Genomic DNA, 246269 nt, shown 5'->3' with positions numbered 1-246269 from the left:
TGGTTTTCAGTTAGTCTTAATTATGATATAAAAATAATATAAACATTTTTCCATCAAATATAGGTCTAAGTAGTGAACACCTTGAGGATTTCATAAATCTATGTGTTGAGGTATTCCATCTATCTATTTTCTGTACTGCTTTATCCTACAATGGGTCACAGGGAGCCTGGAGCCTATCCCAGGGAGCTCGGGGCATGAGGTGGGGGACAACCTGGATGGGGGTCCAGCCCATCGCAGTGCACAATCACACACACTATGGACAATTTGGAAATACCAATCAGCCTACAACACATCTTTGGACTGAGGGAGGAAACCAGAGTACCCAGAGGAAATCCTCAAATCACGAGGACAACATGCAAGCTCCACACACACAGGGCAGAGGCAGGAATGAAACCCCCAACCCTGGAAGTGGGAGGAAACAGTGCTAATCACCAAGCCACCATGCTCCCTGTTGAGCCACCGTGCCCCCCAACCCTAACCTTAACCCAAACCCTAACCCTAATCCTGACCATAAACCTAACCCAAACCCTAATCGTAACCCTAACACTAGCCCTATCCGTAACTCTAACCCTAACTCTAGCCTAACTGTAAGCCTAATCCCAAACCCTAACCCTGACCCAAACCTTAAACTTAACCCTGGCCCTAACTCTAACCGAAATCTTAACCCAGACCATAACTCTAACCCTAGACCTGACAGTAACCCTAATCGTAACCCTAAGCCTAACCCTAGTCATAACCCTAACCTAACCCTAACCGTAACCCTAATCCTAACTTAGCTCAAACCCTAACCCTAACTGTAACCATAACCCTAGCCCTAATCCTATCCATAACCCTAGCCCTAACCCTAACCTAACCCTAAACCCAACCCTAACCCTAACCAAGCCCTAACCCTAAACTGTACCCCAACACCTAAATCTAACCCTTAACCTAACCCCAACCCCTTAACCTAGCCCTAACCCTAACCCACCCCTAAACCTAATTCTAACACTAAACCTAACCCTAAACCCAATCCTAACCCCTAACCTAACCCTGGCCTTAACCCCAAAACTAGCTCTGACACATAAATTTAACTCTAATCCTAAACTGAGCCCTAATCCTCTACCTAATTCTAATCCTATACTTAACTTTAACCTAACTGCAAACTTAACCCTAACCCCAAAACTAACAATAACTTCTAATCCTTCTAATCAAAATCCAACTGAAAGTAAACAGTGGCAATTGAAAAGACCCAGTAGCTACCAGAGCTATAGCAGTGCTTAACAGGCGCCGGCCCGTGCACTTCCCTTGGCTCCCTATACAACCACGCAGTTTTCGGACTGTGATGGGGGGGGTCATTGTAAATTCAACAAACCTAACCCTAACCCTATTCGTAACCCTAACCCTAACCCTAGGCATAACCCTTAAAACACTAAAACATATATATCAGCTACAAACCTTCCGGCTCGAAGCCCGATCGAGTTTTACTCGATTGGATTTGTTAAATTAGCAGGCCCCAAGCGGGTCCCCAATCCTGACATTGACCCTGACCCTAATCCTTACCCTAGCCCTGATGTCTTGGCCCTTTTTCTCAGTTTGCGCACAAAGGTATAACCTTTCATATAACCAGACTTTTGCTTGTTCTTCAGTAAATATCTCCATCTAGCGGTGACATCGTATAACTTCACCGTTGGATGAAGAATCAAAGACCCTTTGCCCTTTGAATTTTTTTGAGCTTTACACTTCAGTGAACTATAATAATATAACATGGTAATTACATATATTTACTATGTAATGAAAATGTAATGATTAATATACAGTGGCCCAAAAAAGTACTTGGACAAACGTATCAAATTTACTGCATTAGAAAACAATGTGTCAAACCAGAAAAAAATACCCCATGCAAATATTTCACAGTTATTCCATAGTTAATGTGATTAATTACACCACGTGCTTACTTTGCAAGGGGCGCTTGTATGAAATTGAAGGTGGATGACTATGTACATCCACTTTAACACTTGAATTGGCCTTGGGCCAGCTGGTTAAAAGAAATTGCAAAAATGTCTAAGAAGAGGGAAATAAGTTAAAAAAAAAAAAGTTCGTGCATCAACTGGTTGCACAAAGAAGGCCACTCTATTCACCACATCAGCAAAATGTGTTTAAAAAAAAAAAAAAAAAAAGATGAAGGATTTGTGAATAAAACCAGACAACATACATGCAGACCCAAGACCACCAGCAGACTGGGCAGGTTAATTGTAAGTAAAATCAAGAAAAAACAGGTGAGAAACAGCAGCAAGGATTGCTTCAGACGTCAGTAAGAATTACTAGATGCATCTAGAGCAAAAACTGTTCAAAACAAGACCAATGAGCATGGGTACAGAGGGAGAGTAATACAGCGAAAACCATTCATCAGCCTCAAGATTAAGAAAGCAAGAGTGAAATTTACAGAAGAACATGCACAGACAGACAGCAGCTTCTGGAGAATTGTCTTATTTTCAGATGAATCCAAATTTAACTTGGATGGATCTGATGGTAGAGTGTTTGTGTGGAGAAAAAATTCCACTCAAACTGTATTAAGGATAAAGTACGGAGGTGGCTAGGGCTGTTTTTCCTGCAGTGGTGTTGGTGAGCTTGTGTTCACTGATTGCATCATGAACTCAAAAATGTACAGAGGATGCAAACTTGCTGAAATCAGCGAAGAACTTGTTCAAGCGACAGAAGTGGATTTTTCAGAAGAAAAATGGTCCAAAGCACATTAGCCACCTTTTAAAAACACCCTTTCCTGAGCTAAATCCTATAAAGCATCTATGGGATGCAATGGAGAAGAAATTGTCAACTGTTGGTGCTCTAGTGTGGATTAATGAGAAAGATTTGTTGGGTGAAACTTGGAGGAAATTTCCACCACAGCTGTTACAGAAACTGGCTGATTCCATGCCCAGACACTGGCAAGAAGTTCTGTGCAACAAAGGATGGCAAACTAAACACGGTAACTATGATTTTTTTTTTTTAAATGAAGCCACTATTGAGTGTCCAAATACGTTTTTGCCCAATTATGATCAGTATATTTATTATTTAAATATATATTTTTGAACATAGAATATTTTGGGGGAAATGTTTTGCTTGAAAAGTGTGCTTGTGGCATCTTTCTTTAAACTAAATGCCACTTGGTTTGACACATTGTTTTCTAATGCAGCGAAAGCCATACATTTGTAATTGTGGCGTAAGTGTCCAAATAGTTTTTGGGGCCATTGTAGATAAAAATAAATGGAATTTAAGCCCAATGGCCAATCACCAGTGGGAAAAAAGCACACAGTATTGCCTCTGTAGTGGGCACTCATCAGTCTTAGCAGCAACTTTTAAACATGCTTTGCATCAAGGAGCTATTTGCCATTTTTTTTAATTAAAAAAAAAAAAAGAACACTACACTACCTACATTTTCCGATTGCTTAAACCTCGCTCTGCTGTAAACATGTTTGATTTCCTATAAAAACTTTTTCCCCAGCCAATCAATGTAACTGTGTACTGCACCAGTCTCTTAATATTGTTAAATGGTGAATTTAAGCTCCACACAGGCCTCTATATATATATATATATTATATATATATATATATATATATATATATATATATATATATATATATATATATATATATATATACACACACACACACACACACACACACACACATATATATATATATATATATATATATATAGAGAGAGAGAGAGAGAGAGAGAGAGAGAGAGAGAGAGGCCTGTGTGGAGCTTAAATTTGTGCGTGTGTGTGTGTGTGTGTGTGTGTGTATAAACACCATTTTAGACAGGATTTGGCAAGACTGGGCCCAGAAACTGGTTTGACATGGACAGGCAGAAAATAACAGGGCGGTAGTAGGCAGGAAGTTATGAGAATGAAATCAAAGTATTTCAGAAAGATTACTACTCATTCACATTCTCAGTCTCAGGATGTGCTTTTTTTCGGATTTTGCTTCCGGAATCACTCTTCTGCTTCTGTAATCTTTTCTTTCTGACTCTGGCACATTTTTATGGAGGTATGGGTCTTAGAAGAAAGAGTTCACCTTAAAACTCTACTGATGATGTGATGTTTGATCTTGGAGAGCACTCGGCCCCGTTCGTTCCGCTATGTCAGAGGGCGCTCCACCTTAAACAGAGTGGGCGTGGTTAACTTTCACCGCCCACTTCACTATCAGTTGACCAATAGAGTTTTTAAGGTGAACGCCTTTTTCAGGGACCCACCCCTCCATAAAAAATACGCAAAAAAAAAAGCTTGCAAATGGTTCCAGAAGGAGAAAATAAATTAAAAAAAAAAAAGAAAAAGAAAAAAAAACTGCATTAGAAAAATCCTCAGATAGAAATAAAAAAGTAAAGCAAAATGAGAGTGTGACTCAGAAGAAAAAAAAAATGGATTAGATTCTCACTATTGGCATTTGGAAACATTTTTTTACATTTTGATAATTAATATTTTTGTCTGTGCAATTTATTATTTTATCTGAAACTTTTGACACAAAATTGACTCCACTCTTACGGCTCTTTAGGTATGAGAATCGGCTCCCAACGCTTACCTAAAAGAGTCGGTTCAAGGAGTCGACTCGTTCGCCAATGACATTTCATTATAAGTACATTACAGTACTGAGTGCAAAGTAAACAGGAACTGAGAGGAGCCTCGCCGTGGATGTGACCGCCCTGTCCTCATAAAGCACACACACGGTAAGTGGACATTGCATTTGACATTTTGGACTAATCTATTTTTGTGTTTAAAATAAATAAATAAATAATTTTTAAAAAAAAAATCAGGTATCAGGGTGAAGTATGAAAGCTCACGCGGAGGTTGTGTAGTGTTCACTGGTGTCCAGCTCTACTAAAAGAACACTAATAGTGTTCAGTAAACAGCAGTGTTTTTGCTCTGTCATTACTGTACAGTAAATACTGCAACACTGCCTGGGGATTACAAAGCAGCTCATTCTCTGCGACAGTGAGAGTGTGGAGGAAGTCCAAATGCTGTGTGTCGACTGCAGCCTGTAGGGCTGTTCTGTAGGATCCATGTCTGCCTCCCATTATAGCGTGACACAGTAACGTGATGTTTTAAATACAGCAGGGAGGCTGTTACTGTGGCTTTCCTTCTCCCAAGCGTCGGTTTAAATAAGGACACGAGCCAGCCTAATGCACAGGAAACTGGGGGAACAGAAGGAGGAGAAGAATGAATTAGGGTTCGAAAAGATTGTGAAACTAAATCAAACAGGCTTTGCTAAACTTCCTGTATGTTGTGTTCATGAAATAACTGAAATAACCACTGCACTGTTGTTTGTGAAATTCCTTGGTGATCAGCAGTTTCTGAAATACTCAAACCAGCTCATTACATCACACCAACGTCCATGCCATCATCACAGAGATCACACTTTTTCTTTATTCTGATGTTTGATGTGAACATTAACTGAACATTAACTTGACATGTATCTGCATGATTTTATGCAATGTGCTGCTGCAACATGATTGGATAACTTGTATGAATGTAGGGGTGTTTCTAATATAGCTTATGTTAGGCAATAACTCTCGAGACCTGCATTCCTTGGATGTTCTTTATTTTGGCTTCCGAATCATGGTGACTCAGCGTGCAGATACAGAAAGCACTAACACAAAATGTCTTAGAAGTGTAGAAAACTGCATTCTTGAGTCACACACAATTAAACAGTAAAGACTGCCAAGGAATGAAAATTGAGCCTCTGGTGTATAAACTCTGAACAGGAAAACAACGTGCCCTTTTCTCTCCTTAGCTCCCACACTCTGTTCTTTGTCTTCCTCCAACACATGTACTTACTTGTCTTCGCCATGTTTCCTCAAACTGTAGGACCATGGCGGCTGCTTTATCTTCACAAGTAGCTCTGGTTAGAAAATGTAACAGGCTGCTTTACTCTCTGAGGTCCCACTTCCACACCAGCAATGGATTGTCCTCCAAGGAGCATTATAAAGTCGTGGTGCTTGGAGGTGGCGCTGGAGGCATTGCGATGGGTGCCCGTATGAAAAGGAAAGTTGGTGCAGAGCATGTGGCTATTGTGGAGCCCAGTGAGGTACGGTGTTCTACAGCCTTTCACCCTTTGAATATACTGTCTTTTGAAAATATTTGGAAATATAGTGTACATCTACTCATTTGATAGATGATTTCATCCAATGTAACTTAAAAGTAGGCCAGATTACGGTCAAAGCAATACTGGGATTTGAATAACAGTAAAAGTAAGTGGGCAGTGGCTGGGTTGTGTGAGTTGTGGGTTGTGTGAGTTGTGTGGGTTGTGTGGGTTGTGTTGAGTGAGTGGTGGTTTATTGGCTGTCTAATATGGCAAATAATATCATATTCTGATACTTACTTTTCACAGTACGCAAAATGAAACATGATGTTTAGGTTTGCTAACAAATTGCCGGGAAAAACAGTGGTACCACATTTTTAAAAAATGTGGAAAAGTGGGTTTAATTAGGCTTTTAGTGCCTTTTCTAAATTTATTATTTAAAAACATTATATGAGTGGACTTGGTCAGAGTTATAACAGTACTGATGATACCCATGATATGTCAGAACAACTTAATGAGACACAGCTTCTTAGTGCCCCGCCCTAGATAGCATGCATGTGATTATTTTATAGCAGTTGTAGAGTTCTAAACTTGGTTAAAATTAGAAGCATACAATACTCACCAAATTAGAATAACTTAAGAGTTTTGTAATGTTTTGGAAATTGGCTGTAACATAATTGTGTATAAGTGAGTAGAATAGAATCTGTATTAGTTGTTGTGATATGACTCATCTCAGTATTTTCGTTTCTGTTGCAGATGCATTATTACCAGCCCATGTGGACATTAGTTGGGGCAGGGACTAAAACCGTTAGTGCGTCTGGACGTCCCACTGCCAGTGTGATGCCCTCTGGAGTCAAATGGGTCAAGTCCAGAGTCATGAAGTTTGACCCTAAAAACAACACTGTCTTCACAGAGTCTGGGAAAGAAGTGAGTAAAAACAGTGTAGCTAAGATTGACTCATCTAACAGTAAGAAGGAGCCATGATATTGCTGGGGGTTTTATTGCTAAGTTGCTGTGATTAAGCAATAAGGACTATAGGTGTGGCTGGTCACCAGCATTTACTGGAACTGTGCTGGAAAGAAAATCATTTTGACAAACGTACAGCTAATAAAATCTGCTGCATAGTGTTTGAACAGCATGTAATTAATTGTATATTATATCTCTTCTTAGATTTCCTATGACTACCTGATTGTAGCACTGGGCCTCAAGCTGCAGTATGAGAAGGTACCTTTTCTACTACAGAAAATATAGTATAGGACGTATTTTGATCTCTTTTCATTCTAACAGAGTTAGTTGTTCATAATGCAAGCTAAATTTAAAACACATAAAAGTTTTAGTTTGCGTAATTACACTGTATAACTCAATGCAAGCATGTTTAATAAGGCTGGAAATTATACAGCACTGTAACATCTTATGACATACTTAAAGAACATATTCAAGCACATAATAAACACATACTGTGTATAGTACTAGTATATTTTGCATGCCCAATTTATACATTGTATTTAATCTAGGTCTTAATCTAATATTCTATTTATTAGCATGCAAAACACATCCGTGTAAGATACAAAGCACACCTACATAAGACATTGAATACTTATTATTATTGAATAATAATAATAATAATATCAAATGATGATAATCTTATCTCATATTATGGCTTTAGTCGTACAATCAGCACAGTCTAAGACCACTTTAGCCCACTGTAAAAGTATAGCGTATATTTACGTCTACTGACAAATCTGATCAGTATTTAAAGACTTCCAAGCTGGTTAACTACTGATTCTGCTTCTGCCGGATTTCAGATTAAAGGACTTCCAGAAGGTTTTGAACATCCAAAGATTGGATCAAATTATTCAGTGAAAACAGTAGAGAAGACATGGAAAGCATTACAGGACTTCAAGGCGGGAAATGCTATTTTTTCCTATCCCAACACTCCTGTGAAGTGTGGAGGGGCTCCTCAGAAGATCATGTACCTTTCTGATGCCTTCATGAGAAAGGTGTTTATAGATGAGTGTATGTGGAGAAAGTAGATGAAGAAAGTAATCAGTATAGTTCCAATGTTAAAGGAAGATAATGTTTATTTAATAAAATTGGACTAAATTAAATTGATACCAGTTGAAATCTGAACAGTTTTGTTAATAATGACAGTGGAATTTTGTTTTTTAAGACAGGAAAGCGGTCGAAAGCCAACATCATTTACAACACATCGTTGCCTGTGTTGTTTGGAGTCCAGAAATATGCTGATTCACTCTGGGAAATTGTGAAAAGTCGTGACCTGCATGTAAACCTCAGACAAAACCTCATAGAGGTCCGAGCAGACAGGCAGGAAGCGATATTTGAGAACCTTGATAAACCTGGAGAAACAAAGGTTTATGAGGTAAGCGGTCCATGTTGCTTTATTCAACACAAGAGTCACTAGGTGTTGGTTTACTCACTTTAAAGATGTCTTGTCCATTGTTTGAATAGTATGAGATGCTCCATGTTACCCCTCCTATGGGACCACCAGAGGTGCTTAAGGGCTCCTCGTTGGAGGATGAAGGCGGCTGGCTTGATATAAATAAAGGCACCCTTCAGCATAACAAGTACACTAATGTGTTTGGAATTGGGGACTGCACCAATCTACCAACTTCCAAAACCGCAGCTGCTGTAGGTGAGCCATAGATAAGTGCTGCCTATTCTGTAAATCATGCACTTTTGTGTCTGTATCTGTATATTTTATCACATTAATCACTGGGTTTGGACAATAGACTAATATATGAGAATAATAAGAGAAGTGTGAATGAATGGGCATTGTTATTTCAAATCATAGGACAAAGTCAGAATTTTTGCAGTCCATTAGTAGATGTTAAAAATGACCTGAGCAGGTATAGCTAATTCTGCAAAGTGATTAATGATGTCTCCTTTTTTTTTAAAGCTGCACAATCAGCTGTCCTTGATAGGACCATTACCAAAGTGATGAAGAAGGACAAGCCTGATAAAAAGGTGAGCATGAATGAGTTGAACAATAAGCCTCTGTTTAAGCAATTTGTCCTAATTCACCAATCATGGCACTTTAAGGCATTTAAATGCACTTTGAAATGTTTTTACGTACTCGCAGTATGATGGCTACACCTCTTGCCCTTTGGTCACCAGCTACAAGACAGTCATCTTGGCTGAGTTTGACTATAACGGACAACCTCTGGAGACCTTCCCAGTAGATCAGAGCAAAGAAAGCAGAATCATGTATCATATGAAAGCTGATATAATGCCCCATCTGTACTGGTATGGTCTTCTCAAGTGAGTCCTGTTCACTCAGTTTTAGAAGACAAAGACCTTGTGTTGTCTACTGTGAGATTTTTGGCTCTAATTTATTGTTTTTATTCTTAAAGGGGAGTTTGGGGAGGACCAGGACCATACAGAAAAATCATGCACCTTGGGATGAAATAGAGGCTGCCAGAAATCAGTCAGAGGAAATAGGCACTGCTTATATTAACTCTTACCACTTTCTACACAACCTTTGTGTCAACATTTTAACCTTCAAATCTGTTATACACAATTGGGGTGATTGTATGTGAAAAAAAAAAAAAAAAGTAGGAACTTTTGTGCAAATTACCCTTTTCTTAGATGAATTTTAGTTCAGGTAAAACAGGATTCACATTATAAATTTTAGACATTTGGTTGAGTTTTTTTGGAAGACAGAAATAGCAGAATAACATTGCTAGGGTTAGTTTAATAAGGTTAGGTTAATAAGTTATTTTTTAAACCAAACATACTCTAGAAACTGTACGCTATAAGTGTTAGTTATTTCTAGTCTTTTAGATGATGGTGTAACTATTTCCAGTGTGAACATTTAGCTGTAAATAGTTTTTCAGCTATGTTTTTTTAAGAAATTGAGATGATTGGTACTTACTACCAACATACCACAGTGCTGTTGAATTCTCTAGTCTGGTTGCTCAGAAGGTGTTGATTAATTTTCTCAAGCTCTGATTGTACAGAAGCTCTGATTGTGGTGCTGGCTGTAATTCGAATCACAGGTTTATGTGAATGTGGTCGTTGTAATAGGCTGTATGATGGTTTCTGTAGTAACACCTTATACAGACTTGTATGACAGATGCGCCACATAAACAAATTAAAAAAACTTGTGTAATAATTGAAGAAGTTTTCTGTAAGAAGACTGTTCTTCAGCGTTTGTGGAAGGAGTCTCCAGTGGCAGGGCTCTGTAACAGTCAGACATAAGGCTGTTCTTTTCAGTTCTCGAACATGTGAAAACTCTTCAGGACAGGGTGCTTAGTGGTTTCTTGGTAACCTGCAATTTTTTTTTAATCTTATTACTTTCAAAAGAAATAAAAAAGAGGCCAGTGAGGGAACGACTGTTTGTAGCTGTTCTACCATGCATAATAACAGGAACTAACTTGTTTAAACATAATAATAAACTCAAAAAAGTACCATTTATGTTCTTTAATAAATAACTGATCATTATTTTTTAGCATTGGCAAATTGTTGCTATATAAGAGGAATAAAACACAACCACCTCACAGCTCTAGAGTCCCCAGTTCGATGCTGAGCTCGGGTTACTGTCTCTACAGAGTTTCACATTGTCCCCGTGTCTGCATGGGTTTCCTCCAGGTTCCCTAGGTTTCTCCTATTGTCCAAAAACATGCAGGTAGGTGGATTGGCTACACTAACTTTCCCATAGTGTGAATATGCATATGCATGCTGCTCTGTGATGGACGGGAGTCCCCTCTGGGGTGAAGTCTCTCATCTTGCACCCACAACCACCATCTAGCCACGATAAATGAATGAATGAATGAATGTTTTACTCCTTACAGAATTCACTTATGGTACTTTACTCCAACCCTACAGTTTGTACATTATTTCAAACTGAAGATTTAAACCCTGCTCTCACAAAACTTCTCTTTGGTCAGTAGTTGATTTTTTTTTTTCTTCAGGAAAAAAGGTAAAAAAAAAAAAAAAAAAAAAAACTAACTTCCAAAGAAGTATCTCTAATCTGTGACACCTCAAGAGAGCTCAAGCATTCAGCCATCATGACTGTGAATGATAAAATAACATGATAATAAAATTATACCCATTATAAACAGCATTGCTTGACATCTTAACAGTGCGATACTGAATTTTCCACTTCGATATCAAACTTCTTTAAAATAATCGAATTTATTGAACTGGTCGCTTTGATGTGGTGAAGCGTACACATGTATAATTAATATACAGTTAGTATGTGTTAATGTAGCACAGCGTAAACATGAGTATAGTGTGTGTGTGTGTGTGTTTCTCTGAGCTGTGCTGAAGTGAAGTTTTGCTCATGCGCAAGACGGTGCGTTCATTATCATCCGGGTTCTTTCAAGAGTGTCTCGGTGAGGAGGCGGGAAATGGCGTCCCAAGAAGCAGTGGGAGAGGTATGTGTCGCTCCGTGACTCATACTGGACAGACGCGTGAAGGACAGAGACTTTTCTAGCGGTCTCCGCCGTCGTGGCTCCATCCACAGCCACTGCAGGATTGTACTGGTGTAACACTTGGCATGTAAGTACGCGCTAAACGGTGGAGTTTGGGCAGCGCTGGCGCTGTCGTGCAGAAAAGCGTAACCGTGCGCCACGGCTGCAGTGTGCTTTCAAATCTCGCGTCTTCACGCCTTTGCACTGTTCGTGTGGAGCACAAGACAGCTCGTTAGCTTCGGCATGATGTAAAGCCGCTGTTTTTTTCCCCCTACTTTTTTTTTCCTGAGCAATAAATCTGCTAGAGAAATGAGAGACGTGTCCATGAGTGCTGTTTGCTGCCCTGGTGCGAGGTTGAACATGACAAAGCTCTGCGCTGCGCGAGCGGCGCAGCAGCCAGCAATGTCGCGACACAGCTGGAATTTGAACAGCCAACTAATCGCTAGCCGATTAGCATTAGCATTAGCAACGTCGCTATTTCAAACATGGACTCGAAAAATGTATTGTCAAGTAATAACCTCGGTCGTGGTTTCCACGCTGGGCGTTTAAGTAACGATTCGGCGCATATTAAGGAAGCACTTTACCATTTATCACAAACCACGTGATAAACAAACCGTTGTTTTTGAAATGTTAATGTTGCTAAGGCTAATTACGCTGCGAGCTAACAGCTAACTAGCTCACAAATCATATTATTCATTAAGTCGCTAGCTAGCGGTGTTGCTAGCTCATATACTTCATTGGAGTTTTGTTGTTATGCACGGTAACCAAGCCTTGTTGTTTGGTATATAGTATTAAAATAACCCAAGCTAGTCATAGTTGCCTAAATATATAATTAGCTTTAGCATCATGCAGGCGAGTAGCTAGATGCTAAGCAGGGAGACATGTTTTCACCCCGCCCACTTTGTCCGCTGTTTGAGTGCCAGTCGCTTGTTATGTTGCTCTTCTGATTTCACTTTACTACATACCAATAATAACACTGACCTCCTGTGAATTAAAGGAAAAGTCCACACAGAAACATAGCACATATACAGAGACTGAAATATTTGCGATGTGCTTAGCGATTCTGGTCCTAAACTGTTGGTTGGTTTTGTATTTTCCTTATTTCTGGGAGAAGTTAGCGGTTGTCTGCCGCGCTGACGTCACAGGGGGAGACTGCTAGTGCAGTTATAATGGTGTTTAAAAAAAAACATACAGTGGTGTTTGATAGGAGGTAAAATTTAAAATATCTTAAATGTAAGAGGTAAAAGTCAGGTTTCTCTGTTAGCTCTGAAAAACAAGAGTGTCTCAGCATGTTCAGCAATGTGCAGTGGAGACATTAAACACTAAGAAGTGCTGAGAAGTAGCAGAGACACCAAATGATGGACAAGAAGTTACAAAATGCAGTGCGGCTGTACGGCAAGTTGAGCCGAGTTACAGCAGAGACTCACTTAGGCTCATTAGTGATCTGTGAAACGACGTTGACGGTGGTATTATGCTTTCGACTAAAGGTTGCCGTTTGAAATTTTCGACCTCAGACAAAGTGAAAAACTAAACCAAAGATACCTGCACCTCAACTCTGAATTTCTACTCAGGAACCCGGGACAGTTAACCTTAACCCCAAGTTCAGCAAGACGTCTGTGTTTTCCTCCCACTTTGTAGTTCAAACACCAGACGTCAAAAATGATGTATCTCTGAGTTTCAACTAATTACTTCTGAGCGGCATTAGCATCAAAGTTGAAGCTTTGGAAACATAACAGTTTGAGCAGGTAATCATACAGAATTGTGGTAACATAGGAAACAAATCAAACGTTAACCGAAGTGAAAACTGACCAACAAGACAATGAAAAAAAGTGTTTTTTTTTTAGTTGAAAAAGTCACCTCAGAATTTCAATCCAGGTGTAAATCTTTGACGGCAGTTAATATTTTTTAATATTAATAAGTCTATGAGGGTGGATGTTTCTTTTAATAAAATGGAATATTTGAAAGTATGTGGTGTTTCAGTTTGATGATCTTCCTGTCTCGCAGTCTTACATGTGACTTTTGGGACAATGAGGCTGAGAGTGCGTAAAGCATCTCAGCAGCCGAGCGCCACCCCACCTGCCCGCACCACCAAGGCCAAGAGGAAGCACTCTGAAGTGGAGCACACCAGGTCCTCCGGAGGAGCCGCCATGCAGAAGAGTGACACTGGCATCTTCTCCACCATCAAGCGATTCATTAGGGGCAATGCTGTCAAGGTGTGTTCGAAGTTTATCGTCATTACCACTTTTGTATATACAGCTCCTATGCAGCTCACTGGAATGAGGAAATCGTACAGTTTTTTTTTTTTTTTTTTTTTTTTTTTCTTTAAGAGATTTAATTAATAAAAATCTGCCCTCTCCAATCATATTAGGTGGAGCAGTGTACCCCTGCTAAGAGGAGCCGTGTGGATTGTGACTCTGACAGTAACTTGATCACATCCACCCCACCCACTGGGAACCTGTCCAGCAGAGCTAACCCTAGAACTCGTAGAAAAGGTCCTGCCAATGGAGGTGAGTTAGAGTACTGTACAGTTTTTATCTCACACGTTTTGCCCCTGAAAAGCAAGAAATTTAAATTTAATCAGCTTTACAGTATTATATCATACAAAAGTAAATTTCTTAATTTACTAAAAGTAGGTAAACTAACGTATAAAACACAGTGTTCTTAGTTAAACTGATCTCACATTTTCCATAAAGTCTGTGTGTATATGAATCAGGTAAAGCATTAAATCAGGGATATTGAAGTAAAATCTGTAAAAGTCTTAATTACATAAAATACCTTGCTTACAGTGGTCCGGTTAAGCATAATCAACTGTCATGACTGGGCTGGTGACAACAGTTAATGCTTAAACATTAATGATTATTTCATGGCTATAAATAAGTCAATTTGAAGAGAGTTTTGTTTCATAGAGGTGCTTCATGTCGACTAACGCTAAAGAATTTGCCACAGGTAGAATAAACACATTCTTCTTTGTCCAACAGTCTTTAAACATTTTGTTTTCGTCATCGACTTTTCTTTAAACAAGCCATGTCGTCAGTTTGCTAATCAGACCACAGATCTATGAAAACGTTCCTTTTTTCTGCCCTAATGTCTCTAGCCCTGTAGCTGGTCTCAGGTCCGATGAGCTGCCTCAACTAAGTAATTTACTTAAATGTATGCAATCTGATAAGCCGCGAAGAGGATCTGCTCCAGAAACCACTCAGGTTCAAGTTTGCAAAACTAGAGTAGCCAAACGACAGCCTGTTTTATTTTTTACTGTTTTATTTTTATCGGCTCAGTATTTATTTATTTATTTTTTCCCAAGTTCAGTCCACTGAATTCCACCAGTTGATGACCCATCCGCTAGAATATGAGCTGTTAACTCTCTTCTCTTCAGACACCATGGCATGTCAGAGTAAACTGGTGAAGCCCAATGGGAAGCTGGAGGTGCAGACTGAAGCCCCCAGCAGTCCACCTCGTACCACCCTCCTAGGAACCATCTTTTCTCCTGTTTTCAACTTCTTCTCACCAGCCAACAAAAATGGTAATTGGTCAGAAAGCTTCTTTTACCTCCTTGTGTCATTAGTATGTTTAGAACGGTAATCTGCAGTGTGATCAGTAGTTGCACAGAAAATTACATTGGTCTTGCAGGGACTATTAAGCCTGCTGTATTCATGTGTAATCACAAGTAAACACTATGTTTGAATTATCAACTATTTCTGTTTAAATGTAGGTACTGGCATTTTGTACTAGTAGTAGGAGTTTTATGACTGCTTTGTAATATGTAACTTGCTGTATTTTGATAAAGTTTGTCAGTGGTGCCATTTTCAAAGTTAGTTGGCTAGTGATTGATCTATGAGGAGCACTAGACTCTGATTCTGAAATAATTGACATTCCTGCTGTTATAAGTGAAGATTGAAGTCTCTATTTCTGAAAGCATTTATTTGATTTTGATGCAGAATATATTTGATGAGGTTGGGGGGTAAAAAGTTAATTCACACATTTGCTCTGTCATGATCAATCATTGCTAGCATTTGTATGCACTTGTGCCCGACCCTATTTTGGAACCAACTTTACATATAAGGGTTTAATTCATCTGCTGTAAATATAAATTTTAACTTATCAATCCTACATTGTATTTTTTTCCTTTTGAGTTTGTTCGGAAGCTCATTTAGTATTAGCATCAATATAATACTTGTTGTGCTTGTTTTATTTTAATTTATTTAGCCTTTTTTCAAATGCCACAGCTTTTTAATAATTTTTCTGTTTTCCATTAGCTACGTCAGGCTCAGACTCCCCTGGGCAGGCAGTCGAGGCAGAGGAGATTGTAAAGCAGCTGGACATGGAACAGCTGGAAGAGACCCCTACTAGCACTACCACCGACAGTAGCAGAGATATTACATTCGACCCAGCACTAAATCCGAGACCTCTGCTGCCCACAGATGCAGCTGAGGAGGAGGGGGAGATTGTTACTGAGGCAGACATGCCACCTTTGACAGGTGAAAAAGTGCAAAAAGAAAAATCCCCTTCTTTAAACAAAAACGATGCAGTCAGTGGTTAGACCATGCATTAGATTTGAATAGAAGATAAAATATATATGTAAAATAAGCCAGAAGTATTCTATATCTTTTCTGATAGTTGTTGGATCCAACAACAATTATCCTGATGCTCCAACCTCGCCCCCTGCAGAGGGGACATATGAAGAAGACTGGGAGGTGTTTGATCCGTAAGTCGGGAAAACAATCAATCAGTGATGGATCTTAATTGCTTCTGTATTACCCACTGTGCTTATGTGTCTAATTTCTGTGCCCTTCACAGCTATTTTTTCATTAAGCACGTTCCACCGTTGACTGAGGAGCAGCTTACCCGTAAGCCAGCACTTCCACTGAAGACCAGGAGTACTCCAGAGTTCTCTCTCGTCCTGGATCTGGTGAGCTTAGTTTAAAAGGATCACCATATTAGAATAATCATCTTTTTATTTGTGATTATTTCAGAAGATTATCTTTCCTTTTTGCACAGAAAACATTTATTACTTCTTTAAAATATATTACTAGCTAAACTTTAAGAACAGCAACTTTTCTGAATACTTTAAACCTGGGATGCATTTTTGTGTTTTATAATTCAATATTTTCAGTTTATGGTAGTTTCCCAAAATTCCTGCCAGCTTTGACTGACAGCCAGTTGGATGTATTTATATAATTATTTGAATTACAGGGCATTTTGAGGACTAAACTGCTTGTCCTTTAAATCTTTTATTTATGCATATTAAAACTAATGCTTGATTTGGTTGTAACAAAATAACATCTGATATATGACAATTTTAACTTGTTCTTATTAGCTATTTTATGTTTTTACTTTTTCTGCAAAAAACTTCGTGGTCTACTACTGCCCCATGATTTATGCAGTGAAATTGGAGTCACTGTAAATTTAAGAAATGTACATATTAAGTGGTAATTTCAGCAGAGAATGGTTGAGTTTGGATTGAGAAACTTGGGGTTATTTGTTGATGTAGTATGTTTATATTTTAGGATGAGACATTGGTCCACTGCAGCCTGAATGAGCTGGAGGATGCAGCACTGACATTTCCTGTGCTTTTCCAAGATGTCATTTACCAGGTAAAATTGTGTATATATTACTTGTAGTTATTGTACTTGCCAGTCTTATAGTGCCTTGCGTAAGTATCCATCCCGGTTAACTTTTACATGTATTAGAACTAAATTGAAATTATTGGGCTTATATATCATGAATCTACACCAAATGGCCCAGTGCACCAAGTGGTGGGAAAAATAAATAGTTTGTAATTATTTACCTAAAAAAAAACCATAAAATTTATGATTGTATATTCACTCCCCTTATTGTGAAATCCTTAAATTCATTCTAGTGCAGAAATCACATAATTAGTGGAATGGAGTTCACCATTGTTCAATTGTTACATGATCTCATTATAAATATGTCTGTTCCTGGAAGGCCCCAGAGTTTGTTAGAGAACATACCTAAACAAATATCTTCAGTTGAGAAGATCAAGGAGCTATCAAAAGTCAGGGACAAGTCCAAGTTCAGGCAATATATCAATCAAGGTTTAGTTAAAAAAAAAAAAAATCTCAAACTTTGAGCATCCTTCAGAGCACCATTAAATCCATTATTTTTTACTACAGAAGTCAATGATATTATTCTGCCACTGGATCATATTAAAACTTCCCAACAACAGAATTTCCTAATAATAACAGACTCAAAGTCATGTCCTCAAACTCTGGCATCACTTAAAAACAAACACCCAGCTAGTGTAGAAATTTTAAATGGATGCGGTCCATTTATTAAAAAAAAAATAATAATAATAATTGTTGGGTACCAGGGCACTGTGGAATTCCCGGGAATGAGCAAACAGATGCTGCTCATCTTCAGAGCTCCAAAAATGCCCTATTCCACTTTCGGGCCTCAAACCCATTATAAACACTCTCCAAAAAAAAAAAAAAGGTAAACCGATTGGGACCAATGTAGTACAAATAAACTTCATGAAATCAACCCTGTTGTTAGGAGAAAACTTTTTCTACTTGGATAATTGCAGGGATAACATCTACACCTGTTGCCGAATATGACACTCAGGTTTTTGTTAACGGGTGAAGATCCTTTATGCCCCTTATGCCAAAGTCCAATATCTCTAAGGCATATTTGAGTGGGCTGTGGTGGTTTCAACTCCTCTAGGTGTCTTTTTATTATTATAATTTTTTTATTTGGTTGATTCATATGAAATGAGACCAGATTTATTTTTATCAAAGATAATTTTTTTTAAAAAAATTTTGTAAATGCTTCATGTTTTGCTACATTTTAACCTGTTTCCTGCCATGAAAATAGCCACGGTAGCTGGCATGGTGTTAAATTACAAACAAACAAACAAAATTCATTATTTAAAAAAAAAATGGAAATAATATGGCACGACCGTGACTCTGTGGAGGTGGCGGAAAGATCCATGGCTCACATCGGAGGAGCTGTTCATGGACAGCCATAAGCTAGACACTCCACAAAGCTGGGCTTTAGTGATGAGTGAAGAGAAGAAAGCAAACTTGTATGAGATCGCATTAGAGACTCTGCAAACATTTAGAAAATGGTTCTCTGGTCTGAATAGACCAAATTTGAAAGTCTTGGCTTTGGCACAAAGTGCTGCGTTTGACAGAAACCCCAAAATGCTTATCACTCTGTCACACTATCCACATAGTGAAGCATGATGGTGGTAGGATCATTTTGAGTGATTTCTGCTCATCAACATGGACTGGGAAACTGACTTCAGATGTTAAATGTTGTCAGTTAAATGGTAAATCAGGTGAATACTTATGTAAGGCACTGTAACATTCCTTGTTCTGATATTAGATGCATGTTCTCTTTAAAGATACAAAAAGTAGTACTGTACTCATTAAAGTACAAGGAACATAACATCTTATCTGAGGGTAATAACTACTGAAAGTTGAAAATTTTAATGTGCATGTCTTGTACATTTCCATTTTGGGTATGATGATTAATTGACTGCCATTAACATTGTGCTTCTTTTGAGTATTTGCCTTCCATTATTCATGTTTAAGTGCTGCAAAGAAATGTTTCTTAACTTTAATTTGGCTATATTGTGACAATAAAAATAAGGTTTGGAAATGTCACTGCTAGCTACAGAAGTGTAATGCTGATAAATGGTACAATTTACAAAGGTTTTAACATGTACTGAAAGTGTAATGTAACTTTGCTGTTTCTTTTGTAATATGATTGAGTTGATCTCTTGTATACAATATTTTTGTTTCGTTTTTAAGGTATATGTACGGTTGCGGCCATTCTTCAGAGAGTTCCTGGAACGTATGTCCCAAATTTATGAGGTACGATTCCCAGCATGTACCCATGTCTTCATTTCTCTGCTCAAAAAAAAAAAAAAAATCAGGTTTTGTTTTAAATTTGAAAACATTTTGGAAAACAAATGGTAAAAAAAAAATGACTGGGTAGTACTTTCAGCAAATTGTTTAATTAATAATGTACATTGTTACATATATTTAATCATGAAATGACTAAATTATTAAGTGTGATGGGATTATAGGCATGAGAATGTTTAATTGTGGAAAGAGAGGACAGTGAAGCAGTTACTGTTGAGTGCAAATTTTGTGTCCTCCATTGTTTTTGGGTCAAAAATTTAAAATGTTCCTTTGTTTTCCAAGTAATCTAAAACAAATTAAGATATCAAAGTCAAGTCAAAGTCTGCTTTATTGTCAATTCTGCCACATGTTCAGCACATACAGAGAATTGAAATTAGGTCACTCTCGGACCCTAGGTGCATACAGATAACACAAAAAAGGATGTAAAAATACAAATGGATACATATAAATATAGATCCACAAGGCACAACAGATAGAGTGCAAACAGTGCAGATGTAAAGTGAGTACTGCAAAGAGCTTATCAGACTGTTTAAAGTGACAAAGTTAAAGTGTCAGAAGATATTAAAAAAAAAATCATGGCACAGGTGGCATTTATAAAGTCTAAGGGTATGCATGCAAGTTATTACAGAATATTTATATCACAGAAAATGAAATGGTTTTTATACATTTTGTTTTCACTGTTCCCCTGTTATTATATTAACACTCTATTTGACTATTTTTTGTTTTTTTGTGATAAGTGATAACATATAGTGGATCCTGACATGACTGAAATTAAAACACATTGTAAATTAATATATAAGTTATGTTTTGTCTTAAAGGGAGTGCATAATTTTTGTATTGTCAAGGCTGGTCACGGGAACGGATATATGAATAAATAAAGTGCCCTGTTTTAAAATGTATTCCTTTCAGATGTATTGATTGGCAATTGATGACTTATGTCTTTCACAGATTATTCTTTTTACTGCTTCCAAGAAAGTGTATGCTGACAAGCTGTTGAACATTTTGGATCCTAAGAAACAGCTGGTTAGGTTAGTTGCTTTTACACGAGTGTTACATTGTCTTCATTATGTAATTTTTTTTTTTTTATATGGCTTTTTCACCAATTGCAAGCCTTTAACATAAAACCTTGCTCTGGGTGTCGATTTGCATTTTTTTTTTTTTTTTTTTTTTTTTGCCTTTCTTATTAAGTTCGTGGTGTATTGTAATGTAATAATCACTTATTCTGTTTGTGATTAGGCACAGATTGTTTCGTGAGCATTGCGTATGCGTCCAAGGAAACTACATCAAAGACCTTAACATACTTGGGAGAGATCTGTCCAAAACTATAATAATCGACAACTCGCCTCAAGCCTTTGCATACCAGGTTAGTCGGCTTGCTTGTTTGCTTGTTTTTGTTTGTATTTGGGAGAATCTGACACAGATTGTGTTTTCCCTTTGCAGCTGTCCAATGGCATCCCCATTGAGAGCTGGTTTGTGGACAAGAATGACAATGAGCTCCTGAAGCTGGTCCCATTCTTGGAGAAGCTGGTGGAATTGGTATGTGTATGTGCATGCTTAAGGGGGTTTTCTGTTTTGTAATTTGCTATTCAGATGTGGGGGGCACTAATTTGTTTTTTGAACTGGATCTGCTGTGCTGTTTATCACCTCTCAGTGGTTAAGTGGATCATTTAATGATTTGTGTCTATACTTTTTCATGCAGAATGAAGATGTTCGGCCACATATAAGAGAGAAGTTTCGCTTGCACGACCTCTTACCCCCGGATTGAGGCGTCTGATGCTTGCAGATCCACATGACTGTTTTAGTAAATTGGATTTTTCAAAATGGGGGGACAGAAATATACACAACTCTGAACTCTAATGAGGATTTCAAGTACCATTTTACTTTTGCCGACTATGTTTTATGTGGAAATGGGGGTGGGTAATCAACAATTTTAAAGGAATGACTTTCGAGTATGCATACATTTTATATAAACACGTAAATATAATTGTAATTGAAGGAAAGAACAAAATTCCTCAGCTTTGACTGCCTAGCCACTCTACAGATATTTGTAAGGCTTGGCAGTGGAGGAGACTCAAAGCAGGTTGCTGTTCCCTTTCTGCCTAAATTGGACTTCATGTAAAGTGCTGTGGAGAAGAGGACTGATGTCACTCCTTTTGGTGCTCAAGGGGACACTCTGCCCTCACTAGCCATCGACCTTTGAACCGGAATGGCCAGTTAATTATGGTTTCATAAACATATAAATATATACATATTCAGTTGTGTGTATATGTATATATAACATTTGTACATATGTATTTTCCTGTCAGGTTTGTAAAACGTTCCTTTTGCTCTTGAGTTCAACATGCATTCCTTTTAGTTGGAAGGCTTGTTTGATAGATATGCTGACTTTTTATTGATTTTTACTATAGGTTTGAAGTTTTATTTTTAAACGGCTTCTCTTATGCTTTGTTTTATACATGCTTTTAGACTGGTTAAAAAAAAAACAAAAAGAAAAAAGCAAACACATCCAGTCATCTGTAAGATGCGTAGCATAATGATGGGAGGTGGGGTGGGTGGGTGGCAAAATAATGTAAATCACAAACCTGTCTTTACTGCCTCTTGTGTATTATTCGCTGATATTATGACAAATGAATCAAGGCATTTGGTTTATGACTGCTTTCACTTCGTATGTTCTTTGGGGAGTTTTAATGTTTTTATTCAATTGTTAGTTTGTTTTATATGCCAAGTATAGGTAAAATGTAAAATACTCTATGTGCTTTTGATTGCTTTTTCTGTGAAAATAATGCCTGGTCTCTTTAAGAAATGTCTGGTAATTGTAGCACCAGCACATGGACTAGCCTGATCGCTGCACATGCGTCATTATTCAGTGTTTTCTCTAGCCAATTCAATCTTGCTTTTGAACTCAGTCCACTGTTTTAGGAATCATGTACAATTCTACCTCTCTTTGAAGGGTAGACCCTGCATTTCATTCAGTGTTACCCCAATGTTTTTTTCTATGGACATTAATACATTATTTTTATGTATCAGCATGACTGAAATGGCTGTTTTTTTTACTTTTCATTGCAGTGTCGGATAAGGGCTTTACTGTTTTTTTTCCCCTCCATTTTTCCTGAAAATGAATGTAGCTTGTGGAGAACTTGTTTCAGACCTGCTCATTGTAATTTGAGTAATTTGCACCTCATTTTGCACAGAATATTTCACAACCCATTTTTAATACCTAGATAGTTTTTGATAGAAAATTAAATTCAGCAGTATCTAATTGGCCGAACATAGTGAATAAGTTAGTAAAAAAAATATCTTGAATCAGATGTCTAGGTTTAGTTTATTGTGTTTACAAGAGGGTGTTTGGAGAGGGTTGTCTTCTTGAGATAAGCAATGATGAGCAAATCTCGGCATTATGCGTTGTTATTTGTCTTGAACACATGCTGGTGAAATCAGGAGGACGCAGCTGCGTTTAAGTGGCTAAGCCCTTTCATGGAGACCTGCATTGAAATTGCCCAGTTTGAACATTCAGTGGTAATACTTAGCAAATGTGGCTCATGAATAATGAGTCAAGACAAACTTGTGTGCATAAAACTGTTGAACAATGGCATGGCACTTCTAAGTAACAAAGAGGGTGCAGTGCTGGCGTGGGCTCTGTTAAAAAATACAACAGCAACATTTTGACAAATGAGCTATTGCACTTGTGCAATAAATGCATAGAGACTTGCACCCAAATACTGGCTTCTAAAATTAAAGTCTTTGATACAGTGGCGCAGCAGGTACTGTTGCCACCTCATAGCTCCAGGGTCCCTGGTTTAATCCTGAGCTCAGGTTAATATCTGTGGAGTTTTGTGGTTTTTATTTTGTGTTCCCTGCCTCAGTTTCCTCCCACCTTCCAAAACATGACAGTAGATGAATTGGCTAAATTGCCCCTGCAGTAACATTGACTGAAGATGGATGAATGAATAAATACAGCAATGCAGTAGGATTAAATCATTTGAAAGTAAGGTTTGTTTGTTTTTATGATGTCTGAAGAACCTCTGACTGAATTCAGGTAGTTATTAAACATTTTGCAGAAAGTCAGAATGTCCCACTTTCATTGTAACAATGCAGACTCATTATGATTACATCTTACTGCAAGTGTTATATAAAGTCCCATTCATTCTAAAAGTGTTCTGATATATTTTCTGCAGTCTAATAAATATATATACTAGTAATAAAGTAAAGTACAAAACATGTTACCTTCATGGTACAAGGAAAAGTACAGTTTGGTACCTTTAATTCTGAGTGTGTGCATGTGTATGTATGTGCACACACTTATGTGCCATTTTAATAGGAATACCTGTACACCTGCTCATTCATGCAGTAACCCAATCAGCCAGACATGTGGCAGCAGCGATTGGCTTATTGGATAACTGTACAGGTATTTATTTCTCTTAAAGTAGCTGGTCACTGAATGAATGTGTTAGATGTTTCAACAAAAATGTGTTATATTTTAACATGAACGTTATATTTTACCTACGTGGGGAAAGGCTCATAAAAAAGTTGACTTCAGTAGTGCTACCTCTCTAAGCAATCCAAGTCTCTAACATGTATATTTGTGTATTTTTCTTTAAACAGTACCAAGCAGTAACTTTAATTCCAGCAATTCAAATAATAAACAGATAATGAACCATAAGAGAAAACTTAACTTTAGAAAGAAAAACAGCCCAGTCTGGCAACACCAAGCGTATCAGTCTGCGTCCTGCCGGATTACAAACCACGCCCCTTACAAGGCACGCCCACTATTACAAGTTACGCCCACAAAAAACTAAGTAAAACATCCGTCAGGATTACAAGTCACGCCCCTTATAAGGTACGCCCACTATTACAAGTTAGGCTCACGACAGAAACGTAAACTATTGGATTAGGGTTTGGGGGGAGTGGGCGTGGGAATGTTGAGTAGCGTGATTTGCTAATGGGCGTTCCTTGTAACGGGCATGGTTTGCAATGGGCGTGGTTTGCAATGGGCGTGGTTTGTAGTCTTTCATGTCGCATAATTAGTTGACTGGAGTTTACCTGTGTGCAAATAAAGTGTAAAGTGATCTCAATATAAATACACCAGTGCCTGGAAGAACCCAGAGTTTGTTAGAAAACATACCTAAACAAACAGCATGAAGAATAAGGAGCTGTCAAAACAAGTCTAGGACAAAGCTGGTTTGCAACGGGCGTGGTCTGTAATGGGCGTGGTTTGTAGTGGGCGTGGTTTGTAGTCTTGCAGGACGCAGACAGGCGCTTCTCGGCAACGCTGCAGAAACTGGTCTCCAGCCCAACTGGGGGCAGTAATGCACCATGACTCTGCTTAACAACCGTCGCTACGAACAACAGAGAAAGAAGAGGAGGCCTCTTCAATATTTCTTTCAGCTTTTTCTGACACTGAATTACAGGTTAATCGCTGAGAAGAAGGTTAGCTCATATCGACCGTACGAGCGGCTCGATGTCTAAAGACAGTCGGCACGATGGGCGTCGGCGCGGCGGCGCTCAGCACCGGGCCGGCCAGAGAGCGGCTCCGAGCGGGGATGGCAGAGAGAGATCCGGCAGTAACAGCTCGGGCTCCTCACACGGAGGAGGTAAAGGCAGGAGCACCTCCATCAACGCTGCCCTAAAGGTAACGCTGGCATCGCACGCCCTCTTAGCTAGCTGCGAGGGTCTGGATAAACCACAAGTCATGTGGGCTTGGGTTAATCTTACACTAGCTAACTGTTTAGGTTAACTCTACACGTTCAGAAAGTTGAGAATTTAGCTTAGTTAGGCGAACACAGTGTGGATGCCATTACCTAATTAACTACAGAGTGAACTTGCCAGGTGTTTATCCAGCATTTGTGTATACAGCTGTATTCTCTTCCCAGTCAAGAGCTTTGTAATTGTATTGGGCTTGTGTGAATGTGGTTTGTGATCATCTCCAGTAATACTGGTGTCAGGAATCCTGGAGGTTTATCGGGTACTCCTGCCTTGTAGTTTATCGGGTACTCCTGCCTTGTAGTTTATCGGGTACTCCTGCCTTGTAGTTTATCGGGTACTCCTGCCCTGTAGTTTATCGGGTACTCCTGCCCTGTGGTTTATCGGGTACTCCTGCCCTGTAGTTTATCGGGTACTCCTGCCTTGTAGTTTATCGGGTACGCTTGCCTTGTAGTTTATCGGGTACTCCTGCCCTGTGGTTTATCGGGTACTCCTGCCCTGTGGTTTATCGGGTACTCCTGCCCTGTAGTTTATCGGGTACTCCTGCCTTGTAGTTTATCGGGTACTCCTGCCCTGTGGTTTATCGGGTACTCCTGCCTTGTAGTTTATCGGGTACGCTTGCCTTGTAGTTTATCGGGTACTCCTGCCCTGTGGTTTATCGGGTACTCCTGCCCTGTGGTTTATCGGGTACTCCTGCCCTGTAGTTTATCGGGTACATCTGCCTTGTAGTTTATCGGGTACGCTTGCCTTGTAGTTTATCGGGTACTCCTGCCCTGTGGTTTATCGGGTACTCCTGCCCTGTGGTTTATCGGGTACTCCTGCCCTGTGGTTTATCGGGTACTCCTGCCCTGTGGTTTATCGGGTACTCCTGCCTTGTAGTTTATCGGGTACTCCTGCCCTGTGGTTTATCGGGTACTCCTGCCCTGTAGTTTATCGGGTACTCCTGCCTTGTAGTTTATCGGGTACGCTTGCCTTGTAGTTTATCGGGTACTCCTGCCCTGTGGTTTATCGGGTACATCTGCCCTGTGGTTTATCGGGTACATCTGCCCTGTGGTTTATCGGGTACATCTGCCCTGTGGTTTATCGGGTACTCCTGCCCTGTAGTTTATCGGGTACGCTTGCCTTGTAGTTTATCGGGTACTCCTGCCTTGTAGTTTATCGGGTACATGTGATGGCGGTGAAGAGTCGTATTGAGTGCTGGACAGTTGCTAATGTCTCAAAAAGTCTTTAGTTCCAAAAAAAAAAGCAGCTAAAAGGGTCTAAAAAGGTCACCAAATCTAGTGACAGAGTCACTAAGTTGGCAACGTAGCCTGGAACTGAAAGGAACTTAATTGGAATTGCATAGCATGAATTTACACGAAAGAGCCCATAATACTGAAGTGGTGGAAAACAAATGTAATCACATAAGTATTCACCCCTCATTAGTTGGAAACCCCTAAATTATCTCTAGTGCAAACACTTGCCTTCCAGGTCGCATAATTAGTTGGACTGGAGTTTACCTGTGTGCAAATAAAGTGTAACGTTATCTCAATATAAGTACACCTGTACCTGGAAGAGCCCAGAGTTTGTTAGAAAACATACCTAAACAAACATCATGAAAAATAATGAGCTGTCAAAACAAGTCTAGGACAAAGTTCTAAAGAAGTATCAATCAGGTTTGGTTATTAAAAAATATCCCAAAGATCACACAGAGCACAAAAAAAACGGAGGGAATATGGCACAACCATGACTCTGCCTAGATAAGGCTGTCCACCAAAATCAGTGTCTGGGTAAGGAAGACATTAGTCTGAGAAACAACCAAGAGGACAAGGGTAACTCTCAACATCATGTTTCTACCAACATTCTTCACTCTTTACAAACTATATAAACTTTCCCCTGCTTCAATATTATGGAATATTTTGTGTAGAATCATGACCTATAGTCCCAATTACATCCACTTCAGTTCCAGGCTATAACACTATGAAATGTGGAAGAGTTTAAGGGGGTACATACTTGTCCCAGACACTGTACTTTGTAGTTGCATGGTATTGTGTGGTGCTGGTACAAGTGTGTCGAGACTGTAGCTCATTTGTTTTCCTTAACAATGTGTGTTAATTGTCCTTGATCCCTTTGTCAGTGTCAGTTTCTGACCACAGCACCTCTGATGATTGGATGTTGTATACTGAGGTGTTTGGTAGCTCCAGCAACAGTGTTGTGCCTAATACACTATCCCACTGTAACACCTGCTGCCATGTTAGTCACTTAGATAGCAAAGTAGAGAAAGCGTATTAGAACAGTGCTTAAGGCTTGTAATTTAATGATTTGTTTTTCTGTATACTCCTACTGTTCCGATTGTGCACGTATTCACTAGCACAGAAACTGATGACTTGTGTAGCATTATATCGTGTCAGAAATGGAATCACTTTACAGGTATGATGGTATGATTCACATTATGAATTGCAAACAAAACAAAAGCCATATTTGGACAGATTAAATTTACAAGAGGTCCTGGAGGTCCATCATTCCATCATTTCCAGGTGTTAGTCTGTGACACCATGTCAGTTTTTTCCTCCCTTGTCCTCTGAGAAATTTGCAGACCAAATTATGTACTTTTTTTTTTGATGAACATTGTGGTGGCCTGATCATTTTATTCCCATCTGGATAGACACCATTGTAGACAGAAGCTAGATTTGAAGAAAAAAAAAATACTGCTGCTGCTCACTGTACTTAGTCGTCTAGTGACACATCCATGTTGATTTCTTAACTTGAGAAATCGGAAGGGTATGATCTCACAGGTTGATTAAAGGAGCTGTTCACTTCCTTATAGCTGATAGCTGCCACATAAATAGAATTGGAGGACTGGAGGACTAGTGGTTAGGCCACAGAGCTCTCACCGCTGCAGCCTGGGTTCGATTCCCAGCCAGGGAACCAACCCCAGTGCGTAATCCCCAATCTCAGTGCCAGTCCCAAGTCCGGATAAAATTGGAGAGGGTTGCGTCGGGAATGGCATCTGGCGTAAAAAAACAATTGTGCCAAATGAAATACGCGGACCAATGACCTCTCACGGAAGCGGGCGAAAGAGGAACAGTATACAAACCGTGAATGCTTATAAAACAACATATGAACGTGTGTGTTTGTCATATGAAAATCTGAGTTTGTAGGAAAAATGACCTTGCTGAAACTCGCTTGTCCTACATTTTATCTCAGTGGAGACTTGTAAAAATGTTACTACCGACATCACCCAGTGAAAGTAATCCTGTACAGATAGAGTGTAAAATGATTTTATTTACAGACTTACTGTCTCTTTCTTATTACCTGCATCAGCTTGACTATAATGGGGTCTGCTGGGTTACCCCAGACCTCTCAGCTGGAGTCCTAGTTATACTCTAGAGGAGGTTTAGAAATAGTAGGACTAGGTTGGTGGTGCAAAGGCTGGACCTGTACATCTGGACAGTAATATAGTTCTAGTTTGATTTATGTAGAGCTGAGGTGATAAACAATTTTGATTAATAAATTATGGCAATATTTTAAATAAATATAAATATTTTGCTATTTGTGGTATTTAAAATATTAAAGTTCAATATTCATTATGTCTAGGAGAATTTGATTTTGCATTAGAAGGGCTGACCAAGCCTTATGCCTAGCCTCACTAAACACCAAACTTTCAAAAGTTTGACCTTTATCACTTCTGTTGTTGAAGATTGCGATTGGTTTTTTTCATGCCTGCTCATCTATTGCCCTCCTCCCTCCAGTGGTGTCACTGTGGTTCACCTTGTGTCAGCACGGCTTTGTTTACGTGCCCCAGTCCAGCATGAGTCATGTGTTGCTAAGTCCAGTTAGATGCAGAGTCTGTACGCGTGTGTGCGCTTGTGTGAGCATGTGTGTGTGTGTGTGTGCGCGTGTGTTCCTGGCACATTGACACACATAGACTGAGCCCTCCAGCAGGGAGTGGGCCGATGTGTCATGTACACATGACTGCATGAAGAGAGATGAGAGGGAGAGGAAGAGAGCGAGCAAGCTTTCTGTTTTTCTGCTGTTTGAACAGGCACTGTGCAGCAGAGAGAGAGAGAGAGAGAGAGAGAGAGAGGGAGATAATTTAACAGAACAGCAGATGACAGCAGAGAGGCAGTTTGCAGCAGTAGCGGCTGCGGCGTTGGTCTGGCAGGGACAGTGCGTGCTCAGCATGGCAAAAGCGCAGTATTTATAGGCTCAGCTCTGATTAGCAGAGGAGCATGCAGTACCCTCTACTATCCTGATTGGTGGAGAAGCTCACACAGCCAGCCGAGCGGCTATTTTGGTCCTGCTGTCAAATGACGATGTCACCCTGCGCGTGCAGTGGCTACGATGCCAGCTAGGGGCAAGCGGGTCATGTGAAGTTTGCAGCAAAAGTATGTCAGTGCCGAATGAGGACAAAGAACCTGCTTACAGACTCTACTTCTACTCTGTATGTACCTTCAGATCTTGTTTCTCGCTGTCCTTTTCTCTTTCTGTCCTGCTCTGCATGCCTCTGTGCTTAGACCTGCTTATAGACACGAAACCTTATCCCTGCTGCCTCTGTGACCACTCAGCTGACTGCCTTTCTCTGTGCTGTGTGTGTGCATAGAGGCTTTTAACAAGTGGCACTCACTTCCTTACGGGTGTCATGTTATTTTTTAGTGGAGAACTTGCGCCTATAAAAATGGAAATTTGAAAATTGCTGCCACGTGCACGAATAACATGACAATCTAGACAATATTTTTGTTTGTTATATGGCAAGTAATTGCTTTAGGCATCTGCTCAAAACCATTAGATCAACGGCTCTATGCTTATGTAACATAACTGGCAAAAGCCTGAACAAGAAAAATAGCTGCATGATGAATCATATTGTAATTGTAATAACTTGGTTTGTGCGGTATTGATTTTTACCTGCTTGTGATCGACAGTTTTAAACAATTTATAAACTGTTTAATCATCCATAACCGATTGCCTGAAGAAAATAAAAAAAAAACCATGAGGAAAACAAGTACTTCTGCCATTTCAGGTTTAATGAGAGTAGGAGAGAGCGTTATGAGCAGCTGTGCAGTCAGGAACTGCTTACTGGCAGTGGCAATAGTGAAAACTCACCTGGGTGGGGGATTTTTAGGTGATAAGGTGCAATAATGCACAGTAAACAGTAGCAAAACCTATAACAGTACATTTTCAGTATACTCCTTTTAAAAATCGCTTGTCTGATATCGACATGGGGGAACATTTTCACTATTTGATGCTGCTGCTTAAAGTGTTTGCACCTGAGTGTTGACCAGTGCAGAAGAACAAAAAGCCCCAACAAAACAGTATTTAATCACTTTCTAATTATCATCACCATTATCATCATTTGTCAAGTGTTAGGTCTGAGAATTTGTTGAAGCCTATTTAATCAAATCTTCATTCTTTTTTTTCTCTCTTTTGACTGAAAATGATTATTGGTTTCCCCAGTTAATTAACCTTATACCACACTGCTGTTGAATTCTCAAATTTAATTGGTCAGAAGGTGTTAATTCATTTCCTATAACATCATGGCTCTGCCGTCAAGACGACCGACTGTAATTTGAATGATGTGCATTTATATACAGCAATCAGCCATAACATTAAAACCACTGACAGGTGAAGTGAACAACATTGATTATCTCGTTACTATGGCATCTGTCAAGGGGTGGGATATATTAGGCAGCAGGTGAACAGTCAGTTCTTAAAGTTGATGTGTTGAAAGAAGGAAAAATAGGCAAGCGTAAGGATCTGAGCGACTTTGACAAGGGCAAGATTGCGATGTTCACGGTATGCATGGGTTGTACCTGCCAGAAGTGGTCTAAGGAAGGACAACTGGTGAACCGGTGACAGGGTCATGGGTACCCAAGGCTCATTTCTTGCGCCGGGGGAGTGAAGGCTAGCCCGTCTGATCGGATCCCACAGAAGAGCTACTGTAGCAAGAATTGCTGAAAAAGTTAATGCTGGCTATGATAGAAAGGTATCAGAACACACAGTGCATCTCAGCTTGCTGTGTATGGGGCTGCGCAGACCGGTCAGAGTGCCCATGCTGAGCCCTGTCCACCTCCGAAAGCACCTACAGTGGGCACATGAGCATCAGAACTGGAACTCCTTCCATGGAGCAATGAAAGAAGGTGGCCTGGTCTGATGAATCATGTTTTCTTTTACATCGTGTGGATGGCTGGGTGTGTGTGCATCGCTTACCTGGGGAAGAGATGGCACCAGGATTATTTTCCTATTATAGCACTTCTCAGTGTTTTTTATTCTTTATTAGAGATGGCACCAATTTGATACCCAGTGTCCATATTGGGATGATACCAGCAAAAACATTTACAATGTAAGTGATTTTTGGGTGAAAGAGTTTAACTGTGAAGTGATTCACTTTATAAAAAAATATTTTAAAGCTTTGTAGTTTTTAAAGACAACGGTGTTAAATGAGTATCAGATGATACTCAAGGTTTCAGTATTGGAAAAGAAAAAGAGGTATTGTCCCATCTCTATTCCTTACATAATCAGCTGTGAAATTGCTGAAATAGCAAAAGTGTCTGTGTGTGAGTTTAAAGCGGAACTGTTAATTGGACAGATGTGAAGCTGATTTGTCATCAGGTACAGCTGGAATTCAAACTAACACACATTCTGTCAGTGTATTTTTAAACAGGAAATTTCTTACATAAATAGAATAGAATAGAAAGAAGTCTTAAATTCTCACTGACTGGCATTGGCGTTTATTGACTCTGCTGCAATTAATCGCAGATTAAAGATTATGTTATAACATACAAGTTAATATTCCTATATTTTACAAAACATTTAACATATATGAAGCAGTTTTATTTAGCTTGAAGCCTTATTAGTTTAAAGGAATATAAGTGTATAATATAGTCTACAATAAAAAAGAAAAGCATGTTTTCTGATTATTTAAAATAAAGTGCAAAAAATCTTCCCAAACTGGTTAAAATATTGTTATGAATCAATACTGAGTAAAATAATTGTGATTATTTCAGCCATTTTAACCATTATCCTGCAGTCCTAGCAGCTGTCCTGTGATGTCTGACAAAGTCCAGGAAACCATGACTAAATATTTACTGTTGACCAGCGTCTTGGCAGGCTGTGCTTCCCTCTCCACACAATATCGTTTCCTGTGCATTTCCCAATCAATTACATTTTATATTGTTTGTTGTGCTGCTCTGATAGGATAGTGAGAGAGAGGAGTGAACAGAGCTTGGAATGAAGATGATGCTTTGCTGCTCTAAAGTAGGTCAGTTGTATATGAAAGCCCAGGGGCATCCAGATTGTAGCAGGCCAGTGACTGTGTGCTCTTTGTGTGTGTGTGTGTGTGTGTGTGTGTGTGTGTGTTTGTGTGTGTGTGAAACCTAATGAATATATAAGCAGATACATGTTTTTTTTAAGTATACAACCAGTGGACTGGTCTTCATTTCAGCTGAGGATGTCTTATTAGGAGTATTATTAAGCAGGGTGGTTGTTTGCTTGATGCTGGTTGCCAGCTGCTGTAAAGAGGACAATAAGAAATTATTCTAGCATAATGCTGTGTTATGTAAAGCTTATGAGTGACAGAATCATTATGTGATCCAGTCACGACATCACAGCTCATACAGTAGATGAGTCACTTTTCAGGATGCATTATACACTGTTATACCAGAGCACTGTTTATTACTTAAATCTGATTGTTCAAAAGGTGTTGATTAATTTTCTATAACAGCACGGCTCAGATAGTAGTGCTTTACAGTAACGTTTATATTAATGTGCTCTTCCTAATATATTGTTGCTTCTATACTAGTAGCTGTTTCACAGGGAAGTGTATGGTGGATGCTCCATATAATCGAATCATAATAATTATAATAAAAGTGTTACTCAACAAAGAAAAATGTATGGTTCTTGATGTGGTGAAGTTTTCTGGAAGGGGGATTTTATTTAACATTTAATGTTAAATGTTATGGGTGAATGTTTATGGGAATGTTTATGGGTGTCAGTGATTTGTCATGGACAGTAGAGGTGGGCGATATGACAAAAACATGGCGTTTCTATGCTACATGATATGTATCACAATATACAGGTTTGCTAAAAACTGCCAGCAGTACAGTTGTTGCATTTTTAAAAAAAAAATAAAATAAAATAAATTTTAAAGTTAAAAAAAGTAGTGAATTTTTTTTTATTACTGAACAAATGTGTAATGCAAATGTATAATTTTTATTTATTAAAAAAGACAAATATTTAACACTGAAACAGAGAAAAAAAATTACCATTTTTATAACATCACATCAGCTGTTTCTAGTCAGTTTGTAAATATATATATATATTTAAAAATGACGATATCTACAGTGTCTCAGAAAAGCGTGTTGGTGACATAATTTATCATGATATCGATGTTATGTCATCATATCGCCCAGCCCTAATGGTCAATAAGTTTTCCACCACAGGAGAGTCTCCAGGACAGGGTACTTTGCGCTTTCTGGTTTCTCAGTAACATGACGAGATGAGAGTTGCCAAAATGGTATAGCATGAGTGATAACAGGAACTAATAACTTTGTCATTGCAACTTTGTTACTGGCTACTATTAGTATACATTAACAAATCTACAATGCGGTCATTAACAGTGAGAGTTGGTTTATAACTGTAACTTGCCTCATGGTCATTCCACAACATGAAATATAACTATAAACATTTTAAAATGTTGTATAAAATGAATAATTCCTTTTAAGAGGAATATAACACTTTGGGACATGCCGTAATGTGAAAATAATCAACTTTGGGTGTTCCTTTTATTCCTTTTATTCTTTTCTTATCCTGCATATTTAGATGATCGCAATACTTAAAGAAGTTTGTGTAATATGTAATATGTATTATGATATTTATGTTTGCTAATTCATTGCCTGCAGTAAAGCGACATTTAATTTAAAAATTGTGCTTTCAATATATAATGTCTACAAAAAAATATATTTTTAATATGGAAAAGGAGCTGAACTGAATTCTTTGGAAGTAAACATGAATTTCAGCCTCAGTTATTCAGCTTGCCATTACCATGTGTCAGATAAAAGCAGTAACGAGAACCGTGAATGTATTGTGTAAGTATCAGTCAAGTGAAATTATAATTGTTTTAAATGGCTACTTTGCCAGCATTGCAGTTAGTGGGTTGCATTACTGATGCTGAATACTAAAAGAACCATTAACCAAATGACTGGCTTCTCAAAGTGGCTCTTCATCCTTAAGGAGTGCGAAACAGATTGGCTTTTGTCATGCATTCATGGATTCCTGACCCATACTGTGAGATGATGTTCGAGAGAGGAGATGAAGAGGGAGAGAGAAGTGTACCAGTAGAACTGAAACTCTTACACTGTCATTCAGAAAAGGTGTAAAGTAGATTGATTGTGTAATTATATGCACACACTCCATGCCTGTTATACAACCAGTGCCGAGAAAATTTCTCCCTAATTAAAGTATTTTTCATGGAGGAACTATGTGAAAATGTCCTCGTCCACAGCGTGAGTGTGAGACGTTCTTGACAGGCTCTGTTATGAATGCTTTCTACTTGTAGGTGTTATTGTGAAACGGAAAACACTCTGGTGTCTCCCTTGGCCTGTGCAGCGCTCATAGAAAGCCACACGCCCACACACACATGCTAGCTGAAATGAACAGTGTTCCGAGCTGAACACTTCACTGGCTTTCAGTGTTCACTGTTGTTATAGTTAATTCAGTGATCATCAACCTTCTTATCAGCCGGACTGCGTGCTTTAATCACTACCTCATCTGCGTGCATTACTCACCTATTGAAGTGTAGTATACGTACAGCAGTGTTTACATTATTGGGAGGGTTTGTACATTGTGATACTGTGAATCCCAGAGCAGTGTTTAAAACAAGAAGCACTAGATATGGTACGTAGGTTTGGTTTTGCAGATTGGGTGATGCTTGGAGGGGTGACGGTGGTTAAGTAAAGTGTATAACGTCACTGGGCATGCTGTTATAGGAAAATGATCAATGCCAGGGTGGTTACTACCTTGAAATTGATTATTTTCCATCAACAGCATGTCCTAATGTAAGTCTGTACAGTATGACTATGAATATTGATATCATGATCACCTATGTCACAGTACACTTCATTATCACAATATCGTTTTATAACATTTTTATATATTGTTTTAAATAACAGTTACAAACTCTGATTGTAAGAGATATTTATTGTGCTTTTTTAATCTGTGAAAAAGTTTGTTTGAATTTTTAAAAGTGTAGAATGTTTTTTTTTTTTTTTTTTTTTTTTTTTTTTTTTTTTTAAGATTTAAAAATTTCTTTCCTCCCTTTCAGTGACTTTCCTGTATAAACATTAAATAAATGTATCAACTCAGATTTTTTCAGTGATGTTTTATCAACTGAATCAACTTATACCAGTAAAACATCACTATTTTGCTTCTAGTTTGTTAGCTAGCCTTTAGACCTATATTGTGGAATTGTATGTATTGTGTATTGTAAGAATGTGTAAGTAGTGTGATATTTTTGCCACCCCAACATCCCAAATGTTTTATTCCTGTTATACCACAGCAGTTTGCCAACAAATATTTTTTTTTTAAATTTATTAAAGAATGACCCAACATTTTGTAGTTGTATTTAATGTTGTGGAACATTAATGTTGTGGAGACAAGTTATTGTTATCACTTGCATTGTAACAGCTTGTCATGTTACCAAGAAACCTCAAAGCGTAAACTCCTCTGTCCTGAAGAATGCATTGTGGTGGAAAACTTAATGACCATTACAAAGTGCTAACACTGGAGCCTCTAAAAGTTCTTCCTTAAATGTTAACGAAAATGTCTCCTTAGATAAATCTTCACCACATCGATGATTATAATTCTTTGTTACATTACAAAACATTTGTTAAAATCTGTTTATTAGCAGCACTGGTTTATGTGGAGCGTCCACAAGTTCCTGTGAATGAGCTGTTTCCATAGAAACTGTAACATATTAGAACAATTAGTATAATACTGTGATTTGAATTATAGCCCAGGGAAAATGTATCAAGAAATATTAAATATAAACATATACACTCACACCTGCATACTAACATATTAACATATTAATCTTGCATTATCCTTGAACAATAGTTTTGGACGATTTCTTTATCCTTCATCCTGTGTATGATATGAGCGCAAAATTAAAAGAAAACAAAAAGATTGAATTCCCTCCCATGTTTCAGTTGTTAGGTTTTCTTCCTTTAGCAAGGCTGTGGTGCAGAAAGGTGAACATGTTGACATTTTCTGTGCTTGATTAGAGCCTAGGATTAAAAAACACACACACACACACACACACACACACACATACACACACACAGCGAGTCCAACTGGAGAATAGGGTCGTCATCAGTGTACGTTTTTCCTCCTGAGTTGTATGCGATCTGAAATACTCCCACCCAAAATTCGAGTCTTTTTGACAGGATGTAAAGTTTCATCATAGTCTTCAGACTCTGAAATTCTGCTATTAAATTATTAAGCTAACTTCATTATCATGGGAATGCAGAAAACATTGGCTCATTAATGACTGCAGTTAAGGCAGAATTTGCATCCTACACATAAGCCAGAGATCAGATTTTATTATTATTCATTGTAGCTCGAGCAACTGCTGAACCAAAAATTGTAGGTCTTGTAGCTCATGAACTGAGGCTGTAACTTGACATGCCTGCTACATTAAATGTTTGGTTTGCATAACCTTAAAAGATGACCAATGCTTAACTGTAGCAAATTACTGTGTTTTTTTTTCTTTAGATATTAATAGGTCACAGTGTTGTTTAAGGAGCTTAATCGGCTCACAGGGTAAAACAATATCAAAAATACTGTTGAGTAAAATTAACAAATGGATAGAAAAGCATTAATTAATATTTTGAAAAAGTCAGCAGTGCACTAATCACCATGTGTGTATTACAACAGTGAAACCGTGACACCCTAGCAGGCATATCACCTGTAGAAAACAGAGCAGAAATGGTTTTACATGACAAGAACTTTTAATTGTGCTACGAGTTGTACCTGTTTTCTAACTGAAGATAACAGCTGAATATAATGTTCTGCCAAGGCAGGCTGCATTGCCCACTGTAACTTTAATGTTCCAGGATATGTGAGATTTGAACAGATCTGTGTGTGTTATTGCTAACTCTTCGGTTTACATGTTGCTGTTTTGCAGGCCTCCTTCCAGCGCTCCAACAGCCATGACAAGGTGAGGAAGATTGTAGCAGAGGAGGGACGTGCTGCTCGAAACCTCATTGCCTGGAGTGTGCCTCTAGAGAACAAGGAGGAGGAGGGGAAGTACACACACACAAATGGTATTTTCTCAAGCAAAACCTGTGACATACACATTCCCACATTTACAGAATACCAACGCAGATTACCAGCTGAGCTGCTCCCTCTACTATACACTGCATTTGCTGGGCAATATTATGATAGAACATGAATACTGTGATAAATTACAGAGAATATGACTCCCAGTAGCACTATAATAACACTGTCGCACACCATTGTGACTGTAATACATACACTGTATGGCCAAAGGTTTGTGGACACCTGACCATCATACTCATATGTGGTTCTTCCTCAAACTTGCCACAAAGTTTGAAGCACACAGTTGTATAGAATGTCTTTGTATGCTGTAGCATTACATCACCAAAATCTGCTCCAACATGACAGTGCCCCTGTGCACAAAGCGAGCTCCATGAGGAAATGGTTTGCCAAGGTTGGAGTGGAAGAACTTGAGTGGCCTGCACAGAGCCCTGACCTCAACCCCACTGAACACCTTTGGGATGAACAGGAACACCGACTGTTCACCAGGCTTCCTCAACCCGACATCAGTGCCTGACCTCACTAATGCTCTAGTGGCTGAAAGCCACACTCCAAAATCTAGTGGAAAGCCTTCCCAGAAGAATGGAGGCTGTTAGAGTAGCAAAAGGAGGACTAAATCTGGAATGGGATGTTCAAAAAGCACATATGAGTGTTATGGTCAGGTGTCCACAAACTTTTGGCCATATAGTGTAGCTGACTAAATAGTGAAATCTATTTTTATACCTGTTGCTTTATCCTTCTTTCTTTTTTCCTTTTATGTTAAATAAATAATTTTTGTAGAAGTAATTGAAATTATATTTAAGCCCGTCATTTCATTTATTTGTGTTTAATGTGGAACTACTCTTTTCTCACTGTTAAAATATACCCTACATTATTTTATACTATACACTCACTGGTCACTTTTTCTATACAGGAACATCTGTAAATTAGTCCGTTCATGCAAATATCCAATCAGCAAATCATGTGGCACCAGCACAGTACATAAAATCATGCACATACAGGTCAAGAGCTTCAGTTAACTTTTAGATCAGACATCAAAATGGGGAAAAATGATCTCAGTGACTTTGAAGTGATAGCTGAAGACTGGAACAATGTCACCTGGTCTTTTTACAATCTTCAGCTGTCTAGTTTTGGAGAGCCTGTGCCCACTGTATCCTCAGATTCCTGTTCTCGGGTGACAGGAGTAGAACCTGATGTGGACTACTGCTGTTGTAGCCCATCTACCTCAAGGTTTGACATTTTGTGCGTTCTGTGATGCTTCTCTGCTCACCACGGTTGAAAAGATATGAAAAGTTATTTGAGTTACCATAGTCTTCCTGTCAGCTGCTCACTGGATGTTATTTGTGTTTTGCACATTCTGTATAAACTCTAGATACTGCTCTGTGTGAATACTCAGACCAACCCATCTGTTGCCACGGTCAGATTCACTGAGATCACGTTTTTTGTTTTGTTTTTTTCTTCTCACCCATTCGGATGTATGGCATGAGCATTAACTGAAGCTCTTAACCTGTATCTGCACAACTGTATTCAATGCTGTGATGTCACATGATTGGCTGACTGGATGCTAGCATAAATGTACAGGTACTCCTAATAAAGTGGACGATGATTATATATAATGTATTGTGAAAATATCTTCAATTTTATATAATATTATTACAGAATGTTATTACTTACCTGGTGCTACAGTTTGTCCCTGTTTTTGAGTCTTTTTGGGGATATTATTTGTGTGTACAGGCTGTCCCAGATTCACTGGCTCTTCTGAATCGTCTTCATAGGGGGCTTTTATCACTTATTTCAGTGTGCATATGTATTCTGACCAACATGAGTGCATATACAGAGTGCAGTCCTGAAGAAGCAATGAAGCTCATGTACGTTAGAAGCTCCTGCTTGATCAGAGAATGTTCTGAAGTCACTCTCGAGATCCAGATTACTACCTTGTCTCTTTGATGCACTCCTGATGTACATACTTCATCCTTAATCTCAGCAGTATTAGTCATTTTCACTCTTGACAGCCCACTGGATTATGGTTCCTAGGTTGTTTTCTTGCTCATTAAAGATAGTTGGATATGTTTAGATACAGCTAACCATTACCACTGACTGTGTGACTGCATCATATGGTAAATTACATTATATAATGATTCTTCACTCTTTTAATGCCTTCAAACATGCTCTTGCTCTGTCAGTGCTATATACTCCATCATCTATTTTACTCAATTTTCCAGTAAATTTGAATGCTGGTTATGTTCAATTTTCATGCACATTTATTCATTTGTGGACACTTTTATGCAAAATTGGAGCTGAATCCATTCAAAGCAGAAATTCATAGCAATGTTGACATATTTTTGAGCCTACACTTTTTCAGAGTATAACCTAGAGGTGGTTACGTTTACATATATACAATAACTAGAATTAATCCTAGTAATTATGAAATAATTATTATCCTAGAAATAATATCACAAACCACAAATTTAATTAAATATTTTAACCACTTGGCTTAGTTAGTTTAAGCATGTTTGCCTCGCACCTCCAGGGTTGGGGGCTCAATTCCCACCTCTGCCCTGTGCACGTGGAGTTTGCATGCTCTCCCTGTGCTTCAGGGGTATACTCTCCCAATCCGAAGACATGTGTTGTAGGCTGATTAGCACCTCTAAATTGTCCAAAGTGAGTTAATTGGGGTGTGTCTGCGCAATTGTGCCCTGGGATGGGTTGGCACCCTGTCCAGGGTGTCTCCTGCCTTGTGCCCCCGAGTCCCCTGGGCTCCCTGCAACCCTGTATAGGATAAACTGTACAGAAGATGGATGGAGGGATTTTAGATATGGCTTAGTATGCCCAATCTGGTAAAGAAAGAGAATATCACAGCATGTTCTGGCATTCAGGAGTGGTACAAGCACAAAACTGTCTTGTTACACTATAAATGATGCATCTTACAAGCTGAAGAATGGTGATTTGCATGTCCAGGTAACAGACAATTGCAAGCATATAGCATTATTCATGCTTTAGGGGACATGTTAATGGTTAAAGGTTAAAGTTGTGGTTTGTTTTGTTTAAAAGGGGTTATAGACTTCAGCACTCCACTCAGCACATGACATCATAACAGTCAGTAGTAAATAACCTGCCACTTCTCTACGTTTAAATGAAATTATATCCCTATTTGCTGCAGATCAATCACCATACACACATTATTTCTATTAAATCTATAATATTGACCATATAGTTTGCTGTAGAAGGTAAATGCATAATGAACATTAAAGTTATAAATCATATCACTAACATTAGCTAGTTAACTTGCTGATAGTTCATGAGTGTTTGGTCCTCGGAAAGAGCAAACAAAAGACAAGCCTTAATGGAGGTGTACTTTTATTCCCCCTACTTCATAACTTACTCGGATGCTTGGTGGTCAACAAAATATGTGGTTCTGTGTTAAAGGGGGCCAGGACGATGAAGTCTTGTCAGTGTTTCATTGCAGTTTGCCTCACAGTCAGCACAGTCTTTAATGATCAGTGGTCTTTTAGGTTCTGAATGTTCTCTTGAAGCATTTGCTTTTAGAATTTTAAATCAAATAGAAACATGCTTTTCACTCTGTGCAGTTCCCTAAAGCAAAATGACTCAATCCTGACAAAAAGCTGACTTTTCTGCTTAACATATGCAATATTCTTAATACTTACAGGAAAGTCAAAGGCTCACAACAACAGCAATGCAAGAGCTCAGCGAATCAACTCTGGACAACATAGGAACAAAAAACAGGTAGGAATTCTTGTACATAGGCTTCATCTGAAATGCCTGTTCACCACTAGAGGGAAGCAAAGACCAGCTTTCTGTGGGCTGAGAGAGGCTAGGCTTCTTTACAAATTCTAAGATTTTTTTTTTTTGAAAGGTAAGTCTTGGTAAACTAATAGTAAAAGTTGCTGTGTGTTGGTTTAGCCTATGGGTCTGGACTGCAAAGCTGCAGCAGGGTCCATGCTGGAGAAAGGAGCCGAGAAGAGCCCCACTAAAGCCAGGCAGCCACGCAAAGTAGATCTGAGGGCCCGTTACTGGGCCTTCCTCTTCGATAACCTACGCCGGGCTGTCGATGAGATCTACGTCACATGTGAATCAGACCAGAGCGTTGTGGAGTGTAAGGTAGGAACGTAATGACTTTTTCTGCCACAATAAATGCTTCACATGGTAACTTTTCAGTGAGTGGTGAATTGTCAAATCCAGGCACATTGACTTGGTACAAATAGACATTCAGAATTATGTGCATGAATAAAAATCTTTACAGACACATTTCAATACGCTTTTATAATTATAGGCCATGTTCTTATCCATTAATCTGTTTGCCTGCTTTGGATCAGAGGGAAATTTGTACATTTGCCTAGTTTTCTATTTGGTCTGGGAAAACAAGAAACATTTGCTGAGGGTCATTTGAGAAGAAGCAGGACTGGAAATATGTTCACAAAAATTGTTCATTCATTGGTCAGAAATGATGGCGGCAGAAAATATAAACAAACTTTTTTGAAAGCGCACACACATAAACTGTGCAAAGAGATGGAGCTGATGATAAAAAAAAAAAAGGAAATGTTTATTTGTGTTATTATTTCAGTAATATATTTTGTGAAGTGTATCCAGCATTTATTTTATGTGTTCTTCAGGCTAGACATCTAGAATATTTCTTCAGTACTCCAGCTTGTACTCAAGCAGCCCGCAATACACCTCATGTTTGGTTTACTTCCTGTATTGATGTTCATACCACAGTCACACTGAGTTGTTTCGCTTGGAATTGGGCCGAGAGCATTTCTTGCGAGCAGCCCCAGACTAGTAGTTTTGGTCACACTTGCCCAAATGAGCGACACCGAGATGAAAAACTCACCAGGGTTTAATTCACATGTGCTAAACACCGCATATCTGAAAGTGCCAGATTTGTTGTAATTCATTCATATTTGAAAAATTCCTTAAAACTTGACCAGCCAAAAACTTTTCACTGACCTAAAGATAACCCAATGCTGTAAGAAATATTCCTTGAGAAAGTTTTGCACTGCCCTGCCAAAGCTAATCCACCAAGAAGGGAGTGCTGCCTAATTTCTTTGGCATTTTCATGTTTTTTTTCTGCCCAGTGCTAGGTCACTGAGAGGAAAGTCTGGCTGACCTCTCAATAAAGATTCCTGATAACCCTGTCTCTACTCTTCAGGAATGTGGATTGGGTTTTGGCAGTCAACAGTCAATCAGATTTACTACTACCCCATGGTCACAGAGGAAATGATGTCAGATACTGGAATGTCTCTCAGAGTAAACTTCTTGATAGGAATTACCTTTTTCAGGCCCAGTAGGACTTGGCTATGAAAACAAGAGTAAGAATGGCACAGCAGTTGTTTCACTCTGTGACCAGTAGAGGGAAATGAAGGGTTGAGTCAGTTGGATTTTTGTTGAGTTTCCCTCCTCCTTTCAACATTCCTTTTGTTTTCTGGTTTGTGTCAGAGAGGGCTTTGAAGGTGCGCTGGTGAGAGAATTATCACTGGCCGCTCTCTAGGGCCTTCCTGGAGGGAGTGCAGATTGATGACGGTGTGTAAACAAAGTTCCCCCTACTCCTCCCCCATTTTTGTGTGTGTGTGTGTGTGTGTGTGTGTGTGTGTGTGTGTGTGTGTGGAGAGAGCAAGCCCAGAGCTTCAGAGTGAGGGGTCTATCAGATGACGTCTGATAACACTGTTTTAAACAGAACAGGGATCCCTGGCGTTGTTGTTGTTACTTTGGCCTTACAGAAGTAGGGGCAAAAGCAGGAACATGTACTGCCGTTAGCTAAGCTAACACACGCACCAGTCAGCCACACAAACATTCCTACAGTGCTTTGGTTGTCTCGCCAGGCCCACGTTGCCCTGCGGCAGCTGCGTGTAGAGCCAGCTAATATAGTGCGGTGTGCACTGGCATGGCCATGCCTCCACACAGCATGCCATGTGTTTACTCTGGCTGGCACACAGTGCTGTAGTGCTTGATTAGGGTTCCTGCTGCGTATTCCTCTGTGTTCCGAGTTCGAGATTGGCGTGTAATCTTGAATCATGTTGAATATGGTTCAGATGAGGACTGGTGGTGTGTGTGGCTGAATGTGACCCCTTGTGGTCTGCTCACTGACAGTAGCTCTGTGTGCGACATCCATGTGGAACTTTGCTGGGTGCACCCGCTCTACTGTTCACACTTCTCCATATGTACTGTGACTCTAGTGAATGCAGTATAAGGAGAGAGCAGTCTTGCAGTGGTCCTTTGCCTCTGCACACGCTTGTATACCACATAAACACACATTTCATATTCCTTTTGTACACTGACTTCAGTAACACTAATGCGAACCACTTGATGAGGAAATTGTCTACCTAATGGTAAGATGGACAGCGTGCAGGTTTGCAGTTCCTGGTTTGGTGATATAGTGCAGTGTAGGGAAGTAACTGAATACAAATACGTTATTCAGAATGAACAGATGATGTGTTCTAACAGATACAAATAGGAGTTTGCCAGAAAGATTCACAGGGCATCTAGTTGTGTCTGGTGGTGGACTTTGGAACTAGGATCGTGTGGGATGCAACCAAAAAGTTGTATGAGTCGTGACATGAATGTGCGCCATTGCATAATGCATATACAGCATCCTTGGTAACTGCGGTGTGTGAAATTACACTCAGTTTTTTTATATTTTCGGAAATACACTACATGGCGAAACATATGTGGACACCTGACCATCATGGCCCTATATGTTTGTTTAAACATCCCTTTCCAAAACTATGGGCATTAATATGGATTTAGCCCCGTTTTGCTGCTATAACAGCGTCCACTCTTCTGGGAAGGCTTTCCACTAGAGTTTGGAACATGGCTGTGGGGTTTTGTGCTGATTTAGCCATAAGAGCATTACTGATGTTGTAAGGTCTGGCATGCAGTCAGAGTTCCAGTTCATTCCAAAGGTGTTCAGTGGGGTTGAGGTCAGGGCTTTGTGTACGCCACTTGAAATTCACACCAACCTTGGCAAACTATGTCTTTATGAACTTGCTTTGCACACAGGAGCATTGTCATGCTGGAGCAGGTTTGGGCCCCTTAGTTCCAGTGAATGGGAAAACTTAATGCTACAGCATACAAAGACATTCTAGACAAGTGCGTGCTTCCACCTTTGTGGCAAGTTTCTGGAAGATTCTCAAATGGGTGTGATGGTCAGGTGTCCACAAACATTTGGCCATCTAGTGTAGAATCAGCTAACATCTTTACACGCTACTGTGGGCGGAGGCAAACAAAAGTAATGACTGCATGAGCGTGATTTTAAATCACAGTTATGAACTTGTGTGATAGCTTAGGCTGAGGAATTGTCTAAGCCAACTGGCAGACCATATTGACACTTTTTTATGGCATTATTAATTTTTACAGTGTTTCTGGCATAATGGTAAGGTTCCCAAAAAAAAAAAAAAAAGATTCTGGTCTTTGGGTGTAAGTACAAATACAGATTTTGGAGCACTAAACGGATAGAGATAGTGTCATTCTGTTACACCCCTAGTGCAGTAATTCCCAAACTTGTTGCACATTTATTTTTATTGAACACAATTCAAATTCACTATTCAACCCTATCCATATATTAGGCTCATTATTCAAATTATTATTCAAATATTAGTGCTATAGACTTTGTTTTATTCCTGGACTTTACAGCAACAGATCACATTAGGTCCAAGTTTATAAGAACTCAATAATAAATATAGTAAATTAATAATAGTGGGTTGTGATTTTCCCCCAGTTTAACAAATTTTTTTTTAATTGCTTTATGGACACCTGGAGGTCCCTAGGCCCCAATTTGAGAACCACCAATATAGTGTAGTGATACAAACTTAACCAGTGAGATACCATTACTTTACATATTTGCTGATAAAGTCACAAAAATGTTATTTCTTTCTGTGTACATCCTGTAAAATATTTTTATTATTTATTTATTTATTAATTTTTTAAATTTATTTATTTATTTTAACTTTTTCCCCACAGAAAGGCTATAAGTGAAGTGAAATAATTTTGAATTTTGCACATTTGCTTGTCATTTTATGTGATTGTGTTAGCATCAGCTCTGTAAAATGTGAAATTTCATGTCATCTTTGCATACATAGCACATTTTGCTGTCACCAGAAAACTGGAAAAAGCTTTTTCACTACCAAAAGTTCCTGTTGTGTGCTTGTTGGTATATAACCAAGATTTCTGCCAACAGGAGTTAGTGGTATCGGGGACAGAGCTAGCAGTGCTCTTTGTTGATGATGCCACACATGCAGACAAACACCAAAAAAAAAAAAAAAAAAAAAAGATAAACATTTACTTTGTTTCTTGCTATTTTTATGATGGGCTACAATTTTTTTTGTCAAAATGGCATGGAAATGTTTTGATTGGGGCTACTTTATAATGCTTTATAAGCCTCTTGGAGTAGGCACAACACATCTCAACTTGAGGCGGATGGGCTACAACAGCAGCAGACCCTATCGAGTTCCACTCCTGTCTGTCAAGAACATGAATCTGAGCCAACAGTTTTGTGTTGAGAGATGCTTTTCTGCTCACCATGGTTGTTATTTGAGTTGCTTTAGCATTCCTGGATATTTTGTTTTTCGCACCGTTCTTAGTAAACTCTAGAAAATCCCAGGAAATCAACGGTTTCTGAAAAAACAGCCTGTCTGGTACCAATACCCATGCCATGGTCAAAGTCACTGAGATTACATTTTTCCCAATTCTGGTGTTTGATATGAATATTAACTGAAGCTCTTGACCTGTATGTGCATGATTTTATGCATTGCACTGCTGCCTTATGATTGGCTGTTTGGATAACTGCATGAATGAGCAGGTGTACAGGTGTTGCTATTAAAGAGGCTGGTGAGTGTATATTGACACGTGATTGTTATTGATAATATACAACCTACCCCAACTGTGTTGTATCACATCTTGATATTTTTCCCCATAATGTCCCAGTCCTCTGTTTTAAAGCAGTTCTAGTACAGTTAGTTAATCCTCCTGGCTCATCAGTATGTTGTAGTAGACATTGTTGATGCAGTAGAGGGCATTGAGCCAGTGCTTTATTCCTTTTCTCCTAGAGGCTTGATTGTTCCAGCAAGATGATTTATCCTCATATTCTAATAACGCCCACATCTTTAACCTGCAGCCCCATACCTAATTACTTCTTATCAGGCCTTTCTTCAATCTCAAGTCCTGATTTATACCACCACAGCCTATGATGTGACTCCTTTGTGTGTGTGTGTGTGTGTGTGTGTGTGTGTGTGTGTGTGTGTGTGTGTGTGTGTGTGTGAGAGAGTGAAAGAGACAGAGAGAGATAGACGGAGAAAGAGAGCGCATTCATGACTATGCATATTGTACACCAGAAGAGTCTCTACTGTAAAAAAAAAAATAAAATAAAATAATAATAATAATAAATCTACAGTAAATCTACTGTATTCAAACCACTATGATATTTGAAATATGTTTTACAGTTTGACGCTGTAGCCAGCTTGAAATTCTTGGAAAATAGGATCTTAGTATATAGCTAAAATAATGCTGCTATGACTATATTCTCATAATACAATAAAAGTTTACATATCGTTAATTGTATAAAACTAGGCTCCAAAAGCACCGTAGCAGCACAGCACAGTACCGGCTTTATTTATTTATTTATTTTATGTCTCTGCCATGGTGGGCATTATGTTTTTGGGTTGTCTATGCGTTCATCCAGCCGTGCAGTCTGTCTGAGATTCTTCTCAGTGTGATATCTCAAGAACAAGTGGTTGAGTGTTTGTAGGATTTGTATGGCATTATCATTGTAACCAGGAGATGAACTGATTAGATTTTGAAATTGATCTAAACAGGGTCAAAGGTCGCAGCAAGGTCAGATGTCTGAAACGGCTACAGTAGTTGGCAGCGGAGGCATCCCTGTTGACAACATTGCTGTCGGGTTCTACTTGTTCAGTCTTACCTTATTCATTCATTCATGAATGATGGATCTGGGAGTCGAGGGCTTATCCCAGGAACACTGTATGTGAGCTGGGAATACACCCTGGATGGGATGCACCATGCACGCCCATTCACACGCTCATCCATACCTACAGGCAATTTAGAGTAGTTAATCCACCTACTAGCATGTTTTCAGAAGGAAACTAGTGAACCCGGAGGAAACCCACATGGACAGGAGGAGAACATGAAACACAGACAGTAACCCAAGCTCAGGATTGAACTGGGGAGCCTGGAGCCCACTGCACCACCAAAGTATCTTGTAGTTTATATAATGATATTATTAATATAATAATATTGCATCATAGCCTATGCAGTGATATTGCATTGTAACTTATGTAATAACATTGCATCGTAGCTTATATAATATCGCAAAAACAGATTAAATGCAAAAAGTTTAAACCAGGGATAGAGCTATATAGGAAAGCTGGTAGGAGACCTCTTAGCTTGCTCAGCTGTGTGGACATTAAACAACCAATTTGTAACAGGATTATCTCAAGAATGTACTGTTATGTTTTTTTTAAACTGTTTACTGCGCATTACTGCAGAATCACCTAAAATCCACCATCCAGCTGAGATTTTGCAATTGCCACTGCCTGCCAGCAGTTCACGACTACACAACTGGTAATTTTACCTCCCTCACGTACCCTCTTTAAACCTGAAATGATGGAAGTGCTCATTTTCCTGTCGTTATTTAAGCTATTGGTTCTGTGTGATTAAATAGTTTAGCACTTTTTATGGTAAATTGTGAGGAGGGAACAATCAATACCAGAAAAGCTTATCTAGTCCCAAAAAAGTAGTTTTGCACTCAAAAAAAAATGTCTTGTTCTTATTTTCCAGAGGGTGTTGGGACTATGTGAATGCATTGTGAATTTAATGTAAAATAAGTAGCAAGGAGCTCAATATATTTAAAGAAAAAAAACTGTGAAAGTAGGCAGTGCAAGCAGCTGTGATTATTGTGTCTGTGTGTATCTGAGTCCTGTGAAGCCTTTTGAAACTTAGGTTGTCAAAGCCGTCGTTCCCTGTAAGCATGACCCCTGCTACTGTGTGTGCCAGCCCTGACTTCTGCAGCTTTCACTGGCTTCAGTCCTCTATTAACCAAATGTGCTTTGGAGCTTTCCTCTGAATTACTCCTCCCACCAGCCTACCCATCAATCTCACACATGTCTGTTTCACAGCATCTCTGCCCTCCTTCTGCCTGCTAGTCCTTCTCATGTGTTTAATGGTGCTTCTGGACATTTACCTGCACTGCATCTCTGTTCACACTTAAATCTGACTCTCAGCTGGAGATTAGAGTTAGTCTTAGTTTTGGATTATGTATTCTTTTATCAGGATGGTCTGTGTTCCACAGTTGTATTTAGGGCACTAGGCTAGTTCTGAAAGTCTATAAATGTTAGCTAGCTTGTCTATATGGCCCAGAGGATTAATGTTCAGCTTTGCAGCCACACTGGCTCAGATGTCATGTCTTTCAGGGCAGGTTTGGCAGAAGTTGTCGTGCTAGGCCGGGGTTGAAGGTCTGAAGTAATCCATGCTGGAGCAGGAATCCACACTGAACTCTTGCTGCACGGCTTTGTTTAGGCTCAGGGATTCCCCAGAGTCGCCCTCCCTCCCGCAGATCGAATGTCACGCAGACAATGAGATGCCGTCATCTGCCTCGCTCCCTTCGCCAGTAACTAGAAATGATTAGAGCCTCAATCAGATTTGCCAGCCCTCTCTTGCTAAACTAATTGGTAATTTCAGCTGCACCTCTTGTGGGGGACCAGCGAGGCAGCAAAGAGGGGTGGTGTTTTTTCCCTCCTTCCCTTTTGTCCTCTCTTGTCCTTTGTGAATGGAGTGATTCCTTGACTGTGCTCCAGTGACTGTGACCCTTCTTCGATGCCCGAGCCTGTTTGTCTACAGGAGCTGGAGGAGGTGGGGCGAGGTTTAGGGTTACAGGAGCCCCTCTGTTGGCCTGAAGATCAAGACCTCCACTGGGGCTCTGCTGTGACTTTGCGTCCTGTCTCTCCTGACTGGCTTCAGTAAAAGGCCTTTCAGATCAGCTGCAAAGGTCTGTGTTTCTGTCCCACGACATGCTTGGCTCAAATTTACCTGAGACAGGGTGCTGAGGTGGAAAATCAGTCTCGTTTGGTGTTGTGGATTTTTAACTTTTTGGGACAGTTTAAAATGTGTCTTGCTCAGTAAATTTTCACTAAAGAACTAAGTGGTCTATGTAAATACAGATATTGACAAAGCATTGAGGTTGATAACTGATAAAATGCATATATTGGATTGTAATTAAGCCCCTTTTGGAAGTGAGATTAACACTTTACAGAACTCTACACATAAACACTGCTGAAATACTTATCAAAGGTAAAATAAATGTATCAAAATGTAAACATTGCTTAATGACATTATTATTATTATTACGTTCAATTTATGTGATGCTTTTTTAAATAAATATGAAAAAAATGTGGGAAGTTAATAATAATAATAAAGTTCTTTTTGTAATAATTTGAGTGGATTTGGACCTGAATGGATTTGTTAGTTTTCTAAAATGTTTTATGCTTGCTGCATTTAACTCCCATAACTTTTTTCACTCCCACTTCAGCATGAATAGGCATGGTTAACCTGCTGTACAGTATAGTGAATGGGTGTGGTTAACCAGGTGTACAGTATAGTGAATGGGTGTGGTTAACCTGCTGTACAGTGAATGGGTGTGGATCACACGCTGCTGTACAGTGAATGGGTGTGGGTAACCTGCTGTGTAGTGAATGGGTGTGGTTAACCAGGTGTACAGTATAGTGAATGGCTGTGGTTAACCTGCTGTACAGTGCATGGGTGTGGTTAACTAGGTGCACAGTATAGTGAATGGGTGTGGTTAACCTGCTGTACAGTGAATGGGTGTGGTTAACCAGGTGTACAGTATAGTGAATGGCTGTGGTTAACCTGCTGTGTAGTGAATGGGTGTGGTTAACCAGGTGTACAGTATAGTGAATGCGTGTGGTTAACCAGGTGTACAGTATAGTGAATGGGTGTGGTTAACCAGGTGTACAGTATAGTGAATGGCTGTGGTTAACCTGCTGTGTAGTGAATGGGTGTGGTTAACCAGGTGTACAGTATAGTGAATGGGTGTGGTTAACCAGGTGTACAGTATAGTGAATGGGTGTGGTTAACCAGGTGTACAGTATAGTGAATGGCTGTGGTTAACCAGGTGTACAGTATAGTGAATGGCTGTGGTTAACCTGCTGTGTAGTGAATGGGTGTGGTTAACCAGGTGTACAGTATAGTGAATGGCTGTGGTTAACCAGGTGTACAGTATAGTGAATGGGTGTGGTTAACCAGGTGTACAGTATAGTGAATGCGTGTGGTTAACCAGGTGTACAGTATAGTGAATGGCTGTGGTTAACCTGCTGTGTAGTGAATGGGTGTGGTTAACCAGGTGTACAGTATAGTGAATGGCTGTGGTTAACCAGGTGTACAGTATAGTGAATGGGTGTGGTTAACCAGGTGTACAGTATAGTGAATGCGTGTGGTTAACCAGGTGTACAGTATAGTGAATGGCTGTGGTTAACCTGCTGTGTAGTGAATGGGTGTGGTTAACCAGGTGCACAGTATAGTGAATGGGTGTGGTTAACCTGCTGTGTAGTGAATGGGTGTGGCTTACCTGCTGTAAAGAGAATGGGTGTGGTTAACCTGCTTTATGGTGAATGGGCAGGATTAACCTGCTGTAAAGTGGATATATATGTAAATGCATTAGTTTCTGCCAAGTTGAGGAAACAAGAAATCAAAAACTGGCTGTTTTTTTGCAGCGTATCTTCCATAAGTCATCCTTGTGGACTGGGGAGAGAGTGAGTGAGTGGTGTATTTTGAAATTTAACAATGGTTACAAATTATATTTGCACTTTTATTTCAGAAAACGTAGGGAATTTGTGTTTCCATGATGGAGGCCTTTTAAAAACCTGTTTCCTGTTTGAAATGTCTAATTGTCTGCAGTGTCTTTATTGGCCAGTGTCCTTGCCCAAAAAAACCCAAATATGGTCATAATATATCTGTATTGGTCAACCACCATGAATGACTAAATCTGTTTCCCCTCACTGTAGTGATGCACTACTTCTCCTATGAATCACATTTTTCCTAATCTTTGCATAAATAAAGTGAATCGTCATTTATCTTTCACTTGTGTCTGTTTATTTTAGGAAGTTCTGATGATGTTGGACAACTATGTACGGGACTTTAAAGCTCTCATTGACTGGATCCAGCTGCAGGAGAAGCTGGAGAAAACCGATGCCCAAAACAGGTGATCTGTTCTACATATGCACATTGGGGACTCTTTTACATCAGTGTTCCAGTTGCAGTGGATCAATAGGAACAGCTGTAATTTAAGGGGATCCGCCAGTTTATTGGTTTCTCTTTAACTGAATGGCTGAAATTACCACAACACCAACACAATACATTGATTAAGGTATAAACCCGAGCTTTTAAGTTGCTCCCCAGTTTAGCACAGACTCCTTATTGATCAGGTTTTGCACACGCTCTTTTTTTCCCACAATATAGAGTATAATTTACACTTTATTGGTGAGTGAAAAATGATCACTACATGGATTTAAGCAGCTTTAAATTCCAGCAATCAGGTTTTACAAAATTGCAGTTGATATTCTATTTCTGGGTTAAAACATCTATTATGGGGCAATTGTTTAGTGTAATATTGAATAATGCCTGAATCTGTGTTGATGATCCTACCAGGCCTACTTCTTTGGCATGGGAGGTTCGCAAAATGTCCCCTGGACGCCATGTCATGCCCAGTCCTTCAAAAGACCGACTTGTTCCATCTCCCAGTGTTCGCCGCACCCTCAATTTCGGGTAAGCCTTTCACTTCTGTGCTGAACCCAAACCACTGCTTTTTCACCACAAAAAGGCCAACTCATGATTAGAGTTTAACCACAAGTCATTATCCACGTCCTACTTCCCACTAATTGAGACCATACTCTCGCTTAGCAAACAATGCCTAATGCCTGATATGGGGAAACTCCACTTCCTACATTAACGCTTGATATTTGTCTCGCTCCATTAGTGTGTGTGTGTGGTTTTTACTGGTAGTGTAAAAGGAAAAGGATTGATAATTCAATTAAAAGGGTACTGAATAGCTAAATTAAGAAATCAATAGCAGATATGATACATAGAGAGCCCTGGCCTAAGGCTGGGGAGAAGATACGCATTGTCTGGAAGAGCTGTGAGATCGATCTGTAAGGCCCAAGCGTTTGTTTAATGTGATTTTTTCCGGGTTTTTCCGCGGCTTCTCTCCGAGATAGTAGGAGGTGCAGATATGAGTGTGGTTGAAGACTGCTGAAGCATGAAGTTCAATACCTGCATTACTCTGTAATCAGATGCCTCAGGAAATGGATATTGATCAAGCGGTGAGGCTGTTAGGCTGACCTGGTAGCTGTTGTCTGAATCCTCTGTCCTCACTGATACAGGATGCTGTGAGTGTGTGATGTGCTCTTGTTACCGCTGACTGGTCTAGGGGCAGAGAGTCCGAGTGGCCATCTCCTCACCCTGTCATTAGTCTCATAAACTGATTACAATTTAGTGAAACAGACAGCGGTGTGCAAAATTCAAGTTGATTGTTATTGTCAGGCCTTCCCAATAAACATATACAGTGGTACATATCATGTCTCCATGACCATAGTGCAAAAGAGGAAAGCACTATACAGATGACTACGTAAAATGTAAATAGTGAAAAACGAGCCATGTACACAGCTTCTTTTTTTATAACACAGTACAATAACTACACAGTAACAACAGAAGCAGCACGAGGACTAACAACATGGCACAACTGTAAAAGACAAATAGTGCAAATAGTGCAGATAGCCTGTGAATATAACTGCAAACAAAATTACGTTAATATAGGTGCAGAAACCTTTTCAGGAACCCATGAATTTTTCAGGAATTTGTCAACTTGAGGCATTTTTTTCCAATAGTGAAACAAACACTGGTTTTAGTTTTTTCGGCTGTAGTTACAGAAACCTTTTTGCAGGTAATTTTCCCTCCCTTGATTGGTCAAATGCAAATGTTCCCAACCCTGGTCCTGAAGTAACCCCTGTCCTGCACAGCCAATAATCAGCTAATTAACAGCCCTTTCTGGGTTGAAGTGGGTGTCTTAATGTGCAGGACTAGGGTTGGGAACGTCACAGAATGACTAACCCTCTTCATGAGGCATTTAAAAAAAAAAAAAAAAGAACTTGCATTCAGCTAACAAGCAATGTTTTCAAGTGGTGAGTCAAAAATGTCATGACAGTGTGTATTGTAAATTGAAGGTTATAAATGATAAAATTGCACTGCAGTGTGAATGCATTCTCAAAGGTAAAACGGTGGTCCTTAGGTCCAGTTAAGTACCTTAATAATGTTCCTCAAATAACATCACCCATGGGTACCACCCCTGGGGCAATCGTGCACCATTTTTTTTTTTTTTTTTTGAGAGTGTAGTATACATATTCTATACATAACATAAATACAGTATGTTCTATATATAACTATAATTGCTTTGTAATCAAATAGTAGAAAAAAGAACAGCACGACTTCAGTCTTAACTTTCTCAGTTTTGACTTTGCTGTGATTTGCTGCATGTGGTGGAAATGCAGAGTTCCAGAGCTCTCTAACTCCTCAAAAGGTGTCAGAACATTGATGGAAACTCAACTTAGGTTGCATGTTTGTGCTGATGCCTACATCACTGAAATGCTTGAACAGGATGTTTGTGTTTGTTGTACAGGGGTCCTCCTCCCACTCTTGCTGTCACGTGTCTTTCTCACTCCGGACATAGCTATGCTGACCGGGTGAAGTGCTCTCAGGCCCTGCCCGTGCCCAACCAGAGTGCTTCAGTTCCTACAGAAAAACCAGGTCAGCTGCAGATCTGCAATCTTCACACTGTTGACACAAAGATCACTTATATTTGCAAACCTTGTTAGTGCATTTTGTCTTACTGTATGCTCAATATACTTTTTGATCAATTGTGGGTTCTTATGATGTGTTAGTTTTTACGTCCTTCTGATTGATCTGCTTTGTGTGCATGTCTGGTGTTTATCACCAGGCAAAAAAGATGCTGAGGGCTGGGAGACAGTGCAAAGGGGCCGCTCCATGAAGCCTCGTGCCATTGCAATGGTGGCCAAGGTCAGTCCTGTGCTGGCCCACGTCAGCCCCAAAGATGCGAGCGATAAGGAGAACCAGCAGCTGCAGGACAAAGCGCAGAGACCAGAGGAGCAGCAGGGGGACAGCAAGCTCATCTCCCCAGAGCAAAACCCAGAGTGTGAGAAGGCCTCTGTCCTCGAGGTAGTGACGTCAACCAGCAGCCCCCACCCATCAATAATTCAGGAGCAGAAGGAAGAGTTGAGGGTTCTGTAACGTTAGAGTTTATCTGCCCTCTCTGTTTGTGTTTTGGGCTGTTCACAGACACACAGTCCAGACAGGGCCGTATCAGTTGATCAGGCATTGATTTTTGTACATACATTGTGAGACCACAGAGTTAGAAATATCATGTGTGGTCTTATGAAATATGTATAGATTCTGTGTTACGCACTGCACTTACGCATGCATGTGTAGCCACCGGTGTTAGTTTAATTAAATGAATGTATGCATGTTTGCGATTTTGATTGTGTTGCTGCATATTTAATGTTTATTGCATGTAACTGCATTTTTTTTCCAGCATGTTGTGTTTCCGCAGCTGCGTGTTTCATTACTCATGTTGCTGTTCACATGTCTGATTGTCATCTTCCATGAAGGTTTCTGGGAAGAATGCAGACAATGTGATTGTTTTGTAAATGTGTATGTAAATATGTGTGTGTGTTTGTGTGTTAATGCAGCCCCCATCAGACAGTGACCAAGAGTCTAGCCAGTGTGTGCCACCCCATATATCTGAGTCCCCTCCAGCTCCTTCTTCCCCCGAAAGCCCAACTCCAGCTCTAGCTCCTCCTCCATCATCTCCCCAGTTGGAGGAGCCTGGCGCTGGACTGGTAGGAGGGGAGCAGGAGCCGGAGGGGGCAGCATGCCGGGTCACGGCACCATCTGCTGCTGAAGAAGGAGCAGCAGTGACAGCAGCAGCGACCCGTATTCCCTTGGCAGAAGTGAAACTGGAGAGCTTGCTGGACCCCACAGAGCTTTCCACCGTGAGTGCTGAGAGACACAGGCCGGGGGCACAGCTCTCGCCTAAACAACGTCAATCCCAAAAACCTCCAGCCACAGCAGCATAACCACCCCCCTTACCAAGTCTTGCATAGTCAGCGTCATGTATGTGCACGTCTGTGGCCACAGAAAGCTTCTCTGTGGCTTTTAGAGGGCACCAGTGTCACACACTTAGCTGTTAGTGTTATGGTTGTTAGATGTTTGGCCAGACTAGGAGAGGCATTTTTGCTCACTGACTGATCCTCATTGTTGATACGTACATGTGCAGGAGGTGCCTGGGGCATTCATATACTAGGTGGTGGTATAGACTACCAGTCAAAGGTTTGGACACACTAGAGTGAATATGTATTTTTCATTGCCTTCAAGACATTTTAATAAAGGCTTATGTTTGAATGCCCATTTCTGAATCAAAATACATATTTTTAAATAAGTAGATTTATTTCAGATTAAATCGTTTCCAAAAAAGTACTTTTTATTTACAACTTGGGGAAAAGCAGCCAACGGTTGTTCAGCCTATTTGGGAAGTTTAAAAACCCTCCTGGGTGAAACTTCCTCATGAAGCAGGTTAAGAAGATACCAGTTGTGTGCAAAATGTGATGAAAGGTACTGTTAATAATTTAAATTATGAAATAGTTTTGATTTGTTTAACAGTTTTCTTGGTCATGGCATAATTCCATACTTGATATTTGATAATGTTAATTATTCTAAAATAGTAGAAAATAGTAAAAATCCTTCTATGAGCAGATGTGTCCAAACCTTGGATTGGTATTATACATTTAAAATGAAATCTCCTGATAAACCTGGAGAAGAGTACTAAGTACAGTTGAGAAGTCTGATGGAAAATGGAGATGTATATTCAGCAATTCCAGATTTGCTGGAATACTGGTGGAAAGACAGCCAACAAGTGTCTAATGCTTCTCAAGTTCCACTGTTTTTCTAAGATCACTGTGGTAGTGTCAATGAGTTCTAACTGCGGTCTAACAAAAGCTAGGCTTGCCTGGTCTTGTTAGCGTAGTGGTGTTGATTCACAGGCACTTGAACAAGCTGAAGTTTCAGACTCCTTTCTGTAACAGACTTTGTCCTGAGGCCTCTGACCTGCCAATCCATTATGATATTTAAAGGATTTACAACAGAAAAAAAACACAAAAGCTGAGCTCTTACTACTTAACAAGAGTAAAATGACATCCCACTGGATGAGAATATGTTTGCTGAGTGTATGTCAAGTGTATGCTATCATCACTTTACTGTGTTTAATTCCTTACAGTTATACAGGCGTGTTTTCAGTCAGTAATATTTCTGTGGAGCTGTTCTCCGTCACTATACCATGCATTGCCTTTCTGGTGCATGTAACCTCTCAGGGGTTAATTAAGGCTTAAGCCTCCCTCCTCTCTGCCTGAGCTACTGTCATCCATTTCTCAACAGCACACCAAAAGCCTGTCTGAAACTATAGAGATGGATGGCACATAAATGGCCTTGGGGGAGTGCTATCTAAGACCAGATCATAGAGGAACCTGGTCTTGCTGCTACAGAGGTCCAGACAGCACCTCTCTGGGTGGCTGAGATAAGCCCAGCTCTGTTTAGACTCCTGCCTGAGACTAACAGGCGCAGTGTTGAGAGAAATCTCTCTCTCATTATGCTCATTAGGATGAAGTGTCACACTGATCCCAGTGCTGCTAGGTCTCCATCGTCCTGCATGGGTGCTCCGAAACTGACACTTGGCATACTGCTCACTCGCCAGTTTAAGGAGCTGAGGTCAAGTGCTAGGGTTCAACTGAGATTCTTTTACAAAATATTTCAATAATTTGCTAATCATCGAGAGCAAAGCAGACTCACAGGTGCATTAAGACAGGCTTGGTCTACTGATCAGAAGGTTGCAAGTTCAAGTCCTGGCATTGCCAAGCTGCCACGGTTGGGCCCTTTAGCAAGGCCTATAATTTTCATCTGCTCAGCTTAATTGTAAATCACTTTGGATAACAACAGTCTGCCAACTGATTAAATGGAAATGGAAATGTACCTCAAAGGAAAATTACGTCACTCTGTTGCAAATAGCTGCTGATGTGGACTTGCTCTCTTTAAAAGCGACATTATCTTGGTAATATAGGTGCGCTGGGTAAGAGATGAACACTGTTGTAAAGTATAAACAGTAAGTCCTTTCCTAGTAGAGGCTTTGGTCATTTCCTCATAGTGGATGCCTCATGCATGAGTTTGGTATGCTTCCCTGTGTGTGGTTTTTGTGATTGATTGTGTTTATGGTGCCTGCCTGTGTTTTGACTTTAATTTTAATCATATTCATTTCATAGAGTGATTATTTTTTTCTCCCTGATGCCTTTTTAATACAGCACTGCTTAGTATCAAAATATCAGAGTACATAATTGTTAAACTGAGATTAATTGCTTTGTGCTTGTGGCATGCTTTGAGAGGCTTGTTGTGGTCAACTTGGCAATGCTGGTATGAGTTTTGCTACAGTGTGTTGGCTTTGTGAGTGATTTTTCATGCCTCTGTTCAGCCCCAATCCATGGCTGAAGTGCTAGCTAAGAAGGAGGAGCTGGCCGATCGGCTAGAGAAGGCTAACGAGGAGGCCATCGCCAGTGCCATCGCTGAGGAGGAGCAGCTCACCCGGGAGATCCAGGCCGAGAACAATGAACTGGAGAGGGACAACGAGAGTGATTTTTCGGTGAGGAAACCAGCACACCTCACTTTGTCCAAATATTTTAACTCGTGTTTTTTTTTTTTTTTAACTAATTTTATTTTTAACATAGGTTGGCATTGGAAGCGGAGGCTGTGGACTCAACTTAGAGTGGAGTGAGGTTTTGGCTGACTATGATGGTACTGCTTTTGTTTCCTAAAGTGACAGCTGTGTGTGTGTGTGTGTGTGTGTGTGTGTGTGTGTGTGTGTGTGTGTGTGTGTGTGTGTGTGTGTGTGTGTGTGTGTTTTGACTTACTGTTTGTCATGGTGTATGCAGCACGAGAACCCTGGCGTCAGAGCACCTCATGGGGGGACATGGTGGAGGAGGAGCCAGCTCGGCCTCCTGGCCATGGCATCCACATGCATGAGAAGCTCTCCTCACCATCACGCAAAAGGTACTACAGTCCTTTACATGAGATACAGATAAAGTGGTTCCAATCAGTTTCTCATATATCAGCTATCTCTTAGTGTGAGTAATCAGGTGGCATAAATCAGATGAGTTTTGGAATAATGATTTTGCCTATACATTGCTATTTTGATAAAAATGTCTTTTAACTAGAGTAACTATTGGATTAATATTTTACACTCCCTAAACTGCTCTCTTTGGGAGCTATGTTTTAAGAGTAAACCAAGTATTTCTTTCTGAGCCCTATCTTGAGAAGTAACATTTTGGGCAGCAGGTGGAAGGAATTTTAAATGCAGCTTTTGTTTGTTGGCAGAACCATTGCAGAGTCTAAGAAGAAACATGAAGAGAAGCAGCTTAAAGCTCAACAGCTGCGAGACAAGCTGAGAGAGGAGAAGAGCCACAAACTGCAGAAACTTTTAGAGCGAGTGAGTCTTAACTGCATCTTGTCCCGATGCCGAAAGACGATTACGCCTGAATATGACAGCAACACAACCTCCTGGCTCAGCTGTTTTAGTGAAATAGGGCGGTGAGGCCGTTATGTCAAACAAGTACATGACACCGAAATCATTTTCATCAGCTGCTGAACTGGTTTGTTTTCGTTTCTTCCATTCTATGTAAGATGAAGGAAACTTGAAACAATCTTGTATATTTACACGCCAAAGCCTGAAGTTGGATATTAACATGTGATATGCTCTTTAGAGTGCAGGTGTTAAGAACACAAGCATGTGATGACAGAGGCTGCAAGGGCTTGGGAGAGTTGTTTTTGGATCACGATTTGAATGCAGCCCTCCCTGCCTATGCTCTCTCTCTCTCTCTCTCTCTCTCTCTCTCTCTCTCTCTCTCTCTCTCTCTCTCTCTCTCTCTCTCTCTCTCACACACACACACTCACACACACACACACACACACACACACTTTCTCTCTGTCTCTCTCTCGCTCTCTAAATATCGTGATTCACATCATGAATCATGAGAACATTAAGTATCATCATGTGATATATTACTTTACATTTACTGCATTTGGCAGTTACTCTTATCTAGAGCGACTTATAGAAGTACTTTGTAGTCTCCGTCAAGAATATATTCTCACACATATCCTCACATATCTGTCAAGCTAAAGCCTTGTTAGGGAGGAGTTAGCACAACAAGCACAACACACAAGTTGATGGATTTTAATTAGTGCTCATATAAGTCCTTTGTGAAGAGGTGGGTTCTTAGTCTTCATTTGAAGACAGCCGATATTCAGACAGAAAAGAGAGAGTCTCTCTCTCCCTTTTTTTTTTTTTTTTTTTTTTTTTTTTTTTTTTTAAACCTGGAAAGAGTCTTTTACCATCTGTCCCACCCCTGACTTGCAGGAGAAGGAGGTGAGGAAATGGAAAGAAGAGTTGCTAGATCAGAGGAGGAGGATGATGGAGGAGAAGCTGCTCCATGCAGAGTTCAAGCGAGAGTTGCAGCTCCAGGCCATTGTGAAAAAGGCACAGGAAGAGGAGGCAAAGGTGAGGATGTCCTAGGCATTTTAAGGTGGCTTGGTACTGCAGCATGTAGTGTTGCTGCCTCACAGCTCCAGGGTTCAATCCTGGGCTGGGGTTGGTGTGTGTGTGCACGTTCTCCCTGTGTCTATGTGGGTTTCTGCTCCTTTTCACTCCCAGCTCTCAAAAGTATGTTAGTAGGTGGATTAGCTATGCTAAAGTGCCCCTAGGCATGTGTGTGTGTGTGTGTGTGTGTGTGTGTGTGTGTGTGTGTGTGTGTGTGTGTGTCCTGTAATGGACCATCTACCCATCTAGGCTGTGTTCTCACCTTGTATACGAAGTTTCTAAGACTGACAAAGTTACAAGTTACTGTGACTCTGACTAAGATAAAAGTTAATGCTGATTAATGGAATAATTTTTAACATAAATGGTGGTCACTTTTGTAGGTGAATGAGATTGCTTTCATAAACACACTGGAGGCTCAAAATAAAAGGCATGATGTGCTGGCCAAGTTGAACGAGTATGAACAGCGACTGAATGAGCTACAGGAGGAGCGTCAGAGGAGGCAAGAGGAGAAGCAGGCCAGAGATGAAGCTGTGCAGGTTGGATGCCTTTTTTTTTTTTTTTTTTTTTTTTTTTTTATAGAAACACTCTATAAAAATTAATTAATAGCTTAATAAATTAATAGCTTTTAATACTTTGATACATGTACTTTCTCAGTGTACTTTGTTTTTCCATAGTCTGCTACTTTCTTTTATTCGGTCATATACACCGATCAGCCACAACAATAAAACCACCGAGAGGGGAAGTGAATAACATTGATCATCTCGTTACATTGGCACCTGTCAAGCGGTGATATATATTAGGCAGCAAGTGAACAGTCAGTTCTCAGTGTTGATGTGTTGGAAGCAGATAAAATGGGCAAACGTAAGAATCTGAGGGTACAAGGTCCAAATTGTGATAGCTAGATGATGGGGTCAGAGCATCTTCAAAATGGCAGGTCTTGTGGAGTGCTCCCAGAATGCAGTGGTTATTACCTACCAAAAGCAGTCCAAGGAAGGACAACCTGTGAGCCAGTGACAGGGTCATGGGTGCCCAAGGCTCACTAATGTCTGATGTTGAAATGTTTGAAATTAAGTGGTTTTAATGTTACGGCTGATCAGTGTAAATCTTGATGACCTGTTTTTGTGTGTGTGTGTTGTGTAATAGGAACGTAAGCGGGCTCTAGAGGCAGAGCGGCAGGCGCGGGTGGAGGAGCTCTTGATGAGAAGAAGAGAGCAGGAGGCACGGATAGAGCAGCAGCGGCAGGAGAAGGAGAGGGCGAGGGAGGATGCAGCCCGTGAGAGAGCAAGGTCCGAACCAGTACTGCATGCTGTCTGACCATTCATGTGTTCAGTGGGTTTAATGTAGCAATTCTCTCCTACAGCATAATAAAGTTTCTTTTAACAGTGTCACTAAAGCAAACGATGGCTGATTCTGCCATACTCAGCTGTGAGTATGAATAGACCAGTTCACTGGCACAAATAGCCTACATTTAAATACTAACAAGTGCAAAGCTTGTGTTGAGAACTCTAAGAAGAAGCATGGCACACATCTGAGAGGAAACTTTGTGTGTTCAGTATACATATTTTAATATAGAGCGTTGATTAGCATAATGTTTGCAGAACTCCAAATCTCCAGACAAAAAACAACCCATTATGTGTATTAACAGCATGGATAGGTGGTTCAGAAGTAGCTGGGTTCCACATAAAAACTGCCAACTTGGCAACTCTGATGACTAGGTGACCTTCTTGCACATCGGGACGCATTGCAATCCACACAACATATTTAGACATATTTTAACATTATTATCTGTAATCCTGTGTCACTGTCTTTGTTTATTTACAGTTTAATGCTCCAAATATTCATATCTGTATTCACAGTTAAACTGGAAGTGAGCATGATCTAGACTTTAAGGCATTTTCTTTTTATTTGAACCTGGAAATACACTGAACTAAATACCAGCACTGCTAGAAAAAATAATCGTTTTCATCTGCAACTTGTAACAACAAATAACCAGTGGACTCCTCAACTATTTCACCTCAGTTCATCATAATTGCTCTCGCCATAGCTGGTCTCAACCAGCTGTTACTCTAATGTGCCTAACTAAGCTAACTATTTTTCAAAACAATGTCTTTTGCAAATCCAGGAACTGTTGTTTATAGCTGACAACAATAGCCACCTGGTAATATTTCATCATATTTACTTTAGTTTACTTTAGTTCTCTGGACATGCTATAAAATATGCATTACTTAATTACGCTGCATTTAATTGTAATGCCTGTATGATTTTTCGAGAAACAATTATTTTAATATTTTAAGAATGAAATAAAATGCCAAGAATGTTAAATAAATAAATAAACAGCGATGTGTTGCCCTGTGCACAGTGTGTGGTCTGCGTGGGCTGTATGGAGCATTGACTCTAAATAAAATTATATTTCTTTTTGGTAGAAATATGTATAGTGTATATATATACTATAGTATGTATAGTATGGCAGTCAGGATAGTCGAGCAAACCACTGACCGATAAAAAGAACTCTCTTGTTCATATCATGTTCGTGAGCGTCGTCTTTGTCCTGTGAGCTTAATACTCACACCCTACAAGCTCAAAACTGCGTCACAAGTAAAAGGCTTATGCAGCTTTTTTGTGGATCCCAATCCTGACGCACACCTCTAGTCTTAACCAGATGCCCTGTGAACTTTTCTGGCAAGATTTCTTAAAAAAAAAAAAAAAAGGAATAGTGTAGCTCCTGTTCATATCTGTATTTCTTATCATTTAAAACACACTATTTTTTCAGTCCAAATAACTCATTCATCTTCAGTTACATCACCACAAATGTAATGTGGCCACATGCATCCCAGAACACCTCTACAAGTGGTCTGAGTGATCGGATCACAAGACACAATAGATCCTGGTTATACCTGTATTTAATGCTGTGATTGCCTGTGTGTTGAATGTCTGTGCTGATGTGTTTGTGCTGTTCATGGTCCTGATTGTATTAGCAATGATTATACACAACACATCATCATGTTCTTATTGCTGCTCTTAGAAAGTTTTGTTAGCATTAACCGTAGCATTTTAGCTTTTGTTTAACTTGTTTACCAAACGGTAGTCAGATGTGCGTTTCCTTCCTCAGACCTCAGTTTTATGATTGCAATATTTAATTTATCTTGGTTTTTTTCCTGACAATCTGTAAAACCACTGCTCTTTTTAGAATGGTGGTCGAGGAGTGGCTGGTTTGTGGTTGAAAAAGTGAGAGACAGTTTGAGATTAGAACACCAGGAACAACCACTCATCAGTGCAAAAAGGCTATGCAAAACCTCATCTAATATTGTGTATTGGGTGTGTGTGTGTGTGTTCTCTGCAGAGATCGTGAGGAGCGCCTGGCTGCCCTGAGTGCCGCTCAGCAGGAAGCCATGGAGGAGCTGCAGAAGAAGATTCAAATGAAGGCAACTTGCTTCAGTTCCCTTCCATATCAACAGTGCTATTTCTATTCAGGATGTAGTCCTGCTTCTGACCTCGGTTCTGACACGTACTGCTCTTCTCTCTTCTTACGCATACTGCCCACAGCATGATGAGAGCAGTCGCAGACACATGGAGCAGATTGAGCAGAGGAAAGAGAAGGCGGCTGAGCTGAGCAGCGGCAGACACGCCAACACAGACTACGCTCCCAAACTCACTCCCTACGAGCGCAAGAAACAGTGCTCCCTTTGCGGTGTTGTGGTGAGAGACTCGCTTCACAGTTACACATTTCCAAGACAATTTCTGTATTATACCACAGAGCTGCTGAATACTCAATTCTGATTGGTCAGAAGGTGTTGATTAGTTTTCTATAACAGTAGCTCTGACAGTATTACAGACTGAAAGGCAAATCACAGGTTTGTATTAATGCGCGCATTCTGTGTTGTTGTTTCTATAGTAAAAGGTCGTTCACAGGTATAGAGGAAGCGCCATGTAATCTAAACCTAATAGTAAACAGATTTGAAAAAAAAGTTTTAATTTAGCAGACAAAAATATTATTGTTAGTATGATGAAGTTGTCTATAAGGTTACGCTTATTTAACATTTCTGGAAGGAGTCTCTAGTGTCAGTGCTTTGTAACAGTTCGAGGTAAAGCTGTAACTTTAGGTTTTCTGCCACGGGACAGACATCAGGGGAGAGGATATAACGCTTTGGTTTCTCAGTAACAAGCTGAGGGAAAAAAGAGAGGTTGATGAAGGAACAACAGTTCATAGCTGCTACAATGTAAGTGATAACAAGAGCTTGGTTTGCAGATATTCCCAAACATTAAACCTAACAATAAACAGATAACGTACGATTTGTTGTTCTGTAATTAATAAAAAAATGTAATCATTGGCAAATAGTGGTTTAAGAGGAATAAAACATGATATCGCCCCACTGTTTTTTATTTTCCTATAACCACACACCCCACAGGGTTTTATTCTTTATTATGCAAATGTAATTTTACGTTAAAAAAAAACATTTCAGATGCCCATGGTACAGTGATCTCTGTCATGTTGTACTCGCTTTGTTTCAGTAACCAAAATTTGGTCTTAGATCACTTCACACATGGACACACTTTCTCCTCATGTTTAAACTCTGCTATCATGGATGTTTCTGGTGGTTGTTTTAGCAGGCAGTGTCCTGAAAAGTGCTGAGTGCAGGGTAATTGGGAAGATGTCAGAAGAGAAGGCATTCAAATGAGCATTTAACTGCATTAATTAAACATGAACTTAGGTTGGAGATTTATGACTGGTCATGAACATGCTTTCTCAGTGACAGGCAACAAATCAGCATGCAGGCACATTTATCTGAGGCAGGCCTGGCTTTCATGGCAACGGGGGCCAGACACCTTGGGGCTTCAAACAGATATCAGATTAAGCACTGGGGGAGAATGAAATCTTGTTAAAATGTCAGATGACCTTGGCCAGTCAGTGACTCCAGCCATCATCTTTAGGTCAGAGGGAAGCACTCTGCTTAATGACATTAAACACAGGCCATCGTGCTTGGGCTCACATCCAAAACCAAGACACAAACAATGCAAGTTGTCTTATGATGGTCCTCCTATACCTGCATCTCCACATTGTCATCAGTTTCACTTTCTATAATCAGGTTTATGGAATTATGCATGAAATAATTTTTATAGCAGACCAGTGTAAAAGGGTGAGAATTGCCCATGTCAGTGAAAGCACAAGTGTTGAAATGTAATCCAAGGGGGGAAAAAAAGGCGCCTGAGGCTTAAAATGGCGGTAAAGTTTAAATAGGGTTTTTTGGATCTCTCTGTGCCATTGTGCACATCCTGTCTTGATGTTCCGGCTTTTATTAGATGTATTATTCTACTTTGCAGATGTCAGTCATGAATTGGGGATTAGATTTTACTTTGAAGTGAGCTTTTGATTGTAACAATCGTTTTGTTATCCGAGAACTGTGACAGTATGGTGAAGAATATGCTGACATATTGCGAGCTTGACGCCGTTGTTGTTGAAGATATTGGTATCTCTTTCACACCTGGCTTCCTTTGGAATTGTTTTCCCGTGACTGACCTTCGACCTGTGTGTTTGTAGATCACCTCCGAGGTGCACCTGTTCAGTCACACCAAGGGCAAGAGGCACCAGCAGGCAGTGAGGGAGAGCAGCAGCATCCAGGGAAGAGAGCTGTCGGACGAGGAGGTGGTAAGTAGACACCTAAACTGTTTCCAAACCAACCCAGTGGAACGGAAACATATAGGAACTAAAAAATCTAACATAATCTCCTAACACAACGCCTCTTAGACTATAATCTCACAAAACACAGTACACCATCTAATGCGAAGCTTAAATGTAAATTAACAGATATTACTAATGTTTCTTGTGTCTGTGTGGCAATAAATGATTGTTGAGTTCAGTGACAGAGCGGAAGGGTGAGGTCACCCCTTGTCCCTGTACGTCTTTGTTAACAAAGTGCCTGTCTTGTGGATGCTTCTCGTTAAACATGGACCCACTCACTGCAATATGAGATTGCCTTTTACACTGGCGTCTTTGTAGAGCTGACAACTGTTGGTGCTATATGCTGCACCTTTGGCCTCCACATCTCCTTCATTTTTTTTTTTCCAGCAGGTCATTTTTAATGCCTGACTCATTACCACTACCCTTTTCTTCTACCTGACAGAGCGGTAAACAAGCACTAAGCAACTGCTCAAAAGCACTAATATGTTTAAAGGCTGACAGATACATGAACTCTAAATTAAACAAGGTAATGGATTAAATTGGCTGCTGTATAATTCTAAATTATTTCTTTCCATAACCTACTTCAAGCTATGATTTAGTTCTATTCAAAGAATTATGGTGCGCTATGTAGAACAGTGAAGGAAAATTGCAGTGGAAGAGAATTATTACAGAAAGTTGGCACTGTAAAATTGTCCCTGTATTAATCAGGCCTGTCGTCTGTTCTAATTAGAAACAAAAATGTTACTCTTGGAAATCACATCAAAGGGTTTTTTTTTTTTTGGGTTTTTTTTTTTGGGGTTTTTTTTTGTTTGTTTTTTTTTTTGAGTTGCTGCAAGCTGGTGCAAGTCGTTTTTCTTTGCAGTGTGTGAAGGCAGTCTGGTTGGGAACTTTTGTTTGGATACTTTTATCATAGGCCTTTAGCCTTTCATATTTATGTCTCTTCCCATTTTGGTGTGCCGTATTTCATTCATGCAACCGCTACCTATTTTCCAGTCGAGGCTTCCATAACTCTTGCCGTTGTGAAAGATTTTTAATTAAAATTAAGACGGTTGGCTGAACTGTGTAGAGGTCACAGCATAGTTTCTCTGTGGAAGCGGCACCTCTGCAGCCCTCTCTCCTCGTATTTGGTCACATTTTGTCTTTTTAAGGACTCGTGGATTAAATTGAAAATAAGGTGATTATCAACAGGGACGGATCGATGGGCCTGGGGAATGCTCGGAGCTACCATTGCTCTTCTTACTAACTTTTATTGGTAGTCATCTGTCGTGCTTTAACATAATATACGGGAAGGTCCTGACCAATTGTGCTTGATGCATGGGGAATTTAAATTTACTGTTCATCCTTGACACTCAACCAAAAAAACTTCCATTACCTCTTAAATAGAAGATGCTCTTATCACTTCAGTTTCTGACAATAATTTGTAAAGGGTTTTACCCGACTTGATTTCATTATTCTACGTAATTTATGCTCTTTTTGGTTTAAGACATGACTATCCACAGCTATCAGAACAAATACAAATGCTCGCAACTGATGCCTCTGAGATACTATCACTTAAAAGTGTGTTTGTGTGTGAGAGAGAGAAAAAAAGAGAGGGCAAGATAGAGAGCATGCCACCTGATACACCATATATTCACCTTGAACCTGGATGACATGTAGCTGTCTGTCTGACATCGGGGGAAGGCCTTCCTGTGCCATCCATTGTGTGACACAAAGGAGTGGAGGATGGGAGGGTCATATGAGTGTGACACTGGGAGGATGTATGGGCCCTGAGCAGGTCATGTCGGTGTGATGTTTGGAGTAGTCTCCCATTTCTTCCATTACCTACAGAAAACACTATGTGTTATTGTCAGGCAGTTTTTGCCTCAGGCACATCTCTCTCACCAATTCTCTCTCTGGCCCCTCCTATTGTCTCTCAGGTGCAAGGGAACACCTGTCTATCACACAACTTCCTCCACTAGATCATTCACCTGCCTGAACGTCTGAAAGTTCTGCCCACAAAGGTTTTCACGTTAAGTGTTGTGCTGCTACATTGTGCAAAGGTTTTCACGTTAAGTGTTGTGCTGCTACATTCAGACTTATTTTCAGCCAGCTTTTTTGTGAACAACATGACCACGGATCAAAAAGAGAGCTGAATGTGAAAGTAGTTTTCTTTTTTATATTTCACTCCAGTCAGTGCTGAATGATTTGTTTGGCTTCTTTAATTTGATTTGTGTAGTTTACTTTAGTTAGCCTCTATAGTAAAAGCAGTCCAGCAGTAGATTCACTGCAGAGCTAGTTCTGAGGTCCTCCTCCAAACGCCACTCTGATATAATCTCAAGATGGTGCATGTCTTTGAGGTGTTACAGAAACAATCCCATTAACGGCACAGCAGGAGAAGTAGATCGCCTTTCAGAGAGATTACTCGCCAGATGCCTCTCCGGCCAGTGGGATCCAATGGTTATGACTGCAAGGCTCAACTCCTGCTCCCAGGGGGTTGTGGACTGCCCCACACACACACACACACACACACACACACACACACACACACACACACACACACACACGCACGCACACAGCCTCTCTTACCCACCAACTCATTTATTTACACTTCTAGAAAATTAATAAGATTGCAAATGTAATTCGGTGAGCTAACTTGCTATGTTTTTTTTTTCTCCAAACCCATTTAATTACACGTGTGTATGATCACGAGTTTACAGAGTTTATTGATTAACAGAGTAGCGTCAGTATAGGGGATCACTTATGTAAGGAATTCAAGACAACAAGGCATGCTGTTATAGGAAAATATTCAACAGCAGTGTGGTGTGTTGGGACCTGACTTGAAGTGGAGTTACTACAACCCCAAACTTGAGTATTTTCCAATGACAACGCTCCCTAACGTGTTTTATTCCTCTTATACCACAGCAGTTTGTCAACTATATTAATAGTTACTATATTAAGGTTTATATTAATGCACTACACATACTTTTAGCCTTTGTGGAACGTCCATGAGACAAGTTAGTTCCTGTTATTACTTGAGTTATTGCAGCTATCAGCAGTCATTTCCTCACCAGCCTCTCTTTTTCTCTCGAAGTTAATAAGATAAATAATGCAGCTTATGTTACTGAGAAACAGTGAAGCACAGACTCCTCTGTCCTGAAGACTTTCCCATTTTGGAAAACTCACTGACCTTTACAAAGCGCTGACATCTTCCATAAGTGCTAAATAAACACCACTTTACAGAAGGCCATACCATAGCAGAATTTATTTTTTTTTGTTAAATACCACATTTTTTAAAAATCTGTTTATTATTACCTTAGGTTGTGTAGTTTCTGCCATACAGGTCCCTGTGAATGAGCTATTACTGTAGAAACAATAACATATCAGAATGAGCGCTTTAATATAAACCTGCCGGCACTACTGTCAGACCTGCTGTTATAGAACATTAACACCTTCCGCCCAATCAGATTCAAGAATTCAACAGCACTGTGGTATAACAGAAGAATCAGTGTGCATGAAAGTAGTGAATACAGATGTTATTTGTTATTAATAACGATTCTCAATTTATCCAGTTTACACACCATTTCTTAGTTCTTTAAATATCTACGGAATTTTCAATACCTGTTTAGTATATTTTTGTGTTAAATTTGACTGTTTTAGTGCTTATCATCTTTTTACCTGACATAGAGTAGTGCACTACAAAATAAAGCTTTGTACTGAACACATACAATTAAGTGAAATTGTTTATTAGATTGTCTCTGTATACACTTTGCATTGGAACTGGTGATGGAGAGCATAATTATAGTTCCTTATCCTTAATTAGCTTGCACATTCCCAGAAACAGTAGTTAAGGACAGTTAATGATTAGTAATTGTAAATGTTCCCTATGTATATGCACACACATTAGAGATTAATACACAGGGTATAAGTGACCCCCTGTACCAACATGTTACCACACTTACAAGCAGTGTAATCTGTGTCGGAGGAATTTTGCACAGTGGTTTTGAGTAAGAGGTTATTAAACCGACTTTCAGATTTCAGAAGGCTGACATGCCAACATCTTTCCCATATTTCACCTGTGCGATAAGAACTGACATTGTGTTCCCTGCAGTAAAACTATCTGGAATGGCAGCAGAACGGCTGGGTAGAGGCTCTGAATTCAAACCCTTCTCTATCCCCTCTCTGTCCATTCTCTGAGGTGCTGGATGACAGGATAATTGGATAATTGCATTCTGGCACATGCGTCATTTAAATTGAGTTACATCCGTCTTTCTTCCCATGGATGTATCAGCATTATCTGAGTAGACCCAGTGGTGTCTAGATGGGAAGTTATACTTCTCTTTCAGCATTTCCGCTGCCCTCACACTGCAGGCAAGGGGGAGATGCAGGAGTAATTACTCTTGCACAATGCCCAACTGATAACACCTGTGCTTTCAGTGCTATAGCTTACATTTACCCCTAGAACTTAAAGGGTGTGCAATGTACCGAGATTCCTTATATACTGTGCATAAAGTTTGTCTTTGGCAGGCTGTTCTGTTAATGTTAAAATCCATTGAGTATAGGTAGGTTGCCTCTCATGGCCTCCATGTTTGAATGACAAGGTATCAGATTTTAGGTGTCCAGTGAGGTGATTTGCCATCTTTATAGTCAAGTAGTAAAATGTCAAATGTAAAATAATAATAGTAATAATAATAATAATAATAATAATAATTGAGTGACTTCATCAAACATTGATGTGCTTAAAGTGTAGCACTTTGTTAAACCTAGTGTTGCACTCAAACAGTTAAATGATTTTTTTTTAGTTCAACAATTGGCATGTTTTAATGTCATAAATGTCATAAATCTTGTAGTATTTTGTTTTATTATTAGTGGTCAAAGCATTTTTCATCTTCACTTGTCTTCATCTTCTTCTTAATCTTCCTCTTTTTCTTCCACATCTTCATCGCTTTCTTTGTCTTCGTCTTCTTCTGTACAGACGTTAAACTCGGTCAGTCGATATCACTCCCTCCTGCTGCTCGGGTGCCTGATCAGCCCGATGGTGGTGCTGATGGTAGCACTGTAGCACAGCATTGGACATTTTGCCACATTTCTCAAGAACCATTAGTCCTAGATACAGCATTCTTTTTTTCCCCTCTGATTCTTTGATTTAGTGGAAGTTTGCAGTTTGGACCATTTAGCTCTACCTGCTTAGATCTTGAGCTATTTTGCTAAATATGAAAAACCTACTTTTGTGTACTAGTCCTAGGATTTCTGGAATATAGTCCCAAAATTATTATTACAATACTCTCTATACTCAAAACTCAATTATCAAAACAGTTATCATAATATCTGTGAACAATATATCAATCCTAGCAGGGCAGATCTTAATGTACTGCAACACCTGTAACTCAAGATTGGTTTATGGATTTGAACGAAACTTGAAAGCCCCACTCAAGACAAGATTCTGATGATAAGTGCAATGTTTTTATCATCCATAGGGGGTGGGGTTAAGTTCAAATTTCTTTTCTGTAAGTGGATTTTTGATGATGACCTGATTTAAAAACATGGCCGCCATTATCCAGTTAGCTTTCAGCAACCTTTTCACAGGTTGGATTTAGAAGCCATCCTCATGAGGCTTGAACAGTATGTTCATCTGTGGTCTATTTTGTCGTTTTTGGTTTTCTGTGCAACTTGGCACGAACTGGCCACTGAGGGCGCTTTTTTTTTAAGGCCACTTGGACCCCACAGACCACTTCTTGTGGTGATATTTGTCATTATTATTATTAATATTTTCAACAGCATTGTGTTAAGTGTTGCTATTTCAGAGTTACTTTAATGGCTTCAGTATCATATCAGTTAAACACACCCCCCAACTAAATCCTAGATACAACAACAACAACAAAAAAACAAGAAACTCTAGTTATACATAGAGCATTACATAAGTAGTCAAGTAGCAGCAAGTTTGTGCATTGTACTGTAGTGCATATTGCTAAAGGGAGTCAGTGAGTTATTTCCTAAAGGACAGTGGAACAGCACAAGACCATCCAGTCACAGAGTATTGTAGTTTTCTTTCTGACAATCCACATGTTGATCCTCTCTAATTGTTTGTTTTTCACTTTGCTTGCATAGCAGTTTTGGAAAGTTTCATTTTCATGTTTTTTTTTTTTACAATAAGAATGGAAGTTATATTAGGGGGACTGGTTGAAAGCTGAGGAGTTTTAATGTCAGTGTAAATATATTGCCAAAGTGTCCACATGCTTCCCAGATTCCAGGCTGTGAGTTTATTCGCTGGTGCAAAGTGGCTGAAAACTGGATAGAAGACTGTTGGGATTGTTGGAGTTGTCTTATTTGTCTTATGCACAAAAAAGATTAAATTTACTTTTTTACTTTTTGAGTAAGAAAATGGATAGGGCAGAAGATACATGGTTTTATCAGATTTTAACACATAACAGATGTACAAACATAACATACTATTCTAGAGCTACATACAAGTGCACACACAATGTGCAACTGGTGAAGGATCTCTGGGTGCCTCAACATTGTGTTTAGAGGTGTCTTGTAGGCAGGCATGTTCTACCCCCAGTTTTGCCCATAAGCTAACTTCATTTTCATGGTCAGTTCGCTACAGGCAACTTTCACCATGCATTTTAACAGCACAGGTCTGAAATCATTTTAAGATCTTAGCATGTGGTTTCTTCGGTGCCAGACTGTTACCTTCCACACCTGAGGGACAAAGCTGGTATCCAATAACTGTTGAAAGAGTCCTGTCAGCACTTCCCCAGCTGAACAGAGCATTCCCTCAGAACGTAGTCTTTCAGTCCACAGTGCCCAGAAGACCTTGGGCGATTGATGCGGAACAAAATGGGTTTTGATAAGTTGGATAAACAGAATCAGGATTTCCATAGTGTTCTTGTTTGCTCTTCTATATCCATAGTTCTTAAAGTGGGGTCCACAGTCTACCAGGGGTCCACAGTTGTATTATTATTTTTAAATGATGTTATGGTTCTCAGTATCACTATTAAATTCTGTCAAAGTTATGGTTATTACTTAGTTATTATCAGTACTTTAAATGGGGGGAAAAAGTGCCAGTACTCCCCTTATTCACGTGTTGGCATGTGTATCAGCCGGTATCGGCTAATCATTAAGTATTACATTCTGAATTTCTACAGTGAATAAAAGATGCTAAGAGATATCGCTGATGTTCATACATGAAACATACATTTATTTACTCAAAGGGTACAACCATTTGCCAAACTATTAATTTTATAATATAGAATAATAATATATAATAATTTAATAATGTAATATCTGTATTTAACTGTAATAATATAATAATGCAATATCTGTATGTTGCTATATATTATTAGTTTTATTATGTTTATATTCTGTATGTGTGTTTGTGTCATAGTCTGAGTCGTGTGTTCTCTTTGTGACCTTTTGGAGCCAGGCCAACATTATTGGCATTAATGTTACTTAGCATTAACGTTACATTACTTAGACTAGAATTAACGTTATTTATCTTGAGACTTGTCGCGAGAACGGGAGCGGATGAGCGTCACGTAGTGCTCCCTGGGTAATGTAGTTTATGTAGGGTAATTATGAATCGCCCGGAACTGATATGGAGAGGACTGAAAAGAGTGCCGGCAGCTTGTGAAAAGTGCCGCTACGCAAGAAAAGTCACGGTATGCCAAAGAGTAAAATGTAGAAGTTCCGGTACTGCGTACCAGTGAGTACCGGCCCACTTTGAGGACTGGTTATTATGTAATTATTTACCTGTTAATATGATACAATACCTTTTGATTCTGCCTTCTAACACCGTTAGAAGTGTGACGGTTTTGGGTTCTGTGGGTGGGTAGGTGCAGAGATATGAAGTGCTAATGTGTGTGTGCTCACTTCATGAATCTCTGTTGATTGTTTTACCACAGGAGCACCTGTCTTTAAAGAAGTACATTGTAGACATAGTGACGGACACCACTGTGACCCCTGAGACTAACCAGGACGGAGAGGAGAGACAGAAAGCACGGAAAAAGGCCAAGAAACTCCGTGGACGGATGAACTCAAGGTGACTGTCTTTTTTTTCCCTAGTCTATTCTGTCGTTGTCCTCTCTCTTGCGCTCTCTCTCTCTCGTGCTCTCTCTCTCTCTCTCTCTCACTCGCTCCTTTTACTCTCTTCTTGCTGTTTCTCTCATGCGTGACAGTCACTCATATGGCTAAAGGACAACATGGCATATGTGTGAGAGCTTTATGAGTGACAAGGAGATGGAGAGCAGAGGCACTGTGCATCTTGGCTGTCTGCAGAGCAACACTGATGAGCTTAATTTATGGCCACTTTGTGTGATTGGGGAGGAAAAAGTGAGAATCGATCTGGAAGGCTCCCTCGCTTTCACCTGTTAAGAGCTTTTCTCCTAATTGGTTGCCACTGCGCTGCCAAAACTGAAGCCTCCTCTGGTGTACAATGGTATGTTAAAGTATGTGTAAACCATGCCTGTTTTTCTTTCTCCTCGCTATTGATTTTTAAATGAAGTATCAAAGAAAATCAATAGTAATCAACAAATAGGAGGCAGCGTGCCTCAGTGTCAACTCCTAGACCTGGACACTATAAATTTTGCTCCTTGTCACAACTGTAGTGTGTGTTTGTGTTTTACTGTGACAGCGGGGAGACAGATAGAGAGTTGAGACACATGCAGTTATTTTTCATGGTGTCGTAAGGAGGAGTCAGGAGAGATTAAGCTGCTGTGGGTGTGGATAACCTAGCTGAGCTCAGTCTTTAATCCTACTCTGCCCTCCCCATACGATCAGTACGCTTCATGGAGCATCTGTATTGGGTTATAACGTAGGAAACAAGCAGTTGGTTTCAGCAGTAAAATATAAACTCTGTTGTAGCCTAGTTTGAACATAAATGGCCACTACTTTTGACTTTATGGACTACTAAAATATAAATGGTTGCACCAAGTAACATGGTTTTGACTAGAGATTCATCAGTGGCATTTTTTCAGGCTGAGTTTGGGTACATATTTTGTGGTATTTGTCTGAATACCGACACCCATTGAGACTGATACAGAAATTGGCAGGTATAGTCATGAGGGATCGTAGAACAATTACAAATAGGCAATTTTTTTATCTGGTAGCATAACAAGCAGCTAGCTGATAGTTAAAATGTCGTGGGTCAAACTGTTATTTTCGGTAAGGTACATCACAAAATACTGAAAACATTTTACCACTAATGTAAGTTTATTTTCAGCATATTTACATGCAGATTATTTTTGTGGCTTCGTTAGTTTTCAATGTTATGGCTCATTGTTAAATTCTCTTTGCATGTGAGACTAAGCAGAACAAATACAAATACAAGAGATGAATAATTTGAGTCAAAACTTTTTTGTTTATATGATCTAAGCACAGCCTGTTTGGATTTAGTTAAAATGATTTAGGAGACACATCTTGGCTTGAAATAGATTTATGTCGGATCATGTTTATGATTGGGTGGTGATGCTGAAATGTCACGCTGTGCGACAAGTTTGATCTACGATCACTTTACACACTACTAGTTATGATGTACGTTTGCAGCTGCAATTCTACAAGCCGTTAGTTTAAACTCCTTTCAACATATAGTTTAGGACCAGCTTGAGACTACACCCTGACTTACGACTGTACTTGGTAGTTAAACAGTCTGAACTAACCAGCCTCAAATTAGATTGTTGCTTGTTGAGCTTGGTTGATGATACTATGTCAAGTTTTAACTAGCCCTTAAGTTAACTGATGATTTTTAGTCAGTGTCAAAATTCATCTTACTTTATCTTTGAATAAATTCATTCAAACAAGTTTCCAGTTAAAGGCGCCTAACAAGCTCCTGGGGGAGGGCCTGAGGGCGAGTTATGCTCTCTAAACAGGGCCAGGCTGGGCTTGCTCATTAATATCTCAGCAGCCCGGGCTGGTGAGTGGCACTCCGCAGGGCTAGAGCTGAGAAAGTGACAGGCCTGAGCCCCCTCTGCTCGCTGTCACTCGCTGCTTGAGCCCTGGAGCGCCAAGCCTGAGAGAGAGCAGGCACTCACAATCATAAATCACTGCCGCCTTCGGTCCCGGCGCGGCGAGGTTAGCAGCTCCACCGCTGGGTGGAAATGAGGCGTTTTATAGGAGCATAGGGTGGTGTTTGGAAAAGGCAAGAGAGCTTTTGACAGGCCTCCCAGGTTGCCCTGTCCCCTATTGTCATCGTTAAGCTGTTTTAGTCCTGAACATGCTTGACCTGGGGACGAGTCCAGTGCTATTTCCTACTAAGAACTTAGTGTATTTTACAAATAATATTGCTTGTGTGTTTTCCTCCTCATGTAGTGAACATTAAAGCAATGCCATTGTCTCTTTCTTGTGTGTGATGTTTGGTCCGGTGCATAGGTTGTCTTTTCCCCAGGTTTGGAAACAGAGTGCTCTGTGTACGGGACTGCATACAAAGGACCCCCTGTTTAATGCACACCACTCTCACTAAGTTTACCAAAAAATTTCCTCTGGCAGGGAAAGAGGCGTCAAGCATGTGATGTGGACATACAGAAGTCGACAAAGGCACAGCGAAAAACCACAGTTCCCTTCTTTTCCCCTGACATGTTTCATATAACGAAGGCTGCACCTGAACTGATCCTACGTTTTATGACTCCGGCATCTATATTACGTCCGTGTCCTCATGTGCATTTGTAGAATTTATAGGTGGGTCCCGGTTTGTTCCTTTTTGCACATTTTCCACGGCTCCAGTTTTAATTCCTTATCCGTCAGCAGTGAAGTTCCATGATTGAAAGCCTCTCAAACTCAACATTAAAATATTGCAGCAGCACCTGGCCAAATCCTCCATGTAACCGGTAGTGCCAAACCCCTGAGTTCTCATTGCACCTTTTAAAACGGATACAGTGTATTTGTTTTTTTTTATCCATCTGGACACATGGACATTTTTATGGCCCAGTGTAGGGGGGCCACTATCTCTATCCAGCATGGATGGAGGTGAATGTTGGGGCAGATCGTGATGAATTGATTATTAGTTCTGCATTGTAGCTGTGTAGCTCCCCTACCCCCCCTTAATTCTGATTACTAATATTTATAACTCCCTTGCCCATTTAACGGGGCCTGCCGCCACCAGTGATTGATGGCCCGGCCATTGCTCCCCGTTTAACCTGCACGGGTATAAAGCTGTCAGAGATGAATATTGTAATTCGGAGGATGATGAAGGGGCCAGGTATAGTTCAAGCCTTTCCTGAATGCTCTGCTGCATTCTTTATGCCCGTCTCTCTGAGCTTGTGGTAAATAATGCACTGTAGCATTGAGCTTTAGTCTTCTCACTGTGCAGCGAGGGTGGTCTGTGTAACCTATGTCTAGATTAAATCTCTGTGACTTAGGTAGCCTTTACCAAATCTCTGTCTCTCTGTTTTTAGACTCCAGAAAAGCGCCAAATATCTAAATGTCTGACATTTCTACCTTAACCCTTTTTTTTTTTTTTTGAATGTAACATTGATGTAGACTGTAAACTTCACCTACCTCTTTTAAGTGCTAGCTTTTTCTTATGAGTGTTTAAAGAAAAGATTTAACCCTGACGTCAGATTGGGGGTTCATTACATGTTACGTAGGGCTCTGTTGCCTTTTTTTCCTAGCATTCCTGTCCCCTTGTGGTGTGTTATCAAATTCAAGTTTATAGTGTTCAGACTGATTTATTCCCCTTTTAAAGACAAAGAATAAGGCTTTTTAATCCAACATCTGCTAAAGGCATTTGATTTTTTTATTTTTAAACTCACCGCTTACCTTGGTCACTAATTAAACACTCAACTTATCATTTAATTAATCATGCTAAGCCAAACTCATGTTTGGCATATGTTGAAGTGAAAATTGCATATTGAGAACAACAATGTGTCAGTACACCTCTCAGAGCATTTGAACTAAACTTTATTGATGTGTATTTAAATTTAAGCCTCTATGAGCTGACAGATGAGGGCTGTTTTTGGATTGAATTACATTGGCAGCCCCAACAGAAATGCTTTTTAATCTGCAACTAGTCTTAGACTTTGTCTGGGAAAAAAGTCTTTAAAATACTGATATTAAAGATAGACGTGGCCCTGGCTTTCTGGGAACATTCATCTTTCAGTTCAGTCTTCCGGAAAGTGGCAGAGTTTATCAGCCGCAGGTCATCTCTCCCTCAGGTGGTTTGTCAGGAACTGATCGATCAGTCTTATCGGTGAGATGTGGGATGGACAGGAATCTGTCTTGCTGGACCACACCAGGGCTCACTTGGTTGTTAGCTACACCCCCCTAGGCTGGAGATTTGCCACAATGTTTATAAACAGCATTAGCATTTAAACTAGATATGTAAATGGAACTTGTTCTCTTCTCATAGTTTGTCTGAACGATTTTGGACAAGTGACCATTTTACTTGTTTGTACAAGACTTTAGATTTTTTATGGAACTTTTGAGAGCAGCTGACAGGCTAAATAAACAGTTTGAGACACAGATTGACCTCCTGATCTTTTCTTTGTTCTCACTGTCCTCTTATCTCCTCATGTCCTCAGGCTGACGTGTGTAGGAGATCTCTCTCCCTAGCTCTCTCTCTCTCTCTCTCTCTCTCTTTCTCTGTGTCTCTTACTCGCTCTTCTTCTCTCTTTGGCTCGCTCAGACTCTCTGATGGACTGTTCGTCTTTTTCCTTCTCAGGGCTAAGGAGTATGAGACATCCGTGGAGGCGAAGATGCAGATTCCAGATTCTCCTTACAAGGCCAAGTAAGCTGCCAGCTCTGGTTATAATGAATGTACGCCCACACCTGAGCTGTATCTACAAGTATTTGGCTTGCTCCTATCTCTGAAATGTTGTCTTTTAAACCCTTCACACCCTACACACACTTAACACCTACGAAAGACTTGCATCAGTCAAGAGTGTTTGTATAAATTTGGATAATAAATATGGTAGACCAGGCATGATTGTTTTTTCCCATTCCCATTCTGGATTTATGAGGCTATGGCCTTCATTGTGTGTGTGTGTGTGTGTGTGCGCGTGTGCACGCGCAGACTGCAGCGACTGGTGAAGGACTTGGGAAAGCAGCTGCAGGGGCAGGACAGTGGCCAGTGGGCCAACAACAAAGTGTCTGGCTTGGACAGAACCCTGGGTGAGATCTCCCGCATTCTGGAGAAACAGGTACTGTATGTATAATGGAATTAGCAAATACAACTACATGTGAAATACTGTTTTGTATATTAGATTACTCCTATTTTGATAGTGTCCTTGGGGTTGTAGTAAGTTTTATACAGGCTATCACAATTATACCGCTCTGATTCTTACCCGTCCTCCTCGGGCTAATATGAATAAAGTGAACAGTTCTGTGGCATTGCAGGTCTCCAAATGACTCTGTGATTGGTTTGCCACAGTGCCCTAGAATTCTGCCCTATAGTCTGTTCAGATTGTGGGTTTGTGTATGCGTGCTTGTGTGTAAGGATTTGAGAGGGAGATAAGCCTCCTGGCTGCTCTGTGTGCAGACTCTCCTAAACCACACAGCTTTGGCTGGAGTCCTCCCTGTCTCACAGTCTGCACTGAGTATCACGTTCCTTCTCCAACTCTTTGCCCTTGGTTATTTGGTAACGAGGGCCAGATTAGTTGCATGTTTTCATTGCAGCAGATGTTATTAATCGAGCTGCTACCCGTTTGTTAAGCAGCCAAACATGTTTTCCAGTGTTTGTCTGACCTCTCATGCCTGCTGGTGCACATTGTGGCTTTGTACAATAACTCGTCGGTTTTGTCGACGTAAAGTTTGATCCAAATGATTGAAAAAAATAAATGCAACAAAGCATTTAAAGATGTATTCTTTGGCTCGGGATGTGTTCCTCACAGTGATAATGGCACCTTGCCTTTTTCCTGTGAGCCACCTGTATTCAGTACAATAAAAATATGCAGATCTTTACAATATTGTACATGTTTTGAAGCGTTTTTATTTTTCAGCAATTCACATGTGGATTAATGTGCGGTATTTGCAAAGGCATTACTTCATCTTGTCCTTTAGTCAGCTAAGGCCCAATATTTGTTGCACTTTTTATGACAGGTTGATCAATACTAGGTTGGATAGATGGCAAACATCTGTCTTTTTTTTTTTTTTTTTTTTTAAACAAAGGAAGGAAATAAACAATCCTAGCAAGTGCCATACTGTAAAAGACCTGGGTGTGTGTGTGGGTGTGTGTGGGCGGGAGGATGGGATGTTGATGGTGTCACTGCACTGGCTGAAGGGAGGAGACGCTGGATGTTAATGGATGAAGGGATTTCTCCAGGGAGCGGGCAAGTGGCTGAACAGTCTGGCAAAGCAGTGCTAATGGGAGGGTAGGGTGGAGTGTGAATCTTGTCTAGAACTGGTGGAGAAGCACCAACTGGCGATACTTTTATTTCCTGAAGTATTACACACCATACTTATGTGTGTTTTATATTAAATTATTGTATTTAGGTTAAAATATAATTTATATTTAAATCATATTTAGGGTTACAATTTCAAATTAATGTGAATGTAGGCTGTAATATTTTCCTTTCGCATTTGCATTGTGGTTGAAGTTAGCCCTTTAATGCCTTATAAAGACTTGTATGTCATTTAAGACGTGCATGTTAACCATCATACTTGAATGTAGTAAGGTACAGACACCACTCTGTACACTATGCCCAGATTAGTCATATCTAATCAGATTAAACACTTTTATTTTACCTCCCCTAACCAAATAACTGTCAGAGTTATTTTGTTAGACGCTTTTTAAGACTGCAGATTCCCTCCTGAGTTCAAGTGTTTTCTCTCATGCTATCCCAGAGGCCTTGTGGTCTCTCTCATTCCGACTGGTTCTGGAGTTTTCCACTGAGACCTGCCTTTGAAGAGCCCTCTGTTGCTGTTTTTCTAAGTCAGCAGGAATAGTGAAGTGCTTGTGGAAATGTCAGTTCTTCAAGCTTTTCTTTGGGCCCTTGTGGGGATAGGAGTCTCTCAGTTTTGTATCTGGACTTCATTTGAGCTGTCCGTCAAACCATGCAGATTCCTTCACCCGAGCCGGCCCGTGCCCAAAGCAGCGTCACTGGGCTTGTGTGTGAACCAGGCTGCTTAGGCACTTCCTCCTCTAATCCCTGGACAAAGTCAAATAAATATCTGTCTCCTTCAGCATGAGGTGTCTCCCCACAAGCCGCTCCGCCTGCTCACGTTTAGTCAGGAGCATTTAGATTATTTGACCTAACAAGCATCTCTCGTGTCACAGACTCACCTACAGATTTGTTTTTTCACAGTCACCGTATCTGATTCAGTCTTCACTTTCTCAGCTAATTCCTTGAACAACACCCGATACTGCCCCCACCCTTCTCTTCTTCCCCCCAGCAGCATTGCTTCAGCTTTAACCATGGGCTCCGACCCCTGCCAGCCTCTCCCTCTGAGGCCGCTAATGGTTTATTTTGTGTCAAACCAGGTTTCATTTTGACTCGCTGGCAAGTGACTGATCCAAGAGGGTTAATTTTTTTTTTTTTGGTTGTTGTTTTTTTAAGAATGGTCTGGACAGTCCTCTATTCTTCAGCAGTACCTTACGGCTGCTTACCTTTGTCGAATGACCTCATGTATTTACACTGAGTGCCAGCACATGTTTGTCACTGCTTTCAAATAAAGGGCCGGGAGAGACGGACTACGTTTATGACACTTGAGGGACTATCAGGACCATGGTGGAGGCAGTGGGCTGCCACTATTTACATTTTCATTTGCCAGCTGTCAGGGCCTGGCTTCCCTTGGTGGCCAACTGGTTGCTTGCTGTACCTGATCAAGAGGCCCCTGAATAGAGAGAAGGGCACTGGGTGGGGTGGGGGGTAGGTGGAGGGGGGGGTCTTGTTCCTTGTCCATAAATCCCACGGTAGATGACCTCATATTAGAAAGGGTCAGATTTAAGTTGGCTGATTCACAGAACCTTGATGGACTTCAAGGGTGTGGACAAGCTACAGCTTTCACATCAATATAGCGTTAAGTGGCTTTGAAAGGAAAGTGTGCTGCTGATAGATTTTGACATGGTTAGTACTGTTAAGTGAGATGACTTAGGTGAAACTCCTAAACTCCTCCTAAAGTCCACTAGGTGGCAAATCCTTTAGATCATTTTTTTTCCAATTATGTTTTTTTGGATTAAATGTAATATGCAGGTATTTTAGTATTGTTCCAGCATTCCAGTTTGAACCACATGTGGATGCAGGCAAACATTATGTGCAACACAGGGGAATCAAAGAACCAAGAATGGGAAACATTGCTTTAGATATGTGTGTGACAGTTTTGTGTTGCGGGTGACAGGAAATCTTTTAGCTACTGAGGTTAGATTTAGTTGTAGGCATAACATTAAATAGCTAAATTAGTTATTGTCAGTGGGAAATTGACTTTCCTCACAAGGAAAGTAAGACAAACGTGTGTGTGTGTGTGTGTGGAGCAATCATCATAGTTACTTGTACTCATTTTCCCTTTTTCTACATGAGATATTTCATTCACATGTTAACCTGAATCTGATTATAAGGAGCCCTAATGAGAAGTGTCAGGTAGGTGAGGTGTGAGTGTGGGTGAGCAGTGTGTCCTGTGTAGAAGCCCTCTCTCTCTGGATCCAGTCTGAATGACAGGCAAAGCCACAGGGGGATTAGCACTAAAGAAAGGCACTGGACATAGTGATGACATTCACTGTGCACCATCAGTTAGGTAATTTTCCAACCCTAATTCCTGGACTAATACTTTTGTTCCACTTGGCTTGGCATTGCATGTGTAAGAGTCTAGTGAATTCTTGTTTTCCCCTCAGATGTAGGTTGGAGTAAGTACCAGAAAACCCTGATGCATTTGGAGGCCATTTTTTAAATGATATATTAGTTAACATATATACACTATAAAATATAAACTATTCCCCATATTATATTACATTAATATTACATATTAATTGATTAATTATGTGTTTATTGAAAGTTAAATAATCAGTTTAACTGTAGAAATAGATCATGGGAAAGGTTAATGCTTTTTTTCCGTACAGTATTTATTATTTTTTTTGGTAGTCTACATTATGTCCGAAGTTTTATATCTACTGTGGTAAAATTTTCAGCCTGAATCTAACAGGAAAATACAAACAGTACAACTGCCTGAGATTTTCTTTACTTTAAAAACACTATCCTGTGGTTTCTGTGGTGCCTTTGATTTTGTGCTTCAGTTGTCACTAATGAATGGTGGTCCTTTCTTTTACATAAACCAAACTCCAAACTGTTTCTCATTCGAAATGAACCGTCACAAATCATCCTTACTGTATACTTAGCTCCATTCCATTAAGCCATGTAAACATTAAAACGCTACAGATCTCTTGTTGTGGTTTTCAGCTTGTTCCCGTTCTCTCTGATTTTAACTTAGGCCTCTTAGGGATTTTGTTTATTCCCCTTGTGTGTTTCCATATCTCTGTTTGAGCCCAAAATGTTGCCTCCTTATGTCTGTGCTCTTGTTCATTATGAGCCGGAACTGTAAAATAAAGTTTACATTTACGTTATTGGAGTGCTTGACCAAAATTGGATCGGTCCAGGACGCAGTCTTGGTGGACCGCTCCATCAATCCTCCATGAGTCCTCAGCCAGTTGTTATCAATCTGTTGTTGCAATGTTTTGGAAATCATTCTATCCCTCTGGCTTTAAGGAGACTAATTAGAATGATTTTTTTTTTTGAAGGACAGGAGCACACAGACATGTCCACCACATCCTGCCATTTAGCCTAGCGCACACCCCACCCCAGCACCTCTGTCCTTACCGGAGCATGGAGCATAGAGCAGCTGTCTGGTCCTCTGATTAGCCTGGGCTAAAGAGAACACCCAGGATAATAATTGGATAAGGTTTTCAAGCAGTATAATTCAGGTTTGCACCCTTCCTTCCACTCCCCCTTTTCCTTTTGCCCTCTCATCTGTCTTCAGGTCTTTTGTCTGAGGTCTGTGTTTGAGAAACGGAGCCTCTCATCCTATTATTCTGTCATTGGAGTGTCTGCTAGGCATGGGTGAGTGAGGACTAGAATCAGAAATCAGCAGTGGATTTGGACGTCACTCATCAGCTCAACGTGGGGCGGCTTTGTCGAATTTCTTAATGCCATTCCATTCCGTCAGGCTGATATCAGAGAAAATCTGTAGCACACTCACCACGAATAATTATAAAATAAAATATTTTGCTAAGGTGGCATGGCAAGAAGCAAGAAAATCAGGCAATTAAATGCAGAAAATATTAAAAGGGAATCCTTTTAGCAGCAAGTAAAAGTGAACAACATACTTTTGTCACTGGTGCAGTGGAGTGATATAACTAAACTTAGACCTGTTGCCTTCTTTGCATTATAGTAAGCATTATAATAATAATCTCAGTTTCTCAAGGACAGTCACCTTGAGATCATCTTGTAAATATGAAGTGAAATTGAATATTACAGCTGGCATTATGTATATTATTAGAAAAACTTTACAGTACTTTTATTTTTCGCCTATACCAGAGCTCCTCCATATTACATGCAGTGTGCTGCATGCTGGTATCTGTCACTAAGCCAGCTGTAGGTGCGGTGAGATGTCTTCCTCTGATCTGAGCTTCTCAGGTGAATACCAGGACTGTACAGGCCCTATCTAACCACATGTCTCCCCAAAACGTTTCTTAAATGGGCCACCAGGAGAGGCCTGATCTTCCCTCGCCTCCAGCAAAAAGATCCTGTGCTGATGTGAGAGCCTAAGCCTAAGGCTGCTTAAGCCTCCCTCACCGCTCTCAGTTCTGTTGACGAGGCATTGTGAGGAAGACAGCAGTGTATCTTGGAGGCTGATGGAGTTGACGCTGAGCTCCTCTTAATCACCTTTGCTGTTCAGCATGCGCTGCCTTTGGTGTACCTGACAATGTGCTTGTTCCAATCTCTTAACCCTGCCAGGGTTCAGCCTTCTTTTGCCACCAAATCTTCAGGAATTATTCTTTGGCGGCACCCGTGATTGACAGAAGAGGAGCTTATGTGTAATTTTGCAAAGCGCTTCCACTGTTCAACGCTCAATATGTTCGGGCTTGTTGGCAGGTTAGCCATCCCCTGAACAAAAACAGCCTGAAGTGCCTGACTTTGAGTGCTGTCACACAGCATAGGAAACTCTGACCTCATTAAGAAGTGGAAGCGATCTTCTCATCTCTCACTAAAGTTCTCTTCGCTCTGAAAGCTGGATTTAATGTGTATCTTCTCTCTCTTAAGTCATTTTTCTTTATTTTCTTTCTAGATATATGTTTGTTTATCTTCATGTTTACTATATTTCCTCATATTTACTATGAACAGCAAGTTTTACAGCTAGGTCAGAATATGTGATATAAATAGTTTTCTACTCACAGAAAAAGTTTAGTGAATTATTATTGGACTGCAGATATGGCAGGACGTTTGTGGTCTGGAGCCACTGCCAGCCTCTGAGATGCTTCTTTCCTTCGTCAGCTAAAGCCCAAGAGATCTGTGGATCTTTGTCTTACATCACATGACTCACTTAAAGGGTTCCCACTTTGAACTTGAAGGAATTTTATGATGCAAGTAAAAATGTCAAGTCTGTAAACAGTTTGATTTGAGAAGCATGTCAGTTAAATGACTGGTTTATGTCCTCTTTTAGACAGGGACACTCAGCCGCACCATATGAGTTTCAGGCACAGTTTGGTTGACCTCCTCTTAAAAGTTTTATCACTTTTATCTATGGTAAGCAACGAACGAATGCTGCATTTGAAACAAGTCTACTTTGTGCTTTTTCTCTAATCTTAACATGATATTGTGCAAGTAATGTTTTTAGTTTTTCCCTGCTGCTTTTCCCAGCAATCCATGCTCTTGTATTCCCTAAGCTCTTGTTTGTCAGGCTGGACCACCCTTGCTTTGTGTGCAGGTCTGTGTATTTGTTGTCCTGTATCGGGGTTTGGCGACTGCAGGGGGGCTAAAAAGGGTTACGCACTTTTGAGATTTAGCAGGAATTCTTTGGGGATCACTTTTTTTTTTTCAGATGTCACTCTCAGTCCCCTTTGGAAAGAGGGAGGTCTGAGAGAAAGACGGGATCCTTACACAGCGAGAGCAATGCGATACTGCGACCCGTTCGCCTCTGCATGAGTGTTCATGACTGACTCTCTCTCTCTTTCTCTCTGTCTCCTCTCTTCTCCAGAATAATGCGGATCAGGTAGCGTTTCAAGTGGGAGGGGGTCTGTCTGCACTGGAACAGATTCTGCAGGTAGTCACGGCCGCCTCCACTCCCACAGCCGTCCCACGCATTCCACTTAAGTGAGTACCAGCTCTTGCAAAGTCTCACACACACACACACACACACACACACACACACACACTCTGCCTTTTCAGACACATTTTTAAATATTCCTTTTCTGTTTCAGCCTTTTTGCCTCCCTAAAGCTTAATGATTGTTATTAAATTTTACTACCAGATGAAACTGTAGTAAGTTTAATTAAAAGAAACTCTATTATCTTTGCCATTGGAAGGTAAATTCCACAAACATATTTTATTAGGTGACAACATTCTGGTGCTCCTAACAGCTTTCATACACTACATGTAGATTAAATTTTTCATAATTAATAATTCATTATGATTACATAATTAACTGGAGAAGCTCTCTTCTCTCTGTGCATGATTGGTGATCATAATCCCGGCTCACAGAACAACTCCATCTCAACTGTTCAGACAGTTCCTCGTTATCCAGAACCCCTTCACTGCAATAAATAGATACAAATGCATAATGAATAAGGATGCTCTCTGTTTAGAAAATAAAAAGGGCTGCATTTAAGTCATCCATTTCTCCTTCGCTTGCTGCCATACAAAGGACACATTTATTGAGTGCGTCACAGCGAAATGGGAGTGCGGTTTGAATAGTGGCAATGGAGTTTGCGGGCTTGGCCACTAGATAACCTCACAGAGAGAGCTGTTTCCACTAGAGAGAGCCCTTAATGGACTAGAATGGCTTCTCTCTCCATCATTAGCATTTGCTTTTTTTTTCCAAATATCCCCTAATGGAGGAATGTTACTTATATTTATAATGCTTTTACAGGCCATCTAGTGTTTATTGATTTTTTTTTCTTTCTCCCTCAATCTCTAACGCTCTCTCTAGCTCTTTCTTAATCAGTCATTAATTTTAGAAAATTTGGGAGGAAGTTTAAGATTGTAATGGATTTTTATGAACTGAACTGAACTGAAGTTTTGGAGGAGGGTGGGTCTGGTTTGGGCTTGATTAACATGTGTGTGTGTTCGTGCGTGTTCTTGCGTGTGTGTGCGTGTTCTTGCGTGCGTGTTCTTGCGTGTGTGTGCGCGTGTTCTTGCGTGCTCTTGCGTGCGTGTTCTTGCGTGCCTGTGCGTGTTCTTGCATGCGTGTGCGTGTTCTTGCGTGCGTGCGTTTGTGTGTTCGTTCGTGTTTGTGTGTGTTGGGGGGGGGCGTACTGTGTTTGTGCACCAGCTCGTGTGTGTGCTGGCCCGGCCGTTCAAACACTTCCGCTGTTCTCTTCTTGTTTTGAGATATCCACTTAACTGGCTCGGAAGGAGGCCCAGATCTTTGAGGCGCATCTGTCATTTGTACTGGTCTGTTGCAATCACACAGTGAAGTGGCCCTTTTGTAAGGATTAAAGAATGTCCTCGTCTTCACCTCCTATCATGGCTGAATCACTTCTCAGTTTTGGCTTGTTGAAAAGTCTTCCCCTCTTGACGAACCATGGGTATAAACCAAAGATATATAGGAATTTCTTGTAATAATAATGTATAAAGGAACTTTATACCCTTTAAAAAAATACCTTCAGTGACTGTTAGAAAAATCCCCTCAAAATGTCTTTAATTAAACTATAGTCTTTGTTCAGGTTATCTGAATAGCTCACACAAGATGAATGGCATATAGTAGTTATTGGACAGACTGAGAATGACCAGAGCCAGTTGTCTGGTTTGTGAATGGCTCTCACCATTCCTTCCTGTATGACAGGCTGAGCAGAGATTAGGATAGTAAGACTGATTGATTGATTTCTCCTGACTGTCACTCTCACACTTTCTAACTTAATTCGCTCTATGCTTATACTCATAAGCAGGTATGTGATTGGCAGGAGAAAGAATTCTTACATTACTTTTTCATTTAATCGTTTCTTCACTTTCTTTAGCCCTGAGGTTCCATAGTGCTGAACCTGTGATAACCTTACACACTTGCATTAACCCTGTCTGTCCAAGAAGTCCAGGAAACAGTGAAACCCAAACAGTCTTTGTGCCATCGTCCACCCTGGCCTCTGTCTCTCTATCACTCCTGCATCAAGGTTTTGTCAATGTTTTTCTAAACTAACCTTTTGACAACCATTTCATACTGTTTTAAGCTTCAAACTTGTAAGAAAACAATGACGAGATAGTACAATGTACAGTATCGGAACAGGGCGTGACATAAGTGCGTATGCGCTAATCATTCTTCCTCATCTCTGCTTCATAATGGAACTCGACTGAGACACTAACCCTCACAACAGCTCTAGTTTATCTGTTTACTGTAATGCTGGCGTATCGATCGCCTCCTTTCAGATAAGCTGAGTGATTTACAAAAAAGAACAACTGCGGAGATGCTGCTGGAATATTACGCCCCAGGGAGGAGAATTCCATCTTGTTAGCATTACATTAATGGGCTAATTCCAGCGCGAGGCTCCGTTAATGTCCCTGTGCTACACTGCGGCTCAGAGTGGAGGGTTGGGCAGGAGGGGAGGAAATGGGGGTCGGATGTCTGGAGCAGGAAGGTCATTACGTTTGTGTGAGTAACGGGGCAAGGGAAGAGCATGCAACAACCCGGACGTTAACCCACACGCTTACTGTTTAACTCTACAAGATGGGGATGTAAAAGTACCTGTGAAACAGTCACTCTTTTATATCCTACTACAGTGATTTTCTTGTTAGTAAAATTTTATTCTTAGCCATTTTGTGAGAAACAGCATTCTGTCAAGCATGCTATGTTGATTGTCAGAGCAGCATACTAAGACAGCGATCCCTGCTTGTACACAGAGAGAGAGGGTCACATTAAAATTAATTTACACTGACAGTGATAGAAAGAGAAAAATATTTTCCATTTTAATTTTATTACTTGTCACCTTATTATTCTTTTAAACGGATCAACCATAATTGCTTTCTATTTGATCATGTAAATCATTATTGAAATTGATATCTCTTACTTTTTGAATTTGATGCATGCCTCATAACTTTGACATATATCACATAATGTTGATGATGAAGAGCTCGACTCTTCATCTCGACTTGTCTGTAAGAGAGCCTCTTGTATGCTTTTATGCTGTAGAGAGTGCTGGATCCCCTGAGACGAGAGAAGAAAGCACATAGATTAAGCTGTAAAGTGTTTTTTTTCCTCATTGACTCTTACCTCTCCCCCAGGGATGAAGAGTGTGTGACTGCACTTGGAGGTGTGTCTGGTTTTGACTTGAGTTTGTAGAGTGTTAGGGCACATCCTCTGGTCTTCCAGTAGGTGTCACTGAAGAGGAGAGAGGGGAAAGTGAGAGAGCTGGGCTTGAGACCAGGCTGCTGTCAGCGCACAACTCCAAGAACAGGGAATGGAGTATGATTAAGTCACTGCTATCCCAGCGACACACGCACTGAGCGATGGTGGGGGTCACTTCTAAACGGATTTTACAAATGACTTTAAGGAAATCAGTTTTTCTAAATAGACTGGAGACATTTGAAACTTTCCCCAAGGTCAACAGGTCTGTGAAAAGGTTCGGAAATGGAGAGCACTTTGCCCCTGCTCTAAGTGTGGCCCACTTTGTGCTCCAGCATCCTGTGCTGTCTCACTTTCTGAGTGCTACTTGCGAGCGCAGCGACGCGGGGCTGCTTGTCACCTCACCTCCATGTCACACGATGACTGAATGTACCCGGTGAAAGCTTCCACCAAGCGTGGTTTCATTTCAGGATGCCATTATGCCGCACACGCGCATGTGTGTGTACGCATGCTGTGCGGTGCGTGACAGAGCACCCGAGACTTATGCCCCAGCTTATGCCCGGCCATTTGCGGAACACCGGGAGGAATGGATGTCTTGGAAGCAGTCATGATATCGGAAAAGATCAGTGGCAGAATCAAATTAAATGTCATTTGGATTGCAGTGAAAGAAAGGATTGTTTGACAAGTGCTAGGCAAAGGATTTGCTCTTCACCTTTTCTTTTTGGCTCTAGCTTTTTCTTTCCCTCAAGGCCCCCCTCTTTTTTCCTCCACTTCCTTTCCAAAAGCAGGTATTGCAGTCTGGCTGAGTAGTTGTTCAGATTTCTGTGTTTTGCGTACGTCAAGCCTGAGTGGACATATAGGAGAAAGGGGGAGATTATATTGAGAGATTGGGAAATGTGAGCTTCTGGCCTAGGTCAGGCTATTTCCTGGTTGATAACCCAGTTACAAGGGGGTGCAGAAAAGGATCTTTACATGTTACTGCTGCTTATCCACCACATCCAGATCTCTGGTTTTGGGTGCTCCTTCTCCCAATGAAGAGTCCCCGTGTTCCCATGCGGCTTTAGTTTCCAAACCTGTACAGTTTTGTAAAAGACAACTTTTGGGGCGAATGGGACGTTTACAAGTGATACCCCCTCCTATGCCCTCCAAGAAGGTTTCCCATCTTTCCTGTCATCTGCCTGTTGTCCCAGGGATACCCCATGGATTTCAGAATGGGTTACAGGGGTTTATCTGAGCCCAAAGGTCAGTTTAGTGACCCATTAGCTCGGGCCACCCAGGCTGAAGAATATGCCTCGTAGGCGTGATGTACGTGTGAGGGAGAGGGTGCAAAGGTGTGGCTGTGGGAGAGGTGCTTCTTACCTTAAGCAGGCCTTTACTGTTCGTCACAGTGGGCTAATCAGAGGGTAGGTCTGCTTGGGTGTCTGAGGTTAAGCTGGTTAGAGTAGGTGAGGAGATTACAGTGCTTGTTATCTGCATCTCTTGGTCCTGTATTCTTTATCCCTTCCTCTTTATCTCCTTTGCAATCTCTCTCTCTCTCTCGCGCTCTCTCTCTCTCTCTCTCCCTCTCTCTCTCCCTCTCTCTCTCACCCTTTCTCACTCACCACAACCCCCGCCCCCCTTTTTCCTTCCTCTCCTATACTCTATGCTCCGTCAGTGTAGGGTACCATTGGAACTTAATCCTATGTCTACAAGATAAGGCTTCATTATGGCCAGATTAACAATGCGCCTGTTGTTTTGGGGGGCAGCCTACAGTCTGGTAGCAGAATGGGCACTGAGCACCATGGGCCGTCCTGGGGCCAGTGAGCATTGTCAGGAGTGGCAGTCTGTCAGGGAATCTCAGAGCAAGGAATGTTGCCTTCAAGAACGAGTGGCACATGTGGGCCACCACTGCATACTCCCCGAGTAACACGAGAACAAGTACAATGGCACTTTACCAAATTGCTCATCAAAATCTTTGACGCGAGCTGTCATCATCAGGGAGAGAGGGCTTGAGATTCCATACGCAGGCCTGGTGTTAGGTGTCATGCTAATCACTCTCAGTTAGCCGAGAGCAAGCTGAAAAACCAACCGTGTTACAGCTTCCTGTTGCTGACAGGAGTGTGACGATTAAAATCATTTTAGCAGGACAGTGACAGCTACAACTATTTTATAATGTGTCTAGCCTGAGCCAGTAAAATTCAGCATAAGATTTCCACCACAAGAACCATTTCAGGAACCCAGGAACGTCAAAAGTATTTCCAACAGAGGAACCAGGGCCAGACACTATTAACATGGAACTTGCTCTACTGAATGTTGCTGATTGGTCAAACATAAGCTTCGGTGAATAACTGACCCTAGTACCTGTTATTTAGCACATGAGCAATTACTAAAGCTATACTAAAGGAGTATATTTTGTTTGTTTCTGGTGTCAAGAAGGTGATTGAAGTTTAAAGCTGAGCTTCGTGAATTTGCATGTGGTTCACACAGCTACTCTAATATTAGCAAAGCAAAAATAGTGCAGGAAAACATCAAGTGTGTATTATTTCAAGCTTCTTTTTCCTCCAAGCTGTGTGTTGATCGCATGCTGAAATGTCAGAACTCTCAAATGTTTTGCTCCACCTTCGTAATTTTGCATAATTTCCACTTATTCTTCAGTATGCAAACCAAGAGCTTGCCCATCAGCTGTGTAGTTCCTGAAAAAAGGTTGTAGAACCTTGATGGAAATGTGCCTATAGAGGACAAATCAATGATCACCACACTAACCAGGCAGGATTGAACACTGCAACTGTAGAAGTAGTTGAGTAACACCACACCCAGTAAAATATGCAATAGCTTTGTTCCTTATGCATTGTTGCTTAGCACTAGGTCTTGTGTAGCCTTGGTGCCCTCTTAAAGAGTAAGATATTCCAGAATGGTTTGGTTGATATGAAGTATATTGTGTATTACATGTACAAGATTATAATTTATTGTGTATTTAAGCTCTGAATATTGCACCCTTCTTCTGCCTTGCTCCCAATGTCCCTAAACGCTCTGATTTGTTTTTTGTTGGGGGTTGATCCTAGCACTGGGGGTTAGTGGTGGGATTTGGCCAGTCGACAGCTGTTTTGCCCTTTAATAAGATTAGTGTAAAGAAATTAGTCGTGTGCTCTTTAATCTGCTGTTTAACCATGTGAGCCACCTGAGGGCTGCCCTGTCCTGCCCGATCCTCCTGCATTCCTCCCCACAAATGATCCTATAGGCATCAGATAACCAGCTCCTCAGGATCCCCGTAAACGTGCACCTAGATCAGGTTCACCATGCATTTTTCATGGGTTTTAGTATGTCAGCCTACTTAAGTTAGACCAAATTAATGCCATCTCTGTATGTGTATCATTCTTATTCATTTATTATGGAATTTTTAGGCACTAAGTCTATCCAAGACCCTACATTTGTTTAGAATATGATTAAAACGAAGAGTACTCGGTAGTTAAAAATTAGTTAATTTGTGAAAATCCATTTGATTTTTTCTTTCTATCAGTGCCAGGTAAACTGCTAAAAGCAGTTAAAACAGCTATAAGCTTTCAACTCAGTGTTTATTCTTGGTGAACCCTGAACACTCTGAAGCCTGTCATTCAATCCTAGTCTGGTCACCCGACACCACCACTCCTTCAAAAATCAGCTTAAAATCAATATGGATACCTTAAATACCATGACAAGTGCTAAAAAGATCTTTACCTGAAGTAACCCATACTAAGCTTAAATGTTCTATTGTCTTAAAGCATATGCCAGTTCTGTCTTACAGGTGCACTCACTAATTTTGTTTGGTCAAGTTGAGAATATTCTCAATTTTTTTTGGAACCAAAGTGGATTCGAGACGGAGTTCCACAATCAGGGCTCTTTTTTCCACTGGAAAATCAGTGAGGCAGAGGCAATGCTGGTCGGCTGCCCAGAGTGCACAGTTCGGAGGGGATCTCATGTTTCTCTCCCCCGTTTACCGAACAGAGCCTGCAGTATCACTCCACTCACCCATAACCATCCCTCCCTCCCTCCCTCTCTCCCTGTGGCTCTGTTTCACTCCTCAATAGATAGCTTTCTATCAGTGCAAAAGAAACACAACACTGTTCGTGCTCTTGCGAATCAATGTTCCATGTGCTCACTGAGCGAGTGATTTTTAAACATCGTACATAAATTGAACGAGACCTCACTCAGCACCTTGTCCGGAGCATTTATTGTTAGTTTGTCGGAAGTGAAAACATGTCGATTAATAACTTGACATAAAATAGGTACACGCGATTTTTATAAGGAGCAGCAATAAAGCGGCTGAAAAGCGCAAGGCTCAAAGTGATGTGTGGAACACTTGGACTCTATCCCAGGAGTCCAGTCAGAGCGGCTTCTCCTTGCTGCATGGCTGACGCTTTTACGCCGCTATGTCAATACTGACACCGCTATCTCCCAGATCTGTCCGTCGGCGGTTTGAATATACATTCCTCCTTTTGTCCGCGGGGTGGAAGTTATCGACAGGCCAAAACGTCTGTGCGCCGACGTTATTTTTATTTCATTCGCCAATATAGTTTGGCTGAAAACACCGAACAGATGGCGACGGTTGCGGTAGATATCAAAATGTTTACGACTGGGAATAAACACGGCCTACTTTAAACCAGGAAAGTCGGATTCCTTTCGTCCACACCACAGATAGGGCCCCGCCACTCTGCTTTGGGTTAAAATATACAGTTGTCAGAAAATATTAACTGATGAAAGGAGGGAGTGGATTGGGTGGAGGGTCTGCCAAAGTCAGAGTGGTGTGACTGGTCACTTATCTGTAGCATTAATCTGCTCTCAGGCTGGTGTGCAGCAGACATAATACAGCGGACTGACTGACTGCTGACTGGCCTACAGGCGCTGACGGCTTGTTTCTTATCTCCGTACAGGGAGAAAAAGAATAGAAAGGGAAGACAGGACAAACAGTGATGGAGTGATTTGGATGGACAGAGGTGGAAAGAGGGAGTGAGAAAGAAGAGGAATTGTACAGATTGAACAGTCTGGTTCCTCCAGTCTTGTTAAGCGGGTTAGAGTGAGAACATGTTGACCTTTTCTTGAGAAAGAGTGTAGGGGGAGGGTATGGGAGGGCTTCAGAGATGCTGTTCTTACATTGTTTCTTACAAATGCATCCTTGTATTGTTAGGCTGCTCATATGTAATGTTTACACCCTGAGCTTATAGTGACATTTTTATTATCATTATTATTATCATTATTATTATTATTATTTTAATAATCCCTACCATGTTACAAACTTGTTTGGCAGCATGTGAAATGTAAAGTACAACCTGCCTTACCGTGTTGCCCTACTCCTGTTAACATGCTTATCTGTGATGGGGAGGCAAAACACAAGGAGTATTTGGCTGTCTAAACCATATCTGGTATGTGTTTCAGGTCTCTCTATGCCGCTGTGAATGTGTATTACCTGGCCTGCTCCCGCTGCTACAGCAACTGCTTTTACGTTTTCTACAGCAACAAAATCGCCCCTCTCATGGATCTCCTTCTCCACCAACTAACGGTAGACCTGTAACACACGACACTCTTCCCAGTTAAATTCTCTCTATTTTTTTTTTTTTTTTGCTACTAATGGCTGTTGCTCAAAACAGTTATTGTTCCACTCTTACATTATTATGTTATGATCAGTGGTATAATTAAAAAAGTTGTTTCTGTTTTTACTCCTTGTGCTTGAACAAACGTATCCCATCCACCAGACTGAGACCAGAGCCAAAAAAGGAACTCTAACACATACAACACACGTCAAGTTTACATGAGTCACTGAATCATCGAGAGTTGTGGGAAAGCACTGTTGCTAGATTCCATTTCTTTCTGAGTGTTTATTATGTGGTATTGTGCCCAATACAAAGCTTCCACTGGTAGACAGAGGTAAGATAAAGGGAGGGTTAACCTGACACCATACATACCATATTTGGTGTGCAAATTAGGGTTTGTAGCAGAAACAAGCAATTGAGAGAAATTTAAAGATACAGTACAAGCAGTGTGCCAGCTCATATATAGTCCCATGTCCCCAACATTAAGCCTAATCTTTAGCTGTAAATGCACAACCTGACACAAGCCTGGATCGTGTGTGTGTGTGTGTGTGTGTGTGTGCGCGTGTGTGTGTCTGTAATTCTAAACAAATAACATTTGGCAAATCCTTGAGCCAGGCTTAGTGTGGTCTGGAAGTTCCAGTTTGGAGAAGTCATATTTCCTGTGGGCGTAGTAAGAGATGAGGTCCGTCTCGAAGCATTTGTTTACATGTGAATTAGCCCAGCAGCTATTCAGACCACTTGCTTAGTGATTCTGTCTGTCTGGAGGAGTTTCAAGATTTTAGAAATTGGAGCAGTCAAAAAGGATTCATTTGTATCATTAACATCTGTATTTTGCATTCTGGTTTGCTACTAAATATACAGATATTGTTATGGACATTTGTGTGTCTCTGAATTTTTTTGATAAAAGAAAAATGTAGCATTTACCTAAACTAACAGCTAAAGAACCAAAAGATATTCTTCTGGGTGCTGACGGTAAAGTTCAGCTTAGCTGTTAGAATATATATCATAGCACACAAATATCATAGCACACAAATATAGTTCTGTGGTTAACCTTATATATGTATATTAAGAGTGAGTGTGTGTAGTGCTGGGCAGCCATGGCGTCTCTCCCCTTCCCCTCCTGTAATTAGATTTGTTAAGAATGTAGCAGGCTTTGCCTGCTTTGTCAGTGTTCTTATTCGTCCCTCAGTTAAAGCTGACATTTGACCATTGGCTGTACTAGTGCTGTATATTACTTCCTCCCACAGAATGACTGGCCCATGCCTAATCACACACCCTCTTGCCAAGCACTTATCTGATGATCAGACATCCAAGTTCTTTATTTAATGATCCAAACCAAGCTTTGGAAAAGTGTTTAGCAGAAGTGATGAAATGATACAGGCTATAGTGAGCCTATAGTGCATACACATTACATATTCCATGATTACTTTTTAATGGAATGAGAATAATAACTCCAGCCAGAAGGTTCGAAAACACTTAAATCAAAGTTAGGACTCATTAGTATCTGTTAAGTCCAGCAATCTGCACTCAGCTGTAGGGCCTGCGTGCTGGTTACATGATGCCGCTAGCAGCACCCTGCCAGGCTTCTTGTATGCCCCTTGCTGGCACGCCACCAGTGACAGTGTCACTCTGAGTTTAACCGTCAGTTTATAGCCCAGAGCTGATGAATAATAAATAAGACGCGTGTTGTTATTTATGTCTCAGAGGATCAGGATTCCAACCAAAGACTAATGGTATGTGCCTGAAAACAAAGAGGAAGGGATCGTTTTTATTTGCACCCCCCCTGACTTAATTGGACAGGCTTTAAAATGCACACTGAGGTTTAAATGTCCTCGTCTATTGTGCAGTTGATATTGAGACTGCAGGAGCTAATGCTGAATGAGCTCAGATACATATCACTGCCAAGATTAGAGGTAAAGGCAAGCTTTGCTTCAGTGGGTTAGACCTACAGTCAAGATAAAGGGCTAGATTTTCAAAACTCTCATCACGCAATTTGAAATAGCTGATCCGAAACCTTATTCACTGATGTTAGACTTAAGGTTATTGTTTAGATCAGTAACATCTAGGTGTTATTATTCCATGGCTGGTTAAAAATTATGTCTCTGGCTGAGTCTGAAGTGATGTATAAATATCTAATATGCATTTTGTGACTCTCTTCCAGCCCAATAAACACAGCACTTATTCTTAAATAAATACTCTCACACACTCAATGTCTTGCCATCTCCCACTTCTTCCCTTGCTGCTTCTCTCACTCAATTCTTAATCTTCTCTCTCCTATTTGTCATGTTTTTAGCTCTATGTTCCTGAAGAGGATAAGTCCATCTTTGGCCGCACTGTAAACAAACAGATCTTTGAGGGTCTGACCACCGGTCTGCTCCAGACCACTGCTACAATTGTAGATCTCCTGGATCCTTCTGGACTGGAAGCTGGAAAGAGTTCTTCCTGGATTTGCTCCCCCGATATCAAGGTTAAGACCATCGAAAACTTCACCACCCATGCTCAAGACCTCATCAGGTCAGTCTGTGTTTTAGTTAGTCTTACCTAAATAAGGGACTCTGTGCAAAATTCAGCCTTTTATTAATTTTTGTGAGTGTCATCTTTGGTTTTCTGCCAGATACACATTCTTGCAGTGGAATATCTGCTCTTTACAATTGGTACCCAGCCGAGTGCTTCTCTTCCTGCTTTTTTGTCTGAAGCAGGAAGACAAGTTGTTTTTTAACCTCTGCATTCTTTCTCACATATTCATGTTTAGTGTGACATAGCTCGTGTCTGTAAGGGGATTTCTGCTCAGTAAATTGTAGCGGTAAAATATGAGTATTGGAAAGGATTCTTCTCTACAGGGAAAGCTCGCTTGGAGACAAACCAGAAGTTTAGCTTTTCCTGTATCTGATACAGTCACAAACGTGGGACGAGATTTCAAGAAACTGCTCCTGAACCCCTGTTCCTGCCCATCATTTGACATGATACATGAGGGAAGATTATGCAGTCTGTAATCGAGCTTTGCCGTCACCCTGTTTGGGCGTCAACCTTCTCAGAGATATTGTCAGTCTTGTCACAGTTTGCCCTCTTTTATGCATACCACATACGCTCAAACCTTAAGTCCTTGTCTGCTCCAGCCAAGAGGAGCTGCAGCCAAAATCTGTTTCTGGAGCTACGCGACTTCCAGTTGAACTTGGTCTGAGAGCAAAAGGGCACGAGGGAGGGTCCAAACTTTTGGTTTAGTCCCTGTCCATGAGGAAAGACAGACTGCCTTGGAGTCCTGGTGGAACCCAAACTTCCCACAGCAACTTCCCAACTTCACTTCTATATTTCATCTGAGCAGAACTGCCTCAGTGCCTCAGTGGCCTTGTGCATAGTGAATATAAAGTGACCCAAACTATAAAGGTACAGTCTAGACAAGACTAGCATGTTAACGTTAAGACTAGTCTGTGCTGGTGCCGGACCGTTTTTTAATCCCACTCTCAATGGAATTCTGACCAATCCCTTTCACAACCCTCCAAGACCCCATCCCCTGCGGATGCTACCTGCCCACAATATTTTTTAGTGGATTTAGTTGTTGTTAGGTTGTATTTCCCAAAATGTAAATAATTTATTCATTCAAAACCACTGTGAGACAGACCATGATAGAGATGTTACTGAAGAAAAATGGATTAATGCATGAGTGCCCAGTACACTTGAGCTTCATATCCGACCACCTGATCCCATCCTGTTGAAACCCAAAAATGTCCGCTCCCTCAACTTTTTTGTTTGGTCCTGTAGGCCTCGTGGGATGAGAATGGAAGGGTTGAATGAGAGGGAGGGTCTGAGAAACAATGAGCAAAATGGCAGAGAGAACATATAGAGATGTAAGAGAAAGAAAGTTGGCTGTTTATAGCTATGGAAAGGAGCCGTTGCTGTAGTGCAGACTCTAACAGGCCCCGCTTCTCTGGGAGGTCTGTTGATTGACAGTGTGGAGCCTCCAGTCACTACTGGAGGTACAGGAGGGGGTAGAGGGGGACAGGCATACCTGAGCTATGAGACACTACTCTAGTTCAGGAAGAGAGGATTGTGCCTCCCCTCCACACACATTCCCCCCCCCCCCAATTTTACCTGGGCTGGCACATGGAGGCACAGTCCTCTCAGTAATGCTGTAATTAGGGCTGATTTGTAGCTAGAAGGGTGGGGCTAACACCACCATGAGACCTTTCATTTGCCTGGACAAATGAGAGAGATGGGGACAATAGACAGGAGTGGCAGGCTCGGACGAGAGCTCCGATTTCCACTTGTTGGATAGGTTGTGTGTAGACAGGGCCTCTGCAACTGAGTCTGTTGGTTAATTTCTGAGTTTAGTTCTGAGTTATGTTGCATAACATATTGTCAGTGCCTGTTTTAACATCAGTGTCCTTTGAATGCAAATATCCTGAATTAGTTTTCATCTTTCATATACTGCTCTATTGACAGAGTAGAGCATTTTCAATGTTTCAGTCCACATCAGCTCCATGACATGACTGGTGCTCATAAAAACCCCATCCAGCTTGCTGTGTTTCACACATTGCCACCTTAGTGAAGTGTAAACTCCGTAAAAATCCATTCAAATTGCACCCTTAGACTTTCTATTCACCCTGAACTTTTTTGTTTAAAGTATAATCACAACAATTGTCGGGCCTGTAGGTGTAAAGCAAATGATAGGATATTCATTACACCAACATTGGGAACCCGAATCAACATAAATATGCTGTTTGTTCACTGTTCCGCTGTCTCATGTCACATTTTTAAGTGAACTGTGTTGTAATTATAGCTGGCCCAAGTATGACAGCCCCAATCCCCACACATTCAAATTGGCAGTGCTCTACAGATGGGCATTAGTTCTCTTGATTTCTCTTGGGGGAAAAAAAAGCCTGTTCTTGTGCCAGTAGTGAGGTGTGGTTTTAGGCTCCCAGTCATGTTGCTTATGTGTCACATCTGGTGTGAATTCTAGGTTCCTCTGAAATTCTACATACATGTTAAATTTGTAAAATTTATTTGTTTGCTTGTGAATTTATACATTTTCATGAACTGACTAATGTTACATCTTGGTTTTCCTCAGCTATGTAGTGAATATGGGGGTGATTGACAAGCTGTATGGCTGCTTCCTGTCTGTGCAAGGCCCGATCGATGAGAGTCCTAAAATGTCTGCCTTTCTGGAGCAGGCTACAGCTCTCCTCCATGCCATGTGCAAGTTGTGTTTTGTCGTGAACGGCCGGTGAGTGGCATCTCTATCTCTTTCTGTCTCTCTCCCATTTCCTTATGTGCTATAACACAGATATCAGAATGTCATCAATCACTAGTTGTTCATCTAGTTCCATCTTGCTCATTGTAAACTCCTGCTTTCAGCCCACCCACACACACGTGTCTGTCTGTGTATGTATGTATGTATGAGTGTGTGTGTTCATTGACACAGGCTAGCTCCATGAGCCCAAACTCTGAGGAAAGGCTGGCAGTGACTCAACTCTGTATCTCTTTTTTCCCCCCTCATAAAACCTTTGATGTCTAGAACACTTGTTAAGCGTACCTTCTGAAATGTTGAGTGTCTTTGTGTCTGCATGTATTTATTGACATTGTTAGGTCCGTCTCGGTCATGTTGACCAGTCCTGCCCTCGCTGCTGTGCCCAGCCCTGTATATGTCCAGCTGCTGTGTGCTGTAACACTGTCCAGCTGTTTAACACCATTCTCTCCCTCTCCCCAACTCCATGTCACTAAATATCTGTGAGAAACCCCAGCAGCAGCAGCTCTCCACTTTTAATAGCTCCACTCCGCAGTGCCATATTATAATCAACATAGTTCTAATCCAGCCATCTATATCTCCATACAACCATTATTCACTAGGTGGAGAGCCAGGAAGTCATTCCAGTTTGAATGTGGGGTGGATGTTTTGAAGTGTTTCTGCTCTCTGCTGCTTGCTGTGTCGTGGGATTTGCTTGACAGAGGGGGTCATGTAGCTACACAGTTGCTAATTTCCACACTCCATGCTTGGTTGACTTCAAGTAACAGCATGCACAGTGGGGTAACATCCAGAGGGCAGACAAACCCCTGTTCTTTAACTCTAAATCACAGTGTGTGTGGATGTGCTATACTAATAATTACCTGTCATGAGCTGAATTGTGCTCAGTGATGGCTGCTTAACTGTTGCTGTTTGGTAAGATTGTACAGAACCGTTATCTTCCATCTTTTTGTTTGCTTAGTATTTCTATCTCCACAGTGGTTTATTCCAAATTTAAACTGCCACGTTTTTCTCCCTGGTTAACTGTAAATCAGGCAGACAATAGCTGCATTAGCAAAGGTTTAGCTGTAAGCATGGTCGAATCAGGCAGGCTGATTCAGGGTTGGTGAACAGGCTCAGATTGCCACTGTCAGACCTTCACTTTCATCCCACACGCTGGCTGTTTCCCAATCTGGGGATGTGGAATCTGTCATGCAGAGTCACAGTGAGAGAACCGAGCCTTTGTTCCCTCACACAGACGCTAATCCTGAGTGTCTGCACAAGTTGGGCTACCCTGAGAACTGCTTTAGGATTTTGACTCGTGTGTATATATATGCTAAGGATTTGAATTTGGGTGAACTGATCCAAGAACAGCTCTGGAAGAACAAAACTGGGCAATTCTTTCACTCATTAAGGGCGTATGTTGTTGGGTCCTCTGCATCAAGATCCTGGCATTAACTTTAGTGTCATTCCAGGTACACATTATCTCACTGGAAATGCTCCTATCCAAATACTAACCTCCGTCATTAGAGAAATGGCAAAGCAGATCTCAGATCAGCCTGATAAGGCAGCTTCACTGCTGCCTGTATAATTTGTGACTGGGGTGTGGAGTTACCAAGCCTGTTAATCCGCCCGGCGTTGTCCAGGCTAATACACAAACATGCTGTCTTAAATCCCATAAGATGGGTTGTAATTAAATGTGGTGGAGCGCAGAAGGGCCTGAGACAGTAGTTTGTATTGTGAAAGCGGTGCATTGGCTGTCAAAGTGCCTCATAGGTTTCAAAAGTTTCATCGCTTCAGCTTTTTTTTTTTTTTTTTTTTTTGAAGATTGTTGGGTTACAGTGATGGGGTGTGTTTATATTGGAGTGAATTGGAATGCTGCACTGCTTACAGGCTTCACGCCTTCGAGTGCTAGTCATTGCTTTGTCAAATTAAACGTCTCCTTCTTTCCTTGAACATGCCTATTACAGATTCTGGTGGCAGCTGTTTTAAAATGTTTTTACTTTCTCTTATTGTAACTAGACAAATGCTACTCCAGTGCTGAGTTCTGATTCCTGCGGGACTGAACATGACCAGTTAAGCTTCTCTGCCCTGTAGGCGTGCTGTACAGACAAGCTTTGCCCCGTTATTTATATCCGAGTGGACAGGACCTGGTCTAGCGAGTAAATCTAGAAGCCGCAGGGACCAGACTTCCCTCACTCCCTGCAACCTAGGTCTTTGACTCTCTGCGGTTAAGAAAGCAGCCGGCACCTCCTTGGGTTGTGAGACATTGAGCCGCTTGTCAGAGTCTCCCTCTCCAGCTGCCTCTCACCACTCCAGGCTTGGTGAAGGGCTGTCTCACATGTTTGGCTTTGTTTGAAAGGACTCTGGTTCAGATGGATGGTACATAAACAAGGGGGAGTTGGTTCTGCTTGCCTTGAAGTTTTGATACAATGAGGGAACACCTTAACTGAGGGAATAGCAATATTTCTGCGCCATATGTCAGCCAAATGTTTGGAAATATCATTTTTATTCTCTAAAAAATGTGTAACCAAAGTTTGTGTGTATGTATGCCTATATCGGTGCATATTTCAGTAAATGTCTCTGTTTGTTTGTCTTGGATCTGTGTATGTGTATGGGAACATGTGTCAGCCACATACTTTCCTTTCAATCCCCATAATGCATCTCTCAGAACCTTTTTTCCCCCTCATCTCTTTCTCAGCTCCTCCAGTATCTTTGACAATAAGCGGCAGGACTCTACTGGGCTGACAGCGCTGCTACAGAGCACTGACCTTGTTGGCGTGCTGCACATGCTGTATTGTATCCTACTGCACAGCACCGTGCCTGAGCCCCAGTCTGGCAGCATGGCGTCACTCCAGGAGCCCTACAGCCCTGCTGTGGTCCAGGTGGCACTTCAGGGCCTGCGCTTCCTCAACAGCTTTGCTCTGCTTGACCTCACTGCCTTCCAGGTACTCTCCTAGTAGTGCTCTGCTTTAAGCAGAGTGCCAAACCTTCAAATGCCATGCATCACCATGCAAGTAAGGATGTGTGGTAATACTGGTACTGTGACAGTCAATCATAACATATCAGATTGTTGTATAAAAATCAAGACATTTTAAACAACATACTGAGCAGATCATTATAGACTTATGGGATCAGTGTGAGCATTCAACCAGTGTTGACATATTGACACATTTTCTAGTTCGTGCTCCAGAGCAGAAACCTATGTGTCCACATTCTGTTTATTCTAGTGATGTACAATATAAAATATATAGATAGCGATAGCCAATTTATATGGGCTGATGCTGATAGCCGGTTCTGCTTTCATATTTTTGGCTACACTTACGTAAAGTTACACCACACTTACAAGGTTAAACGTTTATTCTTATTTCATTTGTTAATTTCATTTGCCTTCCTCCAACTGAAAGTGCAGTTACTTTTTATCCGACAAGCAAATAATAAAAACAACTCTTGAATTACAGAAAAGCAATTCATACAAATGAGAATCGTCAGCCTAACATTTTGTATATTCGTTTACATTTAAAATAACTCTTCTCAGTTTCAAATAAATCCAAAAAGTCAAATCACTTTTTACTAAAAAAATCAACTTCACATTCTTTCCTATTAAACTTAGAGTAGCTGTTCTCAGTTACAGTGTCTGAAAGGGAAGGCACCTGTTTTTAATCTGAAAGCTGTGTAGTGAAAATTTATCCTGATTTAATGTTTACTGTATATGTAGCCTATAAGGGCTATCCTCTATTTTTCCCTTTTGATTGACATTAAGCAGTCGGCACCAACCATTTGCCAGGTCTAAACTTTTCTTTCTTTTTTCTTTTTTTTTTAAACTACCAATGCTGATTATTGGCTAGTTCCTATTTAATCCCATCTTGAATTGCTAGTGTGGTGTTCATCCCAGATGCCATGTGTAGTGTTTAGTCTCTGTCCACTGCCTGGGGAACACTGTGCAGCACTTGTAAAATACAGCTTTATGACATAAGAGAGGGTGCGTACGCCCTGCTGTCCATCTCCACTATGAGGTTGCAGCCACACTGTCTGGCCAAAACTGTGGTGCAGGGCTTGTTTTTCTTGCGCACAGGACAAGCCCACAGATTTGCCTTGAGCTAGCTGACAACATGCCATGTTGAGCCCATCCCTCAAACAGACATTCCAAACAGTGCGGAGAATAAAAAAAATGATGTCAAAACTCTCGGGGGCTTGTGATTTAAGTAGCGAGTATACCTGTTTTCAGGAATTCAGGCATTAGATCGACTAGCAGGGCTAATGATCTGACCACTGTTCAAATCCCAGCACTACTGGCAGGAGATCACTATTTCTTCCTAGAACAAAGTAAACCCAATGGACATAAACATGCTTGACCCCTGACCCCAGACCAGTCGTGTTGAAGGCTTTGGGTCAGCTATGCGGATGGAGAGCAGCATTAAATGAAGCCTGTCCGGTCGTACGTTAGCTGGCCTGATGAAGAGAAAAGGACGGATTCATGACGGTAAATCACCATGTAAACACTGAGGCGTGAGGGAGGAAATGCGGGAAGTGTATGAATTATTTTAATGGGTTTCAGTAATTACTCACACTTTGTGTGAGTGCGTGTGTGTGCGGGTTTCTCTTCCCTGTGCTCTCTGTCTTGTTCCTTCTATATTTAAAACAGCTGGCAGTCAAAGCAACACCGCCAAAGTTTTATGAACATTTTAAATAATGCTGTTTTGGGACCATAGTTGTAATCACCTTGTGGTTTACATTAGCACACAGAGCTGACTAATAGGTTCATCGGAAGAGCTCAGCTCCTCTCCTCTCTTCTGCTCTGACACCAAAGAGTCTCTCGTTAACATCCCATAGCACTTTTCAACTTCTTCTATATGATCTCTAGCCACTGTAAGAGAAACACCTAATGGTGGCCTAAGGCCAGAGTGTCAGCCTTGTGTTCTGTATACTGCATTAGTGTGATGCTAGTAAGAGAAGAGCCTCAGGTGAGATCTGGCTCAGGTAGTGTTGAACTGATTTGTTGCAGGAATGTGTCATGGAATGGAGATTATTGCAAGGTGATCACAGCACAACAGTACTCATTGTTCTGATCTTATTCTGTTAATTAGCTATAAGAAGAAGAAAATATAGCATTTGTTTCATTCATTCATTCATTCATTCCTCTCTCTTTATTGTGGTCAGGGTTGTAGTGGATCCAAAGCCTATCCCTGGAACACTGGGTACAAGTCAGAAATGCACACACTCATTCACAATGAGGGGCAATGTAGCATAGCTGGTCCAACTACAGGTCTGTTTTTGGACAGTGGGAGGAAACTAGAGAACCTGGAGGAAACCCATGCAGACATGAGAAGTACTTGCAAAACTCCACACAAACAGTAACGTGAGCTCAGTATGGTTGAACTGGTGACCTTGGAGCTGTGAGGTGGCAACACTACCCACTGTGCCAAGAATGTCAAAAAATTAGGCTTACCTGTGTTTGCATTAGTTCACCTGCAGCTATTGAAGTTACATGTTTATAGGCGTGTGTTGTCAGTGTAGGCATTTGTAACTGCATTAATATGAAATTTGTATGTAAACCCTACATCAGCCCTGTTGCATTAGCATTATTCAGGTATTGTTGTTTGTGCCTGCTTACTCAGACCTTCCATCCTCAACTCTCACACCCCACAGCTAATGTCAGTAGTCTCAGTGCTGACCCTGAGGCGCTTTGTCATACTGACATGTTTAATAAATACTGTCTGTGGCTCGACTGATAGCATCTCCTCTATAGGGAGACTGGGGGGTCTGGAGTGGGACCTCTCTGTCTCCAGAGCTGTGGAAAGACTCTCACAAGTCCTCCTCAACAACCCCAACTTGTTTTTCATCCACTTTAAAACACTAGTTATCTTCTTATGGTCTAAAATGTACCATGTGTCTTATACATAAACAGTTTAGAGTAGTCCGGTTAGGTTCAAGTATGAGTAGTCCTTTTAAACTGATGGTCAGGTAACCACTGACGTTTATCTGCTTCCTAATTCGATTTTCTTCGGATTGATCTTAATAAATATGTGATGATATGTGAGCTGTGACTTATGCGCTTTAAAATTATTATTATTGTTGCTGTTTTTCAGTCTGTTTTGGGAGCCGAGGGATTGTCTCTGGCCTTTAGACACATCGTGAGCTCGCTGCTGTGGTACTGCTCACAGAACAGCTCAGAGAATCTGCTGCATGAGGTCATCATCTGCGTAGGTTACTTCACCGTCAACCACCCGGACAACCAGGTGAGCATAGTGTGGACAGATAAATGCAACAGTCTACTGAAGTTGTTCGAAGAAAAAGCACACTACCATTACAGTACAAAGTGGATTTTTTCCTGTAACAGCACAGCATGAAGTGTTTTATTTCTCTTGTACCACGATTTGCCAGCTGTTGCAATTATTATTTAATAATGAATGGCACTTTGTGCTTTTTAACCATTTATTGTCACATTCAGTGTTGTGAAACATTCATGAGATATGTTACTTCCTGTTATCGCTTGCATTATAGCAGCTATGAACCCTCACCAGCCTATCTTTTTTTAAGTGAATAAGACAACAAACACAACTTGCACAGACTCTCTCATCGTGGAAAACTTGCCGACTGTTACAAAGTTCTGACACCTGAAACTCTTTCCATAAATGTTAAATAAATGTGTACTTACAATATCAACAATAACATTTTTAATCAATTTATTATGGGCTTAGATTTTATGAAACTCTAAGTCCTTGCCATCCAAGTCCTTGCGAGTGAGCTGTTTCTATAGAAATGTTGAACGAGTGCGTTAATATAAAACTGTCATTTGAATTAAAGCCTGAACTATTGTCAGAGCTGCTGTTATAGAAAATGAATCAACACCTTCAGACTCAAGAATTTATTGCTGTGGTAAAAAGATCTATAACAGATCCCCGCTTGGGAACCCTAGTGCTGTTGGGTTTGCTATTCAAAAAGAATCCATAAAACATCACTAATCTGTTTCAAAACCGAAAAGATTTTCTGAAGTAGTGTAATTCTTTCTGCAAAACACTTGTTTTTTTTTTTTATTCCAGCAAAACACTGGTATTAGTTGTGTGTTATGGTGTTTTTATTATTTATGTTTTATGTCCATTAGATGACAACCAAAAGATGGTCACAGGAGGTCAAGCATGATAATTTGTTTAAATTTGTTTAAAATATTCAATAAAGAAATATGGTGCACACTTTTGAAAGGGAATATTATGTAAAAAAAAAAAAAAAAAAAATAGTTCTTTTGTAATGTAGTTTATATTAATATTATTCTGTTATTATAATTTAATATATATTTTTTTAAATACTGTGTATATTGTTTATTGTACAAAATTATTTTCCTTTTTTGGTTTTTAATGAGCAAAACTAATTTATACGAATGCTATATTAAAGCACTTGGTAGAGCAAGGCTAAATGATTGCATACCAGTCTATGCTGTTTGCCAGGAGGGCCTTGAATATAAGTATTTTAGTTACTCACTAACAGAATCAAACTCTTTAAGCAGAGAAATGAAAATATAACATCAGGGGGACATTCAGAGTCAGTGTCTAGTTAAGCCTGTCATCCAGCAGAGTCAGTCTATGGAACTGTGTTTATTTTACCTTTATTTTACTAACAGAATCTCATTGAGATAAAATCAGATTGCAAAGGAGACCTGGCCAAGAAGCTTGCCTAGTTTGACTTCTGATTAGATTTGGGCTTTTTTCTTTTACAGTATATATACACCGATCAGCCATAACATTAAAACCACCTGCCTAATATTGCGTAGGTCCACCTTGTATCAACAACACAGCTCTGATCCATCGAGGCACGGACTCCACAAGACCTCTGAAGGTGTGCTGTGGTATCTGGCACCAAGATGTGAGCAGCAGATCCTTTAAGTCCTGTAAGATGCACGGTGGGGCCTCCATTTGACAGGTTGGCCCCTGTCAAAGTCGCTCAGATTCTTACACTTGCCACCTGTCAAGGGATATATAGGCAGCAAGCGAACAGTCGGTTCTTGAAGTTGATGTGTTGGAAGCATCTGAGCGACTTTGACAAGGGCCAAATTGTGATGGCTAGACGACTGGGTCAGGGCATTTCCAAAACGGCAGGTCTTGTGGGGTGTTCCCTGTATGCATGGGTTGTACCTACCAAAAGTGGTCCAAGGAGGAACAACCGGTGAACCAGCAACAGGGCCATGGGCATCCACTGCTCGTTGATGTGTGTGGGGAGCAAAGGCTAGCTCGTCTGGTCTGATCCCACAGAAGAGCTACTGTAGCACACATTGCTGAAAAAGTTAATGCTGACTTTGATAGAAAGGAATCAGAACACACAGTGCATCACAGCTTTCTGTCTGCTGCCAAAAGCACCTACAGTGGGCACATGAGCATCAGAACTGGACCATGGAGCAATGGAAGAAGGTGACCTGGTCTGATGAATCAGTTTCTTTTACATTCATGTGGATGTTACTTTGACCCGTACCACCTACCTAAAAAGCTGCAGACCAAATATACCCCTTCATGGCAACTGTATTCCCTAATGGCAATGCCCTCTTTCAGCAGGATAATGTGCCCTGCCACACTGTAAAAATTGTTCAAGAATGGTTTGAGGAACATGACAGAGTTCAAGGTGTCTCCAAATTCCCCAGATCTCAGTCCGATTGATCATCTGAGGGATGTGCTGGGCAAACAAGTCCAATCCATGGAGGCCCCTCCTCGCAGTTTACAGGAATTAAAAGGATCTGCTGCTAACGTCTTGGTGCCAGGTACCACAGCACACCTTCAGAGGTCTTGCCTCAACGGATCAGAGCTGTTTTGGTGGCACAAGGGAGACCTACATAAGCAGCTGGTTTTAATGTTATGGCTGATCGGTGCATATGTACACTCACCATCCACTTTAATAGGAACACCTGTACACCTGCTTATTATGCAGTTATCCAATCAGCCAATCATGTGGCAGCAGCACAATACAATCATGCAGATACAGGTCAAGAGCTTCTGTTAATCTTTGTGACTTTAACCATGGGATGGTTGTTGGTACCAGATGGGCTGGTTTGAGTATTTCAGAAACTGCTGATCTCCTGGGATTTTTACACATAACAGTCTGTAGAGATTACAGAGAATGGTAATAAAAACAACAAACATTAAGTGAGTGACAGTTCTGTGGGAGGAAACGCCTTGTTGATTAGAGAGGTCAGAAGAAAATGGTCAGACTGGTTTGAAATGCCAGGAGGGGTATAGTAACTCATATCACTCTTCACACCCTGCGTGAGTAGAAACACATCTCAGCATGCACAAAACATTAAACCTTGAGGTGGATGGACTACAACAGCAGAAAACCACCCTGGGTTCTACTCCTGTCAGCCAAGAACAGAAATCTGAGGCTATCATGGGCACAGGCTCACCCAAACTGGACAGTTGAAGATTTAAAAAAAAAAAAAAAAAAAAAAAAAAAAAAAAAATCACCTGGTCTTTTTCCAGATGAAACACACACACACACACTAAAATGTGAGGCTAGTGTGAGTGCAGAGTAGACTCAGTGAAAGTAGTTTGAGAACAGTGTAAGGCCAGTGTGAGAACAATGTGAAGCCAGTGTGAGGGCAGTGTGTGACTAGATTGAGAACGGTGCAGGAAAAATGTGAGGCTAGTGTGAGTGAAAGTAGTTTGAGAACAGTGTGAGGCCAGTGTGAGACTAGATTGAGAACTGTGTGGGGAAAAATGTGAGGCTAGTGTGAGTGCAGAGTGCAGAGTAGTGTGAGGGAGAGTAGTTTGAGAACAGTATGAGGCCAGTGTGAGGCTGGTTTGAGAACAGTGTGTCATAGAGCCAGTAGTTGCTTAGGTTTAAACCTGGATGGCTACTGTTCTCACATTGGCCTCAATTTTTATAAAGTATTTATGCAGTACTTCACTTCTAATATCTAAAAAAAAAAAAAAAAAAAGTGGTTAAATCAAAAGTGGTTAAAAAAAAAAGTAAGTGTGTGTGTGTTTTTCAGCCAGTCAGGCCCTGTATTGTTGACTTTAATCTTAAGGATGTCGCCAAATGTGAGTCATTTTAAAATGACCCTTCTGTGATCAACAACTGTCATGTGTACAGGTCAAGGAAAAAGTCCTGGAAATGTCTTGGAAAAAAATATTTCCTAAAATGAATGAGAACGCTGATATGTATACACTGAGTTGCCAGGTCTAATAATGTTTTTAATGCAATTGTAGTTGAAAAAATTGCAAAAGTGCTGTTTTGTGTGTGGCAAAGGTACAGTTAAGCTTCTATAAGCGGTTCATTAGATCATGAGCCAGATGTGCTTTTCTCCATACAAACAACTGATACAAATGCTGAATAATGCAGCAGCTATGGCACCTTTGCCATGTTCTGCCCTACCGCATGGGCAGGCTTTGTGGTTTTATTCTTGGCATTCAGCGTGCTCATTGTTGGAGCTTTAGCAGGAGACAGAACCTGCAGGCGTGGATCACGAATCAGTGAGGTATGGAGCTTCCTGCCAGCTACATGGCCTGTGACAGCACTTCACTCACTCCTCCAGTTATGTGAGTCTCCTGAGGATTGACCGTCCTCATGGGAGGGTCAGAGTCCCAGCAATTTATGGGCTTATTACGGATTCTAATTTAAAACATTTTTGCTGTTAATTAAAAAAACGGCCTCTCTTTTTATTGCAGTTCAGTTCTCCTCTGCCACTTCAATCCAATTTAATTATTTTGATGTACACAATTAGCATTCGTTGGCCATTGTTGGGCTGATTTGCATATTATATTGGATAATTGAATGAGGGCTGATGATTGAATTAAGGGGAGGAGTGACAGATGATTAGGCTTTGTGTTCAGATAGGGGAAAGTTACAACGACCAGGCTGAGAAATACACCTTTTGCATATTCATTTGTCCTCAGCCCACTTTGCTAATTTGAAAACTGCTCCGCGGGAAAGTCTTTAAATGCTCCAGGACACAAGCTAGTTTTTTATGTTGCAGTTTGGCTGAGCTTCATTTTTTTATTTATTTTTTTTTTTTTTAAATTATCAAAAAAAAAATGTTGGCAGATGAACGAATTAGCAGAATGTTTCATTTTAATTTGTGTAGTTTCTCAAACACTGTTTTTGAAACAGTTTGACATTCAATCTATGCAGAGCACAGTGTGAGACGTATGTTACTCTTGTATTACTCTTTAAAAATCTGCTTGGCAGTGGCTCAGAAATTGCTGTGTGACCATGGGACTTCTTGTGCAGTATAAATGATGGGTTTGCTTGGGCTGTGGCCTTTCTCAGGCTAGCGTAAGCACAGGCGCAGGACACAAAGGCGGCGCTGACCCCAGACTCCTGACTCAGACCGCTGATTCAGTGCCAGCACACCCGCCTGTGTTTATATGTGTCTGTCTGAGAAATAATACAGCTCATAATAGCAGCACAGGCTTTGAGGTACTGTGTGCACTGTATACCGTGCTTACTCAGAGCATGTGTGTGTTACTCTGCCCCTACTTCACTCGCTGCCTTTGCTAGAGTGACATATATACTGTGGTGGTGGCTGTGAAGTGTTTGTATTCAGGGGCCATAATGGCTCATGTTTGATAGTGTCTGTGCTATAAGACATTACATGAGAGCTTGCCTTTTGGCAAGCTTTTCAGGTTCTAATTGGAGGTTCAGTTCAGCAATAAGAACAATTCATGTGTATTAGATTTTAAGGATAAAAGTGATGTGTAATGTTTGTGTTTGTGACGCATGACCTCGATTTATGAGTCACTCAACGATTGTTACAAAGATACCTTTTGATCGCTTTATTTCTGCATTGTCTCATGTCTGGAAAGCAGCCAAACAGTGTTACTCACTGGTACATACGATAAAAAGAATGAAAGACAACCTCTTCCTTTGCATTTTCTTTTGCTGTCCTAGTGTTTCGCCTACTGTTGAAGCATAACAAGGCAATGGTGAACAAGCTGTGTAATGTAGACAGCCACTTTTCAACATGCCACTTCTTTCAAAGAGCCAGGCTGAAACAGTTCATTATACTCATCTCTACTTATCTCCCACTCTCTCGCTCTCTTTGCCACATTCAGTGCTATCTGCACTTCTCTCATACACTCATCATATCCTAACACAGCCATAACTTCAGCCTCAGTCCTGGCCCTCTAATCCACAGCTAAACTGATGTTGAAATGCCGGCTTCAACAGTTTATTATTGCTGAGATAACCCAACCCTTTGGGCCTTGTTGCTGGCGAGAGCACTGTAGTAAACACAGGCATGGGGGTGGCTGCACCGCACAGCCTCCGAGTGGCAGCAGAGAGGATGAAGCCTCTGCCAAGCACCATGCATGATTTACACACGCCGTCATCAGAAAACTGTGGTTTAACACACTTGAGTATTATGTATTGGGGTTTCTTTTTTCTGGATTTTTTCTTTCATTTTTTGTTTGCCTGCCCATAAATCTCTCAAAATTTAGGACCCCATTTAAGTCTAATGCTGGGTTTGAGTGCTGTCCAGGTCAGATGGGCTCTTGGTGAAGATCTCCCGGAGAGATTATCTTTCAAAGGATCGAAGTTGACGCTTGATTCGGTCAGGCAGCTGTAATAAATCACTGATCATTTGCCCTTTTTTCAAACAAACAGAGCTCTTAATGCTGTTTTCTTAAGAGGAACATTTTCCTCATTTTGAGAAATGTTAACAAACCGGTCTCTTTTTATTATGCTATTTTGTTCGTAATAATTATGCCCCTGCACTGGGTGCCGTCACCAAGTCTGGACAGACAGAGGTTTGGTAAAGTTCTTTGTAAATTCTGTCCGTGGGTGGTAGTCTTTGTTCACATAGGTCTCACTAGTCGTAACGTCCTGTCTTGAGTGCCTCTTCAGCATCCTCGTGAGTCGTTTACCCTTTACTCTTATCTGTGAGAGGTCTGTAACGCCTCTTTCTTAACATTAAACTGTCTATATACGCACACACACACACACACACACACACACACACACACACACACACACACACACAACAATGCAACTGTATCTCATAATTTAAATATTTTGTATAATTTTTGTATTCAATAAATACATATGAAATCAGATAAAATAGATTTTTGTAGTTGGTTTCTCTGAGTAACCTGATCCCAAGAAGTTACACTGAACGCTCTGCATTGCGTTTAACCTGTACATTTGAGTCTTGGAGCCTGACTTTCTTCCTCACTCTTATCAACACTCCATCAAAGAGTAAACCCGACCAGCTCAGGTCTCCTTCCTCTTCACCTTGGGCTATTCGGAGCCTGTGTTTGCGTTTCGGCGCATTAACTTTACACTCCCTTTGTTTTCAGTGGACAGGCCGGGAATTATGTAATAGACTTGCCGTAAAAGCGTGGCTCTGTTTGAGAATCCCAAATGCTCTGTATTTAAGAAAACACAGGCCAGGCCTGGCCTCTCTGCTTCTTTATGACCATCTGTGCTTAAGCACAGGGGGATGCAGGAGTTCAAAAGCCCACCAGTGCTTTTATGATGTTAGAGGCTGAATAAGATACCTAGCTGCTGCTGTAGGACTACAGCTTGGGAGCCATTTCTTTCCAGCTCATGCAGGAATCTGGAGCATTTACAGCATGGCTGGAGCTAACCTCTGCTCTCTCCACGCTGTACGTCTCCTTGCTGCGGACACTTGAGGGGGGACAATTTGTTTAGGTGTGTGAAGATGGAGTACCGTATGCTAGGGGATTATGAGACGGCTGCTTGATTTGTGGAAGGAATGTCCTCACAGAGCCAGGCCCTGCTACCCAGTGCGCACACACACACACACACACACACACACACACTCCCACACTCTTACACAACATCCTTTCTGAAGTTCAGAACGCCTTGGTTTATGAACAGCAAGTGCCAAGTTCTAGTGAAGTTACTGTAAGCTGAGGTAATGTCAGCACTATGAAGCATTATACTATGTAACAGTCTACTAACAGAAAAGGACAAGACCATGCGTCTATACAGCTCCTGAATTTAGTCAAGGAGTGATAGTAGAGATTAGTTCAGTCCTTCCCGGGCTTATTAAAAAAACCCTCCTCAGCCTTTCCACTCCATTTTGACATTGCACAGCTCTACCATTGAAAACAACCAGGTCTTTTCAAATGATTGCTTAATTCAGTTGCACTGCTATGGTGGCTCAGGAAATTCACTTTTTTCCCTACATTCTTGAGGGCTAACACTCATTAATTACATGGCGGAGAGAAGCCACTGTATCATGTGTTTGGTCAGCACATGCCGGTGGGCTTGCCGATCTGAAATGAGTCGGCGGTCAGCTGTTTTGAGCTTTTAGTACCATTAAAGGGACTCTGCGGTGGTTTGTTTTAGCCACTCAGTAAAGCATCTTTAAACAGTCCCTCATGCAGGATGACATCGCCTGAGAACCTTTGAACACTGCTGTAGGACTACACTGTGTAGGGCCTTCACCTTGAAATGATAAAAGGGGTGAGTTATCGCTTTGTTTATCATGCTCTTAAACCCCTTGAAGTGCATTATTAAAGGACAGAATGCATTGGAAAGAGTATTGTTAAGACTATTTTTACAAATCTTGTAAATCTTGATAATTTATGTCACCCAGTGCTGCGGGAATTTCACCTCACCCTTCTGGTTTGCATTTAGGGTTGAGCTGCACTGGAGGCTAGCGTGTACTGGGAGGTGGGTGGTTGAGGGGGTAATTGGTTCTTTCTCTTTCTCCCTCTCTATCTTCCACTCATTCTGTCTCACCTGTGGGGATTTACTGCGATGACCTCCCAGCTCCCTGGTCTTGGCAGGTTCTCAGACTTGGGCTGAAGGCCTCCGGCACCAGGAGCTGAGCCTGTGCTTTAATCAGGTCGGGGCTGGGAGCGATTTGATTTTAATGCTGGGGGGGCCGGATGTGATGGTGTGATTGACTGCTGCGCTGAGGGGGGGTGGGATGTTGATGGTGAGAGACTCCATTAATGGTATTGCTTCATTTCTTAAAGTGGCAGAAGCGGTGTGTGTGACTATACAGGCGGTCTGCCCTCCTAGCCCCCCCTACCTTTGCCCTGGCAATCCCCTTTTTTTCTTCTCACCCTCTGATTCCCAGCTACTTATTTGCCCACATCCCATGATATTACCTCTGTGTGAACTTCAGTGGCACATTGAGTGCTTGGGGCATTTTTTCCATGACTCTGTTATCATGCTAATCACCGTGTGTCAGTTTCCTCTTCGCCTCTCGAGCGACTGAGAGGAGCCCGAAAGTGTTCCGTGTACACTCGTGCCACAGAGGGGAGGTGCTGAGGCATCCCTAGCTGGGTTTATGGTGTGTAATTGTGTACTGGGGAGGCTGTGCCCTCTGTTTCTCCTCTTAATGGCTGTTTGTGTGTTGTTTTTAGTGGCAGATTTATGTGTGGGAGGGGCACAAGGCGAGGCTCTGATTTACTGCTAGAGGTGGCATTTGCTCGATGTGTGTATGTGCGCACACTCTCTGCCTGTGTGTTCCAGGTGATCGTGCAGTCTGGCCGGCAGCCCAGCGTGCTGCAGAAACTGTGTCAGCTGCCGTTCCAGTACTTCAGCCACCCGCACCTCATCAAAGTGCTCTTCCCCTCACTTATCAGCGCCTGCTACAACAACCAGCAGAACAAAGTCATCTTGCAGCAGGAGATGAGCTGTGTGCTCCTGGCCACATTTATACAGGTACGTTATGGGTTTTCATACAGAAAACACACACATCCATGCATCTGTAGATATGGATACACTGATATTACAGTCCCTCAGAGTAAAAGTCATTCACAATTTTCACACAGTTGCCTAAATTGCCTACATATGTACTTCTCTTATTCTTTTTTAACTAATCTTATTATAAATCATACCACATTCATGCACTTAAATCATCATGCCTGAGGTTTGTCTTCCTGTCTCACCTGCAGCATGTCCTCTGACCCGTAAAGCCCCCTCTCCTCCCATGCACACACACCTTTCCACTGTTTCTGCACAGTGTCAACGTTTGACTCTTATCTCTCCAAACTCCGGCTTTGTCTCTGTTCCTGCCCTTTTGTTTTTTTGCTGCTCTTGTTACCCTCCCTTTTCCAAAGAAGCAGCCTCCACTGCAAAGATGGATGGCTTCCTCTGTCGATTTGGGTGGATTTACCTGCCACCGGTTGAGCCTCTTGTAAACAGGCCGACTCCTTCATCTTCCCCCTGACAAGCTTCCCTGCACTGGCCCACTACCTAGATTATTTATGTGGAGATTAGCACTCACTTTGACAAGGACAGGCGATTGTCATTCCATTCAAACAACGGGAAGATGCACAGCATCCTGTACCACAATTTGTGATAGTTCTGTTGACTACTATAGTATAGTGCATAGTATACAGTATACAGGGAGTCTTTACACCTTTTTTATGCTAAATGGAAAAACTTACTAACATACATAGAATTAGCAATTAAGGAAATTGAGACACAAAACTCCAAAGGTTTTTTGTAAAGTAACAAAGATACAAACATTCAATTTGAGCACCATTAGTAATGTGCAAAACATTCAGGCGATAATCCAAATGCTGCCATGTACACTGCAGCATATCCACTTCATGGATCATGAAATGAAGGTGAGAAAACATATCAGAACTTGGTATTCAGAAAAACCAATGTATTTCTCTATAAAGCGGGACGATCCCAGTACACTTTCTAGTTGATTTTTTTTTTTTTTATATTGGATAAAAGTTGTAAAGATAATTTTTGGATATTATATTTTTATCTATAGATGGAAACCAAAGCAGAACCAGGAATCATTTTTTGGGTTCCAAACAGGCACAATACTGATCATGTAAAGAAGTATAGAAAAAGGCTCCTTTGACTTAATTCAGGGTGTTGCATTTGCCGACTTGTGGGATTTTTTTTTCTGTAGGATTGTGCCTCCAGTGAGAACCAGACTAACAGCAGGCCCTCACAACAAGGTGAGTCATCTCATACTTAATGAGCTTTTTCAAACTTAATCTGTCTTTTTTATTTTATCCATTTTTCAGCTTCCTTTGCTAGGTAGACAAGTATAATTCGTGTAATTATGTGAATATTATATATTATTGCTTGTCAGATAGATTACATTCCAATGCCTTTTTCTCTGTACAGTTAACCAGATAATTACATAATAAATTCATATTAACCATTTGCACAATGCAGATGAATTGCCGGTAATGGATGTTTATTTAACCTCAGTGAGAAACGGTGAAGGTTTTTTTATGTTCGTGTGTGTATTCAGCGAGATTCTCTCTCCACTTCTCTTATCCACAGAGAGGAGCTCTGCTCTGCTAGATTACTGTGAGCTGTCCAACCGCTTCCCCCGAGATCAGTGGGACTCAGCACTTCAGTTCTTCCTCAACAAGCAGGAAGAGTAAGCGAGACGAGGAGTACACACTGGAATACACAGAGAGTCCTTCAGTGCTTGCTCCAGAGCAGTACACAGTGGACTACAGACTATTATATGGTTGTTTGTACCAGCACATTTTGCTCTAAGCACAACATCAAAAAACTTTCACTACATCACTTCAATTACTGTACGTGGGCTTTTAGCCAAGTCTGACAAGTACGTGCCTGCATGTAGCAACTGATTTTTCGACTGGATTTTCTTAGATCTCCTTAATAACGGTGCATTTAACCAAATAAATACATAATAAATTCAGATTAACTTTTTGGATGTGCACACTGTAATAAACCGTCCATACGATGCAAATAATTAAGGGCGGCATAACAAGTTACGTTTATAAAGTTGTTTGAATGTATGAAGATATTTGCTATGTAAATATACAGTTATTAAGAGCTGTCAGTTTAACGTGAAATCAGTTATCTTCTGAATGAATGGATCTGTTGAAACAGATTTTTTGGAGTGCACAATAGTTTACTGTTCTTCTTCCCGAGCTGGATGTTGATCTTTGTGGTTTATTAATTGTACGGTTTGTATTTTGTTTTGTAAATAAAAGGTGTTTTTTCTTTAATTATCATAGGATTTAATTATTTCTGTTCGGAGTGCACCAAGTTATTTCAGTTTTTTTGTGATATTAAATTGCTATGCATAAAAAAGAACAGTGAAAAATTGTTTGTTCGAGTTTATAATCTGGAGTCTGGACTTCATTCCTGTGTTTCATACTTATAATTTATACAGCCTCATTATATATGTTTACATTTAATTCATTTACCACAAATGTTATGTAAGGCATATTTTAATTTGAATTGTGTTGTCCTTTTCTTTGTATTTCTCTGTGAGAGGTGAAGCACTTATAATTTATAGAAACTGTTTTTCCCCCATTTAATATAATAATAATGATATAATAATAATAAAATATTAAAGGCATGAGTGTATTTTGCCATCTTGCTTTTAGTGACTACTAGCTTTAAAAAAAACTCATTTAGTAAGGGCATTTATATGGTAAGAAGAGAAACATTTGCAACATTTTCAGTTAGTATGATTGAAGCTTGGTTTGTTGTTAGTCCAGATATTTTTCACATTTCTCATGCAAATTTCAGAAAGTAATATAATGGTGACACAATCCATGATTTTGAAGGCAGATGTTTATCCCGCTGCTTGTGTTTTCACTGTAGAGGTGACAACTGATCAGATGAAATATAATTCAACTCTGCAGAATGTAATGATACGCTAACGTGTGTAAGTAGTATAAACGTGTCTGATATTGAGCAGTACTTGCCGAAGCAAATCTGGAACCAAACTGGTCTTTTCTCTTCGGTTGAGCTGCAGGTTTTAACTGAAAAGTCTTGGTAGTGTAGATTTAGTTGTCTGTCTCCTGGATAAGCTGCATTAAGACTGAAATTTGGCGTGGGCAAAACGGCACAGTGAGAGGACTCCAAACCAGATTCAAGTCCTCAGTGTGGCCTCAGGGCACCACAAACAGCCGTGTGTGTGTGTGTGTGTGCGTGTGTGTGTGTGTGTGTGTGTGTCACTCTTTTTTTCTTTTCTTTTTTTTAAAAACCTGTGTGCTTCCACCAGTTACCCACTGCTGCCTCTGAGTCACTTTATACATTAGTGTGTCAACATGAGCCGGAGCCTCTCAGGTCAGATCCTCCACAGTCTCACTGTTTCACACACACACCTATCCCTCCATTCAGAACTGTGTCTCCACAACAATAAATCTCTGTCAAGTGTGTTTGTGTATGAAGAGACAGAGAGATAGTGTGTGTGTAAAAATATATATATATATACGTATAAGTTCCACCAGTTTCTCTTTGCCTCAGAACTTCTGAGAGTGAGTTAAAGGCAGACTTAATAGACACTTTTTGGTAAATAGAAATCTGTGCCACTTCTTCCAAGATTAGTATTCTACCTATAATTTTGTAATATTTGCAATAATGCACTCCTGCTTTGATTCAAAAATATCTATCTATCTCTCTATCTGTCTGTATATATGTATCTATGCCTATATATATATATATATATATATATGTATGTATGTATTTATATATATATTAGTTTCAAACAGCCCCTGTGTTGCATTGCTTCATTCATTTAGGAAAAAAAAAGTTTGGTTTAATCTTTGTCCCTCATTATTTTTTTATGAAATTAAAATGCTTCTCCAGTGAAAATGATGCTGTTTTCGTTTCAAAGCCAGAGAAATAACAGGGATTCAGTGGGATTTGCATTTGTTTGCATGAATAAGGTGTGGAAACACCATGATTAGCTCTATAACTGCATACTTCCGTACTGAATAGTAGACTGCTGCCACTTGCATACTATTTGTCCACACTATTAGGAGGTAATTCATTATGAAATTGAAGCCTAATCTCTCAAGTGACCATAAAATAGTTTTTCTTTTGGTCTTTTTTTTCGTTTGCATTTGATTAGATCAAAATGTATGTGGTTTGTTTTAATTATCAATCATTTTAAGATTTTAAGCCAAGGATTTAAAGAGATATTACCTCTTCACTTTTACATTTGTACCATAAGCAGCCTAGAGCCACTGCGACCAGTTTAACTAACACTTCTCACTTTTCAGCCGACTGGTTTATGTGCATTTCATTTCAAAATTAAAATCAAAACAAGAAGGAAAGGTAGCTCGTGTGGCGGGCTGGAGATCTGAATTGAACGTAAATGTTTTTACACTAATATTGTCCAGATGTTGCCGGTTTGTGTGATTAAATGTGGATATTTCGATTTCTCCAGTTTGGAGTGATTTATTTAAGCCAAAGCCTCTTATGAGTAAGACGCAGAAAATCCGTGAAAATTTCCAAATCTGGCAAATTTCTGCTTTGAGTTTGATTTATTCGAAATCCAGCCGTTATTTAATAAACATTTTAGACGCAAACTTATTTGTAATAATAGTGTTTGCTTTCTGATTTGTATTTTTAAACACTGGTAATTTGTTGAAATGCCCTTTCATTTAATAAGCTCATTTAATTAGCTGTGTAGAATTCAATTAGGAAAAGAATGTGGTCTGAATGTCGGGTTTTGGGGAATGGCTTCAGACCAGCCCTGTTTTCCCCCAGTGTTCACAGCTGCAGTTCAGAAATATTGCGACTAGGTATTATTAATTTAATATGCACTTTAGAATTACATAGTCACTGGAATTCGTTTCTCATTAATACATATATATATATACTAATAGCATTAAATAGGCTACACACACACACACACACACACACACACACACACACATATATATATATATATATATATATATATATATATATATATATATATATATATATATAGCCTATTTATTGCTATTAGTAGTAGTAGTAGTAGTAGTTAGTAGTATTATTGTTGTTATTATTATTATTATTATTATTATTATTATTATTATTATTATTGTTGTTGTTGTTATTGTTGTTGTTGTTTTGCGTATATGACTATGTTTAACGTCTTGTTTTGTATGAATAAGCATCAATCAATCAATCTATCTATCTATCTATCTATCTATCTATCTACAATAGGATAAACACAATAGTGTTTAACTGAAGCCTGAACTGTAGGCTAATTATCAACCCCCTTCTCCTTTTTTCTTGCCAGAATTAAATAAAATCTAAAAGTGCGAGTGATTTAATAAGCAGGAGGCCGCAGGTTGACCCAGTCTCCGGGCAGATGCGAATGAAAGTCGGCCGCAGGGTTTGTGGAGGGAGTTGCTGTGCAGCTCCGTGTTGTTGTATCGTGTGTGTGTGTGTGTGTGTGTGTGTGTGTGCAGGTGATGCCGAGTGCAGATAAGACGCCGCCCATCTCCCCTCTGTCTAGACTCGCGCCTTTACGAGCCCAAAGCTCAGCGCTCGCGAGTCCGAGGCCAAGCGACACCATGCGCATCCGCTCCTCCACCCGCTCCTCCACCCGCTCCTCCACCTGATCCGCGCGCTGATAACGCGGATATCTCTGAAGGGTTACATCTGACAGCTCAGACAACTACGAATCGCTTTATAGCGTCTTGGCTCAGTGCCAAGATGTGGGTCACCTAACACAGGGTGAGAAGAGCCAAACCAAGATCAGGGGCCAAGAATCATTGAGAAGCAAACACATCTCCCCTTCACACACTCAGGAAAAAAATACTAAACTGTACCTTGTTCTTAATAGCTGGGGTGTTACCAGGTAGAAAAATACGTGGTGGTGTACTTTTTTTTTTAAAAATGTACACTATATCCACATTTCCTGATGAAAGATATAACGTGCAATAGATGTACAGTCTACCAGCTCAGAGACAAGGAACGGTGGAGTTTAGTACCTGTTTTCTGCTCGTGCGCAATCGCCATGAATTAAATTAGAAATGACGATCAGCTCATTATTCCCAACCAGACTATTGACATTTTGCATAGGCTGCTTCTCAAGGTATCTGTATTGATTAGGGACAAAACTTCCTTCTCACACCTTTCATCAAGCCCTTATTAGTCCCACACTCTCAGAAAAATGGCTCCTAACTGTACTTTCCCTGTGGCTGGCTACGACACCCTCCAGGGTGCATCTATTGGACCTAGTGGACATAGTGCATACATTTGAAATGATTCCCTGTATATAAATGGACTGTGATTAGTTTTAGGGTAAAACTTTAAAGGTACACTACATGCATCTTTCTAGGTAAATGATACATACTGAAGGTAAAAAAGGTGGACGCTTGAGGGAAGCAAAACTACAGTTTAGTGCCTTTTTTTCTGAGATTGTATTAATATTTAATAACACTGCCTCATCTAACACCATTCTAAATTTTTGCCCAATAAATTCTCTAATTATGAGTTATGTCACAAATTTCACAAATATATCCTAAATCAAAACCAACACATTAACCTCTTTTGTTTGGAGTGTACTTTTTTTTTTTTTGATGAAAAAAATGCGAGCCATATAATTCATGGAATATTCCTGTACCATGTTGAAATCAGATAGCAGAACACTCAGGCTAAATGCCATTCACTGATATTTAATTCGCCATCTTTTGGCGTGGTGTTGAAGTCTGTGCTGTGGATCGATATGCTTTTCTCCACTAATAAAATCCCGAATAGATATTTTTGATTGGTCTTTTTTTTTTTTTTTTTTTTTTTAAGATATAGATATCTTCGCATGCAAACTTTTTCTCAGACATGAACAACACTTAGCATAGTTTATTAAGATCATTTCTTAATTCTCGCTTGGACACTTGTCCTGACAATAAATAACAATAACTTACTTTTTTTCTCTCGAGAAGTTCAAACAATTTGTCCTCCATCCGTAAAGATAAAATAGTTTACATGTCACTTTTATACACTGTCTTCGGAGATCATGCGCATTAAGACAAACGTGGCTCTGTTGTCTCACTGAATTAGGGAAATGTCATCAGGTGTTGATAAAACTACATAATGAATACTGGTAACGACATGATTGTTATTTGTTATGCTGTTGACAGTGGGTCAACTTGTTCATATTCCTCGGGAAGATCTCGGATCCCTGTGGATTCGCGTCTTGACGCCTGGAGTAAACGCGTGTGGAGAGTCCCTGGGGCTTGGCTCCGTGTGTTTTGGCAGACTTGTGCGTTCCGAGTTAAATCCACTGTGTTGCTGTATGTCGTTTTCCGTGATTCCGTCGTGTTCCTCAGGTGGAGGTGGTGAGGTGCTCTGTGTTCATGCAGATCGGGGTGGGGTTCAGCATGCTGGGGTGGACAGAGGTCGCTGGACTCCATCACGTCTCCACAGGACTGGACACCATGCTGTTGGGGGTGTCGGGTAACTGCGATGACAGCGAAGTCACATCACTGCCCGAGGAGGTGCCCAGAGAGCCCGACTCAGAGAAGGACACCTTTCCAGAGTGGGGAAAACGGGAATTTAGCATGTCTTGCAGACCATTACCCAAAAATATTTTTCTCTCTAAACAATTTACACCTAAAATTTCCGTACATGATTACACTTAAGCTCAAGGTGCCATTAAAGGGAAAAAAATGTTCTCAGTTCAACCTTTCACAGCATGGGTTTATTTCTGGTGCCATAATGAACTGAAAAATCATTTAAAGAACCTTTCAAATGGTGTAAACATTAATGATATGAAATGATTTTTCATTTAGTGAAACCAAACAAAGTGGTTAAAGAGTCATGCATCAAAACGCTATCCAAGATTTTTTTTTTTTTTAAAAAGAAGTTCTTCTAAACATCCTTTTCTGATCCCTTTTTTAAATATATCTATATCTATATATCTATTGGGATATGAATAATGAGGTAGTGTGGTTCAAACATGCTACACCAAACCAGGTGCATTAGAAATATGCATAAATATTCACATGAGCCCAAAAGTGTAGTGCAATAAAATCGACTCTACAGATATAAAGCACTACTGTACAGCCCAATACCTTCCAATCATTTACAGTATCTCTCCATTAATTCAGTAGATAATTATACAGTTGAGAGCGAAGGTTTGCATGCCCTTAGGACAAAATGAAGAGCACTATAACATTATAACATTTTATATCAAGACATTTTGTGAGTGAGTTTTCATTGATGTTCCTTCACTATCACAAGTCAGTCTAACAAAACCAGCAAAATGGTGTAAGATATTAGCAGTGAAAAGAACAGTTTAAAAGTTGGCATTTCCCTTCCTGACTGTGATATAAATATTCTCTAAAAACACGTCCATCCTTTTCCTTTAGAACTGCCTCCAACTTCTTTCATATCCTTTTGGATCCTCTCAGTTATAATATTCGCCCCCTTCTTCTTCTTGACACATCTGTTCTAACTCTGCCAGATTGCTAGATTAGCCCATTCTTTCTGAGTAAATCTGCTACAACTTTGCCAGATGTCATATACCATACACTGCAGGTCTGGAGACCAAGAGGGTCCATGAGAAAGCTTTGACTTCTTGCTTTTGATTCTTTGCCAAAAACCGAATTATTTTTATTTCCTGTTTATTTGTCCTTTTGTTTTGGATTGGTGTCTAGTTTCACTATAGTCCCACATTGTATATTTACCTTTTTCCTTTTAACTGCGTTCACTTATCAATTCTATTTATTTGTGCGTAAATTGTAAGATTTAAGGCAGGCCTACATTTTCCTTTCTTTCACCCAGGGACCATGGGGGACGCAAATATTTCACTCAGCTGTAACTATTTAGAGTTTTTCTTTTATCTGAGATGTAGATAGAGTAATGAGCTTGAAGTAGAGGTGATTCTTCGTACCAGCTGCTGGAAGGCGGGCTGCTCCAGGTCACTCTGTAGCGCGAACTCGCTCAGCGCTTTCCATGGAGGCTGGTACGTCTGCACTTCTACAGGATTCCCCTGCACCGTGTTATCATGCCGGATGGGACTACCTGCCACTAGAGGTGTCCCTGTTAGGCCTTGCAGATTCTGGAGGTGGCAGAAGAAACAGAGATTTTTAATTTTAATTAATTAAAAATATAAATGATATATATTTGCTTTTTTTGCAGGCATGGTGTAGCACAACTACCCAAGATGCATTATTATTATTATTATTATTATTATTATTATTATTATTAGTGCACTTAAGTCTTCTCGTGCGCAAAGCATTTTGTCTTGAGGAACTAGAAGGTGAGAGCACAGCAGACTCTTACGGTTTTGTCGCTGTGCTGCTGCTGCTGGAGTTGCTTCATGAGCATGGACCTCTTCTTGTCCTTGCAGCGTTTGTTCTGGAACCAGACGCGGATAACTCGCGGACTGAGGCCCGTCATCTCCACCAGCTGCTCCTTCATGAGCGCGTCGGGCCGCGGGTTGGCGTTGTAGCATGTGCGCAGTGTGTGCAGCTGCTTCTCGTTGAGCACAGTGCGCACCCGGGTCGTCTTCTCCGACTGCTTGTGGACGTGGTTGCGGTGTGGGGGCTGCCGCACAGGTACCGGCTCTGCCAGCAAACAAACCGCAGTACAGTCCCGACGTTAGGAAATGTCATTATCCGCGTAATAACATACCCAGGACGCTGCGCATAGCTGTGCAAGCACGTTAATCAAGGCAATACTGAGTCAAAAAACGTGCTTTGGGTCGGGAATAAAAATAGTTGACCATCAACATTTCTGCAGCGAGGTAGCAAAGCTCAGTGCAACAGCTCATGTGATAAATTAAAGATGATTATATAAATTATCTCAGAGTAACCGTGACATACCACATCAACCTAAAAATAAGCAAAATACAAGAACAACATTCATAACAGATTCACCGTTTCGCTTCCAAACGCACTAGTCACCTCAATAAATAGAAATCACAATTGTTATGTCCACTAGCTAATCTTCTGTTTAATCCTTACAGCTATGCGAAATCTGTTTAGTCTACACAAAAAGATCAACATGGCAGAAGTGCATGCCAGGAGCTCTATTCTTGCCACTGGTGAAAAAAAAAGAAACGCATATTTTGCATATTGATGTGCTGACCAAACAGTTTTCTTGGATTTTCTTAGTTTTATAATGCATTTTAAGAAATATATTACATGCACACAATTCAATCATTTTAAATGTTGCCAGCTTTTCAGTACTGATTTGACTAAATCCTTCGAGTCAGTGTGGTGTTTGTATTACAGCATTTAAGTCAAAATTCAAGTCAATACATAACAGTCTAAACAACATTATTAGATATAAAATAATTACAATAGCATCACATAAACAAACATTCAATCAGCTTGGATGCCATACTACAATGTTTTGCAAAAAAACATTTTTTTATTATTATTATTATTATTATTATGATTATTATGATTATGATGATGATTATTATTATGCTTTTAACAGTAAGGTCTGGAGAATGAGTGTATGTGCTCACCGGCCATGTGCAGGGCTCTGGTGGAGTGTGTGTTTCCCGGGCTGATTGGTGGGCTGCCCGCCGCGGAGCGCTCCAGCAGCAGCCCGTGATCAGCCCGGCACAGCAGCTCCTCTTCCCGCAGAGAGAACTCATCTCCCGGCAGGAGGTGTCTGCTGCACACCGAGCACCTGAAACACTCCATGTGGTAAACGTTGTCCCGAGCCCGCATTACCAGGTCACTGCTGCAGAAGCCCACGTTACATTTCGCACATTTAATCCCGAATAACCTGCAAAGGACAAAATAAACAATGAGCTAAATAAGGGCTCAAATTTTCAAGTGAACAGCTTTGATTTTATTGCGGTACAATAATAATAATAATAATAATAATAATAATAATAATAATAATAATAATTGCATTTTTAAATCGTTACAGCACAACATTTTATAATGAACAATTTTTAAACAAGCACCGAAATGTATATAATTGATTGTATATATTGTATATATGATTAGCCACATAATCCTCTGAAAAAAGCTAATTCATTTATTCAGACATTTTAGTAGAATAAAACAAGAAGTTTCACTGGAAACTACAACTTCAGTAAAATCCTACAGAATAAGCCTGAGACATATAGATTCACATTTAGCCATAAAAAATTTGCATTGCAACACAGTGCATATTTCATCTGCATGTGTGTGCAAATTTTAGCTTTCCAATTTATACGTTTATTCCTAAATTCCTCATCTGCAAATTGTGGAAAGCAGAGGGACGTCTACCTTACGTAGTCTCTTTTGCAGTAGGTCTTGCCGTCCCGGACGAAGCAAGTGCACGTCTCGTCCAGGTACTGACTGCACTCCGCGCACTTCAGACACGCCGCGTGCCACTCCAGGTCCGGGGAGACCCGCAGGATGTACTGGTCATGGATCTGACTTCCGCAGCCCACACACATGGCGATCCCGGTCTTCTCTGCGTGCAAACGCGCCAATTTAAAGCCATAACCTGCACCCTACTCCAGCGCCACATATCCTCACACTCAGCGATCAATTCATGTGTCTGCCTTCATGCATTCTGCATTGCAAAGCGTTTTCGTTCACAAGTCCATGCATGCCACCAAAAACAACATTTTCTACCGTTTATTTGTGAAATCATGGTTGCCATTTTATTAAAGCGGATGATGCTGTCTCACGCCTTCAAGAACGAAAGCAAAAATAAGATAAGATAAAATAAAAAAATAAAAAAAAACGGAGAGTAACCTAAGATTTCCTTTTTAGACCTATACAAAATATCGAACAATCCTGGAACAGCTTTAACATTAGAAGCACATGCCCTTACTGAGCCTTATTTCCAAACCGCAAGTCAAACTATGTGCAGAAAACAACCCTAGAATCGCTTTAAATAACAAACACGGCACTTACTTTTTGAATGATCCCCCATATCACCCAAGAAAGAAGAGTGGAGTAGAATATCCAGCATAAAGGATGGTCAGCGCGCACTGCTATAGATGAGGGGACACAGTGGGAGTGGGCAGCGGCCCGAGCACACCGAGAACTTGTAGCCGATCCTCGCGCTGCGGCGGCCCACGCGCGCCGTGACGTCACACGCAACCTCGGACCGCGTTCCGAGAGGAGTGTGTGGGGGAGGTGGTCCGAGTGTGTGTGTGTGTGTGCATTTCACGAGGAGATGTCATGAAAAAACAAAAAAACTTGTTTTCTAGCATAATTGAATAATACTTTTTGTAAACATAATTTATAATAATTTTTTTTTATTATAGTGTGAAAATATCCTATGTAGAAATGCCTAGAAATATATATATATATATATATATATATATATATATATATATATATATATATATAGTGTGTGTGTGTGTGTCTTCAATATGCTGATTGACGTTTAATAAATTAAAACATACCTTATTTTCTACCATATCTCCTACAAAATTAGATTGCCTCCAATTATTCTAAAATACGGAAATAGGGTTGTGTAATAATATTAATAAATAACAGGCTAATTGATTATAATTGAATGGACTATTAATTTAAAATAAACATTTCTTAAGCACAGGTCTATGTAATAATAAAATGTGGGAAAAAAAACAAAAACGCCCAGCCTATAGTTATTTTGAGTTATTTGGGGAAAAAAAAGTTCAAATTTTTCAATTTTAAAATAAAAATTTGTACAATTTATCACACATATATATTGCCCAAGCATCCGAATATATCTTATGGGTAATGATGCTGTTTCTGTCTGCTGGTCCTTCAGTAGTGCCACATGAAGAGGGACCATTAGGAAACGCAGGCAGACAAGAGTGTTTTCATTTCCGATCTGCATAACGGATGTGAAGCTTTAACTCTTGTTGCTGGGCGTTTTCTTGAGAATGTGAAATCCTATAGGAAAGCAGCAGCACAGTGTTTGCTTTCTACACTCGCGGCCCGACAGGAGGTTGTTTGCTCTATAGTGGAGAGCCTCCTACTGGAATTACAAAACTATTACATACTGCAGAAGCACATCTTCATCAGGATTTACTGTCCACATTTCCAGTTTATTCACATTGTAACCAGCCGCAAGTATGGAAAATTATTATTAAAATAATAAATAAATAAATAAATAAATAAATAATATTTATTTATTTATTTATTTATTTATTTATTTTACAATAAATTAAGTTTCTAGTAAACGATCACAAAATGTCAGTTATTAAAATAAACCCTATAATGTCTATTCAAGTGAAACAAGACATTAAAGTGATCAGATTTTTTTTAAGGCTAGAAAAAATATCCAGCCCTTCTCAGGATTTTTGCCGTGTCTCTCTGTTCTACTCCCTCTATTCTAGTCTCTCTGTTCTGTTCCCTCTGTTCACAACCTTATAGAGCAATTATTTAAGCCACTGACCAACCTTTTTTTTTCTCCGGCTATATATGTTTTGTAGAAAACATTTCAATATCGAACCACTATCATTGTTGATTAAATTATTATCTTTATTGCTTTTTTAATTTAAAAACTACTTTAAAAGCACATTTTAAGGAATTGGTAATCTACAGTCTGGTCTGCACTGCGGCCAATTTGTAAATCATTACTTTTATTGCTTGTTTCATTAAAAAAATATTGTGAAGTACATGTTAAAGGAATCTGGTCTGCAGCCAGTTTGTGCTCAGTCTGTGAACAGAGTTTATAGATTTATTTATACTGAATATTTGTTTAAGATGTTCACAGATTACCACGCGTGTACCCCGCACATCGACCGCACATTTTACACAGCCTGCTCTTTGACCCTGACCTTTAACATTGACCCTAACCAGTACTCTCAAATAAATCCAATTAACTGAATGTAAACTAAGCAGGTCCATGAGTGCCTTTTGCCTCCAGCTATATATTTTTCTAGCTATAACGAGGAGGCAGCAGATATTAGGCAACAGCAGAGACTCTGGACCAATTCTGACTGATTTTTCGCTATAAAAACAGTAATAAAATAAATCCACCAACACAAACATGTTCACAAATAGGCTAAACACCTTTCTCAGACGTCACTCAGCCTGAGTGAGAGTCTTTAATTTGTCTTGATCTAGCTATAAAAGACGAGGAGGGGCATAAACTACAAGATATAAAATTAAAAAAAAAAAAAAAAAATTATAAAAATAACAATAATAAACATTAAAATGAACCAACAACAACGTTCTAAGTTAAACTGGCTGAACATTTTTATTTAGTGATCTCACATCATTCTGTAAAATATTAACAGCATGGTCTATGATTATAAAATTCTACTCATCTAATCATATAATTATGATTATAATGATTATGAATTATGAATGATTGTGATTATGAATTTATGATGATTATAAAATTATAATCGTAGACGAAAAAGCTAAAAGATCAGTGGTAGTATATAGGACTACAGGATGCATCTGGATTAATATCATACATTTCTCTGAAGTTGAAACGAGTAAAATTAAACCCGCACATCCCAATTTATCTTTACAGCTCCTTTTATTTCTACTTTTGTCTTATTTTAACTCTTGTTTGCAAGCAGATTATAAAATCAAGGAAAACTCCTTTTGTTATAGCCTATAAAACAGTCAGAAAGCTATGAAGCAGGTATTATGGGTGGGCGTTTCTCTGAAACGGAAGCGGTTGTAGATAACGTGACGCCACATGTAATCTCGCGAGAGGTTGCGGGAAAACCTTGGTAACGGTGTGGGAGAGAGTGAGTGCTGCTGCCGCCGCTGCCATCATGCTCAAAGCTATCACCAAGCCAAACCTCAGGACATTGGTAAGATACATGTATACAGCAGTGGTTTATGCTGCTTCAGCCTCGGGAACTCTTTATATACGTTGCTGATGTGCTGGTTAGGCGTAAAATTAACGCTTGTGAAAGTGTTTTGAATAAGTGTTAGTTAGCATTGCCCGCTAACAGCTGTAGCTAGCGAGCAGCGCACACTTAGACTTTGTTGGGTGATTTTTCGTAACATGGGCAAAGTTAACAAAAAATGACATTTTCAGTCCAACTAACTAGGTTACTGTTCTTAGATAAAGTTATTTTGTTTTGTTAGCTAACAAAATGAGTGGCGGGGCTAGACTGTTATCATGCTAACGCTAACTAGCATTACCTGTCACCTAGTTATTTAACCCCAGTGACACCGTGCGCGCGACAGCTGCTGTAGCTGGCTGAATACAGGCGTTTCTTTAAAAGATAGACAAATCTAAATATTAATTACTAATTTTCACTGAGGAGTTTTCACAGCTGTGCTTAAAACTAGGAGCTGTCTTGGGAGTCAGCTAGTTAGCTGTTAGCGACATGTCAAGGTTATTTATTTCATATATATAGTATCACTGTTATAAGACCTGATGCTAACTCTGTATATTAATACTAACTGAACTGTATATTAGAATAAATTCAGTTAATTAATGTTTATTATTGTCAAACTATTTTCAATATAATATCGTAGTTATTTATTATTTCTAAATCCAATGCGACTTCCCCATAAAAAAAATCCTTTCCCTGTTTAGCTAGTATTGATCAGAGTATTGATCAGAGTATTGATCAGAGTACTGATCAGCAGATATCAGCCTAAACTTTCCTTGATTTGGATTGAACCAGTAACAGCTATGAAAGCTGATCTGATATTGCTGATCTGATATCAGCTGTCACTCTCTGCCATTTATAGACTTGCTGCTAGACCCATATCCATGCTACTTCACATTGCATTCACTTTCTTCTAAAGTTACAATGCTTTCTTAACACACATCCACAATATACTGTACACGAAATCCTGTAAACCTGTGTGATGTTAAAGGGAAAATCCACCCTGAATGACTTGAATGTTATTATCTATGGTCTGAGTTGACCTCTTTTTTTTATGATTAAACTTATTTCATTGAAATCTTGCTTTTCCCACACTGCTGTTCGGCTGCCCGCTGATAGTGTTGTCATTGAGAACTCATCTCTATCTAAAGAGAGCGATGTAGCAGGGCTTTAGTCCTTTAGACTGTCCAGCTCTGTCGTCTCCTCATCTGTACTCTCTGCTCACACAGATCAGGTTCTAAAGCGCCAAATTTCATGTTAAAAATTGTCGTCAATCAGCGTCATCGTGCTGGTCTAATTTATCTCATCGATAACCAGCTGAGCCGAGTCTCTGATGTAACTCAGTGTACTTGGAGTCCATCGTTTGCTGAGTCAGCTACATCTATGGTGGGGATATTGAACACTGCTGGAAAATGGTGAATGAGAGAGCAAGCTCTCACTAGTCATCACTTATGGTTGAAGTTGTTTACAATTTTTCTGCTATTAAAGCCCATTGTAACTGCGCTGGCAGTGCAGCGCACAACTGCAGGCAACTTTTCATGGAAAAAATGAAAATACACCATGAACCAACAAATTAGCAGCAGAATTGTTATACATCATAATATACTTTTATTATAATATAATTCAAATATAATTTTAATGTAAACACACGCATGCATACACTGTTCAGCCATAACATTAAAATCACTGACAGGTGAAGTGAATAACATTGATCATTGGCACCTGTCAAGGGGTGGGATATATTAGGCAGCAAGTGAACAGTCAGTTCTCTAAGTTGATGTGTTGGAAGCAGGAAAAATGGGCAAGCATAAAGCTCTGAGCCACTTTGACAAGGACCAAATTGTGATGGCTAGACGACTGGGTCAGAGCTTCTCCAAAACGTCAGGTCTTGTGGGGTGTTCCTAGTATGCAGTGGTTAGTACCTACCAAAAGTGGTCCGAGGAAGAAGAACTGGTGAACAGGCGACAGTGTCATGGGCGCCTTGAGGCTCATTAATGCGCGTGGGGAGCGAAGGCTAGGCTGTCTGGTCTGATCCCACAGAAGAGCTACTGTAGCACAAATCGCTGAAAAAGATAACGCTGGCTATGATAGAAAGGTGTCAGAACACACAGCGCATCTCAGCTTGCTGTGTATGGGGCTGCGCAGACCGGTCAGAGTGCCCATGCTGAGCCCTGTCCACCTCCGAAAGCACCTACAGTGGGCACATGAGCATCAGAACTGGACCATGGAGCAATGGGAGAAGGTGGCCTGGTCTGATGAATCATGTTTTCTTTTACATAATGTGGACAGCCAGGAGCGCGTGTGTCGCTTACCTGGGAAAGAGATGGCACCAGGATGCACTATGGGAAGAAGGCAAGCAGGCGGAGGCAACGTGATGCTCTGGGTAATGTTCTGCTGGGAAACTTTGGGTCCTGGCCTTCATGTGGATGTTACTTTGACATGTACCACCTACCTAAACATTGTTGCAGACCAGGCTACCCCTTCATGGCAAAGGTATTCCCTAATGGCAGTGGCCTCTTTCAGTAGGATAATGTTCCCTGCCACACTGCAAACATTGTTCAGGAATGGATTGAGGAACATGACAAAGAGTTCAAGGTGTTGACTTGGCCTCCAAATTCCCCAGATCTCAATCTGATCGAGCATCTGTGGGATCTGCTGGACAAACAACTCCGATCCATGGAGGCCCCACCTCACAACTTACAGGACTTAAAGGATCTGCTGCTAATGTCTCGGTACCAGATACCACAGCACACCATCAGAGGTCTTGTGGAGTCCATGTCTCGATGGGTCAGAGCTGTTTTAGTGGCACAAGGGGGACGTACACAAAATTAGACAGGTGGTTTTAATGTTTTGGCTAGTGTGTGTGTGTGTATGTGTGTATGTGTGTATGTGTGTATGTGTGTATGTGTGTATGTGTGTGTGTGTGTGTGTGTGTGTGAGAGAGAGATATAATCACACACAGACACACACTTATTAGGAACACCTCTACACCTGCACATTCATGCAGTTATGTAATCAGCCAATCATTTGGCAGCAGCACAATGTATAAAATCACGCAGATACTGGTCACAAGCTTCAGTTAATGTTCACACCATACATCAGAATGGATATGTGATCTCAGTGAGTTTAACCGTGGCATGGTAGTTGGTGCCAGGTGGGCTGGTTTGAGTATTTCAGAAACTGCTGATCTCCTGGAATTTTCACAAATTGCGAAAAACAAAAACATTGAGTGAGGGACAGTTCTGTGGGAGGAAATGCCTTATTGATAAAAGTGGTCAGAGGAAGATGGCCAGATTGATTTGAGCTGCCAGGAAGGATATAATAACTCAAATAATCACTCTTTACAACTCTTTTTTTTGGCTGACAGGAGTGGAATCTGATGTGGTCTTCTGCTGGTGTAGCCCAGCCACCTCAACGTTTGATGTTTTGTGCGTTATGAGATGCTTTTCTGCTCACCATGGTTGTTAAGAGTGTTTATTTGAGTTACTATAGACTCCCTGTCAGCTCAAACCAATCTGGTCATTCTCCTCTTATCTCTGTCATCAGTAAGGTGTTTCAGCCTGCAAACCCTCCACTCTCAGGATGATTTTTTTGTTTTTTTTGCACCATTCTGTGTAAACTCTAGACTGTTGTGTGTGAAAATTCCAGGAGATCAACAGTTTTTAAAATACTTAAACCAGCCAGTCTCTCACTGACAACCATGCCATGGATAAAGTCACCAAGATCACTTTTTCCCCATTTTGATGTAAATATTAACTGAAGCTTTTGACCTGTATCTGCATGAATTTTTTTGCGTTGCGTTACTGCCATATAATTGGCTGATTAGATAACTGCCTGAATGTGCAGGTGTACAGGTTTTCCTAATAAAGTGGATGGTGAGTGTATATAATGTGTTTCAGCATGGACCATTTCTTTAACGTCATTATTTTCTCCCTGCAGTCGGGCCTGATCCAGAGGTTTCAGAGCACCCTGGTTGTTGCAGAGCACAACAATGACACCCTCACGCCTATCACTCTCAATGCTATCACAGCAGCCAACAAACTTGGTGGGGAGGTGTCCTGTCTCGTTGCTGGAACAAACTGTGCTAAGGTACGTGGACACTCTGATCCAGGTGTAATTTGATTACCACCAATTAAAGGTCTGCTTTCAGATGTTGAAATGTGTTTGTGTGCAGGTGGCAGAGCAACTTTCACAAGTTGAGGGAGTGAAAAAGGTTCTGGTTGCACAACATGATGTCTACAAAGGATTTTTACCAGGTAAAGTATTATAAGGAAGGATCAAGGAAAAGCCTTGTTTGAATTTGAGGGGAGTCAGTGATGAAGTCTGAATCAGCCTGTCAATCAAGTTGCAGATGTCAACACTGAATGAAGGAGCTATTTTTTTATCTGATTTCTGTATTTCAAAACAGCTTCAGTTCATTTCTGCCAAAATAATTGACCACAACATTAAGCTGATATAAATACAGGGGAGTCTTCCACCTAGACAGAAGTGGTACTTGTTCACATGTAGCTCTGTTGTTATCTCATAATTATGTTGCCTTTGATGGCTCAGTAATTCATTCTTTCATCTTCAATAACCACTTTACCTTAGTTGGGATTGGGCACCTATCCTGGGAACACTGGGACGCCAGTCCATTGCAGGACACTGTGTACACACTTTCACACACTTATTCACACCACCCACGCAAACACAAGAAGAACTTGCATAGAAACTCCCCACAGACATTAACCCAAGCTCCGGATTGAACTTGAATCATGACTGATCTATGCATTAACACTATCTCTGCACCTTGGACAGAATAAAGCACTCCTGACTTTTTCAGTCATTTTTTGTCATAAATAATGGCAGTTAGACTGTTGTAAGAGTTTGATGATTAGAAGTAAAATGTGGCTTGTTTCCTCTTTTTCCTCTTTTTCCTCTGTAGAGGAGTTGACACCTCTCATCTTGGCAACCCAGCAACAATTCAACTTTACACATATCTGTGCTGGAGCATCTGCTTTTGGAAAGGTAATTAACATTTATTAGTTTTTATAGTACAGTAAAAATGTCAGCATACAGTACACTGGAGTAACATTTGCTTCCCTCAGAAACACGTATTAAAAACATGAATGTATAAGCTTAAGTGTAGCATGAAACTTTTTGGGATGTGCTGTTGTAAACCAGTGGGCTGGTGTGAGTGTTTTATTAAAGAAAACCACATCATACCCTTTATCCATTTAGTTACATTTATGTTGTGGAATGTTGTGTGACATCTGTGTTTAAAAAAAAATTTAAAAAAAATAAATAAAAGTTCCCGTTATCGTTTACATTAAAGCAGCTAAAAGCATTCGTTCCATCACTAGCCTCTCTTAAGACAAAAAAAAAAAAAAATGCAGCTTGTTAAGTCACAGAAACTGTACTCCATTTCGAATGTTGGTTCAGTATTTTGATCACAGTTTATGAGCATTTTATGAGGATTATACAATTCCAGATGGATTATGGATTATGAATGGGTTGCACTGCTCAGTTTTAGGCTGCAGTATTAGAAAAAAAGTCTTTTTCATACTGGACACCAGAGTGATCACCCTCTCTGCTAATTGCTGTACAGTCAGCATGTTCCATACGCACTATTAAATAACACTCACTTTTTCTGTTTTCACCCTTTTTATGTGCTATCTCTTTGTTCATGTAGGTAATAATATTCAGTGTGTAGCATTTGCTCTGAACTGTTGTAGTTATTCTCAATGGGTTTATTGTGGAATATAAATGGGATATGAATCATGTCTGACACTCCATAGTTAATGTTGTGCTGGACTTTATCCTTTCTGAATTGTTTGAGAAGTCTGAAGTAAGTGAAGTGAAGCCCAGCCCATCATTATATGCACAGCGATTTGTCATTCTGCAGCCAAACTGTCAGCCGGCAGATCTAATGGTATTTAAATTCAATTGTAATACATTTAACAGTATCTTGTGTAGCGTAACTCCAGACCAAATAGATATATTAGTCTCAAATTCCTCACTGGCTAGATGTATTTCATATGATGGATTTTTTAAGTGGTGGATTTGGTTTCATTATGTCACTATATGAAACACTTGAGGTACCACTATGTGATATTTTTCACATCCAGACATTTTTCCCCCCTCAGACAGGATGTTTGTGTTCTGTCTGAGGTTCTAGATCATGGACGTTTTCACACATTGCAGAGCCTGAACCTGTATTTTTGCTCCATTACAGAACTGAAAGTTTGGGAATTTCTTTGAATAAACAAACCCTGATACTTTTCCAGAAAAGTCTTAAAGTTATTTTGATAGCTCTTTGGTCTTCATGATGCTGTTTATTTAGGCATGTTTTCTAACAAACCCTGGGGCCTTGCAGGAAGAGGTTTATTTATACTTATCAATATGACACAAAATCAATACCATGTAGATTCTTTGTCTTGCTAGATAGTCAGCATTGTGTAACTGAAATGGTAATATTTCTGTAACATATCACCTAATGTTGGCTTCAACATCACCATCAGTTTGGAATGCTATAAAGCAAACACTGTAAAGAGCAACAACTTGTACTTGGTAAATAAGATAAGAAAAAAAATCATAAGATATTATGATTTTGATTTTCTGTGAGTTGAGTTCTCAGTGGAAGATCATTGCACCTTAAAGAAGGAAAGCTGAAATTCAGCCAGTGCTAACCTTACTGAAAAAAAAAAAAAAAAAGAAACATAGAGATAGAAAACTCACACTTAAACCCAAGTGCCTTTCACAGACATCCCCAAATGTAATTTTATTTTAGTTTTTTCCTTATTATAAATTTTTTATTAGACTACATTTTTCAAAACGTGATGGTGATATGACTAGAGGGTAAATTACACCTCGGTATCCTTTGCAGAATCTTCTTCCCAGAGTGGCTTCCAAGTTGGATGTTGCTCCGATCTCAGACATCATTGAGATCAAATCCCCTGACACGTTTGTGAGGACAATTTATGCAGGTAACTGTGAAGTATCATTGTGTAATCATTTGAATGAACTACTATGTGTAATGTGTATTGAATGTATTCCTATTCACATCATGTTTCTCTTGCCCTTCTCACATGAACATTCCAGTTCTTGCTCATGTGATTTACTACTTTTGGATGAATGTGCAACCGATGACTCACTCCCATGTATTAAATCAGATTTTTACTGAAAATCAGTATTTTTTTAAATTGTTTCTTGGTGCCCTTTTGACCAGTGTTTCAGTAATTATGTCCCAAAAGTCTCTTATGAAATCAGCCTGAATAAGAATGTGCAATAAATGCTGCCTTTAATCACTTTATCTTTTGGCGAGTATAATTGTACTTCATTTTTTCAATCTACTTGTAACATTTTTCACATAGGACTTCTGCTTTGTAACATAAATTATTTTAAAATGGCCATTCACTAAACGTGAACCTGGTCTACAGTACTACACAGTCCACTCAATTTTCCCATAAGTGCTATTTCATATGAATGTTCAAACAGGTTAAACGAATGAAAAATTGATAATTAGCTAGAGGAGCTGAAGTTCTGTGAAAGCATTTAGATCACTGAATGGTGCAGTGCTGCAGTTATACATGGCAGTTTGTTTCTTCTGAACCAATAGAAATCAGTCTTTGCCATTTAGAGCAAATGTGTTTGTCATCTGTGAGACTTGCCTGTTTTAAAAACTCTGCTTATTGTCATTTGCGTTCTCAGAAGTAGTCCAAATTGCTTGCTTAAAATGCATTCTTCATGTGCAGTGTTTCAGAAAAACCTTATATGACAAAATGTAAAACTCTCCAATGTCTGTATTGTGTTTGCCTTAGGAAATGCCCTTAGCACTGTCAAGTGCAATGAAAAAGTCAAGATCTTCACAGTAAGAGGGACTTCTTTCGAATCTGCTAAACAGGGAGGAAGTGCGACATCAGAACAAGGTACTTGGCCTAGTCTACAACTGATCCCATAGAACATTTTGTGTATCAGGTGCTTAGAATTCCATAGTATTTTTGGTGATCCCAAGCTTTTGTTCTCCATGTAGAGTATAAATACAATTTAAATGAGAGTTTGCTGAAGAAATTTGGAAAAAGAAAATAGAAAATGTTAAGAGATTATTGTGCTGCCGTTGTAGTGTCTCCTGCTGCTCCTGTTGGGATATCTGAGTGGCTGGAGCAGAATCTGACCAAGAGTGACCGGCCGGAGCTCACCAGTGCCAAGGTTGTTGTGTCTGGAGGTAAGAGGCTGGTCATAAGAACAACTGTATTCTAATAGGAGACTACTGATGTGCAGTGAGATGAGTGTTTCATTTGGATCTAATCTATTCAATTCGAAACTAACGTGTGTGTCATGATGCTGAATATTACTCATAATTTTTGAGCACGGTCAATCAATAGGTTGAAAAGCAAGCCAGTATTGATTTGACACGAGTCATAATCTTGTCAATAATGTTATACTATATGGCTGTCTGCCTTCTGTCTCTCCTGACAGGCAGAGGTCTGAAGAGTGGTGAAAACTTCAAGCTGCTTTATGACCTGGCTGACAAGTTAAACGCTGCTGGTAAGTAGGGTTATATTTTCCTCACTAAATGCATGGTTCATGATGTGATTGAAAATGATTATTTGTTGTTATCTGTTAAGTGAGTTTTTTTTCCAAATGGTGCTTGGGCGTAAACTGAATTATTATATACTTTTATTTCACAAGTTGGTGCCTCTAGAGCTGCAGTAGATGCTGGATATGTCCCCAATGACATGCAGGTTGGACAGACAGGAAAGATTGTAGCTCCTGTAAGTAACACTGTTATTTGCAGATGAACTTGACTGCTATTTACTGATTTCCAAAAGACTCCTAATGCACATACATACTGTTTATAAACATGACAGATAATTCACCCAAACTCCATCAGAAGGCATTATTCTTTATATCCACCATACTGTCTGAAGTATTTGATAGATTACTCTAACTTTCAAGCCAACAGTCTTTTTTGTAGTTGGATAAAGATGGATTCTTGTTGCGCTTTAAAAAGGTTAATTTTCCATTATCTGGTTCAAGTGGGACCTCCCAACTGTCATTATCCACACATTAGAGCGGCTTGGAGCTGCCGTAATGTAGTTAATGGCACATTCAGGCTCCTAAATGATTTACCAGAGCCATTAGTGGAGCAGACTGCTGTAAATGTCTGCCCTCGGCTCAAATCAGGCAACCCAGTTTCAAACCCAGCTCGCCAAACGTTTTGACAAGCTTGTTGGATGCTCCATTGCATTTGCATATTTGTAATAATTCTGAAGGAACGATAAAGAGATTTTTAATACACTGACTAGGGGTTGTACAACTATTAATTTTAACTAGTCAACTGGTAACTTAAAAAAAGTAGTCAACTAGTCATATTTTCATGGTTAAACTGGTTCAGTACATCGCTGACATAGGCTTTTTTGTTCATGCAGCAAAAAATTGAAGTCAAAAGTTCAAGTCATCCGCACTTCAATTAACAGCATGGGCAACAAAGTTTTTTTTTTTTTTTTTTTTTTTTTCCTCCCACACAAAGGTTTTTTCCACCATGCCTCAGTAGTGTCTGAAAAAGAGCCCTCTTTGAGCTGGCATATGCTGCTGATCTGACTCTAAACTAATTGAGTGAGATTTGATAGTGACACATAGCCCACAGCCCCAAAAGAGCTCTTTCACACAACACTGGTCACTATGGAATTCACATCGCTACAGTGCAATGATTTTAGTTAAATTTTAATTCGCTTTAAAGCACAACAAAAACAAAAATTAGTGGATGAGGTATTCCTTTGGGAGCAGGCAGGAGTGGGATTAAACAGCCTTGCACACATTTGTACACTTCATATAAAGAGATAAAGTGTTATTTAAAGCAAAAGAAAATAAAAAAGCCTTTCCCAGCATAGTCTTGTGCAGTTGAATGTAGACTTGGTTTCAGAAAAATCTTCAGATTAGCAAATCTGTTTAATTTTTTACTTACGTTTTTTTTTTTTCTTTCAAACCCTGACTTGTGGGCAGCTCCCCACAGCGGTGACTAGTGAATGTGTTAGTAGTAGACATGGTAGTGGTTACTATAAATATTTTTCCATTACTCATTGTTTTTACTAAAATTGTATTCGTTTGTCGTCTTGTAAACTGGTATCGGGTTCCTGTTACACAAATTGTGGCATTATGACCAGTGAGCACTTATCTAATCTTGCTCCATTGCATAAAAGATTCGGGGTCATTTGCTGTGCGTTTCTGATTTAAGAGTCAAACTTTTCTTTCAGACTTATCCAGGATTGTGTCTCAATATGGACTGAAGTAAGAGAGACTGGAGCAAAATACTGTATTGGCCTGGCCTTGTTACAGTTAGACGTGGCCTTGCTTTTAGGACTGAGACTGCCTGTGTGTTCACAAATTGATGCTGTGCTCCTGGGCAAGCACGGCAGTCACATTAAACAGCACTAAAATATTCATAGGGTAGTGCATTTAGCTGAGAGCTCATCCCTAGGGGCCAGGGGTGGTGAAAGAGTGGAAAGGAATGGAGGGGGCTCCTTCATGCTACACCCCGTTAAGAGCCTGCTTTTGAGGGATTACTAGGAAAGGCTGTTCTGGCTCTAGAAATGTTCAGACGGGGTGGCTAGGTATTTCACTGACATGCCAGATATGTGCATGTGGTTGCCCAAGGCCTGTGCTAACCACCTTTCTAACCGCTACATCTTTTCAATTAAATATTAGGTTTATTCTAAAAATTACATTTATTGTAACTTCCACGTTTATTCAGTACAGTGCAGTAGATCTGGAGTTGCTGCATGCAGTTTCTGTCTTTATAAGTGCTAGTTGCAGGCAGCAGTCACATTTATTATTCTGCATTTGAGCAGCACATTTGTACCTGCCATATTGCTGCCTGAGGCAGGAACTGATTAGGGAAGAGCTCAGTCGGGCCCTGAAAGCTTATTAAATGAGTTATTCTGTTCTAAAACGATTCATTACTGTCAGGGTAATGAATAGAGATAAAGAGATAACCATAATTTGGTTTGATAGATTAATTGGGGAAATGTTTAGGTTAACAGCAGTTAAATCGAAAATAGTTAGTCAGTATTTTAATATGAATCAGTGACACCTGCTTAGTTGAAGATAAATGAGTAATATTGCAGATGATATTCGCACCAAAATATACTACTCAATATTCATAATGACGATTGCCAATACCATTACATTTTAACTTGAAATGCTTACTGACTTACTATAGAGAATGTTCAGCTTCTTATTAAAGCCAGTGTGGGTGTAAATTGCAGAGTGCAGGACTGTGGTGTAATCTTGAACTCTATTGCTCTGTGCACAGGAGCTGTACATTGCAGTTGGAATTTCTGGAGCTATTCAGCATCTTGCTGGAATGAAGGACAGTAAGGTAGGATAACTCACCACCACAATGATATGCAAATGAATGTACTGCTCTGTTATTAGAAGTAGCTGTAATAGAAATAGCTAGTGAAGATTGTAATAGTCTGTTGCCCAATAGCAGGCACTTTTGAATCTTCCAGAGTGTCTGTCCCAAGTCTTCCTTATATTGAACTTGACGGTGTGTTCAAATGAAGAGCGCTTCTAAATGTGATCTGGAGCTTTTTACCTGCATGTATTATTCACATGCATTTTCTGCCTGATCTGTGTCTTGTCAGTGCAGCTCTTTGTGACAGTAATTCAGTATCTAGCAGACCACCTACATCTTCCCCATGACTCCTCTGCTTCCTTTTCAAATAATTAATTCTGTAAATTATAATTTGCATATACCACAGTGCTGCTCGATTACGATTGGTCAGAAGGTGTTGATTAATTTTCTATAACAGCACGGCTTGGACTATAGTTCTGGCTGCAAGGTTTAAAATGGATTAAAAATGTGGGTGATTGTTTGAAGTCTCCAAGAAGTCTCCAGTGTCGGCACTTTGTTACATTCATAGGTAAAGCTGTAACTTGACATTTTCCGGTACAAGAAAGTCTTTGGTGCTTTGTGGTTTCTCAGTAACATGATGAGCTGCATTTTTTGTCTTATTAACTTCAAGAAAGAGAAACAGAGTATAAATAAACGAATTCTCTAGCTGCTCTTCACTGATGTTCCACAACCTTAAATACAAATATAAATGAATAACAAAGTATGACATGATGTTCTTTAATTAAAAAAGAAATATATACCTTACCCAAATTATTATGGTACAAGAGGAATATAACACTTTGGGGCTTGCTGTTATCTGAAAATAATCAACTTACCACAGAATCAAAGTATCACATCACTGTGGTGTTCATTTGTTTCATACATCAGCACTCCCGTTGTGTTTTAGTCCTTTTGGACCTGCAAGGTGTAATACATGATATGCACAATAAGTCACAATTGGAGAAACAGAAATCTGGCCATTTGTTTGTGTTCCACATGACTTATTTCATTTTTTTTAGTTTAAAAAGTTTTCACTTCTAAATTCACTTTTTTTTGCCTGTGTAGTAATTGAAGAAATTCCTGCCAGCACAGCTGTATTGTATGAAACCCATTATGTTGTTTTACAGACTATTGTTGCTATCAACAAGGATCCTGAGGCCCCCATCTTCCAGGTTGCCGACTTCGGCTTGGTTGCTGACTTATTCAAGGTAAACATGTCTCAGTGAATAGAAAGGAAAATCAACATCACACATGGTTTTAATCATAAGGACATCAGAAGTTTCATTAAACAAAATCATTAAAGTCACACATTTTAGGGCCGTTGCACATGTAATCATACTCCTGGGTATTCACTGGTCAAATGTGAGGCCACTGGTTTTTGTGGTGCCAAGTTTACCTTGTCACTTCTGTTCAGAGGACAGAAATGCAGAAAAACTAGAGAAATGAGAGCTCCAGTTTTCCCTGATAAATTTTGCAGCATGCATTATTCCAGCTAATGGAAATGTGCTTCTGCTGAATTATTGACCTGCATTAATCAGAAGAGTCTGGTCTTGAACTGGGGCCTGCACATTAAAGTGAGGGAGAAGTAGACATAACAAGCATCTCTCCCTCCTTCACACCAGAAAAGTAATTGATAGTTGCTACAAGTGTTTGGGGTGTAGACTTTCACCTTTATTTTCAGTGCCCCTTTGCCAGTGCTTTACATGGCCCATTGGCTTCTGTGGTTTTACAGTGGCATACAAAGTGCAGGAGGCCGAGGATTGCCACACACTCCAGCACCCGTCTGTTGTGGGTGTTTAGCATCCGTAAACCTAGTGGCATTTATCTTCCTGTGTTTGCCCTGTCATTCATGTTTTATTTAGTCTATGTAGTGCTTGGCGCAGGTGTGTGTGTGTGTGTGTGTGTGTGTGTGTGTGTGTGCAAACTCTGTGGAAGTGATTGGTAATGATAGACCGAGGAGTTGCTCACCGATCAGTTTACACCTGATTACTCCTCAGATAACTGATTAATATAGATGGGCTTTCTCTCCTTCTTTTAACTGAAAAGTGATCTAGGGGATATATTCAGGTGGTGATATTCTTTTACAGCTGCTTTGCATAACCTCTATTTTAAACTAACAGGATGATATTTTGCTGGAAAGCTTTTTAAGAAAATTAACTGTATAGCAGGACTGACTCCTGTTCCCCTTCTGACAGAGCGTGTTGCATAGGTTTTCACCCCCTTGGGCTTTTCCTCATTTTTCACTGAGTGCTACAACCTGGAACTGAAATTGACTTGATTAGGATTATATGTAGTTTGCAGAATTATATACAAATTAAAAATATAAAAGTTGTGATTGCACAAGGTCGTGTATGTTAATCAGAATTTGTTACAGTGATGACAATCTTAGAGAAGTTTTTATTTTTTTATTTTTTATCCACATACAGGCTGTCCCTGAGATGATCGAGACTCTGAAGAAGTGAAATTTATTACTCAGCTTCTAACTGGAACATACTCAGGAGCCTCATCTGTAACTGTGCTGGACACTTGCCTTATGAATGAGCTAGGAAATGTCACTCCTCCTGCATTCTTCCCTCCTGATGCACACATCAGGCCTTTCTTTATTTAGGTAAAGTCTTCAGGAGTCTACATGTCATGTTACTGTATCTAATAACATCATAATGTGGTCAGTATATTAATGATGTCAGATCTAATTTGCCAATAGCATTATGTTTTGGTCTTTGGCTCAGTGTGTAACAGCTACACACACTAGCTCTCTATATCAAGTAATAAATATTGACTCTTATCAGTCCGTTTTTAGTTTGATGTTTATTTAAAGCCCGCTTCAGGAAAGAAAAATGTGATACATAATTTTAAAGCAGGTTTGAATTGCTTTCTTTAATGGACATGCTCCTGTATTTCAATGCGATTAGACAAAGTAAGCTAATTTCACACGTAGTTGTATGGTCTGGACTTACAGTTTGGAATAAATCATTTAAATAAACAAAAATCTGTTTTGCAAAACAATTAGTCGCAGTCTGCTCTTCTTTTCCCTGTTTACATTTTCCAAAATAGTTGTAATATTTAGATACTCCACATGACTCCACTTAAACAAATGCAGAAAAACACCAGATTCAGATTCAAGTTTACCAACTTTTATTTGCTTTACAATTTCTCCCATTATCAGTTATATAAAATGCCTTAATCAACAATACAGGATTAGTCAGCCTCAATCAAAAAGCAGAAATTTTATTCTCAAAGGCTCATGCTATAAGGATGGGGTTAACGTTCGGAGTTGTGACAACATTCTCACCCATCATTCCTCATAAAAACCTTCTATTATTATATTACTGAATATTTCTCCCATCAAATCAAATCTAAGCAGGTTTTTAAAAATATTTGAGTTGCGTGCTTTGTTCCATTCATAGAATTTTGAATACAAACGTTAGCATCAGTAAGAAAGGCAAAGGTAAGAAATTTGGCTGAGTAACACAGCTCGACACATTTGAACACAGATCAAATGTAACCCTGCAGCAGTCGGATCAGTAGGCCTGTACTGTACATTGTGTTATTATTCATATAAATAAAACGAATAAAAACGGTTACCTCGTTGACCCTTCACCTCAACCAAACCCTGAAATAAGAACACATAAAGAATCACAAGTATTCCCGCCTCATTTCTATTCTACGTGGCTGTCTGAAAGCTCGAGTGCGTTTGTGTCCCATTGCTGGTTTCAGACGGTCACCGAACACGGACGAACATTGAAGTAGGAAATTCCTGATGAATGTTCCAGTGATGGCTCCCAAAGTGCCTCTCCCTGGGCTCTGGAAGGTTGTGCAATTTTGGCAGAAGGGACACACATTGTTTAAGTGTTTTGCTGAGAGAGACAGAGAGAGAGAGAGAGAGACAGAGAGAGAGAGAGAGACAGAGAGAGAGAGAGACAGAGAGAGACAGAGAATGTGCCAACAGTTCCTCACCATGAAGTTGGGAAACCCCTCTGGAGAAGGCAACTGAGAGCAGTCCTTGGTGTGTTGCTCAGTGCTCACTTCTAGAGAGCAAGAAGCCTGGGAGTCAGAGTGAACAGTGCTGGCTGAGAGAGAGAGAGAGAGAGAGAGAGACAGAGACAGAGAGGGAAGCTGCTTCAGCTGGTGATGGTGGCCATGCTGCTGCACTCCATACCCTACGTGTCTGGCATGTGAGTCATTGGAGCATCTGCAGGCTCCATGAGTCTGTACTTCTCGTCTAGCAATGGCTCATTTCCCTGCAGGTGGATCAGCGGCTTGGTTTGGAACACAGCCAGACTCTCTTGGTTCCTCTTATTGTAAATATTGACCCTGTGCTCCAGCTCGGGGCTGGCCTTAGCTGAGCCGGCTGGACTGGGGAGCTTCAGGTTAAGCGGGTTCACTCTGCCCTTCTGGGCCAGACACGAGTCCTCAGACAGGGATGAGAGAAGCTCCTGAACCACAGCGCTGGGGGTGTGCCCTCCTCCCTGTGTACCCAGTGTCAGTGGGCTGCAGTATGGCGGTGGGCAGCAGTGCTGGCCGCTGTAGTCAGAGGTGGAGGCCTCGCGTACGGTGGAGCTGCACTCGCTGCTGGAGGCCAGTGTATGGCTGCTGACACTGTGCTGGCGTCCCGAGAAGCTGCAGCTGGAGCGTGACACTGTGCTGCTGGGAGCCTCGCTCACTGAGCTGCCTGGTCCATCAGCGCTCACCAGAGATGGAGGCAGCTGGCAAGGGTTGGTGGGCAGGTGCACGTCTATGGCTGCAGTAGTTATGATGCGTGCACCCGGCTCTGGAACCCCAATATCTGCAACAAAAACAAGAGTTTAATCTTTTTGGCTTTTGGCTATCCCAGGGTGAACAGTTATTTTTCCAAATATCATAACTGGGAATGAAGTCTGAACACCAGGCTTTTTCACCCGACATCAGTGCCTGACCTCTCTAATGCTCTTATGGCTTAATGGCTAAATGGACACAGATCCCCACAGCCACATACTGATATCTAGTGGAAAGCCTTCCCAGAAGAGTGGAGGCTGTTACAGCAGCAAAGGAACCAACTCCATATTAGTGCCCATGGTTTTGAAATGTGATATTTAGTGAGCACATATGGGTGTGATGTGCTTCCTCCCAGTCACACTCCATGTCTTTTTTTCAAACTGCTGCTCATGCAGCATTATAAGACTTTCATACCACACCCTGAGTGGAAGGTTGACTGGATTATACATGAGCTAACAGATGTGTAAAATTTCTCCAGTTGACCGGAAAAGAAGCAGGAAGTCTGTCCTATTCAGACAGGACCAGTCATGCTTTTAGACTCCTGTGTGTGGAATCCAGTAGATGGCTGACGTATGAGACGTGGAGAAAGAATTTTTTTCTTATTGTAGATCAAGCATAAAATACATGCAATGTGCTCGTATTATCAATATATTTCTTACCACTACTTGGCTCACTGTAATACTGGCTGATGTAATTGTTCATGTCATCTTGAGTGATGTTTTCTGAAATGAAACAAAAGCAATCATTCACATGGCATAAAAACATAAGTCAGATTATTATTACTACTAATTTCACATTGGACAAGCACACTGGGACATGAATTTGTATTTTCCTTAAACATAAATTACATGTGATATATGATTCAGGTTCCATAATGTCAAGGATACACTAGTGTAACCTTAAAGAATGGGCCAGGTAGGATTGGAGCTTAGGCGGCGGACTCTGGATAAGTGAGAGAGCTTACGATCCACTTGGCAGAATGGGAAGGCTGCTACTCTCTAAGTGCCACTCCTTCATCCCTGGAGACACAGCCCTACTCACAGCGCCTTTATGTCATTCATTTTTTACTGTTTAAAATATTTATATGACAGTGGCCCAGGAGGAGAGATGTAGTGGCCTAAAACACCAGCAAGACAATCACTCTGGGATAAATAACACATGAGGAGAAGGAGGAGCACACACTGGGTAAAAGCTGTCTGCATTTATTCTTCACTCAGGCTGAGACTGAGAGAGAAAGAGAAAGACAGGGAGAGGAGGGGAGAGAAAGTGTGTGGGAGTGAGAGAGTGAAACATTGAGGCAGATTCAGGTGATTTAATGCCCCTGTAGTGTTGTGGTGTTTGCTCTGAGCTTTGACCTCACTGCCTGACAGCTTGAGCCATTCATCTGGCTTTGAATTTTATGTTCTGTCAAAACCTGATCACGTTATCGGCCCCTTTATTTACTTTTCCTATCTCCTTTTGAAATGTGAAGAATTTCTATGGTGGAAATAAGGGGACATCCAAAGCAATAATTTAAACAAGTGAGTCTTAGTCTCTTGGACTCAGAAAATGGCAATAAATATTCACAGCATGACTATAACATAGTCATGCCCTAATCAATTCTGAACATTCATTATGTCATTGGGAAGCACTGGCACACATCAGAAAGACGGTCTTTGTCTTCGGGATCTCTCGTCCACTCCCGCTATGACGTGAGTAAGACTTGGCCACCAAAACACACAGCCTCAGGCTACTTTAGCTCTCTCTCATCTTTCTCTGAATGCTCCCCTGAGGTCAGGCGCCACTCCGACAGCCCTTTTTGTCCAGACGTCCTTCTGATGAGAAAAAGCCACACGCCAGGGTCCTGCTCCCACAATTCTCTGGGGTCCAGCGTGTAGCTTGCTGGCAGCCCATTGTGGTTTTTTCAGGTGAAAGGAACAGATGTTTATGCCATATCTAAGTACGCTTTTAGGAGAAACATGGCCCAATGCACAGAGCACTGTGGGTGTGTGTGGCATGTCAGCTGTAGCTATACAGATCCCAGTGTGAGTTGACATCATGCGCACAAAACACAGCCAGTGTGCAACAATCTTTGTTATGCTCAGTCATATGGAAGTGATATGTGGCACGTTTTCATTCAGATTTTAAGTGAATTACCAGAGAGTTGACAAAATAATACGCAATTCATTGTGTTTTTCCAACAGTTTGTTATTATCTTTCTTTGAATATTCTGAGTGCAATAAGAAATTTTCAGAAAATTGAATTCACAGTTCTTGCCCTGTACAATTCAATGTTTGCAGATATCATTCTATCATCCTTCCTATCATCAACGATCCATATTGCACCAGAGAACTAAAGGCTTTTTTTTTTTTGACTGCACTGAACTGTGATTTTTCCATTGTCTATGGTCCAGCACTCAAAGTAATGGTTGTATAGATTTGGTACCTGCTTAAAAGAGGCTAACAGTACTTATAAGGCTAATAACACAATTAATTGCTGATTGGTTACATGTAATGCATCACACAATGTGCAAAAATACAAACAAACCCACGATAAAATGGAACAAACAAAGAACACTGCTGGTGCCATGGTTGTGCCATTAAAACTGAAATTCATTTATCTTCAGTAACCTCTTTATTCTGGTCAGTGTGCTGATGGATTTGGACCCTATCCTGTGGACACTGGACATGAGGCAGGAATACACCCTGAATGGGACACCAGTCCAACACAGGGCACCATGCGCACACATACACACACACACACACTCATTAACACCAAGGTGCAATTTAGTGTAACCAATGGAGGTAGGAGGATTTATTTCTCAACCTGCACAAAACTTTACATTAAATGTCTTGGAAATAAGGTAACTCCAACTGCTGGAAGATCCAACCATGACCCAGTTGTAGCTTCTTAGCAGAAGCAGACAGATTTTCATTTAAAATCTCCTGGTATTTCGTGGAGTCCATGATGCAATGTATCCTAACAAGGCTCCCAGGGCTTTTGGAGAAAGAGCACCAGAACATCACAGACAATCCACCATACTGAACAGTGGGGATTCGTTTTTCATCTGTATAACCATCCTTTTTACACCAAACCCATCCTGAATGCTTGTTTCCAAAAAGCTCTTTCTTTTGACCATAGAAAATTAGTCAAAGTTCTAGTAGTGTTCTAGTAATGGTTGGTGTCTCAAGATCTCCAGGCTTACGTTTGTGGTTAGAAGAAAGAAAAGGTTTTCTTTCACGAGTTTGTTGGCATAGCATGGTGGTATATAATTGTAGATTTGGGTACTTGTTGACCTCAAAATGCTGTGATCCTTTTTTTCCTTTGTATCTGTCCTCCTCACTGCTTGTGGGGGCAAAATAAACTTGCGTCCTCCTTCAGCCAGGTTCATTACAACTAGGGTTATTATAAACATCTTAATTATTCCCAGTCATGTAGCTATTTTTCATAGGCTTTGCCTCATTTCATGTGTGTACTTTGTAATCTTCCCCATGTTGACAAACAACTAAAGGATTTTGGTCAGCTCATCCCAGTGAAACAGGAAGAGGTGGCAAAGTGGTGCAACAGGAAATGTTGTACTGCACATTCTCCCCATGTTCATGTGGGTTTCTTCCAGGTTCTCTGTTTTTTTTCAGCTGTTCAAAAACATGCAGGTAGGCAGATTGGCTATTCTAAAATTGCACCTAGGTGTGAATGAGTGTGCGAATGTGTGTGTGCATGGTGCACTGTGATGGACTGGCTTCCATCTGGGGTGAATTCTCCTGCCTCATGCCTAGCGTTCAGCTCTAGATCCACTGCGACCCTGATCAGGATAAAGTGCTTACTGAAGATGAATGAATGAATGAATGAAACAGTAAGTCATGGATGACTGCTTAAGAGTTGCTTAACACTCAGTTGAACTTCACAAAGTAAAACATAAATGGGAACATGCTTCAGTTACATTTTGTTCATAAAAATTTCTCGGAGTGCCCATAATTGTGACAAATGGTTTTGTTAAAAATTAAAAAAATAATTTGTTATAAAGTTATTTCAATTTAAGTTCAATTCAATTTAATTTAATTTGTATAACACCTTTAAAAACAACATAGACAAAAGATTAGAAGTTGTTATAAGCTATATAAGCACTTTACCAAGGGTGCCAATATTTCTGCAGCCCACTGTAAATAGCCATTATATTTCTGGGGTGGTTAATAGTGTAATGTTATACTGAGTATATAATGGCCTTACAATATTAGCATCATTTTAATTTCATTTTTTTCTTTCAAATGTAATCATTTTCATTAACTAGCCTTCAGCTAGTATAAGCTGGTTAATCAAATGTACAGTCAGACAAAGACATTTATCAGATCCAAAGCATTTTTTTTTAAATGTTGGACATCACACTGGATTTGGTGACCATTTTGTCAATAATGAATAAAAAACAGAACACCAAGTTCTGTTGATTCCTGTTTGGACCAGTTCTTATTTTTAATTGTGGGCCTAAAACCCGCCAAAAGACAAGACTCTAACCTGCAGCCGTGCTAGTGTGATTGGACACAAAGAGGACTCTCAGGAGGACTTTCCTACCTGTAGGAGCTCCTGGCTCTCTCCTTTTGCCTCTGCCCTCAGTGTCGGAGGCTGTGGGTCCGAGTCCGTCCACCTCCTGAAAGCTGCTGCTCTGCTTTCCCCACACGTGGTGGATCTGCATAGCAGCCTCACGCTCTGCAACCAGATCCAGATCCTGCTGAGCCAGGTGAGCCCGCAACTGCCTGATCTCAAACTGACAAGGAGAAACAGAAAGAGGCATTTCACAAGACAGAAACTATGGATCTATACAGTGATGGTTGGTGACAATATTGAATGAGAGGGATAATAAACTGTATTACTTATCAGCAACTCTGTATTACTGTAATGAAGCCATTGTAGTGTCAGTGAAGAGGGCTTAAAGAAATTAGCCCAAATACACACAAAATCTAGGAGGCATTTCACCAGGTTTAATTACTTCATTTGACAATCAATGATACGTTGTGTGAATCTACAGTCTGGGATAGAAAGAAATCACATCATACCATTTTACTTATGACAATACCACTTTTTCTTTTCTGATACTGATACTGAAACCTTAATTATCAGACAATATTTCAAAAAAAGTTTTAAACAAGTTTTAAAATGATGCACTTAAGCATCTTAAAAAAATACAAGTAAAAATACATAACTAAAATGTGATTTACATAAAAATACATAACTAAAACATGACACAAAACCACAGCTTTCACACAAAAAATCACTTACATTGCAAATATAATATATTTTATATAGATCATTAAAATTAATCCTAACAAAAAAAGCAAGTCTCTTTATATGTAAATATTTCCAGTTCCAAAAAAATCTTTTCCAAATCCAATTCCAGTCTTTTCCATTTGTTACACGATCAGTTCAAATTCATTCTTTTTCTGTGTTATCTGATCCACTATTTTTGCTGATATTGGCCAGATACCAATCATGGGTATGGGTAGGGTAGAGATACCAATCTCTACTTACAACTGTTGGTGATGCTATTGTTCAGCAAACCTACAAAATAATCCACTTTAAGTCATTTGTTAACAGCACAAGACAATGTGCATGGCAAAAAATTGCACTTTTTTTTTCCTTAAAAGAAAGGGAGGGCTTAGCCCTGCTGGCCCAGCCGGCCCTGGACCTATAACTGCTATCAGTTCACCGTTTCCTGTCAGGGTTTAATTACATTGTCACAAATGCACACTGTGTATTTCTTTTATTGTAACACTGCTAGAGATCAACCAAGGTGAACTTATTAAACTATCAAGCAACACTCACTGTACATAATCAATGCTCTAATGACGTTTACTCCTGACCCGCATGCTGATATTGACAAGCGTCAAGTCAGTTCCCTACAGAGCCTGCGTTTGGACGTTGCTCTCATTATCTAATTTGTCTTCTTCTCCCAGCATAAAGCAACACATTCCTATGATGTATGAGTGCTTTCACTATTGATTGGTTAGATAAGACTTGCTGAAATAGATGGGACTTTAGCTCTTATCTGACTGGAGAGCTCAGCACAATTGCCTCAGTCATGTAACATACGGCTGAGTGCAAAAGATTGCCCTCAGGACAAAACGAAGAAGGCAAAGAAATTTAATTTATAGCAACAAGACATTAATGTGTTATGTCCGTTTTATGTTTCACAGATTCACAGGTTGCACAGGTTGCATTTCCCTTTCTGAATGTGACATTAATGTTCTTTAATATCTTGCATGACCATCATTTTCTTTTATAACTATCTTCAACCTCTTTGTGTATGTGATGTTTTTTTTTTTTTTTTTTTTTAAATCTGCTTAGTAAGCATTGAGGATGAACTTTTATCAATTGTTGCCAGCATGTCAGATTTTCATGTGAAATAAGAGTGTGTCGTCATAAAACATGAAATGCTATAACCTGTCACTGAGCTCCTTGAATTTTTTTGGAGTTCATAGACAAGTTATAGCATTTCTAAGAAGGAATAAAAGTGACATAAAACAAGCAAACAAATCATTATAGATATAATGTATGTTTGTGAATTTCTATATTATGAAAATACAGAAATCTAAAGAAACTACAGCAGCTAAATAACAACAAACCATAAGAGAGAGAGAGAGAGAGAGAGAGAGAGAGGAGAGCCCTTCCTGTGTAACAGTGGTGTGCTGTTAGGTTCTATGTGGCACTGCTGCCCTCTGTTGGTGTACAGACCATGATGTATTTTTATGATGTTTAATGACATGTAGTGCATTGGTTCTTAGTCCTGGGGACTACATCTGTTTTTATTTTATAATTTTTTTTTCTGTATTTTGCCTGTTCTAACACATCTAACTCAGTTCTTGAAGAGAACTACCTGAGATGTTGAATCAGGTGTGCTGGATAAAATAAAACACAAATATGCACAATGCATTGCCAGGACCGTGATGTATGTCTTAAATGGTAAAATGAGAGAGAAGAGGTAAAAGAGATGTGTGTGTCTCACCGCCTGCTCTTGACAGATCTGCGTGAGCCTCTCTAGCTGCTCCTCCCGCACAGCTTTAGCCTTCTCATACTGCTGAAGCTCCATCTCCATCTCCACCTTCACCTGCAGCACGTACGCTATAGCCACAGAGACACAGGAAAAGAGCAGAACAGGAAAGGCTATTTGTTATATGTCACGTCTGATATACGTCTCTGATAACAAGTCAATTACAGGCCCTGGTGCTGTGGCTTACACTGTCCACTGAGAAGCAACTTTTAACTGGATGCCATGACACTTTAGACTGCTCTTTTTATCCAGAGAGGAGCATTTACACCCAATAAGCAGAGCACAATACAAAAAGACAGTGGCTATGGACAGACTCACACTGTGTCTGCTCTCTGCCGCATGGACGCTATTAGAGTTCATGCCAGACTCATTCCCGCTGCTCCTAAATGTGACTGTACCAGCTGAGCACCATCATGTAACTCTGCATCTCAATTAGACTAAACATTAGAACCATAATGCTGAGCCTACAGTGACTGTGCATGTCCTGAATGCTACAAGCATCTCCTACAGAACCAACCTGACTGTGTTCTGTCAGCTGTACTGCGTCATTGTAAAGGGTACAACTGGTATAAACTATACAGCACGCAAGTATAACACATCACAACACAATTTATATATAACACAAGTTATGCACTCCTGCAGATCTCGTCAGTGTCATCACTCTCAAATTTTTTTGTTACAGCTTAAAATTTACATCACAACACTACACAAAATTTCTATACTTTGGTTCTAAAATTGGTTTAATAGTTTGTTTATTATAAACTCATCCGAAGTGTGCCAAGAACACCATTACACCACCTCCACCAGCCTGGACTGTTGACACAAGGCAGGTGATGTCCACTAATTCATGCTGCTGGCACCAATTTCTGACCCTAATCTGTGTGCCTCAGCAGATATCAAGATTAATCAGACCAGGCTATGTTTTGCCAGTCTTAAACTGTCCAATTTTGGTGAGCCTGTGCCCACTGCAGCCTCAGCCTTCTGTTCTAGGCTGACAGAAGTGGAACCTGACATGATCGTCTGCTGTTGTAGCCCATCCGCCTCAAGGTTCGATGTGTTGTGCATTCTGAGATGCTTTTCTGCTCAACACAATTGTACAGAGTGGGTATCTGAGTTACTGTAGCCTTTCTGTCAGCTCGAACCAGTCTGGCCATTCTCCGTTGAACTTTCTCATCAGCAAGGCATTTCTGACTGCAGAACTGCTGCTCACTGTTTTTCTTTATTGCACAACTCTGAGTAAACTCTAGAGACTGCTCTGTGTGAAAAGGAGATCAGCAGTTATAGAAATACTCAAACCAGCCTATCTGGCACCAACAATCATGCCACAGTCAAAATCACTGAGATCACATTTTTCCCCATTCTGATGGTTGATGTGCATATTACCCAAAGCTGCTGGCCCATATCTACATGATTTTCTCATTGTACTGCTTCCACATGATTGGCTGATTAGGTAATTGCATGAATGAATAGGTGTACATGTGTTCCTAATAAAGTGTTCGTGAGTGTATATATATATATATGTATATGTATATATATATATATATATATATATATATATATATATATATATATATATATGTGTGTGTGTGTGTGTGTGTGTTTGTGTGTGTGTGTGTGTGTATGTGTGTGTGAATGTGTGTGTGAATGTGTGTGTGAATGTGTGTGCATGGTTCCCTGCGATGAACTGGTGTCCCATCCAAGCTGTATCCTTGGCTTGCACCCAGCGTTACTGGAATGGGCTCTGGATTCACCGTGACCCTGACCAGGATGAAGCGTTTACTGAAGACGAATAAATGAATGTATTATATGCATATTATGTATGTACAGTACACTTCCTGAAAAATGGGTTCCTCAAGGTTTCTTTGTATGGTTAAGGGTTTTAACTTTCAAAATGGGTTATTCATAGAACCTTTAAGGGGGCTACCAGAGCAACAACCTGTCCTGAAGGATGTTTTAGGGTGCTAGATTTATACATTATCTAGATCATATGCCTTATCCTCTAGTGACTCTGGTGTTGTAAATGATTGCACCCTTTCAGAAATCTAGAACCCTTCAGTTTGTCCCTCCGGAGGAATGCTTAGGTTACCAGATGTTTACCCTTTTAGAAAGAATTCACCAATAAAAACCTACTAACCCTTTTTCTGAGTGCTTTATTTATGTATGAGTATTGTCTGAATTTCATGGTAGTTTACATGTGGTCACTTTCAGCATTAGGCTGCAGAGAAATATATATATACACACACACACACAAACACATTTTGTATTTCCTCAAAGATAAATCTGCATTACTACATTCTGAGAAAAAAATGGTACACTTGTGACTAAGGTGGTGTCCTTAAGGGTATGTTTTTTCAATTGCAACATCATTAAAGTATATAATTAGGGAGCACTGTTGTACTTTTAAGTGTATATGCACATTGTTTCTATGTCAGTGAACAAAACTGTACTTACACAGTACCTTTTTTTCCCCAGAGTGTATTACTGGTAATGCTGTTCTCATGATTTGTCACTAAAATGGAACATAAGAGGTACACAGCTGTACTGTTTGTGACAAAAGTATCACTCTGTTTTTTTACACCATTTCAGATTTCTGACTATTATATCAAGTTTTGGTTGAGTATTTCTCTTCCACCTAACAGAACGTTCCATTCCACTTAAATTTCAGATGACAGTCAGCTGACATGGAGCTGAACTCTCAGCTGAACTCTCTCCATGTGTATTTTTAACTCTACACCTGTGGCTCGTTCAGTATTCGCATGTGAAATCAGAGGAGAGCCACAGGAGGGTGTTACAGTGAAGACCTCACACAAAGCTCAGACTAATGCATTTTAAAGGCTAACAGCAGCTTTTCAACACCTCTTTCTACAAAATATTTTTGAGAAAACGAGTGTGAAAACATGGGTTTCTAATGGCAAAAAAAGGTGCAAATAAAAAAAAAGTAATCTAAAAATATAGTTTGTTATCTGCTGATTAAATAAGGATCAGTGGCCATTGTTTGGGTATGTATTTATGCATACATTTAAGCAGATGTCCCAATGATGTTACAAAAATATATGAAAAATTTAAACATTGTGGTAAAACTGACTGGTCCTTGTGAACAAATGTGCTTTTTTTATTTGCTAACTGAAGAGTAAGAAAATAGGGTAAAGACAAAATAAAAAAATCTAAAAGAGCAAAATTATTTCTTTTTGGGTGTTGAGGTTGAAGGTAGTGTTAGGTGTAAGCATTATTACACTACAGTTAGATTACACTACACAAGTTAAAAGAAAAGAAATAACCCACAAATACTCTTATTTAATACAATATTGGTAATACAAGCAAAACAAGACTATGTGTGTGTGTGTGTGTGTTGGCAACTACCTGAAAATAAACACTGCAAGAGTTGCATGCTCTTGTAAAGAAGGAGGTGACAGTATTAATCTGTTTTTACATGCTTTCTGCTGACTACACACTCTCAAACAGATCCAATTAATCAAACGTGAAACTAAGCAGGAAAAGACACATTTAGAGAAATGAGGATTTACACACTGCTGACTGAAACACACACTGATTTCGGGGTACAGGATTTATGTGAATGCACAAAAAGCACGTTTAAACATGTCCTAAATGAAAAACCACAATCCTGTTAAAGTTAAATAAACAAGCAATGAAAATTCTTAGCACCATACAGAAGACTAATACACTAATAAATAGGATAAGTCAGTACATGGAAGTAAATTAACCATCAGCAGAAAGTGTGAAGCAAAAAGGCAGACTTTTTTGGAGCTAGATCATTTATTTCTGGGGTATGATGTAATTTATCCCAAAATGACTAGGTCTGTGTGCAAAGCAAAACTGGAATTTGCCAGGAAGTTGGAGTTTGCTTCCTGTTCCAGTGTTGTACAGCCTGGACTGAGCACATCAGAAATTGAGTCGTGGGAGGGGAACAAATGTGACCTGCCAAACTCATCGACCCTGCAAACGCCTGCATTAATAGGAGCGGCGCTTAACCGCTATAGACAGGAGAGGTCAGCATGAATTTTAATCAAATGCATCCTGGCTGAGCTGCTCGAGAAGGACCTATTGATTGAAGGGTAAATAGAGTTATAATGACTAGCTGACACAATAAGCACTTAATTTTGGGAATCATTTCTTTTGATTAGTACTTTCCTGGAAAAGATTTTTATCCCAAACATGATAATATCACATTAACATATGTAATGGTATCCATTTTACTATTTCCTATTATAACTGTAAAGCAGATTTTTGGAAAAGAAAAAAACAGAAAGAGAAAGAAGCAAAAACTAGAAAGCAAGGCAATAAAATAACAAAGAAACAAACAAATAAGCAAGACAAGCACAGTGCAGGGATTCTGCTTACCATCAATAATTCTCTTGACCCTCCATATGCGAAGGGTGATGATGAGGCTAATGGCATCCCAGGGGCTGCTGGGTCCATTAGCAACAGTGGAGGCAACCATCGGGGCCAAAGAGAGCACGATCACAGCACCATCAAACACCTACAGCCAACACACACACACACACACACACATCTATAATAATGATTTCATTGACTATGTTATATCTCTCTCATAAGAATAAGAATTAGGAAATAATGCACATTCACATACATGCCATTTATTGACCCTGAACAAGTAGGGAAGTTATATTTCTGTCTGCGTTGTAGACTCAAAATCATGGCACAGGTAATAACTTAAATATTCACTCATTCACCTTCAGTAACTGCTTTATCCTGGTTAGGGTAACAGTGGATCTGGAGCCTACCTGGGCACACTAGGGGTTGGGCATCCAGAATACACCCTGGATGGCATGCTCAGGGTCTCATTCACATTCATTAACATCTTGGGGCAATTTTGGGTTGCCAATTCAACTACTATCGTATCTTTGGGAGGAAACACATGTAGCCACATGTGAATCTTCACACAGATAGTAACCCAAGCTTTGGATCAAACCCTAGACCTTGGTGCTGTGAGCCAGCAACACTACCCACAATGCCACCATGCTGCATAACTTAAATATATAAAATTTAATTGCAAAGAGTAGTAAACAACAAACAATGCACTATTATGTAATTTTGTCATGTACAAGTTTTAGTGATTGTGTATGTTATTGTGTTAAATGACGCATTATAGGCAAAAATAGTTGACAGATCAAAGTCTTAGAGCAAAGATAATGATTAAAATATGATGGTGCACAGATCTGATTATATTGGTGAACTCATTGAAAACTAACCTAGATTTGCCAACAAGTTTTGCTTCATGTTTATATGGAAACATATGATTAATTTTTTTTCTCCCTAATTTGGCCATCTGCCATTTCCCACCCACTAGCCAGCTCTCCCCTACCACACAACAACTACCAACTACCATACATGAGCTTACACACACCAACGATTGGCTAGTGTCGCTCTGATTGATGAGAGAGACTAATGCCATCCCTCCCACCCAGAGATCACTGCCAGTTTTGCTCTGTAGACTCCCAGCCACGGATGGCTGTGGCATCTTCGGGATTCCCCTGATGAAAGAGTGAACACTTTTCTGTTGTTGTCTGTTTAATACTGATGATAAGATGCATAACATTGCATCTAACAGCTATGGGACAACAACTGGCTTTTTATAGACTGTAAGTAATTGTGAAGAGCAAAAAAGGCATTTAATTATGTAATGCTGTTAGACATGCTGAAGTTTATATTCCTCCATATGGCAACCTTACACAATTTGTCATGGAACAGAAAGAGAAGCTGATTGGTGAACAGTATGAAGCCTGCATGAAAACGGCGCACAGCGGTGCTGATATAACACAGCTGTGACATTGAGAGCGTGACACTGCAGCAGAAAGAGAGAAAGTCTCCTCCCTCATTACCTCTCTCTATATATCTTCCTCTCTGTCTCCCTTCCCTATATTAATGGGTCTCTGAGGAGCTTACCTCAACTTTGTTCTCTATGTAATCCCATATCCCCAGCACCACAATCCTGAAGACAGTCTGAGAGGGAGAGACAGAGAGAGAGAACGAAGGAAGGCAAACAGGGAAAAGTCACAGAGAAACAACAAACAGTAACAGATTCACTGAAAGAAAAGTGTTCAAAATTTCGAGCAGGCAGCACATTCACATGCATCTTATAAAGAAGTGCTTGGTCTAAAGCAGAAAGTATGCACACAATGTAGAGGAGAATCCATAAAGAAAAGAGACAGACAAATGCACGCTTCCAGCCCAGTCAATGCAGAAGAGCTAGATAAGGAGTTTGCGGAAGAATTTCTAATGGCATAGCATAATACTAAATTAAAAAGGAACAGGAGCTGCAGCAGAGGCTAGTCCGCAGCAGAAGTTATTCAAATCATCACTGCTTGCACGTGTTGAATGAGTCCTAGGAATATTAACGCCTCAGCAAAACATAATTCTGACTTATAATGTGATTTTCTTTCATCTCATTGCAAAATTCTGTTCATAAATCATCAATGACATACACTTACAAATTAGCAGGAATTCATTTAAAACCGTCTGTGGGGCTCTGAAGTGTAAAAAGCCTCAATTTCAATTGAACAATTCAGCAAGCCATTTCTGCACATGCATGCACGCACACACACACACACACACACACACACAGACACAGACACAGACAAACCTCAGTGAAGAAAATGGAGAGAATGACCAGGCTGATCCAGTGAATAATGCCAGCAAACTGGGTTGCATTGGTAACTGAGGATATAAAACACAGACAACAGAATGCACTTAATCAGAATATCACAGAATACCATCAAGAAGTTATAATTGCTCAAATACAATTCAATTACTTACAGGTACATGTAGCATACAGGTTTTACAATATAGAGAATTCTGATCAATAACCACTGTGTCATTATCACTAATTCATCACATGAGGACGCAGTAATTAATGAATGAAGTTCACATGAACACTGTTTCCTCATACTAATGACCTTAAATAAACACTTGTAGGGTAGAAGGAAATTCCCACACATAGCTACCGCCTATTCAGATGACATGAAAGGCTTTGGTTTCCATTAAGACAGCTGTCTGAATTGAAAGCATGTCAGGTATTTATGCTATTCAGATACGCCCATCCACTCCCACAGGGCTCACTCTCTGTGACTTACCCCTGTCTGCTTGTCTGTTTATCAGCCCAATTATGGATAATCACTGTGCTGCATTCAGCTGTCTCCCTTCTGCTTTAGCTTTTCTTCATGCACCACCTCCTAGCCCATCTGTCTTTGTCATCTCGTTCGCTGATCTATCCATCAGTCCATTCAACTCCCTCCATCCGTTATTCCAGGCGGCTACGCTGCTGTCCCTCCATCTACTCCTCTGCTAATCTCTAGTTCTGCATTTGTCTTCCTCTCAGTTGCTCCTCCTCAATCTGTCTAGCAGGACTTTTAAAAGGCCAGGCAGGACGTGAAGATAGAGGCTGACTTATGGTTGCTGTCATCTCTGTTATAGCCGTGTGCTGTGCTGTAGGCTATACGCTGGTGATTGGACCACTTGTAATGAAGAAGAACATGTGCCTAGTGTCACATCATGTAGATTAGCTCTGCTCACCGTGACATGGGGTAATAATGCTACATGGGCAAACACTTGGGCTGCATTTTCCAAGGCCTAAACTATGTCATCAATGACAGGAAAGTTCATGATTTATAGGAGATACAGGAATTGTGGGTATTCATGGCAATCAGGTATACGGGACCACAATGCTTTCCAAAAATACTGGGGCAGCAAAGATTAAATTTTTGCCACAGCTGTTCATTAAAGGAACTGTGATTAAGGTCGATTAAGGCATTGCTGCTAATTAATACATAAGCTGTATCTTTTTTCTTTTGACAGATATCCCTTTTTTTACTTGCTCTATCCTATGTGTTTAACTATTTTTGTAGAATCCAAGTTGATTGCATTTGCATTCTCAAGCATTCACGTAATTCAAAATTTTTATCTGAACCTCTATATTACCCAGATTTGTCCCAAACCTTAGCTGAACCAGGCTGAACAAATTTGGCCCAAAAATACCCAGAAATAAACAAGTATGAATTAGGGACAAAAAATATTTGGGCACTGGAAACATATTGTATATATATAACAACATATTATATGTATAAAACAATTTGTGGAGTAATGTCTTATTGAAAGGACTGGCTTTTCAATAATGAAGTGATATTTCATTACCTTGTAGTAATTTAATAGATACTGTTCAATTTTCAAAAATGTAATTTTTTATTTATTTATTTATTTTTTTTTACATTTTTCCAAGAGCACAAAAAGCTAATTAAGGATTAGGTTGCAATGTTACTCACTGCACCACTGTGCTGCCCATTAATTAATAAATGTATTATTATTATTATTATTATTATTATTATTATTATTGTTGTTGTTGTCGTTGTTGTTGTTGTTATTACGAAAGAGTTTTTTCCAGGACATTTCAGTACACCACTAGTGTGAACAACATATTGATTATACAACATAAATAACATGTCCCAAAAACATAAAAAATAGATAGATACAGTTATTAAAAAATGTTAATACTCACTGTCCATGAATCAATCAATCACTCAATCAATTAATCAATCAATCAATCAATTATTATTATTATTATTATTATTATTATAGGTTTCACTTTTTTTTTTTTTTTGGCTTTGGTCCAAGAAATTTCATTTGTACATCATGACTGTGATCAACTTCTTAAGTATGCAGTAGAAATAACATCTTAACATTGCCCAATTCTTACTGGACAATCAATTGCTTTCTGAGAAAAATGAATGCAATAACTAGTCAGAATATGTATGTATGTATGTATGTATGTATGTCAGAATAAATGATGCTCACCCCAGAGAATCTCTGTGCTTAGACCAATACCTTAGTAGTGTTTTATTTACAAAGATTTCTAAGACTGTCTGTATACTCTGGGGCTGCATCTCAGTCCTTTTGCAGGTCTGTCTGGGTGATCCAGTACTCACACTGCAGCAGCCGAGTGTCGATGAGCAGCTCCAGAGTCAGCAGCACCACCACCAGAATAACACACGCCACCAGCAAACAGTTAAAACCTGCACTCAGCAAACACACCTGCCAAAAAGCTGCCCTCCTCCCACAACAAGGCTTCAGCCAGTTAGACCTGAGAGACAGAAAAGAACGAGAGAGAGAGAGAGAACGTGTGTAATGTAACTCATCGTATCTCCTTCAATCTATGCAGATTATTACATTGTAATCTTACAGAATCTTATTTCAATTTACATGCAAATGATGTGAGGGCAAAGGGGGCAAATGGTGTGCAGAAATTGACTACGATATACATTTCTATTCACTCTACCTGTAGGGGACATCCTTCTGTGCATGTAAAATCACACATTCCTACATACAATCAAGTGCAAAAAATTTGCAATCCCTTAGGACAAAAATGAAGTTGAAAAAAAATGCAATTTACAGCAAATTATAAGCTATTTAGTGTGTGAGGTTTCGAGATGTTTCTCCAGAATTACAAGTAACATGGTAATAATGGAAACTACTCATTTAGGCCCTTCTGCCTTCTTTCATTTCCTCTTATTTACATGTTTTTGATTGTTGTCACTAAGGGGGATACAAACTTTTACACCCAACTGCACACAGAATATACAAATGTATAAATATGGACACATACAAAAATTTAGTAAAGTATATTCTTCTTAAGTTCCATAATAGTGTACATTTTATCACTCATACAACAAAAAAATAATAAAAACCAAACTTGCAATCACTGTAAAATTTCTTATGGCACAGATGCAATTTCTTCTGTAATAAATGAGAGTAATCATGCCCACTTCTGGACTGGCTCTAATTGGTTCCTTCCTCATTTATCTGTAGTACTCATACATTGTCATATTTTTTGTGGGACCTTGTTCTGAACGGGGTTCTGTATGATTAATCGCTTATGCAGTTGTCGTCTCTCTCTCTCTCTCTCTCTCTCTCTCAGTCTCCCACCCTCCTTTCCTCCTGCCTATAAAGACTGGCTAATTGAATTGCCCCGTTGATGGCCTTTTTCACTCCTATGCTCTCTGTATTCCTGTCACTCTCCTGTTTCCTCATCCTTTCTCACTCTCACTGTTTCTCTCTCTCTCCTCTTCCCACCGTCTGCTGCTGTATTGCTGCCATCAACAATCTCTGTTTTGGCACATTTAATGGAAACGTGGGGATATTCATTATGAAGAACATATGTTATTATCTGCATTTCCTGATCACAGGAACAATCTAGAGAATCTATTTACTGCAATTTGGCCAGACAAAAAAAAAAAAATCTGCATCCAGGAGCTTTCTGGAATCCATCCAATTTTGATGTTTCTTTTTCGATTAAACACTGACTGTGTCTAATATAACATTTCATATGGAGAACAACCATTTGCGTAGTATGTTCCAGTGTGAGCTCCAAGCTTGTACCATACAAGCTGTCTCTTTCCATGGGAGCGGATCCTAAGCTTGGCAGGATCGGACTGGCCCATTCGTGGAGCCTGTCTAACCTCACCCTGTTTCCCTGTCCCCACACACACACACACACACACACACACACACACACACACACACACACACACACACACATGCACACACACACACACCATCTGGAAGCCACAGAATCCAACCCTCAAAAGAAGCCAAAAAAGATGATTGCTTAACAGCATGACTTTGCCTACATTTGATTAGCCAGACAATGCTTACATGCTTCATTCTTTGCCCTTGTGCTGTGCAAGCGAGAAGGACAGAGGAGACACACGAGTGGACTGGATGGCTCAGAGGCGATGCCTGATTATAGCACCTTAGCACTTTGCAGTGCTTTGCTCTCCCCAAAGTGCACACTCCAAATCCCTCGATAGTCTGCAGGTTGTTCTCTGATCGGCTGATTCTGCACTGATTCGGTAATTTTTAAAAGTACAGCTGGGGATCCACATTACTGCTCCGCGTGGCCTGATCTGAGTAGCAGTTTTGCTTAACAAGGATAAGAATAAAAGCTGATCACCAAGCCTGTCCTAAATCTAATGCTTCTAAACTCCTCCTTGTCCTCTCCTCCAGTTTGGCTCTGTGACTAAGAAAGTGAGTTGGGATTTATGACAAAATAAAGGATAATAGAAGAGTAAATGTCAGTGTTGAGCATCAGAGCAGGCAGGCGAGTAGATTTAGCCAGAGATCACAGTACCTCAGGAGGATCCCAACAGCACGGCAACACAAAGACGACTGATGGAACTTCAAATAATGTCAAACAGCTTAAACATAGCTGTGGGCCTCAGGACTGAACAGACTAAAGCCTGAAGACAGCAGCAGCTCATGATCATAGATTTTCAGGTTTTCAAAATTTCCAGCCCAACTATCTACCATCTCAAAAACCACACAAAAGACCCGAAACTATCCCAAAAAAATCACTGTGGTTCACATGCATTTCTTATGTATGGACATTACCCTCTCCATAATCCTCCTTTCCCTCTCCCAAACTTTATAATATATATCTGTAACATATCTTAATTTGTAATATATCTTAAGCTGTAATATGTCCTACAGGAGAAATCCGTAATATCAGGACATCATTTGTGTGACACAGACAAACTGTTGGCACCCAAACTTTGCCTTTGTTTGTGAAAATTTATTAGATTTATTTACTATAAAACAAAATCTTATATGTTTCTATACTTGGATCAAAAACCTCAGTCCATATCCAGGTTTGAATCTTGTTTGAAGGTGTACATCATTATCGCAGGTATTTGTTGAATTCTTCAGAAACTGCAGATCCCTGAGGTGACAATGGGAAAACTCAAGAGGGAACCTTGTTCTGGGTGACACCAGATAGTGGAATTATAAATCAATACCTTTCTACAACTGTAAACTATAAAATCAGCAATAAGTGTTTTGAATGGATGCTCACTATGAGCACATAAGTGAGTAAGTGTCCTGGGATGAGCACAGTCTTTATGATTACAGCAGCGGTTCTTAGGTACAAATGAACAGTTTCTAGGTGAGCTTATCCACTGAATCAAGGGCGAGTCTTGGGCATAAAGTTTGGGAAATGCAAATCTTTAGGTTATCCATGTAGGACTATCCACAGGAGCAGAAGGTGAATCACAAGTGCAGAAGTTCCAAACAGGAGTAGTGCATCAGGATGAATCAGGCAGGTCCAGAGGACAAGAGGAGTCACAGCAGTAAAAATGTGTCAGGATCAGATCAGGCAGTAGGAGCGCATATACAGTTACGTGGGTGTGACTTCACGCCACATAAAGAGAAGGCATTTTTTCTGTTCAACAGTCTACAACATGCCTCTCCTTGTGAAACCTGAAAAAGGAAGCAATGTTCCAAAGTAAACCAGTTATTCAGTGGATTGCATTCACACATGGCCTTCACTTGAAGTTAACCCCAGATCTCCATTTCCAAGTGAAACAAAGATCTTAGGAAATGGATAAAATTTTAAAAAAAGAAAAAAAATCACACCTGACGAAACAGACTGAACTCTCAGTGCCAACGATCTCGCGCGAGAAACAAGAACAACGCAGAAGAAATGTCATCCAAGATATGTGAGAGATGCCAGTTCACAGTGTCACCATCTCTGATGCAAACACCTGTTACAAAGACAAATATGCAGCCCTACCCACAGAAAAATAATTAGCACTCATGCCATAATTAAGGAGTAAGATGGTTTCTACTTTTGACTCAACTGGGCCACAATGAAACCTGTGGTATGACAATGGGAATGATTTATAGGCATCATTTTACACCTTCCTGTGAGCACAAGACTCTGTTCAAGCTTTTTTTGTAACCGTGATCTAATATAGGAAAGGGTGTGTGTGTGCGTGTGTGTGTGTGTGTGTGTGCGTGTGTGAGAGAGAGAGAGAGAGAGACAGAGAGAGAGATTGACGCGAGGTGTACAGAGCAATAGACAGGCCATGAAAAGATTTTTTCTTTAATTTGCGCACACAATGTGAGCACAATTTAGTTTAGTGTGGCCACGTGAAAAAAAAAATAGAGTTTGCAATATTGTAACATGTGCACAATTTACTTTAGTCATGCTTTCAATCTTGTTGTACAGCTATAGATGGATGTACACAAAATACTCAGCAGGATCTATTAAATGTAGAGGAGTGCACAAATTAACCAAAAACATCGGCACAATTTTATTAATTTCAGAACTCAAAATACAAACATTGAGAGCCTTAAAAAAGTAAACCATGCACACACACCATTACAGTTTTGACCTTTATGTAGTATCCCATTGTCAGGTTAAACTAAATCATGTGCAGAGTTTAGTACATCTTTCACAAAATAAAAAGATGCTTTTCTTGGCCTGTCCAGGGTTTTACAGAGGTGAGAGGCATTATGGGCTGCAGGACATGTTAAGTGTCTAATTCTGACAGGAACTGTGGTATTGGATTCACTGTCCAAGGTGACCTCGAAGCTAAAACAGGAGTCCAGGAGCCACATCTGGGCTCACTGTCTCGGTCACCTACAGCACTGGTGTAAATCAAACTCAACACCAAATTAGAACATTTGAGAGAGACTTTAGGACAGTGAATGGAAACTCACATACGGTCGAGACTGGATTCACAGCCACATTCCATACATGACCTGACTTATTTAGGAAACTACTTGTATACATGAACTACTCATATATGGCCCCAAATAACATTGGCATTAGACTATATTATTAGACTAATATAATACCAGGCTTTTAAGAAGATGTTTACATGTGCAAAAGTTATTTTTATTATCATAAGTAACAAAAATGTCAAAAAGATATTAATAGTGAGACAATCAAAATAGTATTTCTGAACGTGATATAACTGTGGAATTTTTTCCCCCAGTCTCCTGCTGTTTGTTTTGGATATTTGTGAATCTCTCTGGCAGTTTATTCCCCTGTTATTTCTTCCACTTTTTGGCTGTATCTTTGCATCTGTGTTTCTTCCTTTTCTGAATGATTTTTTTTCACTGTTGGTAATGGTATCCATAAATACTTCTTATCTTTTTAAATGCTTCTCCAGCTCTGTGAAAGGTCAATATTTTTAGTTTTGTTGACCACATTAACTCTTAGACACTCACAGGAAACTGCTTTTCAACAAGCTCAAATTCAAACTGAGAGTTTGAGCTTGTTTGAACATTCCATGTGTTGACTGCTTTAAGTCATTAGTCTTTAACGAGGAGCATTAAAAAAAAGTCAAGCATGTCAATGGGAAAGCAAACATTTGAGCTTGCTAATAAAGATAATTGTTGGCTCAATCACTGTAATATTTATGCCATGTTCAACAGCATAATACCATTAAATGAACATGGAGTTTTGTGATGTATACGGTATAAACTGTAAAACAGAGGTACATCATTTTTATACCCTGACACCAAGGGGATGCACACTTTTGCACACAACTGCAGTTAAATTCCAGTGGTCTAAAATGAAAATGGTGCCCAATAGGATAACTGCAATTTGGCAACATTTATTGATAAAAAATAATCTGATTTAATATAAATGGTGTTTATGGGACACAAAGTTAGGAATGAAAATGGATTTATCTGAAAAAGCAATGAACGACCAAACAGGGAGAGAGACGGTCATGTACTGTAGGATTCAGGATTAAAGTAAGTGTCTGAATCTATACGCTTTAATAATTCATTTAAACCGGTACCCTCCAGCAATAGTGAAAGAATTAAATTTAATAAAAGCATTGAAAAAAGTGGGTGATGGATTGAGGAGAGACAGAAACTTCATTTCACACAAATGGCCTTAACGGCCTGCTACAGTATTTATGTGGAGATGAGACTCTGATTAGGGCAGAGAGAAGAAGAGAAAGAAGAAGAGCAGGAGTCTTGGCAGATCACACTGATGTGGGAATGCCAGGTTTTTCTGCCACTTAGATCACTGCTCTGATTTGAGGGGCTGATGTATGAGTCTACATCATGTGAAGTTATCAGGCCTCAGACATCACAGATGACTCAAGTGAGGAAGGGTGACACAGTTTTATAGCAACATGAGGATACAAGTGGACTTTTGTAGAAATGGGACACTGAAAGTTAAATGTGGCTGGTGACCCTGAATCAGAATCTGTGTGACGTATAAGCAACTGGAGTGAAAAAAAGTCTGAAGGGACTAAAAGACTCATAATGTTGCACTATAAACAGAATCAATGGACAGAGCATAAAACCACTGAATATCAGACAATGTGAACTGCACACAGACATTAGGCAGTATGTTGCATAAGCGTGAAAAAATTAGAAACACATTATTTTCCAGTCACATATCTTCTGACACACCCACCACGCTTCCACACCACAATAACCATAATAACCCATAATAAGCTTATTTATCCTATACAATACGCACATACATAACTCCCACCATCCTCAATGCAACCTCTCAATTGCTAAGCCTCCTTCTGCTCTGATTTTCTTGCTCTTTTTACAGTCATTCTCCTCACATTGTTGTTGTTTTTTAACAGTTATTATAGATGTAGGTCTGATAGGAGGAAATGACTGGGCTATAATGGACAGCTTTCTAAAAATCAGCATCGTCAGCAGATCCCCTGATTTGTTAGAGGAAGATTAAATGGCTGCCGAGTCAGAGGCAATCAGAGGAGGCTGGAAGCTAGGTCAGTAGCAGACAGATGTAATGTGTTACCAAAAACGGCCATCAGTTATATTCCTCTATGGAGCAGGGAAAAGAAACGCAAGTAAATTTGCTTGGTGCCATCATGCCGACAAAGATGAAGATTCCACTGATTGAGCGGTAACTGAGGACTTTCAGGGCCAAACTTGCAGACAAGTAATTTGCAGATAACACATGACATAAAACCATGCTAACAAATAAGAACAAGCTCGTGTAGTGCCTCAAGGTTCCATTTGCAGAAATGTATAGCCTGGAGATTAAAACTGAGTCTGATCATTCTATCACCTGATGAGAAAATAAGCTCTTTATATAGTAAGCAAAAAAGCAATAAAGAAAGAAAAACTGATCCTGTCAAGTGTCTGTGTATTTTATTCATTTTCTCATGGCAATATACTGTAATTATAAACTTGTTAAGGCTTAAGGTAAACTAACATTATTGAATTATTTACTTAGATAATTACGACTCGTTTACTGGTTAATTCATTGGTTAATTCATTCATATTAGTTATGTAATTGTTTAAATATGGTCAGGGCCGCGGTGGATGCGGAGCCTATCCCGGGAACACTGGTATTGAGGCAGGAAAATTCATGCTGGATGGGATGCCAGTACATCGCAGGGCACCATGCACACGCTCATTCACACACTCATTCACACCGTCATTCAGACATACAGGCAATTTAGCATAACCAGTCTAGCTACAAGCATGTTTTTGGTAGGTGGAAGGAAACCTAGAGGAAACCCACACAAACATGGGGAGAACATGGGAGAACGTCACACACAGGCATTAACCTGAGCTCAAGATCACCCCAGGGATCCTGCAGCTGTGACGCAGCAAAACTACCTACTGTTAATTAGTTCAGTTAATTAATAACTTACTTAACATTAACAAACTACAAAATTCAGCATGAATACACTGTATAAATCAGATAAAAATAATCAGATTAATCACATTAATCAAATTTAAATAATCAGAGTTTGTATTAACTGATTTTTTTTCAAATAATGAACAAAATAAGCCAAATAATGAACTTGGATTATGTTGTTTCATTCCATCCATGATTAAAACCAAGTCCACCACAGTCAGTATGAACTGATGTCATCTCTTTTTGGTGGTTAATTGGCAAAATTGAAAAGTGGGCCTGTTGGTTTCCATTGAACCCACTGAACTGATTATCAACAATGGATGCTGTCCATCACAGGGCACCGTGCACACACAGATGATTTTTCACAGTTTTTGGAAGGTGGGCAGAAACTGGAGAACCCAGAGGAAACCCACATGGGCATGAGGAGAACATAAGAATCTCCATACAGACAATAACACTGAGCTCAGGATTGAATTGTGGACTCTGGAGCTGCAGCAATGCTACCTACTGCACCAGCGTTCCACCATTTTGCTGACATGTTGTAATTAATTTTATTTTTAGTCCTGACTGCAATAAACAGCCGTTGATACAGGTGTATTTATTTAGCAAATATGGATTAATAAAGGTGTCAGCTTACTTTGTTTGCATGACTTTTGGTTTATTAATGCTGAAACCATTATCATGGTTTGTTAATGATAAGCAATGCAGTAACTAATATTAGTTTAGTGTACCTTAAGGTAATGTGTTAATAAACTACAAGATTTACACCTGGAAGCAGCAGAATGAGCTGTCGGAGATAACTAAATTAACTATGAGGTTTCAGTTTCACACACAGACTTAACTTTTCCTTCTTCCAAAACAGTAAACAGGTAATCAGTAATCAGACCTAAATTATTAATATTATTACTGCTGATTGGAAAAAATCAATCTCACCAGACATATGAAAAATGAACCTGGCCAAGCCGCAATAGTTTCATCACCAGCAACAGTTCACAGTCGATCATTGCTCTGGCAAACCTAATAAGTTTCCCAACAGCTCGATAAAGATCTTTTTTTTTTTTTTTTTTTAAAGAAATTTTCTGCCCCTTAAAAATTATGAGAGATATATAAGGTATATCTGCCATAATAACCATTTATTAAGTACAACCAATTCTTTCTAATTATTTTTTTCATGCTCTGATAACAACATGGCCTTATGGTTTCATCATATTAGGAAGCCTGACTAATTCACACTGTCTGTCTGACCCCAGTATTAATGGAAAGAAAATGACAGACTAGAGTAGTGCTGCTCATTTCAGGTCCTGGGGATCTCTGTGACTGACTGGTCAGCTAATTATCAACTCCTTTACGAGCTGATTCAGGGCTGTTACAGGACAGGAAAAACACTAAAATGTACAGTGCAAGAGATCCCCAGCACTGGGAGTAAAAACCACTGGACAAGAGCAGAAGTGTCATAGTTAAAAGAGAGATTTTTTTCCCTCTTTTAATACAACCTATTCAGCCCATGAAAATCTTGGTAATCAGTTGATGAGTTGTATCAGTAGTTAAATGAGCTATAATTCTGTGACCCTCCAGGGCTGTAACTGCACATGTGTACATTTCTTTATTGCTCAGAATCTCGTGGGTAGTAGCGCAGTTCTGTGTGACTTTGAACTAAAGGTAAATGCTCTGTAAATTAAAATCTAACAAGTGTCCAACTGAATTGTATTTTTTTTTCAGAAATGTATTGGAAGCGCAACATAAATGATTTTCAAGTTACATGCAGTGTATCACCATTTATTGCATTTACCAGATGCTCTCCCGATCCAGAGTGAGGTATAGAAATGCTTTGAACTCTTTGTTGAAAACATATCCTCACGCTAGTGCAGATATATAATATAGGGCTAAACCCTGTCACATGGGAATCTTGTTTTGGAAACTTATTACTTTTTTTAAAATATATATTTATATTCGTTCAGTCATTCATTTTCAGTAGGTGTTTTATCCTGGTCAGGGTCACAGTGGATCAGGAGCCAATCCTGGTGACACTAGGCGTAAGACAGGAGAATTCACCCCAGATGGGAAACCCATGCAAACATGGCGAGAACATGCAAAACTCTGCACAGACAGTAACAGAACAAACCAGGAACACTGGAGCTGTAAGGCAGCAATGCTACTCACTGCACAACCATGCTGTCCCTATTTTTTTTTAATATGTTTTGCATACTGCATTACCATTTTCCCATTAATAAATAATTATCATGCACGGGCTAGAATATATATTTTGTTATCTTCAAATGTCAATACAGTGTTATATATTATACACAATATATTTGCACAATATATCTGCACACTTTTAAATTCATTGTTTACCAGTTTACTCTTGCTCATGTACATCTGCATTACTTTGAACTAAGAGGTATTTGTACATAATATTGTACTCATGTTGCTTAGCATTATTCGTATGCTGCTGGAACACTTAAATTTCCTTTCTGGAATCAATAAAGTGTTATCTCATTTCCTAATATAATCTACTGTAGATTGAAAAGACAGAGCCATTTTATTTTGCACCTTGCACCTTGAAGATTATTAATGAACATTGTTGTTTTATGTACACTGAACATAACCACAAAAAAAATCATTATTAATAATTTAAAAACCTCTTTAAATGGTCATTCATATGTAATGTGATAAGAACATGGAACAGAGAGGTCTAATGAGCAAAGTCTGATAGGCAATGCGTATGCATCTACTGCACAGGTTAAGTTCTGCTTCCTAAAACAAGATTCCTGAACATACATAAAAAAAACCTGACGTCAGCTAAAAAAGAACAAGGATAATGTCCACTAGCTTGCTTTAGCACATAATTTCAAAGTTATGTGACAAGGCAAGACTAGAGAAACAATGATAAATGTGGTGTTCATCCCGGTGTCATAACCCACTTACAAACCTCAACAGTTCAGCGAGCATGGGACAGAAAGAGACAGAAACCTGACTAAGGACTAAGCAATACACAGTACTGTGCAAAAGTCTTATGTGTCCTATTTTTTTTTTTTTGGTACAAACTTTTTATAGATTTTTATTTTATGACTTCTACATTATCAAGGCAGTACAAAAAACATTTTAGATTTCCAAACATTAGTTTTCAAGCACAAAATTAAATGTTACAGAAAATGTTTGTATGTCAATAAAGAAAGCAGCATATTACATAAGAGACAATTTTCAGACAAAAAGACATAATGAAGTCTGCTGGGTTTTGCTAAGAATAAGAAGCAAGTACGAAGTCAAACCTCTCCAGAAGAGCTGTGGCTGGTTCTGCAAAATGCTGAGTAACACTTACCAGCTAACTTCCTTAGAAAACTGCATACATGAGACTACTAATTTTTTAAAGCAAAGGATCGTCTCACCAAATATTGACTTTGTTTCGTTTATTACTGTTTATTGCTCTTTATAATATTTTTTAATGTACAAACATTTAATTTAATTATTTTTGAAGGTATCTTTGCACTACAGCATTTGCCTAAGCCCTTTCCACAGTACTATATATGCTGAACCTACTTCTTCTGCTATCACAGCTAATCAATTTTACATTTGAGAGGTTCTTTATTAGACATGCCACTGCACACCATTACTCTCGCAAATTTATCACAGAAATGTGAAACCAGTGAAAAGTATTTATCCCTTAATTCCTTAAACCACCATAAATAATGGGTCAGTGGGAGAAATCCGCAGTGATTTAAAGATTGAAATAAAGTGAAATAAAGATTCTTGCTTTCACAATGCAATCTTGACTGAAGGCTGTTCACATGTTACAGCCATAGATCATCTGAGTCAAAGGTGAGCAGGTAAAGAGCAGTCAGTGTGTAACAGGAGCTGCTCTAAGCAAGCCTTTCAGGTTCATTATGCAGTAATTGAGATTGCCCCATGCTGATCTTCATACCTGAAACTGACCAAACACAGAAAGCAAACAGCTTGCATACACTAATCCTTTCTACTTTATCACAGAAAACTCTTTACAGGCACTAAACCCTCAGAGTAGTACCAAAAAAAGGAGCTCAGAATTCAGGGCTGCTCGTTCTGAGGGAAATTGACTTTTAATGCTCAGAAAATGGAAATAGATCTAGCCTGCATCTGCCTAGCAGTCAACCAGATGTTTTCAATTAAGTGCAAGTTTCCAGGACATTTTGCCCTTTCAGCTGAAAAAGCAAACTCCATGAATAATAAGAAACCCTCACCTACCCCAAAATGTCACCCATATTGAGCGATCATGTGAGGCACTGGTCCTGAATAAAATCAAAGCAGCCTGCAATATTTACCATGATAAACGAAATGGCATCTGCTTGATGAATAAGTACTCATGCTAGAGAAGAATGTGGGAAATAACAGGATTAACAAAATTATTTCCATTGTAAAGTAGTGCTGGCCAGTAAATGATCTTAGTATTTAAGTAATAGTAGCATTGGGTTGTGGCCAGTCTAAGCTAAAAAAACAAACCTCAAATGTCCTGCATTTGGATCGAGAGTGTTGGAGTTTCACTAACTTGTGCCCAGTACAGCTGTGACTCCTATAACAACTTTGGAGGGAAAAAAATATTTTGATTACGGAACAACTAAAAGGTCAGCCAATGCTAATAAAAATAAACCTGGCCAATAGATCACCAGGACAAAGCTACCCCCTACTAATGTGACAACTTTTGAGTTGCTATAGATCCAAACAGGTTAACCTACAGCGTTCCAAAAACTATTAAAAATGTTTGTACTTATATTCTTATATTGTACTTATATAAAACTTAGATTCCAACCAGCAAGAGTCAAGATGTGGTGTGACCGACCATTTGACTGACCAATCACAGACTTAACCAATCTGTCAGCAAAAAGGAAGTATATGCCACATACTTTCCACTAACTGTGTCAAACATAACTGTTAAATAACTTTACAGAATGGAATTCCATACACTTTTTTAATCCAGTGAGTATATCCTATTTGAAACTAATGTATAGAAAATGCATATACATGGATATTCGGGTGGCCAATCCTGCAAGATTCTGATGCTTGTAGCTAGCCAACTGTACATAGGGACAAGCGTGTGAGGCTAAGACTGGCCTACTAAATTAAAAAAGATGAAGGTGTTGACAGGGCTAAACATATACAGTCCCCTCTGAAAGTATTGGAAGGGCAGGGCCAATTCTATTGTTTTTGCTATACACTGAAGACATTTAGGTTTGAGATCAAAAGATGAATACGAAAAGATAGATCAGAATTTCAGCTTTCATTTCCTGATATGTGTTAAACAACTTACAACAGGACCACCCAATTTTCAGGTGAACAAAAGTACTGGAACAGATAGTCTTAAAGTAAATGAAAGTAAATATCATTTAATATTTAGTTGTATATCCCTTACTTTTAATAACTGCATCAAGCCTGCGACCCACTGACATCACCAAACTGTTGCATTCTTCTTTTGTGATGGTTTTTCAGGCTCGTACCATAGCTTTTTTCAGTTGTTGTTTGTTTTGGGGGGTTTCTCCCTTCAGTCTCCTCTTCAGGAGGTGAAATGCATGCTCAATTGGGTTAAGGTCTGGTGATTGACTTGGCCAGTCTAAAACCCTTCCACTTTTTCCCCTGATGAAGTCCTTTGTTGCGTTGGCAATGTGTTTTGGGTCATTGTCTTGCTGCATGATGAAGTATATTGGAAGACAGAATGTTCCTGTAGACTTCTGAATTCATTCTGCTCCCATCATGAATTACATCATCAATAAAGATTAGTGAGCCTGTTCTAGAACCAGATATGCAAGCCCAAGCTGTGACACTACCTCCACCGTGCTTGACCTATGAGCTCATATGTTTTGGATCATGTCCAGATCATTTCTTTCTTCACACTTTGGCATTTGCATCAGTTTGGTAGAGGTTAATCTTGGTTCCAGAACTTTTGTGGCTCATCTCTGTATTTCTTTGCAAATTCATATCTGGCCTTCTGATTCTTACTGATGATGAGTGGTTTAAACCTTGTGGTATATTTCTGCTCTCAAAGTCTTCTTTGAATGGTGAATTGTGGTACCTGGCTGATCTGTACGATGTCCCTCTTTTCTCAGCTTCAAAAAGGCTTGCTTTTCTCCCATAGACAGCTCTCTGGTCTTCATGTTGGTTTATCCTTTTTCAGTCTTCACAGGTGAAATCCAGGGCTCGAACCACGAGTAGACGTTCAGAACTATTAATTGTTTAAACAATCAATCTAAAAGGGCACACCTGGGCAACAAGAAGTACCTGTCAGTCACATGTTCCAATATATTTGATCACTTGAAAAATGGGTGGGTTCAAACAAAAGGTGCCTTGTTGTAAGTTGTTTAACAAATCTAGACGTAAATATCAGGAAATAAAAGCTGAAATTCTGATCTATCATCTCATATTCATCTTTTGATCTCAAACCCAAATGTCTTCCTGTGTATAGCAAAAACAAAGGAGTTGGTATTTCGGAGGGGACTGTAAACACACCCCTGTTGTCAAGCTCTGCAGTATGCTCTGGTCAGGAAGCGCTTCTGCGAAAGCACACTATGAATAACCCAAAGATTGGCATCTTTACCCCTGCACTCAGTTCCGTAAGATCTGTATGTACCCCCTGAAGTTAGATAGAACAGACATCTTCCCACACAGCCACCCATTGTGTCCAACTAGGCTACTTTAAGCAACAGCACCAGACCCATGACACACACAGCTCTGATGTGAAGCTCCTTTTGTATGGAAACACAGTATAGCACAATGTGGGTGAAGGTCTTTCAAGATAAGGAACAAGTCTCAGATCAGCAAACTTGCAGATACGGCAAATTTAATGTTCAATAGGATTGTTCATTTCATACAGGCATGAAAATATAAACCAATACAGTAGGTTACAATGTGTTATTGCATTTCTAACACTGAGAATGTGTGTACAAGTTTGCACTATAATTTAAAGCCACTATTTGTAAATAGCAAGCCAGTGCCACAGCTGCAGCATGAGTTGGGTTTTGCGAAAATGGCCAAGATAAGATATGCTCCTTGGAGAGCACTGCTAGTGTTTGAAAGTTATAAAAATCAATCTGACTGATGCAGCTTATTTCTTTAAAGACAGACAAATCAAAGGTTTGAAACAAAAACGTTGCAATTGCACAGCTTAGAATCTAATGAACGATGTGCCACTGTTGGTGCTAAATTTGTTTGTCTTGACATTACAAAGAACAACTGAACACAGTAGAATGCTGTTTTTGTACAGCTGATTATACAAAAAAAAAATCTTACTTCAAATTATTTACCCTTCACTTTAAATTAATTTCAGGTGTTTTGTTCATGACATGGCAAAAAACATGGTCCAACTTCCCAGAAAGCTTGTCTACAACATTCAATCATGCAATTACTGGGCAAATACCAAACATTTTATACATGCTCTTTTGTCAGTGTTCCAAGAAGTCTCTGTCCCATAAGAAATAAAAAAAAAAAAAAACAGAAGAACAACAGAAGAAACAAAAATGCCTCCTCGTACAACTACACGGCTGAAAACATACAGCATATTCTTAGGGGAGAGAGTCTTGGATAAGGACATAGTGTCTAGGTTGAGCTGTAGATCAGCTTGAGACTTGGAAATGTTACTGCCTGGGCAGCTCAGTCCTATAAATACTAGCCATTATGTTGCTTGTTCAATAAACCAATTAAAGGCTGAAATCCATACTGCAGCTGGTGCAAGAGCTTCAGGAAAACTGTGCTTTTAATTCCTAACATTTCTGTTTTACCTATCTTTTATTATTTCTTTTTTCTTCTTTGAGATCATTAAAGAAACCATTCCTTCACCCATATACATGTGTCATGGTCAGATTTGTGGTGAATCCTAAGTCTATCCTGGGAATACTGGGTGCAAGGTACAAATGCAGTTAAGGACAAAAGTTTACATCCATCTTTTGGCAAGACAATTAGGGCATCTATTTTGTTCACATCAGAGGTCATTTTAAAACAACTAATTAGGAACAGATTTATTTCAGCTTTAATTCACTATATCAGAATTTTAGTGGGTCAAAAGTTTAGATACACCAAGCTGAATGTCTCTTTAAACAGTCGGGAAGATTCCAGAAATGTAAGTAATGATCTTCTGTTTGAATGAATGTCATAATTAGGAGTTCATTCAGAGTGGGCATGTGGCTGTAAAAGGGCCTACCTTAAGAGACAGTGCTTTTTTGCCCTTGTTACCATGGGAAAGTCCAAGCAATTCAGCCAAGAGTTTTGGCTCAAAATGCAAAAAATGTGGCTCCTCTTTAAGAGTAATTTTCAAACCAGTGTAGGTTCCTTGAGCATTTGTACAAACATTTGTATGCAAATACAAAAAACTTGGGACCTCACAGACACTGCATCATTCAGGAAAGAGGCACATATTAACTTTGGTCCAAAAGTTTCAACTGAACCCCAAGACAACAACAAAGGAACTGGTTCATCCAACTATGTTCATCCACCATTAAGAGAGTTCTACATTGCCATGGGCTGAGAGGAAGAAGCTCCTACTCCAAGACTGGCATAAAAAAGACAGACTGAAGTTTGCAAGATGAAGTGACTGAAGATCACCAGACTATAGATCACAAGGACAAAGACCTAGCCTTTTGGAGAAGTATTCTCTCGTCACATGAAACAAAATTTGAACTGTTTAGCCATAATGATCAGCAATATGTATGAAGGAAAAAGGGTGAGGCTATTAATCAGAAGAACACCATCCCAACTTTGAAGCATGGAAGTGGCAGCATCATGTTATAGTGCTGCTTTGATGGAAAAGGGACTGATGCACTTCAGAAAACAGATGGCATGATGAGAAAGGAGGATCATCTAGAAATACTAAGGCAAAACCTCAAGACATCAGCCAGAAAGTTAAAACTTGGTTGCAACTGAGTCTTCCATCAGCATAAATAAGCATGCCTCCAAAGTTGTAGCAAAATGGCTTAAAGACAATAAAGTGAAAGCATCAGAGTGGCCATCACAAAGCCCTCACCTGAATCCAATAGAAAACTTGTGGAACTGAAAAAGCGTGTCCAAATGAGAAACCTTCAAAAAAACTTAATTAAGTTACATCAGTTCTGTCAGGATGAATGGACAAAAATTCCAGCAATTTATTGTGAGCAGCTGTTTGATTCAGGTTAAGCAATGCCACTACACATCAGCAAAGTGTATGGAAACATGTGACCCGCTGAAAGTCTGATATAGCAAATAAAACCTGAAATAAATCAGACTCTTAGCTATTATTTTGAAATTGCCTCTTACGGAAATAAAGCAGATACCCCAAATCACTTAAGCCAGGAAATGTGTAACATGAAATGTGTGACGTGGCCTCAACTGTACACCCTAAGTGGGATACCAGTCCATCACAGAGGACTAACAAAGGCAACGCACATGTGCGCGCACACACACACACATCTAGTCTAGATTTGGAGTAACTGATTTCAAAAATGGACAAAGAAAGGAGACAAAGCAATAACAAAATGAGAAATGAAAAATTCCTTAGTAAGGTTAAGCTGGCTGTGTACTAAAAAAAAAAACTCTGCTAAACCGACAGTTGTCAGTTTACTCAAAAAGAACTCTGTGTACATCTCTCCAGAACTGTCTGCACTGTTACAGAATTTTTTAGAGAGGGCTGTGAGCTGATCAGACTTCATAACCTTGTAGTGTTTTGCCATGGACTATTTTTGCTTGAACATGTTTTTGATACTGTTTCTTAAACTGCAAGCAAATGCAGATGCAGAAATCAAGGGGTCTCAGAAAAAAGATGCAGTGATTTGAAGGAGAGAGTCACTTTTATGCAAATCTGAGTCATGTCACAAGTCTCTGATCTGAAGTCCAAGTCAAGTCAACCCTAAATGGGACACCAGTCCATCGCAGGGGAGCAGACACACACACACATGCACACACACACACACACACACACACACACACACACACACACACGTACATCTAAACGAACTCAAAAAGAACTCAGAGTATGGTTTAGAGAGGGCTGTAAGCTGATCAGACTTCATGACATTGTAGCATTTCCAGGTGCACAAGTCACTGAGCTGAAGTCCAAGTCAAGTGCAAGTATTTAGTCATGCACTTTAGCTAGCACTCAAATTTGTAGGCATTTGGAGCCATTTTATTGCAAATAAGTAAAACACTGATATATTATTTCTAGGGAAAGCACTACAGTGCACACAGTGCAGGGTATAGCTTTACTCCTCTGTAATGTCAGAAACTCTATGCACTATATGTAACAAAATAACACTGTTTTTTTCACAATTTGAATGCATGTATAAAAAGTTATAAAACAACAACAACAACATCTTATAACTTAATTTGTTAGATACTGTCTAGACAGAGAACACACTTGCCATCCAAGCTAACCAACAATTCTGGTTGTGTTTTATTGTGTCTTACATAAAAGTTACTTTGCCAATGTCTTTTATTTAGATGGTACGTAGCAATAAGTGCATAGGGTACACACGATATGTATGCAAATTTGACATTATAATGCTATGTCACATGATAGCAGCATGACCTTATTCTGGTCTAACAGTTCTGGTCATTAAAACAGTTCCATTTAAATGACAGGACAAAGCAGAGTTAACTAACTGACAAAATAACATTTTTTGTAGATATTGAGTTTTTTTCATGCTGAATGAATATGTAATGAGGAAATCTATCTTTCAAACATGGCTGTAGAAATATAATGTTTACTACTCTTTACTGTGTGATTTTTAAGAGCCCCCCAGCCTTTCATCCTTTGGGAGGTTTTTCTTAATTTCCTTTCCCAAATGCCTCATAACCTGTACCTTACTATAAAATACAAAATGTCATGAGATAATGTAATAAGCTTAACTGAGTGTCACTGCATGATCAAAGGGAGAGTTTGTGAATTATTTTGTTTTAAGATTAAAATAGCTGATATCAGTGCCTGCATATCTTTCAGATGTGATTTGATGTGTGTTGCATCCAGCCATGTTTAAATGCTCAGTGGTGACCTAGCTATGTTTGCCTGAGAATATATTAATAAAAAAAAAGATTATAACATTTGACATGCTTTCATACTGTTGATAAACCCTGCATTTGCATTATATTTAACACATGCAAATGAAAAGCACAGCTACTGTAAAACTGTAATGTATAACAAAGTTCAATAATAATTATGCAGAATAAAGTTAAATATAATATTTCTATATTGCTTTCATTATAGTGCCATTGGGTTTTATGAGGTATTTGACTTACCACTAAATAGCTTTACCAGCAATTCAACCATCAGGTACAGGTCAATGTTAGTTTGCGACCACACACACACACACACACTCCTAGGAATGTACATAGGCCATCTGGTCTTGCACACACACACACACACACACACACACACACCCAGATAGGTGTGGCCTGTGGATGCTGTGACACTTGCCATAATTAAGCTTATGGTGTTTGTCTACTTCCCCAGCATGAAGCAGAGCATTGCGCAGTGCCTGTCCAGCATGACTCACGCTGCCCAGACCGGACAGCAGAGACCAAAAGACCAACAATCGAGTGCATAACACTCACACTGCAGAGTGACACAGACTCACTATACTCAACAAAAAGGTGTGAAAGAGTCACAGGGTTAGTCTGTAAAAATTATATTCTACACTCTGTATTTCTTTAATTTCTTGTATTAGTGATAGAACATTAAAAACATGTCTGGAAAATCAGATGCTGCATACAGACATAGAAGATAGTGTACTACTCTACTCTTCAGAAATGTCTACCAATATCGGATTCATTATAATAATAAAAAGCTGTGTTGCAAGTAAGGTTCATATGCTACAATTTGAAAGTAGATCTTTGCTCACTGAAATCCAAAAAATTAAATTCATAGAAGGTGTCAATTTATGGTTATTGTTTTTTTATTACTGTTGTGGTTTACATGCACATTTTTCTTTAGTTGCACACTTAGGCAAATTATTATTTTCGGCAAACTAGGCATTTGAAGATTAGAAAAAAAAATCACCTGGTCTTTTTCCAGTCTTCAACTGACCAGTTTGGGTGAGTCTGTTCTCATGATAGCCTCACATTCTTGCTCTTAGCTGACAGGAGTGGACCCTGATGCGGTCTTCTGCTGTTGTAGCCCATACACCTCCAGGTTTGATGTGTTGTGTGTTCTGAGATGCTTTTCTGTTCACCACAGTTGTAAAGAGTGCTTATTTGAGTTACTATAGACTTAGTTACCATTCTGCTCATTCTCCTCTGATCTCTCTCAACAGCAAGGTGTTTCAGCCTGCAAACCCTCCACTCACAGGATGATTTTTGTTTTTCACACCATTCTGTGTGAACTCTAGAGACTGGTGTGAAATTTTCAGGAGATCAGCAATTGATACTTGCAATTTTGATGGAGATGTAAACGGTTTCTTGATTTTCACACAATTCCACACCTAGCCAGCAGTCTGATGAAAAGGTAACTTTAATTACTTTAATGTATTTTAAGTTGAAGAGTGGGTGGTATCTCTATACGTTTCATTGTCCATATTAAGGCATCACGTTGGCTGAGAAAACATTGAATGACATTGTTTCTCAGCTCAATATTAGTGAGATCATGTTCATTATGACAAACATCCTGCTGGGAGTTTCTATTTAGGGTTCAGTGAAACTAAGATTATGATCAGTCCAATACTACGCACAGAGACTAAAGAGTGATTTACATAACAATCTATTGTTTTATCTCACATCTAGCCAAACATTCAATAAATTCCAGGAATACCATGTAAAAGTCAGTATCGTTGATCCGAGTATGAATTGCTTAGTATGTTGTTCCTCCTGATTTTTTGAATGGTTTGTCTTTTAGTAGGTTCTGAATAGGCCTCACTGCAAGGACCTAAAAAATGTGGTAAATGTTATTGGAAATTTTTACATTTTTGTTCAGTTTTTATGTTCAACATGAATCCTATGAGCCAAAGAAAATGCCTACTGTAATTCCTAACCAGTGCATAGTGGTTTAGCACAATAATCACATAAAGTCCCTTTGGCGTCATCTATGTCAGTTTTTGTGTTTTTGTAAATTTATTACAATAATGCAGGTGTACATGAGTGTGTGTAATGTAAGATATATGGTGATGGGTATAAGATATTCTCCTACCCTTCTCTATTTTCCTCTTCATCCAGGTTGGAGATGAGCTGAGAGCCAGCCAGTGAGATGTCGAGCGCGGCCAGAGGGAGATCTCGGTAAGCAAAGCTGACTAGCTGCACTGGAGCCATGCACTGGCCTTCATCTTCCACTTGCTGGGAGATCACTTCCAGGTCAGGTGCTGCGGACGGCTGAGAGGGCCTGCACACACAGGGGGCTCAGTCACACACCGGGCTGCTGGAAAAGAGCGCCGAAGCATCTCACACTTGTCCTCCAAAGATCAAACCAGAGCCCTACTGACCTGAGCAGCCATTAGTCATCAAACAGCCTACAATACACCAAATATACTGTATGTTTTAATTATTACAATAAGAATCAGTTCTTACTAATAAAAGAATGATAGAAAGACCAGAGCTGGTGTGTTGCTATGATGTCCATAGAATAAGCTCAGTAAAAAAAAAAATAATAAAAATAAAAATAAAAAAACAGCATTAATATGACCCTGACCACCATCAGAGTGGAAGAGTTCAGACAAGACACAGACACTGCACGAGTAATAGCAGAAGTGCATCTGCGTATCATCACTGACAGGCCTTGCAGTTGCATACCACTGCAATTGACAGCAACACTTCATGAAACAAATGCAGCAAAATATAAATGGACAGATAAATAGCATTCCTGGGGTCAGTAAATGGAAAGCGCACACTTCAGCACAAATAACGTGAATAATAAATCACAGCTCATAACTTGGATACACATTCAGTAGAAGCAGTCAGGGATGAGGAGTGCAACTTATTTCAACTGTACATCAAATTGTACACTAAGATATGAAAACAAACGCAGCAAGTCAAGGGAGCCTTGTGTGAATCACATTTAATGAAACACATTTATGTGCATTACAGGGTAACATGAGGCAGAGACCAGACCCTGAACAGTATTAAAGCTATAGGAGAAATGGAGAAAGAAATGTTTGATGATTCACTGAAATATGGGAATGTCTGCATAATTAAAACGGACAAAGCACCTCTTCTCAAAATATGATCTGTAAATCTCATTTCAAAGGGTAGGAAGAATTGGACATTTCATGTAAAAGCTTAACACAATCAGTATACAAATCAGTATAAAGTCTTGAGCTTGGCCAAAGGCAATATTCCTTCAGTCATGATACAGTATGTTTTAAGGAAGCTCTGGGCAATATAGTGATATATAAATATTGTGATACGGTGGATGTCAAAAGTCTACACATCCTTGATAAAATAATTTTCTATCTATAATGTGATATAGCAACCAACAAGATTTAAGTGAAAATAGAAAAAATTTAGGGGAAAAAAGAAAAAGAAAAAAATTACATTAACTTTGTTACCCTTTGATACCCTTTTATAATGGGCTATCATAGTTATCATATTTATTTACATTTATTACTGATTTCAAAAAAAGGATGTATGCAAAAACTACACAACAGGGATCACAACCAGGAAAAGACACAAACATCATGTCTGGTTTTAGCCAGTGCTTGCTGATAATTGACTGAATGAATGTTTGCTGTCCGGAAATCCTTTTTTATTCTCAGCGCAAACAGCATAAATTACATTAATCAACAAACAGCATTTTCATTGCTGAACACCCTTAACATCAACTTTATCAGATTTACCAGACATTAAATAAGTGGTTATTAAAGATGAGCAATAAATAATCTATAATGAATAAATAATGAATAAATAATCTGCTACAATCCCAACCATATCCTGAAGTGAGCACTAGGACCTGGCTTATATACCTTTACCTTTACCTTTACAGCTACCCACATTGCAATGACCCTAAATGCCTGTCTTTTTTCAGTCATAATGAAATCAATACTTGCAATACTTAAAATGGATCAATCAAGGACAGAGGAGGCAAGCAGGAGCAGAAGCTGCTGCCTGGCACTCGTCCCAGTCCCTCTGGGTGAAGACATCAATAATGACACTGTGAAAAAAAAGGAGGGGGGACTGATTAAAAGTAAGGAGGAACAAAAGGAAGTCATGTCGTAAGCATATAGATATGGAGGGAAATGTAGAGGTTAAAGAAAGTCTTTTGCGTTTAAAATAGGAGAGAGAGAGACAAGACACTTTCTACACACATGTAGTGTATAGTTGCGTGTTGGGTTTGACCCGCTCCGAAATGTTAATGCAGTCGGAATTAGGGAGTCAAATGTCCCTAACTTTGTGTATGCTTTATGACTAATTCCTACTTAACACACTCTTTTTAAAGGTCATGCTCTCATTTTCCCTGTTTGGTGTGATATACAAGGTAAGGGGTAAGGTGACAACTCTTTTTCACCATTCTAAAAATGTCTTTAAAAATTATGCAACAGTTCTGTGATTGGATGAAAATTTGGAAGTTAAAACCATACAAGATAAAAGTTATAAATGACTATACATAAGAGATCCCAATGACCATATCTGGCAAAGGAGCATGAAAATCTGTTATGCTACTAAAAAGACAAGAATAAAATCAGTACTGCAGGATGCTGTAGGACTGTGTAGTGATGCAGGCAGCAGAATATTCCCCTCCGAAGAGCATGTTCTGGATGTAGCACTCGCCTCCTCTGCTCGACTGACCTCCACGTCTGGGAAACAGCAGCCTCAGCACGCCTGCTTCCCTCCACCCTGATGCTATATGCACACTTGGCACTCCTCCCTACTGATCACCGGCAGTGCTTTAATCACACCCGACACACACAGACTGCTCGGAGTAACAAAATCACATTTCCAAATTATCATATGCAAATGGCTGGAGCTGTCGAGTCCTCACGAGGACAGGATGCTGGCTTGATGCCATTTTAATGGCACTGATGGGACGACAGTTAGATGCTAGCCTTAACTCTACAAGATGGGCAAAAGAGACATATTAGTGCTCATTAAATATTTGATATAGACTAGATATTCAGAATTATCAGTGATTACTATTTAGAAATAGAAAAAAAATCACTATTGAAAAGATAAGTGGGCCCAGATTAATGTGATGTAGCAAGGTCTATGAGATACATAAGCACAGATGCTAGCCTGACAAATTATATAAATAAAACCAATTTACAAGCTGCACATATCTTCCTTAATAATGTTCATTCTCATAGCTGTCCCAACCCAAACAAACACCTATCTGCCCCTGGTGAGTTTACAGCCCACTGCCATTAATCAGCCAAAGAGAATCGATAGAAAGAGAAAAATAAAGAACCCCAATGGGAACTAACTTCCAACCCTGCTCTCCAAGGATGCAATTTTTCACAGGTTTTAACTTTAAAGTGCATACACAGCAAACAGACACTTTTTACCCTTTATAAATGCTGGGAAAATAATAAAGGTGCATGAGATCCTGTACACCAAATGCTGCAGGAAATGGTGCAGGGTAAAGTCAGGCAAGGACGACCAATTACCTTCAAAGACCACAAAATAAAAGTTTATATCTGAATTTAAAATGAACAAATGTACCCCATTAATTCCTATGAGATTTACAATGCCATTGCCACTGCTCAAATGGTTCATGACCAGAAAAAGAGTTACTGAGAGTTACTAAGGCCAGTATCATTCACTGCATGCTTTGAATCGCAGCTTTTGTGCACAATATGAAATGTATGCTTTAAGGTTTTCACATCTGCAGCATAGAGATTATTAACAAACATAACAAATGTACAGAAAGCAAATACCATGTGACAAATTCAAGGCATTTAGGAGTTAGGCATTTGGGAGAATGATAGTCACCATAGACCAATCACTTCTGTAGCATGTATATGACTGTCATTTTTTTCTTACTATGAACACTACCAGAAAACACTCAAAGACTTAAGAGTTAAACAGCTATCTGTACAAAAGTGCAGAGCTGGAGTGAACACGAAGCCTGACTGAATTGTTAGCAATCACACTGAGTACTGAATCACACTGACATACAGAGAATCTCCTTTTGAGCAAAAATCAGGAAATAAACTGCAGCAGTGCTACTTAAAAGATCTGAGAAGAAATCAGTAGAGGAAAATGTTAGAAGCCTGTCTAATATATTAACTCAATAACATTCCAAGGTCCTTAGCTTGTCAAAATTAGGATGTGCTATGTAAGGCATAAAAACAATGTGCTAAGTAAGGCATAAAAAAATGACGGGTGTGCTGTTATAGGAAAATAAACAGTGGTGTGATGCGGTCCAACATGAAGTTGAGTTACAGTTATCAACCAAAAGTTGATCTATTTACCTACAGCATGTTACAAAGTGATTAATTCCTCTTATACCACGGCAATTTATCAATGATTACATTTTTAAATTTTAATTAAATAACAACACACCATACTTTTTATTCATTTTATTATGTTTAATGTTGTGGAATGTCCATTAAACAAGTTAGGTCCTGTTATCACTTATATTATAATAGTTATAATATAATAGCTCCTCATAGGAACCTCACTATATGAACATTTGTTTTCGTTTATATGGAGCATCTGTACAAGCCCATACAACACCTTCTCACAAGAACTGCGCAATAAACAGTGCTATGCTAATGAAAATAGGGCTTCAGAAATGAAAAGTCAAAAGTTTGTTGACTTGAAAACATACATATAGTGACAAACTATATTGTGCATAATGACATGTCATACTATGCATTACAGTATACCGGTATAAAATCTCTTTTTTGAAATATCTCCTATGCATGTAAAATTATGAGTAAAACTAAGTTATGACCATCTGTCAGCTCATAAGTAAGAGAATTGCTGTTTCAGCACACTGTGTGAGATGGGGAGGGCATCCAAGTCATTGGCATTCTGGCTGCTTCCTGCCACACTCTTCTAGCCAGCTGCCCACAGCACCACGCGGATGTTTTACTCGACAATCAGAACTCGATAATCATCAACAAAACCTCTCTATGTCCAGTGGGATATCATATTCAATGCTCAAAAAACACATTCCTTTCTTTAAAACATTAATACAGAAATACGTTGTGGCCAGATAAACAGGCTGGTGTGCTCTAACCATCAAAACACAGAGCATATACTCTGAACCACCGAGGGACATTGTTTCAGGGAATCAATCTATTCATCTTCAGTAGCCACTTTATCCTGGTCAAGGTCATGGTGAATCTAATCTCAGGGAGCACTCAGTGCAACACAGGAATAAACCCTGGATAGGATGCCAGTACATCACAGGGCAGCATACACACACTCACACCTAGGGGCAATTAAACATAGTTAATCAACCAAGAGGCAAGTTTTTGGGAGGTGGAAGGAAACCGGAGAACCTGGAGGAAACCCGTGTGAATTGAACCCATGATCCTGGAGCTGGTGTTTTCAGTTAATTAGAGCTCATTCCCAAGTTGAACAAACTGCACAAACTACCTAACCGGCCACACAGCCACTAAGCAAAACATAAACACTCTTCGGAGAACTAAACTTTGCATTTGTCCTGTGCACATCTGTTGTTCTGTCACAGCCAGATGCTGCAGAAAGCACTCAAGCAACAAGCCGTAAGGATGACTTAGCAAGTAACAGATCTTCACACCTATGCTGAGTGTCAGGTACCTTGAAAATATGGACTGACTCACCCAAAGTAACGAGTATCTCTCAAACAGATTAGATAATGACATAGGTTGTACTGGTGTCATGCTGTGAGAAATAAAGTGGGAGAATCTTATCTTGCATTAAGCCAAACCAATAAGGCTGTGAACTGCTAACCAGCGATTTTATTGTGGTTTCACTGGTATGCATTTCATATTTGTGAATATCTGCCAATCTGAAAGTGGGCAGTATAAAAAAACCTTACCAGTTCTAACTAAATGTGATCTATGTTTGAGAACTGTCCTACATAAACATGTCTGTTTATCAAAGGAATTATGTAATGTAATGCAATATAGCTATTGTGTGGGTGGTGAAAGCTTTGGCTTCCCCAGAAGGACAGGCTGAGAGAGTCGACTGCAACAAGCCGACGATTCACTTCTATGCCAAAAAAAAAAAAAAAAAAAAAAAAAAACCAGGAGAGACCTCATTAGTTAGAATGGTCCAGGCTAAACATTAGTTGACCTGTTTCAAACACAAAACCTTCTTCACAGTATGTAGCAGAGTGTCTAATCATGTGTAAATTTCCAACACGCATGCACACACAAGCACACACAAGCACACACACACACACACACACACACACTGGTTCTGCAAAGAAAGGGAAAGTGGGGACAATGCAAAGAATCCACGTAGACAGGTTAAGTAGGCTAGTCAGATCAGTAGAGGTAGAAATTGAATTGTTGAGGTGCAACCACTGTAGGTTGTGTGAGGAGTGTGCCAATGATGCAAAACCAGTACCCTATCTTACTTCTTAGCAACCCAGTCTCAACCTAGTCTCAGCAAAAACGTTTATATGCAACTTATCTGCAGCACCTTCGCTACGCTGAATATGAATGTTCTGGATATGTAGCATAGCAACATATCAAACTTTCACTTAAATGCTCTGTATGCTACATTCTGCACAAACATATTTGTACTGAGCTAACCTATACCACTGTGCTATCTGAATCATTTTACCTCTTTTTTGAACATATGGAGCACAGCCCACTTGTGTAAGGTTTGTGCTTTTCAAGACATGTGATTACATTTACCAGGCTCACGTAACTTGTCTGTAAACACAATCAGGCTTGCAAGTCACATGGTAACGTGGTAGGGTAACACAAATGCAGATAGTTCGAAATGCAGATAGTTTTTAGGCTGTAAATTCTTTAGGCTACTGAGAATACAGAGATTTTCCACATTTTGAAAATACCCACATTACTGTGCCATGTTACCATGTGACTTACAAGCCAGACTGTGTTTTATTTTCTTATTCACATTAAATTAAGTCCAGGATAGCACCAACAAAAGAAAAGCCCTATGAAGGGAAAGAAAAGAGTAGTTACAACAGTTGTACACAGTATGTCCCTTCAAGGATAGGAATATCTGACAGTTTTTGGTTACTGAGGTTAACTTTAGGGTTAGATTTAAGTGTCAATGGAAGGTTCTCACAAGGATATTAAGACAAACGTGTGTGTGTGTGATTGTGTATTTGTAGAGTGTAAATGTAGATTGTAGATTTAACTGATTTTCTGGACGAGTGATATGAAAATATCACCCCCCCCCCCCCAACCACCACACCCCAGGATAAAACACTCCAGGTCGTGCTGTTATCAGAAAATATTCAACTTCAAGGTGGCAACAGAGTTTGCATCAGGCTGCATCACAGCACCCGTCATTCATTATTTTCCAGAATGCCCCATTTATTGTGTATATCCTTGTGTTATAATTATTGACTGCCTAGTCAAAAATACCCCCAAAAATTCTATTAACCTATCACTGGGCACAAATTTCATAGTAGTATGCATATATAGAGCAGACCATAAGTAAATAGACAGTGATCAATTTTGTTGTACAGCTCATGTGACAGTATGCTTATATAGTAAATGGAAGGACAGACAAGTTATGGTTGACAACAGGGCTCACCATGTCAACCTATAAAAGCACTGAAACCACTGTTATAACCGTTCTGCTCAATATACTATTGCAGAACATCTTCAGTGACAAGCATGCTCTGCTGCCCATACACTCAGCGTCATTTTACTGTGTATTACTGCATAAAAATTAAAAGCATGCTTTCACATCTATCTGTCCAAAAATTACCGCTCAGTAATAAAAAGCTTCTAATAGCCAACTATGAACCATACATCTGATCAATTCTGTGGGTCAGTCTGTTTCCTGTTCGCACTGAATATGAGTAGCACTTCATCCATCAGAGAAAGAGGAAGCTGGACAGAAAAAAAGATAGACAGAGACAGACAGACAGAGAGAGAGATGAGAGAGGAAAAAAGGGATGGAGGAAGAGAATAGCATTCTCCTCTAGCCCAAGAGACTCTTCAGGAGCACAAAAATAGCTGGCCTGAGATAATACTGCAGGAGAACTTCTCATCTGTTTTTACACAGCAGCTCCACTGAGGAAACAAAGTTCAGCAGCATAAACTGCATCAATTCACAGTTCTGTCCAACAGGGAGGACATTATAATGGGTTTCCCCCATTCGCTATATACAGTGTTTTCCTTTGACTTTTTTTTATTGTCAGACTGCTTTGTTACACCCTGCTTGGTTTGCGTAATTGATTCTTGATTGTAATGAACCACTTCATTTGACTATCTGTGAAATCTCTAAAAGCATTCTGTCCCCTTCTCACCCTCTCTCACCGTCCACCCCTGCTGTCTTCAAAATGCTGTCTGGCAGGTGCTCAGCAATTACTGATAAGATAATATGACAAACAGAGGCACTAAAAAGGAAGTGGGCAGAGGTTCCCCTTTTATACTGATCAAGTCCTGGGGATTTATTGGATAATGGGAGTTTGAGTAAGGGAGGTTAGAGGAAACCACTAAAAACAGGAGTCTCTAGCCTATACAGCTAACTCAGCTCACTCATCTTGCTAGCGTTGGTTCAGAGACACAGGGTCTGGAAGGACAGAGAAAGGACAGGGAGGGATCAAGTGTTCCATAGGAAACTCACAGCACACTGAGAAACTGATGGTACATCAGTGTGGGGCCATAAATGATGATATCAACTCCTCAAGCAGCAGACTGAATAAGGAGGAAATGAGTACTAGGATCAGGACACCACAGTCTCGCTCTTGACTGAGGTGTCACATTAAAGAGCTCTAATGCTGCCTTGACCTTGTTATTAACTCTGTGTAACTGCAGACTTAAATACTGTGTAGAAAAAAATGGCACAAACCAAATGTCTTTGTATCTTTTTTATATCAATTAGTAGTTAAATTTGTAATTCACTACATATACTCAAAGACCACGTGATTAGGAATACCTGCACACCTGCTCATTTATGCAATTATCCAATCAGCCAATCAAGCGGCAACAGCAGAGGAGATATTTTTCCTGTCTATCTAGGTGATATCCTCAACTGCCTAGTTTCAGTGATCATGTGCCCACGGTAGCCTCAGGTTCCTGCTTTTGGCTGACAGGAGTGGAAACCGATGTGGTACTGTGCTCTTATAGCCTGTCTGCCTCAAGGTTTGATGTGTTGTGCATTCTGAGATGTTTTTCTGTTCACCACTGTTGTAAAGAGTGGTTATTTGAGCTACCATTCTATCATCTCAAACCAGTCTGGCATTTCTCCCCTGACATCTTTCATCAGCAAGGCATTTTAACACCGGCACACACTGCTACTTATTGGCTGTTTTACTGTTGTTGTTTTTATTGCACCATTCTATGTAATCTCTATAGACTGTTGCGTCAAAATCCCAGAAAAAATGGACCATCTGGCACCAACAACCATGCCATGTTCAAAGTGACTGAGATCACAATTTTCCCCATTCTGATTATGATTTGAACATTGACTGAAGCTCTTGACCTGTATGTGCATGAAGATATGCATTGTGCTGCTGCAACCTGATTGGCTGATTGGATAATTTCATAAATGAGCAGGTATACAGGATTTGCCTACAGAAAGTGCCTGATGAATGTATGTTTTATTACATTGAATATGTGATTTTGACTTGATTTGTCTAGTGATTTCAGACAAATCACACCTTTATAGTAATATCAATCCACACCCAAAAAAATGAAATAAAGCAAGGAAATACTCTGACGATGTGAAACATGGTACAATCATCTCAAGGTAACCAAATCACAAACATACTACACAAAAGCAAGAAGCACATTGATTTATAAAGTCGAACACCTTCTATCCAGACACACAAAGCTGCTCAAATGCAATAAATATTCCAAGCTCTTGACACACACCCCATATCCTACATACCTACACACATATTCATGCATATACTGCTATCCTTGAGTGCGCAATGCAGACAATAGAATTCTTCATATTAACTTGCTCTTGGTTGCTTACTCAACATATTTCCTTATCAGGTAGATAGTGCAAACTGTAGCCTACTTACTGTGGGTGGCTCATGGTGAAGGCTGCAGTGGACAGGGACCAGACTTCCTCCAATAAATAAATAAATAAATAAATAAATAAATAAAAACTCTCTCCTAAATTGAAGGTCCTATTTGTTTCAGATGGGGATGATCACACTCATACCAAACCTGTAATAAGAACAAAACATAAACTTAGATGTTCAAATTAAACACTTAACAAAAATCAACATATACATATGTGCCCCAGTAACATGAGTGTGATGGCTAATTGTGCAACTAAAGCTGCATACTCAGGTGTTAAAACACATTTGTGGCTTAGATTATTTAATCAGTCAAGGGAAATGAGGTATTGGCTTGTGAAATTGAGCCATCAGTATAATGAATACAGCTTTTCCTTTACAACTGATATTATAATAAGGTTACAGGAGCTTTACACTGGAACTCACCCAACCTTTTTTGATTCTACAAAAGAGCATACAATTACGAATGCAATGATTTGATATTAGACTGAGCCATTGTATTTCATCTGACCTTGCTGAGACTGCAAATTAGGAAATAAGCTCTTATCTCATATCAGCCTGCAGCAATTATGTGATCCTTGTCATGCACACATTTTTTGATTAATTCTAGTTAAGGTAATGGAACTTTATGTAAAAGTCTTCAGCTCCTCTGGATAAATCCTAACCTGGCCATGCCACATTCTTTGAGCTCTGGCCAAATCAGCCTATTGAGTATTCCCCTTACTCCTTTCCTCTTCCTGCGCTCAATATAAAATGCATGTGTGAGCACCGAGTGAGTGCATAAGGGCTTTAGTCACATTTGATCACAGACCTGCCTTGAGGGAAACGGTGGCATATTATTGTACAAACAGCACTATTTTCAGCATAGCAAGCTTTATCCAAAGCCTGAGCCGTGGCGTGACACTCTTTCTTCTAGGTGTGATGAAGTTGCCAAACTCAATCTGGACTGGAATCCATAAACATCCATAGAACTCATTTACCACTCGGTTCAATTATTTAAGTGCTGTGATGAAAGATTTTGTGAGACGTGAAACCCAAGCGTCCAAGACTGAGCTCAAAATCGTAAGCTGAATAATAGCAAGGCTGAGACTGAGAGGGAATTAGTGCAGAAATTAGGCCTGGACCTTTTACGGATCTTCAATTACGGAAGATCGTGCAGTCATATATAGTTGTACAGTTATATAAAAGTGCAATAGTAGTATTAGGAATGACAGGATGTGTATTGTGGTTCATAATAGGACAACAGAATAGGGAGAAAACAGACCACTGTTGTATCTGTTAGACAAGTTGAATTAAAAATGATTGCAGGTGTAAAATGAAAGTGATCGTCATGCATGGCCTGTACTCTATCCAGTGGCTTGAGTCAAGCTGAAGTCTGAAATGTTTTATTTGCAGGGCTGTACTGAGTATGGGTATTGAAGCCCAGGCTCACACGAAACACTGCAACAGTACCGAATTGTATTTTACATGTTCGCTGATCTGATCCACTGATGTATTTTATGCCATTAACGTGTGTGATGTTGACTGACATGAAAAAAGATCATGCACATAAACACAGGACACAAACTGTCTTAAAGCAGGCCATGGTTACACCTCTGGAGTTTTGCATAACTTGTCATCGGAGGATTGCAAAGTGTCAGCTTGGTCATGGTGAGGATATCAGATCAGAATCAGGTATCTCAGTGCTGAGAGCTCTGAGTATTGGTATTGTATTAAATTGAGAAAAATTGGATTTCATTGCTATTTACTATAGTATTCTAGCTGATGGAACCAAGACAGATTCCACAGAACAGTAAAAAACAGTAAACTTAAAATTCTACTGTCCAGTGTATACAAAGCACCTTTGCATAACCTTTGTATACAATTTTCTGTCTTAGGTTTAAGGTTTTGCATCATTTGTGCTCTGCCTTAAATCAGGGTCTATTTTGATAAGTGGTGCAGACTTATTATATGTATAAAGAGAGGAAGATGACCTATTTTTAATAGTGGCACTACAAGGTCTGGGCAGTAGACTAGCACAGCTCCCTCTCCTGTCTTCCCATTACACTGAAACTTTAGCAGCTGATCACTGATCCACACACTGTCACACTTCAGCTGGCACAAATGAAATGCAAAAACAGGACTCTATTTTTTCCTGTATGAAATAGGTCAATGTTTTTATCTCATAGTGTGTATAAATATATTTACTTGCCTTTCCTGATCACAAACAGACTTTATGATTTAGAGCAACTCAGGTAGGTGACAAGCCATCTTGAAAGTTTTTCCTGTGAACCCTAATTTCAGACCAAACCCAAAATATATGCCAGTGATGAAAGGCATGTCTTTAAATATCTTTGATTTTACAAGGCCTAAAGCATCACTGTGTTTGTGATTAAATGCATTAGCACTAACGAGTAAAAGAGCCTAGGATGTGTTGCTACTAAAGGCCATGGATTCCTGCCATGGTTTAGTCGTCGACATTGGGTTTAATGAAATAACATGATGACAAACGGACACTGATGAAAGCAGTGATGGGTACAATAAGAGGGGGAGGCAGTAAAGAAGGAAGAGGAGGAGGAGGAGGAGGAGGAGTAATTAGCACACTCATTAGATGGAGAAATCTTAAAATAAGTAGCCTATTTAAAAACAAAGGAACCTACCTTTTTGTTAAATGCATCATCGGAAGTTCAGTCGTGTCTCTCTTGCTCTAGTAATACTGATGATGATGATGAGGAGGATAGTGATGATGATGATGGTGATGATGATGGTGATGATGGAGATGAGTGCCTAGCTGATGCTCGGAGCTCAGAGCGTTCTGCGTGTAGGCTGCTACTGTTATCCTTGCCAAGCATCCGCTCTGGTTCTGCTTCTTCTGCACCTCTGAGGAAGAAAAGGGCACGACTATCGAGCCCGGTCCGTAATGCGATCATCGTTCACCGAGATGCTGTGAGCAGTCCGCTGGCGAGTAAACGGAGAGGATCAGCATCAGCAGCATCCGTGTGCGCGGAGGAGGAGGAGGAAGAGGAGGAGGAGGAGGAGGGCATTGTGTGCCTGCTCGGCTCAGTGTGAGGATGAGGGATGAGGGCTTCCCCGACAATCACTCTGGGGACTCCGCGTGTCCAACCGAGCTTTAAAACACAGAGTCCAGCTGCTCAAATATAACCGCCAGCTGTCAGCTGGATGACTTCTGCGCCTGGTACACACACAGTCATCACTGCATGCCGGAATGTCGATCAGTCTGTGTGAGCTTCTCAGCAAGCTCGGGTCCTTCACAACACGCTCCAGCTCAGTGAAACGGGAGAAGTGGAGCTGCGTATCTCCAGACGTTTCCCCTCCCTCGCCTAGCTTTCCAGTGGGAAAAACCTGATGACAGCCACTTCTCTATGCCAATTGGTCTAGCCGTTTGTCATTCAGTCACTCTCACTACTCCATGGATAAAAGACAAGTCAGTCTATCAGTCCATCAAGTGAAAGAGGTCGTGATTCAACTGCCATCACGCCAAGACATGCTCCTGTGATTATACAGAACTGAACGGGTGATAGCCGGTAAACGTCATGTCAACGTTGCCATGGTGATTTGGCGGGAAAAGCTATACGTTTTAAATAGTCCCCGCTTGCATCCTCTTAAACCACTGTAGAACAGGCACACCATAATCTGTTATTTCTCTCTGCCTGATGTGATGATTTCCTAAACTGTGCCTGATCCTGACACACTTCTACTGCTGTGTCTCCTCTCACACTCTCCAGACCCGCCTGATTCATCCTAATGCTCTACTTCCTGCACTTCTGACTCACCTTCTGCTGCTGTGGCTGGTCCCACATGGATACCCGAAATATTTACACTTCCCATAAACCTATTTATGCCCACTACTCACCCATAATTCAGTGGACACTCTCATAGACTTGTACCTAAGACCAGGGGCGGACTTAGCACTAGGCGAAGGTAGGCAACTGCCTTGGGCCCCAGAAATTCTATATATTTTTAATTGTTAATGCTAAATAACGGGCCCCATTCCTATATTTTGCCTAGGGCTACCAAATCATTAAATCCACCCCTGCCTAAGACCTGCTGCTGTAATGATAATGACTACCCTGTGCTCATCCAGGACTCTTATTCACAATCTGCTCATACTAAACATCCTTTCAACACACTTAGTACTGTTTGCCTTTGCTCTTCTACATCCAGGGTGGTAACCAGGATTCCATTTTTAATGAGGTTCACATTGTAGAAAGGTGTCATAGTTAATATATCATAATGCCAAATGTGTAATACACTACATGACTAGCTCATTTTAAAATTCCTTCCATTCTTAAATAAACTGCTCTGACTCAAGTTAGATGGTTTAACTGGAGAACATATAGTAGATATAAATCTACCATAACATAATACCATAGTGGATTGATCTTCAATATCTTAGAAATAGTGGTGATAACTAATGATAATTCTAATAAAGATTTTTGAAAGATTTTATTCCTAGGGCAGTTCTAGAGTTTAACAGTTAAATGGTGGTCTGGATGATTGGTGTTTGTTTTTGGTGTGGGTGATCTAGCCTGCTGCAATATAGCATATAGCATTATAATATAGCATTAGAAAGACACTTGTTCTTTAAACTTTAGAGAATACCTATCCAGATGTTTGCTAGCTAGCTTACTTGTTATATAGTCAAGTAACTACACTTTGCCTGTAGGTCAAACATCAGGTTCTTTGGGCTAGCTGTGCACATTAAAAGTTCAGCAAAGCTCAAATGAGCACAAGTGAGTGCAGCTGTCGCGTTACAGGCTGTAGGAAGAATTTTAACATGCCATAATCAAATCCATATCATTATTTACCATATATACAGATGGTCACACAATAGAGAGGAAAAACTACCTAAAATGTCTTAATAAGGTGTTGGGTTACCATGACTACCAGAAAAGCATCAAGGCATCTTGGCATAGATTCTACAACTCTCTGGATCTGTACTGGAGCAGTGAACACCATATTTCCTCAGTTGGTGTTTTGATGATGGTGATGGGGAGTCCTGTCTAACACATTGCTTAAAAATCTCCCATGGGTGTTTGATTTAGCATATGATTTACATAATTTTCATACTAATTAAACCATTCACTGAGCCCTCATGTCATGTGGATGGGGACAATGTCGTACTGGAAAAGACCACTCCCATCAGGATAGAAATGCTTTATCATAGGATAAAGGTCATCAGTCAGAATAACTTCATACTGATTCACAGTGACTCTTTTCTCTAAGGAGACAAGTGGACCCAAACAATGCCAGCAAAATGCAGAAGAACCATCATTTTTTCTGTTAACTTGTCATCCAGCTGCATGTTTCTTATTTAGTGTAATTAAAGGATATTTATACTTTCATCAATGCAATGACACACACACACACGTACAACTGTATTTAGCACCATCACTGCATAAACAACATCACCTTGTGAATGTCTTGTAATGTCTGATAGTTAAGAATCTAGGAGTCATGTTTGATAGTGAGCTCTGTCTATGGAAGCACATCAGTAATATCTGTGAAACAGCATACTGTCATTTTCCCAATATCTCTGATGTCTGTACTATCTTTTTCACTGCCAACTGTCAGACTTCTACATTTGAGTCAGCTGGAGTAACATAATCCTCACAAATAAGGTTTACACATCAAAATCCCCACTGAAGGAACACATACAGAACATAGGATTTACATAGGATTTCAGAATGTTATTGCCAAAATGGTGATATGTATCAGAGTGAGATCACTATACTGGCTCTTTAATCCCACAAATGGTTACTTGCATATCTTAGAATTTGTATTAAGATAATCATTTACATTCATTGTTTAATATCTTCATGGAATTCAGATCACTCATCAAGAAGCAATATACTGGTGACTCCTAAAATACAGCTGAAGGACTACAATTAGAGTTTTTTCTGCTTTATGTCCTATTATATTGCATATTGTGCAGGCCCAGTGGTGAAGTGCATCATATTGAGTGATCAGAAAGGTTACAAAACACCAGCTTATGCTTTGCTAATGTCCTGATTTAAAACATGTCAAACCACAACAGGTTTTAGCTGAGTTTGACTGCCCTTTCTAACGGTTTTAATAAAGAAAGTTCCTAAAATCCCATACATACCTGTGATGCTCACAGGACTTCTCTTTAAACATAGCAGTCATAACTGAGACTATCACCTGACACAGTCAGCCTGCTTAAAGCCTGATGTACAGTCCTGATACGAGCAGGTCCTTAACCAACCACGACTGACTGAAAGTGGTGTATATATTTTCTCATTGTTTCCACACTGATTCAAGATCTGTCTCAAAACGAGGGCCATTAGCCCCTGCTAATCATTTATTCAACACATCCTGGCTGATTAATACCTAAAATGTTCAACTTTGTATGTAAATGGGCACATTTGGAAAAGAAGAGGCCAAAAGGTTTGTGAAGTAATGTGACAAATGATCACTGTTAGTTGACACTGCATTTTTCTCATGATAGGAAGTGTTAAATGAACTCTAGTAATGTGGACAAACAGCAACCGCAACATTTCTGGGCTCAAACGTATACGCCCAGGGCATGCTTGTGTGACTCTGAGTGCCACAATGACTTTCTTTTTGATATGTCACTCAGACAAGCTGAAGAAACTTACAGTCATTCGACCTGGTAAGTCATTCTCTACTGTGATCCAATTTTCTTAAAAATCTCATTCTATTTCACACCAAGGTTTATTGGCAAAATTGCAAAACTGCTCTGTAAAGAGAACATATAACAGGTTGATTCAAAGACACTTTTTTTCATTTCGATAGAGACCGAAGTTTTTACTTTGGCAGAAATGTTTATTTCAATAGAAAATATTAATGATGGGAGTTTTTGTCATAATTTCCTGTTTGGTTAAATAAGATCGGTGAAACATTTACGTATCAAGAATTATAAATGTCTGGATGACTAATGTGTATTTCGAAGTTACTGAGCCATACAGTTTTGATTCTCAGTAAAGTCAAAGCAAAGACTAAATTTTAACTTGTCTTTTGTGTTTTAAGCAAAATTTGTGTAAAACCTCTCACATACTGTATATTTGGTGGCATGTAAATAATTGATTTATAACATTATCTCACTGTTGCCCATAAAGTCAGATATAACCTTATCATTCCAAGATCAATATAAAAATATATATTTAAGGCCAGTCTGGGATGATAGACTTGACATGATTTTTTTGTCAGGTAGACGCAAAAGATAATAACTACATCCAGTGTGACGAGTTCATCTGAACCTGTAAGGATGGCAGGTAAAATGAAAAATGCATAGCCTTCAAGCCTGATATAATCTGTATAACAAATACCCGTTTATTATACAGTTGAGTGCAGCAGTTTGCATACATCAAAATGATGTTTGTCTATATTTATTTCTGATTTATTGTTCTCATTGTTTCTAATGGTATCCCTAAACACAGTGATACTTATTATACTCTTCTCTGTGAAAGGTCAATATTGTCTGTTTTAGGTGTTTTATGGAAGGCCACTAAAGCTTACCTTGACCTGTTCACAGTTCATTAGACACCTCAATAAGTCACATTCAAATATATATTACTAGACCATGTCAGCAGAGACGCACACTTTTGAGCTTGCTAATAAAGGTAACTGCTGACCTAGACTCCATTGCTATAATAGTTAGACCATTTTGTAAAGAGTGTTTAATAAGGAAACATTAACATAAGATTCTGATGCGTATAGAGAACCTGAAATAAAGTTTCTATATTTTCCACCCAGTAAACAATGGGGATGTAAACTTTTGCACACAACTGTACAATAACTTTCAATAACCATTGTGTTGCATTCTAACGCATCACATGCTGTTTATTGCTATCAGACAAAATAGCAATAATCAAATAAATCCAGACTTATGATTTGCTTTTGTCTTTTTAGATCATGGTGAACCTTGCACTGGGTCAGATGCATCCTATTGCATGAATGGAGGAAAATGCTTTAAAATACCCTCTATGTCCACGCTCACCTGTGTGTAAGTCGTAGTTTCTCCTTTGCCTGACATGCAAATGAACTGTTATTATGGAGTTCTACGCAGATAAACTTGGCCTATGGAACATTTCAAAGTAATAACTGAAATGTATTTAGTTCAGCGGCCTAATTTAGAATACCTCTTAAACCCATTTTACAACACACAGCAGTTATGCTGCAATCTAATATGCTCCCATTTACAAGTTGCCTGAAATCTATTTCAGTGGTTTGTAGCTAGAAACACTACAAAATACAATATTTGTACTATTTTTGCAGCATGTGGACATAATCTAAACAGCACAAGTGATATATTTTAGTCCATAACCTTCTGCAGTAGCATGTGCTTTGGCATTATTTAAAATACAAATTTTGTGACAATTCTGCCATAATTGTTAAATTGTTAAAAAAAATGCAAAAAAGTGTTAATGCTTCTGTATAATACTCTGACAGTAAGTACAAGAAAGCAGAAATAAATCCCCCACTCCCTGTTGTAAAATGGGCTTCACGATTATACACATATTACTGCCATGTGACCTCAACTAAACCAACATACCCAACTGCTGGTACCATTTGCTAGCACTTATTTATGTGATGTATGGTTGGTTCAGTACCCTTGCATCAAAACCAACGTATTGATCTAGGTTGATTATAACAGCAGAGATGGAATGTGAGCTTTCAAAATACGTCATCTAGCATGGCCTGCCATGTGGGCTCTTAGATATAATGATTTATAAAAGCATTCTTAAATGTATAAGAACTCATTTGTGAACTTCCCTGTCTTCTTGTAAGACAATTTAATGTAAAGTGTTAGCCTGCATGTGCAGAAACACCATATGCATGTAAGAAAGTATCCTATCACAGTAACAATGAGAGCGCTATAGTGATATAATGGGAAGTGTTGTCACTCACAGCTCCAGACTCTCTGGGTGGATCTTGTGCCCGGGTTACTGTCTGCGTGGATTTTCTATTCATATTTTCCATGTATTGACATGGGTTTCTTCCGAGTTTCCTCCCACCTACCAAAAACATGCCAGTAGGTGGACTGACTCACATTAACTGACTGAGTGTGAATGTGTGTACGCATCGTGCTCTGCGATGGACTGACATCCCCTCCAGGGTGTATTGCTGCCTCATGCCCAATGTTTTCCGGGATAGGCTCCGGATCCACTGTGACTCTGATAAAGTGGTTACTGAAAGTGAGTGAGAGTGACAATTAAATTTGTTAAGATCAGCTTAATACTTCAATAAGAAAGTTACCTAACTATGTGTACTGTGAACTATTTTACAGAAATGCCCCATGAATATTCAAACTCCTATTATTTAATGCCTCATGAAAAAATAAGGGGGGAGTGGGATCATGAGGATTTTTGGGAACTTAATACAGGGTCACTGGTCAAAAAAAGGTTGAGAATCCCTAGTGTAAATGTTGGTACTGTTTTTTTTTTTTTTTTTAGTAATAGCTGCAAACAATAATGTGGAGCTTGGTGATTAAGTGGGATTTTGAAATGTTTTAGCTTCACCCCACAGAATCCACATTTTTTTCTGGAACAACATAATTACTAATTATCTCATTAGCTAATTAGTTATCACATATTAAGTTATTTGCTATGTACGTGTATACAACCCACTGTTTTGCAGAACACTTCATATACACTTCACGTGTTCATTATATCACATGCAAAATACATCTACAGGCTGCTACAAAGTTTGTGAACCCTTTACAATTTTCTGTATTTCTGCATATACTTGCCCTGAAATGCAATCAAATTCCTTGCATAAACTGCTCTTTTAGGTAATTCCACAACATTTCTATTTTGTTTATGTCTGGACTTAGACTTGGCCATTTCAAAAATGTAAAATTTCTTCAGCTTTAACCATTTCTTTGTAGACCTCCTTGTGTGCTTAGGGTCATTGTCTTGCTGCATGACCCACTTACGGTCAAGCTTCAGTTCACGGACAGATACCCTGACATTCTCCTGTAGAATTTGCCGGTACAATCCAGAATTCATAAGTCTCATCAATAATGGCAAGCCGTCCTGGACCCAAGGCAGCAAAGCAACCCCTAACCATGATATTGCCACCCCTATGCTTCACGGCTGGGATGAGGTGCTTATGTTGGAATGTAGTGTTTGGTTTTTGCCAACCATAACGTTTTTCATTTAAACCAAAAAGTTTTATTTTTGATTCATCTGTCCACAAAGCATTCTTCCAATAGGCTTCTGGCTTATCCACATGGTCTTGAGCAAACTTCAGCTGGGCAGCAGTGTTCTTTTTGGAGAGTAGTGGCTTCCGCCTTACTATCTTGCCATGCACACCGTTCTTGTTCAGTGTTTGCCTGATGGTGGACTCATGAACATTGACATTACTCAATGCAAGAGTGGCCTGTAGGTCCTTAGAAGTTACCATGGGGTTCTTTGTGACTTCCTGTAATATTATTTGCTGTGACCTTGGATTTTACTGGACGACCACTCCTTGGGAGAGTGGTGCTGAATTTTGTGCTGAACTTCCTCCATTTGTATATAATCTGCCTCACAGTGAATAGGTGGAGGCCAAACTCTTTAGAAATGGTTTTGTAACCTTTTCCAGCCTGATGAGCATCGATAACTCTTTTACTGTGGTCTTCAGGAATCTCCTTTGATCGAGGCATGGTACGCGTCCATAAAGACCAGACTTTCATAATGAAGACCCAAGTTTATTTCCTTGAAACATGGGAGGGCCTGCTAAACTCACACCTGATTGCCATCTCCTTTGATTGAAACACCTGATTTCAATTACCCCTTTAAATGAACTCATACTCCTAGAGGTTCACATACTTTTTTCCAACAAAGATATTTAATGTTGCATAATTTTGCTCTAATGTTTTTGCGTCATTTGTTTAATTGGGTTCTCTTTATATAGTTTTAGGACTTAGATGAAGATCTGATCACATTTCAGGTCAAATTTATGCAGAAATACAGGAAATTGTAAAGGGTTCGCAAACTTTCTAGCAGCACTGTATATCAAGTTTGTTTACCTTAATGTGCGGGATCTGTTATTGTCACTTACATGGCATGGACCAATGAGATCATGTTCCCTTGCAGATGCAATAACAACTATGTAGGCAGCAGGTGTGAGCAGTTCCAACTGGAGAGCATATCAGACAAAAGCCATGAGACAGGCATGATCGCTGCTATAGCCATCCTCCTCATCCTCATCCTGCTGGTGCTGGCTGTGATCATCTACTACATCTGCAAGTGAGTGAAAAACTAAATGTCACTTTTGATTTTTGAAGTTGCTAAAAAATGGGACACAAAAGTCATCACTACCTTTCTGCATTTCATATATTTTTGGATTTTTCATTATAACAACAGGGGATTATTGTGTTAAACTGTATTGTGTAATTGTATTAAAACTGTCAGACTTGTTTAAAGGAATATCTTGCTGGTAAAGCAACACATTTTAATTTTTTGCTTAAGTGCTGTTCTAAATCTGGTTTTCTCACAATTACATGCCCTAAATGAATTCAGGATATGTTTCTCTTTCCAGAGCGCAAAGGAAAGCATCAAGAAGTACAAGGGACACAGCATGATCCCAGCATTGAGCAGTATGGCCAATCTCATTGAAGGATAAACTGGCTTCTAAGGCATTGTGATATCTTAATACTTTCTTAATATTTAAATTAAGGCATGTAAATAGTTTTTTTCCAATACATTTTGTTTTTCAAAAATAATTTAATATATACTTATGTCTTCAGAGTAAAAGTTATATTCCAGATAAGGAAAATGTTACAGCCAATGTAATACATTTCAAATAAAGTTATTATTCTTGTCAGTTTGAACCTACTGGCAATAAAACTTTGAGGAAAATGTCTTACCAATGCCACGCATAATCATGGATTCTTCAATTTTATGCACATACAGGCTACAAACAATTCTCGTACAGGTTCAAAAAGAGACCAAACCATGTAATACATTTTAGATTCCACTCTTCATTGTGACAGTGAAAAGACAAATCAAACACCCTTTGAATGTAATGATTTAAAAGACTGTACAGATGTTTGAAAATCATGTCAAGAAAATAAAAATCTAGCAGTATTAATATACATTTGTGTGTTTATTAATGGTTATTTTAGTAAAATAAAGACAATGCATATTAACTAGTTCTGTTGAGTTTTTCACCTAATTCCCTTTTTTTTGCGAATCCCTCTGAATCAGTATAATAATGAATGATAGATGGGGCTGATAGGAAATAACCTGTGACGACATACTGCAGAAGTGCACAAAAAATAGTTCCTGATCTCAGCCATTCATTCATTGATTTGAGCTTTATTCAGTTCATATGGTATTCTGCTCTGGTAAAAGTTACTACATAATTAGAGCTAAAGTTAGAGCAGGGGTTCCCAAACGTTTTGGGCAAACGACCCCAAATGGACATTATGAATTTTCTGTCACATGTCTTGACCTCCCTACATTTTTTAAATTCTAGATTTATAATATAGGACTACTGTAATATTTGAAATTATGTTAGTGACATACATACAGAGATCCAAAACTCTCAGAGCACTAGTGAAAATGCTTCTGTTTTGCATTCTTTTCTAATTTAATATGACAACTTTCATTACAAATTATAATATTGACAACAGCTTGAGTGAAAAGTAGAATCTTTGAAATACTTACATGAATTTCAGAGTTTATTAGTATTTGGTACATCCCCTTTTTGCTTTAATGACAGTGTGCACTCAAGCTGCCATGGACTCCCCAAGTTTGTGTAAAACCTTGTGATCCATTTTAGATCAAATCCATCAGAGTGTCGTCTGAACACACTAGAATAGAAGCGATCAGGCATGAAATAGTGCAGAATCTTGAATATTAAATATTCAAGATACTGAACATTTACAAAATTACAAAATTCTAAAACCTTCTGTTTATTTCCAAATTTAAAAAAAAAAAAAAAAAAAAAATCCCAGATTTTAATGTGGTCTCAGACTTTTGGACCCCACTGCATGTGTACCCTAAGTGACTGTCTCTGTTTAAAGCTTTCTCCCGCTGTCATGATACTTTGGGAGTTAAGAGTTTTGAACCTGTAAGAAAGATGTAGGAGAGGAGTCTCCCTCTAGTGGGACCATTAACACACTCCAATTTAGATGAAATGAATGACCTCATTTCATATGTAGCATAGTATGAATACTATTCATACTATGCTATGATTTTTTTTTATTACCAAATAAACATAAACAGAGAATAGAACAAAAAGTAAGGCAAAATTTGCAATTATTTATTTATACAATATACTGTGCAATTCACATAAAAAGATACTAAAATCGGTCTCACAATATAAAGAAATGCAAAGTGTGATTTACACTGTACACTGTGTGTGTGCAGTTCACTCACATTCATATCTCCACACTGTAAACAAAGTACACAGTATCACGCATTATGATATGAAATCTATAAAAGACACATATGAATCACATAAATCATACCCTGACATGTACTACTCCCACTTTAGCTGTCTCTGGCTTTCTCAAACTCATGTGCAATCTTCAGTGCAGTGCTATTGAGTCCTACAGACTGCATATTTGTCATGATGGCCACTACAACCCCCTGAGGAGGAGTCATTCTCTGTCCTGGAGTCTTTAGACTGTCACTGGGTAACACCAGTAATACACTGCTCGCACCTACAGCGCCTCCCGTGTGTGAGACGTAGTGCCTGCGCATGCGACACTGCCCGTACTTCTGCTGCTTCTCCACCACCAGCCAGCCCTGAGCATATCGGCCATCTTTATCCCATGAAGCCTCAGTTTTATCCACAGGAGCCCACAGAGCTTTAGCTGTGTGGGGTTTGAGGAAGCCTGGCAGGAGGCCGCTCGTGTCAGTCATGTCCACTAGCTGATAGCTATAGAGCATGGCATTGCCAAAAAGCAGCAGATCACCAACTGTGGACAGAAAGCCTCCTCCAGCCCACTTATAAGAGTTGTCCACATAGGGGCAGTTCACAATGCGCCCCTTTTTATTGCAATGGTAATACCTGGAAGAGGGAATAAGTACAAGGAAAAAAATGAGACCAAGGCAGCCACTTTGACAGGTAGTAGGGAACTAGTTATATTACTGAGATCAAATAAAACCCTTACTTTGCAATTATGCTGCATTCGACTTACCTCGGTGGGGAGTGGGAAGACAGAATTACTTAATTTTTTTTTTCTATGCTTTCGAGCTACAAAATTGGGGAAAAAATGGACTCCTCTGTGTTTGTCTTTTGTCAGCAACAAGCTATCCAGCTAACTGTGATATGGGATGTCTATTCACCACTTCAAAACAGTGAACTGTATAGTCAATGTTCTAAAGCTGATATGTCTGTATGTTCACAGATCTAATGCAAATACCTGTACATATAGCTAAACTCATTTAAAGGTAAGAGGAGCTACTTAAGTGTTGAGGTCACCATCTCGAGCTCCTGAGCAGGAATTCAAAGTTAAAGGGGCGTTTTCTTTGTTTTTTTCCTAGTCAGAGGTCGAACCTTAAGTTATGACCTTCCGTCGAATGCAGCATTATGCTCAGAATTATGACATACCAGACAATATTTAAACATCAGACATTTAAAGGAACCACTGATTACCTGGATCTGTTGTAGATAATGGGGTCGTTCTCGTCTGCCACAGTGTTGAGCATGCCCAATTCGCGGAACATGTTCATCATGAGGTCCAGGAAGCGCTGACCTGCTGCTCGCTCCAGAACAGCACTCAGCAGGGTGAACGCATGAGTAGAGTATAAGAATGTAGTGCCTACAGACAGCAAACAATACAGTCATATACTACCAGCTGTTTTTAGTTTAGACTAGCAAATCTAGGCTAGCAAAATCTACCTGAAGTTATTTTCAATAGTTTAACGTTATTAATGTTGTTTTGTTACGATAACTTATTGAATAATGAAATTTAATTTAAAATTCTTCATGTTCATCTACATATTCATCTATTTTCACCTTGGTTAACTATTCCTTACATTACCCACAATGCCATTCAACTGCCCAGTAATGGTGGTGGCCATGGGATTTTGCTTTATCTCTACCCAAAGAGAGCAATGCAGCAGTGCTTAAGTCCTTTAGTCTGTCCATCTCGCTCACCTCCTCATCTGTTCACTCTGCTCAAACACAAAGGGTTCCACAGCTTCAACATTCATGCTAACACTGCCATCAACACCATCATTTCTGAGCCAAGTCTCTGCTGTAACTCTGCACAACCGTGTCATATCGCTGCATTGCATTCTGGAACTGCAACATTTCAGGTCTCCTCTATTCTGTGTTGGATTTCTCATTAACATGAACATGGCTGGAAAACGGTAAGTGAGAAAAGAAGTTCCTCCTCTTTAGCTGTTTGGAGCTAACAGAAAACCTGGACCTAGACAACCCCAAACTTGTCACAGGAATAATGAAAATACAGCATCAACCAACAAATTAGCACCAGAATCACTAAAAATCAAAATAATCCAATATAAACACATTTAATGTGTTTTAGTGTGGAGTTTTCCTTTAACTGATCTGACCGTCTGTGGGTTTTAAATCATTTTAATAATGACAAATGATACAAACGTTACAAAATTTTGCCAAATAGTATGTCATTCAAATGTAGTTATAATTCATCAGGCTGCAAGAAAGCTGTTTTTTTTTATTCTCACAAAGCACTTTGTCAGAATATCTGCGAACAGTTGTCAATCAAAATGTTTGTGATGCAGGAGGCATCAGGCAAAATAAAATGCATTAATAGCAGTACTTCATTATTAATTATCCACAGGCAGCAAATCCAATTACTTCACAAATAATTCATTGTGTAGTGAGTGCGCATAAAGCTCACCTGGCTCGAAAATAAGTGGATCATCCTTGAACAGGTCTAAGGCCTGGACAACGCCCTCGAAGCTGTCTTTCAGGTAGTACTCCCCATGCTCAAACTCTTTCTTCTTTTTGCCATGCTTTCCATCTTTGCTTTTCATTCTGTCGTCCTGCTGTGTGGGTTTTTCTTCGGTCTCACCAGAACCTTTTTCTTCTTTTTTCTCTTTTTTCTCTGGAGGCTTCAGTAGACGTTTTGCTTTCTCTTTCTCTTCTCTCACTTTCTTGGGATCTTTTTCATAGTGACGGATACCACTCAGGTGAGACAGCAGCAGTCGTGGAGTTATTGTGACCTGGTTTAAGGACACAACAAAACAATAATTCTTTTTGAAAGAGATGCATTTGTCATTTGATTTCACACACACACACACACACAAAACACTGTGACATGCTATTACTGGGGAAATAATCAGCCATGGGGTGGTGTGATGAGGCAAAATGCAAAGTGGTTAGCTGTTACGAACATGAAGTTGATATTTTTCCAGGAACAACATGTCACAAAGTGCTTTACTGCTCTTAAACCACAGCAATATGCCAATGATGTCAATTTTGTATTAAGTAAACAATAAAAGATCATAGTTTTTATTTGGTTATAGTCCACAAAACAATTTCCCCTCACTTTCTTTCAGTTTTCTCTTTCTTAAAGTTAATAAGATAATATTGCAGCTTATCATGTTGTGGAGAAAACACAAAGCCCTGCAAATCTTTTGACTCTTACAAAGCGTTGCCACTGGAAACTCCTTCCAAAAATGCTAAATATACATCCTCTTACAGAAAGCTTCACCAAATCAACTGTTATACATTTTTCTTTGTTAAATAACATGTTTTTAAAATCCTTTTATGTGGAGCATCCACCATACAAGTATTTGTGCAAGCTATTACTACAGAAATGATAATGTATTAGAAGGAGCACATTAACATAAACCTTGCAGCCGGCTCTGTAACTGTCAGAGCTGCTGTTATTGTAAAGTAACACATTCTGACCAAAAAAACATCAAGCATTCTACAGTGTTGTGGTAAAAATATATATTCCTGAAAGTTGTGTCTTACATTCTTTCCCTCAAACTGTTTTTCAGGGAATTCGGGCACATATTTTTGGACGGGAGCGTCTAGATCCAGCCTGCCGTCTTCCCACACTCGAGCAACAGCAGTTGCAGTCAGAGATTTACTGACGCTGGCAATCCTCATCACAGTGCCCACACCACAGGGTACTCTGTTCTCCAAATCAGCATACCCTAAGCCTGCGGGTACATGTCTACATCAGATGTAATATCTTTTTTTTTTTTTTTTTAATAAAGGCAGCTCTTTTAACTTGAACAGAAAGTGAGGAAGCACTGATGCAGGTACATACCATCACCCCACACTTGAGTGCCATCTACAGAAACTCCAATGAGTATGCCAGGAGCTCCAACTTCATCCTGTTAACAAACAACACAGTGTACATAGTGTTACAAAGTTAAGAAGTGTACACACTACAATGTGTGCAAGTATTTCAAAAGTAAGACTGCATCATTTTGGCTGACGCAAGTCAACATGGTCCAACATGGTTTCACCTGCAAATTAGTTATACTGTTCACATCACTCAAGTCAAACAGGGGATCAAACAGGGGATAGTGTGTGTACCTTTCCTTACAACTTCATTTGTAATAAATCAAAATACAGCTCCATTGCTGGTGTGTGTTTGAATTTTGCACGAAATCAGGGCAGCACAAAGAAAATGTGAGAGCCAGACATCACATGGAATACTCACTCTACTAATTAAGATAGCTTTATGATGCTTTAATTCTTAAGCCCAGGGCCTTTTTTAAAGGAACTTTACTTTAGGAAGAGTAAACCTCCAGTTTATTCTGAACAGCTACCAGCTGGCCAAGTTGGTCTAATTTATAAACCATCTTTACCAGCTGGTAAGTGCTGGTAGAAAGGAAACAGATCCTAAAATAGACATTTTAAAGAAAATAATACTAAGGCAACTTGAATGTCTCAAACATCCATCCATTTTCTGTACCGCTTATCCTACACAGGGTCTAAGGGGAACCTGGAGCCTATCCCAGGGGACTCAGGGCACAAGGCAGGGGAAACTCTGGACACACACTCACACTCATTATGGACAGTTTAGAGATGCCAATCAGCCTACAACTCCCTTTGGACTGGGGGAGGAAACAGGAGTACCCAGAGGAAACCCCTGAAGCACAGGGAGAATATGCAAAATCCACACAAACAGGGCAGAGGCAGGAATCGAACCCACAACCCTGGAGGTGTGAGGCAAACATGCAAACTACTAAGCCACCATGCCCCCATAATCACCACCATGCCCCCATAATCACCACCATATACTGATCAATTTAGTCAAGTAATAAGAAAGCTGGAACATAACTTGGTTGGCATATATGCTCTACCAGTTTGAGCAGCTTGGCCTGAGTTTTGGCAGAGGGTAGCTGGCTGACCAAACTGGATTTTTTCAGCTAGGAACTGAGATGAATAGGCAAAAGCATAAAAACTGGTTTTGGTACAAAATACAAACTGGTATGGGTTTGATTTTTACATACAGTTAATAAATAAAGTTAAAATGCAGACACATGAGACTGACTGAGTTGGTATCAGTTGGGCAATAGAACACACTATTTAAAATCTGTAAGATTTGTACCTATTTAAGATTTGTAACCAGTATCTCTATCATTTATAAACATGGAATAAGTGAACAGTGTTTTTTTTTCTTCTTTTTTCATGGAAATGTAATTAAGTAAGAATACTATTACTTCTTATGTACAGTCAGGTATAAAACAATTCCCTTAAAATGATATATCGGTAGCATATAGGGTCACAGGGAGCCTATCCTTGGACGGACGGACACACACACACACACAACAATTTAGAGATGCCAAAACGCATATCTTTGATCTGGGGAGGAAGCTGGAGTACACGGAGGAAACCCCCAGGGAGTCTCCCAGCACACAGAGCAGAGACGAGGCTCGAACCCCACGCTCCGGGGATGGGAGGCAAGCGCGCTAACCACTAAGCCACCGTGGCCCCTTGGCAAGTGACACAGTAAAGCTAATGTGATGATACCTGTACCTTTATCCGCTGGAGGAGGTCGCGGCTGGTTTCTATGGCCGCCCTGTATTTGGAGCTACTGTGAAAGTTTACCGATTTCTCACACTCACAACGCTCACGACTATAAACGTGATACTTCAGCCCCAGAGCTAACAGAAACCCTGTCCCGATGCCCAGTGCCCAAAAATGTCGTTTTCCACCATTATTAGAGTGGAAAGTCCTCCGTGTTAGCGTCAGGGTCCTGTGCTGTGGCACTCTTCCAGCGAGCAGCTGACTCTCCTGCTTCACACGAGCCGCAGACCACCAGGAGAAAGAGCCGCTGTTCTGAGGACAGTGTTTACACCTGGAGCAAATAACCGCCGGGGACAAGCTTAACAACCGGGACATGGCTATGCTCAGATAAAAACTAAACGTGACACTCTACACTCTGCTTACAGGTATGTAAATATAAATATTCACGGGCATGGAGGAAGCTAGCATACGTGAAGCTAGAGACAATACATGTTGCCAAAATGGATTATGGGTTACTGATTTTGATTACGAGAGTAAATTTCACTGCAAATTAATGCACATAAATTAAGATTTAATCATTTGTTTAAAAAAATAAAATGAAACACATGGTTTATATGATCAACGTTATTATTATTATTATTATTATTTTAAATTATATTCCACACACTAATTAGGTCTTTTACTTTGAAAAATATTTAAAATACAGTGACAAAGGACGTTTTCAGCTTTAACAAAATTAGGGCCGAATTCCACAATGGCTCTCTACAGTAAAAGTACTGCACTATATAGAGCGTAGAGACCACAATATCATCCCCTATATAGTGCACGTACAGAGGGAGTAGGGAGTCGTTACATATTCAGCCTTAGATTGCACAGGGTTACCTTAAGTTCGTTACTAGCTCCGTTTAACTAGCTGGCTAGATATAGTAAAAGTTAAGCGAAGTACACAACGGTGCTAGAGAAACAGCACGTTTCAGATAAAAGTCCTTCATAAGTACCTCCTACTTCACTCCTACTGAAGCACTTTGCTTACACACTTCTTGTTTCTCTGGAAATGTTGTGTACTTTGCTTAACTTTTATTCACACACACACACAGTGTGCTGTACGAATGTGCTGCATGACACTCAAGCAATTTACATCATTTAGATATGAGGGAAAGACATCTCTCTCTCTCTCACTCACACACACACACACACACACACACACACAGTGCAGTACTAATGTACTACATTATACACTAGGGCCTTTCGCACCGCGGGAACCTTTTTATAGTACCTGAACTAGCTCCTACTCCGGAGCATTGTCTAACCAGCACAACTGGTACTATCCGTGACGTAAGTAGACGTTGATTGGCCAAACGCGTAGGAAAACGCCCTCAGCCGCCATGATTTAAAACGCTGTGTAAACATACTGCAATGTCAACTTATTTCGCAAGTATGGAGAACAGCGATAGATGGACGCGAGACACAACAAAAACACAGCTCTGATCACAGCGCCCTCCATCCTCCGGTTGTTTACGTTGTTCTTCTTTGTTTCCGTTGTTGAACGCCGCACACAAATGATGTCGCTGTCGACCGGCTTACGTCACTTCCTAGTGCCCACTGTCGGTGCAAATGCAACCCTTTCAACGGTACTGGGAAATAGTTCTCGCAAAATCGCCCAGTACTTTAGTACTGTAAATTTAGTTCTGGAACTAAAGCGGTGCGAAAGGCCCTAATCAGTTAACATCATTTAGATATGTGGGAAAGACATCAGGAAGTAAAGTGGTTGAAAGTGCACACTGTAACTGTGAGCCTTGTGTGTTAGTGCAATATATAAGAAAAAAAAAAAACCAAAACGAGCAACCCTTTTTTAGGTGACTGAGAATGTCGACAAGAACAGTATATCTGCAACTACACATAAACCTCATTACAAAGACTGATGCACTGTGGAGAGCTGAGTGGTGTAAGAAACACAGGCACTCATCTTCAGAGATATGGGAGAAAAGGGATCTGATCAGATGACTCATCCTTCACCATATTCTCGACAAGTCTGATGGTGCATGAGTGGTGTACGCCAAGAGAATGGCATACGCCTGAAATTTTACTGGCATGGTTTGTATCCACTTGTCCCCTTAGGGGAAATGGTCACTGCAAATCAATACAAAGTTATTCTGACTGATCAACTTTAATCCTGTGATGAAACATTACTATCCTGAGGGGAGTGCTTTATTCCAGGATGACAATGTCACCATCCACAGGGCAGGAGGGCTCCCTGAATGGTTTGAAGATAGGGGTGCAACAATACACTCCAGTCACGGTGTGTTTGATACGAGGCACAATACTCGCTTCACAATTTGATTCCATTCAATTCTCAGAATAATTTTAACAAAATTTTATTTGAAGAAAAATTATGGCTGAAATGAGACTCCTTTTTTTATTTCTACAACATAAACAATGTGCATTTTTGTGCAAATGTAAAAAATTGCTACAAAAAGAGGTTTAATATTGTTATATATTAAACAAACTGTACTACAGGTTCTCAAATCTTAAAAATAAATAAATAAATTTGTAAATTCTCCCAAAAATTTGATTGAATAAACAAAGTCTCTGACTCTGAGAATGATTGATCGAAACATAATGAGCTCTGCGGCAGTGCCTGAGGTGTCATTTAACCGAAAATAGAGCTCCAAAGTCGGCTAAAATGCCCTAATTCTGCTACCTCTTTCTCAGGCACTGTAGATGGTAGTGGGATGGAGCTGGTGTTGTTCTTGTAAAAACCTTATAACGCGTGTTGGTAGTTGTGATCTGGAGCCCTCGGTGACTTCACAAGTACAGATGATTCCCAGTAATGGTGCAGGCTTCTGAAAGAATGCGATCATGTGACCAGCATGCTCTCGATATACAGTATTTTATCTCTATGTGTTGCACAGATTGGGAGCTCTGGTGTTCAAACAGTGCAATTGTGTTGAAGGCAATTAACAGAATGCTGATATCCACAACGTGAATTGCGCATTTCCACAATGCATATCATAAGTTTTTGCATCGTGATGTCACGATGCATCATTACACCCCTTTTTGATGAGTATGAAAAGGATGGAAATCATATGCCCAGGCCCTTTGTAGTCCCCAGATCACAATTCAGTTGAACACTGAAGATTTTGGACTGATGTGTTAGATGTTGCTCTATCTTGGAAGAATGGTGTTCATTGCTCCAGTACAGTACCAGAGGCTTGTAGAATCTATGCCAAGGCATACTGAACCTGGGTTTAGACTTTAATTTTTGTGTCACTGCTGGGTTGAGAAAGGTAAGCATGGAAAAAGGGGGGCTGTCTTTTACTGTACACTTACAGGATTTATCAACAAGCTAGGTGTATCTAATGAGGTGGCCAGTAAGTGTACACAGTGTTTTGTGTACACATGACATTTCAGTGTTACTGCTATGCTAATAAATAACGTATGGTCTGTGGTGGTCCTATGTTGGTCCCTTTCCACTGATGGACAAAGACAGGCTGACAAATTGCGAACTTTTAGTAGCTGTATACTACGATGTGTATCTATACTGTAGGTGTACTAGTAACTAATGAGTGTAGTTTCATAGTTATATTGTCATCTATAATACATCACCTATCAGGATCAGGGCACAAAAAAAAGCCTTATTCTCTTGTTTGCTTTGGTTTAGAGAGCATTAGAGTACAAGTCACAATACAGATAAGGTTTCAGGTTATTTCACTACAGAACTATGTCTGACTTTATTGCAACCACTAGTTACTTTTGTCCTTGCTGTGCTACACTCAAATACATGATCATTCTAGGAAGGCTAAAGCACAACTTTCAGGTGTTGGCAACAACTTCTCTACCGAAACCAAGCTACAGCTGTGCAAAGTACATAAAAGTACAAAAACGAGCCATGAGGGAAAAGATTGTGTTACCTCTGACACATTTGAACTAATTACAATGTTAAAAATGGATCCAAGGCTTTAGAAATTCTAAAATTGTGTAGTTTTATTTATATTTAGCTTTGTACATTTTAGATATGACACACATTTAATACATCTATATTTAAAATGACTTTTGAACTGCATGAGGCACAACCAAATATGTTTTAATCATCTTTCAACTCATAACACAGGCATTTGACCCATACCAGTTTCATTATGGGCAAAAAGTATTTGCAAAAGTAATGCTGTCTGGCATTTTGCACTGAGTAAAAGAAGCTGAAAATAAACAGACACTGTAGATGGGGACCTTTCTGGCTAGGGCTACTACTGGCACCCAAGTAAAACCCTAAACCAAACTGCTAATGTATTTGCTATGTAAAAACTACAAACTGCTCCACCTTTGTCTTCACAGTAGCACCAGTGTACATGTTGGAAATCTAACCCAAATGTACACTTTAAAGGAATCTTTGGATTAATAAAATACATTTACTTCATCTAAACTTGGCTTAAGACTCAACCGTGTCCCACTTTCAGAATATCGTGCATAAATTGAGGCTTAAGTGCAATTTTTGGCTAACTTTGTTATTTCTTATGGAAATGACAAAGCGTGTGCATAACCAGAGTAAAAATGAACAAGTACCAGAATATTTCTTTAAAAACAATGAGTGTAAAACAAAATCATTACATATGGCACATGTCTTGCAATTTGATAACAAAAAAAAACGAAACCACTCAAAAGTTACAAAATGCAGACATTGTCAGGAGTACAGGCCTTTCACATATTATTCAACTCCAAAAGAGTCTGTTCCAACATCTGGTTCATATCGAGGTTCTCTTCTTTAGCATGTGACAGTTTCTCTGTTAGAACATCAAGTGTTAGAAAACAACATTAATACCATCAGTGATGATGTACGACAGAACAGAGCATGCACAGGTACTACAGGTACACTGATGTTCAACATACACTCCAGTTAAGACTGTTGCGTTATAAAGACACACAGTTATTCAGTTAGCAATAAAATATCTTGGTACTTGCTCCTCTCTAAGAGACAGATGAGGAACTTCGAGACCATGCAACAATGACCAGTACGTAAAGGCGACATGTTTATTTAAGGCATGCTTAATAACTATAGCATGCATAAGCAATATTGCAGCTTTTAAGACATTATTACCACAGTGCTAGTTCACAGACACTTTGTACCAGGCTGTGAGTATGATTAACAGATTAGACTGTATAGTTTTCATAAATATGGTGTAATCACACACATCTTAGTGTAAATCATACATCATTTGGTTATTAATATGGAACAAAACAATTCACAATAGATTTAGTCTTCATTCAAGGCCAGTCTTAGTTCACTAGAGAGAACACGGTTTTTCTCAAGTTGCCGGTAGAGGCGGTCTGTGCAGTCAGGCAGCAGGTTAGGGAAGAAAAAAGACGAGAGTGAAACACAGAAAAAAAAAAAGAACAGCTGAAGTGCAGAAGAAGTGTCAGTACAAATTCGATGGACTGTACCTTGATAAGAACAGAACATTTACAGAATGGACAAAAGTGAAATATATTCCTCTGTGGAGAAAGAGCTGACGAAAAAGAAACAACCGCTAAGTGACATGGTCTTCCCAGCTGTAGTCTTGGAGAACCCCCTGCCCTGCACATTTAAGTGTTTTCCCTGCTCTAACACAAACACTTCAACTCAGGAAGGACTGGTAATTAGCGGATTAATTAGATCAGGTATGTTGGGAGCAGGAAAAACTCTAATATGGGATGAGAACCAGTGCTCTAGTAAAAGAGAATCACAATGCCACTAGAGTCACTATACGAATCATCTTCTATAAACAGTTCATTAGTTAAATGCATCATGGGAGATTCTGATAGGTACTTAAACACCAATGAACAGAAAAATTTCATGCGTTTTTAAATATTTCATAGTAATCTGTAACTAAGGACCAAGCTCACTGGAATCAGAGAGAAAAAAGGTTTTATTTTCTCATAACAACTCTGAGTTTCCTTAGTTTTCCACAGCGTATTAAATTGCATGCCATGCTGCTCAGAAAAGGTGAAATATCTTGAATGGGCCATGTTGCTCAGCAACATTCATTGTGAAATCATTGTAAGTGCAAATTAAAACCGATATGATTTTCATGAATATTCTCAGCTCAATATTCTCATCTGCTTGCCAACCACTAAACATTTTCAACCACTAAATATTTTCAAGAACAAAATTATGTTCACCATGAATGCAGTTGATATTAAATGTTTATCCTTAGCTGGTAGTATCATGTTGAGGGCTCATATTTATGACAATTCTAAAGCTAGAACATTTAAGTATCTTTTAGCTAATCTTCTGCTTCATTTGCATGTATTACAGTTAATGCAGTGGCTTTAATTTAATCTCTGTAATAAACCTACTGAAAGACACCTTACAGGACTGTCAAAAGGCCCAGACTCAAGGATCAGATGGTTTTGTATATATGCAAATGCTGTTAAGCCACAGTGTATGTAGGCAGTCCCCTATATAACACACACTCCAGCTTTATTACCTGTATCATCCTTGAAAGGGTTACCATAGGAAGGAAATAAAATGCATGAGGTAATAGCAGGCCATCTTGATTTTATTATAGCCACTCAGAAATAAATTAAAGCACATAGAAATGTAAATAAGACAGCAAAAAAGAAAGAAAAAAGGACAAAAAGTGAGGAGATATAGTTTTACATAGAAGGAAGAATGTTTATTTTTACACAATGCAGAAAGAATCAAAGGTTCTGTACAAGAGAGGGGGAAACAAACCAACACTGAAGGATAGAAGGAGACAGAGAAATGAGGGAAAAGGGAAGAGAGGGAAGACAGACAGGTGAAGGAAAAAAGGAACAGAAGGCTGGAGAGAGCAGGGTGATGCCGCTCAGCCGACAGGAGGCGTCTTTGATGGGGCGTAAACAATTTATCTGTGCAGGAAAAAAGGAGCAGAGAGAACGTGATGAAGGGGCCTCACTGTGGGGCTGAGACGATGCACAGCACACACCAGAAAGGAGAAGAAAAGGGGCACTGCACACATGACCCACAATATCCATCACAAGGACATTGCTCAGGGGGCACACACTGGTGTGTATCCCTCTCACACAATCTCACACTTCAAAAAAAACAACAGGCAACCGATAACCAGGGCTCAGCGTCAATTTCCCAATACGGATAAAATAACTATTCTAATATATACAACTATTTCACCCTGTATACTTGTGCTCTGAGTGTATAAATTTACACACACAGGGTCTGTGTGTCAGAAATGATGCATACAGAATCGCGGTTGTTCACAGTGCTCGTGCTAAGACATTAGGGTTTCTATATTAAGGCACTCATTCTAACACATAATCGTTTCTGTAATAACAACTCCTTCACAGGGACTTGTATAGCATATGCGCCACATGATAAAAGTCTGATGATAAGTGAATTTAAAAACGTGTTGTTATTTAAGAAAGAAATCGTATACTTGGTGATATGGTGACGTTTTCTATTATTAGATGTTTATTTAACATATAAGTCTCAGGTGTCAATGCTTTGTAATGAGGAGTTCGTTTTCCACCAAGGGAGAGTCTTCAGGAAAAAGACTTCATGCTTTGCAGTTTCTTGGTAACATGCCAAGCTGCGTTTTTTTTCTTATTAACTTCAAGAAAGGCTGGGTAGAGTAGAGAATGACTGTTTATAGCTACTATACTGTAAGTGATAACAGGAACTTGTCTCCTGGACATTCCGCAACATTAAACGCAACTATAAACGGTTATAAATCACAATATGTTCAGTAATAACTTAAAAATTGTAATCTCTGTTGTAAGAGGAATAACACGCTTCAGGCCATTTTGCTACAGGAAGATAACCATCTAATAATTCACAGACACAAAATGGTTTATGTTCCTATAACAAGTATCCTCTTGTTATAAAACACAGCCCAGAGTGTTTTATTCCTTACTTATATGACGTTAATGGAAGATTAACTGCCCTGCATAATGCTAAAAACATTAACCTGCCTTCTAAATCTCTGGTCTAGGTCATAGTTAAAGCATAAATGGAAGAAAGAATCCACTTATAACTACCCTAGAACACACAACATGCAATTAAAAAAAAACAGCTAGATTGCAGCTAGTGTAACTTTAATAGCTACGGAGAGACGCCAAACCCAAAAACCACCTGCGCTGACTTACCAAACAGCACACAGGCCGATCATAAAGTAGAACACCACATATTGTACACTGTGTCATCTCAGTCTCAAACACCATGTTGAACTGAGGTGCACTGAGCACACTACATAGAAGTTGACAGTGTTAGTAGGAACGGAGTAAGTCAGAAGAGGATACACACAGGAAGTAACTCAAGTACAGTTTTCACGGACATGCTTCCCCTTTAACAATACTGCATTTTAGCAAAGTGTGTACATGCTCTGTGTCAAGGTTAACAATGCACCTTATTTGTAATGTATCAGTCATGAGTAAACACTTTTTAGAGGCTGGTGTAAGCCCTGTTTATATCACAAACCAGTAAAATTCATACAGAGGTTATAAAAACAGCACACTACTATACACTGTTTCACAAAATCTGGCTTCACTGTTGCACATATTTGCTCCTCCCATGACAACCTTATGACTATTTGTGATATGTACAAGAGAGGAAACTACATTGACTAGCACACATTCACAGCCTTTGCCACAGAGTGTGCAGAGGCGTGAACATGCCATTGACAATGCACTACGTTTCAAGAGGAGCACTAACAGTAACAGCAGCCATTGATCTTGCTGAGTAACAGAGATAGCAGGAAGTTTTAAAAAGGGAGATATGGTTGGTGAATTAATGGAACAAGGTCACACAGTCAGAGAGATGGAGTGATCAGGTGAAGACGGAGGAAAGTAGACAGGGATGGGAGGATGGGCAGGCAGAGGCACAAGCAAACAGAGTGCACGAATTACATTGAAGTCATGTCGTTGAGAGCGTGGTCCAGCTCCTCGCTGATAGCTTTGTACTTGAGTTTCTGGGAATACAACTCATCTTTTGGGGGGGAAGGTGTGGGGGAAGGGAACGGAAAGGGGATAGGTAAGGATAGAGGTGACAGGGAGGTGAAGAGGTGGGTGAGGCATCCATTCCAGCAGAATGACAGGCCCGAGAGAAACAGACAGACAGAAAGCATGGAAGAGTGGGAAGGGGAAAGTTTAGAAATTTAAAAAAAAACATGATGCCATGTCAAATTCCTCAATGCTACTAAGAATATACTTACAGTAAATGTCCAGTCCCCACAGTTCTTTTACTGAAAGGCCAATTACAATTACACAGGTCCCTAACTTAAGGATATACTCCATTTCCTACACCACTAACAGATGTCTTTTTTGATCCGTGACTTCATATCGCCAAAGTGCAAATATTCTACTCACCGGGCCACAATTATGAAAATGACACACTGGATGCATGAATAACCAAATGACTGGGAGAATAAGGAATGAATGAATGGCAGCTTAAGTCTCTGTAAAACTAATCAGGCATGAGTCCAAAATGCTCTAGTGTCTCATCTGAGGCCAGGTTGAAAACTGAGAATATTGATTTGTACTGCATTCATTATAGTAAGTCCATCAAGGAGAAAGGAAATTAAAAGGAACTGTATACAGAAAGACAGTTTTATTGAATAGATAGTAAAGAATAAAGAAGCATAACTGGAAGTAAAGCAAGAAGCTTTTTGTGAATGACTGAAAGTTTTATATAGTTTGTAGCATAAAACTATATAGCTATAATAAACCCATATCTCTACACTGAAAAAAGTCATACCTTCCAGGTCATCAATGGTCTTCTCAAGCTTGGCTACTGTTCTCTCAGCGAACTCGGCACGAGTCTCAGCCTAAGGTGAGAGAAAACATTGGCTCATACACACGCATACACAAACACAAATGTGTGTAAAGTCCTCTGATAACAGCTATAAAATCTTGCCTCCTTCAGCTTGTCGGTGAGGACCTTGATCTCCTCTTCATATTTGTCTTCCTTCTGTGAGTACTGTAGAGGTAAAGAGAAAAGCAAATGTCAGGCTTCAGACGAGCGATTCACCACAGTGTCTGGTTCACATTTTTACATTTAAATGACATTTACGTTGTCTGTCGACAGAGAGAAGTGTTGTAGATACTTTGGTATATGTAAAACCTAGGAAAATCAGGGCATTCCTTTTAAACTCCACTTATTTTCATTTTATCGTCTTGATTACATGTAGTAGCTTGAATGCACTAAATATTCACGTTGGTATTATACATTAGATAACCTGGTGACAGTTCTGATCTGCTCTAGACTGTTATATCGCAGGAGGCTGAAGCTTGTTTAGGGCAGAGGTGTTTTCAAGGGGCCCCGAATCACACAGACAGCACACCTACCTTCTCAGCCTGGGCCTCCAGAGACTTCAGGGTGTTGGTCACAGTTTTCAACTCTTCCTCAAGCTCAGCGCATTTGCTAGTGGTTTACATAAAAGGGTGCAAGAAGAGAGAATAGAGACCCAAGGTATGGAACATAGCAAGAGGGAAAGGATAAAGAAGACAGAAGATATGGGTAGATTGAAAGAGACAGAATAGGTTGGATGTAGAGAAAGTCAGACAAAGAGAGAGAAGGGTAAAGAAAAGGGAAATGAATCATTAAAAACCCCTAAAGTGAATGAAAACAGAATAATAAATGGTGACAGGATGTCCAACAACTCCCCCCCAACAAAGCAGGATTGTATAAAAAAAAAAAAAAAAAAAACAGAACATGTGAAGGATAAATTCTATATCATTTATGCATGCTGCAGGGGTATGTAGGAAGCTGTCCATGCATGGTCTTCCTGCTTGGTTAGTTGGGTTAAAAAGGGGAAAAGAGAAAGCTGAAAAGGCAAAAGCAGGTAAAGCAAAGCCTTTTTTGGAAGGACAGAAGCAGGAAAGGCTACTTCAGAGTGAAGAGGCCTGGCAGAGTGTTAGTGTTAGTATGCAGTACCTTTGCTTCTGCTGATTTTAATGACTTAAAGATTTGGTCCAGCACACTGATCTCTTCTTGTAATCGTCGCACGCATCTGTGAGTGCGTGTGCACAGCACAAGGCCATTCCAAACAGGGAACACATGCAAGTTAACAGTGCGTGCAAAAAAAAAAATACAAAATGCAAGGGTAAGACAACTGCATTAAAGCAGCAGCAAAAATCTTTGGATTCACAGAATGGAAGTATGTGGCTATATTGTGCAAATACAAGCAGAAACACGTGTTATAGCAGGTCAGTAGAGTAATAAAGGCTGTATGTGAAACAGCAGTGACGTGGCTCACCCCTCAGACAGCTCAGCACGCTCCTCTGTACGCTCCAGCTCACCCTCAACGATCACCAGCTTACGGGCCACCTAAACACACACAAGCCAGGATATGAAGTACATACATGACACGTGTACAGTTCAGTTTAACATGCACTTGTTAAGTCTATTATCATCTTTAGCAGATTAAAATCTGTAGAAAATGGATGTCTGTGACATACAGATTAGCACAGATTAAAAATGTATTTACTCAAAAATGTATTAACGCATCTTGATTAAAAAAAAAACTTAATTCAAAAGTGATTGCATTAACATGCAGCAGTTTAGAGTGGCACCAGCCCTTAGACCCAGATCCTATTTAATTATTTTTAATTATACATACTACATAATCGAGAAATGGTTGTTATTTAACTTTTTCAGAACTGACTTTGATGCAATACTGCAAGCTGAATTTACCAATAAATTACAAAGCACTGTAAGTACTACCGTGATTGAACAGAACTAATGAATATGTGCTTTTGACAACAATGGAAGGCAAAGATACTATACACTTGCTGTTCAAGTGGTTAAAGTTGCAAAAATGTTTGCTAAGGAATTGGGAAATATGGGTGCTAGCTAATGACTGAGGCTATTCATTAACACAGCTAGCAGCACATCATCTATACAAACAACGTGAAGTTAGAATAATACTAGAAATGAGACAAAACTATCAGGAATATCAAATTTTTCCTAAGATATGTTGGGAAATGACTAAGGAAATACCTTGAGTAATCTGTTAACCCAACTATCTTGGGCTCGGCCGTATTGAGAAAGATCAACTTTGTATAAAAATGTGAGCAATTAGAAAATTTCGGTTTCCAAATTGGTGAATACCACTAGAGTGAGTCGTTCATGTGAGGTCATCTTGTAAATACGGCGAGTACAATGTCTTGTATTGAATATAGAAGACATCACAGTTCACTTGCATATCAGTAGGTGAGCTGAGCAACACACCTCCTCATATTTGCGGTCAGCTTCCTCAGCAATGTGCTTGGCCTCTTTCAGCTGGATCTCCTGGATTTCCATCTTCTCCTCATCCTTCAGGGCCCTGTTCTCAATAACCTTCATGCCTCTGTAGAGGAGAAAAAGAGAGGAAAGCGGTGATAGATGGAGAGGTAGGGAGGGAGGATGGCAAATACAGCCAAGGTGTGATGAAGGTCAGTGTCTTCTGTCATAGTAACTCAATCTGCAGCAATAACCACAGATTATTGCCAGCATTATGCCATCACTCAAATACTATATTCAAGTATACCATTTCGAACCAAATGTTATTTGAAAATTGTCAGTCGTTAGCTGGCTGAAAGGAGGAAAAAATGATGCATTAGTAACTGAAGTGAAGTCTCTGCCTAGAGCAGCTGTGTACGAGGGTGTGGGGCTGTGCTGCACAGAGGGGCTGTGTGTGAGGCAAACAAAGAAAGGGAAACACAGCCTTGTGCCCCGTGAAATGCTGTTTATTCAGTGCCATGGTGCCACTACACAAACTGCTCACGTCTGTTTAGGCCAACAACTGGCATCACCAGAAGCATGACTTAATGCACACAGCTGCAACATCCTTAAACTTCCTGACTTTCAGAAGTTATTTCTTGATCCTGCTCAGATTCAGGAGATTCAAAGTTTCTGTTTTTCTTTTATTACAAACTAAGACATTAACAGTTATCGCGGCTAGCTGGGTGTGATAGCTGGAAAACTATATTCTCAATGGCCCAACATGCAGTCATTTAACAGGCACCAGATGTACAGTGCTGCCTAGGAAGTGGAGGCATGTCGTCACTTTTGTGGAAGTACAACAGCAGAGTCTGCTACTGTGGTTAAAGTACAAGTGGTTAAGTGTTGATAAAAGAGGGGGAAGGGTATACCAGTGTGCAGCATGTCTGTTCTCACCATTTACGCTAATCTGTTGTAAAGTATGGCGTACCATCTTACACAGCTCACCTCTCGCTCTCATCAGCAGCCTTCTCAGCCTCCTCCAGCTTCTGCAGGGCAGTGGCAAGACGCTCCTGAGCACGATCCAACTCCTCCTCAACCAGCTGGATACGTCGGTTAAGAGAGGCTACATCGGCCTCAGCCTAGGGAAGGTCCGCAGAAGAACCACCATGAGATGGGAAGAACATAATTACACACACACACACCACTTCTTCCACCACACATACAAAACGTGTGTACACAAATGGTTCATGTTCAACAAACACAAGGAACTGGAGGCCTTTAATATTCTAAACAGGCTACTTAGGCAAATTAATGCCCACGGAGGCAAACAGATGACTTTCTCTGAGACCCTCCTTACTCTCATCCTGCATATACTGGCAATAGTGTTAATCAATGTGAAAGGACTGGGCATTTTACTGGGGCTCTCAGTGAGCACTGTTGAGTAATCACAGACTCTACAGGGCAGAATAAATAATTCTGTCAATGGTAAAACTACACAAACCGAACCAATGTCGTTTTCTACATTTAGTTTCAAAACCAGTGTAACGGGAAGGCATTGTCTTCAAATCAGATTATAGCAATTACGACGACAGGACACTGTAGTAATATACATGAAATGCACAAACCTATATACATATATAACTTTAAACAGATATAGCGGGGTGGGCAATACCTGATAAAAACCTAGCACAATATTTAGATTTAGTACTAGCAGCAACACAACAGAATAACATTATGGTTACAATTTCATTTAAAAAAATATAAAAATAAGTAAATATACACAGAAATAAGGAAGGAAAATGAAATCAAATGTATTAATGCCCAATCAGCTACTTGTGAGAGCCAGTCAAGTATTATTAAAGTACTGTTAATACCCACGGGATCTGTCACACGCCAGGAATAAAAAGATACTAACTGTACTTTTCGTGGCTGCTGGGATAGTACCATCAAGGGTACGCCTTTTGTATATGTATTGTGGATCTTTTACCTACAGAGGTTATACCTTTATGGTATGTAAATGGTTCTTAAGATTCAATTATATACTGTAAAAAAAAAAAAAAAAAAAGTACACTGTATTCATGTTTTCTAGTGAAACATACATGCTAAAGGTTCAACAGATGCATCTTTAGTGGTTCCGCCTCAGCAACAAGGAAAAGTACAGTCTGGTACCTTTATTGTGTACTGTGAAACAACCGAGCATGATAAATATCCCTCAGCCCTAGCAGATATCATCTAAAGAATTTTCCAATCCTTGAAGAACTTTATAAATGAATGCAGTTCATACTGCGCTGTCTCATTACGGCCTAACTACACTTGGGTAGATACTACACAGTCAACTTGCATAACCAGCCCCAACCCTTTGGAAAACCATGCAAATAGAGAGAGACACTCGCAACTGAGGGAATTACACAGGGCCAAAGTGCATCAGGTGCTCTCAGGGACAAGGAACTAGAAAGCAGCTGGTATAAACAGATCCTCTGTATCACATCTGCACGAAGATCTTAGAGATGACTCATCCTTGCACTCCTGTGTTTAGTAATGAACTAAAAGTGTGTAAATTGTCTGGTGTCTGGTTGAAGAGCTTCAGTTTACAGCTGAAGCAACTGTTTCCTGGTTGTGTTCTAACAGCTAAGGTGGCTGATCTAGCTCCCCACTTCCCCCCTTCTGCATACAACAACGCATCTTGCCCTTATAAGGCAATTGGTTTGCAAATGGTTAGTGAATAAGCGGGACTTCCACACTGAGCTTCAAGCACTTTCCCTTTCAGTTATCAAACAGCTGGACTACTCAGTGCTAAAAATAACACTAACCACAATACTAATCACAAAGTGTCTTCATTATATAGGATATTAGGAGCTAAATACGTGTATTACACGCAGTGGAGATGGTCTGTATGATTTTTTAAATTATTATTATTTTTTTAAAACAGGCATAGTAAATCTAGTCATTTCAAAAATAAAAACTGCGCGCGCTCTCGTGTTCGTCATCCACAATCATACACATGATTTAAAAAACAAACAAACAAAAAAAAAACTGAATTTATTTTAAAACTCCCTGCAAAGCCACACGTTATTCAACGCGAACCGTTAATGAACAACACCCCAAGCATTATCCAATCATCTAACCCCAGGGGAATAATGCTAGTCAGGGAAATGAGCAGAGCTCGTGAGCTGGGTACCAGAGCGCCATTCCGCTGGCTCACTATTGCGCAGCAGCATCACATGCGCGAGACGCGCCTCTTCAAAACAGTCAGCTAGTAAAAGTGCTCATCCTAGCACATCCTGCTACACTCCCGCGTCCTTTTGGATGGCTCGACGTGAACAGCTGGGACTAGACGAGGTTTTTTTTCCCCTCAGCTCTCACACGCTTACCGTTTCTCGGGCTTTCCTCTCCTTAGCCAAGTCCTTCTGCAGTTTGTCCGCTCTCTCTTCAGCGCCGTCTGCCTGCTCTTGCAACAATTTTATTTTCCGCTTCACAGCTTCCAACGAGGTTAATCCAGCCATTATTCTATCCGACTACTGAAATGTTGATTATAGTTTATCTGAAATTGAGTTCAGAGGGCAGAAACGCCCTGGAACGCGCAGCTCAAGGGAAAAAAACCCGCCCTGCTCAGTGTTTGGGTGAAAACGCGCAACTCTACATCCTACACCGGAAGTAGCCATGCTTTTGTTGCCACGCCCAAAATAAATACGTCATCGAGCTACCAGACTGGTGGCATGGCCAAATGAGTTTCCACTGTATATTTTTATTGTTATTATATATGACAGCAATATATAATGTATGACAACAACAACAAATAATAATAATAATAATAATAATAATAATAATTATTATTATTATTATTATTATTGCATCCGTCAGTTCATGGCCTGATGAGGAATGATGGTACTGATGTGCTACAAAGAAGCGATTGTGAATGATAAAAACGAGCTGGACGTAAACGAGGAACTTTTTTTTGTTTTTTTTTTAAACGAATAAACAGCACACTCTACTGGCAGATTAATTCAACTGAAGCCCTAAACCGTGTCTGAATAACAGACCACATTTTAGTCGTTTGATGGTAGTTTTGTTAAGAAAAAAAGAAAAGAAAGAAAAGGAAAACTCCAGAATGAATTAAATAATCTAAGCAAGATGAAGGAGATTCGTGAAATTTGATTATATTCAGCTTAATTGAATCTCCTTTCCAGCTGTAACTCAAATGGGTGCAATTTTATCCTTAGACCTGCAGGGGGCGCATTGAGTGTGCACCATTTAACACGCTGGCGGTGAGGAGAAGGGAAATACCAGCTTTTTCCTAGTGTGTGTGTGCGTGTGTTTTAAACAGTTGCATATTAATAGGCTATTTATTTGTTCAAAAGCAACAGTGCAAAACAAACCCAACTATCTTGTAAATGTGTCTACATCAACCACTTTCTCACACAATTATTATTATTATTATTATTATTATTATTATTATTATACGCTTTCTCATATACACTTGAATTACCATTAACACATAATAATCCCGAATTTCTTACAAAAGGGAGTATTTGGGTGTGTGGAATGACTAGAAGTCTGGAAATAATAAAAAGTACAAACACGACTAAAATGATAGTTAGATAAAAGCCATGGAATTATTGTAATCTGTCAGTCAGTGGGATTTCCCACTGCAGTTCTTGATGTTTGAAATACAAGGGGCCACAGGGAAAGAGGAAGAGTTCTGAGACTTTCTCCAGTGCTCAGGAGACACAGCCCAAGGCTCTGCTCTGCGTCTTTACCATATAAAGCACTAGTCTAAATATAACAGGCCGGCTGCTCAGCCTTACAGGAGCCCTGGCTACATCCCCAAGTCTAGGGCTACATCCAAACCCACATGCTATTTTGAAAAACTATTTAGTACTGTAGTGTGTGGTTTCTATGTCTGGCCTAACTTGCAACAAAATCCCTCTTACAGAGTTCCTTGTGTTACAGATTACAGTCAGTGTGTGTATCAGTGTGTGTGTATGTGTATCAGTGTGTGTGTGTGTGTTGGTGACATCAAAGGTGAACACACCTCAGACCCGAGTGAAAGGACAGTCATTAATTAACATCAGCTGTACTTGCCAGTTCACCCAGGTCTACTCAGAAGGGGTGAGAGAGGGAAAGTGTGTGAAGCAGTGAGCAGCTGGATTGCGGTGACTCTTCGCTTTCTATACTTACATCTGCGGCCTTCTTCTCAGACAGCTCCAGTTTCTCCTGGGCATCTTTAAGAGCCTCGGAATACTTGTCCAACTCATCCTCAGTGCCCTTCAGTTTCTTCTGCAGAGCTACCAAATCATCCTCGAGCTGAGTGCGGGTGTATTTTACGCATTTTTTGGTGACAGCGGTGAATAGCAGGAAGCAGAGTGCATGGCGTGAGGAGCGCAGGGACAGACAGACAGACATACAGAGACAGACAGAAGGAAAGAGAGAAAAGAAGTGATTAGATGCAGGCTTGGAAAGGCACACTGAATACCTTTGTAGCGACCTCCTCGGCGGACAGCAGCTTTTCCTCGGCACCTTGGAACTCCTCTAACACTCTGTCGCGCTCGTCCTCAGTTATGCGCAATTTCTTTTCCAATTCCCTTAATTCATCGTCCAGCTACACATGCATGCAAACGACATTTTTTTTTCATGAATAAATTACGTGCATTATCAAACAGGTTTAGGTTACTCACTGGAATTAGGATTTCCCCCATTTTAATGGGATCTTTATGAGAATTTATGATCAACAGTTAAACTGCTACAGAGCATCACTTAAACATTATAGATTTTCACTTATCCTGTTAAACCCATGCACCCTATCTTTGATCTTCTGTTCCTATAAATCCACTCAGGGTAATCCGTTTAATTTCGAGGCATTGATGAGGCAGGCACACCATGCCACCAGAATTCATGCCTTTTTTTTTTTCTATGGATAACAATAAAGTCCCCCAAAGATATAGCCGACCTGCTTGCTCCTGTCCTCTGCTGCCTTCTTATCGGATTCAGCCTGCTCAGCTCTGTCCAAGGCGTTCTCCTTGTCGAGCTTGAGCATCTGCATCTTCTTCTTAATGGCATCCATGGCTGCTTATTTGTGTGTTTGTTTTTTCGGCCGCACGAAAAGTAAACGTCCCTCAAAAGTCACGGCGGTGCGGGTCCTAAGCTCGGAGCGTCTGTGCCGAACTGGGCGCTAAGCTGGAGTGCAGGCGCTCTCTCTCTGCGCCCTGTCAAATATGTACTTTCACATGGGGGGCGGCTGAATTCCTCAGGACATTCAATACTTTTTTGGAAACTGCCTCTGCCCGTTCCTTGTGGAGTGCCCTGTCTTTTTTATGGATCTGCATGGTGATTCGCTGCTGCTACGCATTTGACTATTCATATGCCTATATATGGGGTGTGATGGGTAAGGAGGCGTCAAGACGTTCCTATTTCTAACACTGTAAAAGTACAGGAAACACTACTGTGGAAAAAAGTTACCGTAAAGCAGCAATTGTTCTGATGGACAATATTATAAAGTAGTTGCGCATATATATATATATGTGTGTGTGTGTGTGTGTGTGTGTTTGTGGAGCAAATCTTAAACAATCACGTTGGGACGAGCTGGGACGCTGAATTTGTCCTGCAAATATTTCTCTGAATAATTTCAGCAGCGCGTCGTTTTCCCGACATAATCCCGAATCACACACTGCACACACTTGCTGAAGTCCGTACTGCCTTTACAGACAGTAGTGTAAGGGCTCAGAAGTCTATAAGAAGAATGGGACATCTGTATATATGCATCACTGAAGTGTCAGTAGGCGCGCGTGTGCGCGTCAGGGGCGCGTCCACAATGCGCTTTATCTAAATCCTCCTTAAATGTGTCGATCTCAAGGGAAGCGTTCAGTTAGCAGGGGTTAAGTGCTCTGAATGTGATGAGGACTAGCTGGTGACAGATGGATATCAAGCCTCTCAGGTCGTTTGTTTTCAAGCTTGAGTTTGATGCTTCTAGGCTGATATGTACCCCTGTGATAACCCTTGAGAACCTATAGGCTTTGGTTCTCAAGGGTTATCACAGGGGTACATATCAGCCTGTGCAGCCTTCGGGACAAGACCACTGTAAAGTTTGGCTTTGGTTTGGTTTTACACTGAGCACACCAAGTGCTTCCCAATCTCCAGAAAGGGAATCTGCAGGTATATTAATGTCACACTCTTTGAGAACACCTTAATGAGGTTTGCTCGTCAGACTCGGATTTCACTGTGGTGTTTGTTTTCTTTGAGTTCTGATGTCTTGTCTGAGGATATGACTCTGGATATTTTTAGGTCTGCCTCCTTCTGACACCTGTTCCAGTCTGTAAATTTCCTTCAAGACACCCTGGCCAAATGGCTGAAGACACACATGATGGGATAAGCCCCTAAAATAATCCCCATCTTAAACAACACATCTTTAGATATAGTTTTTACATATAGTGATAGTCTTATGTCTTATATATCTCTGTATGAAAGATTAGAGCACTAAGACATAGTGACGTTTTATGTCCCAACAGCTACAACAGTTTAACATTTTAATGCTCTCAAGTGGGCAATTATAGCCTTTTTCAGGAAATTTCTTTATGCAGGTTTGAATTGGATCAACTAACTATACCATTTCTTAGTCGAATCAGGTCTATAAAGTAAAGGAAAAATCAATAAATGATCTATTTCTATAGACTGTAAACAGTAAAACATTCCAGACTGGGGATAAATTAAGCTAGTAAATTATAGGTTACATTTCTTAAACATGGATTTTTGAATTATTTTTTGACTACAGCATCTTGGATCAATGTTTCCCAGGCATTAGATTTGAGTTAGCGTAAAGTGCAGACATTGCGGACAGGGGCTTTACAAGCTATAAAGTACTGGTAAAGTACTGGTAATCTGGGTAAATTTTAGAAAATAAGAGAAAAATTAGAGAAAAAATTCTGGGTTTAGACTTGGATGAGTGTAGAATTGTATATTATGTGTTTTGTGTGGAGTGAGTTAAACAAGGACTAACACTGTCTAATTTACACGTTGTCTAGATCTAAAAATCTTTCCGAGACCATAAAAGAAGCAATACACTAGTCTGGTACAAAGTATGAATTCTGCTTCCGTATGATAATCAGTGACACTATCAATTTATTTGTTGCATTTCAGTTTCTTTGGTCAGTTTTATAGGTGGTAGTTGACACAAAATATATAAATAGTTCACATGCACATCTGCTAGTCTGAATTCAACCTTTCTAACCCCCCAAAATCTAGTTTTTCCCATACAATGGTTTGTATGCATGCCTTCATATGCTCAGTGTGTGTGAGTTCGTTCTTTCTAAAAGGCTTAATCAGATTGTTTTGTCTTAGTGTGCAAGGTCAATGTGTCACTGTGAGTGACAGGTAAGAGACTGTTTGGGTAATCCTAGATGGCAGGAGTCATGCAACAATGCTAATACAGTGAAAGTAAACAGCTGATTTCACTTTTATGGTATTTTTTTCTTTTCTTTTTTTGTAACTTATGTTTAAAGGCACATATGGTTTGAAGGATCGAAAATTTCATGGAACCCTTTGACATGCTGTGAAAGTGTTACAGTATATGCTTTCTTAAATCTTTTCCTGACCTGGGCTATGGTTTAGATTCAGTATAACAGAAGGAAACCCTTTATTATACTATAGACTTGGGACGGTCACGGCATTTAAAGAGTGCTAATCAACTGACAAAAAGATACAAATATCACTGCAAAGTCTATGAAAGGCTTTTTAAAATGATTAAAAATCCTCACATGCAATTTACAGAAATATCAGCATAAATAAATTTATATGATAAATACATGGCTGTTGGATTTACTTCTCGACTACTGCATATTGATTCAATGTTTCCCAGGGCTTAGATTCTATTTAGAATAAAATAACTACAGTAGGAGCACAAGCTACCAATAAATTAGTGGTAATCAAGGTGAAAAATAGAAAGATTCTTCAAGCATAAATGCAATAAACAAACTACATTATCCTGTGCATAATGTAAATTATTTATGGTGTATTACAATGTGACATTCATAATTGTTTATATGCTTGCTATAAAAGCTGACTGATGGATTTATAGTAGCATTCTAGAAATGAGGTGATTGGTTTCATTTAATATGAAAATAAAAAAAAACCCATGAAACTAAAGTGTCAGCAGTTATCAGTAAGGAGTCTAAACAGAAAAGTATTAAAGCACAGAGCCAAGTTAAATTGTCTCGCAAACATGATAACTGTGTCACTGATAGCATTGTATTTTATCAAGCTTCATAACCTTTCTGTTAAATGTTTTTTCTTTTTTCCCCACAGTGAAATAGGTGTATATGGTATCCACTTCTGTTCCTAGCAAATGTGTGCTATATCACCGGCGTTGCCTCTGTCCTTCTCTTTGTAATCTGTTGCAACGTGTAATGTCTATAAGCACACCAAGAGCTTAGCAACCAAGTCAATTTCCTTGTATTCTCGAGTGTACTTGGCCAATAAAACATGATTCTACGTTTTTTTTTAATTTGACTCAAAACACCAAAAAATTGTTGCAGCCCACTTACATATAGTATAGACAGAACTGTATAAGTATCAGGTCATAGTTTTCTGGGCCCAGTTTCCCAAAAGCATCATACATTCTAGAAATGAGGTGATTGGTCCAATGAGTGAGTGTTCAATGCCATGCTCACTCTACCATTTTACAGTGATCCTTGTGCTGTATTGCTTTTAGAAAACTGGGGCCCAGAACAGCTTACCACTAACTGTATCCCATCAGAGTGCCATTTATCTAATACAAATCTGGCTCAGTTTATAAGTTGTAAAATATTAATGTGTAATGCATATTAGGGAGACAATTACTACTAAGATGTACCACAGAGGGTCTGAAAGATAACAGACAAACCTAAAACTCCACTAATCAGAGATCCAAGGATGACAATTCGATACCTTTTGGAATTTCCTGAGTAAGAACTGTGTATTCATAGTTTAAGTCTCCTTTTTGTGCTAAGCTGCTGTTTATCAGTATGCTGATCTTGTAAGGGTCCATTCATTTGGGGCACTTACCATAATCTTTCACAACTAGAGAGAAGGAGGCTAAACAGTGTTGGAAAGTTGTTTATATGAGACTTCTGGCCCTAGGGAATGTCTAGTTGGAACCTCCTATGACAAGAGAGGAAGTACATTCCTACTTGGACGCAACGCAGAAAATGGGTTTAAACCATCTCCTGTTTTCTTTATAATTACATGTACAGAAGATTGTGTTCTAAGATTTATATAAGATTTCCTACAAACGCAATAAGAGTAAGCATGCAGAGATGAGCATGTTATAAAGCACTAAGGAACATTACAGCAATCCTGGTAATGAGGAAGTTACATGAGTTTGGGTTAGTACAAGGAAAGGATATGAAGATATGTGCATTTACAGTATGATGTCCACACATCCACACATTGCCACCTACCCTGGTCTTGTCTTATTGTTCCTTTTATCTTCTCGAGAGTCTTAATTGTATAACATTGCCTTGTTTCCCTGTTCAACACTTTTCCTTGTTTAGTCATAGCAGTGCCATTTTCTATGGTTTCAACCTTTGCTTTCCTGTCTTCAGTCACTGATTATGGAATTATGATTATTGGCTATGAGCCCAGTCATGGATAATGACTATACTTTATAGGCCCCCAATAAACGTCTTTGCACATACATCCAACCAACTAACTCTGGCTCCTTACAGCACAGAACAATAAGCAGAGAGAGATACAGAGATCTTATAGGCTGTGACCAGCTGAAACAGGGTCACTTAGAAAACACAGATGTTGGCTTTATTTTAAAACAGGAATGTTTTTCTTAGCACAAATGAGAGAAAGTCTTAACCTAACCCTAACCTCCTTAAACCCAATTACTTCCTTCATACCTCATAAGTAACAAATATAAACCATTGCTCAAATTCCATGTGGGCAAATCTGCCCTTAGAACAACATTGACACTTAAACATGCCGACTCCCTGTTGGGCTGTACATAGTCACACATCTCCTGTGGACAGAACTGAGCTGGTTCAAACTTCCCAGAGCTCCTTCTCATTTTCTCATTGACTGAGTGATTGAATGAGCATGACTCTGCGGAGCTCCTGCCTCCTGTTGAACCATCTGGGAAGGCCTATGCCACCCTGGGGTGGACATATACAGTATAAATATAGCAAGGAGCTGTATGAGTTCACTCTGAGGGTGTTAGCTAGTAATACAGGGTATAATCATTGAGCCCAGCAAATGGAGGAGGCAGGGAGTGAGGGGTTCGGGGGATGGAATTTGCGCCTATTGTAACCTGAGTGAGCTGTCAAATCTACCACTCTGTATTACACACACATAACCTATGTAAAGGCAACCATGTGGAAATACATCTTCGGGTATACTGCTTTAGATGGCCAGTTATGTGTTCGAAACTCTTAAATATTTACTTCTTTTAATATTTTTAATTTTCACTCCGATCTGAGCTCTTTTAAACTATATTTTCAGACTAGAATCATGGCACATGTCCTCTTCTAGTACAGACTTTCATGAGATTTCACATTTTCTCCAGTGCAGAATCAGATAAGGCTACTGCTGTAACCGTAAGCATGTGGTGACCATTACATTCTCAGTGCTGGTCACATGGAAAATGCCAGTTGTTCACTGATGATGATCTCTTAATGTTCTCAAAAGCCCAGGGATAAAAGGGCAACATGTTTAGACTGGTGACTGCCCATGACTGCCCATTAAAAAGCTTACTAGCATTCCTTCTCTGTGAGCTGTTTGCAATGAGAGATCAGCTGTGATTGAGATGGTCTCCTAGCACTGGGAAATGCCTGACAGGCTGGTGAGTAAATGAGATGGAAAGGCAGCTTCATTCTAGCCTAAGCCCACTAAGAGTATTTCTTTCACAGGAAAGCACAGGAAAGAAAAAAGATGATAAAAGTTTCATATTTGTACTGATCTGACAGCAACATTGTTAACCCAAACGCTAGCCATATTTATGATAAGAGAAACTAAAATGACAAATCATGTCTCACATTACATTCCTTTTCTTTCCAGTCAGTAGTTTATATCCACAGAAGCAAGTATCTTGCTCATGAAAAATGTAGAGAAGTAAAGTGATTCAGCTGGCAAGCAAACAAACTCTTCAGTATCTGACAAAATTCACATTCAACTTGGATGAAAATGAAAAATGTCATGCAATCAATTAGCATGGAATTACAAGCCATTCCAAGGACTCCCAGGCAGTCATCAGCAGGCAGAGGTTTATGTGAATGTTTTGTTCTTTTTGTTCTACGCCAGACAGATAACGTCCTACAGCAGTTATGGTGAAATAGCTGTGGCCTTGAAATCTCTTCTCTCAATTTTATCGTGTTCCACTGACATACAGCTGAGAGAGAACTAGGGAGGAAGTTGGGTAATCTGATTCAACCACAGATATGTGTATGGTTTTTGTTGGGGGGTGGGGTGGGGTGGTTTTGGAAGAGAAGGAGATATCACCATAATTGGGTCTAGTCTTCAATCCCCTATGTAAAGAACCCAGATTTAACCTTCATCTACATGATCCAGGCAATTTCCTAACCTCTTATACTCTCACCATATTATCCAGTTATTAATTTTAAAGCATATTATTCACTAACTACTCTGTGTTATTCAGTAACTACAGTGAAACTAGTAGAAAAAATACAAAAGTGAAGAATTGAAGTCTAGATCAGTTGACAAGTCCTGGGACTTTTCTCTGTTAAATAAATACAATTTTTAGGCCAGATAAAGTACATGTAATTTATTTGCACTAAATGCCTCAAGAGTCTGTTCTGACACCCACTTGGTGGAATGAACTTCGCCTGGCTGTCGTCCCCTGAACAGCTGAGTCACTGGCTGTCTTTGAAACAAAGACTGAAGGCCCATCCCTTTGCTGTACTATTTTTTTTTTATTATTAACTCCTCTCTAACAGGATTTTTAGCTTGAAAGTATTTTTAGACTCTGACCTATTTGTACTCGCATGAGGATATGTTTTTGATACAAAGAGACTACAAAGAAATTCTTAAGTTGCTCTGGATAAAGCATTTGCCAAATGCTGTAAAAGCAAATGTAATATATTTGAAAATTCTCAGGCAGCACGGTGTCTCAGCAGGTAAAGTTGCTACCTCACAGCTCCAGCGTATGTTCTCCCTATGTCTGCCTGGGTTTCCTATGGGTCTTCTGGTTTCCTCCCACCTCCCAAAAACATGCTGGTAGGTGGATAGGCTACGATAAGTTACCTGTGAATGTGTGTATGGTGCCCTGCTATTGGTGTTCAGGGTGTATTCTCGCTTGTGCCCAGTGTTCCCAGGATAGGCTCTGGATCCACTGCAACACTGACCAGGAAGTGGTTACTGAAAATAAATGAATGATGAATGAATGCAAATAATTATATCTTTGGTTAAATTATTACCAATTTAAACAAGATTCTTGGGAACTGACACACAAGAACCCAAGAAGAACACAAGTTCATGTATCCTTCTAATGCCAGGTGTGAGTGGAAATAAGAGATCAAAATCATTTGACAGACCATTTTTTTAAACTATGATATGTAAATATGAAGTTTGCTTTTTTCATATATACAGCCATCCATTCATTTTCCATACTGCTTATCATACACAGACTGCCAACACATTGCAGGACACAATCACACACTATGGACAATTTGAAAATGCCAATCAGCCTACAACACATGTCTTTGGACTGGGGGAAGAAACCCACAACACATGTCTTTGGACTGGGGGAAGAAACCCCCAAAAGCAAGGGGAGGACATGCAAGCTCTGCGCACACAGGGGGGAGATGGGATTCAAACCCTCAATCCTGGAGGGGAGAGACAAACCTTCTAACCACTAAACCACCATGCCCCAATATAGAGTCATTTCTCAGGTAGCATGACCTGAATATAATCTCTGCAATATTAAAAAAATAATCATAATAAATAAATTAAATAATAATGACTGTGGGAAGCATAGTGGTACAGCAAATAGAGTTAGTGCCTCACAGCTCCAGGGTCCTGGATTCCGCTCTGAGTTTCAGATTCTCGCTGTGTCTGTGTGGGCTTCATCTGGGTTCTCTAGTTTCCTCCCAGCAGAGTGTGTTATGCTTTTCACCAAGTACTTCTGTTGTAAGACCTACAATAATCCTAACCAGGAAAAGATGCTACTGAAGATGAATGAATGAATAGAAATTTTGCTTTTGAACTTCATTAAAGAAATGAATGTGATGTGACATTCTAAATCTTGCTTAATGTGAAAAAATCTTGGATTAATGTACCAAAACAATGACTAAATTACACCACATCTCACATCTAACTGTCTAGTATCAAATTAAAATTAAGATTAACATTATGCTTGTTCCATTACAAACTTATTATACAAAGCAACCAAAAAACACCAAATGGTTATCACACTTTATCGATCATAACTACTGTTTACTATAAAAAAAACATGATAGCCACATGAAGTTTTTTTTTTTTTTAATAATAATTTATTATAATACTTCTTTAAACTTCCATTCCTAGGCAAGGCAAGGCAAGACACAACGGGGGGGCAAAGTGCACTTACTGGCAGCTGGCTTTGTACTCCATTGTTCAGATAAGAGATTCCTTTACAGCATCTGGGCTGTGTTTGCACTGATGGGCCTTCTTCAAGAGGCTGTAGATATGGGATGTTTTAAACTGCTCCAGTGAAAATCTCACCACAATATGAGAGAGAGGGGTTGTTTGGAGAGCTTGTTGATATGTTGTGCTGTGGTGTGCTGCGGTGTACCACACCAACTGCTGTATACTTGCAGCTGATTGCAAGTTATTTTAAAAGGCATAAACAAGCAGTGTGTAAATTGTAGTGTTTACACGGTAATTCATACTGAGACAGTGCTGCTCCTTTACAGACTACTTTAAGCTGATGGAGAAACAGATCCCCAAATTTCACTCATTTCTTCCCTCCTCTGAAACACATGGTGTAACATGGTGATTTAGCACATGTATCAGAGTATGTAGTGTACAACATGGGAAAGAATTTATCAATATTTGCCCAATTCTTCCACTCTGAAGTGTCACAAGGTTAAAACTTTCTGTAGCAGTTAGACAAAGTGAATCTTCCCATATATGGAGTGAGAGAGCGTCGAGCTGCTACTCTGCTGGATGAAAAAACTCCTTCACTGTTTGTTTCCATTTCACTGTACTATAAAACGGCATGGTATGTGCAACTCCTCATTAATGCCACGCATAAGTCACAATCAGCTCTGTACTGGGATAAATCATCAAAGCTAAATGAGGACAACTGGGTCAGAGAAAGTTCTGGTTCAGGATTTGTGCTTGCAACTACATTCAGCACAGACAGGTCAGAATAATGATATCAGACCAGCAATGCTAAACCTGACATTCATGCCGTATGGCATCTTTTTAAAGTCAGACAGGTAATGTCGGGTAAAGTCAATTCATGTGAATTTACCGGCTGCTGTTTACATACTTCTGTCATTGAAAGGGCATGTGCTTTTCACAACAAGCGTGAGACAGGCAGGCGAACAGCCATAACATCTGAGCAAATACAAAGCAGGGCAGAGAGAAGGCTGGTAGTGAGGGTTAGGGGCTTTGTGGCATTCCTTGCTTATGGTGAACTGATGTTCTGAGGCTGAGGCAGAGACGGTATGTGTGTATGTGTGTGTGTGTGTGTGTGTGTGTGTGTACTTCATGCCATTCATTCAAAACCACACTGGAATGCGTTGGGGTGAGTTACTTGAGACTGATCATTTGTACAGAGCAAAGGCCTAGCTTTTGAATGTGTTTGTGTCGTGTCTCTTTAGAAGAAAAAAAAAAAAGTTAACATTTTTCTTCATCACACATGACCACCATGACAAGTCTGTTATTAAGGAAAAAGCTACATTATTATTATTATTATTATTATTATTATTATTATTATTATCATTACTATTGCCTTTAGCATTAATCAAATGCCTACATGCTGATCTCTCTAGCTTTTATTCATTCAAGGCTATCCGCACTTTGGATTAAAGTATGTTTTTACTACTTTCCTGCAATTGTACTGCCAGAGAAAACTTTCAGCTTCGAGCGAGTCATATCACTCAATACAGCTGCGGAGAGAAAGCTCCCATGGGACTAAAGCCCAATTACTGGAGAGCGATGAAAGAAAACATCTGATGAAATATGGGAACTGAATCAGTCAGCATGCATTAAACACCTCCAGGTCATCTAGAGGAGACAAGGGAAGGGGAAAATGGCATCTGTAAAACAGAGAAATGAGCAATGACTGAGAAGCTAGCCTTATCCTGGATTGATACTACAGTAGATATATGGCATTCTGTGCATTAAAATTGGCAGTAAACATTCTCGTTGCGAGATTTTTCCTTGGACCAAATGCTTGCCATGTATCTGGGAAATTGTTCTATGTCTGTTCAGCTCACCTCAAAAATGTGGGCCCAGCCATCTAAATGAGAAAGACCCATTTCCTTAACACATTTCCAGAGTCTCAGCAAAGCCCTTGTTCACTCATGTTTATTCAGCTTTAATAGAGTCTGGGTGGGGAAAGCCACAGCTCTAAGTTAAAAAAAAGAGAGAGAGAGAGAGAGAGAGAGAGAGAGAGAGAGAGAGAGGGAGAGAGAGAGAGACAGAGAGACAGAGAGAGAGAGAGAATTGTAAATTATACTACAAGGCTTTCAGGAAGTGAAAAATGTGGCCTCTTTAGCTTGATGAAAACCTCCAGGATGTACAGGTTTCCTTTTGGACAGAAGGAATGAGATGGAAATGGTTTATTCTCTGGTTCCCATATAGCTGGGGAACCATACTCCAGAGAGAAACACACGAAGAAAGTGCTTGAAACACTTTACAATTACAAAGAGTGTTGATACAGAAGTAGCTCTTTAACTCTATCATTAACTGTGATAGCTTCAGTTATTAAGCACTACAGAGCCACCACTAACTTGTTTCATGAATAAAACCTCACACAGTGCAGAAAAAAGACAGTGGAGCACTGGGTGTGTTAGCGGCCATTTTTCAGCATGTAAACTGTGCAGTGGCATTGGCCATTAGCTCCCCCTCAGGTTTTTAGCAGTGTCCAAAATTAGCAATGGGCTTTTAACGGCCTAATATAAATCTAGCATCAGTGCTGACTCAGTACAACTATATCCTTCTTCACATTGCTCAGAAAAAGAGCTCCCCAAGAGTTTGCTGCTAGACCCCATGACATTGGTGTTATAGAGAAGAGGGTAGAGAGTCAGGGGGCGATGTGTCAGCTAACCAAGAGTTTAACCTAGCTAACATATTACAGGGGATTGTGGGGCATCAGCCTGGTGTCAAACAAACTGTAGAAGTCAGATCTTAGAGTCACGGTGTAATCAGTGGCATTACCTAGTCCTAGAGAATAAACTTTTTTTTCTGAGTGGAAAGAGACACAACCACATTATGTATATACTATCTTCTTATCACTTCTGTAAACCCATGTAGAATAATAAGATATTATTATTATTATTATTATTATTATCAAATGTGAAATGATATCAATATAGTTTAAGTTTTGGCATCCATATCAGATTTTCTGCTGTTAACAAATGTCCTCAAGTGGAATAATTTTGACTTTTTTGTAACCAAGTGCAACAGAATGACCAGTGGTTATAAGAACAATACACAGAATGGTATGAAATACACAGAATGAAGAAGAGAGGCTGGGGCTAATTTCTTTCTAGCTCAGACTATATATTTACGCAGTCTATCAGCAACATGCATGTCGGAATTACTTGCCCCCTAGATTTAGTGGGAATTGGGGCTAATATTTTTCAGCCCGCATTGCTGACACATCTCTAACATAGTATCAGCAGTGACTGAGAAAGCACACATGAAATACAGTACAATTGGAGGTGTAGTGAATGCAAATAAGGTGGATTATATTTTCAGTCATCCTTTTTTAGATAATGCATTACACTGGCCTATTTTTTCCATTGTCCAGCTATTTATATATTAAATTTTAGCACTCTCATCTAATAAAAAGACCAGCCGTCAGTGGAGATTACTGCAATTGTAGTAATAGTGGTTAATGCATCAACGAATTCAACTATGGAAAGTGCTCAAATACGATGGTGAAATGTTTTTACTTATTGCATACTGGGTCTCAAAGAACAGACTCACATTAGCCCCAACTGGCCTGTGAGTGTGGGTAATAATGGAGAAAAAAAATTAGAAGAACATAGAAAAGGAGAGAGAAATTGACGAAATATGTTTACTGAGAGAGAGAGAGAGAGAGAGAGAGAGAGACTGGGAGTTGGGAGAGAGTATAAGTGGAATTCCAGCTTATAGTCTGTATTTGGAAATGCTAGCCCCTCAGGGAGGAACAGAGACAGTAAGCAGCCACCCAGGTTATGAAAAAGTGGCTAGTAGTCCTGTGGTGTTCCTCAGAGTGTGTGTTTAGGTAGATGACGCTCATGTGCTGTATGCTGGGTAACCCCTCAGAGACCAGGCCTAAAATAGTCATGTACTCTACACCATAACCCTGCACTCGTTCCCATCAATTGCTCACACTGTCCACTGAGTTTACACTCTGGACTCATCCCACTCATAGCAGAACAGTGCGAGTGCATTTAAAAGCCATCAATCCTCTGCATCCATTTTCCAAATGAGCTCATTCATACCTCTGTTTAAAGTATAAATGAATTGAAGCTAGAGCTCAGCTTTAGAGTATGGTGGTGTTGGAAAGCTTCAGTACCAGCTTTTTAAATTATGCAGAGGAATGTGCATTATAAAGTAAGCAAAATGTTTTGCCATTGGTTACTACTTGACAAAAAATTACGACACTACATCAGAAATCAGTAGTTCAGTGCCTTTTCCTGAAAATCTAACATATTGAGTTGGAAATGATGTTACACCAACTATGGTGAAAATAAAGTATGGCAAGCCAGTACAGTACATCTATGCTTCAAACCTCCCCAGAATGCAATATAGGAAGAAAACTGTGGTATTGAAATATTACCCAGACTACACTTAGAAAAGTTTCAAGACTCCTTTGGATGTTTAATGGTTCTATCTTTGTAAAGGGCTTCTCCTTGGAATCTTAAAAAGAAAACTCTCTGTTATAGAGTTCGGTATCAACTTTTTAAGGGGTTCCTCTGAAAAACACAACCAGAGAACCATTTAGGGTGCTAAATGAAACAAAACAAAACAAAAAAACTCAAATTCTTTGTTTGTTTGTTCTGTGTGTGTTCATACTTTCTGTGGGAAAAAAAAATACATCTTTTGTATGATAGCTGGTTCGAGGCACAAAATGGAAGTATAAAGTATAATTAAATATGGAACAAAGAACGCTGTTGTACATTTAAGATATATTTATATTACTGGGCATCATAGTGGTGTAGTGTGCAGCGTGTGCAGCCTCACAGCTTCAGAGCTGCCGGTTCGATCCTGAGCTCAGCCTACTGTGTAGAGTTTCACGTTCTCCCAGTGTCTGACTACTACTTCTGAGTTTTCTGGTTTCCTCCCACCTCCCAAAATCATGCTGGTAGATGGATTGGCTGTGCTAAATTGCCTCTAGATGTGAATGTGTTTGTGGATGGTGCTCCGCAATGGACTGCCGGCCCCCTCTAGGGTGTATTCTCACCTCATGCCTGTTGTTCCTGGGACAGACTCCTGGATTCAGCGCAACCCTGTCCAGGGTATAAAGGTCACTGAAGGTAAATGAGAGAATGACTTACACTGCTTGTACAAAATAACTATATATCTTCAAAATACATTTTTCACCGACATTATATATATGTTCAGATTTGATATATGAATACAATTTCATACATGAAAAAAACAATAAGCACTCACAGAAATTCCTTTCCATGCATAAAAATCGTCCATCATTTCTCAGGTTTCTACGGCAGATGTGAAACAGCCCCTGTTGCAGCAGTGGGAGGCTAGGATGGAGTTAGATGAGAAAAAAAGCATGATGATGTGCTAAGATGTTCCCAGGTCTAGCCTTTATACATCTTGGATTGGCTTTCATAAGAGCTAAGCAGACAGAACCTATTCACATGCTAGTGTAGTCCTTCACATGTGTACTTAGTTTTATATACATGACATGGCTCCATGTTTGTTTTTTTAATTCATCATTTACAGTTAGTATTACCATCCAATCTTTAATAAGTGCAACTCACGACAACACTAAATATTACATTTAAATACTTATAGTAATGGACTATATACACATTGTACCACATTTTGACAAGTTAGCAATTTTATTTTTTCCACTCATCTCGAATCTGCTGCATTATGAGACCACTCAGCCTTTCCTCAGTACCAGCTTCATTCCTGTGGTGTAAGACTAGAGCAAGTTAAACACAGTACCCAACCCAACCGCTCATAAAAAAATGCTCCAAATTCCTGTAGGAAATAGGAGATGGATCTTTGTGTGTTGGAAAGAGTAGGATATATTAGACTACAGAGAAATATGGTGCTGCATTGGCCTGACTTCTGAGGTTGTAGGAGTTTTGCTGGAAGGGCTCCAGAGGCATTTATGTGCTACATAAGGAGAAAGCAAAATTATTAGGTTTAAGCAACAGCCTACTGTATTTAACTACTCCTATGTTTTATACACCTTAACAGGTGCTCTGTGGTTTTGTACTTTTAAATTTTTAACATCATCATTAAAAATACTGAATAGATGCAGTTCCATTCCAAATTTCACTACTACACAGCTTATAGCAGAACAGTTTTTAACCCCATCCTCAAAATTCCATCACTCGCTATATTGCAGTCCAGGAATATGTACAACATAAGCAAGCAGGTAACTAACTTTTCAGTCATGAAAGCAGGATAATTAGTTAGACTAAACAGTGGCTTGCATAAGTATTCACCCCCCTTGAACCTTTCCACTTTTATTAGTGCTACGACCTGGAACTGAATTTAAATTAACTGGGATTATATGTAATGAATCTACACAAAATATCCCATAATACTGAAGTGAAAAATCAATATAGTTTACAAAATTATTTATAAACAAAAACATAAAAGTTGTGATTACATAAGTATTCACTGGTGTTGCTGTGAAACTCCTAAATTAGTTCAGGTGCAACCAGTTGTCATCAGAAGTCACATCACCAGCTTCCTGGTTGCTTCTCTGACTAATCACCTGACTTTTGATGGATGGCGTTCTCTAGGCAGAGTCAGGGTTGTACCATATTTTTTTTCCATGTTTTAATGTTGGAATGTTCAAAGTTTGGGACTCTGGCCTACCAGGGACAGGTGTACATGCACTGAGGTCACGTGATACTAACTGCACATAGGTGAACTCCATTCAACTGATCGTGACTTCTGATGGCAACTGGTTACACCAGAACAAATTTAGGGGCTTCACAGCAATGGAGTGAATACTTCAATCACAACTTTTATTTTTTTGTAAATAATTTTGCAAACTATACTGATTTCTCCCTCACTTCAATATTATTTGGGGTAGATTCAAGACAATTCGAATTACATCCATTTCAGTTCCAGGTGATAAGACTACAAAATGTGGAAAAGTTCAAGGGGTGTGAAGACTTATGCAAGGCATTGTAGTTATGCATTGAACAAGGAACACCGATAGCACATGCACATTTTTTTTTATAAAAGAAAAAAAAATAAAAATGAAAAGTTTGCTAGTTTTGGCATGTAGTCTGGGTGTAATAGAGTTTGTTGTACACATGGCTCTAGTTTCCACCAGTTTAATAAAGAAATGCTTAATGAACTCCGTAGACATCCTTCCTTCTGTTGCCAGACATTTACAAAACAGCAGGCTGTGAAGAACAGGACAGTATGATCCAAAAATCAATCTGTCATATTCATTTCAGCATAAATGACACAAAACATTCTTGGCAAAGGCAAATGCATTGTACTGTTACAGTTCAAATTCTCTAGAATGTGTACTAGAGCAAAAGTGCCATATGTCCTTATTTGGCCATGCAGACAGAAATTTGGCTCTCCACTAGCTCCCAAAGCAGAGAGGGAGCTTGACTACAGCTCACAGAGGTGTTACAGCGACACCTACAGGAGAGAATGTGTCTCTGAATGTGCTGAAGAGTATCAGTAACTCCAGGGTCATATGCTGTATAGCCTTATCTCTGATTATCCAAATATTATTCTAGCAGTTTAGTGGTCATTGAGCTTAAAGTAGACCACAGAGTCTGTTTTACTTAGTGTCAGTGTTTATATCAATCAGGAATTGCTTGGTTAAATGAGACATTCTTACTGCTGCCCTCTTGGACAAGTCAG

The 246269-nt window shown here is 39.7% G+C and overlaps 9 protein-coding genes across 23 annotated transcripts; 5 read left to right on the top strand and 4 right to left on the bottom strand.

The window, feature by feature from the left end:
* Positions 1–4550: 4550 nt before the first annotated feature.
* sqor (sulfide quinone oxidoreductase) lies at positions 4551–10397 on the top strand. Its single transcript, XM_026919799.3, has 10 exons — positions 4551–4701; positions 5840–6059; positions 6810–6980; positions 7224–7277; positions 7859–8053; positions 8224–8433; positions 8523–8706; positions 8971–9038; positions 9154–9332; positions 9425–10397. The coding sequence occupies exons 2-10, from the start codon at positions 5844–5846 to the stop codon at positions 9480–9482; spliced, it is 1335 nt and encodes a 444-aa protein (XP_026775600.1). The 5' UTR covers positions 4551–4701; positions 5840–5843; the 3' UTR covers positions 9483–10397.
* Positions 10398–11271: 874 nt separating this feature from the next.
* ctdspl2a (CTD (carboxy-terminal domain, RNA polymerase II, polypeptide A) small phosphatase like 2a) lies at positions 11272–22394 on the top strand. Its single transcript, XM_026919907.3, has 13 exons — positions 11272–11573; positions 13490–13698; positions 13854–13992; positions 14859–15005; positions 15739–15960; positions 16100–16187; positions 16280–16391; positions 16990–17076; positions 19255–19317; positions 20317–20396; positions 20605–20731; positions 20809–20904; positions 21068–22394. The coding sequence occupies exons 2-13, from the start codon at positions 13513–13515 to the stop codon at positions 21131–21133; spliced, it is 1413 nt and encodes a 470-aa protein (XP_026775708.1). The 5' UTR covers positions 11272–11573; positions 13490–13512; the 3' UTR covers positions 21134–22394.
* Positions 22395–24680: 2286 nt separating this feature from the next.
* scaper (S-phase cyclin A-associated protein in the ER) lies at positions 24681–117856 on the top strand. Of its 4 annotated transcripts, none has more exons than XM_034307342.2 (31): positions 24681–24997; positions 37226–37364; positions 41045–41121; positions 41299–41496; positions 51519–51619; positions 52066–52182; positions 54089–54216; positions 54407–54645; positions 55176–55478; positions 58001–58168; positions 58254–58320; positions 58458–58575; positions 58900–59011; positions 59939–60079; positions 60499–60654; positions 61262–61404; positions 63459–63540; positions 63662–63814; positions 65655–65762; positions 73676–73812; positions 78424–78489; positions 78775–78901; positions 85884–85999; positions 94566–94689; positions 97014–97234; positions 99786–99941; positions 102640–102886; positions 106028–106177; positions 115371–115562; positions 116773–116821; positions 117156–117856. In XM_034307342.2, exons 1-31 carry the CDS (start codon positions 24827–24829, stop codon positions 117257–117259), a joined length of 4410 nt encoding a protein of 1469 aa, XP_034163233.2. In that variant the 5' UTR covers positions 24681–24826; the 3' UTR covers positions 117260–117856. The 4 variants fall into 4 exon arrangements, with proteins under 4 accessions (XP_034163233.2, XP_034163235.2, XP_034163234.2 ...); XM_034307343.2 differs by lacking the exon at positions 24681–24997 and adding an exon at positions 28976–29491; XM_034307344.2 differs by lacking the exon at positions 55176–55478 and having other exon boundaries at positions 24682–24997.
* Positions 117857–122428: 4572 nt separating this feature from the next.
* isl2a (ISL LIM homeobox 2a) lies at positions 122429–127618 on the bottom strand. The gene is made up of 6 exons (XM_026919583.3): positions 127460–127618; positions 126821–127010; positions 126064–126329; positions 124872–125155; positions 124480–124647; positions 122429–123114 (listed from the first exon to the last, which is right to left on the bottom strand). Exons 1-6 carry the CDS (start codon positions 127515–127517, stop codon positions 122998–123000), a joined length of 1083 nt encoding a protein of 360 aa, XP_026775384.1. The 5' UTR covers positions 127518–127618; the 3' UTR covers positions 122429–122997.
* A 2551-nt stretch (positions 127619–130169) lies between these two features.
* etfa (electron transfer flavoprotein subunit alpha) lies at positions 130170–144730 on the top strand. Its single transcript, XM_026918650.3, has 12 exons — positions 130170–130314; positions 134287–134436; positions 134522–134603; positions 135272–135354; positions 137213–137312; positions 138147–138254; positions 138449–138550; positions 138805–138873; positions 139018–139100; positions 141641–141706; positions 142852–142932; positions 144151–144730. The coding sequence occupies exons 1-12, from the start codon at positions 130276–130278 to the stop codon at positions 144184–144186; spliced, it is 999 nt and encodes a 332-aa protein (XP_026774451.1). The 5' UTR covers positions 130170–130275; the 3' UTR covers positions 144187–144730.
* Positions 144731–144836: 106 nt separating this feature from the next.
* On the bottom strand, positions 144837–196766 carry tmem266 (transmembrane protein 266). Of its 3 annotated transcripts, XM_026918648.3 has the most exons (11): positions 195613–196764; positions 192974–193121; positions 183059–183247; positions 162455–162609; positions 160120–160193; positions 159423–159479; positions 157857–157995; positions 153453–153568; positions 151025–151217; positions 147139–147201; positions 144837–146510 (listed from the first exon to the last, which is right to left on the bottom strand). In XM_026918648.3, the coding sequence occupies exons 2-11, from the start codon at positions 192985–192987 to the stop codon at positions 145885–145887; spliced, it is 1626 nt and encodes a 541-aa protein (XP_026774449.1). In that variant the 5' UTR covers positions 192988–193121; positions 195613–196764; the 3' UTR covers positions 144837–145884. The 3 variants fall into 3 exon arrangements, with proteins under 3 accessions (XP_026774449.1, XP_034163094.1, XP_026774450.1); XM_034307203.2 differs by lacking the exon at positions 159423–159479 and having other exon boundaries at positions 195613–196766; XM_026918649.3 differs by lacking the exon at positions 183059–183247 and having other exon boundaries at positions 195613–196763.
* A 2755-nt stretch (positions 196767–199521) lies between these two features.
* LOC113529460 (pro-neuregulin-4, membrane-bound isoform) lies at positions 199522–205035 on the top strand. 2 transcript variants are annotated; one of them, XM_026918652.3, is made up of 5 exons: positions 199522–199607; positions 200165–200229; positions 200867–200960; positions 204037–204189; positions 204482–205035. In XM_026918652.3, the coding sequence occupies exons 2-5, from the start codon at positions 200223–200225 to the stop codon at positions 204522–204524; spliced, it is 297 nt and encodes a 98-aa protein (XP_026774453.1). In that variant the 5' UTR covers positions 199522–199607; positions 200165–200222; the 3' UTR covers positions 204525–205035. The 2 variants fall into 2 exon arrangements, with proteins under 2 accessions (XP_026774453.1, XP_034163095.1); XM_034307204.2 differs by having other exon boundaries at positions 199529–199607; positions 200169–200229.
* Positions 205036–206188: 1153 nt separating this feature from the next.
* lactb (lactamase, beta) lies at positions 206189–212402 on the bottom strand. 2 transcript variants are annotated; one of them, XM_034307704.2, is made up of 6 exons: positions 211880–212402; positions 210165–210231; positions 209864–210054; positions 208782–209106; positions 207551–207716; positions 206189–206962 (listed from the first exon to the last, which is right to left on the bottom strand). In XM_034307704.2, exons 1-6 carry the CDS (start codon positions 212249–212251, stop codon positions 206440–206442), a joined length of 1644 nt encoding a protein of 547 aa, XP_034163595.2. In that variant the 5' UTR covers positions 212252–212402; the 3' UTR covers positions 206189–206439. The 2 variants fall into 2 exon arrangements, with proteins under 2 accessions (XP_034163595.2, XP_026774407.3); XM_026918606.3 differs by having other exon boundaries at positions 211886–212396.
* A 3440-nt stretch (positions 212403–215842) lies between these two features.
* Positions 215843–230244, bottom strand: tpm1 (tropomyosin 1 (alpha)). Of its 8 annotated transcripts, none has more exons than XM_026919634.3 (10): positions 229993–230243; positions 229519–229644; positions 229224–229349; positions 225051–225184; positions 224073–224190; positions 223099–223169; positions 222188–222263; positions 221757–221819; positions 221598–221667; positions 215843–216654 (listed from the first exon to the last, which is right to left on the bottom strand). In XM_026919634.3, exons 1-10 carry the CDS (start codon positions 230104–230106, stop codon positions 216572–216574), a joined length of 981 nt encoding a protein of 326 aa, XP_026775435.1. In that variant the 5' UTR covers positions 230107–230243; the 3' UTR covers positions 215843–216571. The 8 variants fall into 8 exon arrangements, with proteins under 8 accessions (XP_026775435.1, XP_026775432.1, XP_026775430.1 ...); XM_026919627.3 differs by lacking the exons at positions 215843–216654; positions 229519–229644 and adding exons at positions 218502–218740; positions 220751–220829 and having other exon boundaries at positions 229993–230239; XM_053236647.1 differs by lacking the exon at positions 215843–216654 and adding an exon at positions 219015–220829 and having other exon boundaries at positions 229993–230242.
* Positions 230245–246269: the final 16025 nt, after the last annotated feature.

This window comes from Pangasianodon hypophthalmus, chromosome 9 (genome assembly GCF_027358585.1).
Source record: "Pangasianodon hypophthalmus isolate fPanHyp1 chromosome 9, fPanHyp1.pri, whole genome shotgun sequence".
Classification (NCBI taxonomy): domain Eukaryota; kingdom Metazoa; phylum Chordata; class Actinopteri; order Siluriformes; family Pangasiidae; genus Pangasianodon; species Pangasianodon hypophthalmus.
This window is presented reverse-complemented; position numbering and strand designations above follow the sequence as displayed.

Bases quoted from the DNA above. Each gene is read 5' to 3' on its own strand.
- etfa (XM_026918650.3), top strand. From the start codon at position 130,276: ATGCTCAAAGCTATCACCAAGCCAAACCTCAGGACATTG. The intron at 134,437-134,521 runs GTACGTGGACAC...GTTTGTGTGCAG, and splicing joins CTGGAACAAACTGTGCTAAG to GTGGCAGAGCAACTTTCACA. The intron at 138,255-138,448 runs GTACTTGGCCTA...CTGCCGTTGTAG, and splicing joins AAGTGCGACATCAGAACAAG to TGTCTCCTGCTGCTCCTGTT.
- lactb (XM_034307704.2), bottom strand. From the start codon at position 212,251: ATGTCCCGGTTGTTAAGCTTGTCCCCGGCGGTTATTTGCTCCAGGTGT. The intron at 210,232-211,879 runs GTATCATCACAT...GTTTGTTAACAG, and splicing joins TCCAGCGGATAAAGGTACAG to GATGAAGTTGGAGCTCCTGG. The intron at 206,963-207,550 runs GTAATCAGTGGT...TCCCTCTTCCAG, and splicing joins ATTATCTACAACAGATCCAG to GTATTACCATTGCAATAAAA.
- ctdspl2a (XM_026919907.3), top strand. From the start codon at position 13,513: ATGAGGCTGAGAGTGCGTAAAGCATCTCAGCAGCCGAGCGCCACCCCA. The intron at 13,993-14,858 runs GTGAGTTAGAGT...TCTTCTCTTCAG, and splicing joins AAAAGGTCCTGCCAATGGAG to ACACCATGGCATGTCAGAGT. The intron at 16,188-16,279 runs GTAAGTCGGGAA...TGCCCTTCACAG, and splicing joins GACTGGGAGGTGTTTGATCC to CTATTTTTTCATTAAGCACG.
- tpm1 (XM_026919634.3), bottom strand. From the start codon at position 230,106: ATGGATGCCATTAAGAAGAAGATGCAGATGCTCAAGCTCGACAAGGAG. The intron at 221,820-222,187 runs GTAGGTGTGCTG...TTACCTCTACAG, and splicing joins TGGAGGCCCAGGCTGAGAAG to TACTCACAGAAGGAAGACAA. The intron at 216,655-221,597 runs GTATGACTTTTT...ATGTTCTAACAG, and splicing joins GACCATTGATGACCTGGAAG to AGAAACTGTCACATGCTAAA.
- sqor (XM_026919799.3), top strand. From the start codon at position 5,844: ATGGCGGCTGCTTTATCTTCACAAGTAGCTCTGGTTAGAAAATGTAAC. The intron at 6,060-6,809 runs GTACGGTGTTCT...TTTCTGTTGCAG, and splicing joins CTATTGTGGAGCCCAGTGAG to ATGCATTATTACCAGCCCAT. The intron at 6,981-7,223 runs GTGAGTAAAAAC...ATCTCTTCTTAG, and splicing joins TCACAGAGTCTGGGAAAGAA to ATTTCCTATGACTACCTGAT.
- isl2a (XM_026919583.3), bottom strand. From the start codon at position 127,517: ATGCTGGATATTCTACTCCACTCTTCTTTCTTGGGTGATATGGGGGAT. The intron at 127,011-127,459 runs GTAAGTGCCGTG...GTTTGCACGCAG, and splicing joins TATGGGGGATCATTCAAAAA to AGAAGACCGGGATCGCCATG. The intron at 123,115-124,479 runs GTACGAAGAATC...CACTCTGGAAAG, and splicing joins AGCCCGCCTTCCAGCAGCTG to GTGTCCTTCTCTGAGTCGGG.
- LOC113529460 (XM_026918652.3), top strand. The intron at 200,961-204,036 runs GTAAGTCGTAGT...GTTCCCTTGCAG, and splicing joins ATGTCCACGCTCACCTGTGT to ATGCAATAACAACTATGTAG. The intron at 204,190-204,481 runs GTGAGTGAAAAA...TTCTCTTTCCAG, and splicing joins ATCATCTACTACATCTGCAA to AGCGCAAAGGAAAGCATCAA.
- tmem266 (XM_026918648.3), bottom strand. The intron at 162,610-183,058 runs GTAGGAGAATAT...TCTGTCTCTCAG, and splicing joins GAAGAGGAAAATAGAGAAGG to GTCTAACTGGCTGAAGCCTT. The intron at 151,218-153,452 runs GTGAGACACACA...TCTCCTTGTCAG, and splicing joins AGATCTGTCAAGAGCAGGCG to TTTGAGATCAGGCAGTTGCG.
- scaper (XM_034307342.2), top strand. From the start codon at position 24,827: ATGTCTAAAGACAGTCGGCACGATGGGCGTCGGCGCGGCGGCGCTCAG. The intron at 24,998-37,225 runs GTAACGCTGGCA...GCTGTTTTGCAG, and splicing joins CCATCAACGCTGCCCTAAAG to GCCTCCTTCCAGCGCTCCAA. The intron at 60,655-61,261 runs GTTGGATGCCTT...GTTGTGTAATAG, and splicing joins CCAGAGATGAAGCTGTGCAG to GAACGTAAGCGGGCTCTAGA.